Raw genomic sequence first — 275,802 nt, 5'->3', positions numbered from 1 at the left:
GTTTAGTCGTGTCCGACTCTTCGTGACCCCATGGACCAGAGCACGCCAGGCACTCCTGTCTTCCACTGCCTCCCGCAGTTGGGTCAAACTCATGCTGGTAGCTTCGAGAACACTATCCAACCATCTCGTCCTCTGTCGTCCCCTTCTCCTTGTGCCCTCCAGCTTTCCCAACATCAGGGTCTTTTCCAGGAAGTCTTCTCTTCTCATGAGGTGGCCAAAGTATTGGAGTCTCAGCTTCAGGATCTGTCCTTCCAGTGAGCACTCAGGGCTGATTTCCTTAAGAATGGATAGGTTTGATCTTCTTGCAGTCCATGGGACTCTCAAGAGTCTCCTCCAGACCATAATTCAAAAGCATCAATTCTCCGACCATCAGCCCTCTTTATGGTCCAGCTCTCACTTCCATACATTACGACTGGGAAAACCATGGCTTTAACTATACGGACCTTTGTTGGCAAGGTGATGTTTCTGCTTTTTAAAATGCTGTCTAGGTTTGTCATTGCTTTTCTCCCAATAAGCAGGCGTCTTTTAATTTCGTGGCTGCTGTCACCATCTGCGGTGATCATGGAGCCCAAGAAAGTAAAATCTCTTACTGCCTCCATTTCTTCCCCTTCTGTTTGCCTGGAGGTGATGGGAGCAGTATAAGGGGATTTAAAATCTAATGGGCTACCGGTGCTTGTCAGCAGTGCTGTCTGTCTGCACCGTGCTTGTGCATACTCGATAGTAAAAATGCACTTTCCTACGAGTATATTTTCCATAACACTAGGATCTGGAACTTTGAAGGCAAATGCTTAACTGGGAATCAGGGCAGCAGTCCCTTGATCATAATCAGTGGTCAGTGGTGGATAGGGAACCAATGCCACCTGCATCCTCACATACGTGGCCATTCTCAGGCGGGCACAAAAACTGCGTCTCTCCAGTCTGGCTTGGAGTGACAAGGAGCCCACCCCTTCACATGCTCACTGGGCCGCTCATCGGCTGCTCTGGGCGGTCGAGCTTCGCGGCGGAGGAATCCAGTTGCTTGCATGGGTCATGAAAGCAGAAAGATGGGGAAAGAGAGCGGGAGAGAGATGCAGGAAGAGGGAAAAAAAGGAGTGAGGAAGGAGGCAGAAGTGACAGCAGCGAGTGGGGGAGGGGAGGAAGAGGAGGAGGCAGGCAGGCAGGCAGATGGATCAACGGAGGAGGGAGGGAGGCAGAGCAGACCCCAATGGCTATTGGCAGAGTGCGAAAGGTGACGAAAAGAAACATTTCTTAGTTTCTAGTCCATGGTCTCTCCCGGCTTCGGAGGCGCCAAGGGCACAAGAGACCAGGAGTGCATCTGCAGCTCCTTGCCAAGTGTGCAAGGGAGATTAGGTACGCTGCCCCCACCTCCAGGTGCTTTTGATACCTCTTCTTCCCCGCTGCTCTCTGCTGTCATTGCCCAATCTCATGATGTGTCCACTCATGGCTTCGCCCCGCTAGCTTTGCTTCTGCCTCGCTTGCCTCAGCCACCCAAGAAGAAGAAGTGTGCACAGTCTCTCGCCTGAAGGAGATGGACTGAGCTACCAGTCAGAGGTGAAACTGCCAGAGGGCCAACCGCCTCTGCACACTTACAAAGACCATTGCAGGTGCTGAAAAGCGCCCAGGGCCTTGGAGGAGCAGCGTTTGGCGTTTGTAAAAAGGGGGGGGGGACTTTGGAAGGTCCCCATCTGCTACTGGAGCTTCAAGAGCCCTCAGGAGAGATTGCTAGGCAAGTAGAGAAGAGACTCAGGCAATGCAGTGTATCAGATCAAATAAGCTTTAAAATTTGATCCTGGTTATTCAGTTGTAGATCGTGAAGCTGAGGCTCCAATACTTTGGCCACCTCATGAGAAGAGAAGACTCCCTGGAAAAGACCCTGATGTTGGGAAAGATGGGGGGCACAAGGAGAAGGGGACGACAAAGGACGAGAGGTTGGACAGTGTCCTCGAAGCTACCAGCATGAGTATGACTAAACTGCAAGAGGCAGTGGAAGACGGAAGTGCCTGGCGTGCTCTGGTCCAGGGGGCAGTGGCGTAGCGTGGGTTCTCGGCACCCGGGGCAAGGCAAGTAATTTGCGCCCCCTCACCTGGGGCAAGGCAAGTAATTTGCGCCCCCTAACCCGTGGAGTTTAGCGCTCGAGTCTCTTCCGCCCCCCCCAGATGTTGCGCCAGGTGCAGCAGGCCCCCCTGCACCCCCCACGCTACGCCACTGCTCCCACCACAAGTCTTCAGGACAGCCATCCGAAGGCTGGTGCGGGGAGAAGGTCTCTCCGCCCCACCGCCAGGCTTCGGAGGAGGTCCGAGGACAGTGGGGTTCCTGCTTCCTCGAGGAGGGCCGGCCAAACGCGCCCCCCAAAATGTTGCGCCCGGTGCGGCCGGCACCCCTGGCACCCCCCACGCTATGCCACTGCCAGGGGGTCATGAAGAGTCGGACACGACTAAACGACTAAACAACAACAATTCAGTTGTAACTGGGTAGCCACAGATGGGCAGAAGAAGAACCCAGAACAGAGACATGTTTGAACCTTTATACCTTAGGTTTTCGGGCAAAATGAAATGTCGCAAGCTGTCATATTAACGTAAAGGTGGGGTGGGTTTAGGTACATTGGTGAGGCATGCAAGGAGGCACACAGGTGCAAAGACAGTGGTGCTGGGTGCAGACACATTTGCATTTGATAGGGTTACACAGGCGTGACAACTTTAGGTGGTTCAGACAAGAGGTTGATGGACGAAATCGGAGTGGTACAATAGGTGTCAGAAACAGGGTATTCAGATGCAATGTGATTTCTTGCACGTCATATTGACATTTATGCTTTGCCTTTACAGGAAGGGAAGAAAGACATGACAAGTCAAAGGCAAGTTTGAGGACAGGCAGGTGGCTGACACTCTCAAGACTTCCGCGATTAAGAAGCAATGTAGCTGCATGGGGTACCATAGAAGGGTCTTAGCCCCAGGAAAGATTTTGCAACAGTTTTGTCTTTGTATCTCAATAAAGAGTCTTCCTCTTTCAGTTGACTCCCCCTGCATAAATTAACAAGCCACTTTAGCTTGTTAGCATGTCTTGGGTGCATTTATCCACACACACACACACACACACACACACACACTGTATGTGTGTGTGTTCTCTATGTGTATGTTCTTTTTCTTCTTCTCCATTTACAACAGCAGAGCCCCAGAGCAAAGAGGGCAGCATCAACCACAGCAGAGCACTAAAAAGTACCGGTAGTAACTGACTTGGGGTCTTGCAGACTCCTGGTGGTTCCCTGCTCCTATTGATGCTGTTCTTAAATTTCTGGTGACTACTTTAACAAGATACTAAGAAAATAGAGAGCTACATACAAGGTCATCAGTTACAACAGATCCCTTTAGGGAAAATGGAACAGTTACGGTAAATCAGCTAATAATGGAACAGGAGATTGAGATGGCAATAAAAAGAATGAAGATAGGGAAAGCTCCAGGCCCGGACGGTATTTTGGCAAAATATTATAAGATACTAAGCTGGCAATTATTGCCGGTGCTATGTGAGGTTATGAATAATATTTTGAAAGACGCGAAAATTCCAAATACATGGAAAGAGGCGTGCATTACCTTGATTCCAAAGAAAGGCACTGATGGTTTGAATCAGGCCTATCTCATTATTGAACAATGACTATAAGTTATTTGCAGATGTACTGGCTAATAGATTAAAAATTGTGTTAAATGAAGTAATCCATAAGGGCCAAGCTGGTTTTTTACCTGGTCAACAGCTGAAAGATAACATCAGGAATATATTGGATATAATTGAGTATTTGGAGACCAGGAATGATAAACAAGCAGCGCTAATGTTTATCGATGCGGAAAAAGCGATTGATAATATTTTGTGGCATTTTATGAAAGAAAAATTTAAAATGATGGGAACAGGGGAAATGTTTTTGAAAGGTATCGGTGCCATATATTCAGAACAAAATGCCAAACTCATAATAAATAATAATTTGTCCGATAACTTTGATATCTTCAAAGGTACCTGGCAGGGTTGCCCACTGTCACCATTGTTGTTTATTATGGTCCTGGAGGTATTAAATAAGAATTTGAGAGAATTGCCAGAAATCAGAGGTATTAAGGTGGGGGCAAACGAGTTTAAATTAAAAGCCTTTGCAGATGACCTAGTCTTAACAGTAGAAGATCCAAAAAATAGTGTACGAGAAGCTCTGGTGAAAATGGATGAATTTGGGCAAGTAGCAGGATTCAAACTTAATAAAATTAAGACCAAAATGTTAGTTAAGAATATGAATAAAGAATATATAGAGGAATTGCAATGTAGGTCAGAAATTATGGTGGCTAAGAAAGTGAAATATCTTGGAATCTGGCTGACATCGAAAAATATAAATTTATTTAAGGATAATTATGAAATCACATGGAGGGAAATCAAGAAAGAGATTTGGAATAGATTTGAACTGTCTTTTTTAGGCAGACTATCGGTGATAAAAATGAATGTTTTACCTAGAATGTTATTCTTATTTCAAACAATCCCAGTGATCAAGGGGACAGGACAATTTAGAGGATGGCAAAAAATATTATTGAGATTTGTCTGGCAGGGGAAGAAGCCGAGGATAAAATCTAAAATATTAACAGATATAAAAGAAATAGGTGGATTCTCCATGCCAGATCTGAAACTGTATTTTGAGGTGTCCTGTCTCATTTGGCTAAGAGAATGGATCACATTGGAAAATACGAATCTTTTGGATTTGGAAGGTCACGATAATAGGTACGGGTGTCACTCGTACCTTTGGTATGATAAGGTAAAAGTTCATAAAGGTTTCCTAAACCATGCGATTAGAAGGACAATTTATGAGGTATGGGAAAGATTTCACAGTGGATATCACTGATAGAGGTACTGATGGTTAAGAAAGTAAATATGGAGGGAAGGCGAGCCACCTATGAGGAAATTACCAGAAGAATGGAACAAGGGTTAAAGCTTAAACCATATGAGCAAATTGAAGGTTTGTTTACAGGTTGGTTGCAATACCACCAGGTAAATGACATACTTAAAGAAGACAAGAGGAAAGCTGGGTTTGAAGATAAAAAAATCAAGATTTCAAATACAGTGGTACCTCGGGTTACATACGCTTCAGTTTACATACCCTTCAGGTTACAGACTCCGCTAACCCAGAAATAGTACCTTGGGTTAAGAACTTTGCTTCAGGATGAGAACAGAAATCGTGCGACGGCAGCGTGGCAGCAGCAGGAGCCCCCATTAGCTAAAGTGGTGCTTCAGGTTAAGAACAGTTTCAGGTTAAGAACGGACCTCCAGAACGAATGAAGTACGTAACCAGAGGTACCACTGTAGAATTGTTGGAAGGCAGAGGTAAAACACAATCCAAAATGTACAATCTGTTGTTAGAATGGTTTACGAAAGATGAGAAAGTGAAAGAAGCTATGATAAAACGGGCTTTAGATTTTGGGTACAACATAGAATTGGATGCATGGATAAAATTATGGAATGAAAGTATTAAATCTACAGCTTGTACAGCTCTGAAATAAAATTTAATGAAGATGATATATAGGTGGCATTTGACACCGGTAAAGCTAGCAAAAATGTACAGGATGAGGGATAAAAAATGTTGGAAATGTAAAGATGGAGATGGAGAATTCTATCACATGTGGTGGACTTGTGATAAAGTAAAGACATTTTGGGAGTTGATTTACAATGAATTAAAGAAAATTTTAAGATATGCCTTCCCCCAAAAGCCGGAAGCTTTTTTGCTTGGCTTGATGGGAAACAGGATTATGAAGTTAGATCAAAGACTATTCATGTACGCCACAGTGGCAGCTAGGACTTTGTTGGCCCAAAAATGGAAATCACTATTGCGGAGTGGCAGGCGAAGATGATGGATTTTGCTGACTTGGCCGAACTGACTTGCAGGATTCGAGACCAGGACGATCCAGAAATTCCAGAAAGACTGGAGTAAATTTATTGTATACTTAAATGATAACTGTAAAAATTTAAAAACACTAGCAGGACTGAAGTAACTCCTACAATGTTGATAAGCTGTAAAGAGTCAGAATGCACAATGATAAGGGATACCAGCTGAAGGGAAGGAGGGAAGTTGTTAGCTCGGCAGAGCAAAAAGGTTTATATGTTGATCAATGTATTCTCTGAAGAAGTGTGTAAGGAAAATAATAAAAAATTACTGGAAAAACAGAAAACAGAAACAAGTACTGTACAGTACAATTGCATCTTATGCAGGGGTTGCATTCCAGGGATGACATATATGCAAAAAGGTGTATACTCAAACCATCCCTACACAAGCACTCCTAGCCTTCTGGAACCAGTATTCTGAGTGGGACTTGACCCCCAAACAGCATAGAGAGATTAAAAGCTCTTTTTGCACTTGGCAACCCAATCCAGTAGATAAAGCTTTTACACTTTATTCCTCGCTTGTATTTAACTAGCAGAATTTCACCCAGACAGCTTTCAACCACGTATGGTTGAAATTGCGTGAGTTAAATGCACATAAGTTGCAGTTGTGTACTGTAATGCAATCATTGACTGTTATGCCCTCATCCAGGAGGGTCTTCGGCCTCCTCAGGCATGACAGGGACAGCAGCACCTTGTTTATGGTGTTTTGGCAGCTCCTGGAGCCTCTGGACCAAGCAGTGGATGCCAAAATCAATGAGCCACTGAAAGCTTGCCAGTTGATGTTTCTTCTTTTTTTATATATATCTAATATTTGTATTAGTTTTAATATACAAAATTTTAAAGACGTACCACACAAATTCTTACATACATATTCTTATTTGGACTTCCTTCAACACCTCTGATAATCTTCCGTCCTAATGACTTCTCCTGCAATTCTTAACTTAATATTGCCTTTACATTTCTTAACAAATCATCTCCCCCTTTCCATTTTTACAATATTTCTTAAGTTACTCCTCACAGAACTTCTTGTAAACCTACAAAGGTAATTTGATCATCACAAATATTTTTCAAATACTCCATAAATTTAGTCCAGTCTTTGGTGAACCTCTGATCTCGCCGGTTTCGGATCCTTCCTGTTAACTTGTCTAATTCTGCGTAGTCCATTAATTTCATCCTCCATTCTTCTAACGTTGGTTCTTGTTTCCATTTTTGGGCCAGTAATATTCTTGCTGCTGTTACCGCATATAAAAAAAGCTTACAGTCTTTTCTATTTATATCATTTCCAACAATACCCAAAAGAAATGCTTCTGGCTTCTTTATAAAAGTATATTTCATAATTTTTTTTCAATTCGTTATATATCATCTCCCAAAAGCTTTTTTACATTCCCACCACATATGATAAAATTATCCTTCTTTTTCTTTACATTTCCAACACTTATTACTCACTTTATACATTTTTGCTAACTTAACTGGTGTGATATACCATCTATACACCATCTTCATCACATTTTCTTTTAATGCATTACATGCGGTAAATCTCAAACCTTCTTTCCACAGTTTTATGTGTATATTATACCCAAAATCTTTTGCCCAATGAATCATAACTGATTTTACCTCCTCATCTTTCAAATGCCATTCAAGCAGTAATTTATACATTTTAGACAAAATTTTAAAATCATTATTCAATATTTCTTGTTGAAACTTCGATTCTTTTTCAGATAAACCTTTTTCTTTGACATCTTGTTTAAAGCCAGTTGATGTTTCTTCAGCTCCAGTCATCTATTGGAGGTGATGCCGCCCCAATGCCCTTGTCACTGATGTTGAAGCAGATCAGGTCAAGGGTCCTCAGCCTCCTCAGGTGTGACTGAGAAAGCAGTGCCTTGATCATTATTATCTGACACATTATTATCTGAGGTCAAGGGGTGCAGGCAGGGGAGATTCTGGGACAGATAATGGTCACTATAATTGCTGAGCCTATGGCAAGTCATCAGACTGAGTTGTTTCAGCTCCAGGCAGCCATTGTCAGGTGCCTGATGCTCTCATTACTGATGAAGTCACATAATTTCAAGTTGAGAAGCCTCAGCCTGCTCAGGCATGACAGAGACAGCCTCATCTGTGATTTGACAGCAACAAAGGCCAAGGTGGCATAGGCAGGAGAGCTCCTGGGCCAGATACTGGACTCTGGGGTCAGTGACCGGGCTGTATCAGTTCAGTATGAGTCTCTTGAGATGCCCCAAGTCACTGACAATGAGCAGGAGGCCGGCATCAGTGACCTTTTTATATCTGCTCCAGAACTTCCAGGCTTTTGAGGTATTTTAAATTCTTGCCCAGGAAATTCCTGTCAGTGAAGGTCCAACACCCACAGGGAAAGCAAATCTGCCCCCAAAACATATCTCAGCTCATCCAGTGAGAGCAAAAGAGTCACTGACGTTGAGGATTTCCATGACCCCAAACTTCCAGGCACCGAGTGCTTCCAGGCAGACCAGTACCAATTCTCAGTGAAGGAGTGATTCAGGACCAGCTTGACCTCCACACCCTACCACATAATGTGGAGATAGGCAGCATCTTACCAGGCCTGGCACAGATACACCGCCCTGCCCTTGTTTAGGTACCCAAATATGTTGACTACCAGCTCTGGACACAGGCATGAGCATCTGCACCACCTAACTCTGCTTGGCTTATGTGCTTTGTGCAGTCTCAGAGCTGCTGTTGCCACCATCAGGGCCCTCCTTAAGCTTATTCCTGTGGCTGTCCATTGCCCATGAAGCTGAGCTCCTGCTTCACTTGCTCTTGAATATTCTGGAATTCTTGTAACCAGCTGGCTGGCTTGCACAAGCTACTCTTCCATCCTTGGTTTCCTTTTTCCTGTTCCGGCACTAAGCCCAGCCTAGCAAGTGCAGGAAGAGCTGTTCAAATGCTAAACTAGCCTGTTTCAGAGAATGATAGAATTGGGGAGTTGGAAGAGACCTCAACGATCATCTAGTCCAACCCCCTGCAATTCAGGAATATCAGCTAAAACCTACATGACAAATGGCCAACCAACCTCTGCTTAAAAACCTCCAAGGAAGGAGAGTTCACCATTTCCCAAGGCAGTTCTTTCTACTGTCAAACAGTTATTTCAACCAGAAAGTTATTCATGATGTTTTGTTGGAATCTCTTTTCTTGTAACTTGAATTATTTTGTCTGGGTCTTATCCTCCGGAGCAGGGGCGGGGGGGGGGGGAGTTTGCTCCATAATCCATGGGACATCCTTTGAAATATTTGAAGATGGCTATCATATTTCCTCTCAGTCTGTTTTCCAGGCTAAACATACCCAGCTCCCTCAACTGTTCTCATAAGACTTGGTTTCCAGACCCTTGATCATCCTGGTCACCCTCCTAAGCACACATTCCAACTTACCAATATCCTTGTTAAATTGTGGTATCCAGAACTGGAAACAGTATTCCAGGTGGAGTTTCACCATTGCAGAATAAAGTGGAGCTATTACTTCTCTTGAACGGGACACTATGCTTGTGTTGATGCAGCCTACGATAGCATTAGGGCTGTTTGTTTGTTTGTTTGTTTTGCTGCTGCTTCACACTGTTGACTCATGTGAAGCTGTGGTCTTCTAAGACCCCAAGGTCCTTTCTGCATGTATTACCGGCAAGCCAGGTGTCCCTCAGATTATATTTATGCATCTGGTTCATCCTGCCTAAATGTAGAACCTTATTTTTTTTTAAAAAAAATTCCTTCCAGTAGCACCTTAAAGACCAACTAAGTTAGTTCTTGGTATGAGCTTTCGTGTGCATGCACACTTCTTCAGATACACTGAAACAGAAGTTGCCAGATCCTTCTATATAGTGAGAAGGTGGGGAGGGGTGTTACTCAGAAGGGTGGTGGGAATGGGAGATAGGCAGATAGCTGAGAGAGCCTGTTGACGACTCTTAACGACTGTAATAGGTCTTACAGGAAAAGGCAAGGGGTGAGAAGGTGAGAAATGGTTTAGTCATGTATAGTGAGATAAGAATCCAATGTCTTTGTTCAGCCCAGGTCTCTCCATGGTTTTAAGTTTGGTAATGAGTTGTAATTCAGCAGCTTCTCTTTCCAGTCTATTTCTGAAATTCCAACACGGCTACCTATCTACAACTTATTTTTTTTGCAATTGAAATTCATGTTGTTAGTTTGGGACCAGTTCTCCAATCTGTTAAGGTCATCTTAAACCCTTGATTCTGTCTTCTGTTGCATTGGGTAAAACTTCCTGAGCTTCTATATAATTCAACATGTGCAGTCTTATGTGTGACCACTCTGAAAGAAGCCCCACTTTATTTATTTATTTAAACCCCTCAGCCAAAATGGGTCTCAGAGCACCATACAAAGATTCAGTAGTAACACATCCCTTGCCTGCATTTGGTACTTGTACTCTTAAAGGACACAGTACATATAAGGAAGGAAGGAAGGAAGGAAGGAAGGAAGGAAGGAAGGAAGGAAGGAAGGAAGGAAATTTTTATTTATACCCCGCCCTCCCCAGCCAAGACCGGACTCAGGGCAGCTAACATCAAATATCAAATACATTAAAACACAATTGAACAATTGATTAAAATACAGCTTAAAAATTAGAATCAGGGTAAAATTAAATGACTGCCCACAAATTACAACCATACAGATCGGGAACCTCAAGTATTCATCGGGGCCAGCTATCCATGTTGGTCCCACATGAGCCAATAAAAGGGTCCCATAGAGGGGGGTCAAACTGGGCCAGGACCGAAGGCCAGGCGGAACAGCTCCATCTTGCAGGCCCTGCGGAAGGATGGGGACAAAGGGATGGAGAGGAAAGAAAAAGAAAGTATAGGCACAATTTCTTGAGGTTACAGTTCTCAGAAGGCAGAGATACAGTTATTTTGGGGGTATCTTCCATAGCTGATGGCAGAGGTGGGGAGGGAGGAGGAAGAGTCGCCAGGTGGCACATATCAGCATTATGCTTCTGCATTATTAAAATCAGGTGACAGTTCATTGTCAAACATTGGAAGTGTTCACTCATTCATCAATCAATCAATCAATCAATCAGTCAGTCAATCAATCAATCAGTCAGTCAGTCAGTCAGTCAGTCAATCAATCAATCAATCAATCAATTCCTTCATTTAAATACTGCACTTCTACCAATGAATGAAAGGCTACTTGAAGCCCTTTTCATTTCTAACCTGCTTTTCTTATAGGGTATATTTCTCCTGAGGTACTTAACTCTGTTTCCTGTCCATTATTCCTGTTTACATTTTTACATGTTGCTATGCAACTTCAGTCCTATAAAAATCCGAATGACCTCTAGTGGTGGGTCCCCAGAATTGCATAGATATGATTGAACCTATGCGCTTAATTCTGGTTCTTCTAATGATGGTTTCTGAGAAATTAAATTGTCCTTCTGCTGCGGGTTTTTAAAGGCATCTGTTTCATTACCGCAAAAAGATCCATCCTCTTATCTCACTTTAATTGAAAACTGTCAACTTATATAGTAAATAAGTTTATGAAGACTTATGGGATATCTTCAGGAGAAAGGGCTAAGGAGCAAACCCTACAGACGTCCAGAGTGGAGCCACTTAGGCAGTTGGATGGCACCTTGAATGCCTCCTTGGGGCATCTCCTGCAGCCAAGCTGATGTCAACCATGCACCTCTGCTTTACTTTTGACCAAATCAGTGCTGCCTAGTGGGAGAATCTTGTTGTCTGGGGAGCTTTGGTCTGCCATACACATTGCCCTTGCTTGTGCCCCAGAGAGGTCACTTTGCTGCTGCTAATGCAGCAGAACCAACATTAAGGGTGGGTCTTTCTTGTATATATCCCTTTGTCTCAGCTTTATTATGCATCTGCTAGCTAGTGTGATAAGAACAGAAGCAGGTGGCAGTGGGGGGAGATATATACAGCTTCACTCATAAACAAAGAAATGTACATCATTGGTTATGTCAGGGCAGGATGCAGGGGGGCAAAATCGGAGGCCCCTCTCAGCTGAATGTGGAGGAGGATTTGGGGGAAGGAATAAAATCAGAAACCTCCAAAACCTGCACCCCTGTAAGGTGGAGGACTGCTTACCTGGCTTTGGGAAGGCAACACTAGGGTTCTGGCAGCATCCCATAGTCCTCCCATCTCTTTCCTAAAGCCTGGTAAGCACTTGCCCAGCTTTGAAACGGGTAGAAGGGCTCTAGGACTTTACCAGAACCTGGGAGTGTCCTTCCCAGAGCCAGGTGCCTAGCTCAGCTGCAGCGGCAGTTCCGGATTGACAGTGGTAACAGCAATTTCTCCACACAGGGCGCTGCTGAGCTGACGTAGTGCACAATTAAGAAGATCCACTTGAGGGCGCCAATACAGGCTTCTTGCAGGAACCATTTTATGAAAGATTGCAATCGCCATCCATTTTGTGTGGCTTTTGGAGCACGGCGTGGAGGCTCTGGGATGGTCAGAGCCCTGTCTCCTCTTCCAAAAGCCGGAACCCTTTCAGCCGCTCCAAGTCCATGGAAAAATCAACTGGGCTCATTTACTTCAGAATTGATAAAAATAAACCTTGTCCTGTTCTTTAAGTATCTTTCTTCCCTTTCTCCCTTCTTTATGTGTGTGTTTCTGTGTCTCCTTCATATCAAAGAATTGACATATTTCATGTTTAGTAATAGAATTAATTTTTTTAGGGAACAATCTCTCACCTTACATTTGATATCTATATTACTAATTAGCTTTTAATTAATACAGCTTTTGATTTAGAGAAAATGTGCTAATTTAAAAATTACCTGTACTATAGAATCACAGTTGTAAAAATATGTTAAAAATAAAAATGTATTCATTTCAGACCCCTTAGCAGTAGCAGTTGGCAGGACATAACCTCATTCGCCTCTACACAGTTCCGTCCTTATTTCAGACATCGTGTTATCTCGGTACACCGCAATGTTTAGCTGCCGACATATCACGATGTTGAAAACCAGACAGAGCCCAGCCCTAGTTTCAGTCCTTTTCATTTCTGACATATGTTTTTGTAGGATGCTCATTTCCATTCTCCATGTCTTTTCAAGTAGCAGAACCTCATATATGATCTCATACATTGCCTGTAGGAGCTGCTTTTCTTGTAGGGTATATTCTCCCTGAGGTACCTAATGCTTTTTCTTGTCTATTACTGTTCTCATCTTTGCATAGTGCTATGCTATTTGAGTCCTTAAAAATTCCAGACTGCACCTCTAGTGGTGGAACCCCAGAACTGCAGAGACTTCCTTGTACAAAAAGGAGTGCTTGAATTTTTGCACTTAATAGTGGTTCTTCTGATGAAGGCTTATGAGAAATGAGGTTGCCCTTCAGCTGCCAGTTTTTTAGTGCTTTTGTTTTGTTACCTCAGGAGAGCCATCTCGTTATCTCACGTGAACCGACAACTGTCTCTCCTGTCATATAGAGGGTTTTTTGGGAAGATGGAACAAAATGTATCCTTTTCCTTGTGGGATATGTTCTGGAGATGAAAAGGCTAAGGAATAAGCCCTGCACAATTCTGGAGTGGAATCCCTAAATCGGTTGGATGGCACCTTAAAAGTCTCCTTTGGGCAACTCCCGCAGCCAAATTGATATGAACTGAACATCTCCTTTCCTTTGGATCCCATTAGTGTGGCATGTGTGTCTTTTTGTATGGAAACCCACACACACTGTCCAGGCTTGTTCCCCAGAGAGGTCCCTTCAGTGCTGCTAATGCAGCAAAATCAACATTAAGGGTGGGTCTTTCTTGTGCATATCACTTTGCCTCAGCATTATCACAAATCTGCTAGCTAGTGTGACAAGAACAGAAGCAAATGTTAAGGGGGAGCTGATATGCAGTGTCAGCTTTGAACCGTCACTCCATTCTTTATTTTGCTGCAAGGATATGTGCATCATTGGTTTCAACAGGGCAGGACACTGGGGGGCAAAATCGGAGGCCCTTCTCCTGAGAGCCAGTGTGGTGTAGTGGTTAAGAGCGGTAGTCTCCTAATCTGGGGAACCGGGTTCGCGTCTCCGCTCCTCCACATGCAGCTGCTGGGTGACCTTGGGCCAGTCACACTTCTGTGAAGTCTCTCAGCCCCACTCACCTCACAGAGTGTTTGTTGTGGGGGAGGAAGGGAAAGGAGAATGTTAGCCGCTTTGAGACTCCTGAAGGGGAGTGAAAGGCGGGATATCAAATCCAAATCCAATGTGGAGGATTCTGCATATGGGAAAAAATGAATAAAACCAGAAACCTCCAGAACCAGTGGTTTCAGTAAGTGGAGGACTGCTCACCTGACTTTGGGGTGGCTGTAGGAGGGCTCTGACAGCAAACCCAGAGCTTTCCCATTGCCTTCTCAATGCTTGTCCAGATTTGGAAAGGGAATAAGGGCTCTAGGACCCTGCCAGAGCCTGGGAGCATCCTTCCAAGAGCCAGGGGCTTTGCTCAGCTCCAGTGGAGGTAATGGCTTGACAGTGCTGCCTGAAGCTCCTCTGCCCAGGGTGTGCGCTTGTGGAGAGGGGCGCAGGGCTTTGTGCTAGAGCCCTGCTCCCCCTCTGAGCCTTGCTCCCCCTCTGTTCCCGCTCCGGAAAGCTGGAAGCTTAGTAAGTGCTTGCTCAGCTTTGGAAGGAGGGAGGGGCTGCCAAAGCCCTGACACCGCCTTCCAAAAATAAACCTTATGCAAGCACAGCTCTTTGGCTTGGAAGTCTCTCCTAGTCCCTTGGTAAAATAAGTGGAGGTCATTACTTCAGAGTTGAAAAGAAAGAAAGAAGCCTTGCCCTGCAGTTTGAATATCATTCCTCCCTTCTCCCCTTCTTTGTATGTGTGTGTGTGTATTTGTGTGTGTGTTTCTCTGTCTCCCTCATGTCACATAAATTAATTTTTTCATCTTTAATAACAGAATTAAAATTTTAGGCAACAATCTCTCACCTTACCTTTGATATCTATGCTACCATCCTATCAATCACTTCCACAACTTTAATCTTAGAGAAAATGTGCTAATATAAAATCATCTCTACAATACAGAGTTGTAACAAAATGTTAAAGGTATGTCAAAAAGAATCTATTTCAGATGCCCAAGAAGTAGTAGTAGGCAGGATATTACTTTATTTGCCGCTACTTACTTCCATTCTTATTTAAGACATTGTGTTGTCTTGGTATAACACAATGTTTAGCTGCTGACATAACAATGCTGAAAAGCAGACATAGCCCACGCCTAGTTGCAGCCTTTTCGTTTCTGAGCTATGTTCATGTAGGGTGCTCATTTCAGCTGGTCAATCTCCATGCCTTTTCAAGAAGCAGAACCTCATATATGAAATAATACATTGCTTGTAGGACCTACTTTTCTTATAGGGTATATTATTCCTGGGTACTTAACATTCTGTCCAGTCCTTTCCTGTTATTTTCATTTTTACGTAGTGCTATTGTGCTATGCTTTTTCAGACCTAAAAAAATCCTGAATTTGCCTCTAGTGGTGGAACCAGAGAATTGCATAGAGAATTGTTTGTACAAAAATACGGTTGAACCTCTGCGCTGAATAGGGTTCTTCTAATCGTGGTTTGTGAGAAATGTAGTTGCCCTTGTGCATTTTTAAGGGCTTTTTTTGTAACCTCAAGAGAGCCATTTCCTAGTCTCACTTTAACCAACAACTGTTACTTATGTAGACAGGGGCTGTGAAGACACCACAATCCCTACCCACTGCCATGGGCACGGGCAGGATTCATATGCGGAGGCAGGATTGATGTTAGGGGGACAAAACCAAGCTTTCTGGGATGCGATTGGTAAATTAGTCTTAATTCTGGGGGGAGCAGCTGCCTTCCAACCCCCCACACCAACTTGGCTCTGCCCATGCCTTATGTTTTGTGGGTTATATTAAGGAGAATAAAAGGCCAAGGAGTAAACCCTACACAAGTCTGGAGCAGAGTCCTTAAGGTGGTTGGATGGCACTTTGCACGCCTCCTTTGGGAAACTTTTGCAGCCAAGCTGTTGCCAAATGTATAGCTCTGGGTTCCTTTCAACCACATCAGCAGGACCAAGAGGGACTGTCTAGGCTTGGCTTGTGCCCCAGAGTGGTCATTTCAGTGCTGCTAATGCGGCAGAACCAACATTAAGGGTGGGTCTTTCTTATACATATCCTTTTGCCTCAGTCTTATTATGCATCTACTAGGTAGCGTGAGAAGAACAAAAGCAAGTGGCAGAGGGAAGGTGTATGCAGCTTCACTTATGAACTATTTCAGCTGAATGTGAAAGAGGATCCTGCATATGGGAGGGAAAAGGTGTAAAACAAGAAACCAGCAGAAAGGCTCTGGCAGCATCCCAGAGCCCTACCATCACCTTCCCAATGCATGTTAAGTGCTTGCACAGCTTTGTGAAGGACAGAAGAGTTCTACAAACCTGCTAGAGCCCAGGAGCACCCTTCACAGAGCCAGGCGCCTGGCTCTGCCTCAGTGCCGGATTGAGAGCAGTGCCTGTGACGTCAGAGAACTGCACAGGGCGTGCCTAGCTGAAGTGGTGCTCAATTAAGAAGATCCACTTGAGGGCGCCAATAAGGCTTCTCATTTGCTGTTGTTGTTTATTCGTTTAGTCGTAGGCCACCATTTTATGAAACATTATAAAGCCGTCCATTTTGTGTGGCTTTTGGAGCACGGTGCGAGGGCTATGGGATGACGCTGGAGCCTTGCCCCTCCCCCCCTTCTGAAAGCTGGAAGCCTAGTAAGTGCTTGGCCAACTTTGGAAAGGAGGGAGGGGTTGCTGCCAGAGCCCTGACTTGGAAACCTTTTGCAAAGGCAGCTTTTTCAGCTTTTAAGCCGCTCTGAGTCCCGTGAAACAATATATACCGGGGTCATTTACTTCTGAATTTTTAAAAATACAAATAAATGAAGCTCTGTTGTTTAAACCACTCTCTTCCCTTTTCCCCTTTCCATGTGTGTTTGTTCGTCTCTGTGTGCTTGTTTGTCTCTGTGTGCTTCTGTGTCCCCTTCTTGCCACATAACTGTCTTTTTTCGTGTAATAAAATGAAATTTTTAGGGAACAATCTCTCACCTTACCTCTGATATCTATGCTACAAATTAGTTCTACATAAAATGTGCTAATTTAAAAATTATCTGTACTGTAGAATCACACTTGAAACAATACGTTAAAGGTAAGTTCGTTTTAGACTCAGCAGAAGCAGTTGACAGTGTATAACCCCGTTCGCCTCTACACAGTTCCGTCCTTATTTCAGACATCGTGTTCTCTTGGTATACCGCGATGTTTAGCTGCTGACATATCACGATGTTGTAAACCAGACAGAGCCCAGCCCTCGTTTCAGCCCTTTTCATTTCTAACCTCTGTTTATGTGGGATGCTCATTTCAGCCGGTCAATCTTCATGCCTTTTCAAGTCACAGAACCTGATATATTATATAATACATTGCCTGTAGTAGGACCTGTTTTTCTTGTAGGGTATATTCCTCCTGACTTACCGTACTTAACGCTGTTTCCAGTCCATTATTTCCGTTCTCTTTTTTACATACTGTTGTGCGTTTCAACCTCTGAACTTTATTGTGGTTCTTCTAATGATGGTGTTGGATAAATGCAGCTACCCTTCACCTTTCAGATTGTAAGGGCTTCTGCTTTGTTAACTCAGGAGGGCCATTTCTTTATCTCACTTTAACCAACATGCCCCTCACATAGAGGGCAGTGAAGGTCCTGTGTGAGTGCCTGAAGGCGATTGGAGGATGGATGGCGGCTAACAGATTGAGGTTGAATCCTGACAAGACAGAAGTAGTTTTTGGGGGACAGGGGGTGGGTGGGGGTGGGGGACTCCCTAGTCCTGAACAGGGTAACTATGCCCCTGAAAGACCAGGTGTGCAGTCTGGGAGTCATTTTGGAATCACAGCTGTCCATAGAGGCGAAGGTCAATTCTGTGTCCAGGGCAGCTGTCTACCAGCTCCATCTGGTACGCAGGCTGAGACCCTACTTGTCCACAGACTGTCATGCCAGAGTGGTGCATGCCCTGATTATCTCCTGCCTGGACTACTGCAATGCACTCTACCTTTGAAGGTGACTCGGAAACTGCAATTAATCCAGAATGTGGCAGCTAGACTGGTGACTGGGAGTGGCCATCAGGACCATATAACACTGGTCCTAAATGATCTTCACTAGCTCTCAGTATGTTTCTGAGCACAATTCAAAGTGTTGGTGCTGACCTATGAAGCCCTAAATGGCCTCGGCCCATTATACCTGAAGAAGCATCTTCATCCCCATCGGTCAATCTGGACATTAAAGTCCTCCTTCAAGGGTCTTATGCTGGTTCCTTCACTGTGAGAAGTGAAGTTACAGGGAACCAGGCAGAGGGCTTTCTCAGTAGTGGCACCCTCCCTGTGGAACACCCTCCCTTCAGATGTCAAGGAAACAAACAACTACAGTATCTGACTTTTGGAAGACATTTGAAGGCAACATTTGAAGTTTTTAAGGATGTTTTTATTATGATTTTAGATATGTTGTAAGCTGTCCAGAGTGGCTGGGGAAACTCAGCAGATGGGCGGTGTATAAAACCACCACCACCACCTCTTGCTATGGGCATAGCCAGGATTTATGTTAGTGGGGCTGGATTTATGGGGTGGGGGCAGCACTGAGCATTCTGTGATGTGGTTGGTCCATTGGTTAAGTATCCATTTCTATTTGCTTGATTGGGGGGGACACTGTTCCTCTGTCCCCTTTGGCTACATCTGTGCCCACTGCATTGTGGGATTGCTTCTGGAGAAGAGAAGCAAACAACTAAAACCTGCAGAAGTCCAGAGTGGGGTCCCTTAGGCACAGTGTTATAAATGGAGATATTAAAGGTAGGGGCTAAATGGCACCTTAATCCTAGGTTAAGGACACAAAAATGGAATGTCTCGACACACTTTGTTATAACAAGAATACAAAGCTGAAAATGAATGAACTGCAACTAAAATATTAACTAAAATCATTTTGCCTCAGCCTTACTCTGATTCACTACCTAATGTGACAAGAACAGAAGCAAGCGGCAGGGGTGAGGTGTATGCAGCTTCATTTATGAACCATGGTTCCACTATTTATTCTGCTGCAAGGATATGTGACTCATTGGTTTTGCCAGGGCAGATGCTGGAGGGAGAAATCTGGAGGGAGAAATCTGAGGCCCCTCTGAGCTGAATGTGGAGGATCCAAGAGCCCTCCCATTTCCTTCCCAAGGCATAGTAAGCTTCCCCAAGCGAGGCGCTTTGCTCTGCCGCAGTGCGGTATTTGAGAGCGGTGACGGCAGTTTCTCTGCACAGGGCGTGCCTAGCTAAAGTAGTGCACAATTAAGAAGATCCACTCGAGGGCACCATACAGGCTTCTCAAAGGGAGCCATTTTATGTAACGTTACAAAGTCCGTCCATTTTGTGTGGCTTTTGGAATACTGTGCAAGGGCTCTGAGATTACCAGAGCCCTGCACCCCCTTCCTTATACCGGAAGTTATATAAGCACTTGACCAACTTTGGAAAGGAGGGAAGGGCTCTGGGATGCTGCCAGAGCCCTGACACATAAACATTATGCAAAGGCAGCTTTTCAGCTTGGAAGCCGCTCCTAGTTCTGTTTAAAAGAAAGTTGGGTCACGTACTTCAGAGCTTAGGGGTGGGGAAGTCTCCTCTTTTGTTTAAGTCTCTTTCTTCTCTTCTCCCCTTTTTTATGTGTATGTGTTTGGGGGGGGTCTCCTTCATGTCACATGATGGGCATTTCATGTTTAGTAATACTGTACAATTAAATTTGTGGGGACAATCTCTCACCTTTCATTTTATATCTATGCTACTAATTACTTCTACAGCTTTATTTTTAGAGGAAATGTATGAATGTCAAAATTATCTGTACTATAGAATCACAGTTGTAATAATATATTAAAGGTAAGTAAAAATTTAGACCCCTAAGCAGTAGCAGATAGCACGACATATGCCTTGTTCCCCTCTACGTAGTTTCATCATTATTTCAGACACTGAGTCATCTTGGTAAACTGTAATGTTTACCTGGTGACATATCACGGTTTTGAAAATCACCCATAGCCTACTTACAGCCCTTTTCTTTTCTAACCTATGTTTATGTAGGATGCTTATTTTAGTCTGTTAATCTCCATAGCTTTCAAGTAGCCAAACCTTATAAATGATATAATAGTTGCCATAGGACCTGCTCCCATTGTAGGGTATATTCCTCCTGAGGTAGTAAACACTGTTTCTTGTTCATTATTCCTGTTCTCATGATTAATAGTGCTATGCTATTTCAGTCCTTTAAAAAAATCTCATATGCTCTTTTAGTGGTCCAATCCTAGAATTGCATGAACCAGTGGTTTTCAACCAGTGTGCTGTGGCACCCTGGGGTGCCTTGAATGATGGTTAGTGATAGACACTGGCCTCTTCCCTCTTTCATTCCCTCTCTCCTCTGATGCCCTCTTGCATCTCTTTCTCTCAAAGGCTTGCACAGCTGTTTGTTGTAGCAGGCTTGCTACTGCCACTGTTGCCTTCCAAGGTAAGGTGCTTGCCTCACATTCACCTTTGGGCAGTCTCCATCAGGCCACTAAGACTGGGAACATCCTCTGCCCAGGCCCCTGTGGAAAGGTGTGAAGAGGCGCCACTCTTTGGGGTGGGATGAGGGTGCTCAGAGACCAGAGGCAGCAGCAGTGGCTACCCAGAGGACTCCCAAGGAGATGTGAGGTGAGGTGAGAGGAGGCTGAGGGAATACTCCATAAGGGAGATGTTCAGAAAAAGGTTGCCAGCTCTGCAGGCAAGGGGTGACATAACCGGGCCCCTGAGCCCCAAAGGGGTGTCTCAGAAAGAATGTAGTTGGTCAAGGCAGCCGCGGTCTCAGAAAGGTTGGAAACCTCTGGCATAAACACTTCCATGTACAAAAAGGTATGGTTGAACCTCTGCACTTAATTGTGGTTCCTGTAATGATTGTTTCTGAGAAATTAAGTCGCCCTTTGGCTTTTGGATTTTAAAGCCTTCTGTTTTTTTACCTCAGGAATCCACCCTATTATGTCACTTTAACTGACAACTATTTCTTTGCTTGTGAAGATGGGAGAGTCCACACCAGTTGCCATGGGTATAGCCGGGATTGAAGTTAGGGGGCATGATATATTTTTTTTGGGGGGGGGGAGAACTGAGCTATCTGCAATGTGATTGGCCAGTTAGTAAAGTTTTATTTATGTACTGTGTTAGGAGGACAGCAACTGCCTTCCCAGCCCCAGCCCCCTAGGCCAAACCCATGTCAGCAGCTTTGTGGGATATCTTCAGGAGCTGAAAAGGCCAAGGAATAAATCCAACACAAGTCCAGAGTGAGGTCTTGTACACCACCTTAGGCAACTCCTGCAGCCAAGCTGGTGCCAAACATATAGCTCTGCCTTCTTTGGACTGCATCACCTCAGCCAAAATGGGGAAAAGGGGGGTGCTTGCCATCTGGGTAGCCCAGGACTGCCCAGGCTTGTGCCCCAGAGAGGTCCCTTCAGTGCTGCTAATACAACAGAACCAACATTAAGGGTGGTTCTTTCTTGTGCATATCCCATTGCCTCAGCCTTATTATGCATCTGCTAGCTAGCGTGACATGAACAGAAGCAAATGGCAGAGGGGAGGTGTCTGCAACTTCACTTATGAAATGTGGACCCACTCTTTATTCTACTGCAAATATATGTGCATAATTGGTTCACTGGTGGATGAAGGTGTTGGCGGGGTTCGTCCCAGGTGCCATCACTGGGGTGTGTGACAAAAAAACACACCCTTGTGGATCTTTGCAGTGGCACTCCTCCCATGCCGGGCATCTCGTGCAACCCCGTCGGGTGGTCTGGCATTGCGTGCACCCACTGATCCTGCTTCCTTCCTCTTCCCTTCCCTTCCCTCTCTGTTATTTACTCGCCTGCCTCCTTCCCGTGCTCTCCCCTGCCCGCCTGCCTGCCTGTGAAACCTCCCAGGAGGTTGGCAGGCTGGCAGGCAGGGGAGAGGACAGGAAGGAGGCAGGTGAGTAAATAACAGAGGGGGAAGTGTAGGGGAGAGGAAGAAAGCGGGATTGGTGGGGGTGTGCAGCTCCCTCCATGCCCCGCCCCCCCCTTGGGAGAGTGCCCACCCTGGACAGCACAAACATATGCTCTGCCACTGCATTGGTTTCATTAGGGCAGGATGCTGTGGCACAAAATCTGAGACCCTTCTCAGAATGTAGAGGAGGATCCTGTGGGGGGGGGAGGCAAAAAACAAAAAACCTCAAGAACAGGGGACCCAGCAAAGCAGATAATTGCTTACCAGGCTTTGGGAAGGTGGTTATGTAAGGGCTCTGGCTGCACCCCAGAGCCCTCCCATTTCCTTCCTAAGGCATGGTAAGCTTCAGAAAGCCAGGTGCCTTGCTCTGCCGCAGTGCAATATTTGACAGCATGGCATGGCAGCAGTTTCTCTGCACAATGCATGCCTAACTGAGGTGGTGTACAATTAAAGAGATGCCCTTGAGGGCGGCAAAACAGGCTTCTCACAGGGCGCAATTTTATGAAACATTACAAAGCATGTCCATTTTGTGTAGCTTTTGGGGCAAGCGAGGCCTCTCAGGGTGTGCCAGAGCAATGCCACCCCCCACCCAAAAGCTGGAAGCTTACTTAGTGTCATGGTCCGGGGAAGGGGTAGGGGACAATTCCCCTCCCGAAACAATACAATCCCCCCTTAACTAATGGAGGTCCTTTCCCACCTAACATGAAGCCTGCCCACCTTACATAAATCCTGAGTACACCCCCGGTAAGTGCTTGCCCAGTTTTTGGAAGGAGGGGTGGGGCTCTGGGAAAACATATGCAAAGGCAGCTTTTCAGCTTGGAAGCCACATGGAGTCCTGTGGACAAATAAACTGAGGTCATTTTCTTCAGAGCTGAAAAAATATATTAAAAAAAATCTTCCCCTGGTGTTTAAGCCTTTTTCTTCCCTTCCCCTCTTGTCTGTGTGTATTAGTGTTTCTGTGTCTCCTTTTGTCAGAGTATTCCTTTTTTTAATGCTTAGCAAAATAATTAAATTTTTAGGGAACTATCTCTCACCTTACCTTTGATATCTATGCTTCTAATTACTTATACAGCTTTAATCTTTGAGAAAATGTGCTAATATAAAAATAATCTCTAATATAGAATAACAGTTGTAACAAAGGTAAGTAAAAAATGGTCTGTTTTAGATGCTTAAGGAGTAGCACTTTGCAGTATATTACCCAGTATGCCTCTACTTACTTACATCCGTATTTCAGATATCATTTTACCCTGGTATGCCATGGTATTTAGCTGGTAAGATATCACAATGTTGAAAAACAGCTATAGCCCAGCCCTAATTTCAGCCTTTTCATTTCTGACCATTTCATTTCATTTCATTTATGTAGGATGCTCATTTCAACTGGTCAATATACATGTCTGTTCAAGAAGCTGAACCTCATATATGATATAATAGATGGCCCACATGACCTGCTCCACTTGTAGGGTATATTCTTCCTGAGGTACTTAATGCTGTTTGTTCTTTATTTCTCTTCTGTTTTAATAGCACTATGCTATTTCTGTCCTTAAAGAATACCAGCTGCATCTCTAATGGTGGTTCTCAGAATTGCATAAAGCCTGGAACAAAAGGGTATGATTGAACCTCTGGGCTTAATTGTGTTTCTTCTAATGGTGGTTTCTGAGAAATGAATTTGCCCTTCAGCTGTCGGCTTTAAGGGCTCCTGTTTTGCTACCTCAAGAGAGCCATTGCCTTACCTCAGTTAACCTCTTGTGTAGAGGGCGTTTGTGCAGCTACATCAATCCTTACCTGCTGCCATGGGCATAGCTAGGGTTTATGCTGGGGGGCGGGCGGCAAAACCGACCTATCTGTGATGTAATTGCTCAGTTAGTCCGGCATATATATTTTTATTTGATTGATATAGGTGGGCAGCTGTCCCCCTGCACTTCCTTGGTTTTGCCTATGGCATCTGTCTTATGGGATTGCTTCTGGAAAAGAAAAGGTTAAGGAGTAAACCTTACACAAGATCAGACTGGGATCCATAAGGTGATTGGATGGTGCCTTGTACATTTCCCTTCACGCCTACTTCAGGCAACATCTGCAGCCAATTTGGTGCCAATCATATAGCTCTGCTATCCTTTGGACCACAACCACACAACTAGAACTGTCCAGAATCCTTTAGGGCTGCTAATGCAACAGAAACCAACATTAACTGTGGGTCTTTGTTGTGCATATCCCTTTACCTCAGCTTTATTATGCATCTGTTAGCCAGCACGACAAGAACAGAAGTGAGTGGCAAGGGGGGAGAGGTGTCTGCAGCATCACTAATGAACCTAGACGCCACCCTTTATTTTGCTGCAAACATATGTGAGTCATTGGTTTTGTCAGGGCAGGATGTTGGGGGGGGGGAAGAATCTGAGGCCCCTGTCAGCTGAATGTGGACAAAGATCCTGTATATGGGGGGGGGAGAGTGTGAAACTACCAGAACAGGGGGCCCCAGGAAGGTGGAGGTCTTCATACCGGATTTAGGGAAGGCGGTGGGAAGCCAGAGCCCTCCCATCTCCTTCCGAAAACATGATAAGGTTCCCAAAGCCTGGCGCCTTCCTTTTCCGCACTGTGCTGGCAGTTTCTCTGCACAAGTCGCCGCCAAGCTGAAGTGGTCCTCAGTTAAGAAGATACACTTCAGGGTGCCTATATAGGTTTCTCACAGGGATCCATTTTATAAAACATTATAAGGTCCTTCCATTTTGTGTGGCTTTTGGAGCACTGTTGCCAGAACCCTGCCCACCTGTCCCCCCTTCTGAAAGCTGAAAGCCTAGTAAGTTATTGTTCAGCATTGGGAAGGAGGGAAGGGCTCTGGAATGCTGCCAGAGCCCTGACACTTAAACCTTATGCAAAGGCAGCTTTTTGCCTTGGAAGCTGCTCCTAGTTCTTTTGAAAAGAAACCTGGGTCATTTACTTCAGAGCTGAAAGAAAAGAAACAAGGCTTCCTTTTTTTGTTTAAGCCTCTTTCTTCCATTCTTTGTGTTTCTTTCTTTCTTTGTGTTTGTTTGTTTTTCTCTCATATCACAGAATTGGGTTTTTTTCATTGTTTAGTAATAGAATTAAATTTGTGGGAACCATCTCGCCTTTCCTTTGATATCTGTGGTACTAATTAATTCTACAGCTTGAATTTTAGAGAAAATGTGCTAATTTAAAAATTATCTGTACTTCAGAATCACAGTTTGAACAAGATGTTAAATGTAAGTCAATAATAATCTGGTTTAGACCTCTGCACAGCAGTAGTTGGCAAAAGTTCATTCCCTTCACCTCCATATACTTTAATCTTTTTTTCTGACACCGTGTTATATCAGCATAGAGTAAGGTTACCAGATTTTTTTCAATGAATCCAGGGATACTTTTAAACTTCCTACTAAATCGATGGATTTTGTCAGGGGATTGATTTGTAAATCTGGAGACTGTTCCCAGGAAACGGGGATGTCTGGTAACCTTAGCATAGAGCAATGTTTCACTGGTGACATACTATATCATGATGGCCCAGCCCTACTTGCAGCCCTTTTAATTTCTAACCTATATTTCTATGGGATACTCATTTCAGCCAGTCAATCACCATGTCTTTCCAAGTAGAATAAAACCCTATATGTTGTATAATACATTGCCTGTAGGACCTGCTCCTGTTATAGGACATATTCCTCCTGAGGTCCTTAAGCCTGTTTGTTGTCCATTATTTCTGTTTTCAGTTCTAATAGTGCTATGCTATTTCAGTCCTTAAAAAATCCCAGCTGCATCTCTAGTGGTGGAACCCAGAACCCAGAATTGCATAGAGCCTGGTACAAAAGATTATGACTGAACCTCTGGGCTTAATTGTGTTTCTTCTAATGGTGGTTTCTGAAAAATGAAGTTGCCCTTCAGCTGTCGGCTTTAAGGCCTCCTGTTTTGCTACCTCATGAGAGCCACTCCTTTATCTCACGTTATTCAAAGTTGACCTCTCATGTAAGGGGGTTTGTGAAGATGCATCAATCCTTACCCACTGCCACAGGCGTAGCTAGGGTTGATGCTGGGGGAGGGGAACTGACCTATCTGTGATGTAATTGCTCAATTACTTCGGCTGATGTAGGGCGGCAGCTGTCCACTTGTACTTCCTTGGTTTTGCCTATGGCATCTGCCTTGTGGGACTGCTTCTGCAAAAGAAAAGGTTAAGGAATAAACCCTACACAAGACCAGACTGGGGTCCCTAAAGTGATTGGATGGCGCCTTGTACATTTCCCTTCAGGCTTACTTCAGGCAACATCTTCAGCCAATTTCGTGCCAATCATATAGCTCTGCTTTCCATTGGACCACATCCACACAAACAGAACTGTCCAGATCACCTTAGTGCTGCTAATGCAACAGAAACCAACATTAACTGTGGGTCTTTTTGTGCATATCCCTTTACCTCAGCCTTATTATGCATCTGTTAGCCAGCACGACAAGAACAGAAGTGAGTGGCAAGGGCGGAGGTGTCTGCAGCATCACTAATGAACTCCACCCTTTATTATGCTGCAAACAGATGTGCGTCATTGGTTTTGTCAGGGCAGGATGCGAGAGGGGCAGAATCTGAGGCCCCTGTCAGCTGAATGTGGACAAAGATCCTGTATATGGGGGGGGTGTCATACCACCAGACCAGGGGGCCCCAGGAAGGTGGAGGTCTTCATACCGGATTTAGGGAAGGCGGTGGGAAGCCAGAGCCTTCCCATCTCCTTCCGAAAACATGGTAGGGTTCCCAAAGCCTGGCGCCTTCCTTTTCCGCACTGTGCTGACAGTTTCTCTGCACAAGTCACCGCCAAGCTGAAGTGGCGCTCAGTTAAGAAGATACCCTTCAGGGTGCCTATATAGGTTTCTCACAGGGATCCATTTTATAAAACATTACAAGGTCCTTCCATTTTGTGTGGCTTTTGGAGCACTGTTGCCAGAGCCCTGCCCCCCCCCCTTCTGAAAGCTGAAAGCCTAGTAAGTTATTGCTCAGGGATGCTGCCAGAGCCCTGGCAATTAAACCTTATGCAATGGCAGATTTTTAGCTTGGAAGCTGCTCCCAGTTTACAGGAACCCAGGGTCATTTACTTCAGAGCTGAAAAATAAAAATAAGCATAGAACCTAGTACAAAAGCATATGATGCAATCTCTGTGCTTAAATGTGGTTCTTCTAATGATGGTTTATGAGAAATGAAATTGCCCTTCACCATCCGGAAAAACTGGACTTATGGCAACCCTATTGTTTATCATGTAGAGGGGATTTGTGCCGAAGACAGAACAATATGGACCCACTGCCTTGTGGTATATCTTAAGGAGAAGAAAAGGCTAAGGAGTAAACCCTACACAAGTCCAGAGTGGAGTCCTAAGGTAGTTGTATTGAGCCTTGTATGCATCACCTTGCCAATAAAGGTCTGTATAGTTAAAGCTATGGTTTTCCCAGTAGTGATCTATGGAAGTGAGAGCTGGACAATAAAGAAGGCTGATCGCCAAAGAATTGATGCTTTTGAATTATGGTGCTGGAGGAGACTCTTGAGAGTCCCATGGATTGCAAGAAGATCAAACCTATCCATTCTTAAGGAAATCAGCCCTGAGTGCTCACTGGAAGGACAGATCCTGAAGCTGAGACTCCAATATTTTGGCCACCTCATGAGAAAAGAAGACTCCCTGGAAAAGACCCTGATGTTGGAAAAGATGGAGGGCACAAGGAGAAGGGGATGACAGAGGACGAGATGGTTGGATAGTGTTCTCGAAGCTACCAGCATGAGTTTGACCAAACTGTGGGAGGCAGTGGGAGACAGGAGTGCCTGGCGTGCTCTGGTCCATGGGGTCACAGAGTCGGACATGACTAAATGACTAAACAACAGCAACTGCCTAGTTCAGGCAACGTCTGCAGACAAGTTGGTGCCAAACATCTTTGGGCTACATCAGTGCAGGCAGGGGTGGGGTCTTGTCATATGGGCAGCCCAGGATTGGCCAGGCTTGTGCCACAAAGAGATCCCTTCTGTGCTGCTAATGCAACAGAACCAACATTAAGGGTAGCTCCTTCTTTTTTAAAAAACATGTTTTTATTAAAGTTTTCTTAGTTTACAAAAGAATGTGCAATGTCTCTTTTTTCAAGTTACATTTTCTACAGATCAGTTTCATTTATTGAGACATTAGTGTTACAATAGGAAGAAAAGAAGGGAGAGAGGTGGAGGGGGGAATGGTGAGTGGGGTGGGGTTGGGTGGCAATGCTTCTATTCTACTTAGTGTATAGGTGGGGTTTTGTGTCAGGGTCACTTTTGTGGGTTCTCTTTACTATTCACTTGTATTTCTTTGGTGGTGAGAGAGGTTTGGTGTGGCCTAAGGTGTGGTTGGTTGTCTTTATTTGGCTGTAGTGAAACTTGTTTTCGTGTGTGTGTGTTTGGATCATGTTAGCCAGATTGATTTGTATGCTGTTGGTGCGTTCTTGTTGGACTGTGTATGTGATAAAAGGTAGCCATACCGGGGTGAAAGCGTCTTCTTCTATTTGTCCCTGTGTCAGTTTCAATTTGTTGGTTAGTTTTTCTAATAAGGCTGTTTCCCATACTATTTGATACCATGGGTCTATGCTTACTCCTGACAGGTCTCTCCAGTGTCTGGCTATGATACTTCTGGCTGCTGAGAGTGGGTGGCTCCTTCTTGTGCATAAACCTTTGCCTCAGTCTTGTTACCCACATGCTAGCTAGTGTGACATGAACATAAACAAATGGTAGGGGAGAGGTGTTCACTTATGAACTACAGCTCCAATCTTTATTTTTCTACAAGGATATGTAGGTTATTGGTTTTGTCAGGGCAGGATGCTGTGGCACAAAATCTGTAGGCCTCTCTCAGCAGAATGTGGAGGAGGATCCTGTACAGGGGAAAAAAGGGAAAAAACAAAAATCTCAAGAACAGGGGACCCAGCAAAGTAGAGAACTGCTTACCCGACTTTGGGAAGGCGGTTGTGTGAGGGCTCTGGCAGCATCCCAGAGCCCTCTGATTTCCTTTCCAAGGCATGGTAAGCTTTAGAAAGCCAGGCACCTTGCTCTGCCGCAGTGCAGCATTTTAGAGCGGTGACAACATTTTCTTTGTAGAGCGTGGGCGGACGTGATGTAGTGCACAATTAAGAACATCCACTTGAGGGCGCCAATACAGGCTTCTCACAGGGCGCAATTTTATGTAAGGTCCCTCCATTTTGTGTGGCTTTTGGAGCACTGACGCAAGAGCTATGGGCTGCTGCCATAGCAATGTCCTCCCCCGGAAAGCCGGAAGCTTGTAAACCTTACGCAAAGGCAGCTTTTACGCTTTGAGACCCATGGAAAAATAAGCTGGGGTCAGTTTACTTTAGAGTTCAAAAAAATAGAAATAAGCCTTGTCCTGTTGTGTAAGCCTCTTTCTTCCCTTCATCCCTTCTCTCTCTCTCTCTCTCTCTCTCTCTCTCTCTCTCTCTCTCTCTCTCTGTGTGTGTTTCTGTTTGTTTCTATGTTTCCCTCATGACAGAATTGGTTTTTTTCATTTTTAGTAATAGAGTTAATTTTTTAGGTAATAATATCTCAGCTTACCTTTGATATCTCGGCTACTAAATGTGCTTTAAATGTGCTAATTTAAAAAAATGTGCAGTATAGAATCACAGTTTTCTCAATATGCTAAAGATAAATAAAAATGTATTCCTTTTAGACCCCTAAGCAGTGGCAGTTGGCAGGACCATTACCTCGTTCCTCTCTACATACTTCAATCATTATTTCACACATCATATTATCTCAGTAAACCACAAGTTTTAGCTGGTGACATATGACGTTGTTGAAAACCAGACATGGCCACATCCTAGTTGCAGCCCTTTTCAATTCTAACCTATGTTTATGTAGAATGTTCATTTTAGACTGTCACTCTCCATGCCTTTTGAAGTATTTGAACCTCATATATTATATAATACATTGTCTGTTGGGCCTACTTTTTTATAGAATATATTCCTCCTGAGGTACTTAACACTCCAGTCCAATTTATGCTGCTTTCATTTTTACATAGTGCAAAGCTTCTTCAGTCTTAAAAGAAACCCAAATGTACATCTAGTGGTGGGACCCTAGAATTGCCCAAATACTTCCTTCTACAAATCGATAGAATTGAACCTTTGCACTTAATTGTGTTTCTTCTAATGGTGGTTTCTGAGACATGAAGTTGCCCTTCAACTTTTGGCTTTAAAGTGCTTCTGTTTTGTTACCTCAGGAGAGCCTTATCTGAATTTAACCGACCAACTGTGTACTATGTAGAGGAGGTATTTGAAGATGGAACAATCCTTACCAGCTACCATAGGTGTAGCCAAAATTTATTTTAAGGGGGCAGGATTGATGTTGGGGGAGAAGAACTGAGATATTTGTGACACAATTGGTCAGTTAGTTAAGTGCTCATGTTGTTTTTTGCTTTATTTCGGGGAGGGTGCTGCCCCTCCACCAGATATGCCCATGCCAGCTGTTTGTGGGATATGTTCTGGAGAAGAAAAGGCTAAGGTGTAAACTCTAAACAAGTCTGTAGTGGAGTCCTTAAGGCGGTTGGCTGGCACGTTGTGCCAAATATATAGTTTGCTTTCTTTGGACTACATCAGCACAGCCAGGGGCGGGGTATTGTCATCTGGGCAGCCCAGGACTGCCCTGGCTTGTGCCCCAGAGGACCCTTCAGTGCTGCTAATGCAGCAGAATCAACATTAAGGGTGGGTCTTTTTGTGCATAATCCATTTCCTCAGCCTTATTAAGCATGTGCTAGTTGCTGTGACAAGAATAGAAGCAAATGACAGTGGGGAGCTGTTTATAACTTCACTTATGAATTGTCGCTCCATTCTTTAATTTGCTGCAAAGATATATTCCTCATTGGTTTTCCCAGGGAGGATGTTCAGGGACAAAATCTAAGGCACCTCTCAGCTGAATGTGGAAGAGGATCCAGTATTGGGGGGGGGGAAGGTGTAAAATAAGATACCTCCAGAACCAGGGGCCCAAGCAAGGTGGAGAACCGCCTTCCCAACTTTGGGAAGGTGGTTGGAGAAGGGTTCTAGGATACTGCCAGAGCCCTCCTCAAACTACCTTCCCATCTCCTTTCCAAAGCATGGCCAGCTTCTGAGAGCCAGGCGCCTTGCTTGCTTTGCCGCAGTGCGGTATTTTAGAGCTGTGACAGCACTTTCTCTGCACGGGGAGGGCGGACCTGAGGTGGTGCACAATTAAGAAGAGACACTTGAGGGCGCCAATACAGGCTTCTCATAAGGCTCCATTTTATGAAAAATTACGAAGTCCCTCCATTTTGTGTGGCTTTTGGATGCTGCTAGACCCCTTTCCCCCCTTCAGTATTCCAGAAACTTAGTAAGGTCTTGCCTTGCTTTGGGAAGGAGGGAGAGGTTCTGGTATGCTGCCAGAGCCCTGACACATAAACCTTATGTAAAGGCAGTTTTTCGACTTGGAAGCCGCTTCTAGAATAAACTGGGATCATTTACTTCAGAGTTGGAAAAAAATAACAATAAACCTTGCCTCGGCGTTTTCCTCATATCACAGAGTTAGCTTTTAACAATTTGATTAATGGATTTAATTTTTTAGGGAACAATTTGTCACCTTACCTTTGATATCTATACTACTAACTACTTACATAGGTTTAATTATAGAGGAAATGTGCTAATTTAAAACACATTGAGCCAGTGTGGTGTAGTGGTTAAGAGCGGTAGTCATGTAATCTGGGGAACCGGGTTTGCGTCTCCGCTCCTCCAGATGCAGCTGCTGGGTGACCTTGGGCCAGTCACACTTCTTTGAAGTCTCTCAGCCCCACTCACCTCGCAGAGTGTTTGTTGTGGGGGAGGAAGGGAAAGGAGAATTAGCCGCTTTGAGACTCCTGAAGGGGAGTGAAAGGCGGGATATCAAATTCAAACTCTTCTTGTTCTTCTTATCTGAAAGATAAGTTTTTATTTAAAAATTATCTCCTTCAAGCCTACTTCGCACAACATCTTCAGCAAAATTGGTGCCAAACATATAGCTCTGCTATCATTTGGACCACATCAGCAGAACCAAAAGGGTTGAAATCTGGGCAACCCAGAACTGTCCAGATCACTTTAGTGCTGCTAATGCAACAGAACCAACATTAAGTGTGGGTCTTTGCTGTTCATATTCCTTAGTTTTATTGTGCATCTGTTAGCCAGCACGACAAGAACAGAAGCGAGCGGCAAAGGGGGGGGGAGGAGGTGTCTGCAGCATCACTAATGAACCTAGACTCCATTCCATCCTTTATTTTGCTGCAAACATATGTGTGTCATTGGTTTTGTCAGGGCAGGATGCTGGGGGGGGCAGAATCTGAGGCTCCTGTCAGCTGAATGTGGAGCATCCTGTATATGGGGGGAGGGTAGTGTCAAACCACCAGAACAGGGGGCCCCAGGAAGGTGGAGGTCTTCGTACCGGATTTAGGGAAGGCGGTGTGTGAGGGCTCTGGCAGACTCCAGAGCCCTCCGATCTCCTTTCAAAAATACTGTAGGCTTCCCAAAGCTTGGTGCCTTCCTTTTCCGCACTGTGCCGACAGTTTCTCTGCATAAGTCACTGCCAAGCTGAAATGGCACACAGTTAAGAAGATACCCATCAGGGTGCCTATATAGGTTTCTCACAGGGATCCGTTTTATGAAACATAAAAACATACAAGGTTCCTCCATTTTGTGTGACTTTTGGAGCGCAGCTGCCAGAGCCTTGTCGCCCCTTCTGAAAGCTGAAAGCCTAGTAAGTTCTTGCTCAGCTTTGGTAAGAAGAGAAGGGCTCTGCCAGAGCCCTGACACTTGAACCTTATGCAAAGGCAGCTTTTTGTCTTGGAAGCTGCTCCCAGTTCTGTTGAAAGGAAACCAAGGCCATTTACTTCAGGGAAAAGAAATGTCTTCCCCTTTTGTTTAAGCCACTTTCTTCCCTTCTTTCTAATTGTTTGTTTGTATATGTGTTAAAGGTAAGTCAATTATTAACTGTTTTAGACCCCTAAGTAGTAGTAATTGGCAGAATTTCACCCCTTTCACCTCTATATACTTCCTTCCTTATTCCAAATACTGTGTTATATCATTATACAGCGATGGTTTGATGAAAAACTATATAATGATGTTGGATGCCCCACATGGCCCAAACCTACTTGCAGCCCTTTTATTTCTGACCTACATGTTTATGTAGGATGCTCATTTCAGGCGGTCAATCTCCATGCCTTTTCAAGCAGCAGAAAACATAATATATGAAATAATACATTTCCTGTAGGAGCTGCTCCCGTTGCTAGGTATTATTCGTCCTGAGGTACTTAAGGCTTTTACTTGTCCATTATTTCTGTTCTCAGTTTTAATAGCGCTATGCTATTTTGGTCCTTTTAAAAGCACAACTGCATCTCTAGTGGTGGACCCAGAATTGCAATTAGCCTAGTACAAAAGGGTATGATGCAACCTCTGTGCTTAATTGTGGTTCTTCTAATGATGGTTTCTGAGAAATGAATTTGCCCTTCAGTTGTTGACTTTAAAGAGCTTCTATTTCCTTACCTCAAGAGACCCATTCCCTCATCTTAGTTTAACCGACAACCATTGCTTAGTGTTGCCATATTTCAAACAGTGAAAATCTGGATGGAAAAGTTGTTGAGCTTTTCTGGGCAAAATCACTATTTTAATGGAAGAACGGCTGCCATACATCCATAATTTCCTATACATTTTCTGTCCAGATATTCACTGTTTGAAATATGGCAACCCTACCCTAAGCAGGATCAGTTGGCAAGACAATACCCTGTTTGCTTTACATACTTCCATCCTTATTTCAGACATGGTCTTATCTTGGTATACCACAATGTTCAGCTGGTGAAATATCAGAATGTTATAATCCGGACAGAGCCCAACCCTAGTTGAAGTTCTTTTCATTTATGACCTATGTGTATGAAGGATATTCATCTCAGTCTGTCAATCTCAGTGCCTTTTTGAGTAGCTGAACTCCGTATTTGATATAATACATTGCCTATAGGACCTGCTTTTCTTTTGAGCAATCTCTTACTGAGCTACTTAATACTGTTTCATTTCCATTATGCCTGTTCTCACAGTGCTATACTAAAAAAATCAGTTCTAAAAAATGGTACAACCCTAGAATTCCATATAGAGCTTTCCTTGTAAAAAGGTAGAATTGAACCTCTGTGCTTAATTGTGGTTCTTCCAATTTCTGCAAAATGAAGTTGCCCTTTAGCTGTCCGCTTTAAGGACTTCTATTTTGTCACCTCAGGAGAGCCATCCCATTATCTCTCTTTAACCAACATGTCTCTCATTTAGAGGGGATTTGTGAAGACAGAACAATCCTTACCTTCTGCCATGGGTACAGCCAGGATTTATTTCAGGTGGGCAGGATTTTTGTTGTGGGGTGGGGGTGGTGGCAGAACTGAACTATCTGTGACATGATTGGTCAGTTAGTTAAGTATTTTTTTAAAATTTGCTTGATTGGGGGCAACTGCCTCCAGCACCCCCTTGATATGTCCATTCTCGCTACCTTGTGGGATTGCTTCTGAGGAAGAAAAAGCTAAGGAGTGAACCCTACACACAAAAAGAGTGTAGTCCCTAAGGCATATTGCACCTCTCCTTCAGGCAACTCCTGCATCCAGATTGGTGCCAAACATATTATGGTACTCGCCTTTCCTTTGAAGCAAATCAGTGCCGCCAATAGGGTGGGTCTTGTCATTAAGGTAGCCTAGGATTGTCCAGGCTTGGGCCCCAGAGCTTCAGTGCTTCCAATTCAACAGAATCAGCATTATTAAATGTCATTCATTATTGTGCATATCCTTGTGCCTCAACCTTATTATGCATCTGCTAGCTAGCGTGACAAGAACAGAAGCAAGTGGCGGGGGGGAGGTATTATTAAGCTTCACTTATTATTATTAAAGAGTGACTGCAATCTTTATTTTGCTGCAAGGATACATATGCCATTGATTTTGTCAGGGGATGATGTTGGGGGGACAACAAATTCCGAGGCCTCTCTAAGCTGAATGTGGACCGAGATCCTGTTGGGGGGAACACACACATGAAACCAGAAACTTCCAGAACCAGGAGCCCCAGCAAGGTGGTGGACTGCTTACCTGACTTTGGGAAAGCGGTGACAATCTCATTCCCAAAGCAAGGTAAACTTCCCAGATCTAGGCTTCTTGCTCTGCCGCAGTGCGGTATTTGAGAGCTGTGACAGCACTCTCTCTGCACGGGGAGGGCGGACCTGAGGTGGTGCACAATTAAGAAGATCCACTTGAGGGCGCCAACACGGGTTCTCACATTTTATGTAACATTACAAAGGCGCCATTTTATGTAACATTACAAAGTCCTTCCATTTTGTGTGGCTTTTGGAGCACGGTGGGAGGGCTCTGGGATGGTGCCAGAGCCCTGCCTCCCCTTCTGTAAGCCGGAACCTTACTAAGTGCTACCAGAGTCCTGACACATAAGCCTTATGCAAAGGCAGCTTTTCGGCTTGGAAGCCGCAATGAGTCTCATGGAAAAATAAATGGGTAATTTTATTCAGAGTTGGAAAAAAATAAAAATAAACCTTCCTCTTTTCTCTGAGCCTATATTTTCCCTTCTCCCCTTATTTGTGTGTGTGTGTGGGGGGAGTGTTTCTGTGTCTCCTTCCTGTCACAGAATTGGCTTTTTTCATATTTAGTAATAGGATTAATTTTTTAGGGAACAATTTCTCACCTTACCTTTGATATCTATGCTACTGATTGCTTCCATAGCTTCCAGCCATGGCCCAGCCCTACACGGAGCCCTTGTGAAGATAGAATAATCCTTACCTGCTGGCATGGGCATAGGCAGGGTTTATTTTAGGGTATCAGGATTGATGTGGACAACACAATTGTTTCTGTTATTAAGCTTTTTCTTGATTTAGAGGAGGGCAGCTGGTCCCCTGCACTGCCTTGGCTGCGCCCATGCCAGATGCCTTTTGGGCTACCTTTGGGAGAAGAAAAGGCAAAGCAGAAAACCCTACACAAGGTGGTTCTGGCATTTTGTAGGCCTCCTTCTGCTTTCCTTTGGACCACTGTTGCGAGACGAACTGAGCAGCCAGTCTTGTCATCTGGGCAGCCCAGGAGCTCTGCACAAATTGCCTAGGTTTGTGCCCCAGAGGTCCTTTCAGTGCTACTAATGCAACAGAACCAACATTAAGGATGGGTCTTTGTTGTGCATATTCCTTTGCCTCAGCCTTATTACCCATCCGCTAGCTAGTGTGACAAGAACAAATGGAAGTGGCATGGCAGAGGTATATGTAGTTTCACTTAGGAAATGTTTGTCCACTCTTTATTTGCTACAATGATATTTAAGTTATTGGTTTTGACAGGGCATGATGCTGGGGACAAAATCTGAGGCTCCTCTCAGTTGAATGTAGAGGAGGATCCTGTATAGGAGAAAAAAGGCGCAAAACCAAATACCTCCAGAACAGGGGACCCCAGGATGGTGCAGGACTGCTTACCTGACACTGGGAAGGCAGTGGCATGAGCCCTCCCATCTCCTTCTCAAAGCACAGTAAGGTTCCCAAAGCCTGGTGCCTTGCACTGCGCCAGCATTTTTTCTGCATAAGTCACCTCTGAGCTGAAGTGGCGCACATTTAAGAAGATCCACTTGAGGGCGCCAACACAGGTTCTCACATTTTATGTAACATTACAAAGGCGCCATTTTATGTAACATTACAAAGTCCTTCCATTTTGTGTGGCTTTTGGAGTGCAGCATGAGAGCTCTAGGCTGCTGCCAGATCCCTGCCTCCCCTTCTGGAAGCCGGGAAGCTTTGGGAAGGAGGGGCGGGCTCTGGGTTAATACCAGAGCTCCAACATGTAAGCTTTCTGCAAAGGCAGCTATTTGGCTTGGAAGCCGCATTGAGTCCCGTGGAAAAATAACATTGGTTTATTTTCTTCAGAGTCGAACAATATAAAAATAAACCTTGACCTGTGGTTTTTGTGTTTGTTTGTGTGTATATTTGTCTGTAAGTCTGTGTTTCCCTCATGTCACAGAATTGCCTTTTTCACGCTTAATTACAGAATTAGATTTCTGGGAACAATCTCTTACCTTACCTTTGATATCTATGCTACTAACTACTTCTACAGCTTTAATGTTATAGAAAATGTGCTAATTTATAAATAAATAAATAATAAAAAATTATAAATAAATAACCTGTATTGTAGAATCACAGTTGTAATAATATGTTAAAGTTAAGTCATAAACTAAGTCACTACTAAGCAGTAGTGGTTGGAGGTACAATACCTTGTTCGCCTCTACATACTTCCCTCCTTATTTCGGACATCGTCTTATCTCGGTATTCCACGATGTTTAGCTGGTGAAATATCACGATGATGAGAAGGAGACAGAGCTCGGTCCTAGTTGCAGCCATCTTCATTTCTGGTCTTGGTTTTTGTAGGATGCTCATTTCTGTCAAACTCCATGCCTTTTGAAGTGGCAGAAAGTCACAGAACCTACTTTTCTTGTTAGGTTTATTTTTACTGAGGTACTTCATGCTGTTTCCAGTTCATTTTTCCTGTTTTAATTTTTACATAGTGCTATGCTTTTTCAGACCTAAAAAAAATCCTTCATGCATTCCTAGTTGTGGAACCCCAGAATTGCATAGCACCTTCTTTGTACAAAATGTATGATTTAACCTCTGCTCTTAATTGTGTTTCTTCTAATGATGGTTCTTAAGAAATTAAGTTGCCCTTCAGCTTTCAGCTTTTAAAAGAGCTTATTCTGGCACATCCTGCAGTCAAGTTGGTGCCAAACATACAGCTAGGCTTTCTTTTGGACCACATCAGTGTGGCAAAAAGGGGGGTCTTGTCATCTTTCTTGTCCATTTTTCCTTTTCTCATTTTTATATAGTGCTATGCTTTTCCAGTCAATAATCCCAAATGCACCTCTGGTGGTGGAACCCCAGAACTGCATAGAGTCTTCTGCATACTAAAAGGTACTATTGAACCTCTGTGCTTAATTGTAGTTCTTCTAATTATGGTTTCTGAACAATTTGCACTGGCTGCATGTCATGTCGTAGCTCGGATTTCTGTTGGGGGGGCAGGATTATTGTTGGAGAAGCTTGAACTATGCTAACAGTAACATGGCTGGTTGGTTAGTAAAACTTTTTTTTAATTTGCCTGATTTAATAGGGAAGCTGCCCCCCTGCCCCCCTTGGCTACGCTCATTCCTGCTGCCTAGTGGAATATCTTCAGGAGAAGCAAAGACTAAGGAGTAAACCGTACACAAGTCCCGCAAAGCTCTGTTTTTCATTGGACTACATCAGCGCAGCAGTGGCAGTGACGGCAGGGGGGCAACCCAGGACCTTGGTACACACTGCCCTGGCTTGTGCCCCAGAGAGGTCACTTTGATGCTGTTAATGCACCAAAACCAACATTAAGGGTGGGTCTTTCTTGTGCATATGCTTTTGCCTCAGCCTTTTCAACCATTTGCTAGCTAGTTTGACAAAAACAGAAACAAATGGCAGGGGGGAGGTGTATGCCGTTTCACTAATGAAACGTTGCTGCACTCTTTATTTTGCTGCAAATATCTTGTACATCATGGATTTTATCAGAGCAGGATGCTGGGGAGCAAAATCTAAGGCCCCTCTCAGCTCAATGTGGAAGAGGATCATGTATGTGGGGAAACCCTCCAGAAGGGGCCTCAGTCAGGAGGAGGACTGCTTACCCAGGTGCCCTATCCTGCCGCAGTAAGGTATTTGAGATCAAGTGGTGAGGGCAGTTTCTTTGCACAGGGTGTCACTCTGAGGTGGTGCACAATTAAGGAGATCCGCTTGAGAGGGCCAATACAGACTTCATGAAACATTACATAATCTGTCCACTTTGTGTGGCTTTTGGAGCACAGTACAAGGGCTCTGGAAGGGGGGAGGCTTCCCCAAACCAGAAACCAGAGCTTTGGGAAGGAGGGAGGGGCTCTGGGAACCTGCCAAAGTCCTTTGAAAGCTGACCTTATGCAATAACAGCTTTTCAGCTTGTAAGCCTCTTCTAGTTCTTTAGTAATAATCTGGGGTCAGTTTACTTCAGAGTTGAAAAATAAATAAAAATAAACCTTGCCCTCAGGTTTGAATCTCTTTCCTCCCTTCTCCTCTTCTTTGACTTTGTTTCTTTGTGTGTGTGTATTTCTGAGTCTCCCTCCTGTCACAGAATTGGATTTTTTTCATGTTTAATGATAGAATTAATGTTTTAGGCAACAATCTCTCACATAACCTTTTATATTTAGGCTACTAATTACTTCCACAGCTTGAATCGTAGAGAAAACGTGGTATTATAAAAGTGAAGTGTACTATAGAATCACAGTTGTAACAATATGTTAAAGTTAATAAAAAATTATCCATTTTAGACCCCTAAGCAGCAACAGTGTTCAGGACATTAAAGCCCCCTCGCCTCTACATAGTTACATCCTTATTTCACACATCATGCAGAACCCTCCCATCTCCTTCCTAAAGCGTGGCAAGTGCTTGTGCAGCTTTGGGAAGGACAGAAGGGCTCTAGGACCCTGCCAGAACCTGGGAATGTCCTTCCCAGAGGCAGGTGCCTTGCTTTGCCTCCTTGCTCTCGTTGAGAGCAGTGTCTACGCTGGCAGTTTCCATGCACAGGGCACTGAGCTGATGAGCTGACATAGCGCAAAATTAAGAAGACTTGTGGGCACCAATATAGGTTTCACATAGGGCACCATACATGTATTATGGAAAATTACAAAGTCTGTCCATTTTGTGTGGCTTTTGGAGCACTACTCAAGGGCTTTGAGATGCTCAAGAACCCTGCTCCACTGCTTCTGAAACTTGCCCAGCTTTGGGAAGGAGGGAAGGTTTCTAGGATGGCTTGCAAGCTGCTCCTAGACCCATGCAAAAATAAAAAGGAATCATTTACTTCACTGTTTTAAATATCTATCTACATAGCCCTGTTGTTTAATCGTCTCTCTTCTTGTCCCCCCTTCTTAATGTGATTGTTTGTTTTTCTGTATGCTTCTGTGTCTTTTTTTTTAGACATGGTGTTATGTTGCTATACCACAGTATTTAGATGGTTAAATATCGGGGGACTTCCGGGTTAGCGCGAAAGGTTAATGGCGGATTTCCTCCGAGCTCCAGAGGGAATCGGCTCTGTGGAAGACGGGTCCTGCCGCGACGACGACGCGGGGACCCTCAGAAACCACAGGCGCTGAAGCCTGTGGACTTGGTGACTCGGCGGGCACCATTTGCGCCCCCGACCCACGAAGAAGCCTTTTTAAAGGCTTTGGAGCGGGGGACGGAGAGTGGCGCGGTGCTGAGAGTAGACCGCTTCTTCTACGGAGTGAAGCCGCATGCCATGGCCAGAGAGCGCTGACTTCTTTCTTTGAACATTTGGACTGCAAAAGTAACAACCCGTGAGTAGTACGGAAATTGGAACTAAAAATCTCTTTTTGAATTCGGCACGATCGGGGGAGGTGCTAAAAGGAAGTCCGTCTCCCCTTTCTGTAGTCAAATTAAAGCAAGAATTGATAACTAAGGTTGAGAGAACATCCTTCTCTTTACGGAATAAAAGCTATTAATTCCACGACTTGGCAATATAAGTAACTTTGCTGGAGGATAAGAACTGATTTTAAGAGCCGAAGTACAACCCCCCGGGACCCGGGAGTGGTCCGTGAGAGAGCCTGCTGAGGAGACATAAAGAGTTTGACAGCTGTCAAATTAGCTGTCAAAGTTGGAAAGGGAAATTTTTTTTTGATTTCTGCTATCTTTGCTGGTTATTTTTGTTACAATTTGACTTTAAACTGTTGAAAACAAAGAAGAATAGAAACAAATTAACTTGAATGTTGGATTGGAGTTGGAAGGAATATTAAGTAACTAGAATCCCTCTAGAGGGGGTTCTGAGACATTACAATGGCTGCAGGTGGAAAAATACAAGCTGAGCTGGATAGAATGTTTTTTCTCTTGGGAAAGTTACAAGGTCAGAGTGAAGTTTTGGCTACAAATGCTACAACTTTGAATTTAAAAGTAAACAAACTTGTTGAATGTGTCAAGGACTTGACTCAAGAAACCTATGCAGCTGAACAAGAAGAGATATGTGCTGTTTCAGAGGAGTGGGAAGGAGGAGCTGAAATGCCGCAAACAACAAAGGAGAGCCAGAGGCCTGCTAAGATAGATGCTAAGAAAAACAAGATCTGGATGATGAGAGCTTGGTTTGAATTAGAATGGAGGGATCTCCCTATGGGGAGATCTGAAGACTTATGGATTACAAATCTGATCAAGGCGAAAGTTGAAGACCTATGGATTACAAATCTGATCAAGGCGAAAGTTGGAGCTTTTGGGACATTTGAGACATTTGGATTTAAAAGCAACAAGAAACAAGATTTGGGCTCCACTTTTGAACATGGAGGTCTGGTTGGAAGAAAGATAGACCTTATTGGAACAGAGCTTCTCCGAGATATAAAGGACTACCAAAAAAACCGGCAGAGAGGGACTGAAAGAGATTTGAGGGCCTCGGACGTGAGATCTCCAGGCTGATAGTTGATGGACTGATGGACATTTTTGGGGGATCGAAACCGGGAAAGGGGGGGGTGAGAGCTTTGGAATCCAAAGGGTGTATAATTATATGTTGTTGTTTTTTGTTATTTTGTTTTGCAATTAATATAAAAATTGGGAAATTCATGGAAGGGAATTTGGGTCGACCTTAGAAAAGGGTGTGAAGAATGAGTATTGTTGTTTAAATTGAGGTCTATAAGTTAAAATTGGTTAATTAAGATGAATTAAGTATAATAATAATAAGGTAAAAGCTGGGGACAAGAACTTGCTGAACTAACTATTGGAATTGGAATACAAGAAGGGGAGGTGGGGGGAAGTCAGGGAAAGATGTTAAGAAAATATGGATTTGAAACTATACTTGTTATTTGTGTTGTGTTGTGTTTGTTTGTGTTTTTGTGTCTGTTTAAAACTTGTGAAACTTTAATAAAAATGTATATAAAAAAATAGATGGTGAAATATCACAATGCTGAAAAGCAGACAGAGCCCAGCCCTAGTTGCAGCCCTATTCATGCCTGACCTACGTTTATGTAAGATGATCATTTCAGCCAGTCAATCTCCATGCCTTTTCAAGTAGCAGAACTGCATATACGATCTAATACGTGGCTTGTAGGACTTCTTTTCTTATAGAGTCTGTTCCCCCTGAGGTACTATTTATTGCCCATTATTTCTGTTCTCGTTTTTACATAGCCCTAAGCTTCTGCAGACCTAAAAACAATCCCGAATGCAGCTTTAGTCATAGAACCCCAGAATTGCAAAGAGACTGTCTTGTACAAAAAGGTTGAATTGAACCTCTGTCCTTATAGTGGTTCTTTTAAATATGGTTTCTGCAAAATAAAGTTTCTCTTCATATTTTGATTTTTTGGGCTTCTGTTTTGCTCCCTCACTGACAACTGACAACTGTCTCTCATGTGGAGCGATTTTGTGAAGAAGGGATGCTGCCAGAGCCCTGCGCTCACCCTCCCAAAAGCTGGAAGCCTAGTAATTGCCCAGCTTTGGGAATAAGGGAAGGGCTCTGGGATGCTTCCATAGCCCTGACATAGCCATCTAAAAGCCTGATAAACACCATGCAAATGCAGCTCTTTGCATCTAGTTCCATGGAAAAATGGGGTAATTTGCTTCATAGTTGAAAAAATACAAAAGAACCTTCTCCTGGTTTAAGCCTCATTCCTTACTTTTCCTCTACTGTGTGTTTTTGTGTGAGAGTTTCTTTGTCTCCCTCCTGTCACAGAACTGTCTTCTTTCATGTTTAGTAATATAGTTAAATTTATAGGAACAATGTCTCACCTTACTTCTGATATCTATGCTACTGATTACTTCTACAACTTTAATGATAGTGAAAACATGTTGATTTAAAATTTATCTGTAGTATAGAATCACAGTTGTAACAATATGTTAAAAGTATGCAAAACTTTATCCATTTTAGACCCCTAAGCAGTAGCGGTTGACAGAACATGATGTTTACCTCTACATAGCTCCACCATTATTTCAGACATGGTCAAAGTTCAAAGACTTTATTTGCGTAGCTGACAGGCCATAGCATCAAAGGACAAACACCGACAAAAATACATTACAAATATAGTTACCATAAAATCTTATGACCTATTAAAACCCTAGGTAGAAGCTGGATTATCATTCATCAATGACCCTCTGTCCCATGGGTGGTGGCCTTTTCTCTGGTAGATTGTTCCAGGTCGATTATAAATATAACTATAACCTCGGAGGGATGGTCAGGACAGGGAGAAAGGTAATAATAACCAGATGCAGATAAATTAATAATCTCAGTACTTAAAACTTGGCAGAGGTAATAAAATAATATAATAAAACATAATGATAATAATCATAAGATCCTAGGCGAGGAATCTGGGTGACGACACTGATGTCATTCAGATAACAGCTCTCAGTCTCATTGCTCTCTCGATAAATTTGGCAACCTTCTCTGTTGTCGAGCTGTTCTGGTCAGCTAGGAGTGAGAACAATTTGGCTTCACAAGAGCGGCCCGGGATGGCAGATAGGAGCGGCGTAATGGTCTCATCCCTGAGATCTTTATATAGGGAGCAAGACAAGAGAACGTGTGACACCGTCTCTGCATAGCCAGCTCCACAGGGGCAGAGCCGGTTCTCGAATGGAATTTTTTGATATCTACCTTCAAGGACAGCTGAGGGTAACATATTTAGTCTAGCCAGTGTAAAGGCCCGCCTGAGTTTTGGAATGGTTAAGGTAGACAAATAAGGTGCCCGAAAATCAAAGTGGGAGGGGGGCAGATAAGCGTACCAAGCACTAAATTTCTTAATATAGGCCAGATTATTCTGCTGCTCAATATCCTTCATGCGCTGATCAGTAATGGTTTTTGCCTTGAGGAGACCCATTTTCAGGAGATGCTGTGCTTGTAGACCACATGTAAGTAGTTTTTGATGCACTACTTTGGACCACTGACTTCTATGAGCATCTCGTGCTACTAGAGGTAGTAGTCTGGATGGGTTTAAATTTTAGCGAAGCCAATAGTTGAATGTTCTTAACCAGGTCCGGGTTTCGACGGAGAGGAGGCCAGTCTCCAGCCGTAGGGCCACATTTGGTACACATGGTGGAATGGCTAGAATCTGTCTTAAGAATTTAGACTGGACCGTTTCAAGTGTGCGGCAATGATTTCCCGTCCAGATTTGGGCCCCGTAGAGTAATTGCACCAAGGGTTTTGCTTGAAAGACCTCCAGAGCTGCTGGGATATGTCTGCCCCCCTTCGTAAAGTAAAAGCGAGACAGTATTTTGGCGCTTTTAGATGCTTTCCCCCTAGCATATTTATGATGGGCCTCCCAGGCCCCTGTTGACTGGAAAACTGCTCCGAGGTATTTGAAAATTTTGACCTGTTCTATTGGCTGATTGTCCATCTCCCATCTGTTATGTCTGTGTCTCCTAGCCAAGACCATGACTTTGGTTTTTTGTAATTAACCACCAGTTGATCTCTCCTGCAGTAGGCTGAGAATTCTCTTAGTAGCCTTTGAGGCCTACTTTAGTTCGTGATAAGAGAACCGCGTCGTCCGCATAGAGGAGTGCTGAAATTGATTTTTCGGCCAGTTTGGGGGCATGAAACTCCGGGGATGTTAGGTATTTGACCATGTCATTTATATATAAGTTAAATAAGGCCGGGGCTAAAATACAGCCCTGCTTGACTCCCTTGGTGGTTGGTACAGGGCCAATTAGTTGCCCATTTACTGAGGCTCTTACATATAACTTGGAGTCTTTATATAGGCTTTTTATCAAGAATAGTAATATTTTGTCAATGTTGGTAGCATTGAGTTTAGACCAAAGTTTGACTCATGAGATCAAGTCAAAGGCGCCTTCAGGTCAATAAATGCTGCATATAGAATCCCACGTGTTTTATTGACATATTTGTCAATGAGATGTGCTAATACGAAGCAATGGTCTATTGTTGTTCTGCCCTGTCTGAAGCCGGCTTGCTCCTCTGCCAGAACTGCCTCAGTTTCCATCCAGTCAATTAGTTTGATGTGGAGGTGTTTGGCATACAATTTGCTGGGGATAGGAAGGAGGCTAATGGGTCTATAGCTCGCTGGATCTGCCATAGGACCCTTTTTATAGATTGGGACATGGTCTTATCTTGGTATACTGCAATATCACGATGTTGAAAACCAGACATAGCACAGCCCTAGTTGCAGCCCTTTTCATTTTTGACCAGTGTTTATTTAGGATGCTGATTTCAGTGGTCAATCTCCATGCCTTTTCAAGTAGCCGAACCTCATATTTCATATAGTACATTGCCTGTGGGGACTTAGTGCTGTTTCCCGTCCGTTATTCCTTTTCTCATTTTTACATAGTGCTATGCTTTTCCAGTTGCCAACAAAGGTCCATATAGTTAAAGCTATGGTTTTCCCAGTCGTGATGTATGGAAGTGAGAGCTGGACCATAAAGAAGGCTGATCGCCAAAGAATTGATGCTTTTGAATTATGGTGCTGGAGGAGACTCTTGAGAGTCCCATGGACTGCAAGAAGATCAAACCTATCCATCCTTAAGGAAATCAGCCCTGAGTGCTCACTGGAAGGACAGATCCTGAAGCTCAGGCTCCAATACTTTGGCCACCTCATGAGAAGAGAAGACTCCCTGGAAAAGACCCTGATGTTGGGAAAGATGGAGGGCACAAGGAGAAGGGGACGACAGAGGACGAGATGGTTGGATAGTGTTCTCGAAGCTACCAGCATGAGTTTGACCCAACTGCGGGAGGCAGTGGAAGACAGAAGTGCCTGGCGTGCTCTGGTCCATGGGGTCACCAAGAGTCGGACATGACTAAATGACTAAACAACAATAACAACATGCTTCTCCAGTCCTAAAAAAAATCCCAACTGCACCTCTGATGGTGGAACACCAGAATTTCAAAGAGAATTCCTTTTACAAAAAGGTAGAATTGAACCTCTGTGCTTAATTGTGTTTCTTCTAATGAAGGTTTATGAGAAATAAAGTTGCCCTTCAGCTGTCGATGACAATCTGTACCTGCTGCCTTGTGGGATATCTTCTGGAGAATAAATGGCTAAGGAGTAAACCCTGCACAAGTCCGGAATAGAGTCCCTAAGGTGGTTGGATGGCACCTTGGATGCCTCCTTTGGGCATCTCCTGCAACCAGGCTGGTGACAAAGGTATAGATAGCACTGCTTTCCTTTGAACCACATCAGAGTGGCTGAGAGGGGGCTCTTGTCTGGACAGCCCAGGACTTTCTAACAAACTGCCCAGGCTTGTGCACTAGAGAAGTCACTTCAGTGCTGCTATTGCAGCAGAACCAACATTAAAGGTGGGTCTTCGTAGTGCATATCCCTTTGCCTCAGCCTTATTACCCATCTGCTAGGAAGTGTGACAAGAACAGAAGCAAGTGGCAGGGGGGAGGTGTAGACAGCTTCACTTATTAACTGTGGCTCCATTCTTTATTATGCTGCAAGGATTTGTAGGTCATAGGTTTTGTCAGGGCAGAATGCTGGGGGGGGGGACTGAGGCTCCTCCTAGCTGACTGTGGAGGAGTATCTTATATAGGGGGAAAACACATAAAACCAAAACCAGGGCCCCCCAGAAGGGTGGAAGAAAGTTTACCTGACTTTGGGAAGGCAATGGCATGAGAGCTCTGGCTGCATCCCAGAGCCCTCTGATTTCCTTTCCAAGGCATGGTAAGCTTCAGAAAGCCAGGAGCCTTGCTCTGCCGCAGTGCAGCATTTTAAAGCAGTGACAACACTTGCTTTGCAGACAGTGGGCGGACCTGAGGTAAGAAGATTCACTTGCGGGCACCAATAGGCTTCTCACAGGGCGCCATTTTATGAAACATTACAAAGTCCGTCCATTTTGTGTGGCTTTTGGAGCAGGGTGAGAGTGCTCTGGGATGCTGTCAGAGCCATGCCCCCACTTCTGAAAGCCGAAAGTTTGTGCCCAGCTTTGAGGAGGAGGGAAGGGCTCTGGGGTGCCGCCAGAGCCCTGATAAATAAACTTAATGCAAAAGCATCTTTTCGGCTTAGAAGCTGCTGCTAGTCCCGAGGAAAAATAAACTGGGTCATTTACTTCTCAGTTTTGAAAAATACAAATAAATTTAGCCCTGCTGTTTAAGCCTTGTTACCTCCTTCTCTTTCCATCTCTCTCTCTCTCTCTCTCTCTCTCTCTCTCTCTCTCTGTGTGTGTGTGTCTTTCTGTGTCATCCTCATATCACGGAATTGTCTTTTATTGCATTGAGCAATATAGTTGGATACGTGAGAGCCATCTCTCACCTTAACATTTGCTAATTACATCTACAGCTTTAATTTTAGAGAAAATATGCTAAGTTAAAAATCATCTGTTCTATAGAATCTTAGTTGTAACAAGTATGTTAAAGGTAAGTAAAAATTTATCCATTTTACACCCCTAAGCAGTAGCAGTTGGCAGGACATTCTCGTTTGCCGCTACACAGTTCTGTCCTTATTTCAGACATCAGATTTCTCGGTATACCGCAATGTTTAGCTAGTGAAATATCACGATGCTTAAAAGCAGACATAGCCCAACCTTAGTTTCAGCCTTTTTCATTTCTGACCTATGTTTATGAAGGAGGCTTATTTCACTATTTCAATGTTTTTTCAAGTAGCAGAATTTCATATATTATATAATACATTGCTTGTAGGACCTGTTTTTTTTGTACGGCATATCAGAGCCGTGGCTTGGGGAGGAGAGGCATCTAGGTTTTCTGCACAAGTTAAGCTTCCAGATTGACGCCATTGAGGCTCCCAGCCTCTGTGTGTGTGTGTGTGTGTGTGTATGGAAATGCTCATATAGGTGCCAAACTGGGTCTTTGTTCTGGGTGAAATAAATCTGTAGGCTGTTTCCACCCCATTACTCCTGTTCTCATTTTTACATTGTATGTGCTGTTTCAATCTTTTAAAAATCTGAAGTGCACCTCTAGTGGTGGAATGCCAGAATTGCATAGAGACTTCCTTGTACAAAAAGATATATTTGAAGCAATGTATTTAATTTTGGTTCTTCTGAAGATTATTTCCGAGAAATGAAGTTGCCCTTCAGCTTTGGCTTTTAAGGACTTCTGTTTTTCTTACCTCAGGAGAGACAGCCCTTATCTCATGTTAAGTGACAACTGTCTTTCCTCTCATTAAGGTTGCCACCTTTGTTCTGTCAAAATACAGGGCAGGGTGGGTGGTGATTTGTTTTTTCATCTAGTGCTGAAGTGACTTCAAAGTAGTCAATTACAATTTATTGCAGCCTAACAGGACCAGCCCTCGGGAATTTGCTGCACACACACACACGAATTTGTAAATCAGTCTGTGTTGGCTACCCAGAGCTATGATACATGATCTTTTGCACACCCTTTCAAACACATGTATTTAGAGAGGATCCATAACTTGGCAGAGAGAGGGTGGGAAGGGAGAAAGAGAGGAGACCTGAAATACAGGGCAAAACTGTATCAAACAGGACATAGCATTTTACATTGAAATACAGGACAATCCTGTATTATACGGGACAGGTGGCAACCCTACAGTGTAGAGGTTTTTTTTGAAGATGGAGCAGCAGAACCAACATTAAGGGTAGGTCTATCTTGTGCCTGGGGGGGAAATCTGACCCACTCAGCTGAATGTGGAGGAGGATCCTGACTGCGGGTGCTGGGGGGGAGGGCAGAAGCATAATTCCAGAAACCTCCAAAACTGTGCTTGCACACCTTTTGGAAGGACAGAAGGGCTCTCTCTACTAGAGCCTGGGAGCGTCCTTCCCAGAGCCAGGTGCCTAGCTCAGCTGCAGTGGCAGTTCTGAATTGACAGTGGTGACAGCAGTTTCTCCACACAGGGTGCTGCTGAGCTGAGAGATGCACAATTAAGAAGATCCACTTGAGGGCGCTCATACAGGCTTCTCACAGCTCATACAGGCTTCTCACAGGCGCCATTTTATGAAAGATTGCAATCTCCATCCATTTTGTGTGGCTTTTGGAGCACGGCGCGAAGGCTCTGGGATGACAGAGCCCTGACCCCCCTTCCGAAAGCTGGAACCCTTTCAGCTGCTCCAAGTGCATTGAAAAATCAACTGGGCTCATTTACTTCAGAACTGGGGGGGGGGGGGAACCAACCTTGTCCTGTTCTTTAAGTGTCTTTCTTCCCTTTCCCCCCTTTTTATGTGCGTGTTTCTGTATGTTTCTGTGTCTCCTTAATATCATAGAATATTTTTCATGTTTAGTAATAGAATTAATTTTTTAGGGAACGATCTTTCACCTTATATTTGATAGTTATACTGTGAATTAGGTTTACACCTTTTAATTTAGAGAAAATGTGCTAATTAAAAAATTATCTGTATTATAAAATCACAGCTGTAACAATATGTTAAAGATAAGTAAAAATGTGTTAATTTTTTATCCTTAAGCAGTAGCAGTTGGCAGGACACTACCTCGTTCATCTCTACACAGTTCCATCCTTATTTCATACATCGTGTTATATTGGTATACCGCGATGTTTAGCTGGTGAAATATCACGATGCTGAAAAGCAGACAGAGCCTAGCCCTGGTTGCAGTCCTTTTCATTTCTGAGCTATGTTTATGAAGGAGGTTAATTTTACTCTCGGTTCCTTTTCAAGCGGAACCTCATATATGACACAATACATTGCTTGTAGAACCTGCTTTTCTTGTGGAACCTTCTCCTGAGGTACTTATTACCATTTCCGTCCATTTTTCCTTTTTCGTATTTACATAGAGCTATGCTATTTCAGACCATAAAAAAATCTGAATACACCTCTAGTGGTGGAACACCAGAATTGCATAGACACTTCCTTGTACAAAAAGATACAACTGAACCACTGCGCATAATTGTGTTTCTTCTAATGATGGTTTCCAAGAAAAGCAGTTTCCCTTCAGTTTTCGGCTTTTAAGGGCTTCTGTTTTATTACCTCAGGAGAGCCATCCCCTTATCTCACTTGAAAAGACAACTGTCTCTCCTCTCATGTAGAGGGGATTTGTGAAGACGGACTGACTTGATTTGTGCTCCAGAGAGTTCACTTCAGTGCTGCTAATGAAGTGGAACCAGCATTAATGGTGGATCTTTCTTGTGCCTGGTGGCAAAAATCTGACCTGCTCAGCTGATTGTAGAGGAGAATCGTGTTCTTTTGGGGGTGGGGGCAGAGGTGTAAAACCATAAACAACCGGAACCGCCCTTCCCACCTTTCAGAAGGACAGGAATGGCTCTAGAACCCTGCCAGAGCCCGATAATTTCCTTCCCAGAAGATCAGTTGTAGTGGCAGGGCTGGATTGACAGTGGTGCCAGCAATATTTGAGAGGTGCTGTCAGTTTCTCTGCACAGGGCGCCTCTTAGCTGAGGTGGCACACAATTAAAAAGATCCACTTGAGGGCGCCAAACATAGGTTTCTACAGAGGGTGCCATTTCAGGAAAGATTGCGAAGTCCGTCCATTTTGTGTGGCTTTTGGAGTGCAGCATGAGGGCTCTGGGATGCTGCTAGAGCTCTACCACCACCCAAAGCAGGAAGTCTAGTAAGTGCTTGCGCAATTTTTGAAGGAGGGAAGGGCTCCGGGATGCTGCCAAAGCCCTGACACAGCCTTCCCAAAGCCTGGTAAACCTTATGCAAATGTAGCAGCTTGACCTGTGGAAAAATAAACTGGGGTTATTTACTTAGTTAAAAAAATGCAAATAAATCTTGCCCTGTTGTTTAAGCCTCATAGCTCCTTTCTCTCCTACTGTGTGTTTGTGTGTGTGCATTTCTCTGTGTTTCTGCGTCTCCCTCATGTCACAGAATTGGATTTTTTCATATTTAGTAATAGTTAAATTTGTGGGCACAAAATCTCACGTTACCTTTGATATTTATGCTATTAATTACTTCCACAGCTTTAGAAAAAATGTGCTAACTTAAAGGTTTTCTGTATCTTAGAGTCACAGTTGTAACAATACGTTAAAGTAAGCAAAAATTTATCTGTTTTAAACACCTAAGCAGCAGCAGTTGGCAGGACATTACCTCAATTAGCCTCTACATAGTTCTGTCATTATTTTAGATATATTATTCCGGTATACTGCGATATTTAGCTGGTGAAACATCACAATCTTGAAAACCAGATATAGCCCAACTTTACTTGCAGCCCTTTTCATTTCTGAAATTATTTTTTTATATGATATTTATTGAAAATTTTTGAAATTACAAAGAAAAAACAAAGCAGAAAAAGAAAATAGAAAAAACAAAGAAAAAACAAACCACATCCAACAATACAAATTCAAAAAACAAAAATACACCGCAAACAAACAAAAATAAATCCATCATTCTCAAATCCTCAACTCTCATTACCTTCTTTCTTCGACCTCCTCCTCCTCCTCCCTTTTTTTGTATCCTGGTTAATAATTATGCAGCAAATCATTTCCATATTTCATAGTATTCTGTCATTACATTAGCTTGATCTATTTTCATCTTATCTTATAGAAAACCTTAAAAACTTAAAACTTAAATCTTACTTTTACCGACTTCTCACAACCATAATATTCTTACCTAATTCTTTAAACATTTTTGCTAGAGCCAAGTAATTTCGTTCCAACATTTTTCTAACATTCATCAATTTTATAAAACAACCCTGATAATAAAAGGAGAAATAAAAACAATCCAATCTTCATCCAGCGTCCCTTCCTCCTGGTCCTGGGTTTTGTCAGTCCTTTTTATCCCATCGATCTAGCGCATTAACCTGGTAACCTTATATCCGAGGCCCTTAAATCTCTTCCATGTTCCTTCCGCAGCTCTTCTTGATATTCTCCTTTCACTCGTGGGAACTCCAGCTTGGTGATGTTTTTGACCCTTTTCAACAAATCAGCCCCTTTTCCATAGTCCAGACTCAACTCCATGTGGTATTTAAGAAGATGTTTCAGAATCCCTCCAAAACTGAGAGCCCCCACAGCTCCAAACATCTCATGGCCCATTGCCAGACTCGGAGAGTCCAAACATCCCTGCATAGGGGGGTCTATCCAACCCCCCATTTCCAAACCAATCCAAACTTTATCTTTCCAAATCTGGCTTTTTCCAAGTTCATTTGTCAAATCCAAAAGCTCTTGTTCCTGCAAGGCCGCAGCTCCCTCCATCTCTGGCGTCCAAGATTCAGCAACATCCTCTTCTCTCATCTGCTCTGTCAGGACACACTCCTGATCTAATTCCTGGGTGGGCTCCACATAGTTTCCCACTGCCTGTTCAAAAATTCTGGCCGCATTAGTCATCAAATCCATCTTCTCACTTAACTGTTCCAGTAGGGCACTTGTTTTACAGAGAGCACACAACAGAGCCTCTGAATACATTGTCCTACAAGGTCACAAGTCCATTCCCACGATTGTAATCTGAGACAGCTGCAAGCTCCCTGGAATTAGTTACAGTTTCACAGTCTCCCTCCAGGGGGAGAACTTCTATTTGTTCTTGCAACAAAGTATCCTTTTTGAGATATTTTGTCAATATTTGTTTCTTTAAAGTGCGAAAGGAACCAATGGAATCACTATGTTTCTCTTCCTTTAACTATCTGTCAAAAACATTTGTCTCTGGTCAATGAGCTTCAAAACGTCAGTCCTGACACCCCGCTCCAGGATCAGGATGGTGGAAAGTTACTTTACTTTAAACTCATTTCTGCAGGTTTAAACAGTCCAAAAAAGATCCCCCTTCTTCTCCTGCTACTGAAGGGGGGTTCAACAATAAATGATGAAAGCCAATCCTTTAGAAGTGATTTTCTGAGCTCTAGTTTACGTTGTCTTTGCTTTATTCTGTCTACAAAGAAACGGAAGGCTGACTTCCTGTTTAGACCTTCCCGTTTCATTTCTGAAATTAAACTAAAATTACAATTAAACATATGTTTAATTTCTTTCCCTGTCTCCCCAAAACAGTACTTCTATCTTGTCAGGATTCAACCTCAAACTGTTAGCTGCCATCCATCCTCCAGTGTAGCCTTTCTAGGCCCTTTTAACCATGGGTAGGAAAGCGTTGTCCCCGGAGAGAGACGAAAAGAGTCAAACGACATCAAGGGGGTTAAATCCAGAGAAAGAGCTTTATTCTGCCATTCCCGGGGGGGGGGGCAGAAGGAGCAAGTGTGATAGATTCACAAAACAAGCACGAGTTCACAGTCATTTGCACAGAGCATACATTCCCCTTATATTCCCCTTCCAGTTCCCTCCCCTTTCTCCTCCTCTTCAAGAGTCCTGCCCCATGTGTTTCCTGAGCATGAACAGAAAGCTCCTGCCTTGAGACTCTTTTGGACTCTTCCCAGGAAAGGGGGTGAGAAGCCAAGGGGGTTGAGGAGCCTTGCGGTTCAGCATGTCCAAGATGTTGCAACTGAATGACATAAAAGTCAGTTCTCAGGCTTGCTCTGACAGAGTCTATTCATTAGCTTTTTCAAGCCTTCTCGTACTGATAAAAGTAACAGTTTGCCTATGCACAGCATCTTGTGAGAAAAGCAGAGGAAAACTTTAGCTGTGGATTTTTAGAAGAGAGAAAGGAATTTTGGACAGTTTTGAGGCCTGGTTGGGGGGGTGACTTTGGGCCTAGGTGGGGTCACCTGTCCTCACCTCCTTCATTCCCCCCTCTTAATTTTTGGACAGCCTTTCCAGGCTCGTCCCAAATGGGCCACTATCCTTTCTTGAGGCCACTGATGCTTGCCCTAATTTTTGGGAGCTGCCTCCTGCAATTGTTGCTAGGTCAGCTGAACGCCTCCTTCGACAGGGTGCAGAGTTTGTCGGGTCAGGAAGCAAACTCCATGCTTGCCACATGTTCTCGTTCTTGAGCAGATACACTACCTCCCCCTTCTGAAGCCCACACCAAGCCAGAAAGAGTTCCTGGCGTGGATTCAGGCATAACGGTTTGGGCTGGGAAAGTACGATTGCAGCTGGAGGTCTCTACACATGTCAGATTGTTACTGGCACTCTTTGATTTATTTTGACACAAAGCTAGCCAGTAATTCGGTGAACCTGGAAAAGGGATGGAATGATTCTATTAAAAAAAATGGTTGCCCAGAGGGTGGAAGGCAAGAATTGGAGCTGTAACTACGGACTCATTCCAAGAAACAGGAAGGAAGTGCAGTCCCCCCAGAGCATCTATAGGTGCCAGAGTGCAGACGGTGCAATTGGTTTGATTTGCAGAATAAGCCATCATTTCTGCCATTTGCAAAAATACCATCATGGGTACCCACAGCCTTACCCATGCCATTTGTGCACAGGGATCCAGTTATCTATTACCAAGTCAGTGCTGTGGGCCAAGGGGGGCTTCAGTTAAGTTTTGGAGGCTCTAGGTGGAGCTCTGCCAGGTGGCAAGATAATGAAAGGGGCTGGGGCATAATTTCCCCGATTGAACGTCCCACAAAACACCCTCCTCTGCAGGGGTGCTGTAAGGCTATCCAGGGGCCCAGCAGCCTTCTATAAAAACTGTATATGCAAAGGGAAAGAAAAGAAAATGAGAAAATGTCCTCTTTCAATCCATGCTGGATTCTTGAGCCGTGCAAAACGTCAGCGTCCAGGAGTGATGTCAGAGGGGCGGTAGTTTCGCGGGCGTCGGGTCATCTGGTGGGTGTCGGGCATCTTGGGTCCCTTCCAACAAGGCTGGAGCGGCGTCTGGGTCCAATCACCTCCTCACCCGGTTGATAGGGCGTTCTGGCAAAAGTCCACCTGTTAAGAGAAGAGAAAACAAAGACGGCAGCGACTGCACAGAACATATCATTTTCACATAAGGTATAGGTCTAGGGAGTGTGGCAGGAAGACTTTGCACGTGGAACTGGTCAAGAAGTTAACATGGCAACCCAGTTTGACAGTCCTTTTTCTTGGGTTAAGTTTTGCCAGCTGAGATTTTTAAAAGTATTTTTTCTGCGTTCTGCTTTTTCAGAGCTTTTGCATGTAATTTTCAGCTAATCTGCCAAGTGATTGCTACAGTGGTGCCTTGCAAGACGAAAATAATTTTCGTCTTGCGAAGCACAGTCCATTGCAACTGCGCCTTTTCAAGCAGCTTTTTAAAAAAGCGCAAGACGTTTTTGTCTTGCGAAGCAAGCCCATAGGGAAATTCGTCTAGCGAAGCAATGCAAAACTGAAAAACCCTTTCGTCTAGCGAGTTTTTCGTCTTGCGAGGCATTCGTCTTGCGGGGCACCACTGTAGTTCTAAGCAGGAGGGACATGGTGTTCCTGTGCACTGGCAAAGTTTCAGATTCCTATGCTGCGCATCTTCAATAGCACCTAAAAAGAAAAACTTTTGACAAAGTTCACAGAAAGCATTCACTTGCTTTTTAAGAAAGTCACTTTCCAGGTTAGTACTTGGGTCAGGGGGGTGGGTAACCCTTGGCCTTCTGGGTTTATGTCGCTTGACTGTAAATCCTAATTGGCTCCAGGCAGTAGCAGGTCAGAGTAGCTGGCTGGCAATAATGCAGCAGTGTCCTTCTGAGATAGCAGCCAAGAGATAAGCGCTCTGAAGCTACTTTGAGCGGCTGGCACAAGTAAAGGGGGGGGGAGCTGATGTCCTGTTACTTGCATGATTTTTTAAAAACAGCCTGTTCACTTGCTTTTTGCTGCAACAGTCTTTCAGTAAGAACAGAGATGAGAAGAAATCATTTTTTATACCGTATTTTTCGCACCATTGGACGCACCGGACAATAGGACGCACTTTGTTTTAGAGGGGGGAGAACAAGGGAAAAAAAATCTCCCCCTCTCTGCCCAGCGCCCCTTCAGTGAAGCGGCAGGAGGCGCTGCACGGAGAGGGGGAGAATTTCCCCCTCTTGTTTTCCCGCTCTAAAACAAGGTGCCATTTAAGATGCATTCAGGCGGCTACCTTGGAAGCCTGGAGAGCGAGAGGGGTTGGTGTACACTGACCCCTCTCGCTCTTCAGGCTTCAGGTTCCTTTCGACCTGCTCTTTGGGGCTGGCAGGGGGAAGCCCACCACCAGCCCCAAAGAGCAGGTCAGGGAGCAGCGGAAAGGCGCAGCGGAGAGGCTCCTGCCATAGCCACGCGTCACCTCTCCAGCCAGGAGAGGGTCGCGGGGGTTGCTTTAGCCCCGCAAGCACTCTCCCGGCTGGAGAGGTGACATGGGGCTGTAGAGGCTCCTGCCATAGCCGCGCTTCAGCTCCCCAGCCGGGAGAGCGCGCGCGGGGCTAAAGCAGCCCCCCGCGACCCTCTCCCAGCTGGAGAGGTGACGCGCAGCTACGGAAGAAGCCTCTATAGCAGCGCGTCACCTCCCCAGCCGGGAGAGCACGCGCGGGGCTAAAGCAGCCTCCCGCGACCCTCTCCCAGCTGGAGAGGAGACACGCAGCTACGGAAGAAGCCTCTATAGCAGCGCGTCACCTCCCCAGCCGGGAGAGCGCGCGCGGGGCTAAAGCAGCCTCCCGCGACCCTCTCCCAGCTGGAGAGGAGACACGCAGCTACGGAAGAAGCCTCTATAGCAGCGCGTCACCTCCCCAGCCGGGAGAGCGCGCGCGGGGCTAAAGCAGCCTCCCGCGACCCTCTCCTAGCTGGAGAGGAGACACGCAGCTACGGAAGAAGCCTCTATAGCAGCGCGTCACCTCCCCAGCCGGGAGAGCGCGCGCGGGGCTAAAGCAGCCTCCCGCGACCCTCTCCCAGCTGGAGAGGAGACACGCAGCTACGGAAGAAGCCTCTATAGCAGCGCGTCACCTCCCCAGCCGGGAGAGCGCGCGCGGGGCTAAAGCAGCCTCCCGCGACCCTCTCCCAGCTGGAGAGGAGACACGCAGCTACGGAAGAAGCCTCTATAGCAGCGCGCCACCTCCCCAGCCGGGAGAGCGCGCGCGGGGCTAAAGCAGCCTCCCGCGACCCTCTCCCAGCTGGAGAGGAGACACGCAGCTACGGAAGAAGCCTCTATAGCAGCGCGTCACCTCCCCAGCCAGGAGAGGGTCGCGGGGTGCTTCTTTAGCCCCGCGTGCGCTCTCCCGGCTGGAGAGGTGACGTGGGGCTGTAGAGGCTCCTGCCATAGCCGCGCTTCACCTCTCCAGCCGGGAGAGGGTCGCGGGGCTACGGCGTCTTCGCTCCATAGGACGCACACACATTTCCCCTTCATTTTTGAAGGGGGAAAAATACGGTAATTCTTATTCTGCGAGCTGTTGGATCATTGCCCCAGGCTGGTGAGGTGGGGTCCAGGCCATGGGGTAATACCCCAGGACCTTCAAGAGGGGTAGAGCTGGGCCCAAACCACCCAATGATCTCTCCCAGCGGCTTCATGTACATGTTAAAAAGCATGGGGGAGAGGACAGAACCCTGAGGCACCCCACTAGTGAGAGCCCAGGGGTCTGCACACTCATCCCCCAACACCAATTTCTGAGCATGGCCCAGGAGAAAGGAGTGGAACCACCATATGACAGTGCCCCCAGCTCCCAGCCCCTCTAGACAGTCCAGCAGGATGTGGTGGTAAATGGTATTAAAGGCTACTGAGAGATCCAGCAGAACTAGGAAACAGCTTTCACCTTTGTCTCTAGCCCACTGGAGATCATCAACCAGCATGACCAAGGAAGTTTCAGTCCCATGATGAGACCTGAATCCCGACTGGAAGGGATACAAATGGTCCGAATCCGCCAGGCATGCCTGGACTTGTTCAGCAACCACCCGCTCAATCACCTAGCTCAAGAATGGAATATTTGAGACTGGGCAATAGTTGGCCATATTGGCCGGGTCTAAAGTTTATTTAAAGCAGAACAAAAAGCCAAACTAATTATAAATTGGGTGATAACGGATGATTGTAAGATCCAAAAAGGAACAAGACAAGGATGCCCATTATCACCATTATTGTTTATTCTGGTCTTGGAAGTACTTGCCAAAAACATAAGAGCAAATGAAGAGATTACAGGTGTAAAAACTGGGAAAAGTGAATTCAAGTCAAAAGCGTATGCAGATGACCTAGTGATAACAGTGGAAGAACCTAAAACTTCACTCCCTAAAGTAATAGAAAAAAATCAGAATTTTGGGAAAGTGGCAGGATTTAAGCTAAATAGGAATAAAACTAAATTATTAGTTAAAAACATGAAGGAAGAAGAAAGAACCGAATTAGAACAAAACATTGAGATTGAAGTCCATAAAAAGGTTAAATATTTAGGGATTTGGTTAACATCAAGAAATATAAACCTATTTAAAAATAACTATGAAAAAATTTGGCTTGAGGTAAAAAGAAATTTAGAAATATGGAGCAGAATGAATCTCTCAATGTTAGGAAAAATATTGGCGATTAAAATGAATGTGTTGCCAAAAATGATATTTCTTTTTCAATCGATACCAGTCATCCTGAAAGGTGAATGCTTTAAAAAATGGCAGAAAGAGATTTCAAGATTTATAAAAACATAAAACATAAAATACTTACAGATGTAAAAGATAGAGGCGGGTTTGCCCTCCCAGACCTTAAATTGTATTATGAATCTGCTTGTTTGGTATGGATCAGGACTGGATGAGATTGGATAAGCAAGAGGCATTAGAACTAGAAGGACATGACAACAGATTTGGCTGGCACGCATACTTATGGTACGGGAAAGGGAAGGTTCATAGAAGTTTTTACAACCATATTCGCCAAAGAATTGATGCTTTTGAATTATGGTGCTGGAGGAGACTCTTGAGAGTCCCATGGACTGCAAGAAGATCAAACATGTCCATTCTTAAGGAAATCAGCCCTGAGTGCTCACTGGAAGGACAGATCCTGAAGATGACTCCAATACTTTGGCCACCTCATGAGAAGAGAAGACTCCCTGGAAAAGACCCTGATGTTGGGAAAGATGGAGGGCACAAGGAGAAGGGGATGACAGAGGATGAGATGGTTTGACAGTGTTCTCGAAGCTACCAGCATGAGTTTGATTAAACTGCAAGAGGCAGTGGAAGACGGAAGTGCCTGGTGTGCTCTGGTCCATGGGGTCACGAAGAGTCGGACACGACTAAATGACCAAACAACAACAATCAAGAAATCACTAATGAGAGTATGGGAGAGATACAAAGACTTATTGGAACAAAAGACTCCATGGTAGCTTTCACTACATGAAGCATTACTGCTTAAACCACTTGGAAAGAAAGGAAAATGGCTCACATATGTTGATTTATTAAAGGAACACAATGGAAAATGGAAATTAAGAGATTATGATGAGATCAAAGACCACTTTCAGAGTTAGTTGCATTATCGACAACTATATGAAACACATAAAGAAGACAGCAAGAAAGAATTTAGTTATATGTACTAGATCTAGGTTTCAAACGGAAGTGATTGAAGGGAAAGTGAAACTACTGAAGGCCGCATACAGCATACTATTAGAATGGACGATGAAAGATGAAGAGGTAAAATCAGTTATGATTAAATGGGCACAAGATGTAGGTCACAACATTATGATGGAAGATTGGGAAAAATTATGGAAAACTGACTTAAAATTTACAGATTGTTCCCTATTGAAGGAGAATTACATGAAGATGATGTACAGATGGTACACAACACCAGTGCAGTTAGGGAAAATGTACAAAACTAGTTCAAATATATGTTGGAAGTGTAATGAAAAGGAGGGGACATTTTATCATATGTGGTGGGATTGTAAGGTAATTAAAAAAAATGGGAAAAGATATACAACGAATTGAAGAAAATGTTCCATTTAACATTTGTGTAAAAGCCTGAAGCATTTGTATTAGGGATTGTAGGGAAAGATATGCCAAAAAAGCTGAAAAACATCTTCATGTATGAGACAACGGCCGCGAGAGTTCTGGTAGCAGAAGGATGGAAGACTGAAGAAACCCCAACTAAAGAATCATGGCAAGAAAAATTGATGGACTATGCAGAACTGGCAAAACTAAAATACAAGCTACGGGACAAGGATAACTGTGACTTTAAAGATGAATGGGAACCCTTTACAAAGTATTTGAAGACACAACAAAGCGAACTGGACTCCTTGACTGGTTTTGAATAAACAGTCACAAACTTTTAATTGATAATAATCAGTTAAATAGTTTGAGGATTTATGCAGCTGTGTAACATGCAGAAAACTGCATTTTTAGAGAAATCAAAGACTGGAACTGAGGGAAGTCGGGGGGTGGGGGTGGGTGGATTCTGTGGGGGAGGGAGGGGGAGGGAGGAAAAATGGGGGGAAATAAGGATGATATGTTTCTGGATAATATGTTTTGTTTTAATTTTGAATAAAAGTTATTTTTTTTAAAAAAAAGTTTATTCGAAGAAGCAGTTTAATAACTGCCTCTTTCAGTAGGTCTGGGAAGGCTCCCTCACAGAGAAAAGCATTCACCACCCTGCGGAGCCCACCGTCAAGCCCTTCCCAGCTCGCTTTTATGAGCCAGGATGGGCAAGGATCAAGGAGACAGGTGGTCGGTTTCACTCGTCCAAGCATCCTGTCCACATCCTCAGAGGTAACAGAGGGAATTGATCCCACACAACTTGACTAGACAGGACTCCAGCACTCTCCCGCCCAAGCCCTGCTCCCACGGTGGTGTCTACCTCCTTCCGAATCTGAGCAATTTTACATGTAAAAAACTTAGCAAAATCATTGCAGGAGATATTGGGGCCCTTTTAGTGAGGGTGGTTCCACCTGAAAGAGTCTTCTGCTGCTGTTTTCTGCAGATGCAATAGAGCCAGTGAAGAAGGTCCTCTTCGCCATTGCTATCACCACTTGGTAGGCTTGATGTTGAGCTCTAAGCCATGTTCAGTCAGATTCAGAATGAGTTTTCCGCCACCGGCACTCTAACCATCTCAAAGATTGTTTCATTGCCCTCAGCTCTGGGAAAACCATGGGGCTGTCTGGGCTCCATGCAATTGGAGAGGGCGCTTCAGAGCCAGACAGTCAATAGCCCTGTTTAACTCCACATTCCAGTGGGCCACCAGGGAATCAGCTGAAAGGCCATCAACATGGGATAAAACATCCCATACCACTCTCTGGAAACCATTTGGATCCATTAAGAGGAGGGGGCGGACCATCCAAATCAGTCCCACCTCCCTGCAGATGGGAAGAGTCATGGAGAAATCCAGTTGCACCAGGAAGTGATCCGACCATGACACTTCTTTTGTTCTGCTTTTACTTAGTGTCAGATCACCCACATCCATAGAGGTGAACACCAGGTCTAAGGCATGTCCACGGCTATGAGTTGGGCCAAACTTATTCATGGACAGCCACATGGAGACTATGCTTTCCACGAAGTCCTGAGTAGCCCCTTGTAAGGTCGTGTTGGCGTGGATATCAAAATCCCCTAGGACAACCAAACTAGGTGTCTCCAGGAGAACATCTGCCTCAACCCGAAGCAGCTTGGGCAGGGAATCCTTTGTGCAGTGGGGAGGTCGGTGCACCAAAAGGAATCCTGTACTGCCCCTATTGCCCAACTTTCAGAACATGCACTCAGAGAACTGGGTCTTCCCAATAGGATGCCTGGTGCAAGCTAATGACTTCCTAAAAATCACTGCAATTCCCCCTCCCCGCCCACATGACCTGGGTTGCTGTGCGTAAGAGAAACCTGGTGGACAAGCAGGGGCAAGAACAGGCCCATCTGCTTCATCCAACCAAGTCTCTGTTATACATGCCAGGTCAAGTCCTTCATCCATGATCAAGTCATGGATGGCAGTGGTCTTAGGAATCATTGACCTGGCATTGCACAGCAGCACCTACAGGTCATGTGGGTCTCACTTGTTGATTCCAGTATCCATCCAGTCAAGACCAGACCCGGAGGCAGGGATAGTTCTCAAACAGTGACTACGGTAAATCTGCTTCCTTGGTAATGACATGGTCTGGTCTTAGCATAACTCCTCCTACCTGTGATCACTGAGATCGGTTGTCCCATACATTGTAATATATATTGTAATATATTGCCTGTAGGACCTGCTTTTCTTGTAGAGTATATTCCTTCTGAGGTATTTAAGGTTGTTTCCAATCCATTACTCCTGTTCTTATTTTTACATAATGCTATGCTATTTCAGTCCTAAAGAAAAAAACCCCAATGCACCTCTAGTGGTATAACCCCAAATTGCACAAAGACTTCCTTTTATGAAAAGGTACTGCTGTATTGAGCTTCTGTGCTCAATAGTGGTTCTTCTAATGCTGGTTCTGAGAAGTGGTTGCTGTCTCTTAAGGGCTTCTGATTTGTTTCCTCAGGAACAAACCCTACACAAGTCCACTGGCTGGTGCATTGTACACCTCCTTGGGCAATTTCTGTTTCCAAATTGGTGCCAAAGGTGTATCACTGCTTTGCTTAGGAGCACAGCTGAGAGGGGAGTCTTGCTGTCAGGGCAATCCAGGACCTCCATATACATTGCCCAGGCTTGTTCCCTGAAGGGGTGTTATTTCAGTTTATTATGATGTTTAGCTGGTGATATATCTATTCTTAAGGAAATCAGCCCTGAGTGCTCACTGGAGTCGGACACGACTAAACAACAACATACCACAATATGGAAAACTAGACATTGCATAGCCCTAGTGAAGTTTGGTCCCGCCCCCACTAGCAGCTTTACAATTTTAAGATACTAAGGAGAAAGAAATTATATAAAGTTGGCCCTGGATTATATATTGGTTCCCTTCCCCCACCCTGTCCAAAAAGTATATTAATTCATTTTTTAGATTTGGATCAAATTCTTCATCACCTGTCCTAGGACCTTTTGCTTCTCAATTAATTAAGGCAGCCAAGATAGCTTTGAAATTGTTCTGTGTACAGTGGTGCCTCGCAAGACGAAATTAATTCGTTCCGCAAGTTTTTTCTTCTTGCGAGTTTTTTGTCTTGCGAAGCACGGTTTCCCATAGGAATGCATTGAAAATCAATCAATGTTTTCCTATGGAGACCGTCGGGGACAGAGGGGAAGCGCCGCTCTGTCCCCTCTTTTGAAGCAAGGGGCGGAGAGGAGAAGATTGCTTCTCCCCCTTGCCGCCCCTTGGTTCAAAAGGGGTCCAGGGAGAGAGGGGAAGGCGCTGCGCCTTCCCCTCTGTCCCCGGAGCTTGCGGGGCTGGCAACGGGGAGAAGCGATCTTCTCCCCGCCGCCCCTTGCTTCAAAAGAGGTCCGGGGACAGCGGGAAAGACGCACTGCGCTTCCCGCTATCCCCGGAGCTTGCGGGGCAAGCTTCGTTTTGCGAAGCAAGCCCATAGGGAAATTCGTCTTGCGAAGCAACTCGAAAACGAAAAAACCTTTCGTTTTGCGAGTTTTTCGTCTCGCGAGGCATTCGTCTTGCGGGGCACCACTGTAATTAAATAAAGTGTGTATTTTTTAACAGAATATTTCCTAATTTTGAAGGGTGAAGGATTGGTTTTCTGTTGAGTGTGGCCTGCTATGTATATGCACTTTAAAATTATTTAAAAAGGGTGACTGGCTAAGAGATCAAAATAATAAAATAAGCAGAGATCTTGACCACTCTGTGGCATATTGTTGACACCAACCGTCGAAAGCCTTCTCTATTAGCCTGAGGATTCCAGGAGTCAAATTATTCTTCTCACCACCCCTTGCCAAAAAAGAAAGTGTGCCAAGGAAGCTTCTTTGGAGCCCTGGACCATCTGAATCTGACCTACCTCACAAGGCTGTGGGGACACCACTTCAGCATCACTTAAGCTCCTTGGAGGGCAATAGTAATAATAGTATAATACTAATAGTATTTATATGCCACTCATTTAACTGGTTTGCCCCAGCAACTCTGGGCAGCTTCCAATAGAATATTAAAACACAAAAAACCCCAAACATTAAAAACCTCGTACAGGGCTGCTTTCAGATGTCTTCTAAAAGTCAGGTAGTTGTTTATTTTCTTGACCTCTGATGGGAGGACATTCCATAGGGTGGGCGCCAGCACCCACAAGGCCCTCTGCCTGGTTCCTGTAACCTCACTTCTTGAAATGAGCAGTGATATTTTAAATAATGAAATAATAAAAATCATTGTTAAAAGAAAAGCAGTGGGGTGAGGTACTGCCTAATTATATGTTAATAAATTAGTTGGTTAATGATTAAGGAATAATTAAAATAGCATAATTAACAATTAAAAAGCAAGGGACTCAACCTCTTAATACATTTTGAAGAGTCACAAATTATATGTGCATTATGTACTGAACCTCATTTGTTGTAATGTTTTATTTTGAAATCTTTATGATAATATTTTAGTTTCCTGTTAATTATGATGCTTTGGATGTATACGTTATATTTGACTTTCTTAGGTAATGTTTTATTCTGGGTTGTTTTAATTGATATTTTAATGTAGATTGTAAACCTTCTTAAAAATATAAAGCTGTATAGAAATGAAATGATGATAATAATAATTGTGGGGAGAAGGCAGTCTGCGCAGTCGCTTCCTTCCCACCTGGAGTCCCTCCCCCCCCCGCTTCTTCCTGCCACTGCGCATGCGGGAGAAAATGGGGCGGGATCTGCTGCTGCTGCGCCTTAGACACTCCTTTTACTGAAGGAGGGGAGGGGTCAGAGCGACCTGCTCTCCTAACTGGAGCGGGCATCTATTGGTTTGCCGACAGAGCGGAAGTGACGGGTCACGGCTGTTGTGACGCTGAAGGTGTTCTGTTTTGCTTCCGGTTCAGGCAGGTCCTTGGTGGCAAGCACGCCGGTCGGCTGAAACGGCTGTCTTTTGTGACTCGTCTACGACCAGTCTTACTAGCCAGCCTGTGGCTAGTCAGAGCTCCTCTTAGGCGATCAGGACGAACAACTTTGGTTGCGAGAGGGAACAAATACCTCCCTGTGGACTAGTGCCTTGTCTGGCTTCATTGGCAGAGATGGTTACAGAGTGTCTCGGCTTGGGTTTAGCGTCCTTCCCCTCTTCAGCATAAGGGGCCCCCAGACGCCCCCGCTGCCCTGCTAGCCCAGTCTTTCGCTACTCCCTCCGGGCAGATGCTGCTTGTGAGAATGCGGTGAGTAGAGGGCTTGCCTCTTGGTGCAAGCTGCCTGTGGGCAGAGGCTCCCCTTCCTAGCTGGTGCAGCTAAGACCTCCTCTGATCATCCAGGTTTTCTTGCCCTTGGGTGGTGTATTGGGTGCTGGGTATGCATCTAGTAGGGGACACATCATGCTCCTTCTGGGGTGGTCCCCACCCTGCACTCACACCTCTCCTGTGGCTCTTAGAAGCTGGCAGCATACAACAGCAGCTACCCACCATAAATGGCTTTGACTGGTGTGCTAAACCAGGTTAGGGTAGCCGATGGCACGTAAATCCTCTGCATGGGTTACCATGGGTTGAGCAATATTGAGACCAATATTGGGCCAAATGGACAAGAAGGCAATTTCCTGCACATGCTGTAGAGGGGAGTGAGTGGCAGACAATGCTCATCTGCCCCAGGGAAGGTAGCCCCTCTAGGAGAAGGAAAACTGAACCTAAACCTCTGCTGTCTTGTGGGATATTTTTTGGAGAATAAAAGGCTAAGGAGTAAACTGTACACAAGTTTGGAGTGGAGTCCCTAAGGCGGTTGTATTGCACCTTGTACTCCTCCTTTGGGCAACTCTTGCAGCCAAGTTGGTGCCAACTGTATTGCTCTGCTTTCTTTTGAACCACAGCAGTGAGACTGAGAGTGGGGTCATGTCATGTGGGCAGCCCAGGGCTTCCATACACACTGCCCAAGCTTGTGCCCCAGGAGATCACTTTCTAATGCAGCAGTTTGACTTCATCCCTTGAGGCACTATCTATTTTCTCTTGAGACAGACTGCTGCCAGTGTCTTGCCATTGCAAAGGGGCAAAGCATGAAGGTTTTCATGGGGCTTGCACCGCAGCTTGACATAGAGATGCTGCCAGTCAGTGCAGGCAGCACTCAGCTAGAGGAACCAAGGATTCAGGAAAAAGCAACTTCTTAGGCTGGTGTTTAAATTCAAACCATAACAACTGAAACCTTTAAAGTGGAAATTTAAAAATTTACAACGCATACTAGCAAAAGACTTCAGTTTCTGTCATCTCTGTGTAGGGCTGCAAAAAAACTGTTTGAAAACCTAGAGAGCTGCTGTCAGTCAGTGTAGTCAGTACTAGGATAGATGAGCCAGTGGTCTGACTTCATTTCTTTTCACTTTTAATTTGCATACCACGTTTCTGTATTGCTATACACAAGGCAGTTTACAAGTTGGAAGAACAAAAAAATACAACAAAATTACACACAACATTACACAATGCAAGTAAGTCATAATAAAAATGTGATTTTAAAATAAACAACATATAAAATTAATATTCAGTAACCCAGTAGAATATAGTAGTACATAATAACATTAACTGAAATTATCACCAAATAATAATTAATTGTCAGCTTCTGACAATCCTGTGTTAAGTGAAAGTTACGTTATATTGACACCTGATTCTTAACAATCACGCATTCCTGTAGCATTTGTTCTGATTTACAGCATTTCTCGGTGCTCTTTTCTCAGCTGTGCTACTGGAGAGCCTTCCATACCTGGGATTGAACCTGTGTGCTCTACCACTGTGCTATGGGTACTGCCCACGATGAAAGCTAAGTCCTTCAGGAACCTGAATCCCCCCCCACACACCCAACACACGCATAAAGCAGTTTCTCATGTTCCTATTGCAGATCAGTGCTTCTGGTACTGCTTAATGTGTAGGAGGGCCTAAGTGTGCACAGATTCATAGAACCAAAGGATTGCAGAGTTAGGAGAGAACCCCATGGGCCATCTAGTCCAGCCCCCTGCAATACAGGAATCACTGCTAATGCATGTTACTTTTGAATCTGATTTTTTATTTATAGTTCTTTTTTGTCTTTATCTCTTCTTGGTAGCAGATATAAGTGATGGATATAGAAGCAGAAAGAGAGAAAATCCGTTGGGAGATTGAAGAACTGGAAAGGAGCCTGGGCCCCAATGTCGCAAGCGTCAAGTCCCAAGTCTCAAGCTCTAGTCCTGAGTTGGTCTCTGACATTGAAGGTGCAATGCTTGTTGAGTGTTTCTTATGTCTTCTACAATCCACATTTATTTATAAAAAATATTTCTATGACCACAGTGTAATATATTAAATATATTAAAGTGGTTTATAACCAAAAAAAACCATATATTAAACCCAAAAAAGTTTGATGATAGACATCAGATAATCATTGTAGAAGGATGTTGTCTTAATTGCCTGTGTAGTAGGCCTGGTGGAATAGAAAAGTTTTCAGCAGCTGCTACATCTCTAATGGCAGAGAGTTTCATAGGACTGGATTGATGACGTTCAAAACTCCTTGTTGTCAAATGAGCCTCATCAATTCAGGGAACAACTAACAATGCTGTTGTGGGTGATCTCTGTGATTCAGCTGGGATATTATAAAGGTTTGGGTGATCCCTGAGGTACCTTGGACCTAAGTGACTCAGGGCTTTGTAAATTAATACAAGGACCTTGAGGCTACCTTGGTAGTAGGTGGGATTGTTACTTGATCAGAGTTTGTGGTATTTTAGTTCAAATACATCCAGAATACCACCACAGTTGTTCATCATCATGTCATTCATCATCATGCCATTTATCTGTCTGCATGCAGAAGGCCTCAGGTTCAATCCCCACATTAGCTTGGGAATGTCCACTGCCTGCAATCATAAATGTTTATCTGATAGTAGCCCTCAGAGTGCTTCTCACATGCATCTTAAGTTTGCACTTACCTTTGTTTTTAAACATGGGCCTTACCGGCAAATATGATCTGATTAATCCTTACAGCAAGCCTGTAGGATATGCTGTTGTTATTCTTCCTGTGTAGCACATTATGGCTTTTCAACACTATCCAGCAATTTGTGATGTGAACCTACTTAGTACATTATCTTAACCACAACACACCAAGAGTGTCACAGTTAGGCTGCCTTCCTGCCATGACTGTTTGAAATTTTTGCTTTCTTTGCCTGTATTCTGTCTAATATTTCTTTTCATTTCCTGTCAGATGACCTTGATGATGATGATGATTCCGATACTCATGACAACATGGCAAGTACCTGGTTCAAATAATGCCTTCCTGTTTTGGAGGTTTATATGTTACATACACAATCACATACTTTTTTAAATTGTTGTTAAAAAGTTAGTCTCCATGTGGATAAAGGACTTTGCCCTTCTTTGTGGAAGTTCCATCCAGGCCCCTCTAAGCTGTTTTTAAGACCCCTCTAAGCTGTTATTGGGATGCAGGTGGCGCTGTGGGTAAATCCTCAGCGCCTAGGGCTTGCCGATCGCATGGTCGGCGGTTCGAATCCCCGCGGCGGGGTGAGCTCCCGTCCTTCGGTCCCAGCTCCTGCCCACCTAGCAGTTCGAAAGCATCCCTAAGTGCAAGTAGATAAATAGGTACCGCTTTATAGCGGGAAGGTAAACGGCGTTTCCGTGTGCTGCGCTGGTGCCGGCTCGCCAGAGCAGCTTCGTCACGCTGGCCACGTGACCCGGAAGTGTCTCCGGACAGCGCTGGCCCCCAGCCTCTTAAGTGAGATTGGCGCACAACCCCAGAGTCGGACACGACTGGCCCGTACGGGCAGGGGTACCTTTACCTTTTACCAAGCTGTTATTAAATTCCAGTTCACTTTTCTGCTCGTGAGATCACTTGTGAGAAGAAACATGAAATGTGTCTCAAGCTCTGGGCTTTTTGGGAGGAAACGGTGGGCTAGAAATTTAATTGGATATTTAATAAATACATAAGCAGGGCACCGGGACTTTCAGTGAAAAAGGCTCCCAAAGTGGCTTGCGTATAATTTATTTACAGGTAACTTGCATCTTATGTTACATTCTTGGTCTTCATGCTTATAAGCAAACTTACGTAAACCCAGAACTTCCCCTAGAAAACAATTTAAAAACTATTTAAAAACTCACTGCAATTACCATTGAGGGGTGAATGCAGTTCTTAGTCTTCCTCTTAGTCTTCCTCCTCTCCCTCACGGGATGCTACTGCAGATGTTACAAGGACTTGGGGGGGGTGAATGATAGCTAGAAGAAATGCTGGGCTGTGGTTCAAATCCAGAGGTGGGTTGTGTTGATACATCTGTTGCTGTTGCTGCTGGTTTATTTGTGAGGAACAGTCAAACATTCAGAGTGTCTGTAATCTAGTCCAGCCCTGTGCAATGCAGAAACGACAGCATATATCGCTGTATGTGTGTGTGTATGTGTAGTCATTTTGGCAGAAGCTTCACAGGAACAACAACAACAAAAAATGAATGAGTTGCATTGCAGGGGGTTAGACTAGATGACCCTCAGGGTCCCTTTCAACACTTTAATTCAATGATTCTATGCTGAAAGAAAATAGTATTTTTATTTGGTACAATTATTAAGGTGTATATAAAGAGAGAGAACAATTATAACAACAGGTGACAATTAAAGCAAAATTATAAAACTGGAATGTAGACCAAGTCTAGTTGCATGTGGGATAAAATAACAATATCCAAGAAAGGGCTATCAGTGTTATCAAATTATCAGATCTAGTTCCAGATTTGCCAGGCTTTGAGGGAAGGTTGTCTTGCAAGTGTAGATGTCGTAAAAGAATGCCAGATCATATAAAAAGTGTCTGGCAGTTAGTTCTGTATCTCAGATTAGGTGTAATTTTATTCATTCTAGCTATCTTCCAGAGTCAGGGGTATTGAGCTCCCAGTGTAAGATTTGGGGCTGTTTTCCATTGAGTTGCCATGATAGTTTGAGCTGCCAAGGTCATATATAATACCTTTTGCCAATATATCTACATTGGCATCATCAGAAGAATTCACAAAATTTAATTTTGCCCAACAAGCCATAGTGTCTTTGGTATATTTATTTCCATGAAAATCAAATTCCCTAAATATTGCACCAACTTACATTCCCACTATACGTGATAACATGTAGCAAGTTTATTTCAGCCCCTCTGGTAACTAAGCAATACACTAGCACCCCGGCGTACATTACCCTCGGGTAACGTAAGCTTCGCGTTGTGAAAGCGGCAAACCCAGAAGTGTTTTGCTGCACACGTATGGTTGTGGAAACCTTGGGAGAAAACATGTTTGACGTTTGCAAAGGAAGGTGATATTGTCTGTAGGAATTTCAAGGGCCATGCCCTTGATGCATCCAACTAAATCAGTTGCCTGCCTCTCTACCTTCTGTAAAGTCTGTTTTTTCCAGCCATCTGATCAACTCTTCTTTTTCTCCTTCTGGATCAGGAGGTAGACCTAGATGGGGAGAAAGGTGCTGGAGTGGGGAGTGAAGTGGACATCCATCTCCCTCAGTCCCTGGAGACCTGCCTGCACATGAACATGGTTTACCAGGAGGTGATTCAGGAGAAGATTGAGGAGATCACCCTCTGGCTGGCCCAGAACAGAGAGCAGCAGGTCAGTGTTGTGGTGGGGCTGCCTTAAGAATACTCTGGAATGTTTCAGCTCTCTCTGGGGGTTTGTGGAGTTGTGTTGTAGCCTGAACAAAGCTGATTGAAAATAAAATTGCCAATATAGTAATACAAATCTGTGGTGCAGCCAGATTTGGAAGGCTGGTCACCTCACCTCAAAAAGAACATTGCAGAGTTGGAAAAGCTTCAGAAAATTGTGACCCAAATGATCAAGGGGGAATGGAGCGACAACCTTATGAGCAAAGGTTGGGATCTTTTAGTTTAGAAAAAAGGTGAGGAAGAGGCGACATGATAGAAGTTTATAAAATTTTCAGGGCATGGAGCAAGTGGATGAGAAGAGTTTTACTCCTCTCTCATAACACTGGAATTTGTTGACATCCAAGGAAGTTGAATGCTGGAAAGTTCAGGAAATATAACAGAAGTGACTTCTTCACTACATCACAGAGTTAAATTTTCTCCAGCAGGAGACAGTGATGGCTTTAAAACAGGTATGGACAAATTAATGGAGGAGCAGAACGCTCTCAGTGGCTACTAGCCATGGTGGCTATGCTCTGCCATCACCGCTGTGCCTCTGAATTTAAGTTTTATTTATTTATTATTTATTTATTAAATTTATATACACACTTCACCAAAATATCTCAGGGCAGCTCACACAATTAAAAAACCCCTAGATAAAATCACTAATAAATAGTTAAAACAGAAAAACAAAACAATAAGTGCCTATGAGCTTGCTGGATCAGGCCAATGGCCCAACTCTGCAAGCACCCTCATCTCACTGGCCAACTAGATGCCTGCAGGAAACCCAGGGAGCACATTGTGTTCAGTGAACGAGCCCTGTGTGTAGCTATAAATAAATATTTTATGCTATCAATTCCCTTACATTTTCGCTAGTAGGAATGCATACAAATATTTTAATGGAATATCTAATATGACTGAATCACATTAATCTTTTGGGTTAATTAATGAAACTCAATAGTTTGATTGGATTTTGAATGACTGTGCAATTGTTACTGTTTTGAATCTTACTGTGCTATCTTCCTTAGCGGGTCATGCAAGCTGCTCTTCCGAATAATGCTTTTTATAGGGTAGGAGGCAGTGGGGTTGAGTTTATGGAACCAAGGGGGTAGTGGCTCCAAAAAGTTTCAGAACTGCTTCCCTAAATTTCTTGCATTGCAGGGGGTTGGACTCAATGACCCTTGGTGCACTTTCAACCCTACAATTCTATTCTTCTTCTTCTCTGTCTCTCTTTTCAATGCCTTGCAGGAAAAGCTGACATGGGAGCTGGCTGGGACGAGAGGCACTAAGTCAAGTGACAGCAAAACCTTGCCAGCAAATTTGTTTCTGGGCCATTTCATGAAGCCGTACTTCAAGGACATGACGTCAGGGTTTGTAAGTATCCATTGCTGGCCTCTCTTCCTCCTGGGGATAGAGGTGGGCAACCCTGTCTCCTTCCCTAGTTTCCAGCCCCCTTGTCTTACGGCAAGATAGATTGATTGATTACATTCATATCCCACCATTTCTCCAAAGAGCTCAAGGTGGCATATGCATTTCTCGCCCCTCTCCATTTTATCTTCAAAACAACTCTGTGAGGTATGTGAGGCCAAGGCAGTCCTTGTCCCTAGGCCACACTCAGTGTGCTTCAAGGATGAGTGAGGATTTGAACCCTACACTCTACCAGGTCCTAGTCCTCATGTAATTCCCACAGCAACCCTGTGAGGTAGGTTAGTCTGAGAGACAGTGACTAGTCCAAGGTCACATCCAGTGAACTTCATGACAGATTGGGCATTTGAACCCTGCTCTGTCCCAGTTCATAGCCTTCATTTAATCCCCACAACAGCCCTGCAAACTAGGCTAGGCTGAGTGAGGGAGTGGACAAACATCACCTATTGTCTCATGACTTAGTGGGGGACTTCAACCCTGGTCTTCCAGGTCCTAGCCCAATGCTCTAACCACCATGCATCTTGGAAGATGAAGAGGCCAAATTCTGGTTGATACTGCTCTTTGTTTGCAATCTGGACTTGTTTTTAACCAGGTACCAATGAGATCATTTATACCAAGGGGACTGAATTGAGACCTTCCAGTTGTTGCTGGACTTCCCCTCATTGCCCCTGATCTCTGGCCATGCCAGCTGCAGGGGCTGATGGGAGTTGCAGTGCAGAAACACATAGAATAGGATAGGCTCCCCCCATATACACCCACTTGACTGCTTTGATCAGGAGAGCTGGCCCTGTTACAGTAACTCTGTAATCCCTGTTCCATATCGGCAATACATCCATCCTTTACTGTGACGGTGCCTACACTTGGAAACTCCCTGCCCATTGACATCAGACAGGTACAGTCATGCCACGTGTTGAAGTAGCTTTGGGATGAATATTTTTGGGTTGCGCTCCGCGGTGACCCGGAAGTAACGGAGCGCATTACTTCCGGGTTTTGCCACTCACACATGCGCAGACGCTAAAAATGAGGTCATGCGCGGAAGCGGCGAAACGTGGCACACGCAGACGCACAGTCGCATCTTATGTTTACTTCAGGATGCGAATGGGGCTCTGGAATGGATCCCGTTCGTATCCAGAGCAACCGATGACCCATGCACACACTTTTGACACTATGCACACTTTTGAAAACCACCAGTGGGGCTTGTCTGACAAGAGAGATTGAGGACCAAAGTGGGATTATTTTGTGACATCTGTAGTGCCCTTTCTCTCTCCCCCTCCCCCTCTTTAGGGCCCTCCTGCCAACAGTGACGCCAGGGAAAAAGCAAAACAAGGCATCAAGTCTTTTGCGGAGCTGCTCACTATCAAATGTAAGAGGGATTTGGGGGGCTACAATAACATACTTATTTTAGGTTTGAATTGATTGAAACCTTCAGCATGAGCTGACTTGGTTTCTGGAACCATGGAATTGTAGAGTTAAAAGAGGGCCACCCCCACCCCAAGAGTCATCTATCCCAATTCCCTGCAATGCCAGAATCGCAGCTCAAGAATCCCTGACAGGTGACCAACCAGCTTTTCAAAACTCCAGCAAAGGAGAGAGCCCACCACCTTCCTTTTCTGTTTCCAACAAATAGAAGTCAAGGGAGCAAATGACGATGGTTGGAGTTTTCCTATCAGCAGCAGGGAGTCTAGTCCACTGGGGAAATGGGGCAAATGACCCACCAACCTCAGTCTGCCCTTGGTCAGCCCCCACCTGCTTGCCTTATAACAGCAGTCCGGGGTGGGGTGCTGTTGTTGGATAAATTTATAAAGGGTGTGCCCCAGCTGGGGTACCCAAAGTAACACCAAATAGACACAGACTTTAAATGTGAAAAAAATAAATATTAGGCCTTTATTGATCCAAACGTATGTAGGAGTCAGTCTCCTGAAAAAACCAGGAGCAAGCTGCGATTTCCATGCTCTTAAATCTAGTCTATAGTACACTGCTAAGCTACACATGTAATTACAAAGAACCAAATGATTACAACAATTTTTTCCATCAAACATACTGTCGTCATTCTTAAACCACTCAAGAGATCCATTGGCTCTTTTCACCTGCCGACCCCAACCTTCTCATCTATGACTTACACCAGAATGTTGGAAGAATTTATATACAGTTCCCCAAAGGAATGCCAGTAGACACAGGCTTTAAGTGAGAAATTAGGCCTTATTAATACAAATATACATAGGGTTAGCCTTCTGAAAAAACAGAAAGAGGCTGCCCTTGGATGCTGTCAGACACCATCTTCTATACGTGTCCAGCTACACAGCTGATGACTACTTAATCAATCAGACAATTTCAGCAATTCTTCCCTTCAGACTTAAACAGTTACAACATGTTGGCATCATTATTAAACCTCTCAGAGATTGTTTGGCTGTTCTGAGCAGTGCAACCCAACCTTCCCATTCTATTGCTAACACCAGAATGTTGGAGGAATTTGTAAAGGGTGCTCCCTAACCCACGTTCCCCAAAGAAACGCCGGTAGATACATGTTTTAAATGAAAAACTGCTTTCAGTTATCTATGTTGATATCTTTGTTCTCTTCTTGACCCAGGACTTCGTGTAACTACTATGATTGGCTGATCTGCTAGTATTTTGTTCTCTTATTGTTGTATCTTATCTGTTTACCTTCCATTATTTTCAGTTGTGCTATGAGCTGTAACAGTACACAGTCGTGTGCACATTTCTACTTAAAAAGAGTCTGTCTGTTCTATTAGGAAAGGTTTAGTAAAGCTCACACACAGATTTCAGGCTGTCAAGCTCTAGCTGCACAAAATGAATTCAGGGATGGAATAAGAATGGGGAGATACTCCTACAATCATGGACCCGCCCACCAGCTTCCCCTTCTCAGCCCCAGTGTTGCCCCCTCAGCTGGGAGGAGGAGGATGGGGGCAAAGCTAGATTGAGTTGGTTCCACCTCTCATTGGCTTGGGCTCCCTGTCTTCCACCCCACTAATCCCAAAGAGGAACGCAGCCACTACTGAGAGAGAGATGGGGACAGACTAGAGAGAGTAGGCTCTGCCTTTTGTTGGCTTTGGCTTCACCTCCCTTTGGGCTCCTGGCCTTCCTTCCCGCTACTTGGTGACCTTTTGTAATACCTCCCCCCCACCTTGGTCTTCCATAGGGAAAAGCCAAGAGAAGCTGCTGCTCCGTCAGTCTGTCATGAGTGACCAATTGCAGCACCTGCTTCAGCCCAAGCTCTTGAAGTAAGTACAGAAGGGGGCTCCTGCAAAACGTTCCCCTTTCCCAAAGAAGTGGGGCTGGGAGAGCAAAGTATTTTGTGCTGAATCAGGGCCTTTGCTCCATCTAGCCCAGAAGTATCTTGATTTTCCAATTCTTGTTGCCTCTTAGTTGTCTTTATTTGTTCAAAAACGTTTGGACAGTTGACTTGTGGCTTATGGAGAGGTTACGTTCTGGGGATATCACATGAAGGTGGAATCCCATATAGCACAAAACAACCCTTTGAAAACCGGGAAATGGCCATTTAAAAACATTGGACAGCGCTTAACTCCTTTTAAGCTCTCCACCTTGCTTCCTGGGCTCTGGATGTCGTGAGTTCCTGCGAGATCCCTCAACAGTCTCCCAGAGCCTGGCAAGCAAATCTGAGAGCTTAAGAGTTCTTTCCGCACCTGGAAAACTGACATGGAAAGAGCTTTTCAGTTCTCTGCCTTCTGTGTATTTAATTTGTGCAATTTTAGATTTGTAAAGTTGAAATCACACAGGTTAAATGTGGCTAATTTGTGAGTCATCTATACCTTGCCGTTCCTCATAGTTCAGACACAGTGGGGCTGTGCTTTCGTCTTTGACAAAAATAGCATTTGCCTCGTGAATATTCACAGCACTTTGAGGCTGATGCTCATTTCTTTGTAGCAACACAAAACCCCAAGGTTTCTAGGTTAAAAATGAATTTTCCTTATCCGAGACACTCCTTAGCTTTGACCTGTGTGCAAAGGAACTGAAATTGAACTTGACATGAGTTCTAGGGCGTGGTTGAGAGATAAAAAGTTTGGTGTCCAGATTTTCTAGTATTGTTCCCAGTGCATTCGTTGCATGCTTCTTTTTACACATATGTGAATGTCTTTTAAATGTTTTGGAAATGTTTCTGACCAGGCTCGACTATCTCAATGAGAAGCGGGATAAATTGGAGGATGAGATGGGGAGGCAGATTTTGTGGAAGCAGATCCAGGAAACAACACAGGAAATAGAAGATATCAAGTAAGAAGCCCGCTAATTATTATTTTCATAATTATTTATATCCTGTCTTTTCCCCAGACGGCTTACATAATTTAAAATGACACAGGCAAAATACTAAAAACGAAAAACGTATGAAATATATTTGTCAAGACGTAATTGAATTGTGATAGAAATAAAACAATACAAAAAACAAATTTCTTAAAACACAAACAGTAAAAATAGCACAGCATTATTTAAAAGCCCTTCCATTTTTTAAAAAACAAAAAACCAACAGTCAGTTAGCAAAGGCTTGTCGAATTATCTTCACCTGCTAGCAGGAAAACAAGAAGGAGGGATGTTGTCTATTTTCTCTAGGAAAATTATTAACAAATTTATCAAGGGACATTATTAAATTTGTTTATGTTACCTGCCTTCCATTTTATGAGGCCTGCTGAAATTCTCTAGATGGCACTGACCCTAAATGACTCCCTGTGCCTAAGCATGCTGTTTGTTGAAGCAGAAAAACTGGCAAAATATACAAGGGTTAAGTATTATTCTTTTAATGAGTCAACACCTTTAGTAGCACCATCACTTGTGCCCCAGACTTATGCCAATGAGCGATTGGTTGTGACTGTAGCACACTGTGATCATCCCTAAACCTAACTAGATATAATTATTATTATGTAAGAATTCTGCCTCTGTATTTAGCTAGGTTGCAGATCTTGTCTAGTTTCTCTAGGAAGGGAGTTCCAAAGCCTGGGAACAGCTGCCATAAATACGGCCCTCTTCTGCGGCTCCACCAAGTGGGAAGTTGGGCCTGTGAGGGTGCCAGAACTGAGAGCTAAGGTCCCATCTTGCAGCGCTTAGTGAGAGAGCAAGAGGGCAGTAGCACAGCTCACCCTGCTCCCTTGGGTGCTGGTTTCTTCCCTAAATGTCACTTCTGTCTCTTGCGGAGTCTAGCCAATTGCCGGAGGGATCTTTGTTGGGGAACAGGTTGGATGAGCACGACTGGGAGAAGATCGCCAACATAAATGTGAGTCGTGGTGGGCAGGGGTGAGGTGGGCTCCCCTTCATTGCTTAAAAATTGTTTGTGATGGTGCAGCTATGGAAGGAGGGTGGCCCCTTGCGCTTCATGTGGCCTGTGGCCTTTTTATTCATGGTGCAGGCTGTGTGGTCCCTTTTACTCTCCCGCATCTCCCTAGTTTGAAGGAACCCGCAATGCGAAGGAGTTGAGGAAGTACTGGCAGAACTTCGAGCACCCCAGCATCAGCAAGAGGGAGTGGAATGAGGAGGAGGTCGAAAAGATGAAGGAAATTGCCACCAGGCACAACTGCCAGGACTGGGAAGCCATCGCCCTGGAGTTGGGGGTGAGGCCCATGGATCGGGCTCTTGACTAGGGGTGGGAAGGGAGTCTGGGAAAGGCACTGATGCTGCTGTGTGAATATTAGTCATTGTTATTTATTTAGAGCAGTGGTTCCCAAACATTTTAGGGCCCCATCCCCTTGGTTCCACAAACACATCCCCAGTGCTCCCCACCCTACGCTTGTAAAAAGCATTACAGTGGTACCTCGGGTTAAGAACTTAATTCATTCTGGAGGTCCGTTCTTAACCTGAGGTACCACTTTAGCTAATGGGGCCTCCGGCTGCCGCCGCGCTGCCACTGGAGCACAATTTCTGTTCTCATCCTGAAGCAAAGTTCTTAACCCAAGGTACTATTTCTGTGTCTGTAACCTGAAGTGCCTGTAACCTGAGGTACCACTGTATTCAGAATAGTGTTGTGCTATGCCTACTCAGGAATAATACACAATAAAACTCAAAACAGTCCTAGTTAAATGCACATTCATTTAAAATCCAGTTAAAGCTATTCAGTTTAATTAATTCAAGAAAACTGATGCAGTTGATCCAGTGATACTAGTCTGATTGTTATTTACACACCCTGCTGTCCCCTTGCCTATTAGTGCCCTCCTGTGGAATCCTATTCCCCACCCCCACCCCCAAGGCATTAAGGCAATTCATCCAGATAGGGAGTAGATCAGTGATCAAAGAACTAATCTTAGAACATAAACAATGGTCTTTAGAAATTAAGTGGGGAGGTTAGCAGTTGCTAAAAGTTTGGATTAAGTAACCTTTTTAAGGTTGGTGCCTGGCAGTTTTGTGAGGGGAAGGCATTCCACAAGTGGAAGAGCACCCCTAGTACTATGTTGATGCTTGGCCTATTTTCCTGCAATGCCCTCTTAATGTGCTTTTTGCACCTGACTCTTTCTCCCTGAGAAGGCCAACTTGGGGAACTCTTAACGTGGATAGCTGCTCCACCTGTGCCTCCTCTTTCCCCTCACACAGCCTCTTCCTCTCCTCACCCCTCCTCTTTGCTTTCCTGTACTCTCCAGACACAGCGCACAGCTTTCCAATGCCTGCAGAAGTTCCAGGCCTCCAACAAGGAATTCAAGAAGAGTGAGTGGAGCCCAGAAGAGGACCAGATACTCCTGCAGCTGGTCCAAGAAATGAGGGTTGGGAAGCACATTCCATACCGGAAAAGTGAGTAGTGTCCCTGGGGGAAAGACCCTCTTCCTCGCAATGCCAGTACCTCCCCTTTTTTCATAGCTTTCCATGTCAAGACTGTGGCCTAGCTGTTCCTGGATGAGGATAGCCTGACTGCTGTAGTCCATGCGTTTGTAACCTTGAGGAAGGACTACTTCAGTGTATTCTGTGTGGGGCTGCTCTTGGTTCTGGTTTGGAAGTTCCAGCTGGGGCATAATGCTGTGACTAGACTGAAGACAGGAGCTTCTGGCTGAGAACATGGAACACCCTTGTTAAAACAGCTGCATTGGCTGCCCATCTCCTAGCAAGCCAAGTTCAATGACCTTGTATTACTTTGCAAAACCCTGAACAGCTTGATGACAATGAGAAACCAATGAGACACCCTCTTCTATCCATCTACAGTTGCCTATTATATGGAGGGCAGGGACTCCGCCCAGCTGATCTATAGGTGGACCAAGAGAGTGGACCCCAACTTGAAGCGAGGAGCCTGGACTCCAGAGGAAGATGCTGTAAGGCCCTTTCCTGTTGCCTTGGGGGGGGTGGGGATTAGTGTAAACCTAATAAGCTGATATTTGGTCCATAAAGCTCAGTATTGCCCACATTGACTGGCAGCAGCAACGACTCTCCTAATAGTTCAGTCAGGGGGTTGCTTCCCAGCCCTACTTGGAGATTGAACCTGGGACCTTCTGCATGCCAGTCAGGTGCTCTGTCACTGAACTATAGCCATTTCCCTTTAACATAAAGTTAGATACTAGTCCTCAAGGTTCTGAACAAAGGACTGAATTAAATAGGAATATATGGGAAAGTGCTTTATACTGAGATGGATGAGAGAGATATACTGATGGGTCTTCAGAGACAGCAAATACTATAGATCCTTCAAATTTATTGGAGAAATGTTAAATTAAATATCCTCTCCACAAGCATTCCTGTATGGAAGGTGGAGCAAAAGCATTTTCTGTCTCATTCAGAAAGGGAGCCTAGTCTCACCGAGATTGGGTGGGTAAGGCTTTCTGATCGAGCAACGATCATCTAGCATCACTATGGGATTTCCATTGTTTCCATTGTTGTTTCCATTGCTGAGCTACTACTAATCGATAATAAAAAGTGTACAAGGTCTTTGTATTTTAGACTATTGTGTGGGCTCAAGTCCAGTGATAACAGAGCAGGTGATACTGGAAACATTATGGGAAACACTTTCCTTAAAAAGGTAGACTGATTTAGAGCCCTGCCAGGCATGGAAAGAGCAGCTTTCCTCTCCACAGATAGGCATTGACACTTCCAGCACTGTTGTCTGCCTCCTTGCCCTAGGTCATCCCACCACTCACATTAGGAACTGTGGCTCTAACCACTACACCACCACTACCTCTCTCCAGCATAGAAGAGAGACATTAGTGCTTATTTAGACTGCACGTCTAATGCATTTCTGTGTTTTTCAATGCAAGTTGCTCAAATACCTTTTAGGTAGCAAGTGACCACTAAGCTTAAATAATAATAAATGTCAAGTGAAGAATAGGTTTTTGTGTGTCCCCTCCCACAGGTGTTGCTGAAGGCTGTTGCTAAATACGGAGCACAGGACTGGTACAAGATTCGGATGGAGGTGCCCGGCAGGAATGATATCCAGTGCCGAGACAGGTCAGTGTCCCCTTCCCTCACATGGAAGAAGGAACAAGCTTGTTTCTGCTGCTCCAGAGGGTAGGGTTCAGACTGACAGATTGATTGACTGAGTTGAGGTGCAGTGGCCTGAGGACAGAAGGAGTGTAACACTGCAACATCTTTTTTTTCTTGCCCCCCCCCCAATTGCTGCAGGTATTTGCATGCCCTGCACTGTGACATCAAGAAGGGCAAATGGAGTGAGGAGGAGGAAATGAAGCTCATCGAGCTGACTGAGAAATATGGTGTGGGTAAGGCGGCTCTTCCTTGCAGGGAGTTGGACTAGATGACCCTTAGGTGTACCTTCCAGCTCCACAATTCTATGATTCTATTACCTTGGAAAGTGACAGACTCTTTTTCCTTGGGTAATTTTAAAACTTGGGGCACAGAAATTGTAGTGTCTGGGATTTCATGGCTAGTGTGCAATCTGAATGTCAAGTAAACTTTATTGGCATCACATAGGAACATTCAGAATACATTCAGAATAAATAGGCCAGTGCGATCTCATCGCCATTTCAACAGTACAGTCATTTACCAAAGGGAAGAAGAGATGAGCGATCTCTTTCATCTCTGTGGGTCTCCAGCCAGTGCAGGATCCTGTAGCGTACTTCGGCGACATAAAATCAATAGAGGAACTTAGCGACTGTCTTGGTGAGCTCCTGGTCTCTCCCCTGTAATAAGAAGTGTATAACCTCTGTCTCTGTAAATTCTCCTAACCTCTACTTTAAGGCCTTTGATTTTGTTATCAGTCCACTCGCCAAACCCCGATTTCTTAGATGGCCTGTGCAAGTGAGAATGGGGCAGTTCGGTTATTAGAATGCCCATAAGCTCCTCAAACCAAGCGACTCTAGCTGCAGGAGAATGTTCACCACTCCCTACCGAGATCAAGTGAGTCACGCGATCAGAATACACCAAGATTTGGAAAGATGATAGAGTATGCTCGTTAACTCGAATCCTTATGTACTGAGGACATGTACCTGGAGGAGTGGATTGATTAAATTTTATGGCACTCTCGATGGAAGGACAAATTTACATTGAAGGGAGAGATGGTCACTAAGCATAGGATCGCCTATGTGGAACCCAATCACATGGGGCAGCAATTTAGTGGGGACCAGAATATAGTCTACCACACTATTTCCTTGTGGGGAAAGGAAGGTAAAGTTCCCATAGCCTTCCCAATCTGGCAGCCCACTGAGCCACACCAAGGCTCTGGTGGTAGACAGCTTGGTGAGCCGTAGGCCCGCCAGGTTGATTTCTAAGTCCCGTGATTCCCGTTCCCACAAGCAGAAGCCAGGAAAAGCCGTAGAGTCCAAGATCTCCCAGGCTTTTGTATATACTTCCCTCTCTTGGCCTAGGTGGGCATTAAAATCCCCTGTCAGGACAATAGGTAGATCGGGGCAAATGGTGCCCAAATTCTTGAGCACATGTGCAAGGAGATCCCATTGATGGTTCTTGGCTATGACAGTAGAGGTGGGAGGAATATACACATTGACCAGTAACATGACCTGGCTCTCCAGCTCTATCTTTGTTGCTAACAGTTTGCAATTTGCATAGCCAAGAGAATGTGTTCACATTTTATATGGGGGGCCACCAGGGCTAGCAAGCCACCCGAGGGCCTGCCTTTCTTGTGGAGTTTGACTGTCGGAACTGCAAAGGCGTTATAGCCGGCAAAGTCAATGTGCCGAGTTGACCAAGTTTCTTGTAGACAAACTATATCCTGCTCTCTTATTAACTTAACAAAGTCAGGATAGCATAACCTTGAGGACCATTCTGCCACGTTCCACGATAGCAACTTCGGGGAAGAATGTTGCACTGGGTTCCCCGCCTTGGCACAAGTGGGTGTCATTAGATTGGCTATCACTAGGGGCCCGGGGCGGAACCTATAGCAATTCCTCTAGTGCCTCAGGGGCGCCAGTTGTTAGACCATGGTCCCTAGTGTTGGCGCTTCTTGAACTGTCTGCTGTCAACTCCTTGTTCGAAGTCAAGTAGCCAATTTTGGGGGCGAGATCTCTAGGACAGAGCATCGATGGGAATGTGCATCCCAGAAATCGTTCCCGGGAGTTCTTCTGTTGAGGTGTCCTCTAGTGCCAGCATAGCCAAGTCAGCATTTACGGGGCTTGCGGGAGCTTAAATATTAACTTCTTGCAGATGGGCTTTGAGGCAGTCCTGGAACACAGGTGAGAGAAAAGGTTGCTTAACAGTTTGTGATACATCCGGCAGGTTTGGCACTATGTTATCTAACGGGAAGGTTTCTGGTTGGTCCTCGGCTGGGGGCAATCGTAGCTCAGCACTCGGGGTGACCGGCTTCCCAGTGTGCGTCTCCTGATTGAGTTCAGACAATCCCCCAGACATCTGTGTAGTTTCTGATCTTGCTTGCTCCTCCTCCATAACTGTGGGCAAAGTCTGTTCTATGGACAGAGGTGAGGATGAAATATCTATAGTGTCATACATGTTGATTCGGTGTATAGTTGGATCCAGTCCCTTGGTCTGCAAACGCCTTTCTTGGTTGGGTGAGTCTCTTACCGGGGATTCCTTCTGTAGAAAGACCAGTATTTCCTCTTTCCCAGACCTATCATTATTCGTATTCCTGCTGCCCACATTAGCAGGTTCATGGGGGTTTGTCCTAGGCTTGTTGAGGTCACGCATCTGAATAATAGTAACAATAGTTGTGCTGCACTATTGTCATGCTACATGTCCTCTCAGCCTGCTTCATTGGTGGTTTTTAAGCATCGGTTGGATGGCCATCTGTCAGGGATGCTTTAGTTGTGATTCCTGCATTGCAGGGGGTTGGACTAGAGGACCCTTGGGAACCATTCCAACTCTACACTTCTAAGATATACCAGGTGCTGGGGTCCTTTAGCCCTCTGGATGTTGCTTGGCCACAACTCTCATCAGTCCTAGCAAGTATGGCCTATGATCAGGGAGGAGGAGAGGAGATGTAGTTCAGCAGCACCAACAACTCCCCAGTGCAGGTGTTTTATGGTGGGTGAAATAGCTGACCTGCTTCTTCTTCCTAAAGGTCACTGGGCAAAGATAGCATCAGAGTTGCCCCATCGCTCAGGGACTCAGTGCCTCAGCAAGTGGAAAGTTTTGCTGGGCTATCGGGTAAGTTCAACTTCTAGGGTCCTTTTGGGATTTAGAAATGCTCCCATAAATATAAAAACATATAAGGAGAGCCACCTGCATAAGGTCAATGGCAGTCATCCAGCCCAGCATCCAGTCCTCACAGGGGCCAGCCAGATGCCCCAATGGGAAACCCCCAAGCAGAACCTGAGTGAAATAGCAACTCTCTGACTGTTGTTCCCCATTGTCCAGTATTCAGAGGTACAGTGGTACCTCGGGTTAAGTACTTAATTCGTTCCGGAGGTCCGTTCTTAACCTGAAACTGTTCTTAACCTGAAGCACCACTTTAGCTAATGGGTGCCATCGCGCCGCCAGAGCACGATTTCTGTTCTCATCCTGAAGCAAAGTTCTTAACCCAAGGTAATATTTCTGGGTTAGCAGAGTCTGTAACCTGAAGTTTATGTAACCTGAAGTGTATGTAACCCGAGGTATCACTGTACAGTGTCCCTGAGCATGAAGGTTCTGCTGTCATGACAGGTCACCTTAAGAAAAGCTTGGCTGCTGGATAAGGCCAAAGGGGGCCCATCATAGCCCATCATCCTGCCTTGAAGGTGGCCACCCGAATACCCCAATGAAAGCCCACAAGCAGGACCTGAGCACAGCAGCACTGCTCTCCCCACATGGGATCCCCAGGAACTGTTATTTAGAGGCATTTACTCTTCCAACAAGGGAGGTAGAACTTTCTCTGCAGTTTTCAAGGGTAGCCCCACATAGAGCTCATTTCAGCAGTTTGTTCACCCACATCCCTAGGTTACCAAGGCAGGGTGGGGAAAGGGTGCAGTCAGCTTGGAGGAAACTGCCTTATTCTGATGATGTCTTTGGACCATCTAGCTCAGTATTGTTGACGCTGACTGGCAGCAGGGGCTCCCCAGGGTTCCAGCCAGGGAGATCCTTCCTGGGATCTTTTGCATGCAAAGCAGATAAAAAAATTATATATATACATATATTTAAATTTATCACCCATATGGCTTGGTTTCCCTAGTCATTCTGGACGGCTTACCGCACATAAAATGCTCTACCACTGAGCTTTAGCCCTTCCCTGAAATAATAAAATATGGTATTCAGAAGCAATACTCCCTCTGACCATAGAGGCAGAGCATAGCCAAAGTGGCTAGTGGCACTGATAGCTTTTTCTTCCACGAATTTATCCAATCCTCCTTTGAAGCTGTCTATGTTGGGGGGCCATCACTATCTCCTGTTGGAGTTTAGTTAACTGTGCTCTGTATGAGGGACTCTACTCCATGAATTTATCTAAAGCTATGTGTGCCATGTGTGCTGCACAGCCAATTAAGAAAGATAACCGCCCAATAAGATCATAACTCTCACAGTTGATTGCATGTTTATTCAAAATCAGATTGAACCCATCTTGTTTAATTATTCCCGCAAAATTGATGAATTTGATTCAGGGGCGCCAGCTTTTAAAGTCTGATACCCATTATTTCCACCTCCAGCTTCTTGCCTCTTAGCTCCCCCCTATGGTATCTCACTGCCCTCTGTGGAAATCGTCGCTCTAACCATTATGCCACCAACACCTCTTGAAATGTGAACTGGCCATTGCAGTTGTTCTTGCGATTAATCTGAGGTTGCTCTTTTTTCTGTCTCTTGTTTCCAGAAGAAGAGGCGGAAGCCAAAGCAGGAGGGCTGCACCCACCGAAAGCCCCGGCAGCCCCACCTCTGCTTGTCCAGCAGCGAAGATTCTGACCTAGAGCTGTCCCTGGAGGAGGAAGAGGAGGAGAGTGCGGAGGAGGAGGCAGCCAGGACCCACAAGGCCATGGCTGGTGGGCACTGGGAGGTGCCTAGCATTGACCTCTGGGTACCTACCAGGAAGGGCATATCATCAGAGAACCTGGCCTCTGTCACGCTGCTGTCCAAGGGCTTCAACATAGACCAGAAGCATGGGATGTTCCCCAGGGTCCTGAAGGCAGGGGAGGAGGAAGAGCAGCCCCAGAAGGCAGAGGCTTCTCCCCCTGCCACTGCTCCTCCCAGTGATTTGCCCCCTGCCCTGATTGGAGCAAAGGAGAGCTTGGTGGCGGAAGGCAGCAAGGTACGTGGGCCCAGGTTTCTGTTTCTTCAGAACCAGGATCTTACTTTAGTTTTAGGGGAAAGGCTGTATCTGGTAAGTGTCTGCTTTGCATGTAGGTTCAGTACCCAATGGTAGGGCTGGGGGAAACCCCTGCCTGAAGCCCTGGAGAGCAATTGCTGCTTGTCAGTGTTGAAAAAACTGATCTCGGTGGACATATTCCATCTGACTCAGTCCAAGGCAGACTCCTATATTTCTGTTCAATTCAGCCCATCCTTCAGAACCTTGAGGATTGTTATAGTATTTATGCTGAGAGGAAGGGCTGCACTTCAGTGCTTAGAGAATGCTCCCTGCCTGTAACCCTGGAGAGCCACTGCTAGTCAGTGTAGAGACAGTGCTGAGCCAGAGAGACTCAAGGGTTTGACTCCGTAGAAAGCAGCTTCCTTTGTTCCTCAGAGCCACGAGGATTAGAAACTTACTTCATGTTAAAGGGAAACGACCAGCTTTGTATATATATGAAGCAAAGTTCCTTCTGCATCTGTTCATTGCTCAAGAAAAGGCAGAGGGAGAAACTTCTTTCCAGTACCTCGTCCTGTATGAAATCAAAACCAGACCTGTAAATGAGCTGGCTTCCCCTCCTGTGGCAAATCCCAATGACCTTTCTGCTATCAGGTAGGGAAAAGCTTTCTGCAGCTGGTCCATTTCTCCATTTCTTCCAGGCCCACAAGATCAGTTTTTGTGCTCATGTTATTATTTTCCTACAGAGAGGAGGGGATCTTGTCCCTCCCACTCACTCCACTAGGTAGGAATATGCAGATTCTGAGCTGCACTTACCCTGTAGTGGGAAGGTGGCCCCTCCAGTTCCCATATTGCCTTGCTCCCAATGCAGGTCAGGTGACAGGCCTCTGCTGTCACTCAGATTTTCCTGAGGAGATTTTTCTTCATGGAGAGTCACTCTTTATCAATACTAGGAAATCAGTGAAGTGACTTGTAAGAGAAAAGAGGCACACAATTCTGCCTTTACCAAGAGTTCTGCTATTGGATTTGGCAGATTGCAGTGGCTTAGAGGGTGCATTGCTAAGTGTTATGAGGGTCATAAAGGAATTCCATATCTATAAAAGGTGCCTGGAGGTTCTAGTCCTCATTAAAATATCCAATTATGTATTATTATTTTCTCTGTTATAACTGTATTCCAGAGTGATGGTACCAAGTATCCCGTGTAAGATTTTGGGCTATTTTCTGCTGAGTTGTAATGACAATTTGAGCTACCAACATCATATATAAGACCAATTCTTTTGAAAATATAAAGATTTTCTGTCTAGGACTTTCTTTCCCTTAAAAGAAAATAGATTGGGATCTGTGTTTGGCTGATGGGTATTGATGGGTGTTTCTCCTTCCTGTTTTGTTTGCAGAATCCCAGGAGGATGAAGGACTCCTGGAGGGTGTCTTTGGCTTATGTGAAATGTGTGCTGAGGAGAAACAGCTATGAGTTGCAGCGGAGAAATGTAAGTCTCCCTCCCATGGTTCAGAAGCTCCTCCTGACTCTTTTAGGTTTAGGATAAGGAACTTCCCTTGAGAGACAGTGTAGTGAAGTGGTTAGAGTGTCAGACTAGGGACAAGGGTTCAAATCCCCCCATTCAGCCATGAAGCTCACAAGGTGACCTTGGGTCACAGTCATTGCCTCTCAACCTACCTCTCAGGGTTGTTGTGGGGATTAAAAGAGAACTAGGACCTGGGAGAGACCAGGTTCAAATTCCACTCTGCTGTGACACTGACTGGGTCACAGTCACTGCCTTTCAGCCTAACCTATCTCACAGAGTTGTTGTGGAGGAGGGGGACAGAACCATGTATGCCACCTTGAGCTCCTTGGGGGCAAAGTTGGGATATAAATGCAGTAGATTAGATAGATCCCCATACTTTTCTTGCCAACATGTCTGATGATATTTAGAGGCATTCAGTTCAGATTGGCTGTTGGGCTTCAGAGTTAAGCTGGCATGATGGGGCAGTGGGCTTCATACCTTCCCCCATGTGAGCATGTTGTTGTTGTTTTTAAAAATATGTTCAAATGTCTTTTAGCGAGGCCTGCTTAGTTGGATGAGTTTGTTTCATTTCCATTTCCACCAAGATACCCTTTTGCTTTCAAGGCAGGTTTCAACAGTTTTAAACATACTGTATTCCAGAGTTTGTTTATTTAATTTATAACCTACTGTTTCTCCCTAAGGAGCTCAAGATGGCATACATGGTTCTGCCTCCCTCTTTTCTTTTTAATATTTACAATTAAAGCAGCTTAAAGAAAACACCTCATTGGGCAAGCAACAGCAAGAGGAACACACATCAGGCTGGTACAATAAAATTAGAAGACTGAACATACTTTTGCCATGTTTTTCCTTATTGGCATATGTAATCATACCAGACCTCTCTCTGCAAATTTATCCTTTTTACTTGGTGACCTGGAAGTGCGTAGTTTGTTGATCCGCTTTTATAGTAAAGCCACTTCCCAAACTTTTGAATGCTGAAAAGTGTTGGCTCCTTTCAGGTCTCTCTAGAAATGAGCTGTTGTGGCCCTAGTGGACCTGAGTATCCTTCGGGCAGAGGATAGGATTTACTCCTCTCTATCTCTCTCTTTCCACAGCAAGAAATCAACAGGAAGAAGCGTTTTGCCTTCACATCCCAAACATGTATTGCAAAATCCTTGGCACCAGCCAGCAGAGAAGGAGGCCAGCCCCAGAAGGGACAGAAGGATGGGATGTTGAAGACCACCCTTTCCCGACGGCTGATGGTGGCCGTGATTCCCTGGGCTGGGAGCCTGGTCCAGGACTGGGCCCAGCGCCTCAAGACAGAAGCTGCTCATAGGTCTAAAGGTCTGACCACCAGCAACTTCTGATAAGATTCTTCTTCTTCTGTATTTGACTGAAGAGTGTGTGTGTGCACAAGTGAATGATGGATACATGATGGTTAAGCCCTTTCTTCGGAAAGCTTAACTTCACGCACATAGCAAAACATTTCAGATCAAGGGGACAGAGTGACTCCCCTATAACTTGGATGAGTTCTTTTTAGAGAAAAGGTATATACAAGGCAACATGATAGAAGTTTATAAAGTGATGCACGGCATGGAGAAAGTGGAGAGAGAAAAGTTATTCACCCTCTCACAGTGCTAGCACTCAGACATCCAGAGAAGCTGAATGTTTGAAGATTGAGGACGGATAAAGTCCTTCTTCATGCAGCGCACAGTTAAACTCTGGAGTTTACTCCCAGATAAGGCAACCTGGATGGCTTTAAATGAGGATTGGCAGATTCATGGAGGAGAGGGCTTTCGATGGCTACTAGCCAGGGTGGCTGTTCTTTGCCTCCACTGACAGAGCCGTGGGCCTTTGAATATCAGTTGCTTGAAGCCACAGGAGGGGGGAGGGCTCCTGTGCTCAACTCCTGCTTGTGGGCTTCCCATAGGGGGGTGTGGGTGGCCATTGTGAGAACAACAGGCTGGAGTAGATGGGCCACTGGCCAGGTGCAGCAAGCTCTTATGTTCTTAATTTTTTTTATCCCTACAGACATAATATTTCAGTTTGAGCAATGAGAAGCATGGCATGAAGAGAGGAGGAGAATATACAAAGTGTTTTTTCTTTTTGGCTCAAGGTTCTGGTCCTGTTGATGGACTCTCACTTTTTTCTTTCTTTCCAGTGGAATTAATCTCCAAGCAGCTGCAGGCTGCCTGCCTCACAAGCACACCCCTCTTCACCCTCTTCATCCAGGTGTGTGTGGGGGGGGAGTTCTGTGGGAATGATGTGTGTGTCACCAGAATTAGTTTAGTGGAGAGTCTGGTAATCAGCTAAGGCTCCTTGATGTGTTTTCTAGACATCTTCAGAGGAAAGACCACTATGGAATGACAGGGCACAGTTAGAATCATAGAATTGTAGAGCTGGCCTGAGGGTCATCTAGTGCCATGCTACTGCATTGCAGTAATCCTGCCCAGAGCCACCCTGGGTGGGCTTGAACTTACCAGCCTTCTGGTTTAACAGGCAGGTGCACTAACCCATTGCACCACAAGATGTAGTCATTTCTACCAACTTGGATGGTGCTCAACCTTAGTCTATTTGCCTCTCAGTGGCTACTAGCCATAATGACAATGAATTACCTCCACTGTTGGAGGCAGTAAATGCTTCTGAATTCCACTTTCTGGGAATTGCAGGTGGGGAGCATTGCTGTTGTCCTTGGGTCCTGCTTGGGGGCTTCCCTTTGAGGTGTCTGGGTGGCCCCTGATTCAGGTAGGTAGGTGTGTTGGTCTGACACAGTCGAAATATATTATAAAAAATAAATAAATTGTCCAGTAGCACCCTAGAGACCAACTAAGTTTGTTCTGGGTATAAGTTTTCATGTGCATGCACACTTCTTCAGATACAGTGAAACAGAAGTCACCAAACATATATAGTGGGAGGGCGGGGTAGGGTTTTTCTCAGAATGGTAGTAGGAGATGCATTGACTCAATGGGTATTGGATTCCTGTCTCATTATATATGCTAATCATCTGCATACTATCCCTTGCTTTTTCTTGTAGGATTCACTGCAATCATTAACAGTCACAGGTTTACCATACCCATTGAGTCAATCACCCATGTCCTACTTCCCTTCTGAGAAAACCCCCACCCCACCCTCCCACTATATATAAGGGTCTGGTGACTTCTGTTTCAGTGTATCTGAAGAAGTGTGCATGCACACGAAAGCTTATACCCAGAACAAACTTAGTTGGTCTCTGAGGTGCTACTGGACATTTTTTTAAAAAAAATATATTTTGGGTGGCCCCTGTGAGGATAGAATGCTGGACTAAATGGTGCTGATCCAGCAGCCATGTGCTGACTGTCCAGAGGCAGTCTATTTGGATTCCTAAGTTTTTAAAAGGTTCTGGACCAGATAGCTCACTCTTGGCCTAATCTCACAGCCAGACTCTTCTAAGGTTTTATATATACTGACTCCAGTGTGCAAGGCAGGTCATGTCTCTGAATGCCAGCTGCTGGGAATGACGAGTGGGGAGAATTGCTGCTGTTATGCTCAGTTCCTGCTTGTGGGCTTCTTCCCATTGAGGAATCTGGTTCGCCACTGTGAGAACAGGTTGCTGGACTAGATGGGTCCCCTTGGCTGCAGGGCTTTTACATTCTTGCCATCACCAAGCGTGAGCTACATTGGATTATTTGCTTTCTTTTGAGCCTGCTTTTTCTCTGCTTAGTCTAACTCTGCCTGTGGGACTCTTGCAGCTGCTCCAGATTGACATCCATGGCTGCATGAAAGTCATCCACAGGAGGAAGACGCGGCAGAGGGAGCTGCTGAAGTCTGCCATTGGGGAGGCAGAGAAGACAGAGCAGGTATGGTTTCTATTTAATCATAAAAATATTTGTGCCATTTTAAAAAAATCTATCAAAGTGGTTTACAGCAAACAAACAGACATTAAACCACTCAAGAAAAAAACGCTTTGAAAAGTTAAAAACAGACCTCACCTAACCAGTGTGGAAGAATGTCTTCCTAATTGCCTGCATAAGCCTGGAGGAATGGTGAAGTTTTCAGCAGGCATTTAAAAGCTGGCACAGAAGGTGCCTTCTGAATCTCTAGTTGCAGAGAGTTGCACAGGACTGGGCCAATGGTACTCAAGTTTCACTTAGTTGTTGCTGCTGTCAAGTAAGCCTCACCAACTCAGGGAATGACTGACGATGCTCCTGTAGATGATCTCAGAGATCAAACTGTAATAAGGGTTAAGGCAATCCGTGAGGTATAAAGGACCTAAACTGATCAGAGCTTTATAAATTAATACAAGGACCTGGTTCAATGGGAAATGGGCAGCTGGTGCAGCCGTTTTAACAAGGGGGTCCCCTGTTCTCGACCAGAACTTCTCACCAGCCATCTGGCCACAGCATTCTTTTATCAACTGGAGCTTCCAAACCAAACCCAAGGGCAGCTTTATGTGATCTCTGCCACATCTCCTTTTCCAAGCTCTGCTGTGTCTGTATGCTTCACTGGAGGTTTTAAAGCAGAGGTTGGGTGACCATCGGTCAGGGATTATTGAGCTGTGATTCTCGCATTGCAGGGAGTTTGTGGTCCCAACTCTACAGTTTTATGATTTGTAGGACGTTTGAACAACATTGATTGCTGGAATCAGCTTGGGGGTTGTTGAACAGGGACTGCCGCACTCTTCATGGCAGCTAATATCATGAGTTTTCCAGATCAACTAGACTTTGGGTTGATTGCTTGAAGTTCTGTCATGGCTTAGATACATAGACCTGTGGGTGGTTCACCTGCTTCACATGCAGAAGCTCCCCAATGGCAGTTCCAGGTAGGGCTGGGAGAGACCCTGGCCTGAGACCCTAGAGAGTCTTGCCTGCCAGTCAGTGTACACAATACTGAACTGGATGGAGCAATGGATCTGACTTGGTATAAGACAGCTGCCTCCTTCCTATTTAAATCAGTACCACTACAGCTCCCATCATCCCTGACCATTGGTCATTCTGTTTGCTGAGGATGATGGACTCCCAACTTCCATCCTCAGTGGCCAGCATCTGGAATGCCCCTAGACCCATTTCACTGGTAACTGGGCAGGAGAAATTCTTGGAAAGGAGGTAGACATGGGCCAAAGCCACCTGCCACCCAAAGCAACTAATTGTTCCCTTCTTTTGCAGGCCCCCTCTGCACAAGATCCAAAAGGTATTTGTCCTTTTTTGTTGTTCCAAACTAGTCTCAACAGTCCAGCCAGTCTACACAATGGTGTTTCGGGTTAGGAAGAGCTGCCCATCTCCTCTTTTGCAAACCCCTTGCTTTGGCCTGGCCTGGAGTGGTCCATTAACCTGTTTCCTGATCAGGGGAGAAGAAAGTGGCTGCCATTTTTTCCACATGGAAAACACGGCCGTCGGAAGCATCCTTGCTGCTCTTTTGTGAATTTCATTCATATTCCACCTTTCCTCCAAAAAGATCAAGGTGGTGTGTGCAGAGTTTTCATCCCATTTAACCCCCCCTCACAATAATCCTGTGAGTTAGGCTAGGCTGAGAGGCAGTGACTGTGACCCAAGGTCACACCCAGTGAACTTCATGCCCATGTGGGAGATTTTAACTTGGGCCTCCCAGGTCCTAGACTGGCAAACAAAAACTGGAGAGTTGCTGTTGCGCTCTGGTCCTGCTTGTGGACTTTCTGTTGAAGCACCTGGTTGCTGCCATAGTCCCGTGTGGCCCAGCCATGGCAGAGCTTAGTAGCGGGAGAGGCCAGCCAACCAGCCAAGTCTCAGGGGGATATTTGCCTAGAGGCAGAGTCCGTATGCAAGGTTCAGTCTAGTCCTAAGGTCAGGAGTATCTCAGTTCACATAGTCCAGGGGTCAAGAAAGCCGAGAGTCCAAGGTCACGAAAAGCAAGAAGCAGCAAGGTCTGTCCGGGAACAACAAATGTTGTTTCCAGTAACTGACTGAGGCTGGAAATCCTGCTTAAGAAAGCTGGAGCCTGCTGGTTCACATCAGGAACAAGAAGGCTGATCAGCAGCAGGTGAAGTCACTTTGCCTCCTGCCTCTTCAGGCTGCTGCTCAGCGGGTGAAGGCAATTTCTGGTCCATGACACTTGCCCCTGTGAGGAGAGGATGCTGGACTATATGTGCCCCCTTTGGCCTAATCCAGCAGCCAGGCTCTCCATAGCTTCTTATGGAGCCTCCAGGCCCAGAGGCAGGCTACCTTGATCCCAAGGTTTTTAGGGCATTTGGCCACTGCAAGAACAGGATGCTGGATTTACATTCTTCTGTCTTTGCCCAGCCCAGTCCAGGAATGTCCAGGTGGCCATCCAAAACCCAGGCAAGAAGCTCATCCCCCTGAAGGCCAAAGAGGGGCTGGTTCCTGATTCCTCGAAGAGGGCCCTTTCCCCGCGTTGCCCAATGTCCAAGCCCAAGACCGTCTCTGAACTGCTGCGGGAGAAGAGGCAGCGGAAGGTCCCGCAGCTTCTCCTGCACCCCTCGGTAATCATTCAGCAGCCAATGGTTCCAGCTGGTGCCCAGGTGGCAAGCCAGCTGCCATACACCAGGGGGTCACCATTGCCAGCACTCCCTCCAGTGCACTCAGTCCCATCGCTGGGAAGTCAAGTGAAATCTCCGGAAACAGGGAGGGGAGAGGATCCCCCTGGGAATGGCAATCAAGACAGCAGGGAGGCTGCAACAGGCACAAGCACTGCCCCGCCTTTGGCGCACCCAGCACCAGCAGGGCAAGCTACCCATTTGCCCACCTCTCTGAATCCTGCTGGTATCCAGGGGGCTCTGTGCCTGCCTCATGTTGTTTCGCAGCAGAGCCCAGCCAACACAGTGCCCATAGCACTGGCGTCACCAGGAGTGGTCTCCCAGCCTGGGGCCAGTGCAGTCCCCGGGCAGCAGGTCCTTCCCATCACCTGGGTCTTGACCACGCAGGGCCTTGTCCCCATGACCATTGTCAGCATTCCCAACCAGGGAAACCAACCGCCACCCACAAAAGAACCACCCAAAAACCTGGGCCAAGGGGCCAAGTCATCTTCTGCTCTCATGGTTCCAAATGCTGCAGGCATGGCTCCAGTGGCCTTTGTGCCACAGAAGCCACACCCGGTGGCCACTTGTGACAGCCCACAGAACCACAGGGGCTTTCAGCAGAGTGGCCTGTCGCCTCCTCTCCTGCCTGCCACCTTGTGCTCCACGGCACCCCCTTTGCCTGACATTTCATTGGGGAATGCCCAGCCCTGTCCTGTTCACGTGAAGCCGGCACCCCTCCAGAACCAGGTCTCCGGAGACAGCTCCCACCCTGCCACTCTGGGAATTGTCCAGGACCCAGTAGTTCAACCCCACCCTGCTCCGCTGCAACAGGACAAGATCACCCCTGACTACAGCTTCATCTCTCTCAAAGAAGTGGCGGTGACGAAGGAGTGGGCCAAAGGAGGGTCAGCAATGCTGCAGCCTAGCCTGCCTTACATGCCTGCTTTCCTGTGTAGCTTGAAAGCCCTCTCTCTGCTGCTGCTGAACAAAGGGGCCCTGGAGCACAGCGTGGTTTCTCTTGTGGCCTCCGGAGAGGAGGTGGAGGGGCCTGGCCAGCCAGATCGCAACACCCAGCTTCGGGCAATGGTGCAGCAGAGCCTCCAGGACAACCCTGCCTACCAGCTCCTGAGAAGCCGCTTCCTGGCCGCCTTCACCTTCCCAGCTGCCCTTGCAGCATTGGCTCCTTCCAGGGTGACGACAACCCTATCAGGCAGCGAGTGGGGCAAAAGCAGCCAGGAGGAAGACTCGTGTGTGTCACTGTCACTGTCCGAGGAAGAGGAAGAAGAAGGTGGTGAGACTGGGGCAGGATCCTGTGGAGCAGCAGCGGGTGAGCCCTGGGAGGCAGCGGAGGAGCAGGAGGTAAGCCTATTTATTTTAAACAATTTATCCTTGAGGCAGGGGGTTGGACTAGATGACCCATGGGGTCCCTTTCAACCATACAGTTTTAGGATTCTAGGCTTTATATCAGTGGTTTCCAAAGTGAGTAGCACTATCTCCTGGGAGTTAGTGAGATTACTTTGGGGTGGGAGATGCTAAAAGGAAAGAAGGTGGTGGTGGGGTGCTGGAGGTGGTGATTTAAGACTCCTGCTAAGTGATTTTAAATCAGGAATTTGGAAATTAGTGTCACTTCATCAAGCCCATCCACCACATTAAGAATTTTAATAGAATTATATTATTATCTCATGCACCTCTCTCTCTTTCTCTCTTGCAGGAGGCAGGCGTGGGCAGTGCAGAGTTGGACCAGCTCAGTTCCTCTGGGATTCGGAGAAGCTCCCGGCTAGAGAAAAAGCAAAGGCAGCGGTGCGAGGAATCAGCTCAGTAGCTCCTTGGATCAAGGTACCTTCTCTTTTTGGCTGAGTTTTTTCACTTCCACCCAGAAAGCATGTACTTACAAAAGAGTGAAGCTAGCACACTGGAACATATTTGGCGTTTATCTAGCTCAGTGTGGTCTGTACTGCCAGGCAGCTCTGTCAGTTCAGGGTTTCATGCCTAGGGGTCCCCCCCCATTTCCTGTCTGGAAACACTACTGGTGGGGTTTAGCCAGGGACCTTCTGCATGCAAAGCAGGGGCTCTAACCCAGTGGTTCCTGCCTTCTGCTTTCCATCAACTCATCTCCAGAGCCCCTACCTTGTAAAAAGCATTATTTGGAATAATGGTTTGCACAACCCACTAGGGAAGATAAGGTTGGGATGGCCATTTGTCAGGGGTGTTTAGCTGCAATTCCTGCATTGCAGGGGTTGGACTAATGACCTTGGTCCCTTCTGATTCTACAATTACATGATTCAAAACAGTCACAATTAATTGTACATTTATTCAGAATCAAATCAGACCTTCAGCAAAACTGATGAACTTGATCCAGTGATACCAGCTTTTCAAGTCTGAGAGTCACTAAGGAGTCTTAGATACCACATTTAGGAACAAACTCATTGTTCAGTAAATTCTTAAAGCTGGATGACGTTTCCCATTGCCTGATTTAAAGTCACTTAGCAGGAGGCTTAAATCACCAGCTCTGGTGCCCTCTGCCTTCCCCTTGCCTCTTAGCAGCTCCCTGCTCTCCAGGGGGGTGTTACTGCCCACTTTGGGTACCACTGCTCCGGCCACTGAGCTACGTCCCTTCCCAGTGTTTCTCCATCAGTAACAAGTGCTTTGACCCTTCCCATCACCCTTTCTTCTAGCGTAATTCCAAGTGTGAATCTTTGTCTCTGCTTTTTGTTTAGGCATCTGCAACACCTCAGAGACAGAGAGGGTGGTCTACCTCAGCCCTACCACTAGCAATACTTCAGCATGCCACTTTGGAACTCTTTTGGTTTACACAGTGACTTATACTTATTTGTAATAATTTTGTGTCTGTGGTCCTCTGTGTGAGAGAGAATGAACTATCCTGTATATTTCTCTTTTCCAACTGATGAATGGAGTTTTCATTCACTGTGGGAGAGAAGCCCCCTTTGTTTTGGGTAGCCACAGATGTACTAGCCATAAAGCCCAACGTCATAAGATTTCTTGATGGCTGTGGTGGGGGTTTGAATAGTTCTCTATTGTTATGCCCTTTAAAAACACCAGACCAGAGGATCTTGCATTGCAGTTAATTGGTTTTGTATATTTGTACTGTTGTACATGTTTAATTCATTTTGTTGTTTTCCTGTAAACTGCTTTGAGGTTTTTTTTGTGTTTTGTTTTTTTTTGTTTACAATCAAGCAATAAATTCTATGAACTAAAAATAAATAAAAAATAAATCTTCCAGTGATTATTTAGCTGTGGTTTCTGCATTGAAGGGGGTTGGACTAGATGACCCTTGGGGACCTTTACAACTCTACAATTCTATGATTCTGTGATATTTGGACCACAGAAGTGGGGAGCGAGGAAGGTTTGTACGCTTTGTGCAAAAAGTTCTTATTCTTTTTTTCTAAAGAAAAAACCTCTACCAGGATTCTCAGTGGCTGTCTAGGGTTGGGGCTTTTGGGGTGTGTGTGTGTGATTCTCTACCTACCAGAACTGGAGCTGCCCCTGGGGGTTGAACCTGGGGCCTTCTGCATGCAAAGGAGCTGCTCTCCCCACAGAGCTTTCCTGTGAGTTAAGGGGCAATCCCTCCAGAAAAAGTTAAGATGCTAATCCTCGTGGTTCTGAATAAAGAGCTGTTTGAAGTGATTACATAGGAAACTGCCTTGCAGAGTCCATTTAGCACAAGGTTGGTTTTTTTTGCAATGACTGGCAGTTTCAGAGAAGTAGTCTTCACTAATCCTACCTAGATCCCGTTGATGGTTGAGCCTGGGACCTTAGGCATGCAAAGCAGCTGCTCTGCCCACTAGTTGTTTCTGAAACCTACCGCAAGCTCATCTTGTTGGCCAGGCCCCAAATCTGAAAATGATTTATGATCCAAATTCCACTGGCTGGCAAGAAGCCAATGAGACTGAACTGAGAACATGTGCAGAGGGAAGTAGAGGAGGAAGCCCAGTCAAGAGCTCTACTCCTGGGCCTGAACATCATATAATACAAACTTTAATAATGTAAAAGTTTACATATTATAATACAGTGGTACCTCAGGTTAAGTACTTAATTCGTTCTGGAGGTCCGTACTTAACCTGAAACTGTTCTTAACCTGAAGCACCACTTTAGCTAATGGGGCCTCCTGCTGCTGCCGTACCGCCAGAGCCCGATTTCTGTTCTCATCCTGAAGCAAAGTTCTTAACCTGAAGCACTATTTCTGGGTTAGCGGAGTTTGTAACCTGAAGCGTATGTAACCTGAGGTACCACTGTATATGGTATTTATCTAGTTCTGGGCACCCCATTTTAAGAGGGTTATTGCAAGCTGAAACGTGCAGAGCAGGGTGACCAAGATGATAAAGGATCTGGAAACAAAGCCTTATGAAGAATGGTTGAGGGAGTTTGGTATGTTTAGTCTGGATAAGAGAGACTGAGAGGAGATACGATAACCATTTTCAAATATCTCAAGGGCTGTCCCATGGAAGATGAAGCACGCTTGTTTTCTCTTGCTCTGGAGGATAGGACCTGAACCAAGGGCTTCAAGTAGCAAAAAGAGATTCTGACTATCAGGAAAAACATTTTGTCAGTAAGAGCTATTTGACAGTGGAATTGACTCCCTCGGAAGGTGGTGAACTCTCCTTCCTAAGAGGTTTTTAAACTGAGTTTGGATGGCCACCTGTCAGGGATTCCTGCATTGCAGGAATTTGGTCTAGATGAGCCTTCCAACCCTACAATTTCATGATATTACCGTATATACCATTATAATTATATATTAAAATATATAATATTAATGTATAATACAACACAAGAAATTATTATATAGTTATGTTATAATTACTTCTGCCCTGAAAAAAATGGTGTGCATATTTAAAGCAACCATAAGATAACATAGATCCTATCCACAACATATTACTATTAGTGCGTGCGCGCGGGGGAAGGCTGTTCCTGATTTCTGTAGGAACCTGGGAAAGCTCCTGGAACTCCTGAAATCTCACACCACTTAAAGATTGGGGTGGCGTGTAGCACTATATAGAAATCTTGCAGCTTCATCCAAGAATCTTGGGAACTATACTTTACCCCCTGCCCCAGAGCTACAGTTCCCAGCATCCTTCAACTATTCATCCCGGGGATCCTTGAGGGGGGGGTTAGCCATGTGTGTTAAATGTATGATGTGTGTGCTGAGATGGTTTGCACTCAAATCTGGACACTTTGAATTGTACAGAGGGACATCTAGTCCAACCCCTGCATTGCAACAGCTTTTGACAGACATGCAAGACAAACACTGGAAACTCACCAGGCCACGGGTTTGTCTCCAGATAGCACGGAAATGCAATTCTGATTCCCACACTGTCCTGGCCTGCAACTTCCTCTTCTCCAGGGGGTGGGTGTTCTGTTTCTCGCTGCCTTGGCCAGTTCCCCTTTTGTGCCCTGCCTTGCTTGCCAGCTGGCCTTCCTTCCTTTACCCAAGACAGAGACTCAGCGTGGCAGAGGGGCTGCTGGGCCACTCCCAGGGGGGGTCTTCGGGGAGCCTCAGTTCAGGAGGTGAGTGGAAGTCCATTGCTTTGAGCATGAGAAAAGGGAAGAGGGGAACCACAACCTCTCTCACACATCTTTTTGGAGTGGAGGTGGCTTGGGGAAAGGAGAGGACATGGCTAGTAGCCAAAGGCTTCCTGAGATTTCTTTTAGGACAGGTGTGTGGGAATATAGGAACATAGGAAGCTGCCTTGTTCTGAGTCAGACCTTTGTTGTCTACACTGATTGGCAGTGGCTTTCCAGGGTTTCAGGAAGGACACATTCCCAGCCCTACTTGGAGATGCTGTTGGGGATTGAACTTGGAGCCTTCTGCATCTGAAGGCAACCCTGTATTGGGAAGTTTTTAAATGTTTAATGTTTCATTATGTTTTTATATATGTTGGAAGCCACCCAGAGTGGCTGGGGCAATCCAGTCAGATGGGTGGGGTATGAATAATAATAATAATAATAATAATAATAATAATAATAATACGTGCCTATTTTCACCAGAAAAATGTTGGAGGGTATGCACTGTGGTTTTTTTTAGTAGTATTTTGAATTTGGCTTCGGGTTGCTGGCAGGGCTTGTTTATTACATTTGAAAGGGAGGGAGGCTGTAGCTTGGTGGTGAAGCACTGGTTTTGCATGCAGAAAGTTCCAATGGGATCTTAATGTAGGGCTGGGAAACACTCCTTAATTGAAACCATGGAGAGCTGCTGCCAGCCAGTGTCGAAAGCACAGAGCTGGCTGAGCCTAATTCTGAATGTGGTAGCTTCCTATATTCCTGTTTTATTCAAAACTGAGGACTAGAATCTTAAGTTGGTTTTAGGGGAAAGACTGCAGCTCAGGTGAGAAAGCACCTGCTTTGCATGTAGAACAAGAGACTCATGCCAATCAGTGCAGATGGACTAAAATAGATGAACCAATTCAGTCTGTATAAGGCAGCTTCCTATTTAATTTAGCCTTTTGTTCAGAACCATGAGGACTAATACTTTACTGTGTGTTAAAAGAAGCAGCCACAGCTCACTGGCAGAACACCTGCTTTGCATGCAGAAAGTCCTAGGCTCAATCCAGGTCAGGCTGAGAAAGACTCCTCTGCCTGAGAAACCCAGAGAGTATGATTCAGTATAAGGCAGCTTCTTATGTTGCATCAATAGGCATTAAATATGACAATTAAAAATAGAAGAATCCTCCTCTACATTCATCACCATAGCAGGGATACCAAACTCTAAAAGTGATCTCTGTTTGCTTTTTCTCTTATGGAACAGTTTAATAGATTTCACCCTAGAAATGCTCAGTTAATAATGGGAACGGGTGGGTAGTGGGGAATTCTGAGTAGCGGTTTGAGGATGGGGGATTTGATTCCGAAACAATACTAAAAAAGAGCACTTCTCTGAAGTGTGAAATGCAGTTCACCAGACAAGTAATAGATACAAAAAGGTAGAGCTCAAGATAAAGTGTGCATAAAAATGCATATAAGCGTGCATGAAAACGGAATGATACACAGAAATGTGTCATATTTGGGGAAATTGCTTTGCAAATATGTTTGTGTGGTAGGCCAAATTGCCTGCAAAGCATGTGCATATTAAGAGAAAGTTGAACTAAGAACATAGGAAGAGCCTGCTGGATCAGGCCAATGGCCTATGTAGCCTAACATCCTGCCTTTACAGTGGCCAACCAGATGCTCCAAAATGAAACCGGCAAGCAGGACCTAGGCACAAGAGCAACTCTCCCCTCCTGTAGCTTCCAGCAACTGGTATTCAGAGGCAGAGCTTAGTCATTTTGGCTAGTAGCCATCAGCAAGGGTTTGGATGACCCTCAGGTCCTTCCAACTCTACAATTTTGTAGTTCTTTGATAGCCTTCTCATCCTCCATGAATTTGTTCAATTCTATTATAAAGCCCTTCAAGTGAGTTCCAGAGTTTATGCTCTGGGTGAAGAAGTCCTTCCTTTCTTCTCCCCTGAATCTTCCAGCAGTAAAATGCTGGTGAATTCTCACAGAAACTTAAAATATAACAAACTGGAAATGTGAAGAATGGAAGTCAGGAAAACACCTGAAAGTGGAAAAAGCTAAAATTGCCAGATTTAGAAATACTGAGTCAGGGGAGGGAGAAGAATGTCCTTTGTGTCATAAGGCCACCTTTGAGGTCAGAAGCAATTCGGGGAAGTTTCCTGCTTGCTCTTTCTCTGTCTGCTGTTTTCTCCAAACACGCAAATCTAAACCAGGGTGTGGGTGACGCATCTTGTGGTTGTTCCTGATCTGTAGGTAAGGAAGCCGAAGCAGAAAGGGGCCAGGCTGATGGTGTCCCATTCTGCAGAAGGAAGCCCTCTCTCTGTTTTAGGACTTCTGTGTGTGTTTTGCTTTTTTAAAATAATAATAATAATTTTGATTAAATATTTTCATGGTTCACAAAAAATGTGCATTGTCTTTTTTCAAGTCGCATAGTCCTTTTTTATATTTGATGTGAGACATTATACATATAAAATAAATGAATAGAGAACCTACTCAAGTGACACTGGCATAAAACCCACAAACATACTAAATATTACTATAGCTGCTAGTCAGGAGAACAAGAGCCAGAGAGGTGTGTATGAACTGAGCTGGAAGCAGATTGGAAGCTGGAGACACTGCTTGCTCCGTGCTTGATCCAAAACTGTGACTAGCGGACCCCCAAATGGAACTTGGCATCTCTGGTCTCTGCTGACCTTCATTCCAACGAAACAGAACCCTAGGTGAGTGCCTGGAACCCCTGGAGTCTCAACACTGCTCAGAAATTGGGGTGGCGTATAACAATATGTTAGTTTTGGCCATAATAGATAGTGAAAAACTACATGTAGATTTAGCAGAAGCTGAATTGCAGCAGAACAGAAATGGCACCGTTTGTGACAAGTACAGGATGGAAACCTTATTTCGCTGACCTTCCAGAGCACATCTCCAGCACTTTTTGAAGAGCGGAAGGCACTCCTTATTTTACCCTCTGCCATGTCTGAGCCAGATGATGACAATGAAAGCTGCTGGAATAACCTGGAGAACTACCGTGTAAAGCTGATTTCAGTGGTTGACCCGTCCAGGATAACCCCTTACCTCCGCCAGTGCAAAGTCATCAACCACGATGATGAGGAACAGATCCTTAACGACCCCAGCCTTGTGATCAGGAAAAGGAAAGCAGGTAAATTTTCAATAGCTCACTCACCACTAGCCTTGCACATAGCTTCCCACAAAAAAAATCACAGTAGTTTTCTCCTTAAACAGAGCTACTATCTTCAGTACCATTTAACTACTGTTTCCTGGATTCTTTGGGGAAAGCCATGTGCTTTAATGGTATGGTGCAGATCTGCCCCTCGTCCCATGATCTGACCAGGCTTATTCCACTTGGGACTAGTTTACCTTCAATATCACCGTGCCCCACACGTGCCCACGTGATCACTCAGATCAGCAGAATTGGCACTGCCACAGGCACCACAAAATACCTGTTCCACATTTGTAAGAACTCAGTCATTTACTGTGGCAGCATCTGCACTTTGGAACTCCCTGCTTATTGATACCAGGCAGGCACCTTTTTTTGTATGCATTTCAGTTTTTGCTAAAAACGTTTTTTAGACATATTGGTCTAGATGTTTAGATAGTGGGTGTAATTTTTAATCCATTTTAGTATATTTTTGTGTGTTTTACATTTTCATTGATTTTCTTGTTTTCTCTTTTTGAAAACTGTTTTGAGGTCTGATTTTTTTTACAATCAAGTGCTGTATAAATTTTATGAATTAAATAAATGAGTAAACCAGGCCAGTGTCAGGGGGGAAAAAGGGTTCTGATATACAGCAATCCTGATTTATTTTATTAGGTAGGTGAGGGAATATACCGGTACTTAACTATATTCTATCCCCTGTGGATTAACAGACAAAGGGATTAGTTTACCGCTTACGTTTAAAAGTGCAGGGCAGAGCTGAATTTAAATCTCATTTTAGGCAGTTCAATTGAAAGCATAGGAATTAGTCATTAGGCTGATCTCCCCCTTTGTTACCTCGTTTATCAAAGAAACAGGTTACAGACTGAAAAGTAAGCTTACTCGCAGTTAAGTTTACTCGCAGTTAAGCATTTGCTGTTAGTAACAACAGCATTAAAAGTACATGCAGGTAAAATACTTGTGTTTACAGCAGAAACAGCATCAGGCATGTGCCAGATGCTGGAGCAAGCGCATGTACATCCCCCTTTATGGCTGGTTGAAGGGGCGGGGGGAGAAGGAGCAGCAAATACTTTTTGCTTCTTCTCTCCCAGGAGAGGAGGGAAAATATACCAATTACATTCTATGGTCTGAGTCTGCCTATCACCAATATAGCCCCATGGTCTTAACTCATTCACATGTGAACTAGCTAGAATAGGCATTGTTAGATTTGACTGTGTATCTCCCACACATCCTCCAACCTAGTTTCTGATACCTTAGGCTAAATACCCTTTTCTTCCGTGTTTTTTTCAGGGGTACTCCTTGACATTCTTCAGCGGACAGGTCAGAAGGGCTTTGTGGCCTTTCTTGAAAGCCTGGAGCTCTACTATCCTCAGCTCTACAAGAAAATCACAGGCAACGAGCCCACCCGGGTTTTCTCAATGATTATAGGTGAGTATAGTAAATTTTGCTGGTGGGTTTAAACACCCTTCCCTCGCCTCTCTATGACCCCTAATAGGTGAGAGATGCTGATCCTGGCAACTCCAAAATGACATGCTGAGAGTATGGGGTTGATTGAATGCTATTCATGATTTGCAGAGGATTGGGCTAGATGACCCTTGACTGCCTTTTCCAACTCTACAACTCTGTTTCCTCCCCACAGACACGGCTGGGGAGTCCAGCCTGACAGAGCTGCTGATGAGCGAGATCTCCAAGCTCCAGAACGTTGTGCGCGAGGAGCGGCGGAAGCTCCAGGAGACGGGTGTCCTGCTCCGGGCCAAGGAGGATGTCATCAGGGAGATGAGGGTGCGGGACAGCGTCCTGCGCAAGCACCAGGAGCGGGCCCACAAGATGAAGGAGGAGCGTGACAGCCTGAGCCGGGAGCTCAAGGGCTGCAAGGATGAGAACTACGAGCTGGCCATGCGCTATGCTCGGCAGAGTGAGGAGAAGAATGTGGCACTCATGAAGAACCGGGACCTGCAACTGGAGGTTGGTAACCATCTTACAATCTGTGGCAGCTGAGGAGTGGGAGTAGGGTGGAGTAGTTAAAGCAGAGCAGGGAGAAAAGGATTGGTTCTTGAAACGTGGCTCGGGGGGCTAGAAAAGAAATGCATCAATGGGCATCTGCAGGAATTCTTCCAGGCTACGTGACCCTTAGGAGTCCCTCCTAATTCGACAGTTCTATGATTCTGTGACCTCAAAAGGTGGCCGACTCTCCTTTGATGGGAAGTTTTAAAACAGAGATCGGATGGCCATCTGTTCAGGATTCATGCTTTTTCCAAAATAAGATTTTATTAAAGATTTTTCATAATAAAAAAGATAAAATAAATGAAATAAAAACAGAAAAGGAGAAAGAGAAAATGAAGCACAGGGTCCTCTTTCAAAAGTAGTTCTTAACCCTTGCCTCACACAGAAAGTGGCTAAACCTCCCAGCACTCACCTGGGAGCTTTCCTCTCTGCTCCCAGTCTCTTATTCTGGGAGGTCTTCCCTTCCCTACCTCTCACCATCCATTACCTACATGTGTGTGCACTCTTTGGACCCCCAAAATGGCTCAAAGCAGAGGATACCAAAGGAAAACAAAAAAATAGAAACAAGAAAGAAAGAAAGAAAGAAAGAAAGAAAGAAAAGAAAAGAAAAGAAGAAGAAAACTAAAAAGGACTTCCAATTTTCTGTCAGTTATATAAAAGAATTTATTCAAAAATTCACTCTAGAATGACATCCAACTGATCTACTTTCTGTTGGGCAATATTTTCCCAATCTTCTGACTGAAATGTCTCAAATTAATTCATTTTCCTTTTTACACAAAAAGTCCAAAAGATGCTCTCTAATTTTTGTTGTTAATATGTGTCAATGGTTTTTCTCTACTCAAACATATCAATTTTGTCTCCAATAACCTCAATAACAATTCCTCCATATTAAGCAATAAGTCTTTCCATCTTTGTTCACACAAGAGTCTCTCTGCTGTGTTCATGTATTAAAATAGCATTTTGTAGTTCTTCCCTTGCTATGTATTCATTAATTCGTACCCAGTACCGTACCTTCCGTTCTCATTTCCTGTTATATTTGCTGGGGTTTTCCATAATGATTTTAAAACGACCCTTCCATTCTTTTCCCAATTAAAAAAACAGAGGTTTGATAGCTTTTCCCTCAGAATTTACTCCAAGTTGTACACAAGTGTCCTTTCTCTCTCAGCTCTATCACTGCCAGCTAAGGATGTCTTTACATCTCTGTATCCAAGGTTTCATTCCACTCCCAAAACATCTCAATTCCACCATCTGTCTGGGATTCTTTAGCCAGGATTTCTGTATGGCAGGAGGCTGGACTAGATGACTCTTGGTGGTCCATTCCAGCCCCACAATTCTATTATTCCTTTTCGTCTTTGCTTCCATGGGCTTTGCTTCCCTCTGCTAAGATTGACTGTCTGAGGCACAGCCTGATGAAGGCAGAGGATGACTGCCGCCTGGAGAGGAAGCACACCCTCAAGCTCAAGCACGCCATTGAACAGCGTCCCAGCCACGAGGTGGTGTGGGAGATACAGCGGGAGAAGGAACTGCTCCTGGCTAAGAACAAGGAGCTGGAGAGCACCCTGCAGGTAGGCACAGTGCCAGGTAGGTAGGTAAATGAATGAATGAATGAATGAATGAATGAAAATGACATTTGAAAAGGGAGGGAGAGCCCAGCGGCAGCTAGATCAGACCAAAGAGGGCTCATCATAGCCCATCGTCTTGCTCTCACAGTAGCCAAATGTCCCTGAGAACCTGGGAATCTGGAGGTTCTATAATAACATAAGCAGAGCCTTGCCAGATCAGGCCAATGACGCCCAGTCCTCACAGGGGCCATCCAGATGCCCCAATGGGAAGCCCCTAAGAAGGACCTGAGTGAAAAGACAACTTTCTGGCTGTTGTTCCCCATCATCCAGTATTCAGAGGTAGAGTGTCCCTGAGCATGAAGGGTCAGCTATCAAAACAGGCCACCTTAAGAAGAACCTAGCAGCTGGACCAGGCCATCATAGCCCAGCATCCTGTCTTGAAGGTGGCCACCAAAATACCTCAATGGAAGCCTACAAGCAGGACCTGAGCACAGCAGCACTGCTCTCCCCACATGGGATCCCCAGGAACTGTTATTCAGAGGCATTTACTCCTCTAACAAGGGAGGTAAAACTTTCTCTAGTCTTCAAGGGCAGCCCCACCTAGAACTAGTTGCAGCAGTCAGTTTTCCCACACCCCTAGGTTACCAAGACAGGGTCAGGAAAGGGTGCAGTCAACTGGGAGGAAACTGCCTTATTCTGATGGTGCCTTTGGACCATCTAGCTCAGTATTGTTGACACTGACTGGCAGCAGGGGTTCCCCAGGGTTACAGCCAGGGAGATACGATTCCAGTCCTCATGGTTCATCATAAAGGGGTGACTAGAACAGGAATATGGGGTGCTGCCTTACATTACATCAGAACATTTGTGGAAATTGACTGGCAGCAGTTTTTCAGGGTTTCAGGTAAGGAATATTCCAAGCTCTGCTTAGGGATGTCACTGGGTATTGAGCCTGCGACATTTGGCATGCAAGGCAGATGCTCTTCCACTGAGCTACAGTCCCTTCCCTTAAAACAGGGGTGTCAAACTCAAATTCATCGGGGGCCGCATCAGCAGTTTGGTCACCCTCAAAGGGCCGGTTGTATCTGTAGGACTATGTAAAGGACATGTAAAGTGGAGGTTTCCTGTGTAGAACGGCCGGCGCCGCTAGAGGGCCGACGTTCTCTGGCTTGTAGGCTGCCGCGCATGCGCTGAAGAGGTGGCTTTCTTGTGTCAAAAAAAAAAGTGAGAATAAAAGGTGAAGGCTGGCAGCCGGCGGCTACACGGGCCACATGATGAGGTCTGGCGGGCCGGATTCGGCCCGCGGGCCTTGTGTTTGACACCCGTGCCTTAAAAGAATAAGATTCTAGGCCTCACAGATCAGAATAAAGGGCTGAATTAGAACTATAGAAAGCTGCCACACACATCTTCTACATCTTCTACATGCCAGGCAAATACTCTGTTATTGAGAAAGATGGGCCTCACACGTATTTTTCTCTTTCTGCTCCAAGGTCACCAAGACAGGTGGTTCTGAGGAGGAGGGCATCTCCATTCAGGCCCTGCAGGCAGAGCGGACACAGATGCTGGGGGAGCACCAGAAGCTGGTCAACACCATCTATGACCTGCGCCAGATGCTGCGGCGGACAGAGGACAAGTGGGATAAAGTAGGTGGCTGGCTGGGGGCCCCTTTCTGGGGGTGTGGGGAAAGGAATGAGGAAGCACATGATTTGATACTACAGGTGCCACATAATACCTATTCCACATTTGCATGAACTCCATCTTTATATTTTTTTAAAAAAATAATTTTTATTCATTTTCCAAACAATTTTATAGAGTCAACAAATATTTTCACACTCATTCTTCAATTTTTGACTTCCCTCAGTTTCTCTGTCAATCTTTCGTAAAATTTCTATTTTGTTAACGCATTTCAAAACATAATATTGCCTTTTAGAACTCCTTTTCCTCTTACTCCCTTTTTTGCACTATTTCTTGCTATCTCACAGAGTCTCTTCAAAACCAACAAGCGTTGTCTGTACATCACATATGTTTTTCAGATATTCTGTAAATCTCCCCCAGTCCTCGATAAACTTTTGGTCTTTCTGATATCGAATTTTCCCAGTCAATTTATCCAATTCTGCATATTCAGTCAATTTCCTTCTCCATTCTTCCACTGTTGGAATTTCTTCCTGCTTCCATCTTTGGGCCAGAAGTATCCTTGCGGTAGTCACTGCGTATTGAAACAGTTTACAGTCTCTCTTATTAATTTCATTTCCTACCATTCCTAATAGGAAGGCCTCTGGTTTTTTAACAAACCTATATTTCAACATCTTTTTCAATTCATTGTATATCATTTCCCATAAGCCTTTCACCCTTTTACACTCCCACCACATATGATAGAAAGTACCTTCTTTTTCTTTACATTTCCAACACTTGTTGCATGTTTTGTACATTTTAGCCAGTTTAACTGGCGTTATATACCATCTGTAAACCATTTTCATTACATTTTCTTTCAATGCAGTACATGCCGTAAATTTTAACCTTTCATTCCATAATTTCATCCAGTCATCATACTGTATATTATAACCAAAATCTCTTGCCCAATGTATCATTACTGCTTTTACCTCTTCATCTTTTCTATGCCACTCCAGCAACATTTTATACATTTTAGACAGATTTTTATACTCATTATTCAATACCTCCACTTGAAATTTTGATTCTTTTCCTTCATAGCCACATATTTTGCAATCTTTTTTAAACATTTCGTTGATCTGATAGTAATGTAACCAATCATAAACAGATTCTTTCACCTCTTAATAAGTTTTCATTTTCCATTTCCCCCCCTCTCTTATTACCAATTCTCCATATGTTGTCCACCTCCCCCTCGTATTGATTTTTTTTCACACTCATCACTTCTAATGGTGAAATCCAATGGGGGAGTCTAGGTTCCAACAAATTTGTATACCTCTCCCACACCTCTATCAGTGATCTTCGAAAGATGTGGTTTTCGAAACCTTTGTGAATTTTTTTCTCCTCATACCATAGATAAGCATGCCAACCAAATCTGTTATCAGCATGAACTCAATCTTTAATGTAGCATCTTCAGACATGTGTCAGAAGCTATCTTGCTGCATTTCTACCCAAAAATATTTTTACATGCATTTCTTATTGTTGTTGCAAAGGATAATGCATGGCTGTGTCCTCAGATAAGTAAGTAAAGCATTTATTTCATTACAGGAGGGATAAAAGGGGGTCAGCTGCTTCATGCAGCTGAACTGAATAAATGAGGTTTAATAGCCCATTCCTATGCTTCGCTAATCTGCCTGAGAATTAAATTCTGATAGGGGGCTTTCTCCTGTCAGAAAGTCTATGCTTGCCCCATGCTTTGGAATATGGGCTTGCATCCATTTTCCTTTGATGTTAACCCACACATGTGGGGTGAAAGAGGATTAAATATAATTAATATATTTTATTACCAATTTCCATCATATAAATAACAGCATTTAAATACATATATGGACAGATTTTATCCTGAAACATGCATTTCAAAACACATTCTGGTACATTCCCCCCCCCAATAATGCTCCAGAATATGGGGAAGTGCAAATGGCAAATGATATTTAATGTTGCAATCCACATATTATTCTGGTGTGTGCAAATTCATAGAGTTGTAGAGTTGAGAGGGACTTCAAAGGGTCATCTAGTCCTACCCTTTGCAATGCAGGGATTCCAACAGAAGACTCCAAGACAGGTTGCCATCCAACCTCTGTGGCCTCTCTATTGCTGGCCTTCCAATGCCTTCTGTGCTTGTGTTGGCAGCTTGTGGGAGAGAAGGAGATGCTGGAGCTGAAATGTGCATCCCTGCAAAACGATGCCCAGATATACCAGGACCGCATTGAGGTCATCCTGAAGCAGATGGAGGAGGTGGCTTCTGAAAGAGATCAGGTAGGGGCTGCCAGGGCAATGTCCCCTTGCATCTCCCCACTCAAAAAATGGCCAAATACCTGTAAGGAGCTAGGAATCAATATACACTGCCTCTGGGCCTGGAGGTTCCATAAGAACGTAAGCTGAGCCTGCTAGATCAGGCCAAAGGGGCCCACCTATCTCACCCTCCTGTCCTCACAGTGCCAGCCAGATGCCCCAAAGGGAACCGTAGAAGTAGGACCTGAACACAAAGCCTTCTCCCCTCCTGTGGCTTCCAGCAACTGGTATTCTGCCCCCAAATGAACAATAGTAAATGAACAATAGTAATTGTAAGTCTTTTAACATCGTTTTTGATGTATTTTGGATTGTTGTAACCCACCTTGGGACCTTAGGCGTAAGGACAGGTAATCAATTAAAATAATGTTAATAAAAATTGATGAAAGAATATTTTACTGTGTTTTTCACTCAACTGGTCTACTTTTTGAGGAAGGGCGTAATAATAATGTTTCATGCCACCCCAATCTCTGAGTGGTATGAGATTCCAGGGGTTCCAGGTGCATTTACCAGGGTCTGTTTTTCCTTTTGGCCAGTGAGGCACAGTGGAGACTGTGGTGTTTTTATGATATATTGTGTGTGTGTGTGTGTGTGTGTGTGTGTGTGTGTGTGTGTGTATACACACACACACACACACACACACACACACAACCTGGGTTTAGATGGAGAGAGTTCAGAGCAGTCACATCCCTAACTCATAACAATAATAAAAAAATTATAATCATAATCTTCTCCCCACCCACCCACACCTTGCTAGGCCCTCCTGAACCAAGAGGGATTCCACAAGCAGTTCTCCAAGAGCCTGATGGACAAGGATCTCTACCGGAAGCAGATTCGGGAGCTGGGCGAGAGATGCGATGAGCTGCAGCTGCAGCTCTTCCAGAAAGAGGGGCAGCTGCTCAGCACTGAAGCCAAGTTGAAGAGGTTGCACCTCGACCCTTCGGCACTGGTAGGCTAACTCTTCCAGGTGCTGCCTCTGGTTGGCCTGTTCCCTTCCACCATGTTAAGAGGAGGCAGAAATGCTTCTGAATATACCAGTTGCTAGAAACCGCAGGTGGAGGAGAAAGTGTTCTTGTGCTCAAATCCTGCTTGAAGTTTTCCCATAACAGGCATCTGGTTGGCTACTGTGAAGACAGGATGCTGGAATAGGTACTCCCACTGGCCTGATCCAACAGGCTTTTCTTAAGGAGGTACTGTATCTCGAGAGAGCAGAACTTCCTTGCCCATGGGCAGTCTGCCTCCGAGTACCAGTTGCTGGGAATTGCAGGCAAGAAGAGTTACTGTAACACTTGGGTCCTTCTTGCGGCTTTGCCACAATAGGTACCTGGTTGGCCGCTGTTTGAACAATATGCTGGACTAGATGGGGCCCCTTTCATCTGATTCAGCACCCAGGCGTTTATTATGTTCTTCCTCCAACTGTTGGGTGTCTCAAGTGGGTAGAGTGTTGTTGTTGTGCTCAGGTCCTAGAATAATGGAATTGTAGAATTGGAAGGGACCCCAAGGGTTATCTAGTTCAACCCCACTTGTGGGCTTCACATAATAGGCATCTGGCTGGCTACTATGAGAACAAGATGCTGGACCACATGAGCCTTTGGTCTGATCCAGCAGGCTGTTCATGTGGATGTCATTAAAAGGGATCTACACAAATTAATGGAGAACAATGGTTGCTGGCCATGATAGCTGTGCTCTTTTTCCACTGTCAGAGGCAGAATGCCTCTAGGTGCCAGTTGCTTGGAAGTGCCAGTGGATGTGCTGCTCTTGCACCCATGTCTTTCTGCTTCCAGCCTGACACGTGAACCACTACTCCAAACCCTAAGAATGCTTGAAAATGTACCATACTTCAGAGTAACTATTCATTGAATTAGGCCCTGGAGTGCAATTTATCACATTCCTCTGATGCGCTGGCTGCATCCTCTCCTGATCTTCATGTCTCAGTAACCTGGATTGTTGGGGAATTGACTGCTGCAATCTTCTTTCTTCCTTGGCGATCACTCATAGCCGAGTAAGCTTGTCTTCCATGAACATGGTCTTAGCAGTGAGTCTGCAAGTGACTGTGGAGGCCAGTGTGCCCTATGTGGCCCTTGAGGACTGCACAGAGAGTTCCAATGGCACAGCCTGCAACCATTGAGAGACATACAGGGGTACTCAGATTCTGCCTCAGTGCCCCTTTCTTCCTTCCTTGTCTACTAACCCCTCACCAAGGCTGCAACCTCATGCTTAGGTCTGGCCCACGCATGAAGCAGGGTGAAACAGGTGCCTCAGGCAGCAAGGTGGTGTTCCATAGATACCCCACCTGCTCAACTGCCTCCTCTGCCTTCATCGCTGGAAGAGAAGCAGTGCTAGCATTGGCATTGGCAATTTCCAGGGAGATCTCATGGAGTGCGAGCATTGTCATGAGAATTTGACAGAAATCAGTGTCTATGCCACTAGACAGTGCAGTGGGTAGTGCAGTGGCAGTGCTGGCAGAAGTGAGTGGCGTGGCAGTGGTGCTGGTGGTATGGCAGCCAAATGGGACGCGTCACACTTGTTCATGCTGTACTTTCTCTGGAAATGTGCACACATGTGTGTAATTTAATTCTTCCCACTTCCCAACCTTTTACAATGATCTTGCAATTCCAGACTTCAGATTTCGAAGAATCCTCCAGGAGCTCCCAAGAAGTGAGTTGTGATCAACGTTCTTGGCTCAGTGCCTCTGCTGTTCTGATGTCATTTGTCTGCTTCATTTGGGGCTGAGGGTCAGGGTCAGGGGTCCGGTTAGCACATAACCTTTAACTGACTTAGGTGGAAAACCTCCAGCCCACCAAGCCTAAATATTTGGCCAACAAAATGGTTTGGGCAGATGCCTTCTGTTTCAACGCCTTTCCAACGCCTGCTGAAAACTATTGCATTCCATCAGGCTTATGAAGGGAATGAAGAATACATCTTTTTCTGATTTTAACCTATTTTAACAAAAAAAATGTTGTCCTGAGCTGCAATGGGATTATTAGTAGAGAGGACCTCTTCAAGGGATTTTTTTTTTGTATGTATGTCACTGATTAGCTGGGGGTCCTTGTGCGGAAGTTCTGTGAAAATGTGCCTGATTCTGATTGCTTTTGTTTTCTGTTTTCCTTCATGGGTAAAGAATAAATCAGTGTTGATCATTTGCAAACAGAGGCTCTTATTTCCGATTCTTGAAAAGGATTTTGTAGAATTGGAAAATTCTACAATTCACGGAATGACAACCAAAATAATCAAGGGATGGAATGACTTGCCTATCAATAAAGGTTGAAGCATTGGGGACTTTTTAGTTTAGAGAACACAGGGACATCCAAAGAAGCTGAACATTGGAAGATTCAGGACAGATAAAATAAAGTCCTTCTTAGTTAAACTGTGTAACTCGCTCCCCCAGGAGGCAGGGATGGCCACCAATTTGGACGGCTTTAAAAGAGGATTGCGCAAATTCATGGAGAAGAGGGCTATTGATGGCTACTAGCCATGATGGCTATGCTTTGCCATTCATGGTTGGAGGCAGTAATACTTCTGAATAGCAATGGCTGAAAACCACAGGAGGAGAGAGCTCTTCTACTCAAATCCTAGTTGCTGGTTTCTTTTTGGCATCTCATTGGCCACTGTGACAACAGGATGCTGGGCTAGATGGGCCAATGACCTGATCCAGCAGACTCTTATGTTAACTCTCTTTCTCCTTTCCTTGCATGAAGCTTCCTCCCCATGGAAACCCGGATGAAGACATGAAAGGTGCAAACAAAGGCAAGTTCTTCCAGGGGCTGCTTGTCTTGCTCTCTACTGCTTAGGTTGCTTCTGGTATCTCACTTCAGAAATGCTTCTCTCAGCCAGGGCTTGCAAAACTAATTTGGGCCTACAGTGCCAGCAGCCTGCATTTGCAACTCAACAGACAGTTTTAACCAAGGATAGCTCTTTCTGTAGCCATCTCTGCCACAGTTGGAGACAGATAGCAATGCTTTTAAATACAGTGGTGCCCCGCAAGACGAATGCCTTGCAAGACGAAAAACTCGCTAGACGAAAGGGTTTTGCGGTTTTTGAGCTGCTTCGCAAGACGAATTTCCCTATGGGCTTGCTTTGCAAGACGAAAACGTCTTGGGTTTTTTGCAAGTTTGTTTCCTTTTTCTTAACACCGTTAATACAATTGCGACTTGACTTCGAGGAGCAGCTCATAGAACGCGGTGTGGTAGTATTTTTTGAGGTTTTTGGTGATTTTTGAAGCTTTTCCAAAATTTCCCCGACACCGTGCTTCGCAAGACGAAAAATTCGCTAGACGAAAAAACTTGTGGAACGAATTAATTTCGTCTTGCGAGGCACCACTGTACCAGGTGCTGGAAACCACAAGAGGGGAGAATTGCTTTTGCACTAGGGTCCTGCTTGCAGGGTTCCCACAATAGGCATCTGCTTGGCCACTGTGAGAACAGGAAGCTGGACTAGAAGAATCCCCTTTGGTCTGATTCAGCAAGGCTTTTCTTCTGTTCTTATGACTGCATTGTTCCTACACTCCTGTCTTGCTTGAGGTGGGCATCTGGTTGTTTACTGGGCAAAAGAGGCTGGGCTGGATGAGTCTCTGGTCTGTTTAGCAGCCAGGATCTTAATATTCACAAGTGGGCAATGCAATGGCTTTACATATGTCTATCTTGCACCAGAAATCCCTAGTTGCACGTTGGTATACTAGGCCTTAAATTCTCAACAGCAAGTAATAGTTGGTCAATAAAATTAACCTGTTTCCTTTTCTCTCTCCTTCTCTATCTCTTTGCAGAATCCTCCCAGCAGCAATTCAGCAAAATCCAGCTTCTTCCATCCCCAGGGGTATTTTATATCTTTATTTATATAATATATTTATATACCACATAAGGCTGTTTACAGAATTACACATACAATATATACTGTGTGAGTTTTAATCTGTTTTAAGACTATTGCTGTTTGAGCTTTTCAAAAGTCTTAAATTATTGCTGTTAATTTTCCTTAGTGACACTATTACACGCCAGTCCAGTCTCCACAGCAATATAAAATTCCAGGGGTCCAGGCATTTACCATCTGCACACCCATCAGGGATTCCAAGATGCTTGCCAGATGACAAATTCTGGGCAAGGATCAAACACAGATCACCTTTCCTGATGCTCCTCACTGTAGCCTACCTTGAGTTCAGCTCTAGCAGTGGAGGAGCCTTCCATGCAAATTAGCAGAGTAGCATGACTGAAATTAATCAGGCCCCAATTCTGCTTTGCGTTTCCAGGAAAGCAGTCCACTCGATGGCGATGTGGCAGAGAAGGGGCGCCGGCGAATGAAGGACAGTTTTGAGCATTACCGGAGGTAAAGCACACATGCCTCATATGCTTGCCTAATGCAGACCCATCCCCATGTTGCTGCTACAAAGTGCAGAAAGGAGAAGAGGCTGACTGCTGAATCAGGCTACTTAATCCAGTATCCTGTCCTCACAATGGCTGACCAGATGCCCCAACAGGAAACATGCAAGCAGGATTTGATGGTGATGATGATGATGTTGATGATAATTTTATTTGTATGCTACCCATCTGAGTGGGTTGCCCCAGGCACTCTATGTGGCTCCCAACAGAATATTAAAAACACGATAAAACATCAAACATTAAAAACTTCCCTAAACAGGGCTGCCTTCAGATGTCTTCACAAGAGCATTCTCTCCCCCTGCCCTGTGTTTTCCAGCAACTGGGATTCAGAGGCATTGCTGCCTCCAGCTGTGGAGGCAAAGCATAGTAATTGTGGCTCCTAGCCATGGATAGCCTTATTCTTTGGTCTTCCTCAATCTATTTGGAAGAGGAAGACATGTGAGAAATGAGATGAGGTGACCATCAACCTCTGGGAATGGTTAGTAATAATCAGGCTGTTGTGATTAATTATGGACTTCTATTTATAATTGCAGGGGCTTAGGCTAGATGATCCTTGGGGTCCCTTCCAACTCTATGCTTCTATGAATTCATGGAGAATAAGGCTAACAACGGTTACTGACCTCAACTGTTGGAGACAGTAATGTTTCTAAATACCCCCAAATTCATGGGAATCCCAGACGTTGCTGCACTTAGATCCTATTTTCAGGCTTCTCATTGAAGCACCAGTTGGCCACTGTGAGGAAAGGATGCTGGACTAGATGGGCAAGTGACAGTGACCTGATCCAGCCTCAGCCCAACTCCCCTGGTGTTCTGGAATAATAGAACTGTAGAGCTGGAAGGGACCCCAGGACCATTTAATCTAACCCCCTGCAATGCAAGAATTGCAACTAAAGCATCCCTGGCAGATGGCTATCCAACCTCTGCTTTAAAACCTCCAACCAAGGAAACTTCAGCACCTTCCTTAGACTCAAGGACTGTGGGCACTCCTGCCTCCAAAGGTGGGTTAGGACACCAGACCCCCTTCAGGGTTTGTTGGGTTCCAACTCCCATCAGCCATCACAGAGATGATGGGAACTGTAGTTCAGCAACATCTGATGTGCAACAAGTCCCCATCCTCCACACTTTAAACAAGTTTTGACCTTAACTTTGCAGAAAGAGGGCCCTGAGGAGAGCCCAGAAGGGCAAGTACTACACCGTGGACTGGGAGAACACGTCAGGCAGTGACAACACAGACACTGAAGGCTCCTGAGGGTGTGTGCTCCGCAGAAAAAGAAATTGTGGATCCTGGAGGGCCTGTCTTGGACACAACCCAATCAACAACAAGGTTTCTAGTTCCCAAGGGACACAGGGCATTTATAGGTGACTTTTTATGAGCTGTTAACCTGATTCCCTTGTAGGAAGATTAGACACAGGCTCTTTAGTGAGCTTTCACTTTGATTTGTTTGTGGGGAGGTTAGATGTTGTGTGAAAGCCAAGAATGATCATCTCACACTTTCCACACACTACATTTTGCTTGTAGCAAAAAGTCCAGCCTTTTGGGGGAAGTGGGTGTGATCTGCAAGAGCTCCAAATCAGCTTTCATTTGCACCATCTGAATTTGCTGGTACATAACTGAAACCCCACCACAGAAAGTTGGACCCAAGATGTGTGGAATGTAGCACTTATGGAATACTTAACTCACCATCAGAGGGTGATAAGAGGAATTAAAGAGGAAGATGGGTTTGTATGGTCTCGATTTAAATCTTTTATTAACAACAGTACAGCGATTTCCCTTCTGCTTCAGTCACAGCAGCCAGTATGGAAAAATTATCTAAATGTTCTAGATGAGAACTTAACCCGTAATGTAAGAGATTTTACAAGTCTGCATGAATGCCATGTGAATTACTGCATTCAAGACAACATCTGTAAATGCTTTAAAATTTAATAAAGATTAATTTTAGAAATGATTGTTTTAAAAAACAAACATCTGGACATGCATTTGTCCTGGAAGACTTGGTAATTGCTTTAACATTTTTCAATACAGTTTGTAAAAAAACCAAAAAACCCTGAAACTCACCTGAAAATGGTGATGGCCTGACAGCATTGTTGGGCCTACACTTGGTGACAGCACCACCACAAAAGGGACTGTGTACCAGAAGGCTCACACAGGCATCACAACCTTCAGGAGAGATAGCCCAAGGCAGGAGCAATCATAGTAAAATATGGTTAAATCTGATCCCTACCTAAGCTTGCCACATTCTTCTGCTTTAGTCCTGCTGTTCTGAATGGCTGCCATTCAATTGGGCTGAGTTCACTGTTTTGGATAATTGTCACTCTTTGAAAGTCACCCTGGGAAGGACAATGCAGAAGGATTACATTGGAAAAGGTTCAAATTAATAACATCAATATAGTACGTGGTGCTTCCCTATAGGCAACCCATTTCAGAAGAATTTGTTTTTTTAATTTATATACAGATCAGTCTTGTCAAATAAGTACAATAAAATGAACTTAACATTTTCTTTCTGTTTGACTTTGGAAACTGTCAGTTAAACTCTAATTTTCTGTATAAATATGGATTGTGGCTTTGAGTATGATACTGTGGGTTTGAGGGGGCAGTCCAGATGAAGCCCTGAGGCCCCTTCCAATTCTTTGGGTTCTGTGCATGGTGAGAGTTGGAATTTAATACAGGAGACTGCTGAACTGTCAGATAAATTTCTTTGTAACATAATGACCTTAGCTGGCCACTTCAGTGTCATTAGCATCCCAAATGAATAAACTCCATTTCCAGAGCTACAACCAAGTGATAGGGCTCTCTAGTGACCTTGCTAAGCCTGGCAGGACAGCTTATTCTATGGCATTACCGTATTTTTCGTCCCATAGGACACTCCGTCCCATAGGACGCACCTAGTTTTTTGGGGGGGAAATAAAGGAAAAAAATTCCCCTTTATTTTCCCCCCAAAACCAGGTCGGGGAACAGCGGTATGGCGGTGCTGCGCCTCCCTGCTGCCCCCCGAGCTTGTGGGGCTGGCCGATGTCTGCCCGGTGCGCGGGGCGCTCTGCTTCAGGGTGCCCTGCGCGCCGGGCAGCAGGCTGCTATCCGCAGCGTGGGGAGCTCTGCAGGAACTCCCGCAGGGCTCCCGACGCTGCGGATGTCTGCCCGGCGCGAGGGGTGCTCTGCTTAAGGGCGCCCCGCGCGGCAGGCTGCTATCCGCAGTGTGGGGAGCACTGCTGGGAACTCCTGGAGGGCTCCCGACGCTGCGGATGTCTGCCTGGCGCGAGGGGCGCTCTGCTTAAGGGCACCCCACGCGCCGGGTGGCAGGCTGCTATCCGCAGCGTGGGGATGTCTGCCCGGCGCGCTGGGCGGTCGGCTTCAGGGCGCCCCATGCGCTGGGCGACAGGCTGCTATCCGCAGCCTAGGGAGCCCTGCGGGAACTCCCACGGGTTCCCCAGGCTTGCTGATAGCTTCCTGAAGCCTGGAGAGCGAGAGGGGTCAGTGCGCACCGACCCCTCTCGCTCTCCAAGCTTCAGCGAAACCTGTATTTGCCCCATAGGATGCACACAGATTTCCCCTTCATTTTTGGAGGGGAAAAAGTGCGTCCTATAGGGTGAAAAATACGATTCCTTCATGCACAAAGTAGACCTAAGCATTTGGTTATATGAGGCTGGTTATCCCACATTTTAAAAATCTGCTCTCAATCTTCCAAGGTTCAGCCTCATAGGATGAAAGGTCAAGGGTTTGTTTGTGCCCACAGATATCCTATATTCTGAGCATGACCACACCCATTGATGGGGCAACTCTGCCAAAACCAAGAAAGGTAGAAATCCCTGTGCTCAAAGGAGAAAGCACATTTCAAAATCAGACAGCATGGTGAGCAACTTGAATAAATTTTTTTTTTGGGGGGGGCACACATGACGTGCTGCATGGACACCATTTGAATGGCAATGCCCATCAACTTGGGGGGGTAGCCCCTTCAAAAAAAAATTGGGCAGGCCACAGTCCCCTCAGCCCCTAGGAGTTAGCTCCTATGGTGAGAAACTTGCTTCTTTGGCCACGAAGAAGTATAGGATTTGGCATTACTCTGCTCACCAGCACCCATATATATGAGCCCCAGATTTACAAGAGACCCCAATTCAGAGGAGGGAGAGAGCTCTTGTTGCGGGAACCATGGAGAAAAGCAGATTTGCACACAAAGGAGTCTGAAGTGGAGTGTTGCATGGATTTGGACTGTAGATGAACCTCTGGGGTACCTTCCAACTCTGCAACTCTGTATTTTCTGCTTTGTTAGCAAGGCAGGGGACGGTACCCTGCCACACACTGATCAAATGCACCATTTTTTTAAAATGGAAGAGAGGTTGTAGCTCAGTGGGAGAGCACCTGCTTTGCACATAGTAGGCCCTCAGGTTCAATCCCCAGCAGCATCACCAGGTGGATCTGGGAATAAATCCTCTGCCTGAAACCCTGGACAGCTCCTGCCTATACCTGCAGGTATAGGGCAGTATATACATTTAATGCTCACTGGAAGGACAGATTGTGAAGCTGAGGCTCCAATACTTTGGCCACCTCATGAGAAGAGAAGACTCCCTGGAAAAGACCCTGATGTTGGGAAAGATTGAGGGCACAAGAAGAAGGAGACAACAGAGGACAAGATGGTTGGACAGCGTTCTCAAAGCTACAAACTTGAGTCCGACCAAACTGCGGGAGGCAGTGGAAGACAGGAGTGCCTGGCGGGCTCTAGTCCATGGGGTCACGAAGAGTCGGTCACGACTAAACAACAACAATACATTTAATAAATCATCACCACCAGTGTGGGCAATATTAAGCTAGAGGGGCCAGGTTTCTGACCAGGTAGAAGGCATTTTCTTATGCTGATGTTTAATTCAGCCCTTTATTCACTATGAGGACGAGAACCTTGGTTTCTTCTTTCATGAAGTGCCACAGCTTAGCAGTAGTGAAGGTCCCAGGTTCAGCCCCTGCCAGTCAGTACAGGCAATGCTGAGCCAAGGGAATGACTCACTCTAAGGCCATCCCTATGTACCTACTTTTTTGCAGGCTCTTGCTATATTTTGGGTGGAAGGGTATGGCAGCATCTCCAAGTAAAACTGGGAAATACCCTTATCTTAAACCCTGAAGAGATGCTGCCAGTCAGAGTAGACAATACTGAGCTAGGTAGATCAACGGTCTGACTCTGAGGCAAAAAGGCCGGAAACTCCCTCCCGCCTTTTCCTGCCCGGAGTTTAAATGGCGACCGCGACTGTCTGATCTCTCTCTCCCCCCCCCCTTTTTTTTTTTTTTGCTGCCCGGGGCTTAGATGGCGATCACGGCGGCTTGTTCAGGGCTTTTGCGGCGCCTAGGCGCTCTCACGGGGCGCCTCAGGCGCGGAACAACGCGGGAGCTCGGTCGGGGTCTTTGGCGAACGGCCCCTTTCCCTCCACCGCCGCCCTCTTTTTTCGCCACGGCTCTCCAGCAGCGCAGCCTGAGCGGTGGAGCGCGCCAGGAAGAGGAGGCGACTCAGGCCTTGAAGGCCGCGTCCGGGTACAGGCTCGTGTACACGTGTAAGGTCCGTGAGTTTGTGTGCTTATATGTTTGAAATGATTGGTGAGGCAAGAGAAAAGGCCGGATTGGGACCTGCTGCGAAGGATGGAAACGCAGTGTGGGAAGCGACGGCGTGGCGGCCATCTTTGCTCCTGGAAAATTGCCCGGCCCTTTCTTTACCGCGCTTCATAGTGATGGGAATCTAAATTAAAACCCGATTAAGAGGGCTGAGGGGCGCAGGGGCTCTTGGAGCAGCGAGCGAAAGAGAAGCCCCTTCCCCAAAACGAAGGAAGCAGCCTAGATTCGCTTTGGACTACAACGTCCATCAGTCCCAGCAAGCAAGTCCTGTGTGATGAGGCTGATGGGAGTAGTAGTCCAAGTCGCACTTAGGAGGGCGTCCTCTGGTGGAGAAAGAGTAGAAAGGAAAGCAGGGAAAGATTTCTCTGCCCAGAGGGTCATATAGTTAAGAGAGAGAGCCTGGGGTAACAAGGCAGGAATGTTAATTTTATTTATTTGATAAAATGTACACACTGCTTGATTGTAAAAATAAAAGTGATTTACGAAAAAGATAAAACAATAAAATAAAATATTAAATTACCATACTTTAAAACATTGAGAAAGTTAAAATAACAGTAAGCTACAGGTTAAAACTCATGACAATAGGAGCAGTGTGCTGCTTCCATAGGGAATATTGGGGTTCATCTAGCTCAGTGTTGTCTACAGGCTGGCAGCTGTAGCTTCAGACTTTCAGCATGAGTTTGTGAGTTTGACAGAGCAGTAATTCAGAGGGGAGAGGGGGATGCTTTCTGCCCACAATGGTCAAGTTGTTTTGGGGGTTCCCTTTCAGGTGTGTGGGACACGGTCAGCCAAAACCATTTCCAAGGCAGCATATCACCACGGTGTGGTGATTGTGAAATGTCCTGGCTGCCAAAACCATCACATCATTGCAGATAACCTGGGCTGGTTCTCGGACCTGGCTGGGAAAAGGTGAGTGAGCACTACGGCAGGGGTTTGGACTAGATGACCCTTGGGGTCCCTTCCCACACTACCATTCTATGACTTTTCAATGGATCTCTTTCTTCCTGGGTGAGGGTCTGTATATTGGTGGTGGGTGGGACTAAATCCCATAGTAGGCAGGTATGCCAAAGTGTGCATATTGATTTTATTTATTTGGAGCATTTGCACCCCACGTTTCAGCCAAAAAGGGCTTACAATCAACCCACATAGCCTTACAATCTAAAAGAACATGGCACAGAAAAGGAGATGGGCGGGAAGAGGGTTGTATATCAGGGGGCTAGAGTAGATGACACTTTGGGTCCCTTCTAACCGCAGAATTCTAATATCTATATATGGCTATGTTTTACCAGAGGTGGTGTGCCTCTGCATGCCAGTTCCTAAGAATGACAAGTGGGGAACCTTTTTGAGGGGTTTTCCATTAGGACTTCTGGCTGGCCACTGTGAGGACAACTGCAGGCTTTCCCCTACATTCTTGTAGATATAGCTTCCTTGGCCTTCATGGAATATGTTGAGAAAAGAGTTCTCATCCTCAGTGTGCAAGATGGAAATGATTTAAAAATTGAGGGTTGTGTATTTAACATCAGTCGTGCTCAGGATAAGCCCACTGAAATTAATGAACCTAAGCTAGGGATCTACTCTCTAAGTTTTAGAATCATTCATGGTTGTATCCAACAACCCACCAAGCATTATTGAATACATATGGATGGGTTGTTGCTTCACACTGCCCCCCCCCCCCAAGAGCATAAGAAGAGCCTTTGGATCAGGTCAAAGGGGACCCATATAGTTCTGCCTCCTGTCTTCACAATGGCCAACCAGATGTCCATAATGGGAAATTTGTACACAGAATTTGAGCTCAATAACTCACCCCGCTACTGTGGCTTCCAGCATCTGGTATCCAAAAAGCGCTGCTGCCTCCATCATGCAGAGCCATCATGACTATTAGCCACTGATAGCTCTCTCCTCCTATGAATTTGGCTCATCCTCTTTTAAAGCCACCCAAGTTGCTGGCTATCACTTGCCTCCTGTGGGAGTGAGTTCCACAACTGTGGATGTGATGCCCGAAGAAGAACTTTGTTTTATCTCAGAGTGGCTGGGGAAACCCAGCCAGATGGGCAGGGTATAAATAAATAAATAAATAAATAAATAAATAAATAAAATCTGCCCTAGTCTTATTTTTCTGTGCTTCTATGACTGTATAAACACAGATTCTCCCTCACGCACACATGTAATGCAAGTGGGCTGGGCTCAAAATTGGCAACCATTATGCTAAAAAGGCATATTTTGCCGTGATAAATGTTAGTCTGTTACAGGTAACGTGGGTGGCACTGTGGGTTAAACCACTGAGCCTAGGATTTGCTGATCAGAAGGTCGGCGGTTCGAATCCCTGCGATGGGGTGAGCACCCGTTGCTCGGTCCCTGCTCCTGTCAACCTAGCAGTTCAAAAGCACATCAAAGTGCAAGTAGATAAATAGGTATCTGGCGGGAAGGTAAACGGCATTTCCGTGTGCTGCTCTGGTATGCCAGAAGCGGCTTAGTCCTGCTGGCCACATGACCCAGAAGCTGTACGCCGGCTCCCTCGGCCAATAAAGCGAGATGAGCGCCGCAACCCCAGAGTCGGTCACGACTGGACCTAATGGCCAGGGGTCCCTTTACCTTTACTTTATGACTGTATAAACACAGATTCTCCCTCACGCACACATGTAATGCAAGTGGGCTGGGCTCAAAATTGGCAACCATTATGCTAAAAAGGCATATTTTGCCGTGATAAATGTTAGTCTGTTACAGGTAACATTTTCAGTTGCCGCTGCTTCCATTTTACATATAGAGAATGGAGGCATGAGAGGGTGATACCCCCAGTTCAGCAGACTTTTGCCCCACTTCAAACTCAGACTGCCAGTTTCTGCCATGGGTGGGGCTGCTGCTTCTTTAATAAAACCTTTGTTTGTTTTGCAATGCAGGAACGTGGAGGAAATCCTCGCAGCTAGGGGGGAGAAAGTTAGGCGTGTGGTTGGTGAAGATGCCTGGGAAATCCTGTTGGAGGACCCTCAGCAGACAGGAACCTCAGACCAGCCTCCTGACGGAGATGCAGGAGGACGTTGATGTCACTGGATTGCTCCACTCTCCTTTGAGTGGGAGAAAAATACAAAAAGACTTTGTTGCAGTTGTTTCAGATACTTTAATTCATCTCTTCCAACTTCCTGGCCCCTCACTTCTTCTTGATTGTAAATAACCCTGAAAGTAGTTTACAAAAACTTAAAAAAATGAAATCAAGGAAAATTTACAATAAAACTTTTAAACATACACCAACTTTCTTTTCTTTTTATAACCATTTATTAAATTTTCGCTGGAAGCGATTGGGGGATCCAAGCAATGTGTTGGTCAATGGAACTGCTGGGCTAAGCTGGCTCAGAGAGGCTGCTGTTGATGGCCTTCATCTCCTTGAGATGGTCACTATCCGTGGCCGCTTCTTAAGAGCAAAGAGAAGCAGAGAGACCAGATGCCTCTGCCACCCTCACTTCTGATTGGATGCCGTGCCAATGACGCAACTCCAGAGTCATCCGCGACTGGACCTAATGGTCAGGGGTCCCTTTACCTTTATCTTTTTAATGCGTATATTGCTTTTCATTCGGGTATTTATGTCTCCATGCATCTTTTAGGTTTAGGTTCTCTACCATTTGAAAAAAGGTTTGTGGTAATCTCCCTTCGTTTGATTTTCCCCCTCTTTCTGTTATATCTAATTCCAGTGAGGTGACACCATTGAAATCACACATTAAAATAATCTCTTCATGGATATGTTCCAACAGTTTTTCCTCAACTGCTTTAAAATATTGTGTCTTATTTCCATTTGGTGCGTAAATTCCTACCACTTCTTTTTTCTTTCCCTCTTGTTAATTGCACTCCCAATATTCTGCCTTCGGGATCCAAGCAATGTGTTGATCGATGGAAGCTAAGCTGGCTTGGAGAGGCTGCTGTAGGTGGCCTTGAGCTTGGGCCCTCTGGAGCACCTTCAGCACCTCTTGCTCCGAAGCAACGGGACATAGCAGAGGTTGGGGGCGTGCTGTTCCTCCGTGCATTGGCTTTCCGGATCTTCAGCTGATAGCCCCTCTTAGGGCACAATACCAGCAGGTCCCACAGAGACTCATTATAGTTCTCCACGAAGTTGGCAGTAAACTGGTACTTCCAGCCTTTGGCCTCCATCTCTCCTGGGCTTCCTTGAAGATCTGCTGCACTGAATGTATCAAATAAATGTTGTAGATGTGGAGAAGCAGTGGGATCTATGCTGCATATGTGGTGGACTTGCAAAAAAAAATATCAAGGAATTCTGGGATGAAATATATATGGAACTTTAAAAAATGCTTAAGGTTATGTTTATAAAAAAAAACCCCAGAGGCTTACCTTCTCGGAATATTAGGTCCTGATATACAAAAAAATGTAAGGGAACTATTTTTATATGTGACAGTGGCCGCAATAACTCTAATAGCCTCAAACCTGAAAGGAGGAAAAATACCTTCAAAGTCTAATTCTAATAGCCTCAAACTGGAAAGGAGGAAAAATACCTTCAAAGTCGGAGTGGCAACAAAAATTAATGGAATACACAGCGCTGGCTAAGCTATCAGGAGAAAAAAGAGACCATGCAGACCAAGTATTTTTTAATAAACGGGGTTTATTTAAAAATTACATTAAGGATTGTAATAGCATGAAGTCTTTGGCAGCCTTTGAATAGCTTCTGTAATCCACTGAACAAGTTTAAGAAAGTACAATATCTTTGACAAGTAATTATTAAAAACAGATGTGTAGTGTGTTCGATAAATACATATTTAAAGCCATATGGAAATGGCGGGAAGTCATTGAAACCAAAAGAAGACTGTGATAAAGTGTAACATATATTGATATTTTTTCTGTTTATTTATTTTTTGTTAGGGATAACTTTGATTTTGTGTTATGTTTCTTTAAGTTCAAAAGCAAAAGCATTTTAAAACACACACACAAAATCTGCACTGTGCCGGCTGTGGCAGGGTCCTGAAGATTCACACCAACTTTCTAAGCATCTGGACAGACTTGTCTAAACAAGAATGTTTTTGGCACGCAACAAAGAGAATACAGTGAAGGTGCTTGCTTGATTTCAAAGGAGACGGAGTTCTGAAGTGTAGGTGAAGTGTCTTACAAATGCAGAAACTGAATTGTGTGGCACCTGTAGTAGTGTCAGTTCTGCCGATTGAAGCAGTTGAGTAGCCACAACTGCTCCTGACTCACACAGATGTGTGTCAAAGCCACCAAGTAGGACTGATGCTGCACAATGTGTTTTGGGGAATATTCTAGTTCTCATGGTTCTGAACAAAAGGGAACCCGGGGCCTTCTGCATGCAAGGTGAATGCTATGCCATTGAGCTACAGTACCTTGCCTAAAAATAAAGTAAGATTCTAGTCCTTATAGATCTGTGCTTCTCTGATTGAAATCTGCAGGGTGTTGGTGTGCTGAGCCAATACAGCCATTACTCTCAACCTTGTAGATGGAAGGTGCGAGGGGCAACCTTTCCCAAACTGAGAGGACTCAATGAGAAGGAGGGGTGAGGGTGGCTTGGCCTGCCTCTGTTCCAGGAGAAGCACTGTAAATCCTCAAGCACATTGATGCTTTCTGAAATGGCTTGATGGTGAACATTTTCCCTTAAGTGCCCTCAAGCCATTTTGGACCACATCTCCCATCAGCTCCTAATACAGCCATCTGCTTTGTGGAAGAGACCATGGTCCAAAATGGAGGGTAGCAGGTTAGCAAAAGGTTGCTCCAGATGAGGCCTGACAGCCTTTAAGAAAAGATGCTCAGGTATTTTGTGTGGGATGTGAGATTTTCCATCAGATGGCAGCAGAACATCAGAAAAGATTTTTAAAACGGAGCTGGCGAAAGGATGGAGGAAGAATCTGATTGTGTTTGATTTATGACCCCTTCGTACTTTGACTCTTGCAGTGTTGAGTGCAATGTCAATACACTAAAAACTCCACAAAATTGGGAAAAGTTTAAAAAAGTGCAACCCAAATGATTAAGGGAGGTGGTGGAGTGACTGCCCCTATGAAAAATGGTTGCAGTGTGTGGGGCTTTTTAGCTTGGACAAAAGGTGAGGAAAAGGTGACATGAGATAAGTTTATAAAATTATGCACTGCCTGGACAAAGTGGAGAGAGAAACGTTTTTCTTCCTCTTTCACAGCACTAGAACTCGTGGACATCCAATGAAATTGTATGTTGGGAGATTCAGGTCAGAAAGTCCTTCTTAGACTATGGTACTCACACAGAAGGCAGCTGTTGGCACCAACATGGATGGCTTTGAAGGATAAGGGAAATTCATGCAGTAGGAGAGAGATGTTGATGGCATCTAGCCATGATGGCCAAGCTCTGACCCCCACAGTTGCAGGCAGCAATGTTTCTGAATATAAGTTTCTGGAACCCACAAGAGGGCAGAGAGCTCTTGTGTTTGGATTGCTTGCTGATTTCTGGAAGGCAACTGTTGCTGGACTAGGTGGGTCATTGACTTGATCCAGCAGACACTTCTGATGTTCTGAACATCAGGATGTGTTTTTTTAAACCCTAATTATATGCAAAGCTGTGCACCAGGTGTGCTTGGCATGGTGGGCCTGTTCTTTTATCTCCCCCATGCAGATAGCTGGGCAGGGCCACCCATATGCTGGTCATTCGATGTCATGATTGGTTGGATGGCCACCTGTCAGGCATGCTTTAGTTGTGATTCCTGCCTTGCAGGGGGCTCAGGTGGATGACCACTGGGGGTCCCTCTGCACCCTACAATTTATTTCAAGTGGGGGCTGGTGGCCAAATCCCAAGAGAAGATTCTGGTTTCAGGATCCATCAGAAGGGACGGCTTGAGCCACCTGGGATGTGGTTTGGCCCTTTGCCAAATAATGGCAGGAAAGCTGGGAGTGACCCCACCCCAAAATGCCATGTGGGGCGAATTAGACTCTTCTCCCCACCCCCTCCCAGCTTTGTATTGGTTTCAGAGTCGGAAGCTGAAATAAAACACCAAAAAACCTTGTGTTCCAAAAATGTTTAATAAGCACCCTCTTCCCCCACAGAATTCATTTGGCAGCTCTTTGATTTTTATGGGGATGGGGAAAGTACCATGCAGATAAAGGACCCCTCCCCTCAATAAAATTATATTGTCTAACACACGTCGTATATAGAATAAATTAGCGAATATATTGAATCTTGGCAGAGATATTCCTGCAGGTGGCTTGATTTCCAGTTTCGACTGGGCTTGGAGATGTGGGAAGGAGTGAAAAGCAACCCCCTCCCCCACTGTCCTCTTCCCTGAAACCAATGGAAGGCCATCTGTCAGGGACGCTTTAGCTGTGACTCCTGCATTGGAGGGGGCTGGGCTAGTTGAACCTTAGGGGCGCTCTTCCAACTGTACATTTTTATGAATGTCTCTAGGAGCTTAGAGGTAGACTGCCCCTGGTGCTAGAGGCACACTCAACTTTCCACCCCCAGCATCTCTAGGAGAACAGCCCCCTTCCAAGAAATGGGCCTTGCTCAGAGCCACTTCCTTGAGGCGGGACTGCTACAGTTGAGATTGCCCCAATGTCTCGCCCCCCCCCCCAGCGCCTGCGTCCTCACAGCACTAGGGCTCAGTCCAGACCCTGCACGGGGGACCGGTCTTAGCTAGGACTGGGCTGTGCTTCATCTTCTTCAGCTTCCTCTTCACCCAAGGCCAGGTCCACCCTCTGCTCGTCGATGCGCTTGGCCTGGGCCCTCTGAATGAGGCTGAAGAAATCTTCATCTGGCACAGTGGGACCGCGTGGGGTGGCATCGGGGGCTGCACAGCGCTGGTCATCGATGCGAGAGGACTAGGGATAGGGAGGAGGAACGAGAAGAAGAAGTGAAGGAGGGAGCCATCACAGAGAGGAGAAGAGAGTCAGGCGGTTAGCACTGGGTTGGACTAGATGATCCTTGCGGGGGGGGTGTCCCTTCAGACCGCCTCAACCAGAGCCAGGGCTTTTTCGGCCGTGGCCCCGATCTGGTGGAATGCTCTGTCACAAGAGACTAGGGCGCTGCGGGACTTGACATCTTTCCGCAGGGCTTGCAAGACAGAGCTGTTCCACCAGGCCTTTGGCACAGCCTTACCCCCTCCTTTGGCAATCCTCACAGAACACTAGCCCAATGGTTGCCATTAATTTGATCTGAACTGATTTTATAATGAAATGATTTTAGAATGTTGTATTATTTTACTGTTGTTAGTCGCTCTGAGCCTGGCTTCGGCTGGGGAGGGAGGGATATAAATAAGTTGTTGTTGTTATTGTTATGACCTCCAAAGGTGGTGGACTCTCTTTCCTTGGAGGTTTTAAATCAAAGGTTGGGGGTTCTTTAGTTGTGGTTCCTGCATTGCAGGAGGCTGGGCTAAATGATCCTTGGGATTATTATTTATTTATTGCATTTTCTTTCCTCCAATGATCTAAAGGGGACGTACGTGGTTCTCCCACCACCCCACAAAAACCCTACGAGGTAGGTTGAGTGAGAGTGACTGACTGCTCCAAAGTGGACTTCATGGCTAACAGCAGATTTGAACCCTGATCTCCCAGACTCTAACCACCACGTCACACTGGGGTAGTTAAATTGGGACCAATGCTCACTGACAGTCCTTCTGGTCACTTGCTCCCAAGTCATGTAGAACCTTATCAGCAAGGACCAGTAGCTGGTGGAATACTGCCCAGAAATTGCATTGCAGCAGGTTGAGCTAGATGACCAATGGGGGTCTTTTCCAATGCTATGATTCTATGCTATAATCTTCTCTGGCTGCCTAGTCCAGCATCCTGTTCTCACAGTGGCCGCCCAAGTGCCTAAATGTGAAACCAGTAAGCAGGATTCCAGTGCAACACCAATTCTCCCTTCCTGTGGTTTCTGGCAGCATTGCTGCCTGTGGCCGTGGAGCCAGAGCAGAGTCATTGTGGTGAACAGTCCACAGCAGCTCTCTTTTAAAGCCATCCAAGTTGGTGGCCATCTCCTGAGCTGGGGTCAAGCCCTGGACATCTTAGGTCTAAGGGACTGCCTGAAACTCTAACATCCTAGCTCCATCACTGAGATCACCTGCAGGAGTGTTGTTGATCAGCTCTTTTTATAACAACAAGAAACTGAGCATTCAATGTCACAGAGGAGAGGGCTATTGATGGCTACCAGTCATGATGGCTATGCTCTGCCCACCATAGTTGGAGGCAATAATGCTTTCGAATCCCAGTTGTTGAGACTCATAGGAAGGTAAAGCGCTTTTGTGCTTTGATCCTCCTTGCCCGTTTCGAAACAGAGGCATCTGTTAGCCACTGTGAGAACAGGATGCTGGCCTAGGTGGGCCACTGGCCTGACCTAGAAATGCTTTTGTGACATTCTTAGAAGCCTCCAGGTCCAGAGGCAGTCTATTGGGACTCCTAGATCCTAAGCAGCATTTGGTGACAGTGAGAACAGGATGCTGGCCTAGATGGCCCATTGGCCTGATCCAGTAGGCTCTTCTTATGTTCCTATGTCATCTGCCCTGCTCTCTGGAATACTGTCCCCTTTTGTTTGGCCTATGCAAGCAATTGAGAATACATCTTTTCCCCATAATGGTCAGATTCTTTCTGATTTTAAAAAGTTTCACATGAGTTTGCATTTATGCACTGAGACATTTAAAAATGTATAGTGGTATAGATATTTTTAAATCATTGGATGCTTTAGCTACGATTCCTGCATTGCAGGGGGTTGGACTAGATGACTCTTGGGGTACCTTCCAACTCTGCAATTCAGTGGTTCTATGGACCAGTGCTCTGAACAGGACCCCTTCAGAGTTGGATGAGTACCCTTCCACAACTTCAAACACCCCCCCCCAAAAAAAAAGAACAGAGCAAAAAAATAAGCCCCAATATTTTCAAAAGCTGGGAACTGACAGTTTCTGAAGTGGGTTTAATGATGTCAAGTGATTAGCCATGCTCAAAACATACCTGGCACTTCATGAGCATGTTGAAGAACTCGTCGCCTGGCTCCTGCTGTGTGCCGCCTTCCCTGCGGAGGTGGCTGAGGTTGTTGGGGGTAATGCGCAGGCCTGGCAGGCTGCCCACGCTGGCCCGCTGGTCGTCCAGCCGCCGGCTCTGGGAGCTGGCGATGAGGTCGAAGAGCTCCTCAGTCTGTGGGGAGGCCATTGAGGACTGGGCTGCCAGTGCACAGGAAGAAAGAAATGTTATTGCAGAAACAGAATAGATGACCCCCAGGGTCCCCACCTAGTCCAACCGCTTGCAAATCAGGAAACTCAGCTAAAGTGTCCCTGGCAGGTAGCCACCCAGCCTCTGCTTTAAGATCTCTAGTGAAGGAGATAATAATCACAACCATAATACTTCAGTTGTGAAGCTCAGTTCCTATTCCTTCCTTCTGCAGATGCAGCCTAGAACTGCATTAGCTTTTTTATGCTGCTGCATCACACTGTTGACTCATGACAAGCTTGTGGTCTACTAAGATCCTTGGACCCCTTTTCACATCCACTGCTGTCAAGCTAGGTGTCCCCCAACCTATACCTGTGCATCTGGTTATTCCTGCCTAAGTGCAGAATCTGACATTTGTTCTCACTGAAGTTCATTCTACCTTCTGCGGTACAGTGGAACCTCAGGTTATGTACTGTCCTCCTTAATGAATGCTTCGGGTAATGAGCTCCGCTAACCTGGAAGTAGATGCCCCTAGCTGTGAACTTTGCCCCGGGATGCGAGTGGAGGTCATGTGCCAGCGGCGGGAGTAGTGGGAGGCCCCATTAGCGAAAGTGCGCCTCATGTTAAGAACGGTTTCGGCTTAAGAATGGACCTCTGGAAGGAATTAAGTTCGTAACCGGAGGTACCACTGTATTAGCTGCCCCTCCCAGTTTAGCATCATCTGCAAATACAGTGTGCTTCCCTCTCAAACATCTAAGTTTATTAAGATTTTTTTTTTAATTGCTTACAGTATAACTGAGTACATTAAAAAGCAGAACCCTGGGGAGACCCTGGGTTGGAGTAGATGACCCTTAGATCCCTCCCAACCCTATGAATTCAGGATTCATTGGAGGTTTTTAAGCAAAGGTTGGAAGGGCACCTATCAGGGATTCTTTAGTTGTGATTCTTGCATTGCAGGGGGCTGGGCTGGATGACTGTTGGTAGTCTCTTCCCACTCTATAATTCTGTGATGATGATGATGATAATGATAATAGTAATAATATGAATAATAATAGCAAAGTGTAGTGCAGTGATTAGAAATTATTCCAGGTTGCTTGCTCTGAAGTAATCGAGGATTTTATCAGCAAATACCAGCATCTTGTGGAACACACTGCTCAGAATTAGTCCCAGCAACAAGCCTTGCTCAGCAGCTTGCAATACACATAGCTACTCTGCAGAACTCCTGGCATAAGATGTGCCCGCTAGCTTAGATAGGTGTGTGAACAGAGTTGGTTGGGGAGTGGGGTGGATGGTGGTCACTGGATTGAGTATCTTTTTCTGGGGGATAGGAGGCGGGCAGGTGGGAGGATTCCTTACTTCTGAATGGGGTAACTGTGCCCCTGAAGGACCAGGTGTGATGCCTGGAGGCCATTTTGGTCTCACAGCTGTCCATAGAAGCAGTGGTTAATTATGTGCCTGGGGCGGCTGTTTATCAGCTCCATCTGGTATGCAGGCTCAGACCCTACTTGCCTGTGTACTGTCTTCCAGAGTGATAAATGCCCTGGTTATCTCCCCCCCCCCACACACTTTGGACTACTGCAATGCCCTCTATGTGGGGCTACCTTTGAAGGTGACTTGGAAAGTACAACTAAACCAAAATGCGGCTGCCAGACTGGTGACTGGGAGCAGCTGCTGGGACCATTTAACAATGGTTATAAAAGATCTACATTGGCTCCCAGTACATTTCTGAGCACAATTAGCAGTGTTGGCCATTGACCTAAAATGGCCTCAGCCCTGCATACCTGAAGGAGCATCTCGTCCAGCCCGGACACTGAGATCCTCCTCTGAGGACCTTCTGGCAGTTCCCTTATTGTGAGAGGTGAAGTTACAGGGAACCAATCAAAGGGCCTTCTCAATTGCCGCGCTCCCCCTGTGGAATGCCCCCCACTTCAGATGTCAAGGTTGGCTACTGTGAAAAGAAGATGCTGGACTAGATGGGTCCCTCAGTGCTTTTGTATGTGTCCAAATACTTTGAAGCAAGCAGGAGGAGGTGTGGGCCCTGTGGAGGAAAGCAAGAGCCCCCAGGGGCGCTCCCGCATCAGCAGGGACGACAAGAAGCTCTCTTTCTATTTTTAGGAGCGAGAGAGCCTCGCTCAACCCCGCTCCTTGTCATAACACAGCCTGACCTTTTCAACACTGCCTCCTGCCTGCCTCGCAGCTTTGGCGCTCTGCCTGCATCTCCTGTGCCTGTTTTTTTCCGGAGCTTCCTCTCTTGATCCATGCACACAAACCCCTGCTTAATATTTTGATGCAAGGAAGTGTCGACTTTGAACTCACAGGCATCCAACGAAGGTGAATGTTGAGAGGATTCATTTTGCAGCACAGAATTAATCTGTGGAACTGCCTCCTACAGGAGGCAGTGATGGCCACCTACTTGGACAGCTTTAAAAGAGGATTAGACAAATTCATGGAGGAGGAGAAGGCTATTGATGGCGACTAGCCAAGATGGCTATGCTCTGCCTCCACAGTTGGGGGCAGTAAACGCTTCTTGATTATACTAGTTGCTAGAAACCCCAGAAGGGGAGAGTGCTCTTGCATGTGGGTTTCCCTTTGGGGCGTCTGGCTGGCCAGTGTGAGAACAGGATATTTGGCCTGATCCAGCTGCAGGGCTTATCTTATGGGCAGATAAAGGGATAGATGTATTAATGAAGCACAGAGTTCAGAATGTGTTCATCCAATTTGATGGTCATCATGGCCTCTTGTGGGAGGGAGTTCCACAAACTAACACTGTGCTGCATGAATTTCTTTTCTCTGCCATGAACCCTCCAACATTGATAGCCTCATTGATAGCCCTCTCCTCCATGAATGCGTCTAATACTTTTTTAAAGCCCTTCAAGTTGGTGACCCTCAATGGTACCCGCAGGAAGAATATCCGCAGATTAACAGTGCTGCATGAAGATATCCTTCCTTTTATCTGCCCTTATTTAAGACAGAAGGGGACACATAGCTATCCCAGCACAGCAAGGGCCCTGGGAGCAGCTCAACAAAAGCTTACAGGTCCTCTCCTCCAGGGCAGGCACCAGGGTGGCCACTGTAGCTTCTTCGGCCTCCTTCTGGCCTTCTTCCAAGGGACAGCGTTGGTCATCCATCCGGTTGCTCTGGAATTTGCTCAGCAGCTCAAAGAAGCACTCCTCGTCTGAAGGCGCCCGCTTGATTTTCTGCAAAGAAGAAATAATAATAGTTTTTTCCAGTCTCGATTTCCCACCATATTTAAAGTGGATCATCAAAACCAGAACTTAGCTGTCTAAATGCATCCCAGTTCCTACATGCTCTTCAAAATCAGATGGCAAGATTGCATATATATATATTCAAAAATAGTATTAATATCATTAAAACACTGGATTATTATAATGCACTCTATGTGGAGCTTCCCTTGTCACTTGGAACCTGGCATGGTGGGACAACAGGAAATGAGACAAAGATTTGGCAATGCTCCTGCAAAAATCTGATATTATCTGCTTACAAGAAACTTGGCTATAGCATATCAGCCCCTTGCATTTACAAGGATGCTCCCAGGAAAGTCTTCCATCAGTTAAGAAGCAATTAAAGGGATGAGGAAGTGAGGGTTGGACCACTGCCCCCCCACACTGAATTAAGCTGGGGAAATCAGTGCTGTGGAGTCCGGTCTCTTTTGTGATCAGCGCTGTGGAGTCCGGTCTCTCGGATTTTCTGTATGTTAATACAGTCATCAGATGCTATCTGATCAATCCCAGCGCTACAAGTGGTATATAGGAATACCAAAGAAGGTGAGTTGATGGGCAATGCAAAGAGACAAAACAAGATCTTTTACGAGCTATCATGTTGTTGTTGCTTTTTTGGGGGGAGAACATTCTGAAATTAATAAGGGAAATATGAGTTAGATAAGAGAGGCATATAAGAAAATCCTAAAGAATAAAAAAGTGAATTTTGTGACATGACGGTGGCAAGAATTAGGGCTGGCAGTGTCTGAGCAAAGGGAGCATAAATTCTGGGACCTGGTGGCTTAGTGTATGAACCAGACAAGATCAACCTTAGATGCCACTATATCAGCATGGCACTGATGCTTTTGGGTACAGTGGTACCTCAGGTTACATACGCTTCAGGTTACATACGCTTCAGGTTACAGACTCCGCTAACCTAGAAATAGTGCTTCAGGTTACGAACTTTGCTTCAGGATGAGAACAGAAATTGTGCTCTGGCAGCGTGGCGGCAGCAGGAGGCCCCATTAGCTAAAGTGGTGCTTCAGGTTAAGAACAGTTTCAGGTTTAGTATGGACCTCCGGAACGAATTAATTACTTAACCCAAGGTACCACTGTACGTATTATAAGTGGGGAGACACTTACAGGTAATTTGCAAGACGTTGAGGTGAGAAGCAGGCAGGAAAATTTGGGATAAATTCAAAAGCACAATAAAACTAGCTGCTCATCTCAATGTACCCCTCCCCTCCCCATTGGCATACACTGACCAAGAAAGTGCTGGTGTCATGCACCCACACCATGGGGCATTCTCACGCCATGTGCGCACACTGGAGGGTGTGCTGACATGTTGTGTGCATGCCATGCAGCTTGTGTGAGTGACATCAGCACACCCTGCAGTGTGTGTGAGTGAGGTGAGCATGTCATGCAGAGTTGTGCAATTTTGAGGGGGCCCTTTCCTCAAAAATTTGAGGTAGCCCTCAGCCCTCCCCCAGATGGTGTTCCTGCTCTGTGCATTTGAGTCATTCCCTCTAGCTGCTTCCTTCTTGTAGTTCCCTGCCCTTTAGCAGGTTTCTGGAGCACCACCTCAGTTTCCTGTGCATCAATGAAACTATTATTCCCAGTACCAGGTATTCCCCTGTGGTTTGTAATATTGTTTCCCCCACCCCACCCTCAGGATTTGGTTTAAAGCAATCCTGATCAGGTTTGCAAGAGGATTAGCAAACGCATTCTTGCCAACCAATGTCAGGTGCGATCCATCTCTGGCAAGAAGTTCTTCCTCAAGGAAGCAGAGACCATGGACCAGGAAGCCAAACCTTCCCTGGCGACAGCACCTGCGCAGCCGGTGGTTTACTTCCAGTATTTTCCCCTTTCTTCCTGGGCCATGACCTCCAACAGGAAGGAGTGATGGAAAAGCCACCTGTGCTCAAAAGTCCTTCAACTTCCTGCCCAGACTCTCATAGTCCCTTTGCTGTATGTTGAAGTCTGTGTCTGGCAGTGTAATTTGTACCCCCTATGAATCAAAAGGAAGGTGAGTTGTGGTCAGCTTGGCAACTTCTCTGCCCTGTTGTTAACCTTTGTACCTGGAAGACAATACAACTCCCAGGACATCCTGTTGCTTCTGTACACTGCTGTCCTCCTCATTAGGGAGTCACCTACCACTACCCTAAATCTGCCTCTGCTATCACCCTCTTCCCACTGGCTGTGCAATAGCAGATCCCCCCCCCCCCTTGGGTGGCAAGGATGAGAATTTATTTATTTTCTCTCTTAATTCCTGATCAGCCTTCAGGCAGCTCAAAAGGCCAGATTCCTCCACTGGGTGGCTAATTTCGATGCTGCCCTAAATAGAAGCCTAGTGTGTGTGTGTGTTTTATTTTCTCCCTTCAGCATTGCTAGAAGATGAATTATTTCTCTGTGTTTAGCAAGCTGTGCTGTTAACCCAGTCCCTGCTGGTTTGGGGAATCTCTGGCTTCTGGGGTAGAGTAAGGTTACCAGACGTCCCCATTTCCTGGGGACAGTCCCCGGATTTACAAATCAATCCCCTGACAAAATCCATTGAAGTTGAAAAGTGTCCCCTGATTCATTGGAAAAAATCTGGTAACCTTAGGGTAGTGTCTATGATCCCAGTTAAGAACTACGGAATTCCCACAGGAGGCAGTGATGGCCATCGACTTGGATGGCTTTAAAACAACATTAGACAAATCCATGGAGAAGAGAGCTATTGAGTTGTTAAAAACCATGGGTGTGTGTGTGAGGGCTATTGTGTTTGGGTCCTGCTTGAGGGATTTCTACAGGCATCAGGTTGGCCGCTGTGAGAAGAGGATGCTAAGTTGGATGCAGTAAGCTTTTCTTATGTTTTTTATGCAATAACTCCCCCCCTTTTTTTTGTTTTGTTCTGATGGTTCCCAGAGAGGGAACCAGGTTTAAAGACCACCTGTGGATATCTCGAGCAACCCCCACCCCAAAAAGACCCTCTGCAGAAGGATATTGACAAGCTAGAAAGGTGTGCAGAGGAGGGTGACAGAGATGATGGAGGGTCTTGGAAACCAAGCCTGATGAGGGATGGTTGAGGGAGGTGGGAATGTTTAGCCTGGATATGAGGACACTGAGAGGAGACATGAGAGCCACCTTCAAATATCTGAAGGGTTGCCACCTGGAACATGGAGGCAGCTTGTTCACGACCTGAACCCGCAGCTTCAAATGACAAGAAAGGAACATTAGGAAGAAGTTCTTGAGGGCAGGAGCTATTCCGACAGTGGTACAGAGGGAGTCCCTCGGGACAGACTGCCTCAGAAGGTGGTGGACTTTCCTTCCTTGGAAGCTTTTAAGCAGAGGTTGGGTGGCTGTCTGCCAGGGATGCTTTAGCTGTGATTTCTGTACTTCAGGGAGTTGGACTAGATGACCCTTGGGAGTCCTTTCCAACTCTACGATTCTATTGTTCCTGTGGGGCAGAGTGTGTATGCATACAATAACGGATCCATGCAGCTGCTTGCATTTTTGGCCATTTCTTTGGGCGTTAAGCTGTCAGGAAGAGCTCTGGGGCTTCCCTGCATACAGGGAGGCTGGGATAAAAATAACCCGGCTGTCTGGCAAAAGGTGCTCATTTGGGTCAACCACCGATCGCTTTGCTCTGAAGAGCTGTAATTTGGGGGCATTTGCACAGCTGTGTTGGTGTTTGCTGTTGTCCCCATTGTCACAGAGTCTTAGAACTGTAGAGTTGGGAAGGACCCCAAGGGTCATCCAGCCCAAGCTCCTGCAATGCAGGAATTGCAGAAGGTCTGTGCCCATGGTGGGTTGGGGGTAGAAGGATGAGAAATGAAAAGCCCCAAACACCCAGAAGATAATCTGTGCTCCTCTTTTCTCTGTGTGGCAAAGTCTGGGAGAGCAGGAATGGGGTGGAATGTATGAAGCATGGCAGGGGGAGGATGAGAAATGGAAATTGTGAGCTTCACAACTGAAGTATTATTGCATTATTGTTATTTATCATATCCTTCCCTGGATGTTTTGAAATGGAGGGCAGGTGGCCCTTTGTCAGGGATTCTTCAGCTGGGATTCCTACATTGCATGGGTGTAGAGTAGATATTTGTCCAGGACAAGCCCAAAGAAGCCTCCTGTGTGACCTGGGGACTGACTATCATGGTTGGCCTGGGCAGGTGACTGGCCACCCACTGCACTGGGGCAACAACCCCCGCTGCCACCACCTGCTGAGCAGGAACACCCAACTTCTTTCTCTTTCCTTCTCTTTTTGCTTTTTCTTGAGCCTGGGGGAAAACTATGTGCAGGTCAAAAAGAATCCCAAAGTCCGAGAGTATGCCTGGGTCTAAAGCAGCTTCTGCCAGGCTGGTTCTCTGTAAACAACACTTTCCCCTACAAATTGCACCAGCCCCAGGGTCATCTGATAGCTGTGCTGCCTGGCAGCTGGTGGGCATTGTAGTCCAACGCATCTGGACAGCAGCAGGAGGTCTTGCAAGTTTGCAAAACTTCCTTCCTCTGAGCCCAGTTAAGCCTCATGCCCCACTAGGAGTTAAGTTGTTGTGCTGCCTATTCCAAGTCCATCCTCCTCCAATGGCATCACCTGCTGATTATAAATATCCTTCCTAGGAGTGAGTTTCCCCCACACTTCGCCTCCTGCAGCCCCCACAAGTATTTAAAGTTAGCTGCTGGCCTTATGGCACTTAAAACAGAAAGCCGACTCAAGAAAAGAGTGAGAATGAGATTAAATTGCCTTGGTTCTTTGAGAAGGGAAGGAATCCAGAAGGAAAGGAAGGCCAGCTATCCCTCTTTGGTGGTTTTTAAGCAGAGGATGGATCGACAGCTGTCAGGAATGGTTTAGTTGAGATTCCTGCATTACAGTGGGTAAGCTTACATGACCCTTGGGGTCCTTTCTAATTCTGTGATTCTGGTGAATCAACCCTTCTTTCCCATGTTAAAATCTGAAAGTCTAGAATTATTCAGTTCTGAATAGCAGAACTGTAACAATCTGCCGGAACCCCAGAAGAGCCCCTGATGGATCAGGGCAAAGTGGGCCCATCTAGTCGAGCAACCTGTCCTCACAGTGGCCAACCAGATGCCCCAATGGGAGACCCATAGATAGGACCAGAGCACAACAGCCCTCTCACTTCCTAAGCTCACAGGGTCATCTTGACTAGTAGCCATCTCCTCCCTGAATTAGCCCATTAGTGTTCTTGTGGAACACTGTTGCAGAGAAACTGGGTCACAGAGGTTCCAGTGTTCAATATAGCATCTTCTGACATAAGAGCATAAGAAGATCCTGCTGGATCAAGCCCAGTGCCCCACATACTCCAACGTCTGGTCCTCACAGTGGCCAACCAGATGCCCTCAAAGGAAACCCCAAAGCACCTGAGCACTCTCCTCTCCCTTTCAGCAACTGGTATTTATAAAAGCATTACTGCCTCTGACCATGGAGGGAGAAAGAATTTAGCCATCTTGGCTAGTAGCCATTAAGCCAGTGTGGTGTAGTGGTTAAGAGCGATAGTCTCGTAATCTGGGGATCCCGGTTCGGTCTCCGCTCCTCCACATGCAGCTGCTGGGTGACCTTGGGCCAGTCACACTTCTGTGAAGTCTCTCAGCCCCACTCACCTCACAGAGTGTTTGTTGTGGGGGAGGAAGGGAAAGGAGAATGTTAGCCGCTTTGAGACTCCTTAAAAAGGGAGTGAAAGGCGGGATAGCAAATCCAAACTCTTCTTCTTCTTTCCCTCCATGAATTTGTCCAATCCTTTTTTAAAAAAACCATCCAAGTTGGTGGCCACCTCTGCCTCCTGCTGGAAGGAGTTCCGCATTTTAATCATGCGCTGAGTGAAGAAACATTTCCTTTTATCCTGTATCTTCCCATGTTTAGCTTTATGCCATCCTGACTCAACAGGGCTCTGAGGAGAAAGGATCCTGCCCACCCAAACTTAAGTGAAACCAGATTCAGAATTCAACTACTTTGTCCACAAACTCACCATTGGTTCCCACAAATCCGTGACTAGCTTGACGGTTAACCTCACCTTTGCAATTCAAGGCCCTTTGAGGGGTTGAGGTGGTTACAGCCACTAACAACCTTGTTTTAAACAGAAAGGCCACTGATTCCTAAATTGCAAGGAGTTGGACTAGATGACCCTCGAGGTCACTTCCAATTACAATTTAGGATTCTACATTTGGTCCAACGGCTGTTGCCACCTCCAAGTCCAGCCCTGGCTACTTGAGTGCTGTTTATAACCTAACCACCTGGTTATTCCTGCCTAGATGTAGAACCTTACATTTGTCCCCATTGAACAAACCAAATGGATTTCAAGGGGGACAAATGTCAGGTTCCACACTTAGGCAGGAATAAGCAAATGCACTAATAAAACACGAGGGACACCTGGGTTGACAGCAGTGGATTGAAAGGGATACAGGGGTTTTAGTATGAGGCACAAGCTTATACTAAGCCAACAGTGTGATGCAGCGGCAAAAGAGGCTAATGTTACTCTAGGTTGCATTAGCAGACTTGAGTGCCCAGATCAAGGGAAGTTATAGTAACACTATATTCTGCCTGTGTCCAGTTCTGGGCACCACCATTTAAGAGGGATAAGGACAAGCTAGAAGGTGGGCAGAGGAAGGTGAGCAATATGATCAAGGGTCTGGAAACTATGCCTTAGGAGGAACGGCTGAAAGAGCTGGGCATGTTTAGCCTGGAGAAGAGAAGATGGAGAGGAGATGTGATAGCCATTTTCAAGGGCTGTCACATGGAAGCTTGTTTTCTCCTGTTCCTCAGGGTAGGACCCGAACCAATGGCTTCCAGTTACAAGAAAGGAGATTCTGATGAAACATCAGGAAGAACTTTCTGATGGTAAGAGCTGTTTGACAGTGGAACGGACCTCCTTGGAAGGTAGTAGACTCTCCTTTCTTGGAGGTTTTTAAGCTGAGTTTGGATGGCCACCTGCAATGGATGATTTAGTTGAGATTCCTGCATTGCAGGGAGTTGGATTAAATGACCCTTGGGTTCCCTTTTATGATTCTATGATTTCCCAGCAAACCTGGATGGGTTTGTTGGAAGACGCGTGAGCTGGAGAGTCAAGCTCAGGTGACTACCCTGACCTTCACTCCATGGGCCAAATTAGATGTGTGTGTGTGTGTGTGTGTGTGTGTGTGTGTGTGTCTAGAGAGAGATTTCAAGGGGCTGTAGCTCAGGGGTAGAGAATCTGCTTTGCATGCAGAAGGCCCCAGGTTCAATCTCAGCATCTCCAGGTAGAGGTAGGAGAAAGTCCAGTCCCCTGACTGGAACCCTGGACAGCCACTGATGGCAGTCAGTGTTTATAGTACCGGTAAAGGGTAAAAAGGTAAAGGACCCCTGGACGGTTAAGTCCAGTCAAAGGCGACTATGGGGTTGTGGCACTCATCTTGCTTTCAGGCCAAGGGAGCCAGCCTTTGTCCTCAGACAGCTTTCCGGCTCATGTGGCCAGCATGACCAAACCGCTTCTTGCACAACGGAGCACCGTGACTGAAGCCAGAACGCACAAAAACATAATTTACAGTAGAAACCAATGTGAAACAATGGTCTAGTGAAGTGGTATAAGGCAGCTTCCTATAGTTCTGTTTAATCCAGCCCTTTATTCAGACCCATAAGGACTAGAATCTTGGTTTATTTTTAGCTGCAGCAGAGGGACAAAGCACCTGCCTTGCATGCAGAAGGTTGCAGGTTCAATCCACAATGGTGTCTCCAGGTAGGCCCGGGAAAGCCCCCTACCTGAAGCCCCAAAGAGCTGCTGCCAGACAGTGTAGAAAGTAGTGGTCGAGGTGGAACAATTACCTGACCAGTTGCTCTGAGGCAGCTTCCTACTTCCTATTTAATTCAGAACCATAAACTTTTTTTAGAGGAAGGATTGTAGCTGAACGGGGACAGCACCTGCTCTGCATACAGGTTCAGTCCCCAGCAGCAACTCCAGGTAGGCCTGGGAATGTTTCCTGCCCCAAATCCTGAAGAGCCACAGCTGCCAGCCAGTGTAGATAACATGATCTAGATGCACTAATTAGCCTGACTCTGTGTGGGGACTGAGGCTGTGGCACGGGCATTAAAAACACACACCCCAGTGCCATTAACCTTAGTGGGAGGATGTACAGTCCGCAAAGCTGCCTGGTGTGGCTCTGGGTCAGTTGCTGCTCCTCTGCCTGACTTTCTTTGTGGGGTTGTTGAAAAACAGGGTGGATGGCAAACGGAGCCTGATGTCCTGCTTTGAGTGTTTTTCAGAAGAGGCTGGCCGTGTGATGCAAAGAACGAACAAAACTCTTCCTCTACTTGGCCACCCACTCTCAGGAGCACCCCATGGATCATTGCCACCCACAAGACTCCAGAAAATGAGGGCTCCAGTCTTTACCCACTTGGCTGGCTCTCAGCTGACCAAACTCACTTCCAAACAGCTGTGCTGGCAGGAGCAAATGGATGTCACAGTCCAAAACTTATAGAGGGCACCAGGATGGCGAAGTGCTGCTTTAGACTCTGGATCATAACATCCTACAATTGTAGAGTTGGAAGGGACCCCATGGGCCATCTAGTCCAACCAGGATCTTGGTCACACTTGTGGGTGAGAGAACGTCTGAGAACTTGCTTCTGGCGAAAACGAAGAGGCAGCTACATTTTGCAGGGTTGTGTGTGACAGGGTTGGACCAAAGCGAGCCCAACTCTGCCCATCCTTCATCCATTGCTCTAAACGACTGTCATCAGTGGGGGCAGGGTGGGGGCAAAGGAAGAATCCTCAGATGGAGACCAACAGCAATGCTTAAAAACATACCCCAAAGAACCTAAGAATTGAGATAGACTACCTCAGGAGCTGGAGGTTCCATGATAACATCAGAAGAGCCCTGCTAGGTCAAGCCAGTGGCCCATCTAGCCCAGCATCCTGTTTTCACAGTGGCCAATCAGATGCCTGCATGGGAAGCGAGACCCCTCTCCCCTCCTGAGGTAGCCAGGTATTCAGAAACATTGCTGCCTCCGACCATGGAGGCGAAACATAGCGACTGTGGCTACTAGTAATCACTAATACTCTCTTCCCTGAATTTGTCCATCTCTCTTTTAAAACCATCTAAATAGGTGGCCATACCTGCCTCCCACAGGAGGGAGTGTTGCAGTTTAAATGCATTACTTTATCCACTCTGAGTCCAACTTTCAGCTTCATTGGTTGCCCACGACTTCGACTGTGTTAAGAGAGTGTGGGATCGCCTGGGGAAGCCCCCCTCCCCATCTTTGGGGCACCCAACCAACTTGCTGTGGGGGGGGACAGGGCGGGAAAGCAGTTGTCCGGAGAAGGGGGCTACCAGCCTAGGAACGCGCTGCAGCAAGGTGCTGTTGGGGAGACAACATCTTCCCTTCCTGGGGATCCGACTGAGCACACCTGCCCGGACAGTTGCTAGCTTCTTCTTCCCGGGGCGGGCACTGATGCTCCTCTTCTCCTGGCCCCTTTGGAGAAAGGGGAAGATCCAGGAGGGGGGGAGGAGTCTTACAAACTTCATACGGGAGGGAAGCCCCCCTCCCCTCCAAGCCCCTCCTCCCCCCAGCCCGGGACGCACCTGCCTTCTCCTCAGCAAAGGGCTCCGGGCATCCCGGCTCCGAAGTGCCGCCGCCGCTGCAGCGAGCTAGAAGCTCCGCTCTCCTCTCCCAGCTGAGGCGCGTGAGTGGTGCGCCTGGGCGGGGGCAGAGGCAAAACCTCGCCAGGCGGCCAGTCGCCTGCCAGGCCCAGCGCAGTCGGGGAGGAGCCCAGACACCGCCCCCAGTAGCCTCAGAGTAGGGATGGGAGCAAGAATTGCACTGGGGGAAAGGTGATATTTTGATTTACTTTCCTCGCTCTTTTCTACCCCCAATCTTTCTCGCCCCCCCCTCTCTCTCACACACAGCCTGATCATAACTCCAGAACTCGTGGGGATCCAGTGAAGCTGAATTTTGGGAGGTAATTATTTATTCCATTTCTATCCCATCTGCCTCTCCAAGGAACTCAAAGTGACAGGCTCGGTGGTTCTCCTCGTCTTAGTTGACTGGCCACAACAGCAACTCTGGGAGGCAGCGACTGTTTCCCAGGGAGCTTCAAGACAGGTAAAAGAAAGTCCTTCTTTGGGTAGTGCCTAGTTAAATTGCGGAACTCCCTCCTGCAGGAGTCAGGGACCCACCAGTTGAGAGTGGCTTTAAAAGAGGATTTGATGGATTCATGGAGGAGGAGAGGGCTGTCAGTGGCTATGCTCTGCCTTAACAGGGGCAGCAATGTTTCTGAATACCAGTTGCTGGAAACCACAAGAGGGGCTAACAACCATCAATAGCCCTCCATGAATTTGTCTAATCTTTTCTTGCAGCCATCCAGGTTGGCCATCCCTGCTTCCTGGGGACTGAGTTCCATTGTTTAACTATGCACTGTGTATCATAGAGTAGTCGAGTTGGAAGGGACCCCAAGGTTCATCTAGTCCAGTCTCCTGCAATGCTAAATCTGTGGGCTTTTAACAAAGTATACAGGCTTTTTACAATGGGCTGAGTCAGGCAGCCGGAGCAGCAAAGAGAGAAGAAGAATAGAACAAGAACAAAAAAACTCTCAAACCAGAAACAAACTCCAAAATCTGCACATTCTTCGCATTTTGCACCAGCCCCACGCAAAACACCCCCAGGCTATGCTCTCTTTATAGAGACAAGGGAGCCTTCCAGAGAGCTGGCTGACTACCATTCTCCAGCTATGGGGAGAGGTGGACTCCAGCCCCAAATCCTCCTCTTTTTCCTTCTGGTTTTGATGGAGCAGATCAAGACCTTTGCCTCCTGGGAATATATGGCTCGCAGCTGAATAGCCACAAAAGGTAATGTTGGCCAGAGCACCTTTGGACCCCTATGGGATCAGGGATGGTGGGAAGGAATCTCTCTCCCAAGTACCAAAGATCCCACAAGCCCCACACTCCATTGTTACTCAGAGCACCACCTTCCTAAGGCTGCCCCTGTTCTCAGGAATGGTGCCTCTCTCAAGATGCAGCAGGCATCCCCAAGCTGCACCCCCAAGCAATGTTCTGGAAACACTGGGGGACATTTGTGTTCTAAAAGGCGTTCCCAGCTGGGTGGGCAGCTCTCTGCCGCGAATGTCCACTTTGCATTCATGGAATCACACTGTAGTTTTGGAAGTGACCCATCCAATCCCCTGCAATTCAAGAATTGCAGCTAACCAGCCCCCCGCCACAAGGGTGCTTTTTGCTCCTTACTGACATCCCAGGTCAGTGGCAGTTTCTCTATATGAATTCATTACGAATCTGCCTTAGTTCAGTTTAACCAACAGGTGCAAAACCAGGCATCCTTGCAGGGCTGCAGCATGATTTCTGCCAGCAGTAAGGCCTTGCCAGCATTTAACACCTGTGCTCAAAGATATGCACTTGTTGCCAATATACTACTGGGTCAAGTTCATGGGGTTACTGTCAGGATATAAAGTCCTTCACAACTTGGGACCAGTTTGCCTGCAAAAGCATATATAAGCCTATATATAGGTCCACTGACGTGGGTGGAGCTGTGGGTTAAACCACAGAGCCTAGGACTTGCCAATCAGAAGATCGGCGGTTTTAATCCCCGCAACGGGGTGAGCTCCCATTGCTCGGTCCCTGCTCCTGCCAACCTAGCTGTTCAAAAACATGTCAAAAGTGCAAGTAGATAAATAGGCACTGCTCCGGCGGGAAGGTGAACGGCGTTTCCGTGTGCTGCTCTGGTTTGCCAGAAGCGGCTTAGTCATGCTGGCCACATGACCTGGAAGCTGTACCCTGGCTCCCTCGGCCAATAAAGCAAGATGAGTGCTGCAACCCCAGAGTCGGTCACGACTGGACCTAATGGTCAGTGGTCCCTTTACTTTTACTTTAACTCCATTTATTTGTCCACTTCAGTCCATGGAACTGGCTTCAGGTAATCCCTGATCCTCATTTCTAAGAACTTGATTGTTTACTGTGGCAGCACTTCACTTTGGAACTCCCCCCTATTGATATCAAGCAGGTGCCTTCACTGTATTCTTCTCAGTCCAAAAGACTCTTTGTGTGTTCCTATGGAACCCACCAGTCCAGAGGCTGTCCATCTAGATACCTAGCTTCGTAGGGGCATGTGGCCACCATGAGAACAGGATGCTGGACAAGATGGGCCACTGGCCTGATCCGGCAGGCTCTTGTTTTGTTCTTAGGACTGTCCAAAAGCACCTTTAAGAAATCATTAGCAAGCCTCATTCTGGGATCAGGGATGAGGCTTCATCTCTGCAAGGAGAGGCAGCAAACAGCGAACATTTGCAACCAGGCAGCCATCAATGACAAGGGTGCCCTTTGCCATCCACATGGAAAAAGCCAGCCTGCCACTCGGTGTGTGCATCAGCCACCAGCCACCCTCAATCCAGATGTCAAAGTGAGCCCACAACTCTCGTGTCAACCCCCCCCCAATTGCTGGAGATAGGCCAGTAAGGAGCCAGTGACTGCAGGGACCGGGAGGCATCTCTCATCCTCTCCACATGGATCCATCAATGGAAAGGGCAGCCTTGCAAACTGAGCAAGGAAGTTGGTAGAGAAAAGTTCCTCTCCCTCTCTCTTAACGCTAGACAACCAACAAAACTGAATATTGAGAGATTCATGATGGATAAAAGGAAATCCTCTTCTCAGACTTCCACAGGAGGTCACCTAGCCCAGCTCACTGCAAAGAAGTTTAAAAACACTTTCCTTAAAAACAGGGAACTTTAGATGGGATTCCTGCATTGCAGGGGGTTGGATGAGATGACTTTGGGCTCCCTTCCAACTCTACAATTGATTCAATGAAAGGCCTGCCAGAATGAAACAGTTGCCTGCTGGTGGAATGTCAGTTAAGGGGGAGTTAGTTTAGCTTCTCTAGGCAGGTAGTTCCAAAGTTGTCTGGAAGCAGTCAGCACTGAGAAGGCCCTGTCCCATGCCCCCCATAGGCCCAGGAGTGAGTCAGGATGGAGGGAAGGGCCTCCCCCATAGATCTCAGAGCCTAGGCAGGTTCATACATCAGAATACAACCCTTCAGGTAGCCTGTGACTGAGCCTAATACAATATAATTTATTGGGTGATATTTTATTCTTTTCGGAAAGCGTTTTATTGAATTTTATCCAGCTAACTCAAACAGCAAAACAGAACTTAATGGGACAAACACATAAAAGCTAAACCAAGGTTTGCATGGGATGTTAAATTCACAAGTAGAAACGATAAAGCTGGTTCTCTGGATATTTGTGATAACATGTAGAGTGGAAAGTGATTAATTGCAATTCCTGCCTTGTAGGGGGTTGGCTATATGACCCCTGGGATCCCTTCCAACACTACAATTCTATGATTCTAGGATTTCATAAAAGTACCATCATAAGAAATGAGAGGTGGAAGAACGCACGTTAACATATATTTGTAAATTCTGCCATCCTACTGATAAAGATTGCACTTTCTATTCTCATGTTTATAATTTACCGTATTTTTCGCTCTATAACACACACCCAACCATAACACGCACATAGTTTTTAGAGGAGGAAAATCCGTAGGCATGCCACCCACAGGCATTCCCTCCATAACACGCACAGACATTTCCCCTTACTTTCTAGGAGGAAAAAAGTGAGTGTTATGGTGCAAAAAATACGGTATATTTCTGTATATACTAAGCAAAGATGAATGAAACTCGAATCCACCCAATCACCCCCCAGTTTCAATAAATAAATAATTTGCAGAAGCTTGATCTGATAAACAATGGCGGTTAGACAACTTCATTTTGCAAAATTAGAGATAGGATAGCACAACATCTTGAATTATTATTTTTTTAGTCAGAATATTATGCCAGAGGAAACCTGACTAGTAGTCTGGGATGCAGCGAAAGCCCATATTCATGAATTGTTGATTAAATCCCCCCCATATGAATGGAAACAGTTTACCCAAAAGGAAAGAGATTTAATTCAAAACAATCATAGAAAAAGAAACAGTCCCCACTCAGCCATGAAACTCACTGGGTCACCTTGGGCCAGTCACTGTCTCTTAGCTAAGCTACCTCTCAGGGTTGTGAGGATGAAACGGGGAAGAGGAGAATCAGGTACACCACTAGAAGAAAGAGGTGGTATATAAATGTAATAAATAAATCACAAACGAAGACATGATCTGGAGGCAGTGGAACTATTAATTCCATAATAATGATGTATCAATAACTTCAAACTGAAAAATTCAAAAAACACATTTGATAAAACAATTGTTTGAACATAGTAACACAGACCATCTAAATTGCATTCATTATCAACTAAAAGATAGACAAACAAAAACCTTAATTCCATCTACAGAACATAAAAATAAAAGGGCAACTCTCCAGCAGAAATAGCAAATTCTTTTCAACAATTCTATCAATATTTAGATACACCAGAAAACCCAACCAAGTCAAGAACAGATTGATAAAGCCTTTCTAAACATTCTGATGCCTAAAGTTTCAGCTTAAGTTCTCATGAGTCTTGGAATCAAAAGTCACTGAGGAAGAGGTATATAACATAATTTTTTCACTTCATATGGGCCAGATGGCTTGACCAGCAAATTTGATAAACCTTTCCCAAATAAAGTAACATCTTACTATACAACAATGCATCTCTCTTATTAAAAAACCTCCAGGATTCATGATCAGAAATTGTAATTCATTTTATTCCTAAACAAGATAAGGATCCTAAACTACCCCAAACATATTGACCAATTTCTTTACTAAACCACGATGCCAAAATGGTCCTCCGTAATTGCTAAGTGTACATAAATATTTACATCCAGATCAAACTACTTTTATAAAAAATAGGAAATTACAATATAACAAAACAGAAGTATTGGTTGAATTAAGAAAGAAATGAAAGCAAAAAATCACTTTTTTTGTTTTGGTTGTAAAAAAGGCTTTGATACGGTTGCATGGCCTATTCTAGCAAGAACAATAAGAACCCTTCAATAAATGATTTAGTGGCAGATTCAAATAATGGATTGGCATCTTATATAAGGACCCATGAGTGAAGGTTTTCATTGCTAATTGTTACTTGTTAAAGCCATTAAAATTACCAGTGTGGTGCATGTCAAGGGTGCTCATTACCTTTGTTATTGTTTGCAAAAGGTTTCTAGAACCATTAGCAAGTTTGATAAGAACCAACCAAAGACTTCATGGAATTAACTTTGGCTTGCAAGAATTCAAAATCTCACTGTATGCCAATGATATAGCATTATCATTTCCCAAACTAGAAACATCAATACGAAATACATGGACTTTCCAAACACCTTTGGAGAAGCATCCAGTTACATGATCAATACTATTAAACCAGTTGGCTTCTGAATAAACTTGACAATTCAAGTGATAAATACCTTCTGCAAAGCCTTCAGATTTCAATAAAAAGTCCAATAAACTACTAAGGGGTTTGGTTGCACCCAGATTCACAAATAACCCATTGATCACAACTACAATAATAAAAGCATGCAAACAGATGAAAATTGAAAAGGTGGCAGACACTACAACTCTCTTCGAGGGGCAAAATATCAACTCTCTCTATGAATATTCTACCCAGGCTATTCCTATTATCTGCTCTACCATCAGAAACAGATATTTTCCAAGCATAAAGTCTCTCTTTCTCTCTTGCTATGCTTAACTCTTTTCTCCTTCATATCATTTCCTTTTCTTTTTCTTCTTCCCCTCACTACTTTTATCGACAACAAACTTGTTTGATGTATGACGATCTCGGCTACAAAGTGCAATAATTTTTAATGAATATTTGAAAAGAAGAAATGTGAGAGCAAGTGGTGTGCGGCGCGCATGGCTTGCAAGATATACAGAAAGGTAAGCCCATAATTGAAACCATCAGAGGCACAAGGAGTATCAAGAGCAAAAATCTCTATATTACATCAAGAAAAATTCTCAGCCAGATACCTGTTGCTTACCCCAGATTTCTTGAAAGGCTTGCGGAAGAGACAAATGTCTTTTTTTAAAAAAAACGTAGTCAATAAAATCCCACCAAACAGAGACAAAAAGAGGTCACTGTTATTTTCCCTTCTAAATAATGGGTAAGTTTCCCATGTAATGGGTTAGTTTTCAATGTAATGCAGTTCAGTATTGGGGGCTTTAGCTGCTGTTCTGCACTCTTTGGACATCAGGGTCCCTGCACTGCAGGGGGTTGAACTAGCTGACTATTGAGGTTTCTTCCAACACCACAGCTTTATGATTCTATAAAGAGGCGTTAATTTCAGACAATGGCCATATTAGAAGCAGCTAACAACAGTCTGAAACGACAAGTGAAGCGTTCCAGACACCCCGAGAAATTAAATATTTGCAGTTTCAGAGGCCTTGGATTGATTCTCCCTCATTCCTATTTATCTCCTTAGAAGTGACGGTTCCTGAGAAATGGCTCAGCCAATGTCATTTTCACTGCCTTGCAGCGAAACCGCCCCCTCTGTTAGCCACGTTATCGCAGAGGGTGGTGCAAAGTTCCCTCTTTGCGGGGGTCCAAGGAAGGCTCACCTGCGCTGCCGATATAGAAAGAGATAGGCAGGTTTTGCACAGCGGGTGCCACAAGATGGCTGCTTCATTGCACGCGCCCCCTATTATTTCTCACAAGGGGCATCTCAGTCCCGGCAAGAGCATAATGCTAACAGCATGCTCCAAAAATGGCTTCATATCTAAACAATCTTGAGGAACACACATCTGCAAGCTGTCAGTGTGACTTCTCTGCGCTTTCCGTTGACTATACATGGCCTTGCCAGGGAGGCGGGTGGCCTAGGAATCGCAGCAAAGGAATCCCTGACAGACAGACATCCAACCTTTGCTTAACCCCCCACCCCCCCAGTGAATGAGAGTTCACTACTTTCCAAGGCATAGAACCATAGAATTGTAGAGTTGGAAGGGACCTCAAGGGCCATCTAGCCGAATCCCTTGCAATACAGGAATTCCAGCTAATGGATGGAAAGCCAGTTGGAATTCCTCACAAGATCAATGGATGGATATAGTTGGAAGCCCCTGCCCAGGTGGTAGATTCCTGCACCTTTCCTGCACATCTGGGGAAATCTAGCATGCAGTGAGCACCAGGCACAAGACAGGCGCTTGAATTTCACCTAGCATGGAGCAGGAGGTTAAATAAATAAAATTTTATTTATTTATACCCCACCCTTCCCGGTTTCAAAACAGGCTCAGGGCGGCTAACAGCAAATATAATAAAAAAATTCCTTCCAATAGCACCTTAAAGACCAACTAAGTTAGTTCTTGGTATGAGCTTTCGTGTGCATGCACACTTCTTCATATACCATATCTGAAGTATCTGAAGATACCATATCTGAGGTATCTGAAGAAGTGTGCATGCACACGAAAGCTCATACCAAGAACTAACTTAGTTGGTCTTTAAGGTGCTATTGGAAGGAATTTTTTTATTTTGACTATGGCAGACCAACACGGCTACCTATCTGTAACAGCAAATATAAAACATTGATTAAAATGCGACTTAAAAACAGCACAAATCAATATAAATAAAATTCAAAAAATACAGGGTTCCTCAACAGAACGCACTTCCGTCATATTTATTTGGGGCTGTTGAATTGTTGCGAAGGCAGAGGCAGGTCTCGCCCCGCCCCCCGCCCCGTGGTGTGTGGTGTGTTTATTTATAAACCTGTTTAATTTCCTTCCTTTTCTTTCCAAGAATGCTCAATGTGACCTTTGAGATAATAAGACCAAATTCAGGCAGGAGAATGAGAGGCGAATGCCAAATGTCAAAACCACAGCAGCAGAGAAATAGGAGGATTCCACATGCCTCCCCAAACCAGAACATTAGGAGAGCCTGCAGGATCGGCCCATCTAAGCCAGCACTTTGTTCTCACAGTGGCCAACCAGATGCCTGTGGGAAACCAGCAAGCAGGACCTGAGCATAACAGCACTATCCCCCTCCTGTGCTTTTCAGCAACAGGTATTCAGAAGCATTGCTGCTGCCAGCTGTGGAGCAGAGCCATCATCACCAGTAGCCACAGGTAGCCTCCTCCTCCATGAATTTGCCCAAGTCAGTGACCCATCACTGCCTCCTGGGGGTGGTCGTTCTGTCGTTCAGTTATGCGCAGCATAAAGAACTTTCCTAAATATGACCTGAAAACACCTCCAGGCTAGATTTCTGCTATGCGCTCTATGTGGGGCTTCCCTTGCACTTGGACCACGAGCTGCTGCCAATGCAGAATGCTGCAGCATGATTGCTGATGGGAGCGAGGCTTTGTCAGAATTATGATGCCTTTGCTGCTCGGAGATGTGCACTGTTTGCCAAGGTGTTACTATTAGTATATAAAGCCCTTAACAACTTGGGACCATTTTACCTGCAAGGTCACCTTGCCCCACAGGTGGCCACTCAACCTCTCCAAATAGCAGAATTGGCATGACTACATGTGCCACATGACACCCGCTCACATTGGCAAGGAATCTATATTTTAGTGTGGTAGTGTCTACACTTTGGAACTCCCTGCCTCTTGGTATCAATCAGGCACCTCCACTGTACTCTTCTCAGTGCCTGCTAAAAACATTATTGTTCAGACAAGCCTGTTCAGATGCTTAGAAAGTGTGTTTTAAAACTTGTTCAGCATTTTAACTTTCTGTATATTTTGAAGTATTGTTGCAATTTTTTCTTGATTTTAAAAAATCTCTTTTGTAGACCACTTTGAGGTTTTTCCTACAATCAAACAGTGTATAAATTTTATGAAATAAGCAAGAATAAAACGAAAGGCATTTTCACAATGGGGTCCTTCACAGTAGATGCCAAGGAACCTAGGAAGAAGAGCAATTTGTGAATTTTTAGGTGAGGGGTACTGTTCATGCCCACCGTATCTCCTTACCAGTTGGGACAGTTGAACCCGTACGTCACTGGTTTCCAACGGGGATTCACTGGGTGGTGGAATCTTCCTGTCTGGGATGGACTGGCTTCCCCTATGTTTCTTGGATCTGACTGGCAGCGACATGAATTCTTTCCCAGGGATCTCCACGTCTCCGTTCTGGTCCTGAGGAGAAGTGACAAAGAGGTCATTGCTGTGGATGGAGACACCTTAAGGCAAGGCAGGGGGCATTTCCCTCTTGTTGGAGGCCACACTCTCTCAGGGGTGATCTTCTGGGAGCCAAATGACAGAGGCGACAGGGGCTGCCCCTTCTCCCTCACCCCCCCATGCCCCACCACTCTAGAGATGAATGCCATTCCAAAAAGGAAGGAGATGCACGCTGAATGTGGCCTGTTATTACTGGTTTATAATGGCTTCTCTGCTGTTTACAGGTATAAAATCCGTCCGTAAGTAAAACATGTGGTAAAAGAATACCATCAAAGCACTGAAAACATTCAGAATTAAAATGTAGAATAAAACAAGCCACTTAAAAAGCATAAAAATTAAAACTTTGTTTTTTGTTTTTTAAAAAAAGATTAAAACCCAACAATCAGGAAGTTCATGTACAGGGGGATGCTGGTCTAAACAGCTTCAAGATCCCTCTTCCTCCTCTCCTCCATCACCAACTGATGCCTCCCTTTACCTTTTCCGATGGGAATCTCAGGAGCTCAAGGCTGCTCATGCGGTTCCTCTGGATCCTCTTGGGCCTTGCCCCTGAAAAAGCAACAGGAGATGGGTGGGTGAGCTGGCCAACCATCATCTAGATTCGACCTTCATGGCCAAAAACAAAAAACCACTCAGTAAAAAAATTAATTAACAGGAGAAGTCATTAATTGAGTTGCAGCAATATAAGGTCACCTGGGCAGGTGTCGTGGATGATGCGGTTATCCAAATGTATAGAATCACAGAATTGAATAATAGAATTGTAGAGCTGGAAGTGACACCAAAGGTCATCTATTCCAACCCCCTGCAATTCAGGAATACATTTATTTATTTATTTCATAATTTTTTGTTGTGATTTTTGTTTGTCTGTTTAATTACAAACTCTATTAAAAAATTCAAAATAATTCCCAGGCAGGAAGTGCTGTCTTCCAGGACAAATGCATGTCCAGATGTTGAGTTTCCTGTATCGATTCCTGCATTGCAGGGGGCTGGACTAGATGACCCTTGGGATCCTTTCCAACCCTGCAGTTCTATGATTCTATGAATCTGAATCTTGAATGCAGTCGTCCACATGGCATCAGAGCAGACTTGGGAAATATTTTACATGGCAGGATTTGCTTCAGTACAGAGCAGTGGTTCTCAAAGGGTGTGACTCACCACACTGGTGTGGCAGGAGAGGATGGCAAGTGTGGAGGGGAAAATTCAAGGGCAATCAAAGAAACATTTAAACAGTATAGTATAATATCAAAATACATTTTTTTTATTTGCAGAATATGGATAGATATCTCTTCAAAATGAGAGCAAGAGTATCAAGAGATACCAAGGACAAATCCTAGTTGTGATCCAGAATCACCTCTCTTCTACTGTTCTCCACAATATATTGTTGTGAACAGGGATTTTCAACTCTGACAAATATGAAAGATCAGAACAGAGAAAGGCTTATTTGTGCTGATGAGGCGATGAGAGTCTGTCTGTCTCAAATCAGACCTAATATAAATGAGATTACCTGGCAATAGCAAGCTCACACCTCTCATGCAGTTTGTAAGTATACTTAAGGTACATATGGAAGAGGCTCACTTATAATTGCATTTTGGGAATGAGTTATATTCTTATGTAGCCACATCGTTTTATACTTTCTGCATGTCCCATGATCATATTATAAAGTAATATATGTTATAAATGTTCTATGTTATAAATCAAGCACTGCTAGGAGTTGTTCTTTGTTTTTTTGTTTTCCAACATGTTTCTGTTTGTTTTCCAATGTATTAATTATTAATAAGAAAAATCAGTGTGAGCAAATTTTTATTCTGAAAGAGTGGCACAAGAAAAAAGTTTGAGAACTACTGAGCTAGAGTATCATAAATTTTTATATATCACTTGATTGTAAAAAAACCACACACCCTCAAAGCAATTTACAAACAGAATCAAACAATGCATTAAAAAAACACCAATCAGTTAAAAACTACCATTAAAAAAAGCCTTCGTGGGGCACTTTTTGCACTATGACTCCCATAATCCCTGGCGATTGACTGTGGTGGGAGTTGCAGTCCCTTCATTTGACGTTTTTAAGCAGAGGTTGGCTGACTACCTGTTAGGGATTATTGAGCCTCGCAGAGACCAGATCCCTCACGCCTTTTCCCGAATACTTTGAGAGCATCTTGCATCAGTGACAAAGACACTTCTCAAAATAAGCGGGAGTTATAGCACCCCATCCGCCCCAGAAATCCCAGCCGCCTCTGAGCTAAGCTGTAATTAAGTCCGACGGCATCTTGAATCAGCCAAAGAACTGTAATTAAAGCAACAAAACTGAGTCCTTCATGGAGAAAAACAAGTGGGCCTGTCAAAGGAAGCCCACAGCTTACATCTTTCGCTGACAAAAGAGCCAAGAGGATAAGGCCAGCCCTTGCATCTCCCCGCTTCTGTTGGAGGCCAGAGCCCTGGCAAGGTCACAGCCATGGAGCCAAGTTTGGAGTTTGTACTGAAAAGCGAATCTCCCAAATTTGCACTCTTCAGTGCAAGAGGTGAATGGAAACACAGCCCTCCTTCCAAATCTCCACTTGCCCCAAAATTTATTAATTTCTAATTATTGCATTTATATCCCACCTTTCCCCCTCTAATGAGCTCAAAGGGGTTCCTCCCTCCTCATTCAATCCCCACAACAACCCTGTGAGGTAGGGTAGGCTGACAGAGGTAGTGACTGGCCTCTCAAGGTCACACGTAGGGAGCTTCATGACTGAGCAGGGAGTTGAACCCTGGACACTCCCGGGTCCTAGTCTGATACTCTAACCACCACACGACACTGCCTCATAACCCACCATAACCCCTATTAGTCACAACTGGCTGTGCACTGAGATGGCCGCCTGGGTATGGGTTTTCCTTCTCCTAGTTGGACTACCTTCCCAGGTTGAAGAGCCCCAACCGCCTCTCATTGAGGTGTAGGCAACCTTTTCCTGCATTCCCTCCCAACTGGGCAACTCCCTACAGACACTGTACAAAATTGGCAGTGAATGAGGCAAGGTCCAATATATGGCAATGCCACCCCACTTACTCTCTTCCCCTTGACCAATAAGACAGCTGAAGAAGGGATATAATGCTTGAGAACTGATCATTCACAAGGAGCTTTGGGACTTAATCTTAGGGCTGCATGAAATTAGACAGAGGGCTGCAGGGTCCCTGCCCTGAATTGCAGGGGTTGGGCTAGATGACCCCCGGGGTACCCTCCAATTCTACAATTCTATAACCAGGAGTGCAAGCATATGCAGCATATTTGTACTCTGCCTTTTTCCTTGATAGGGACTGAAGCAGCTTATAGATAAAAACAAGAACAGCTAAAAACATAGGGGGAAAGCAACCGGTAATAAACAATTAAACACTGATTGAATTAAAACCACCCACCCACACACACACACACACACACACACACACAGAGAGAGAGAGAGAACTCCTATTAAAACCACACAAATAATTACAATAAAAACAGCATGATATCAGCCCTTTCATTAAAAGCAGTCAGTTCCCCAAAGTCTGTTGGAAAAAGAAAGTTTTCACTTGCCAGTGGAAGGATAAGGACAACAGTGCAGGAATCATAACTAAAGCTGGGATAATTCAGAGAGCCTGGCTGTCAGGGGACAAACAGGGACTTGTTTAGCTCCAGCATGTTCTCAGAGCAGCCCCAAGTAGAACAGAGTTCCCTGCTTGAAGGTGCAAAAAGTGGCATTTGCTGACCTGCGTCTCCTTGGAGGTGTGCAAACAAGGTGGAGAAAGGCACCACTTTAGTGCTGTGGTTGGGGCGTGTCTGTTGACTTTGAATGCATCAGAATACCAGCCAGCTCCCATGGCCATGCCGAGCACATGGAGACAGCCCTTTGATGTGTCACGCTGGGGATGGCAGCCCGGCGTTCAGAGAATGCTTGCAGTAAACGGGATACAGAATGGAATCCCCCGTGGTTTTGTCTGGTCCAGAGTGGCACGTGCAAAACAGCAGAAGCTGATCCATGTTCACAGCAGGTGGAGGATGCCATGGAGAGGAGGAGGCTGACTAGAAGGTGCTTTGTGCCCAAGAAGGACATAAGAACGTAAGAAGAGCCCTGCAACAGCAGCTAGATCATGGGAAAGGGGGCCCATCTAGTCCATCATCTTGTTCTCACAGTGGCAAATCAGATGCTCAACTGGGAAGCCAGAATGCAGGATCCAAGCACAAGAGCACTCCCCGCCCCTGCCCCTGTGTGGTTTCCAGCAACTGGTGTTCAGAAACATCACTGCTCACAGCTGTGGAGGCAGAGCATAGATATTGTAGCTACTGTTGTTGTTGTTTAGTCGTTTAGTTGTGTCCGACTCTTCGTGACCCCATGGACCAGAGCACGCCAGGCACTCCTGTCTTCCACTGCTTCCTGCAGTTTGGTCAAACTCATGCTGGTAGCTTCGAGAACACTATTCAACCATCTCGTCCTCTGTCGTCCCCTTCTCCTTGTGCCTTCCATCTTTCCCAACATCAGGGTCTTTTCCAGGGAGTCTTCTCTTCTCATGAGGTGGCCAAAGTATTGGAGCCTCAGCTCCACGATCTATCCTTCCAGTGAGCACTCAGGGCTGATTTCATTAAGAATGGATAGGTTTGATCTTCTTGCAGCCCATGGGACTCTCAAGAGTCTCCTCCAGCACCATAATTCAAAAGCATCAATTCTTCGGTGATCAGCCTTCTTTATGTTCCAGCTCTCACTTCCATACATCACTACTGGGAAAACCATAGCTTTTACTATACGGACCTTTGTTGGTAAGGTGATGTCTCTGCTTTTTAAGATGCTGTCTAGGTTTGTCATTGCTTTCGCCCAAGAAGCAGGCGTCTTTTAATTTCGTGGCTGCTGTCACCATCTGCGGTGATCATGGAGTCCAAGAAAGAAAAATCTCTCACTGCCTCCCTTTCTTCCCCTTCTCTTTGCCAGGAGGTGATGGGACCTAGTCCTCCATAACTCCTCCATGAAAGCCCTCTCCTCTCGTCTTTTAAAGCCATCCAAGTTGGACATCATCCTCTCTTGCGGGAATAAGTTCCATAGTTTAACTCTGTATTGTGTGAAGGAATTTCTTTTGTTTGACCTGAATCTTCCAACATTCAGCTTTGCTGGATACCTGTGAGTTCTGGTTTTATAATGGAATTGTAGAGTTGGAAGGGTCCTTGAGCGTCATCTACTCCAACGCTCTGCAATATTCACTTAAATCATTTATGACAGATGGCCATCCAACCTCTGCTTAAAAACCTCCAAAGAAGAGGAGTTCACAACCTACTTCAGGAGCCTGTTCTACTGTATAATAATAATGCTTATTAAATCATAAATGCCATCCTGTATTAAAAGCTCAAATTTGTCTTGCTTGTTTCTCGTATTCTGAGCAATAGCATAGAAACTGAAACCATGAGTCACCCCCTCCAGCTGCTTTCTTCTTGTCGTTTCCTGCCTGTTAGCAGGTTTCTGGAGCACCACCTCAGTTTCTTGTGCATAGATGAAGCTACTATCCCCGGTACCAGGTGTTCCCCAGTGGTTTGTAATATTGTCTCCCACTCCCTCAAGTTTTAGTTTAAAGCTCTCCTGATCAGGTTGACAAGACTCTTAGCAAACACATTCTTGCTAACCCATCTCTTGTCAGAAGGCCTTCCTCAAGGAAGCAGAGACCATGGCCCAAGAAGCCAAACCCTTCCTGATGACACCACCTGTACAGACAGTGGTTTACTTCCAGTATTTTCCTCTTTTCCTGGGCCACAATCTTCAACAGGAAAAAGTGATGAAAAGGCCACCTGTACCCCAAGGCTCTTCAGCTTCCTGCCCAGTGTCTCATAGTCCCTTGTTACATGGCTGTGTCTGCCAGTATTGTTTGGATCCACATGAAACAGAAGGAAGGGGCTATGGTCTGTGGTCTTTAGAGAGCCAGTGTGGTGTAGTAGTCAAGAGCGATAGACTCGTAATCTGGGGAACTGGGTTCGCGTCTCTGCTCCTCCACATGTAGCTGCTGGGTGACCTTGGGCCAGTCATACTTCTTTGGAGTCTCTCAGCCCTACTCACCTCACAGAGTGTTTGTTGTGGGGAAGGAAGGGAAAGGAGACTGTTAGCCGCTTTGAGACTCCTTCGGGTAGTGATAAAGCGGGATATCACATCCAAACTCCTCCTCCTCCTCCTCCTCCTCCTCCTCCTCTTCTTCTTCTTCTTCTTCTTCTTCTTCTTCTTCATGAGAGAGTGAGGAAAACGTCTTATCCAAGATTAGGGATTTACCCCAGTTCTTGGGAGAATAACACCAGCAGCAACTGGCCACACATTTCCAAAGATAACTTTTCACCAAAGCCATGAAGGTCATAAATCTAAACAAGGGAGGCTTCAATTTTGAAGCCCTCGCACCCTGCAATCCCAAGCAAGATTTCACAGTATCAGAGCATGAAAGACAATAAAATTCCTAGCAGGGACATCTTCACATGGCATTCTTCAAGGTGGTACCTCCCCTCCAGATGTTGCCGACTACAACTCCCACCATCATTGCTAACCATTGGCCATGCTGGCTGCTAGGAGCTAGAACCCAACATCGTTTAGAATTCTGCCTCCATTCCTCTCCTTTCTGTTTCAACGATGTGGCCAAAAAGCCACCAGCTAATTTCACCTATGCACAATGCCCCTTAAGTTTCTCCTCTCTGGGCCACCAAAATGCATTTGTAAGCCTCTTGTTATATACAGTGGTGCCTCGCAAGACGAAATTAATTCGTTCCGCAAGTCTCTTCGTCTTGCGGGTTTTTCGTCTTGCGATGCACGGTTTCCCATAGGAATGCATTGAAAATCAATTAATGCGTTCCTAGGGAAACCGCCTTCAGACCAGGTCCGGGGACAGTCTGTCCCCGGACCTCTTCTGAAGGCTGGGGGGGGGGATAAGGGCTTTTCTTCCCACCCCCAGCATTTTAAAAAACCCCGGGACAGCAGAGGACTTCTCCGCTGTCTGGGCAATCTTAAAATGCTGGCGGGCGGCATTTTAAAATCGCCCTGGGACAGCGGAGGACTTCTCCGCTATCCGGGGCGATTTAAAAGCCCCTGGGAAGGCAGGCAGGGGGGACAAAGACTTTTGCCCCCTGCCAGCCTTCAGAAGGTGTTCCCGCCCCCCGCCCCGCTTCGGAGCACCGTTCCGAAGCGGGGCGGTGGGGGAAGGTGTTCCCACCCCCCCGCCCCGCTTCGGAGCACCGTTCCGAAGCGGGGCGGTGGGGGAAGGTGTTCCCACCCCCCCGCCCCGCTTCGGAGCACCGTTCCGAAGCCGGGCGGTGGGGGAAGGTGTTCCCACCCCCCCGCCCCGCTTCGGAGCACCGTTCCGAAGCGGGGCGGTGGGGGAAGGTGTTCCCGCCCCCCGCCCCGCTTCGGAGCACCGGGAGACGCGATCTCCCCGCAGCCCCTTGCTTCAAAAGAGGTCCGGGGGCAGCGGGAAGCGCTTCGCACTGCCCCCGGACCTCTTTTGAAGCAAGGGGCAGCGATCTCCCCGCAAACTGCCCCCGGACCTCTTTTGAAGCAAGGGGCTGCAGGGAGAAGCGATCTCCCCGCAAACCCTTGCTTCAAAAGAGGTCCGGGGGCAGCGCAAAGCGCTTCCCGCTGCCCCCGGACCTCTTTTGAAGCAAGGGGCTGCCGGGAGAAGCGATCTCCCCGCAAACCCTTGCTTCAAAAGAGGTCGGGGGCAGCGGGAAGCGCTTCGCGCTGCCCCCGGACCTCTTTTGAAGCAAGGGGCTGCCGGGAGAAGCGATCTCCCCGCAAACCTTTGCTTCAAAAGAGGTCCGGGGGCAGCGGGAAGCGCTTCCCGCTGTCCCCGGACCTGGGGCTGCGGGGAGAAGATCGCTTCTCCCCGCCGCCCCTTGCTTCAAAAGAGAAGACCCGCTGTCCCCGGGGCAAGCTTCGTTTTGTGAAGCAAGCCCATAGGGAAATTCGTCTTGCGAGGCAACTCGAAAACGAAAAAACCTTTCGTTTTGCGAGTTTTTCGTCTCGCGAGGCGTTCGTCTTGCGGGGTACCACTGTAGTGCAGTAGCACCTGCACTTTGGAAGTCTCTGCCTATGGATATCAAGCAGGTGCCTTTGCTAAACTCCTTTTGCCAAAAACATTCCTGTTTAGAATGTGAATGTTAGCTTGTTTTAATATCTTAACTTTTTGTCTGTTTTAAAGTATTGTTGTAAACCTTTATTTTCTCTTTTTTTTGTAAACTACTTTGAAAAAAATAAACAAAATCAATAACTTTGCATTTTCTTTTCTGTTTTCCTTTTCAGGAACATTTTGTCCTCCTGATGAGGTCTGAACATGGGAGCCCATTCAAGGGCCTGATGAATGAGGTCACTGCTGCCACTGAGAGCTCCAGATCAAGAGCTCTGCTGGATTGATGCAGTTCCAAATCCACTTCCCACGCCAGAAATCATGCACTCAAGTTCACCCAAGCTCAGTCCTTAGCGCTGCTCCTATCAAAAGGAGAGGGAGGCCAAATTGGACTCTGCAGTGTTGGGAAGTGCTGTCAGCGGTTGTCATCTGGGATGAAAAAGAAACTAAAAAGCTCTAAAGGGCAGAGCTTGAATGACCTTTTAAATAAATACATGGCATGATTTTATTTCATAAACAAATATTGAGGCACCAGATAGCTTCTAAAATTCCCTCAAAGATGGTCTTGTCCTCCTTTGCAAATGTCAAGTATGTTTTCTCTAATACTGCTTAATTGTCTGAGGGGTCGCAATGATCTTGGTACATATTATCATTTGTGGTGGGAATGTCAGTTGGTGAAAGATGTTTGGAATTTAATTTTGACAGAAATGATAAACATTACTAAAGAAACTGCCCAAAATTAATGTGACTGAATATTTTTGATGACATCAATGTAGACATATATTGTCAAAAGAATTTGTCTTGATGCATGATCTTGACAGCTTGAATAGTAATGGCAACAAGTGGAAAACAGCCCAAAATCTTACAGTGAGCACTCAATACCCCTCACTCCGGAATACAGCTATAATGGAGAAAATTATGCATATTCCTGTACCAATGAGGACTAGAGCCTGCAGAAACTTTTAATACGATTTGGCATTCCTTTATTCTATACATTTTCAAGTCAAACCTCATCGCAAGCCTGGCAAATCTGGAATTAGAATGATAATCAGATAATGGTCTTTACTTGCACTTCGTTATTTTCACCCATGTGCAACTGGTCTGTAGCGTTGGAAGAGATTCCAGGGGTCATCTAGCTGAACCCCCACAATGCAAATGTCTGGTTTCTTTCAGACCATATAGAACCCTTGTTCTCACAATGATGGAACTCACAGGTGGAGAATATAGTGGTACCTCGGGTTAAGTACTTAATTTGTTCCGGAAGTCTGTTCTTAACCTGAAACTGTTCTTAACCTGAAGCACCACTTTAGCTAATGGGGCCACCTGCTGCTGCTGCACTACCACCGGAGCATGATTTCTGTTCTCATCCTGAAGCAAAGTTCTTAACCCGAGGTACTATTTTTGGGTTAGCGGAGTCTGTAACCTGAAGCGTATGTAACCTGAAGCGTATGTAACCCGAGGTACCACTACACACACACACAATATTTGTACGGGACATATTTGTATGAGTTAAAACTTTGTTTTCCCTCAGGAGAAGTTCTCCACATGAGTAATTCAACATGCACAAGGAGGTCCCTGAACTAGGGAGCTTTTCCATGCAAAGCCAGTACTGTGCCTCTGAGCTACAGCCCTTCTCCTTAAAAATAAAGTTTATAATCCTTATAGCTTGGAGGAAAACAGGGAGCTGCCTTCTACCATGCGGGCATGGTGTAGTGGTTACGTGGCCACACTAGGACCTGGGAGAGATCAGGATTCGAATTCCCCCTCTTGGCTAGGAAACTCGCCTTTAAGGCAAGTCACTGCCTCTCAGCCTCACCAACCTTGCAGAATCGTTGTGGGGCTTTAATGAGGAGTAGGACCTGGGAGATCAGGGTTCAAAGCCCTACTCAACCATGAAGCTCACTGGGTGTGACCTTGGAGGCCAGTCACTGCCTCTCAGCCTAACCTACCTCACAAGGTTGTTGTGGGGATTGGATCAGGAGGGGGAGAACCACAAATGCTACCTCGAGCATCTTGGAGGAAAATAGGAGGGATATAAATGGAATAGATAAATAAATATATAATACTGAATCAGGCCATTGGTCCCTCCAGCTCAGTACACTGACCAGCAGGGTTTCAGGCTCAGCAGACAATTCCGACCCCTTTACCTGAAGATGCCAGGAATTGCACCAGGGACCCTCTGCAGTCAAAAGCTCTGCCCCTTCCCTTATAAATAAAGTGTGTTCCTTGTCTTCATGATTCTGAATCAGGCAGGGAGATAGGAAGCTGCCTTTTGAAGAGACTCACCCTGCTCTTCGTAACCGGTTCCTGCCACGGAGGTCTCCAGATCCTCTCCGTTCTGCTTCAAGCCCAGGACTGCCCTCAGCTTTGCCACGTTCAAGCATGCCGTGGCCTCCCCACCCTGATCTCCGACCTGCAAAATATTATTAGCCTTCATTAATTCATGGAACAAGCACACATCTTTGGAACTTCTGCCTCGTGATTTCAAGCGGGCATGTTTGCTGTGTTCTTTTCGGAAACTGCTGTAACATTCTTGTTTCAACAAGACTGCCCAGACGCGACTTTTAATTTGCTACTGTCTGGTTGTTGTTGTTTTTTGGTATTTATGTATGTATGTGTGTGTGTGTGTGTCTGTATATATGTTCCATACTGTAATGATATCTAGACACAGAATGATGAAAATGTCTTCAGCAGTCCAGATATTGGTCATTTCTGAGCCAGTAACAGTCAAGCGAATGCAATACAGCAAAGGTGGATGAATACAGTACATAAGTTAAGATAGAATCATAGACTTGTAGAGGTGGCAGTGACCCCAAGAGTCATCTAGTCCACACCCCTACAATGCAGGAATCACAACAGAACAAATAACCAGTCTACTGTTGTTTTAACTTTTTGCATGCTGCAAATTATTGCTGTACATTTTTCTTAGTGTTAATTTTCTTGCTCTATCTTTTCTGGAAACCAGAGGGTGGTGTTCCGTCCCCTCTTTTTCTTGCAATCAAGTGGTGTATAAATTTTAGGAAATAAATAATTAATAAATTAAGTGGCAGAAATGCCATTTGCTGAGAATTGCAAGTAGGGAGAATTCTGTTGAGCTCAAGTCCTCCCACTGAGGCACTGGCTTGGCTCTGAAAAGAGGAAGCTGGACTCCCCCTTTGCCTAATCCAGCTCCAGGGCTCTTCTTATGCCCTCATGGAACTTCCAGGTCCAGAGGCAGTCTATCTAAAGCTCTGAAATGTACAAGACTCTGGATTGTCTTCCCCAATGTGGCAGCCAAACCTATTTGGTCTTCTTTTGAAACAGAGCCAGGAAGCAAATGTGTTAGCATACCCGACCTCAAGCCAGTTTTGCCATTATATGATCTAGGGAACTCTCCTCTTCCTCCTCCTCCTCACATCCAAGCCCTTACCCAGCTACCCACCTCCGTGACACCTCCCATTGTTCTCTCCCCATCTGTTGCTGAGTAATCTGTGCTACTCAGAGGACAGCAAAGTGTATTTATCTGGAACAGCTGAAGGGTTAATAATAGGGGATGTAACACTGATGAGAAGGGCTTCGCTCTGCCCTGTCTTCCGTTCCCATTTCATAGAATTGTAGAGCTGACAGGGACACCCACGTGTCATCTAGCCCAACCCTCTGCAGAGCAGGAACCACGTAAAATCAGGACACTCTTGAGGATGCCCTCAACTGTCATGATAAGATCCTGAATCCAGCCATTGGTCTATCTAGCACAGTGACTAGCTCCTCCCTGACTAGCAGCTGTGGCTCCTTAAGAGCTTCAGGCAGATTTATCACCATTCCTAAAAGTAAGGAATATTCTAGTCCTAATAGTTCTGAATAAAGGGCTGAATTGTAATGGTACAGAGCAAGATACCAGGTCAGGACATTGGTCCACTGAGTTCAGTATTGTCCACATTGACTGGCAGCTGTGGCTCCTTGAAGCTTCAGGCAGGAGACATTTCCCAGTCCAGCCTGGAAAAGCCAGAAGGGTTTGGATCCAGGACCTTCTGCATGCAAAGCAGGTGCTCTGCTACTGAGCTAGGGCCCTTCCCCTAAAAATAAAGGAAAGTCCTAGTCCTCATGGTTCTGAATAAATAGGAACCTGGGGCTTTCTGCATGCAAAGCAAGCGCTCTATACCACTGAGCTACAATGCCACCCTCTTTGGTTTCAAAATGGAGTTTGAATTGAGCTTTTTCCTATACCAATAGTTTAAGAGCTTTTACTGTTTTGTAACCAAGCAACTGGGGACGTAACATTTTAAACGTTATACAGCTTATGTTTCCACACTTTTCTTTGCTGCTGGTTCTGTGATTTTAAATCTCTGCTGGGGTTCTCAAACCAAAGAGTACTTGCCCCAAACTTGGGTCTTGGCATCCCAGATTTCCAACATTATATGTCCACAGGGCCTCATCCTGAAAGGCCAGTTTCTAGCCACACCTGTTCCTTGGAGCTGTTTTTCTTTACTCTCTTGCACTCCAAAAAACCCCCCACATTTGTTTCCAACTCAGACCCCAAATCTCTGCCTGAACCCCTCTGAGCTGTAGCAGTCAACCCTGTTGTCAAATAATCATAGAATTGTAGAGTTGGGAGGGAACCCCACCAGATGCCCAGCTGGAAAGCCCACATGCAGGATCTGAGCACAAGAGCGCTCCCTGCCCCCTGCCCGTGTGGTTTCCAACAATGTTCCAGAAACATTGCTGTGCATAGCTGGGGAGGCAGAGCATAGACACTGTAGCTACTAGCCCTCCATAACTCTCTGCTCCATGAATTTGTCCAATCCTCTTTCAAAGCCACCCAAGTTGGCTATCATCCCCTCTTGCGGGAGTGAGTGCCATAGTTTAATTCTGCACTGGGGCACCCCACCTGTGTCGCTGTTCCAGGACAGTCCACTCTGCTCTATTCCTCATCTTGTCCAGTAGCTCCAAGTGCTGTTTGGTGGGCCTCTGTTTGATTTACCTTCTCTTCCAGCAAGGCAACCAGCTTGCACTTGCTGCAGGTGTAGTTTTGAACATTCTTAGGCAGGGAGACAAACATGGCAAAGGCGTTGCAAGTCACTACAGCAGCTCCCTTGCCACCCATATCCCTTGGTCCTGTGTCGCCCATGAGACAGCATTCCTGGCCTCCCCCATTAAATGCCACTGCAGACACCCCTGCTTACAAGTCCTGGTCACAAGCTCCCAGAGGCTGCAATTAGCAGTCACTCAATTAGCAGCAATCTAGCCCAACCCCCTGCAGAGTGGGAATCCTAATGTCCAAGGAGAACTGAACAGCTGCTAAAGGTCTATGGACACCCCCAACATTATAAAATAATTAAATGTGACAGACCACCAACAAATTAAAAAAAAAAATGCTTTTACTTCTTGGGAGATTTCAAGGTGTTTCTCTGCAAAGTATAAGGCTTGTTCACGGTTTCCAAGAGAGATGTAGGCATTTTCCAGGCTCCAGCAAGCTCTTCCTTCTCCCACTCTGAAAAGGAAAGGTATATTTATTCACTTATGTTCCTATCATGCCCCTCCCTGCATCATGACAACTCAAGGCATGTAGAGATTGCCAGGCACCACCCAGTCAGGTAGAATGACATATAAACATAGAATTGTAGAAGTGGAACGGATCCTGAGGATCAGCTAGTCCAACCCGTGAAAATGTAGGAAATTCCACATCCCTGACACATGGCTATCCAACCTCTGCTTAAAAACCTCCAAGGGAGGAGAGCCCACTACTTCCCAGGGGAGTCCGTTCCACTGTCATACAGCTCTTACAGTCAGAAAGTTCTTCCTGATGTACAGTATGTCAACTTTCTTGCATTCATTGTGAGTGCTATACTTGACCTTTGCAATGTCTTCTTTTGTAATCTTGAAGACAATATTTTAGTCTCCCGTTAATTGCGTTGCTTGGAATGTCTGTACTATGTTTGATTTTCTTTGGGAATGCTTTATTTTGGGATGCTTTGATTTGATGTTTTAATGTAGGCTGCGAACCACTCTGAGACTTCCCCTCTTGCTCCCAAAACTGGGTTGCATGTGTGAAGAGAACCCCTGAAACAGCCTTTGGGGTGATGGGAAGTGGGATTTTCCCATCTGCACAAGTTTAGTATTATGATGCTGAATTCCACAAGTGATTTCTTGCTTCAATAAGACATAGAGTTTGGCAAGTTCAACTCCATACAAAATCTCTGTCTCCCCCTTGTGGCCTCAGCTGGCTAACGACATGAGTGTAGATATATCCCAAATCAACCCTTATTTGCCCACCTGCTAATCATCATCATCATCATCATCATCATCATCATCATCATCTTATTAGATTTATAGACCACCCTTCTCAGGGCAGTTCACAAAATAAGAAACAGGATAAAAACAAGTAATTAAGTAAAACAAAACTGCCAAACAATAATACGCCCCCCCCCCCGCCCCAGTTCCACAGACACATTTAAAAGGCTGTGCAATATTAATCAGCGGAAGGCCTAGTTGAAGAGGAACATTTTCACTTGGCATCTAAAGATATATGATGAAGGCACCAGGCAAACCTCCCTGGGGAGAGCTTTCCACCAACAGGGAGCCACTGCAGAGAAGGCCTGTTCTCATGTTGCCACCCACTGGATCTCTCAAGGAGGAGGCACACAAATAAGGGCCTCAGATGATGAACACAGGGCCCGAGACGGTTTATATGGGGAGAGGTGGTCATTGAGGTATTGTAGTCCTGAGCTAGGCCTAGATTCAATATATTTAACTATGAAACAAATGTAATACACAGACAGATGTATGAAGCATGGCACAAAACATATATTCATAATTCATGTTTCATGTCCCCCCTACCCTTAAAAATTGCCAAAGGGCTGTCAAAATGGCATTGTGGGCCACTTGTGGTTCATGGGCCATGGGAAGAACTGCCTTGATCTCTCCCTACAATGCCAGAGGAATAGCAGAGGCATTAAAACCAGGTCTGAAAACAGAGATCAGCAGAAATGGAAATACTCATTTGAAAGCATAGTTAAATGAACAGATCCTGCCCACCCTGCCATGAACATGGCTGTTCAAAGGGGGCTCCTTGCAAGAAGTTCCATCAAGTCCCATTGCAGGGAGTTGGATTAGATGACCCTGGAATACAGCTCTAGGATTCTATGATATTATTTTAAGCCCGGCTGCACCACTTCCACCTCACCTGTCTCCCAGTTCCTGGGCGATAGCCAGGTGTTTCAGGTGATAATCAATGGCCTTCTCATAGTCCTGAAGGAGGGTGTAGGTGTTCCCCAGGCTGTAGCAGGATTGAGCCTCCACTGCTTGGTCCTTCAGCTGCCTGGAGAGCTGCAGGGTCTTCCTGCATTAAAAAGCAGATTCTTTTAAAAAATATATTTTATTAAACAAAATGTTGTAAACCGAAAATAGAGAGCATAAAGAAAAAGTTTAAAATGGCATAAGGTTGGACATGATCCTTGAAGGTGTTGTTCCGAAACATTACCCAACAAGACCTGTTCTTCCATAAACCTGCTGGGCTGATTTCACAGCATCCTAGGATTGCGGAGCTGGTGGGGACCCTGAGGGTCATCTAGCCCAACCCTGTGCACTGCAGGAATCACAGCTAGAGCACCCTGATGGCTGGGCTGGACTGAAATGATGCTGGACCAGATGCATCCGGGGTCTGATCTAGAAGGCTCTTCTTCTGTTCAGTGGCAGGGTAGCCCATGTCGGGCTCTCCAGTATGTACACAAAGTATGGGAGACCTCAAGCATTTTAAAGCCCTGTTTAACAACTCTGTGGCTCAAACTACATTTTTTAAAACGGGATAGTAAAGTGGTGGTGGGTTTCTTTTGGAAGGGAGTAGAGATAGTTTTCCCCTTCTAAACTGTAAATGCGGGACGTGGGTGGCGCTGTGGGTAAAACCTCAGCACCTAGCACTTGCTGATTGCATGGTCGGTGGTTCGAATCCCCATGGCAAGGTGAGCTCCCGTCGTTCGGTCCCAGCTCCCGCCCACCTAGCAGTTCGAAAGCACCCTTACACCCTTAAAGTGCAAGTAGATAAATAGGTACCGCTTTATAGCGGGAAGGTAAACGGCGTTTCCGTGTGCTGCGCTGGTGCTGGCTCGCCAGAGCAGCTTTGTCACGCTGGCCACGTGACCCGGAAGTGTCTTCGGATGGCGCCGGCTCCCGGCCTCTAGAGTGAAATGAGCGCGCAACCCTAGAGTCTGTCAAGACTGGCCCGTACGGGCAGGGGTACCTTTACCTTTACCTTTAGAGATAGTGTTCCCCTTCTAAACTGTAAAAAAAGGTAAGCCTGCAGGAAACTGAATAGAATAGCCATGGCAGACTCCTGCAGCAAAGCACAGAGTCTTGCAGCATCTCGATCTATTAATCATTTTACTAATTATTATCTTTCATTTTAATAAATTCAATTTATTGCAGCTTAAGCTTCCGTGGACTTGATGGTGAAGTGGACTGTGGCCCCCAAAAGCTTATGCAGTAATAAACTGGTGAAGCTTTAGGCTGCCACAAGACTCTTCCTTGTTAAACATATTGTGTTATTATCCTTATTCAGACCAAGGAAATGTTACCAAAGCGTGAAAGCCTTTCAAATTCTCAAAAGCCTCCACACTTATCTTGGTTGGCTGAATTAATATATCACTGTAAATATAGGTTTGAAATAGATATCCAGGCCAATGTTACAATATTTAATTTTTATTATTATCATAGCTCTTGTGCCTGCTGAGGATTTGTTTGTCTGAGCTTATCTAAAGTTCACGGAAAGGGAACCAGAGGAGATTCTTGGATACCAGAAGGTGGCAGCAGGATGCTCTGAATGGAAGCGAATAAAATATTTCCTGCATTTTAGGGTTTTTTTACAGGATGGCATGGCAGACAGGAAATGAACACGGTTGTGGCTAGCCAGCCAAGCAGTAATGTAAAGTGCTTCCTGGGATTGCATAGTATCACAGAATTCTTAATAGGGTCACCCAGTCCAACACTCTGTGATGCAGGAATTTGCTCTCCCAATGCATATATAATGTCTCTAGGGGTGTTCAACCTCTCTGCAGAAATAGCTGAGCTGTACCACAACAGGTGTATGCCATTTCTCACTTGTACACATGCAGAGAGGGAGAGACAGTGCAGTGCAGTGGTTAGAGAGTTGGACTAGGACCTGAGAGATGAGAGTTCCGATTTCCCCCTTGGCTATGAAGCTCACTGGGTGTGAGGACCTTGAGGGCCAGTCACTGCCTCTCAGCCTAATGTATCTTGCAGGGCTCTTGTGGGGAATTCAATGAGGAATGAACACAAGCATGTACACCCACTTGAGCTATATGGGGGGGGGGGGGGAAGGTGAGCTATAAGTAAATAAGAATAAAATCACATGGCAGGTTGAGACATCTTCTTACTTGTAGTACTCTGCAGCGATGTCGAACCTCCCCAAGAAGATGTGGGCATTCCCCAGATTGCTGTGGGCTCTCCTTTCTGCCGCTTTGTCGCCAAACTCCTTGGCAATGGCCAGGCGCTGGAAGGGAGGCAGGTAGAGAGAGAGAGAGAGAGAGAGAGGTGGTTAATGGCTGCAGCAAAAACACTGGGCAGTGGGGTGTACTGGTCTTGGACTAGGACCTGGGAGACCAGGGTTCAAATCACCTCTCAGCCATGAAGCTCATTGGGTGACCTTTAGGCAGACACCGCCTATCAGCCTAACCTAACTCACAGGGTTGCTGCAAGGATGAAACAGGGAGGAGGAGAACTAGAGATACTACTCTGAACTCCTTGAAAGGAAAGGTGGGGTATAAATGCAATAAACAAATAATAATAAGACCACACATGAGTCAGTTGCATTTGTTGATTTTATCTCCACTTTCAATTGCCATCTCAAGCGAATTTGCTTTTCATTTGTTTGGGTGTGTTTAGTCGCATTTTGTATACAGAATTGTGTGGGGGTTTTTTTAATTGAAATTTTGGTGCCACAAAGGCAACTTAAAATGCAAGAAGCATAGCTAGAAACAATTTCAAAATCAACTAGATACAGGGTAATGAGACGTCATAAAGGAATTTCTGTATATACAGGAAACCCAGTTCAGATTTGAATCAGGTGAATTATAATACACTGGTTTCCTATTACTGCAGCTATTCCATTATTAATCGTTTCCCTACTTTCTTCATTACAGGAATCAGATGGTGATGGGTCAAAAAATTAAGATGAATTTGTACAAGTCAGAACATTTGAACAATCTGGAATAGCATAAAAATTGTCATGTTTCTTTTGTCTCCTTGTTACTGCTCTTGAGATAACTCTTCTACTAACACACTGTATCATACCATTGGTTTAGGGATTTCCAGCTTCTGGTGGTGAAATGTTTTGTATTTAATCGGACATGTTTGCTGCTTGGAGATGTCATTTTACTTTTTTGAACAAGCAGTTTATAAATTTTATAAATATTGTCACTTTTTGCTTTTAAAAGTTTTTTCACTTATAAGTTGCTTTGGTATGAAAGGGAGTAAAGGCAATGAATAGATAAAAGTTTCTCTCATAACGCTGCAGCTCATGGGCCTCCAGCGAAGCTGAATGTGGGAATCATAGAAGTGTAGAAGAGAGAAAAGGAAGGACTTCTTCAGGCAGCGCAGAGTTAAACTACAGAAGTCCCATATGAGGCTGTGATGACCACACACTTGAATGGCTTTAAAAGAGGACTGGACAAATTCATGAAGAAAGGGCTGGACGTAACTGAGATGTGGGTGTGTTGCCCAGCTCCCCTCCAAGACACCCTACAAAGGGAATGGTGAAGAGCCTCTGGGCTCTTCAGTTTGGGAGTTTTCAGCCAGTCCAGGCCAAGTTACTTTCTGCATGGATGAGAATTAGAAACATGCTTTAGAAAGAAAGAAAATCATTTTGGCTTTATTTTATTTTATTTATTTGGCTTTCTTTTGGCTTTATTTTTGTAGTTTGACACTGAGATTCCCTGTCATCAGATCCCAGCATAGGGACTGGGGGCAGATGAAGGGACCCACAGAATGAAAGGCTCCCCCCCCCACACCAAGCCCAATTGAATCTCACCTGTTTGTGGAAGATGATGGCTTTGCTGAAGTTGCCCAGCAAGTAGTGGCTGTTGCCTAGGTTGCCATATGCCCGGCCTTGGGCAGCTCTGTCCCCCAGCTCCTTCACAAGAGAGAGGTTCTTCCTGGAATCCCCCCCCAAAAGGAAAATGTGTTGTTGTTGTTCTTGTTTTGTAATCAATAAATGGGGACGGGGATGGACGATAATGTGGAACTGGCAAAACTAACAGCAAAAATAGGAAAGCAATATGACGGCCTATTCATGGGAGAATGGAAACCCCTGTTGCAATATCTAGAAAAAAATATCATAATCAGATGAAATCGCAAGCAGGATTTGAAATATGAGCAAGGGGAATGATAATATATAAAACAGAGTAATATGTTCTAGGTGAAGTGTTTATTATAATAATGTACATAAATGGGATGGGATTAAGAGCAGCGTGGAAGAAACGGCAGTTTAAAAGGGGAATGTATAAGAAATGTGAAATTTACAATTAAGGATTTTAAAGCTTAATAAAAATGTGACCCACACACAAAATCAATTGGGGGAAAATAGCAGAGTCATGAAAACAAAGGGATAGCAAGGAGCTCCAGAAGGACCTCTCCAAACTGAGTGAATGGGCGGCAAAATGGCACGTGCAATTCAATGTAAACAAGTGTAAAGTGATGTATGTTGGGGCAAAAAATCTCAGTTTCATGTACTTGCTCCAGGGGTCCAAACTGGAGGTGGAGGTAAAGGTAAAGGTAAAGGTAAAGGGACCCCTGACCATTAGGTCCAGTCGTGACTGACTCTGGGGTTGCGCGCTCATCTCGCTTTATTGGCCGAGGGAGCCGGCGTTTGTCCACAGACAACTTCCGGGTCATGTGGCCAGCATGACTAAGCCGCTTCTGGTGAACCAGAGCAGCGCATGGAAACACTGTTTACCTTCCCGCCGGAGCGGTACGTATTTATCTACTTGCACTTTGATGTGCTTTCGAACTGCTAGGTTGGCAGGAGCAGGGACCGAGCAACGGGAGCTCACCCCGTCACAGGGATTCGAAGCGCCGACCTTCTGATCGGCAAGTCCTAGGCTCTGTGGTTTAACCCACAGTGCCACCCACATCCCTCCGAACTGACGGTGCCAGACCAGAAACAAGAGCTTGGGGTCATAGCAGAGAGCTTGATGAAGATGACACACTGAGTGGTAAATTCCATGCTAGGGATCATTAGGAAAGGAACTGAAACTAAGCAGCCCGGATAATAATTCCATTAAACAAATTTATGAGGTGACCACATTTGGAATATACTACGGTATGTACAGTTCTAGTAGCCCCTTATGAAAAAGATATTGCAGAATTGGAAAAGGTCCAGAAAAGAGCAACCAAAATGGTCCAGGGGATGGAATGATGACCCCCCTACGAGGAAAGGTTGCAGCATTTGGGCAGAAAGTTTATAAAATGATGTATAGCATAGGGAAAGCAGATATAGAAAAGTTTTCCTCTCTCTCTCCTAAGACTACAACTGATGGACATCCAATGAAGCTGAATGGCGGAAGATTCAGGACAGATAAAAGTAAATACTTCTTAGTTAAACTATGGAACTCCCTCCCACAGGAGGCAGTGAAGGCCACTAACTTAGATGGCCTTTAAAAAGGAGTAGACAAATTCATGGAGGAGGAGAGGGCTGTCAATGGCAACCAGCCCCAATGGCAATGCTTTGCTTCCATGGTCGGAAGCACTGATGCTTCTGAACAGCAGTTTCTGGAAACCACAGGAAGGAGAGAGCTCTTGTGAGCAAATGGTGCTTGCCAGTTTCCCACAGGCAACAGTTCAGCCACTGCAAGTACAGTCTGGTGGACCAGATGGGTCATGGGCCTGATCCAACAGGCTCTTCTGGTGAGGGGGCCATCCTCAAAGACTGAAGATCTCGCACTAAAGGGGGCATTGAGGCACAGCAGGGGAGCAACAAGGGGAGCATCTTTGAATGAAGTGAGGCTGAAAGAGAATGGGGCATTTTCACAAAGACTCTGCTGGACATCAGGTGCACTGGAGCTGCATTGGAGGGAGTTGGACTAGATGACAATTCTATAATTCTAGGCTCACTGCCTCAATAAGGGGTTGTCACTCACTCGTAAAATTCGGACGCCTTCTCCAAACTCTCCCGGACTTCCTCGGGCAAGTGGTTAGGCTCCTGGGGCAAGCTCCAAGACAGCTGCTTCCCTTTAGCGTGATAGACGTTCCCAATGTTGTACAACGCCCTCGCCTCTCCAACCTAGAAGAGGTGGGGGAGAAAAGGTATTCATGCTGCCTTGGGTTTTTCTCTTACACTGGTTGTATAGACCAGGGTCCTCATCCCTGTTGATTTCAGCATGGATGCATAAGAAAAGCCCTGCTGGACCAGGTCAGTGGCCCATCCAGCCCAGCATCCTGTCCTCACAGTGGCCATCCAGATGCCCCAAAGAGAAGCCCCCAAGCAGGACCCGAGTGCAAAAGCAACTCTCCCACAGTTGTTCCCCATCTTCCGTATACATAGTCTGCTATCAAAAGAGACAACCTTAAGGAGAGCCTGGCTGCTGGATCAGGCCACAGATGGGCCTAGTTAGCACAGCACCCTCCTCTCACAGTGACCAAATGCCCCGAAGAACCTGGAAATTGAGACAGACTGCCTCTGGAACTGGAGGTGCCATAAGGTGAGCCTGGCCACTGCCAGATCAGGCTAATGGCCCATCTAGTCCAGCCTCCTGTCCTTACTGGCTAACCAGATGCCCATTATGGAAAACCCACCATCAGAAACTGAGCTCAACAGCAGCACCCACCCCGACTTGTCATGCACAGGTAGACTGCCCCTGGGCATGGAAGCTCTGCTATCACTGTTGACATCCGTATAAGGAGCCATGATGGATCAGGCCAATGGTGGCCTTCATGGTGGCCACCCAGAAACCCCATAGGGAGCCCTGTGCAAGGAGGGCCCGAGGGCAAGAGCATTTCTCCCCTCTTGCGCCTGCCGTTTCGTGGTGCTATTTTTTAGTGTGCGGGTACCTTGTCTCCCAGCTCCTGGGAGATGTCCAGGTGCCTCTGGCAACAGACCAGGGCCTCATCAAACTGGCCGAGGATCTTCAGCGTATTTCCCAGGTTGCCACTGGCTTTGGCTTCTCCGATGCGGTCCCCAGTGGTCCTGCGGAGAGAAAGCAGAAGGCGGTTCCGGGTGGCTCCACTCCAGAAAAGCCACAAAGAAGACCCAGGCTGGGAAGGGAAGGAATGAAGCACCCCAATGGGGCCCTTCCCTTCCCTTCCTTCTGTCTCCTCCTGTCCTTTCTTCCCTTCCCTCTGACTATGTAACTGGTTTACAGCAACTCTCTCCCCCCCCCCCTGCAAATTGTAAAATAAAAAGTTAAAAACAGACATCGATTAACTATTGTGGAATATATATTTCACAAAATGTATACACAACGCTTGATTGTAAGGAAAACCCCCAAACCTGTTTACAAAAAGGTAAAACAATAAAAGTTGACACTACTAGACTTCAAAACATGCAAAAAGATAAAATACTAAAACAGATTAAAATTTACACCCACTTTCCAAGCACCTGAATGTTTTCAGCAGGTGCCGAACGGAATACATTGAAGGTGCCTGCTGCTGATTTCGTAGGCAAATTATATGATCTTTGTATATTATATATATTTGTTGTTGCTCTCACCACCACCACAAATGTCTATCCATTATTTCGAGGAAACTGAGCATAACAGCCAGTCCTAACTCTATAGGCAATATATACAGCCCAGAAGGGTAATCTAGTTCAACCCCCTGCAATGCAGGAAAGTTATAAAAATTATGCATGATATGGAGAAATTGGACAGATAGAAGTTTCTCTCCCTCTTTCATAACACCACAACTCATGGTCATCCGACGAAGCTGACCATTGCCAGACAGATACTACAGAACTCCTTCCTGCAGGAGACAGTGATGGCCACCAACTTGGATGGCTTTAAAAAAGGGACTGGACAGATTAAAGGATGAAGAAGGCTATTGATGGATATTAGCCACAATGAAGGCAGCAATGTTCCTGAATACCAGTTGCTGGAGACCACGGGAGGGGAGAGGTCTCTTGTGCTTGGATCCTGCTTGCTGATTTCTCCTAGAGGTAATTGTTCAGCCGTCTTGGGAAAAGGATGCTGGCCTAGACGAGCCACTGGCCTGATCCAGCAGCCAGGTTCTTCTGACACTCTTATGGGGCCTCAAGAGCTCCAGAGACAGACTATCTAGATTCCTAGGTTGTTTGGGGTATTTGGCCCCTGTGAGAACAGGATGCTGGACAAGATGGGCCATTGGCTTGATCTAGTAGATCTTCTGATGTTCATGATGAGAGAATAAACACAACCTTCTGGCAGCAGGACACTTACCTAGCTAGGGTGAGATCATGTTTGTGGTATTCCAGAGCCTTGGAATACTCCTTCAGGTAGAAGTAGGCGTTGCCCAGCTGGCTATAGATGGCACTGAGTGTCTTCAGGTCCTCTGTTCCCACCTGAACAGCCGCTTCAAAGAAGGCCACCCCAGCTCTGAAATCCCCGGCTTTGCACAAACGCTCTCCTTCCAGGGCCACCTCCAAGCATGAGGCTTCCATCCTATGGGGGCAAACATGTACAGCAAAGATATTATTATTAAAATTATTTATTACTAGAATTGTTTGGGTTTTTATCTTGTTTAAGTTTTTTTGTGCACTGACATTCAGATATTTCTGGAATGAATATATATATACCACTGCATATAAATGTATGAGAACAGCAGGTGAAAATTAAACGATGATGAAAAAGCAAAACCATAAAACTGGAATGTAGAACAAGTCCAGTAGCACAGGAGTTAAAATAACCAAGTCTCAGGAAAGAATCACAGAATCTGGAAGTATCCCAAAGGTCATCTTGTCTAACCCTTGAAAATGCAGGAATATCAGCATATTTGATGACTGAGTCTTGTTCCAGATATGCCAGGATTATGAAAAGGGTTGTTTTTAAAAATGATGGCATCACTGCATTATTTCATAAAGGAATGCCAAATCATTTAAAAAGTGCCTGGAGGTTCTAGTCCTTATCAAAATCACAGTTAAGTGCAATTTTCTCTATGATCGCTTTAGTCCATTGTGGGTAGTCCCAAATGCCCAATGTCAGACTTTGGGCTTTTTTTTATTGAGTTCCCCTGACAATGTGCACTGCCAAGATCACATTATCAACATGTATAGATATTGAGATTTGTGCCTTTTGATTAAAGGTGGTATATAAATTGAAGAAATGAAATGGTATGTTTTTACTGCTAACTCATTGCTGTCTTTTCCTTTTCACCTGCCGTTGTCTAAAACGCCTTTTGATTATCCGTCATTGTGCATCGCTCTGAAAGCTCGTCCTTCAAGCAGAAAGGCAGGGTGTTAATTTTAAAAATAAAATAAATGGCAAATAAGGACTTCTAAGCACAGCAAAGAAAACGCTGTTCATTGGGTGTCACATTAGCCAAAATCGATTAACCTCAACAAGCTGTGTTGATCAAACGCAGAGTTCACTGTTGAGTAACAGAGGTTGGCGCGAGATGGGGAATTGATTGATTGCAACCCCCATGGGGAAGGGAAATGGAGGAGGGTGCCTCAAGGTCACGGGAAAGGGGACTTACTTGCAAGCCATGTGTCAGGGAACTGACATCAGAGGGAAAGGAGGTGATAGGGCTCCCAGAGACGGGGAGAGACTCAACAGCCAAAGCAGGGACCAGCAGGGGGAGCGCGGGGTCTCTGGAGGAGGATCTCAGTAATACTGAGAGAGACGCAGCAACGCAGGCAGGAAGCAGGGGAGAGAAAGGGGTGAGAGACACGTCCAGCGAAAATAGTGGGGAGGTGTCAGAAGCAACTGCAGGGAGACCCATGCTTCGTCGGAAGCTGTCACGTCGTGAGTCCAGGAGACGTGTTTCCGTTAAGGAACTTCTTTGTTGGAGGCGTTTCCGCAAACAGCCACTGTCGGACTCTAATAGTGACTAGAGCAGACATGTCTGAGGAGCTCTGTCACACACAGAGGTTTGTGGGGCCGCACAAACTCTGAAGGGGCACCATTTTAAGCACAAGCAGCTAATCATCCCCTGATAGCAGTCCGACAGTCTCTGTACGCTGCCTGTGCAGGAGAAAGCATCATGAGCGACCCAGCCGGAGCCGGAGTAGCAGGGGGAGGAGCTGATCCAAGCTTGGAAGAAAGATACCGAGCATTGGAGGTCCAACTGGCGCTGCAGACGGCGAGGCTCGAGGAGAGGAGGGCTCAAGATGCAGACAAGAAGGGGAGAACCACTCAGTTCCCCAGAAAGGTACCAGGATTGGTGCAGAAGTTTGGGGGGGACCCCAAGGATTACCATGCCTTTAGGACTGAAATGCAATATGCCCTGAATGTCCAGTTTGATGAGTTCCCTGATGAGGAATCTCGAGTTGCTTTTGTAATTGGGCATCTTGAGAAGGGCGCGCGAGACTGGGTTCGACCCCTGATGGCAACGCACAACGATATCCTAAAGGACACTATGAAATTCTTTCGTGCAATGGATATCATGTTTTCCAGCGACATTGAGGAAGGGGTGGTGCGCAGACAGTTAATGGCTTGCAAGCAGGGAAGCAGATCTGTCCGTGAGTACTGGACTGAATTTACCATGCTGATTCACAGATTGGGGTGGGATTTATCGGCAGCACCCATTCAGATGCTATTTGAAGAAGGTCTTTCTTCAGCTGTGAAAGACGAGCTGGCCAGGAGCACCAGGGCGGTGTCTATGGATCAGCTGACCAAATCTGCGCTGACCATTGGAGCGCGCCAGGAGGCAAGAGCCTTGGAGAGGCGGGAAGGGAGAGGGGAACGTTGGAAGGAGTTACGCATTCCAGACATTCCTGAGCCAGCTTTCCCGCCGGCAGAGCCGATGGAAATCGGAACAGCCCGCGCGCGCGCAGTTTCAAAGCCCAGTGAGGGGGCGAAGAAGGAGGGAAAGGGAGCCCGGAAATGCTATCTCTGCCAACAGCCAGGCCACTTTGCCAGAGTCTGCCCCCAGAGGAAGGAATGGCAAGGAATGGTGGGAGCTGTTGAGGGGGAAGAGCAGGGAGAAACGGAGCAGGTAAAAGCCAACGCCTGGTTGCCATCAGGGCACTGCAGCCAGGCCAAAGAGCAGTGAAAGTGCCCCTTCCCCAAGTGCCAGTGCCAGAAGCTCCTCGACCTGCTCTAGTGATTGAAGTGTCGCTAGAGCTGCAAAATGGACACCCCCTAAAAATAAAGGCACTGTTGGACTCAGGCAGCTCCTGCAATTTTATGAGCAAGGAGTTTGCTGCTGAACACCAGATACAGACTATCCCTTTAAGCAACCCCCTGCAGGTGACCACGATCGATGGCAGGGAACTGTTGGGAGGAGGAGTCAGCTTGCAGACCATCCCAATGATAATGAGGGTGGCAAGGCACACAGAACTGATAGCGTTTAATGTGGCCACCTTGGGAGGTGCTCCCATTATTTTGGGAATGAGCTGGCTAGCCCTACATGATCCGCTGGTGGGCTGGCATCAAAGAGTGGTTTCCTTCGGTTCCGCACATTGCTTAGAACACTGCAGGGGGGAAAAGGGGTCAGCAGGGGCCCAAGCCACCCTGGCAGGGACTGAAGTAATGGAGAAGGGGAAGGTGCCACCACAGTATGCTGATCTCAGCGACGTGTTCAGCGAGAAGGAAGCTGACCAACTACCTCCGCATAGACCCTTTGATTGCCAGATCAATTTACTCCCCGGAGCACAGCTTCCTGTAGGCAAGTTGTATGCCATGTCAGACAGGGAAATGCAGGAGTTGCGAGCGTTCATTGACAAGAACCTGAAGAGAGGCTTCATCAGAGAGTCCAAGGCAGCGGGGGGTAGCCCAGTGTTTTTTGTGGACAAAAAACACACGGACAAGCCGAGGCTGGTATGTGACTTTCGGGCCTTAAATGCAGTGACCGAGCCGGCGGCTTTTCCTATGCCCAGGATTGATGATATTTTGACCAGGGTGCGGAAGGGAAAGATTTTTACAAAGCTGGACCTAAGGGGGGCGTACAACCTGATACGTATAAGGAAAGGGGATGAATGGAAGACAACCATGTTCACCCCTTTGGGGGCATTTGAATACTTAGTTATGCCTTTTGGATTACAAACAGGCTCCGCGTGTTTTCAAGCTTTCATGAACCACGTACTGGGGCCTTTGCTCTACAAGAATTGCGTGGCCTTCTTAGATGACGTGTTGGTGTATTCGGAGAATGAGGAGCAACATGTGAGAGACGTCAGAGAAGTGTTGAGCAGGCTGCAAGCCAACAGACTGTGGGTGAAACTGGAGAAGTGTCAGTTTCATACCAAGGAGGTGGAATTCCTGGGGTACCGCTTGTCAGATAAGGGGTTGGCCATGGACCCCGGCAAGATTCAAGCGGTGCTGGAATGGAAAACACCCAAGACCAAGAAGGATGTGCAGAGGTTCCTAGGGTTTGGAAACTTTTATCGTAAGTTCATCCGAAACTTCGCCCACCTGACGGCGCCCATCACGGACTGTCTCAGCAGCAAAAAGAAGTTTGTTTGGACGGGGGAGGCGGAGCGAGCGTTTGAGGAACTGAAAAGGGCCTTCGCCTCTGACGAACAACTTCTACATGTGGATTTACAAAAAAAGCTGAGGGTCGAAACAGACGCGTCGGACAGAGCCATAGGGGCGGTGCTTCTTCTGCAGCCGGGGAAGGAGGGGTCAGAGTGGCGACCGTGTGCCTTCTTTTCGCGAAAGCTGAACAAGTCTGAGAGGAACTACACGGTGTACGACCGGGAACTTCTTGCAATTTATGAGGCCTTCCGGAGATGGAGGCACCTACTAATTGGTGCACAACAGAAGGTGCAAGTGTGCACGGACCATAAGAATCTAGAGTATTGGAGAACTGCGCGAGTGCTCAACCAACGGCAGTTGAGATGGGCCCAGGAGTTCTCCAAATTTAACTTTGAGATTTGTTACGTACCAGGCCCGGAGAACGTTAGGGCGGACGCTCTCTCACGCAAACCTGAATATTTGGAGGGAGAGGGTGCACCCGAAGAGACCCATGTCATTCCCGAGGACCGCTGGGTGTGTGGGGCGGCATTGGTGGGGCAAAGGGAACTGGTAGAGGGAACGGGGCAGGATGAATACGCCCAGGACAAACTCAGGAGTCTTAGGAGGGAGGGAGACAAACCCGGGGGTTTTGAGGAGAGAAATGGGGCGTTGTACTACAAGGGAGCGTTATACATACCTGAAGGGGAATTGAGGGAAAAGGTACTCAAGCAACTGCACGATAACCCCACAGCAGGGCATTTTGGGCAACACAAAACCATGTGGCTGGTTACCAGGGAATTCTGGTGGCCCAAGGTTAGGGAAGATGTACGGGAGTATGTGAGAGGGTGTGACCGATGCCAACGAGCCAAGGGGGAGAGGCGGGCGCCGGCAGGTTTATTAGAACCACTACCCACGCCGGAAAGACCGTGGGAGGCAGTGGCAATAGATTTCATGACTGATCTGCCCAGGTCCAAAGGGAAAACAGCCATTATGGTGGTGGTAGATCTGTTAACCAAGATGGCCCACTTTATAGCCTGCTCACATGCGGTCACAGCAGAAGAAACCGCCAAATTGTTTGTGGAAAATGTGTTTAGGTTGCATGGCGCCCCCTTGAGGGTGGTTTCGGACCGAGGGAAACAATTTACTTCCAGGTTCTGGAGGAAGCTCATGAGCTTACTGCATGTAGAGGTTAATTTCTCTACTGCCCGTCATCCAGAAACCAACGGGCAGGCGGAAAGAGCTAATGGTGTCCTCCAGCAATATTTGAGGTGTTATGTTAATGACAGAGAGAATGATTGGGTGGAGAAGCTGGCGTTGGCAGAATTTGCTTACAACAATGCAGAGAACGTGTCCACGGGGATGAGCCCTTTTTTGGCCAATCACGGGTGTCATCCCCGAGCCTTCCCAGGGGGGGAGGGGGAGAACTGGAGCGTTCCAGCAGCAGAACAGTTCGTTGAAGAAATGGAAGCGATCCATCGCCAACTCCAACTTAATTTAAACCGGGCGAAGGAGGAATATAAGAGGCAGGCAGACAAAACCAGAAGGGAAGGGGAAAGCATTAGGGTGGGAGACCAGGTGTGGCTGTCCACCCAAGGGTTACCATTTAAAGGAGGTTGTAAGAAGTTAAGACCCAAAAGACTGGGCCCATTTGAAGTCACGCAACAGGTCAACCCAGTGGCTTTCAGACTCCGGTTACCGAACCACATGAAGTTGCACCCAGTGTTCCACAGATCGTTGCTGTCACCGTATATAGGGGACAGAGAGGGGAGGGTCAATAGGGGACCAGCGATGGAGGAAAAAGAACACAGCTACCATGTAGCGGAGATTCTAGATTCCAGGTGGAAGGGAGAGCAAGTAGAGTATTTGGTAATGTGGGAAGGGGAGCCGGAGTCGGAAAACACCTGGGTCAGGGCAGAGGATGTAGATGACGAGGTTCTAATTGAAACTTTTCATCAGAGATTCCCTCGTAAACCCCAGCCAGTGGCGAGGTTCCGGAGGGAATACTTCGCCACCACCGACGAAGAAGAGGAGTTGGAGGGGTTCTCTGATTCCGAGGTGGAGGAGGATTCAGCGAGTCGGAACGAAGACCGATGGAGGGAAATGTTCGAGACGTCTGAAGATGAAGAGGATTCGTTTCGGGGTTTCAGCTCCTCACCGCCCAGAGGAGAGGGAGGGGGCGGGGGGGAAGGGGGCCCTGGAGGGGAGGTGGATGTCAGGGAACTGACATCAGAGGGAAAGGAGGTGATAGGGCTCCCAGAGACGGGGAGAGACTCAACAGCCAAAGCAGGGACCAGCAGGGGGAGCGCGGGGTCTCTGGAGGAGGATCTCAGTAATACTGAGAGAGACGCAGCAACGCAGGCAGGAAGCAGGGGAGAGAAAGGGGTGAGAGACACGTCCAGCGAAAATAGTGGGGAGGTGTCAGAAGCAACTGCAGGGAGACCCATGCTTCGTCGGAAGCTGTCACGTCGTGAGTCCAGGAGACGTGTTTCCGTTAAGGAACTTCTTTGTTGGAGGCGTTTCCGCAAACAGCCACTGTCGGACTCTAATAGTGACTAGAGCAGACATGTCTGAGGAGCTCTGTCACACACAGAGGTTTGTGGGGCCGCACAAACTCTGAAGGGGCACCATTTTAAGCACAAGCAGCTAATCATCCCCTGATACCATGTGTGGCCCAGAAGGGAAACTGCAGAAGGTCATCATTCAGATTCCAAACTGGATGGCTTTAAAAAAGGATTGGAAAAATTCATGGAGAAGGGCATCAATGGTTACTAGCCCCAGTGTCTATCCTCCAGGCCCAGAGGCAGTCTATCTGGACTCCTAGGCTCTTAGGGGCATTTGGAAACTCTGAGAAGTGGATACTGGACTGGACGGCATTTTCTTAAGGATGCTGAAAATTGGTCCTCCAGCTTTCTGGTTACTCCCGAAAGCAGCCTCTGCAACACCAAACAACCTCTGGGCCGCTCCTCCGAGTGTGAGGAATCAGAAGCTGTATTAGCTAACCACGGCAACCCAGAGAGTGGTGCCTGGGCTGGCTTCTGGCTGGGCTCAATCCATCCATGATGACAGCCCTCGCCAAGTCCGGCCGGCTGCCAGGGAGCTGCTCTTTTCATCTCGCCGGGAACACAGTGTCCAGGCCCTGTACATCCGTTTGCAGATCACATGGTCAGGATTTGCTCCAGATAATTACAGGGGGAGCTTCTCCTGTTCCTCTCTCTGAGGCACTCAGCTCCCACTTGGGTCTTTAATGGCAACCAGATGCTCAACAGACTTCGCTGTGCAAGCCTCCCTCCCTCCCTAGAGTTAGCACAGCCCTGCAAAAGGGGACAAAAGTCCTGGCTGCCTCACCTCAAACATGATAGGGTAGATCAATGGAAAACAGCCCAAAATCTTACACAGGGCCCTTGGAACCACTCACTATGGAATATAGCTATAATTGAGAAAATTACACCTAATTTGATGTCAATGAGGACTAGAACCACCAGGCACTTTATACAGAGTTTGGCATTCTTTTAGGACATATACAGTGGACATTTCATTTTCAAGGCAACCTTCATCCCAAGCCTGGCAAATCTGGAACTAGACTTGATAATCTCATAATGCTGATATTCCTGCATTACAGGGGGTTGGACTAGATGACCCTTGGGATCCTTTCCAATTCTATTATTCTTTACTGGAACTTTGCTACCTGTGCAACTGGACTCATTCTGCGTGCCTTATTGTTTTGTTTTTCCATCTTTTAATTTTCATCTGTTGTTATAATGGTTCTCTGTTTTACATACATTATGAAATGAAATAAGAGGATGGTGATAACAACAACAACAACAACAACAACAACAAGTGTTGCCAAAAGGCTTGGAGGGTCCTGGAAAATTATCCTGCTCTTTTGGCAGGATTTTGTCTTATACAGTGGTACCTCGGGTTAAGTACTTAATTCATTCTGGAGGTCCGTTCTTAACCTGAAACTGTTCTTAACCTGAAGACCACTTTAGCTAATGGGGCCTCCCACTGCCGCCACACCGCCGGAGCATGATTTCTGTTCTCATCCTGAAGCAAAGTTCTTCACCCGAGGTACTATTTCTGGGTTAGTGGAGTCTGTAACCTGAAGCGTATGTAACCTGAAGCGTATGTAACCTGAGGTACCACTGTATGTCACAATTAGCTGTGATTTAGCTGTGATTCCTGCATTGCAGAGTGCTAGACTGTTCTGGGGTTCCCTCAACTCTGCAAGTGGATGACTCTCTGACCTCAGAAGGTGGCGAACTCTCCTTCATTGGAGATCTCTAAAAAGAGGTTGGACGCTTTGGTCGTGATTCCCTGCATTGTGGGGCATTGAACTAGATGAGCTTTGGGGGGGGGTGTTCCTTCCAACTCTACACTCTGTGGTTCTAAATACAGACACAGAGGACTCCCTCTCCACAGTACAACATTAAATTTAGTTCAGCCAATGGCCTTGAGTCCTCTCTCACCCTAATAGGAAGTCTCTCCCAGATATCACACACTGCTTTTTTTGCACTTCTTTTTCCTCCCCATTGCATTTGTTGGATTTACGTCAACAGATTCATGGGACTGTAGAACTGGAGGGTCATCTAGCCCCACCCCCTGCAACGCAGGGGTAAACTCATAAAGATAAGAGAAGGGAAATACGAAACTCCAGACAAACTGAAGTTGACAGAGTCACCCTGCTGACCCTTTCCCAGCCGGCCAAATTCTGACAAGAGCCTGTCTTCTGTCCACATTTCTTAAAGACACTATTGTTTCTCTGTTGCTGCCACCATGCTTCTGGGAATGCTCCTCTGCCCACCCTGTGCATCCGTCCCCCAGAATCCCATAATGCCATCTCTGTTCCCAGCTCGGATGAGTGGCCTGCATGTGTTTGATTCACTCTTCTTTGTTTAAATCGTGCGAAGATTTGCATCCGGCTTCGTGCAAGCTCCTTCAGAAGCTGCTCAATACGCAAGAGACGTGGAAGGATCTGGAAAGGGCTTGGGGGTGGGAACAGCACCAATGCAAACAAGAGGAACTTAAGGCCTGCTGGATCAGGCCAATGGCATCCTTTCTTCACAGTGGCCAAATACACCATAGAACCTAGGAATTCAGTTAAGCTGCCTCTGGACCTGGATGTTCCAAAAGAGCAGAACCCTACTGGATCAGGCCAGTGGCCCATCTACCCTCACATCCTCTCCGTATAAGTGGAGGACCAGATGGCCATTATGGGCAGCAGGATTCAAGCACAAGAGCAACTCTCCCCTCCTGCAGTTTCCAACATCTGGGATCCTGGCAAGCACTCACAGATAGCTTTCTCCTCTGTGAATCTGCCTAATCCTCTTTTAATGCCACCCAAGTTGGTGCCCATCACTTCCTCCTGCAGGAGACAGTTCCGTAATTTAACTATGTGCTGCGTGAAGAAGCCCTTTCTTTTATCTGTCCTGAAAGCCATTAAAAAACCCATCTATATTTTTTAAAAACACGCACACATACAGACACACAATCAGATAAGTAACTCACATCCCATGATGGAACACCGTTGGCCCAAAACTATGGAACTTCCTCCTGCAGGAGGCAGTATGGCCTCCATCCTGGATGGTTTTAAAACAGGATTAGGTAATTTCTTGGAAGAGGCGAAGGCTGTCAAGGCTACTAGCCGCAATGGCTATTGTCTGCCTCCAGAGTTAGAAGCAGTGATGCTTCTCAGCAGTTGCTGGGAAACGCAGGAGAGGAGTGTTGCTCTTGTGCTCGGGTCCTGATTGCAGGTTTCCCCAGGCCACCGTGAGGACAGGATGCTGGACTGATCCAGCAGACTCTTCTTTAAAAAACTCCCCCTCGCCCCCCCCCCGTAATTATTTTTCTGTTTAAAGGGGAGCCAGGAATTATAACAGGAGAGAGAAATATGCTCCAGTACCAGGCAAGCATTGCATGGGGCCTTGGGGATCATGGACTCTCCTCTCCTAGCAAATCTTGTAAATCCAGAAGCTGCCTCACTGCAGGTCCCTGGAATGAACCCTGTAATTTTATTTTCGCTAAGTAGAGGATTGCAAAGGAAAAGGAAACACTGGCCCCTTCCAAAAGTGGTTGCTTGCCTCCGTTCCCGCCTGACATTCTTCTCTCCCCCCCCCCCCGAGGAGCCCACGTTCTCGGGACCAGGTTCCAAATCCAACATGGTTGTGGTTTCTGGGCTTTGGGGTGGGGCAGCAAAGCAGCTTGTGGCCCAGAGAAACAGCTGCCTGATCCAGCAGCGAGGTAGTAGCCCTGGTCTAGGCTTCTCTGGCCATGGCAAATGGCTTCCAAATGGCACAGGAACGCAGGCCGTCGACTCATTCTGACCTAGAAGGGCTGTAGCTCAGTGGCAGAGTATCTGTGCTGCATACAGAACACCCCAGGTTCTGATTTCTTCAGAACTATGAGGACTAGGACTTCACCCAGAGAGCTGCTGATGGTCAAAGTAAGTAATGCTGGGCTTCCTATGCAAATGAGCATTTCCTGCTCTGGCCGGCAGCATCAACAGCTCTCAGGGGTTCCAGGCAGAGAAAAAGAGAGGAAAGAGGTGACATGGCAGAAGGCAAGCAAGGCTATCAATGGATACTAGCCACAATGGCTATGCTCTCTCTACCAACCCCCAACCCCCCTTGCAGGGTGGTCTTACCTTGGACCCAGACCCAGCACCCAAGGCCTTTTTAGAAATCCTGGAGTTCCACTGCAATACACAATTAAAGCACACCCCAGCATTTCTGACTCTGCAAAATCAGGCCCTTAATCATCACGGAATCATGGAGCTGAAAGGTACACCCAAGGGTCATCTAGTTCAACCCCCTGGAATGCAAGAATCACAGATACACACCTGCAGTTTTTCTGAGGCCTTGCCAGTACTAGACATTTAAAGCAGGATTATATACCATTTTAAACAGCTCCTCCCCCAAAAAAAGAATCATGAGAACTGTTGTTTGTTCAGGGGTTTTGAGTTCCCAGTGTGGTTTAATTCTTCCCCAGGGAACTCTAGGTTCTGCAGCTCTGGGACGGGTATGGGGGAATCTCCTAAGAATTCTCAGCACCCTTAAACTACAGTTCCCGGGAGTTTTTAGGGGAAGCTGTCTCAAAGTGGTATTGCAGCACTTTAAATGACTCCAGGATCTCATTAGGACATCCTAAGAAAAAGTCAAGCACCTCTGGATCCCCACTGCTGTCCAGCCCTGCTTCACCCAATTTATTTTGGGGGTCACCGTGGGCTGCAAAGCATCCCCAGTGGTGCACCCATAAGCTAGGGTGTCAAAGGCCCCTATGTTTCCTGTTTAATTCAGTCCTTTATTTGGAACCATGAGGACTAGAACTTCACTGTACTTTTCAGAGGAAGGGCTGAGCACGCCCCACTGCCTGAAACTCTTGAGAGCCACTGCCAGTCTGTGTAGTAGACTACACTGAGCTAAATGGGACGGCAGTCTGGCTCGGTAGAAGGTGCAATCCTTCGTTCCTATTTAATTCATCCCAGGAGAAGCAGAACCTTACTTTATATTTTTGGGAGGGGGGAAGAGTTTCCTCTGCCCAAAACTCCGGATAGCTGCTGCCAGTGAGTGCTGGAACCTGCAGCGGTCCGACTCGGCAGACCTTCGGCTACCTATTGCAGCCAGCAGCAGAGTTCCTTGGGAAACTAGATGACACTTCCCTCCACACACCCCAAAAGGAAATAGACCAATTTCCTAATAATGGCTGAGAACCACGCAGAGAGCACGCGAGATGCAGACGGTCCTGGGGTTAGGGAGACCCAGCAGAGGGGAAACGGGGAGGGGGCTGCCTCCAGCCCGGAGGGCGAGGGAGGTAACCTTCTTTCCTGGAAAACCTCCCAAGGCCCGAGCGGGGAGGAGCCCCATGTCTCCTGGAACCCGGCAAGCTTTCGCCCCTGAACGCAAAGCGCTGAGGGGGGCAGCGAAAAGGAGGAAGAGGAGCCCCTCGCCTCGGCTGTCAGTCCAGCCGCCACTCTGCCCTACCTGGAATGCAACCTCTTGTCGGGGGGCTCCGGCAGGGCGTTCTCGGGGGCCAGCAGGGACATTGCTGCGGGGGGGCAGGCAGGCGGGCAGCGCCTCCTCCGCCTCCAGCCGGCCGGCAACGGCGGCTCACCCGGACCCCCGACTCCGTGGAGGCAGGGCGACCCGCCCCCGGCTCTGACGTCAACGCCCACCTCTCCACCCGCCCGCCTGCGCGCTTTCGCGGGAGGGCGGGTGCTTATGTCTCCCTGCCTCAAATACAGAAAGTAAGCTTAAGTGTAACGTTGAAGTTGGGGGCGCTGATTGACGCAGGGCTATATTCCCCACCACCACCCCAAGCGCCAAAAAATAAAAAAATAAAATCCTCTTGGGTCATGAGGACTGGAAACTTGTCTTGAATTTAAAGGACTTGATTCCTTCGCAACGTCTTTCCCATTCTACCCCATCTCCGGGTTTGGATTTAAAATATAAATATTATAAAGGTCCCACTGCCGCCACGGGGCGCCCTCCTTCGGGGGTCGCCTAGAACACCCTCATTTCCGGTATCTTGGTCGCTGTTGGAACGAAACGGTCTCGATCCACGGGAGGGGGAATTGTTGTCCAGCCTCCTCCCACCTTTCTGTGCTGGGAGCCCCTACGCGAGAGAAGTGACTCCGCTTGGAGCAACGGCCATAGCCTGCTGTACTGCTGATCGCACAGGGACCTCGCCGCAGGTGGCCGCCGTTTCCCCAGCCTGGGCCAGCTAGGATTCCTGCCTTGGCGGGTCCCTTCCCACCCTACAGTTCTGTGATTTTGTGGTCTCCGAAAGTGGTGGAGTCTCCCTCACTGTAGGTTTCTAAGCAGAGGTTGGATGACCACCTGTCAGGGATGCTTTAGTTGTGGCTCCTGCGTTGCAGGGCTAGATGCCCCTTAGGGGGGGGGACCCACAAGCAGTATTTGAGCAGGAGAGCCCTCTCACCTCCTGCGATTCCTAGCAGCTGGTACCCAGAAGCATTGCTGCCTCCGACCTTGGAGGCAGAGCATAGACGAAGTGGGCCGTCAATAGGTAAAGGTAAAGGGACCCCTGACCATTAGGCCAGTCGTGACCGACTCTGGGGTTGCAGTGCTCATCTCTCTTTAATGGCCAAGGGAGCCGGCGTACAGCTTCCGGGTCATGTGGCCAGCATGACTAAGCTGCTTCTGGCGAACCAGAGCAGCGCACGGAAATGCCGTTTACCTTCCTGCCGGAGTGGTACCTATTTATCTACTTGCACTTTGATGTGCTTTCGAACTGCTAAGTGGGCAGGAGCAGGGACCGAGCAACGGGAGCTCACCCTGTCGCGGGGATTCGAACTGCCGACCTTCTGATCAGCAAGCCCTAGGCTCTGTGGTTTAACCCAATATCCCCCTTTTAAAGCCATCTAGGTTGGTAGCTCTCACTGCCTCCTGCTGGAGGAAGTTCCACAGTTTAACATTAAGCTTTGTGGAATGTCTATTCCCGGAGCAATAAACTGGGACAAGAGAGCAGCAGAGAGGGAGGTGTGCAGGCTTGACTCTGCATGCTGCCAAGGTCCTCCTCCTCCTCTCTCCTTCCAACAGAAGGAAGTGCCAGGGACTGGCAAGCCCAGGCAGGCAAGTGTTGATACACACAGCTGCTGTCAGGGAAAACATAAACCGGAGGCGTGCGTTGCCTGTTGCCAGCAGAGAAAAAGCAATGAAATGCCCCACATATGCTCTCCACATATGCAGAGGAAGGGATCCCAAGACACATTCATTGATCCAGGACATTCGATGCTAGCCGAATCCTGAAGCAGGAAATCACAGCGAGAGACAGGTAACCTGCAAGTAAATCTTTATTTTATCAGTTTTTTAAAGGGTGACCCTTGGAGCCCTTACAGTTCTATGAATCTATTATCTGTTTTAACTGTTAAGAGCATAAGGCGAGCCTGCTGGATCTAGCCAGGGGCTCATCCAGCCCAGCAACCTGTTCTCACAGTGGCCAACCAGATTCCCATTGTGGGAAACCAGCAAGCAGGGCCAGAACACAAGAGCCCTCTGCCCTCCTGCAGACTATGGAGGCAGAGGATAGCTATCATGCCTAGTTTGTAGCCATCAATAGTCCGCTCCTCCATTAATTTTAAAAAGCCATCTAAATAGGCAAGCCACCCCTGCCTCTTGCAGGAGTCCATAGCATTGCAGAGAGACAGATCCTGAAATGCATTTGCTGAACCAGGCATGAAATGTTAGCCAAATCCTGCAGCAGGAAGTCCTGGTGAGAGGCAGGTAAAAGGTAAAGGTAAAGGGACCCCTGACCATTAGGTCCAGTCGTGGCCGACTCTGGGGTTGCGGCGCTCATCTCGCTTTATTGGCCGAGGGAGCCAGTGTACAGCTTCTGGGTCATGTGGCCAGCATGACTAAGCCGCTTCTGGCGAACCAGAGCAGTGCACGGAAACGCCGTTTACCTTCCCACCGGAACGGTACCTATTTATCTACTTGCACTTTGACGTGCTTCCGAACTGCTAGGTGGGCAGGAGCAGGGATCGAGCAACGGGCGCTCACCCCGTCACGGGGATTCGAACCACCGACCTTCTCATCGGCAAGTCCTAGGCTCTGTGGTTTAACCCATAGCGCCACCCGCATCCCAAGAGGCAGGTAACTCACAAGGAAATCCCATTTATTTATTTATTTATGAGTCTCTGCCTGTCTGTTGTTTCAAAATATTGTTATTTATTTGGGGAGGGTATTAGACTGTACGCCTGACCTATAGGAGCCAATTCCTGGGGACCAAGGTCCCTTCTGCTCCCCCCCAATAAAAAATTTGAGGGGGCCGGCCTCCCCCAAGTTGATGGGTATTGCTGTGGCATGTGATCAATTATGTGGGATGGGGTTTACCTGCACCCCATGTTTTATTCAGATTGGTATCCCTAGCCTGAGCCCCCTTCTAATTCCTGGATCCAGTACTGATGTAATTTCTGGAATAGCCAGGCTAGCTTCCTGGCAAGGTAATGGACTAAATATTGGTAGTTAAAGTAACCAAGGAAGTGGCTCTGTGCCAGATGATTAACGGGTGGGTCCCTCCTCCCTCAACTGCCTGGTAGTTAGAAGGACAAAAGCCACAGTTGGGAGTAGAGTTGTGTGAGATTGCAGGCTGGGCAGCTGGGAGACAGAGCCACGTCTGATTTCTGCTTGAATCCAAGCCTGCTACCTTCAGGGGTGCTAATGCTGTGAACCCTTCCATCGTAAGCTCAGACCTGGGAGAGCACAGGGTTCAAATCCCCCCGCTTGGCCATGAAGCTCCCTTGGCCTTTGGAGGATAAAATGGGGAGTGGGGAGGTTAGGCTGAGAGTGAGTTACGGGCCCAAGATATCACCCAGTGTGTTTCATGGATGAATGGGAATTTGAACCCTGGTCTTTTCCAGGTCCTACCCCTACACTCTAACCACTACACTACACAGGGTCTTATTATGTATACTTAGTATATATACAATATACTATATATATATATATATATGCAGGTTTTGGTGTCTTCGGGTGTCTTCCCGTGTAAGAGTCGGGGTGTCTGTGCGACGTTTCGACGAGGTCTCACTCGTCATCTTCAGGCTGGTGCTTTCGGCTTCTTGTTACTGGAACAGCCTCTGTTCCAGTAACAAGAAGCCGAAAGCACCAGCCTGAAGATGACGAGTGAGACCTCGTCGAAACGTCGCACAGACACCCCGACTCTTACACGGGAAGACACCCGAAGACACCAAAACCTGCATTCCTGTACCCGTGAAAATCTACGAAAGTATATATATATATATATATATATATATATATATATATGGCGGGTGTTCCATTGTCTCCCAAGATAGGCAGATGCCAGCATATATATGGTAAAAAATATACTCTCTACTTATACAATATTGTAGTGGTTCTAGGGGTTGCTCGTGCGTAAGCCAGTGCCAACACCTGGCTGGGTTGCCTGAGTGAACCTTTTCTGTCCGGACAGCCACTCACCCGTGGCTGTCTCAGTCGCTGGCAGAATCCGTCAGTGGGCGTTTCTTAAACTTCTTCCAGCAAAGAAGCTCTTTGACGCCTGGTCTCCTCCTACTCTCTCTGCGCGAAAGCCTTCTGCGCAAGGAGGGCGTAGGCAGCGGAGGACCTCTACTCTCCCCGCTGGTCCCCGGCAAGGAGTCATGGGACCGCCTCGCCGCTTCCCCCATCTGCCCCCCTTCTCCACTGGTGCTATGCTGATTCTCTTCCCCAGAAGATGGGCTGCTCCTCCCAATCCCGGGACGCTCTCTGGAATCCCTCTGGATTTTGCTCTCTCCCTCCGGCACTAATGGCAGTTCGCTGACAAATATTATATTTAATATATAGAGCTCTGCCTTCTCGAACACCTGGTTTTTGACATTCTTTTTAAAGGAAAAAACCTAGTCTTATATACGGAAAAATACGGTATATGACCAATTATTTTGACAATATATCTATATTGGTATCATCAAAAATATTCAGTCACGCTGATTTTGGACAACAAACAATAGTGTCTTTGGTAATAGTTATAATTTCTGTCAAAATTAAATTCCAAAAATTTTGCACAAATTGACATTCCCACACAATAAATGAAAACCTACATTGCAGGGGGTTGGACTGGATGACCCTTGAGTTCCCTTCTAATTCTATGATTCTATGGCTCTATGTACCAAGTTTATTGCAATCCCTCCAACAATAAGGTAATACAGAAGAAAACATATTTTTTTTTTTTTTTACATTTGCAAAGGAATGCAGTACCATCTGTGTAGTGATTTCAAGGAGTTTTCCCTAAGAAAACTGGAAACAGACCTTAATGGCTGCAGTTCTGAAATGTTATTGCAATCCTCAGGAACAATTTGTGTGCCAATATCCAACTCCCGTTTCTTTTAAGCGGTTCCATAGATCCATAATTTACATTAAGCAATATATATATACAATTCAGAAACTAATCCTTTCCCCTTCTACCCATTGTGTTTAATGAAGTTTTGAATGGTGCTAAGGGTCTCAGAGCTTCTGCTTCCCACCACCAGTCTGGGCAGAGAGCAACCTTGACCTCCCCTTCAGCAGTCAAACATCAGGGCCAGCTCTGAATTCCTCAGCTCCTTTCCTTGCTCCTACCTGCCTGGGAAGCTACACCTGTTGGATTCCTCTTTCCTGCAAATGGGTGGGTGGGACTCTGCAATGACCCTCCTGGCTTTTCCCTTAGGCTGAAGGAGGATTCCTTTGGGATGGACAAGACACCCCTTCACCCAGGATTGGGACCTTGGATCCTGTGACTCTGGGGTAGAGGCTGGCCTCTCGACGAGACTCCCATCCTGCCAAGATCCATCCATCGGAAGGGGGTCCATGGAGCTCCATCCATCTTCCTTGGTCCCCCCAGCTGAAGGCTGGGGGGTGGAGGGTGGAAGCCACCTGGCCAAATCTAAAGCCAGCATCCCAGGACATGGCCATATTGCTCAGAAGTTGTTGGAGGCTCTCAAAAGCAAGTCCCCTCCAGACAAGAAGCTGCAGGAGTTGCAGCAGCGGATACTGGAGCAGCAACGGCGGTGTCTTGTCCGTGCCCTGGGAGGGGGGAGTGCCCCCACTCTGGGCACAAGGACTCTCAAGAGGAAGGTTGGCAAGCCGGCTGCCCACATCGTTGACACTCTAGATCCAGCTTCTGAAGGTGAGTTAACACAGCTAGTTGCTTTGGAATCACAGAATTGTAGCATTGGAAGGGACCACCAGGATCATATAGTCCAACTTCCTGCAGTGCAGAAATCCCTGCAAAGGATTATTATTAAGAGAATAGGAAGAGCCTGTTGGATCAGGTCCATGGCCCATCTAGTCCAGCATCCTGTTCTCACAGTGGTCGAATGCCTCTAACAACCTAGGAATCCAGATAGGTTCATAGCTGTCAACTTACAGATTTGAAAATAAGGGACCAGCAGCCAAAATAAGGGATTTTAGTCAACCAGCTCCCCAGCCAAAGGCAGAAAGCCCAGCTAGCCCAGCAGCCAAACGAAGCCTCAAGTGGTGGTTCCCACAGTGCAGCAACCCGTAAAGGGGGTGCAGCAAGGAAAACCACCATCACTTCTTCGCTGGGAAGTGCTGAGCAAAGGCGAGTCCCCAGGCAATGCGGCTGATTTGATCGGCACAAGGCATGCAAGCTCCACCCCACCGGTCGTTCTTAGACTCCTTATTGGGTGAGCAACGCAGCCAAGCAACACAGCTGGAGCCTCCCTCCTCCCTGGCTGGCAAGGAGGGAAGGAGAGGAGCTGCTTCCTTTGAAACCCGGGAAATTTAAGGGACATCATCAATAAGGGACAGCAGCGGGACACGGCGCTGGGATAAGGGAATTTCCCGCCAAATAAGGGACAGTTGACAGCTATGGATAGGTTGCCTCTTGGCCTGGAGGTTTCACAAGAGCACCCGAAGAGCCCTGGTTGATCAGGCCAAGGGGCCCCATCTAGTCCAGGCTCCTGTTCTCACAATGGCCATCCAGATGCCCATTATGGGAAGCCCACAAGCAGGATGCGAGCACATGATCAGCCTCCCTTCTTGTGGCTTCAAGTAACTGGTATTCAAAGGACCACTGCTTCTGATAAAGCTCTGCCACCATGGCTAATAGCTGTCTTGCGCAGGAATTTGCACAGTTTGTCAACATTATTGTTAATGTTACACCAGTTCACTTATAAAGGCTGTGTGCACATTCAAAGCACATTTCCCCATGCAAAGAATTCTGGGCACTGTAATCTGCTGATGGTTGCTCGGAATTGAAATTGAAATTGAAATACTTTAATATCACTTGTACAACTTGTATACAGTGAGATTACATGAGCACCCCCCACTGAGCTCTCTTAGTCTTATTTCCCCTCGTTTATTGACACACACACACCAAACCTGAAAGTCAGTTGCCCTGTTGTTATATTTTTATTCAGCAGCCTAACAGCCCACAGATAGAAGCTGTTCTTTACCCTGTTGGTACAACTAATCATACTTCTATATTTTCTGCCTAAGGGCAGGAGATCAAGAAAGTGCCAGCCAGGGTGTGAATCACCCCTGAGAATTTAACTCACTCTCCTGAGGCAATGTTCTTCCATCTCATCCAGCAGATTCACGGGACAGCCCATAATATCTTGTGCTGTATTCACCACCCTCTGTAGGCACTTCCTACAAGTTAATGTCAAACCAGTGTACCACACCGTGATGCAGTATGAAAGTACACTTTCTATTGTGGACTTGTAGAAGGAGATCATCAAATTTTGATTGACATTGTTCTTTCACAATGCTCTGAGGAGATGGGGTCTCTGTTGGGCTTTCTTCACCACCTGAGTTGTATTGATTTTCCAAGTAAGGTCTTCACTGAGATAAACTCCTAAGAATTTAAAGGAAGAGACTCTCCCCACACAGCCCTCTCTGATGTACAGCGGGGCTAGTTCTCCTCTCTTCCTCCAAAAGTCCAACATCATCTCCTTTGTCTTGCCGATATTAAGGTGCAAGTTGTTCCCTAGCCACCATGTAGATATTTTTTGGACCTCCCCTCTATACGCTGATTCGTCTCCACCTGTTATTAAACCCATTATGATGGTGTCACCTGCAAACTTAATAATTGCAGTAGACGGGTCAGATGATACACAATTGTATGTATACAATTGCAGGACAACATGAGGTAAATTACAGTTCCCAGAACTCTTTGATGGAAAGAAGGTGCTGGAATGTCCAAGTGATAGCAGGATTTGGCTGCTGGAGAATCCGCCCCCAATATATATTTATTTGTGGTTTTGTGGTGCATTGTCAAAATCTGAGTTTAATGTATCATGTGACTTTTCTCACTGGTGAAGGCTGCAGAGGAACGTCAGGAAAGGAGAAGAGGCGCAAATCGCACATGATTACTCCCCTTGAGATGTCTCAGAAAAAGAGAGGTAAAGTTATGGTGGACTGTGTGAGTGCTGCTTGGACCAATTCTTCATTCATTCATTCATTCCTGCATTTCATGCTTTTTGAATCCATGCAGCCAGCCAGCCTTTTTTTTTTCTTTTGCAGGACTTAACTGGTATTCCCCAGTTATTTCCCAACACAAGCATGTCCCCCCTCATTTAATCCCCACAACAACAACAACCCTGCAAGGTGACTAGGCTGAGAGGCAAAGTGACTGTCCCAAGGCCACACAGTGAGCTTCATGTGCATGTGGAAGGATTTGAACCCTGCTCTCCTAGTTTCCCAACCAACACTCTAACCACTCCATCCTCCACATGGGCTCTCTCATGAGGGTTAGCTATTGATTAACCTTTCCTGCTCCGTGAATTTTTTCTGTCCTATTTTAAAGCCATTGAAGTTGGTGGCCCATCAGTTTAACTAAGAACGACTTTCGTTTATCCATCCTGGACCTTCCAACTTTCTGCTTCATTGGATGCTTACAAGTTCTGGTGTTATGAGACAGGAAAGAAAACTTTTCTCTATCTATTTTTTTTCTCTGTGCCAGGCATAACTTTGTAAACTTATCCCCTGTTCCTGCTCCATCAGCGGAGGGCGCTTTTTGCTTGCTGAACCCTATTTAAAATGTATGAAATAGACAATAATTTCCTCCTCCCTCCTGCTTTGTTTTAACGAGTGGCCTGAAAAATGACTAGTGTGCCTCCCTTGCAGGGAGGGCTGCTGCCACCCACATTCATCAAGGGAACTGTCAGCATCAGTCCTCAGGAAGGTCCCTTTCATCGTTTGTCAGTGGTGAGATGGATGGGAGGTCAGAGGTCAGAGGCAAAGCGCTTAGCACCATGATGAATTAGTGATTTGAAGTAGTTAATGAAAAATTAAGCCACACTGGCTGTAAAATATTCATCTATTCATGGGAAGGAGGAACGGGAAAGGAGACTCAGGTAGGTGGGCAAAGAATCCTAGAATTGTAGAGTTGGAAGGGACACCCAAGGGTCATCTAATTCAGCCCTCTGCAATGCAGGAATCACAGCTGAAGAATCCCTGACAGATGGCCATCCATCATCCACTTAAAACCTCCAGTGAAGGAGAGCTTTAAACAAGGAATAGAATTCAGGATGGCTACTAGCCAGGAGGCTCTACTCTGCCTCTATGGTCAATGCTTCTGAATACCAGTTGCTTCTGGGAACCACAGGAGGGGAGAGGGCTCTTGTGCTTGAATCCTCCTTGCAGGTTTCCCAAGATGCATTTGGTTGGCCACTGTGAGGACAGGAGGCCGGACTAGATGGGCTACTGGCCTGATCCAGCAGGCTATTCTTACGTTGTTCACAGCCCTGCTTGATCCTAGAAGAAACCCTCCAAATGATTTACAAAAAAGGATAAAAAATAAAACTATCTGTAGCAACGATAATTTAGTACATCTGAAGAGTTAATAATAGTGTGAAAATAGATTCTAATTCACATCAGCTTTCTAAACACCTGGACAGGCTTGTCTAAAGAAAACTGTTCTTAGCTGGTGCTGAAAATTTTACAGTGAAGCTGCTTGCCTGATGTCAATAAGGGAGTTCCAGAGTTTTTGCAGATGCAAATGCAGCTGTCTGGAGAGTGTCTCACTCCTCAAAGACCCTTTTCCTGCTGTGTTTAATCTAGGAGCCCATTTATTTGGTCCTTCTGCCTGGAGGGAAGGCCAGAAGCTGGCCAGGAGGATCCTGGGCCAACCCCAGAAATACCCAAGGCCGGGGGACAGCAGCTCTCTATGGATGGCAGCAAAGGGCACCCCAGGTATGTCCTCTTTTGACATTTCCTCCCCACTCCCATTTCTTGAGAGCAAAGCTTTAAAAATAATTGTGAAAATAGATCTCCACTGAAACAAGCATGGTTTGTTGCATTGCTGCCTCGTTGTTAACTGGTGGTTTAACAAAATAAACCCAGTTCCTGGAAACCAGAGAAAGAGAAAGTGGGTCCTGTTTGTTGGCCATGGTGAGGGCAGGATGGGCCCCCTTTGGAGTGATGATTCTTATGGAACTGACAGCTCCAGAGGCAGTCTGTCTTGATTCCCAGGTTCTTAAGGGTATTTGGCCACTGTGAGGACAGGATGCTGGACTACCTGGACCATTGGCCTGAACCAACAGGCTCTTCTGATGTTCTTATGCTTTCCACAGAACCAGAAAAAGGTTTGTTGACCATGTCCCAGGTAGAACAAAGCTCTTTAGGAAGAAGAGGTGGCACGCACCGCAAAGATCATGCCATGGAGAGAGGAATAGCACAAGCTGGAGAAGCAGATGGTGCTGCAGGATTGAACAAAATCTGCCAAGGCTGCAGGAGCCAGGAATATCCAGATCTAGAAAGGGAGGCAGGAAATCTGCAAAGGCAAACTGGAAGCAAGGGTAAAGCAGGTTGCTCCGATGGGATGGAAACCAAGGATTCCCCCAAGGTCCACAGTGCATCTGCAGACACTGGGTGGATGTGCCCCACAATACTCTCGGCCATCCGCAAGGGGAGGGTGAAGGAGACCTCCCAAATGGAGAACCAGCCCAGGCTGGATGGACAGAGGAAGAGGATCCCCTACAATATTGATGAGGTACGGGAATTTATGGTGCAGAAGATGGCAGAAAGGAGAAAGATGGCCCAGGAAGAAAAGCGAGCTTTAAGGGAGGCGCAGGAGTCAAGGAAGAGGAGGCTAAAAGAGGTGGAGAGGAAGCAGAAGGAAGCTTTCAGCAGAAGCAGGAGGAGAAAGGCTTACACAGAGGAAGAAGTGGGTGGGAAGTTCAACCGGGGAAGTGCGTCCACGAAGTACGGCAAGAGTCACTGGAGCCCGGTAAGGATATAAGATGTGTGTTTGATTGGTGGAAAGAGTGGTTGGTGAGCTGTAATTCAAAAGTCCAAGAGAGAGCAGCAAAAAAGGGTAATGCAGCAGGGTTCTGTCCGGGTCCCAGTGTTCCTCAATGTCTTTATAAATGACTTCGATGAAGGAATTGAGGGGATGCTCATCAAATTTGCAGATGACAGCAAACTGGGAGGGGTAGCTAATGCCAGAGAAGACAGAATTGGGATTCAAGATGACCTTAACAGATTGGATAACTGGGCCCAAACTAACAAAATGAATTTCAATAGGGACAAATGTAGGCAGGAATAGCTAGCTGCTCAAATATAAGATGGGGGAACACCTGGTTTGCCAGTAGGACTTATGAAAAGGATCTACGGATCTTAGTAGACCACAAGCTTAACTTGTGTCTACAGTGTGATGCAGCAGCAGCAACCCCCCCCCCCTATACTACTTTTGGCTGCAGCAACAGAAATATGGTGTTCAGATCAAAGGAAGTCATAGTACTGCTTTATTCTGCTTTGGTCAGACCACACTTGGGGTACTCAGTCCAGTTCTGGGTGCTGCAATTTAAGAAGAATATTAACAAATGGGAATGTGGACAGAGGAGGGTGATCAAGCTGATAAAGGAAACAAAGCCTTAAGAGGAATGGCTGAGGGAGTCGGGTAGGCTGAAGAAAGGGAGACTGAGAGGAGATATGATAGCCATCTTCAAATATCTAAAGGGCTGCCCCATGGAAAATGGAGCAAGCTTGTTTTCTGCTGCTCTGGAAGGGAGGACCTGAACCAATGACAGGAAATGAGATTCTAACTGGAGGGCACCAGGTGGGGGAAAGCCCGCCCTATAAAATAATTCCAGCATTTTTGCAAAGTGGATGCTCTTTTCCATTTCAGGAACCCGAAGTCTCACATTGGGTCCGCCAAACATCACGTGCTCTTCTGAGGGGTGAGGTGGGGTTTCCCAGGTAAGATGGTTGCCATTGCTCCCAGGTGCTGAGGAGTGGGATAGGATTGAAGCAACTAGTGCTATTTTGGGGTTTTTGAATAATGTTTTCCTTCCTTTCTGGTTCTTTTGTCTTGTCAGTGAGGAGTGCCCAGAGGCGTCCAAGACAGCAGAAGTGACCGAAAGCTCAGATTTGTTTCACACTAGTGTTAGTCACAGCCCTCTAAGGCTGAGGGACCTGGACGTTGCCCCATCGGAACTGTCCAGACTTTCTCCCCACAGAAGCAAACAAGAGAAAGTCAGAGCCATTGGCCTTCTCGCCAGGAGCCTCAGTGAACGGCTGGAAAATGAGACAAAAAGGCTGAGGGCCAGAAACAGGCCACTTGAATCTTCAGGGGACCAAGGGTGGCCAACGGGACCCCCATCGCTGTCAGAGGGACCTTCTGCCACCTCAAAGCCTGAGGCTCCACCTGCAGCATGTGAAAATGCCTTTTGGGAGCCCAACTATTTCCGTAATCCATCACTGCATGCTCAGGAGAACTCTCTCCTTCCAGAAGGAGCAGCAGCAGTAGCAACCCAGGCTGCCATGGAGAGGATCTGGGCCTTCTTGTCCATTGCCAGAGTTCATGGTGAGGGACCGCAGAGGGATCTTTCCTCTGAGGTGGAAGAGCAACATGCAGCCAGTGCAAAAAACATCAAGGGAAGGTGGAAAGGTGAGCTGAGGCGTTTCCTGGGTTGCTGGTCCCTGCTCTACCAACTGAGCTATCCCAGCACTCAATATGTAACTTCCTGTTTCCTCCCTTTACTCTCTCCTCAACCAGACATGCTCTATGCTTGCTCCATTCCCAAGCAAAAGCCTGAAACTGTTTTGACTGTAAATATTAGTATTTTACCTGCATTGTTTGTATTGCTGCTGTAGCTGAAGACCAATGCAAGACTCTTGAGTTAGTAATCATAGTCTGTTGTCTGATTTCTTTGCTTAGAGGGGTAAGAAAGGTGGAAGCCAGCTTACTTTGTTGCTGGACTTGCTCAAGAAGAGGTTTTGTAGCCTAATTCCTATACTTCTAATTTTGCTGCCAAGGATGGGATTTAAAAACTCTCTTTAACCCACACACATGGGTTCCTGGAGGGATAAATTGCAACTAATATATCCTCTCTGAAGGTGGCCCAGTTGGTTAGAGTGTGGGTCTGATAATGCCTAGGTTGTGAGTTTGATCCCCGCATGGGACAGCTGCACATTCCTGCATTGCAGAAGGTTAGACTGGGTGATCCTCTGGATCCCGTCCAACTCTACGATTCTTACCTATTAAAACCCATTTGACACCTAGACGTCATCCTCACTGTGAAAAAACTGAGCTTGGGTCTCAGGCCTTAAAGCCGTCCATACATAATCCTTCCTTTTCTTCTAAAGGTTTTCTTGCAAGTAGGGAACCTCAAAGAGGACCCTCCCCCGAGACGCCAGGTGCCTCAGCTCCCACACCACACCTGCAGTTCCTCACCCGAAGGTAAGCACCTCCTGACCCTCATGGACCTTCACTGCTGCTGTGGTGCCCCATCAGAATGCAAGAAAAGCCTGCATGACCAAGCCAATGGCCAGTCCAGCATTCTGTCCCCACAGTGGCCAGCCAGGTGCCTGCAGGAAACCTGCAAGCAGAACCCAATCACAAGAGCCCTCTCCTTTCCTGTGACTTCCAGCAACCGGTACTACCTCTGACTGTGGAAGCAGAGCAGAGCCATTGTGGCTTGTAGCCATCCAGAGCACTCTCCTCCTCCATGAATTGGTCTAATCTGCATGCAGCACAGAGTTAAACTATGGAAGTCACTGCTGCAGGAGGCAGTTATGGCCACCAACATGAATGGATTTAAAATGTTTAGACAAATCCATGGAGGGGAGGGCTATCAATGGCTACTAGGCACGATGGCTGTGCTCTGACACTACAGATGGAGGCAGCAATGTTTCTCAAAGCCAGTTGCTGGAAACCACAGGAGGGATGAGTTCTTGCGCTCGGATCTTGCTTTTGGGTTTCCCATTGGGGGCATGTGGTTGGGGGCCACGGTGAGGACAGGATGCTGGGCTAGATGGCCTGATCCAGCAGGGCTCTCTTTATGCTGTTATGTTCTAAACTCTCCTTGCCAAATGCAAAATGCAAATATCTTAAAAAAGGATTTTGGGTGCTCCAGTTTACCGGAGAGCCCCTTTCCGTCTTTCAGCTTCTGCAAATGGTAGTCCAAGGATTTTGGGATGCACAGTGACTTTCTGTTCATGAACAGTTCCTTTATGGCAGAGCTTTCCAAACTTCTCACACTTTTAACACATGCATCATTTCACGACACAGTAATTCATCTTTACCAGCATGCAGGAAGTTAAACTAACCCCTTTCCGGCCCTGAGAGGAGCTTGGGGAGCGTTCACACAACACAACTACACAGTGCAGCTGACACATGTGTCGTAACACACAATTTGGAAAGCTCGGCTTTGTGTGATGCCTGCTTGTGTGGGTGTTTTAATATGAACCCAGAGAAGAGGAGCAGTGTTGTGTAGTGGTTAGAGTATCAGAGTCGGATCTGGGAGAGCAGGGTTCAATTCCCCACTCAGCCATGAAGCTCACTGTGTATCCTTGGGGGCAGTCACTGCCTCTCAGCCTAACCCACCCTGGGGATTAAATGAGGACTAGGACCCTGGGAGAGAGCAGGGTTCAAATCCCCACATAGCCATGAAGCTCACTTGGACAAGTCACTCATTCTCAGCCTAACCTACCTCACAGGGTTGTTGTGGGGACTCCCTGAAGAGAAGAGGACTAATCACCACCACTCTTGAACTCACTGGAGAAAAGGGGGGGCTATAAATGCAATAAAGAAAGAAGAGCAGTTCTACAGTTGACCACAGGGTGGCACTGCCAGCCCATGCAAAAGCCATGCCAGTTGGGTGCGCCAAAGGATCCCCATAGCTGCTCAGGGACTTCCCTTTGGGGCAGCTGCATGAGAAGAAGAGGTTGGGATAGATCCTGTGGTCAATCCGTATGGTTTCCATTTCTTTCAGTTGAGCTCTGTTGGCACAACTCTGAATTTCCTGGTCTCTCTGCTGTGATTCCTGCATTGCAGGGGGTTGGGTTATTATTCCTTCTCCCCCACAAAAAGGGGAGACAGCAACAGCTGGGGGTCTTCAGTCCCAGGAAACTCCTTTCTGTCCAGATGCAGGAAGAGATCCTCTGCTGTGGCTGACCTGGCTTGGGAGACAACGTACAGAAACCAGACAGAAAAGGCTGAGCTGGGTTTTATTTTCCCCAATCAGTGTGATTACCTTGTCTCTTCTGAACTCCTCATCCTTTTGGGATGAGAGATTAGAGGTATTAAGGTTCTCTCTTTGGGAGCAGGGGGGTGAGAGCGGGAGGCCATGGCACCCTGCTCCTTTACCATCAACAAAGGGGGGGTTGCAGTAGCAGAGCATCCCAGATGCAGGAGGTCCCAGATTCAGTCCCCAAATGCATCCCTAGGTAGGGCTGGTGCCTTCCTGTGTTCCCTGTTTGATTCAGCAAAAATGAGAAATAGAGTCTTACTTTATTTTAGGGAGTCATAGCTCAGTGGGAGAGCTCCTTCTTATTCTCCTTTTAAGTTCTCTTACTAGTTAATTGTGGATGATATAAAAACACTTCCCTTCTATCTGCTGCTGTTCTGTCCCTTTTCTTGGAGCTCCATAAAATGTCTATTATTATTATTATTATTATTATTATTATTATTATTATTATTAGCTTTTTCACACATTTCCCTCTAATCCTTTTAGCTCAGCTTGGCAGTCAAGTCTTTGAAGAGGTTCCCTGGGGCTTCCAAGACTTGGCCTTGGTATCTCTGCCAGGAATGTCAGATGCTCTTCTGTCTTCTGTACAGGGATGGTCAGGGGGGAACTTTATTCAACTTGAGGACCACATTGTCTTCTCAGAAGCCTTCTGGGGCCACCTGCCAGTGGTGGGCAGGGCCAGAGAAGGCAGAACAACAAATGAAAAATTTATTATTTTTATTATTTTCATCATATTAAAACCTCAGAATGCAGTGGGCCATCCTTCGCTGGAGGTTTTTAAGCAGAGGACCTGTCTGATATGCTTTAGTTGAGATTCCTGCATTGCAGGGGGGGGGGGGTTGGACTAGATGACCCTTGGGAGTCTCTTCCAACTCTGCAATTCTATGTTTCTATGCTGAGTGTGTGTGGAATGCTAAAGTCAGAAAGTAATCACTTTCCCTTGCTTTCTGGAGGAGTAGCTGTCTTGTTCTCTCTCATACTAGAAACAAATCCTCTCTTTAGTTATTGGAGAGGAACCTGATTGATATATTGATTTCATATTAATTAATAAAATGTATGCACTACTTGATTGATTGCTTACATCCCCTAGTTTCCAAATAATTTTTATTATTGCGATTTTTCATAGAAATATTTCATTTTACGTTGACTGCCAAAGGGTCTTTGTTTTTAATCAGTAAGGTAAAGGTAAAGGTACCCCTGCTCATACGGGCCAGTTGTGTCCGACTCTAGGGTTGTGTGCCCATCTCACTTAAGAGGCCGGGGGCCAGCGCTGTCCGAAGACACTTCCGGGTCACATGACCAGCGTGACGAAGCTGCTCTGGCGATCCGGCACCAGCGCAGCACACGGAAACGCCGTTTACCTTCCCGCTAGAAAGCGGTACCTATTTATCTACTTGCACTTAGGGGTGCTTTCGAAGTGCTAGGTGGGCAGGAGCTGGGACCGAAAGACGGGAGCTCACCCCGCCACGGGGATTCAAACCGCCGACCATGCGATCGGCAAGCCCTAGGCGCTGAGGTTTTACCCACAGCGCCACCCGCGTCCCTCTTTTAATCAGTATGGCCAGCAAATAAATAAATGCAGCTTATGTTTCTCCCTTTCTGTTTATATCAGGCCACAAACCAGCCCTTTGATGGAAACCTGCATAGCCCCCCACCAGAATTTCAGGATGGAAGACCCCAGAGAGAAGCCCTATCATGGGAAGATTCAGGGTGAGGAGATGCTCTTCCCAAACATTTTCTTCTCTCCCTCCCTTCTTCGGTGACATGGAGTGCCTTCCACCAACTTTGTCGGGTGTCCAAGCTACACCTAAGCTAGTCACAACTAATTTCTGGTGTCTATTCTCTGGTGACTTCTAGGCTAGACTGCTGCGTAGAAGTGGGGTGGGGCTGCCCTTGAAGACGGTTCAGAAACTGTGCTGGCTACCAATTAGATTCCAGGCCCAATTCAAAGTGATGCTCTTGACCTACATATGACCCCAATCCCTTCAGGACCCTCTGTTTCCATATGAACTGACTTGGACCCTGCAATCATCATCTGAGACATTTCTTTGTGTGCCGGACCTTAGAATGAAAAAAGACATATTATTATTATTGCCCCTAGACAATTTGTAAAGGCACGTAGATCATAGAATTGTAGAGTTGGAAGGGATCCCAATGGTCATCTAGTCCAACCCCCTGCAATGCAGCAATCACATGTGAATTATCAAACTCATACAGCAAAGAGGAGAAATAAAGTATTAATTAAGACAGCATATATTTTCTATTTTTATATTTACTTCATAAAAGGTATATACTGCTTGATTGTAAAACAAATCAAAAGCTCAAAGAGGTATACAAAGAGATAAAACAAATTATCAATATTTTTTTTTGCAACCATAGTTTAAACCTTCTAAGCATCCGGACAGGCTTGTCTAAGCAGGAATGTTATTAGTAGCCACCAAAATGAGTGCAATGTAGGCACCTGTTTGATATCAAGAGGCAGGGAGTTCCAAAGTTCCAATATCTGAACTCATTAGGTGCCTCTTAAACTACTGTTCTCCCCTAACGCAAGCTATACAGTAATATGTGCCCCCCTGGAGGGGCTCCACTGTCTTTTTTATGCCACAAGAGAGCGCTGTTCTCTTACTAGTTAAGCACAAGGTGATATAAAATACTGTAGTGCCTTTGGCAAGGTTCTAAAGCAGGGGTCAGCAACCTTTTTTAGCCGTGGGCCAGTCCACTGTCCCTCAGACCATGCGAGGGGCCGGACTACCGTATTTTTCGCTCTATAAGACGCACCAGACCACAAGACACACCTAGTTTTTGGAGGAGGAAAACAAGAAAAAAAATATTCTGAATCTCAGAAGCCAGAACAGCAAGAGGGACAGCTGCGCAGTGAAAGCAGCAATCCCTCTTGCTGTTCAGGCTTCTGGGATAGCTGCGCAGCCTGCATTCGCTCCATAAGACGCACACACATTTCCCCTTACTTTTTAGGAGGGAAAAAGTGAGTCTTATAGAGCAAAAAATACGGTATATATTTTTTTTTGGGGGGGCGGAATGAACGAATTCCTATGCCCCACAAATAACCTAGAAATGCATTTTAAATAAAAGCACACATTCTACTCATGTAAAAACACCAGGCAGGCCCCACAAATAACCCAGAGATGCATTTTAAAGAACAGGACACATTCTACTCATGTGGAAACACGCTGATTCCCGGACCGTGTGCGGGCCGGATTGAGAAGGTGATTGGGCTGTGTCCGGCCCCCCGGCCTTAGGTTGCCTACCCCTGGTTTAAACCACCCACTTATCCCAAACAGAGAGCAATAGCCTCCCATCCCTGGAGCAGAGTCCTGCTGCAGCTGCAACTCCATGACAAGACACCTGATTTGCAGGTTCAGTTCCAGCATCTTCAGCCCTTTCCCCAGAACCATGAGGACTATAATCTTTATTTGTAGGGTATGGGGCGTTGCTCTGCTGCAGAAGGCCAATGCGTGCAGAAAGTCTCAGATTCAATCCCCTATGGTTGCTTCAGGTAGGGCTGGGAATACCCACAGAGCTATTGCTGCCAGTCAGTGCAGGTAATGCTGAGCTAGATGGGCCAGTGGTGATAGATAGAAGGCAGTTTGTTTTGCGATGTTTTTAAAAGTGCAGCCTCATGAATTTGGATTAAGTGATTATTGCTGACACTGTTTTTAAAACAGGGCAGAGAATTTGCCATTGATGGAACAGACTGCTGTCCGGCCTAAAATTTGGGGGGAAAAAACACTAATCTTCTCTTCCTCCATTGCTTATCTTAATTAGGAATTTTGTTAGATTTTGCTAAAACCCTGCAAGGGTGTCAGCGAGAAGCAATTTAGCAGACTGGGGCTGGAGAGTGGTTTTTGAATACAGTGGTGCCCCGCAAGACGAATGCCTTGCAAGACGAAAAACTCGCTAGACGAAAGGGTTTTTCGGTTTTGCGTTGCTTCGCTAGACAAATTTCCCTATGGGCTTGCTTCGCAAGACGAAAACGTCTTGCGCTTTTTTAAAAAGCCGCTTGAAGAAGCGCAGTTGCGACGGACCGTGCTTCGCAAGACGAAAAACATCGCAAGACGGAAAGACTCGCAGAACGAATTATTTTCGTCTTGCGAGGCACCACTGTAATACCTTGAGATGCAAACTGCCCCTCCTGAGAGTTAAATAGGGCGTGTGACACTTCAGACAGTTAACGCGAGACTCTCTGTGCTCTAAAACACTCATGATCACATGCGTAAGGGAGAGGAGGGCATTACGTAGGCAAATGTCAGAACAGGACAAGAAAAGCCACCACCTGATGACTGCCAAACACAAATATTATTGGGTAGATTCTAAAGAAAGCCCTTCTTCCCACAGCACATAGTTAAACTGTGGAACTCCCTGCCACAGGAGGCAGTGACAGGTGGTTTTGAAAGGGAATATTGAGGGCTACTAGCCACCGTGACTATTCTCTGTTTCCATGACTGGAAGCAGCAATGCTTCAGAATGCCAGTTACTGGACGCCACAGGAAGGGAGGGTGCTCTTGCACTTGGTCCTGCTTGAGAACAGGGGGCTGGACTAGATGGGCCACCTTCGGCCTGATCCAGAAGACTCTTCTGATGCTCGTATGTTCTTTCTTTAGGGCTCCAGCCTAAGGCATCTGCTGGCAGCCTTCCCCCCCAGGGGCACCAGGTCTCTGGCCTAAGGTCCCCTCCCACCAACCAGCTCCTTGGCGGAACCATCCCTGCAAAAGAATCTGGCGAAATGAGTGAGACAACGGATCCCACCAGCCAGGTATGGGGCTTGTACTTCCCACTCATTTCTAAGCCATATATGATTTGGGGGTTATGAAAGGGGCCCCCCTTCAGGGCGGCTGATATTCTACATTTCCTCTCCTGGTATGTCCCACAGAGGACCTTATGGTCTTCAAACGAAAACATCTTGGAGGTCCTGGGCCACAGAGAGGTTAGGCTGGCCTCAACCAGAGCCAGGGCTTTTTCTGCTGTGGCCCCGATCTGGTGGAACGCTCTGTCACAAGAGCCTAGGGCCCTGCGGGACTTGACATATTTCCACAGGGCCTGCAAAACAGAGCTGTTCCACCAGGCCTTTGGCACAGCCTGACCCCCTCCTTTGGTAATCCTCATAGAACTCTATGAGGATTTTCCAGTAGTGATGTATGGAAGTGAGAGCTGGACCATAAAGAAGGCTGATCGCCGAAGAATTGATGCTTTTGAATTATGGTGCTGGAGGAGACTCTTGAGAGTCCCATGGACTGCAAGAAGATCAAACCTATCCATTCTGAAGGAAATCAGCCCTGAGTGCTCACTGGTAGGAAAGATTGTGAAGCTGAGGCTCCAATACTTTGGCCACCTCATGAGAAGAGAAGATTCCCTGGAAAAGACCCTGATGTTGGGAAAGATGGAGGGCACAAGAAGAAGGGGACAGCAGAGGACGAGATGGTTGGACAGTATTCTCGAAGCTACAAACATGAGTCTGGTCTTCCACTGCCTCCCGCAGTTTGGTCAAACTCATGTTGGTAGCTTCGAGAACACTATCCAACCATCTCATGTGAAAAGGATCTAGGAGTCTTGGTTGACCACAAACTTGAAATGAGCCAACAGTGTGACGTGGCAGCTAAAAAAGCCAATGCAATTCTGGGCTTTATCAATAGGAATATAGCATCTAGATCAAGGGAAGTAATAGTGCCACTGTATTCTGCTCTGGTCAGACCTCACCTGGAGTACTGTGTCCAGTTCTGGGCACCACAGTTCAAGAAGGACACTGACAAACTGGAACGTGTCCAGAGGAGGGCAACCAAAATGGTCAAAGGCCTGGAAACGATGCCTTATGAGGAACGGCTAAGGGAGCTGGGCATGTTTAGCCTGGAGAAGAGGAGGTTAAGGGGTGATATGATAGCCATGTTCAAATATATAAAAGGATGTCATATAGAGGAGGGAGAAAGGTTGTTTTCTGCTGCTCCAGAGAAGCGGACACGGAGCAATGGATCCAAACTACAAGAAAGAAGATTCCATCAAAACATTAGGAAGAACTTCCTGACAGTAAGAGCTGTTCAACAGTGGAATTTGCTTCCAAGGAGTGTGGTGGAGTCTCCTTCTCTGGAGGTCTTTAAGCAGAGGCTTGACAACCATATGTCAGGAGTGCTCTGATGGTGTTTCCTGCTTGGCAGGGAGTTGGACTCGATGGCCCTTGTGGTCTCTTCCAACTCTATGATTCTATGATTCTAATTGATGTCTAATTATTGTATTGTTTTCATGATGTTAGCCGCTCTGAGCCTGGCAGGAAACAAATAAAATAAAATAAAATAAAATAAAATTATTATAGCTGAGTGGGGATTCGAACCCTAGTCTCTCAGGCCATAACCCAACACTCTAAACCATCACACCACACTGTTATTTGATTTGGAAAAATAAAAATGAAATGAAAAAACCAGTATCAAAAATTAAAAGCAGGCAGCAAAGATTAAAACGATTAAACAGGTCCCAGAAAATAAAAAATAAAAAGATATTCACCTGATGCTAAAAAGATACTTACCTTATGCAGGTTGATTTGTTTTAACCAGGGAAACACCAGCTGTGGAGTGGAGACCACTTTATGACCAACATTATTACCAACATTATTCCACTCCAGTCCCTGGAAAAATTGTGCACCTTTTTTTCAAATGGTCATGAATACAGTGAAAAATGAGCATAAATATACTGCTTTAAAGACAGAACCTCTGTACCTAACTAATGTTAGGGACCCATCGGGGATTCTCCCTTCCTGCTCTTTGCAGGATGCTAATTTCACATTTGTTTGTTTGTTTGTTTCATACATCACCTAATCGTAAAACAAAACAAAAATATCAGCCCGTTTACAAAAAAATGAATGACAATAATTTGAGACTTTCAAAAAGTTAAAATAGTAATAAATGGATTGAAACTCACATCAGTTTTCTAAACACAGGCTTGCCTAAACAAAATGTTTTTAGCAGGTGCTGAAAAGAATGCAGGGAAAACACCTGCCTGATATGAACAGGCAAGGAGTTCCAAAGATCGCCACACTAAAAGATTGAATTCTTGCAAATGCAGGACGAGGATTATATGGCCATCCAACTTCTGTTTAAAAGCCTCCAACGAAGGAGAAGCCACCATCTTCCAAGCTCATAGAATTGGAGAAGTTGAAGGGACCCCCAAGGAAGGGTAGTCTCAGCACAACCCCTTGCAATGCAGGAACCTCAGCCTTATTCCCCTCAAAATAAATTCTCTCCCTTCCCATTTCAGGATGCTGGAGAACCAGCCTGTTTTGAAAGAGCTCTTGTGCTTGGGAAGGAGGAGGAGGAGGAAGGGGGCAAGAAGGAGACCTCCGGTCCAGGATCCTTCAGTGTAGCATCTTCAGGGAGTGCAGGAGGCAGAAGCAGCCAACGACGACTCCAGGATGAGGCTTACAACATGTAAGGAATGAAAAGACAAACCCTCCTTTTTTTTCCTTTTTGCTTAAAAGTGGCCGCTGGTCTGAGCTGTCAAGTGGACAAGAACTTAGGTTAAAAACTCCCCATTGTTATGCGCTACTTATTTACTTAATTTTATTTATTTGTTTTAGTTCTAGTCCAGGGGTCAGCAAACTTTTTCAGCAGGGGGCCAGTCCACTGTCCCTCAGACCTTGTGGGGGGGGGGGGGCGGACTATCTTTTTTGGGGGGGGCAGGGGCGGGGAGAGAACGAATTCCTATGCCCCACAAATAACCCAGAGATGCATTTTAAATAAAAGGACACATTCTGCTCATGTAAAAACATGCTGATTCCCGGACCGTCCGTGGGCCAGATTGAGAAGGCGATTGGGCCGCATCCGGCCCCTGGGCCTTAGGTTGCCTACCCATGTATATCTAGCACCAGGAGCTCAGGATGTTGTGCATGGTTTTCCCCTTCTGGATGAGCCACTGGCCTGATCCAGCAGGCTCTTCTTACGTTCTTATGCCAGGAGAGATGGACCGTTGGTCTGATCCCATGCAAGGGCTGTCCATTTCTCCATTTTCTGGCTCTGCCTCTCACTGGCTCCCCAGAACAGGTCAAGTCAGGAGGGCCTGCCTGTGTGACACTGAGCAAGTGCTAAGGGCACTTTACGATGTTCCAGTGGGGAGGCTGCAGGTGTTGCCCACCCTCTCTGCTCCACAAGCCCACCACAAATCCTACCCCCGCAAACCCTTCATGTACTGTCAGTTCCCATAAACCAAGCATTGGGAGCCAGCGGAAGGCTGCATGTTTTCTTAATGGAAAGGCTCTCCAATAAATCTTTGCATGGAGCTGATCTATAAGTCACGTCACTATTGATTATAGGTCAGCCGGGCCTGTCGAAAGTATGGCTGCCTTCACTTTTGCTTCTTGTTGATGGGGCGAGGAATGGGGAAAGATGGCTAACCCAGCTCCACCGCAAACACACTGTCCTTGGAAGTGTTTGGACGCCTTATTCCGTTTCCGTAACTCATTTATTTCACGACTCATTTATTTCATGAGATTTATATACCACTTGATTATGTGTGGGAGGGGAACCCTCAAAGCAGCTGACAAAGATGAAACAAGAAGACCAAGGAAAAAATTAAATACTTTAAAAATACAAGTAGTTAAAATATTAAAACAAGTGAAAATTCACACCCACTTTCTAAGCATCCGGGTATGCTTGTCTAAACAAGAATGTTTTGAGCAGGCATTGAAAGGAATACAGGAAAGGTGCCCGCCTGATATCAATAGGCAGGGAGTTCCAAAGTGTAGGTGCTGCTGCACTAAAAGATTCATGTAATTGCAAACGCAGAACAGGGATTATGGGGCACCTGTGGAAGTGCCAGTTCCACCGATCAAAGCAGTTGAGTGGGCACATGTGGGGTAAGGGGATTTTGTTGGTAAACTGGTCCCTAATTCTTAAGGGCTTTGTATACTAATGGGAACGCCTTGAACTTGGCCCGGTAGCAGATCAATAACTAGTCCAGTTCTCTGAGCACAGGTGCTGACAAATCTTCATTCCTTCATAAGGCCAGAATTCTGCACTGACTGCAGCCTCTGGATCGAGGGAAACCCCACATGGAACAAATTACAGTAACCAAATACTGGCATATAGAGGCCTCTCAATGGTTGTTAGCTATGATAACTGGGCACAGGACTAGTAGTAGCTAGGATTCCCACATTGCATGGGTTTGGACTAGATGATCTAGTCTACAGTTCTATGATTCCATAACCCCACAATTGATTTGTCGCCCTCTCTCTGTATGCAGCCTTGGCACTAAGTGTGGGAAAGTGTTATCACACAGGGATCAAGTGATGGCAGCAGCATCCCCTGGCTGGAAGCCACAGCTGGGGTGTCAAGAGGCTGAGCACCTGAATTCTTCCAGGGAAGGATCTGTAGGTCTCATCCTAGAGCCTGGTGGTTTGGAGATCACAGGTAAGGATAGAAAAGGTGCTTCTTGGGCACATTGCAGGATGTGTTTGTGATGGGGAAAGTTTACAGCATTTGGGACTTTTTACTTTGGAGAAAAGATGAGCAAGAGGTGATGCGATAGAAGTTTATAAAACGATGCACAGCATGGAGAAAGTGGATGGAGGAAACTTTTTCTCGCTTTCTCATAATACGAGAACTCCAATGGAGAGTGTTGGAAGATTCAGGATGGATAAAAGAAAGTCCTTCATAGTTAAACTATTGAATTTGCTTCCACAAGAGGTAGTGATGGCTACCAATGTGGATAGCTTAAAGAGGATTGGACAAATTCATGGAGGAGAAGAGTATTGATGGTTACTTGCCATAATGGCTATGCTCTACCTCCACCTTTGGAGGCATCAATGCTTTTGGATACCTATTGCTTGAAGCCACAGTAGAGGCAGAGGGTTCTTGTGCTTAGATCCTGCCTGCAGTTGTCCCACTGGGACATCCGGTTGGCCATAATTTTTCCTATTTTATCCGGATTTGGTTGTGTTCCAGATGTATTATTGACCACTTGGTTGTGCTTCCGCAAAACCATGACCTTATATTTGCAGTATCGTTTCTCTCTCTCTGCAATAACCATTTCTCCACTCTGCATCCTTAAGTTGTGAACCAGGTAATGTCAAACAGGCATGCTGATTTTTCTTCTGCACCTCTCAAACATTTGCATTGTTACTTGTGACAAAATAATTTTCAAAAAAATAAAATAAAATCAGCTAGCAAGTAAGAACTGCCTGTCTTCTGTTTCCTTCCAGATCATGTGGAAAATGAGGAAGAGCATTGCAGGGAGAACGTTTGCCTGATAGAGAATCCCAAAGAAGATAACAATCCTTGTAGTTCCGCCTCCGACAGGAGTCCAGGGAGTTTGTCTTCTGCAACATCCTCTGCCAAATCATTTGGCTTTTCTCAAATGCTGGAGAGTCCCAGGTCTGGTTCTGAATTTCTAAAGGCCCATGCAGTTCTTGTCAATATCTCCAGAAGCTCCCTTTCTGCCTCTGATTTCGAAGAGGAAGATTCCTCTCAAGACACGGATGTGAGCCTGCCAGAGGAATTTGCCTTCCAGGAACAGCCCCCTGACAGTTGTAGTGGCAACAGGATTCCTACAATCGCTGCTGTGTCACAGGCAGAAACTGGTGTGGATGGAGAGTTGCTGTCATCTGGCAGCAGAGACCACTTCCGAGCTGCTTCTTGGAGTGCCCATTCAAATCAAGATGGCATGCCACCTATGCACAGCCAGGAAAAGGCCCCAGAAGGCAGGCCAGAGAGTGAATCTGATTCTGTGGTATTATCAAACAGTGGAGGGCCAATACCCCTTCTCTTTCAAGCACAGACACCAGAGACCAGAGAAGACACAAACTCTTCCAGAGTTTCAGACCGGTGGCCTCATGCAAACAGCAAGGGCAAGATGTTGTTTCATATATGGGCTGGGCCAGAGAAGAGCACTTCCTCACCTAGCTTGGCCTTTCAGCATCCTGAGGGTCAGGACCCTTTATCAACCCTCAGCAAAGCCGAAGGGGATGGTGAAGATCGAAACACATCCAAATTTAAAAGCCAACACGAGCCTGTAATAGAAGCACCTAAAGTGTCTTTGAAAAGTGTGAATCCTATCACTGACCAGCTCCAGGATTCACTTGGTTCCTCCAAATCCCAGTCCATTTTGGAGAGTGCCACAAGTTATACAGAAAATTCAGGTGATGAAAGTTGCTCCAGCAACAGCAGGCTGTGTGAAGGTGCTACTGAACAGATCACTGGAGCATCGCTGGGCGATGAAGAGGATAGCACCTGTTTGCATTCCCCTGAAACCACAGATATGGCAGCAGAAGGAAATCAAAATGCAACACATAGTCAAAGCAAAAAGGAATCTGGGGTGGCAGTGCCTGGTTCTAGTTCCCCCAAACCTGTGGAGGAACCCCAAGTTGAGAGCTGCCTTTTGCAAAGCGACGAAGGGACTTTCAGCGATGAGCTTCTGTCTCAAATGAAGGAAGATCTGTTATCACCTGTTGACGATTTTCTGACATATGGAAGCAATGATATGCCATCTCTGACCGAACAAGATGTCTCCTTTTCCTCCCAAGGCGAGGATCTTCCCACACCCCCCTGAGTCTCCACCAGAGCAACTTCTGTTCCCTACATGAAATACCTCCATGGAAACAAATGACCTGTCCTCATCTGAAGTGTGTAGGCCAGAGGAGGTTCATAGAATCATAGAACTGTAGAGTTGGAAGGGATCCCAAAGGGCCACCTGATCTGATTCCTGAAATACAGGAATCACAGCTAAAGAATCGTACAGCATCTACAGTTGCGAAGGCGGGCAGGGGGAGAATATCATTAAGTGGTCCATCAAGACCCTTAGCAATTTTCAAGTGCTTTGTTGGTGTGGGGAAAGTTTGACCCATGTGTGTTTTTCTTTCTTTTTTTAAGGAATGGCATAATCAAAAGCCAGGGTGGCATTTTAGGGGGGCGATTTATAGTTTTAAAAAATTAACGAAGAGGATATAAAGGACCCATCTCGAGCAAGTGGTGCAATTGGAGAGCGGCCCTTTAGAACAGATTAATCAGGAAGCTGAGCAAGGGAAGGAGTTAGCTATAAAATAACGGATTGGAGAGTCAAAATGGGGCTTGCGGAACACGGTAGACATATTAAACTCCCTTTACCATTATGTGCCCAGCACTCTCCAGGCTGACAGCCAGATATATCGTTACCAGCGAGGCCTCCGTCTCGTGATTCTCCTTCTTTCAAGGTCTAATATTTTCTTTGCCGTGCCTTTGATCAATATTAACCTCTTGGGTCAATAAATCTTAGTAGCGGCCTCCAGAGGAGTCATTAGCTTTCATAGGAAATGATTATTTCTCCGTTAAACTCTGCATTTCATTTGCCCACCATCCATCTTTTTCAGACACTGACGCACGCAGCAATCCTTCCTGAAAACAAGGGCCTCTATGAGGTATAAACGGCGTCCTGTTCTCCATCCCTTGAAATGCTTTGGGTTCATTTAAATTCTGTTCAGGGACCACAAAGTGGTTTCCTGCACTGAGAACAGTTTTAAAAAGAAGCAGTGGCTCACATGGAAGCAGAGAAGTCTCTTGGTTAAAACGTGAAATGAAAAAGGGTTCCACACCAGCCATTTGAGTCAGGATTCCCTCAAGGAATCCTGGGAACTGTAGTTTAAGGGTGCTGAGAATTGTTGGGAGGCCCCTATTTCCTTCACAGAGCTACAGTATTTTCAGAGTGGCTTAATAATTATAGAATTGTAGGGTTGGAAGAGAGCCCAATGGTCACCTAGTCCAACTCCCTGCAATATTGCAATCCCAGCTAAAGAATCTCTGACAAGTGCCCATCCAACCTCTGCTTAAAAAGCTTCAACAAAGAAAAGTCCATCACCTTCTGAGGGAGTCCATTCCACTGTCAATCAATCCCTCTTCCTGGGGACATGTGAAATTGTAGCTCTGTGAGGGAGGAAACTACAGTTCCCATAATTCTTTGGAGGAAGTCATGCATTTTGAATGTGTGTTTAAATGTATGGTGTGGTGCTTCACATCATAACAGAGAGTTGGAAGAGCCCTGAGGGTCATCTAGATCAACCCCCTGCAATGCAGAACTCTCAACTAAAGCATTCATGGCAGATGGCCACCCAACCTCTGCTTAAAAACCTCCAACAAATGGGAGTCCTATCCACCTTCTGAGGGAGTTCATGCCATTGTCAGATTTTCTCTCTTTAAAATGGTTATTAATTTTAAAATATTTTATCATATAGTTTTTAACTTTTTTTAGGTTTTTAACTTCTTTGATATGTTTGGTAATTTAGCAGTATAAAAAGAAATAAAGTGTTGGATTAAAAAAACAGCTAAAAGGGACAGAGAATTATTTGCAGAAACCTAAGATTGCTCTTTTTATACCACGTGCTTGTATGTCCTGTTTTATTGTATACTGCACACACACACACACACACACACACACACAGCCATTCTAGATTTTTGTATGTGCTACTACAGCCTTTTTCAATCTGGTGCCCTCCAGATGTTTCATTTTTATTATTGTGTTTTTAACATATTAATCACATCAAACTTGTTAACATTTTAAGCATTGTAGAGCAATGTTCCTAGACATTACTAATCTGAAACAGTAACACATAAAAAGGGGGGAAATGAAAATTGCAGAACTTAAATAGCAACGTAGATTGTGTCTCTGTGTGTATTTTGTTACACACCACCCAAGTTTCTGAGTGGCGTCAGATTCCAGGGGTTTCTGGTATACTTACCCAAGGTCTGTTTCCTTTTGGAAAAACAAGGCACAGTGGATACAGTGGTGTCTTTATGACATATGGTTTATTTACCTATATATACAACCTGAGCCTACGATGGAGAGGTTTCCAGCACCACACTCCAAGAGAGTCTGGCTTCTTCCATAGCTGCAGTCCTCAAAAACAGCCCTCAGCCATTTATCTGCCTCTTTCTTTCTGCTTGTCACATAACTCCTGCTCTTTAAGCTTTTTGGCTCACATTACTTCATTCCTCTTTTGTAAGCTATTCTCTTTAGAGTGAAAGCAGCCCCAACTTGGATCCTAATACCTGTCCATCAGGTGATTATCTCAACACAGGAGGTAATTAGCCCTTAACATATGTTAATTCTTGAGGATTAAGAAGTGTCTAATACACAGGCTGAAATACCCATGGGTCTTGCAGAGTTTAAAACATTCTAAGCCTTAATTAAATTCGAACGCCTACTGAACACAGTAACTTAGGGTGCCTAGCACCCACAAATTCATAACAATGCATGTGTGCTTGTGTATGTATATGTATATGAGTATGCATTGTTTGTATTTGGGTATCAGCTGGTGGGGTACTTCCGATTCACCAGAAATAATGAACCTATTTCTGTTGAGGATGGAGATACTTATTTTTGATCATTAAAAAACAAACAAATAGACAAGGCTTTTGCGGATCATGAGGTCCCTGCGGAACCGACAGACGCCTCGACGTGCCAGTTCGCGGCAGCGGCGAAGGGGGGCGGCCCACACCACTCCGCACCACGCCCCCCTCGTCCGCTGATTGGGCAGCTGGACCGCGGACACGTGACCACGCCCCCTTGGTCCTGACCGGCGGGGATGGCCAGTTGCTAAGGGAGGCCTAGCAGCCGGGCTCCCTCCTCTCTCTCTCTCACACATCCAAACAGAGAAGGCCATTGAGATAAGGGGCGGAGATGCCACGCCCCCTCTCCAATCCTCGCCTTCTGAGTGGATAAAGGTGACCCGGGCGGGTAGCCGCGCCCCTTCGGTCCTCACCAGACCTGTTTCCAAGGCAGGCTGTCCGTTGCTAAGGGCGGCCTAGCAGCCAGGCTCACCCGGTCATGGAGGCTGGTGGCGGCGGCGGCTACGGGCGCCGGCGATGGGGGTGGTGGCAAGAGGTATTGCCGCTATGGCGTGTGCTCTTGGCGGCGTCGATGATGATTGCTGTGGTTCCCGTCAGGGCGCGGCTGTACCAGGCGGGCACGGACCCGGTGTGGGTGCTAGAGGCCGCGACAGTGCGGAAGGTTCTGCGGGGCTCGCCCTCGGCCTGGCTCGTGCAGTTCTACTCCTCGGCCTGCGGGCACTGCGTCGCGTTCGCGCCCACGTGGAAGGCGCTGGCCGGGGACGTCCGCGGTGAGCGAGCTAAGAGGACGGGGCCCCTAATATATTGGGGCGCGCCCCTCCCCTTCCCCATTACTCTCTCTGCCTTATTTATTATGCATTTATCTTCTCCCCATTAGCTTCATGGCTGAGTAGGGGGAGGGGTGTGCATTTGAACCCTGGTGTAGCACAGAACGCGACCATTGGCTCCCACTGGACCCTTAGAGAAGCAGGTTATGCTGTGAGGTGGTGGTGGAGGAGAGTGGCTGGTGCAGGGGCCACTCTAGTGAGCATCATTGTTGGTGGTGGAGGAGAAGGATGTTTGGGAGGGAAGTGTTTGAGCCTTTTTATCTTCACAGCAGCCCTATGAGGTAGGCCAAAGTGAGAAGAGTGCATAGGGGTGGGATTCAAACCTGGCGCTTCCTCCGCCAGTCCTTCCCCAAGTTGGTGCTTGGTAGAGTCCAGAACATCTTGGAGGGGCCCGCAGGTTGTGGAAGGCTGGTCAGACGGCTACAGCTGACAACAAACCGGTCTTTTATTTTGCTTATTGCTACTTACCAAATGTATGTATATATAGATATACAGATCTAGATATATCTAGATAACAGAGCAGTGTGCAGCTGTTTATAGTCTGAAGGGATTCAAGGCAGCTTTCTTTGCAGAGTTCTTGTTTCTCCAGGGCTACAACTGAATGCATTTGGCATATTAATTGGAAGATGTAACAGATCAGGGTTTATTGCTGCAGGTTCTAAATGGCTGACAGAGAGGCCACCATAGTTGACTTGTTTGCGAATCTTAGATCCATTTCTAGGACTGAGATGATGCCAGTGATGATGGCCTCTGTCCAAATTGAGAAGACATTGCCAGCGAACTGGAGGAGGACAGTGTATAGCTTCAACAATTGTAGTCTTCTCTTGTCCTATATGAGACCTGGTGAGGAGCCATTCTTTACCCCCCAGCCCTTCTCATTTCTCAGCTTCCTGATGGCTCTACCATGAGAAATTCTCCTCCAGCTCCTGGTTGAGGGTGTGAGAAAGAAAGCAGTGAAGTTATCCACCTTCCCCTGGGGCTTCCCAGCTGAGGATGTTGTGATTACCACTTTTAAAAGCTTAACTGAGTACATACCCTGCCCAAACCAGCTCAGCAGACTTCTGTCATAAGAAAAGCATGCTGTCTTCACAGTGGCCAACAAGATGCTCCAGTGGGAAACTCACAAGCAGGAATTGAGCACAAGAACACACTCTGCTCCTGCAGTTCCCAACAACTGGTATTCAGAAGCCTTGCTGATGGTGGAGGTAGAGCATAGCCATCATGGCTAGTAACCACAGAGGTTGCAGCTCTCTAAATTCTGCATAGGATGTCATTATGCAGAAGGCAAAACTGTCTGCTGAGAGAGCTGTCTGGACCAAGAAACATCAGACATTTAAAGCATATGGCCAAAGAATTCTGAGAATTGTAGTTTATTAAAAGCACTGGGGATTGTAGCTCTGGGAGGGATAAACTGTGGTTCCCAGAATCCTTTGGGGGTTTACATGTGGTTTACATGTATGGTGTGTATACAGCCCAAATCTAGTTTAAAACATGAGAACACAAGAAGAGCCCATGTCTTTCTGCATGCCAGGTAGGCAATAAGGGTGTAAAACTGAAGGCCATTCCAAAGTGATTTTGTGTTTCTTCCCAGTTTAAATGTTCTCCAGGGTGGCTGTGTGCAGATGCTGGAAAAATAATAATAATAAATTCTTTACTGGGTTGACCAAAATAGCTTCTCCAGTAAACAATAGGGGTTCCAGATAGTTAAATCTTGAAGTTGTTGGTATTTGTCTGTCTTGTGAGACAATGGAAGAGTGAGGTCAAGCTGTTGGAAAGTTGCAGTGCCTGCTGTGGCTATAGAGATCATTGTTTTTGTGCTTTCAAGTTTTTGTTGTTGGTAACCTCAAGAGTTCAGAACTTGGTCTTTGCAGCATGAAAGTATATCATATTCTCTGTGTGCACATCATGGTGACAGAACCGACATACCTCCAAGGGTAGTTGTCAAGGAATTTAAAATTTTCCTCAAAATATAGTTTGCTGGCTATCACTGTCCTTGGATTGAGAGAGCCTTGCCAGGTATGCTGCTAGCTTTGAGATCGGATTACTATTATGTGCTTTACCTGGAGCTGTCCTTTTATGTAGTTTACCTGAAGCTGACCTGCTATGAACACACAGTGCCAATCCTGAAAGGGTGACGCAGGCTGTCAATGTGTTACTGAGCACACTTCAGGTTACTTGTATTGGTTTACAAAGCTATATATGCAATTTGAGGCCTGGATACCTGCGAGACCTATTCCCATATACACCTTTTGTTTTGGCTATTCCAACTCAGGATTGTGGTATGCTCATATGTGGGAGGTCCTTCTTGGTGATGGGGCCCCTGCTTTGACACTCCCCTCCGAGACACTACTGGCTGAGAGGCAATTGAGGTTTGGGGGTCAATTGAATTTCAGCTTCACATTGTTAAAGCTTGTTTGTAGTTCACCTGCCTCATTTTTGCATATATGGTCTCTAAACTCTGTGCAGCTTGCTTCTGAGTACGTGTCCTAGGATTGTGCCATAAGCAAACAATTGATTGGATATGTGACATAGCATTGTTTTTGCTCTGTGACAAATAAATCATGTTAAGCCATCTTAGGTTTGCTTGATTTTTATTAGAACATAAGAGTATAGGAAGAGCCTGCTGGATTACACCAGTCCAGAATCACAGTGGCCAAGCAATTAATTTCCTGTGGGAAGGCAGCAAACAAGATTTGCGCACAAAAGCACACTCTCTTCTTGTGACTTCCAGCAACTGATATTCAGAAGCATTACTGCTGCCGACTGTGGAGGCATAGCCATCATGGCTAGTAGCCATTGTTGTCCCTCTGCTCCATGAATTTTCCCAGTCCTCTTTTAAAGCCATTCAAGCTGGTGGTCAGTGCCTCCTTTGGGAGCAAGTTTTATAGATAACTATGTGCCAGTTAGGGTTAGTTTATATGGATTTTCAACTCTGTGGAGCTTACTTCAGAGTACACGTGCCTGGGATTCTGCCGTAAGCAAACAGCTGGCTGTCTACATTGCTCCATGACAAATGAATCATGTTAATCCATCTCCCAACTTTAGCATTTAGGTGTGCTTGATTTTTGTTGATATGTTTGCTGTTGTAACATAGCTTGTGCTGACTAACAGAAGTTAGATTCCAGAAGTTAGATGTTATCGTTGTGATTCCTGCATTGTAGGAGGTGGGCTGGATGATCCTTGGGGTTCTGTCCAACTCTTCTGTGATCTAACTCTCTAGCCTGCAACATAACTATGAGCCTGTGAAAAGGCTGGGAGGGTGAACTGAAGCATGGCTGCCTTCTTCCACCCCCCTCCCTTTGTTGAAGGCTGAGCAACCCATCTCCCAGCTGCTGCACTTAACCAAGTATTTGTTTGGAGATGGGCTGGCATTGTTGGGAGGCGAGCCATTTGCATTGGTTTTGTGATGCCCCTGGCTCATTTTCTGCTTGAGGCCTGAGGAGACAGGTGGGGAAGGGGAGTGCAGTGCTGAATCATGAATGAGGCAGATCACCCCAAGCCAAACTTTCTGTGCTTGTGTTTCCTGGGACAAATGTGGCTTGGTGGCTATTGTGTGGCTGCCTGAACGCTCCCCCATCTGCTCTGGGGTGTTGGTAGCTAGCCTGGTGTCTGCTCAGCTGTCAGTGTGGCAGCTTTTCCAAAGGAAAATAAAAGTCAAGGGAAGGAGGCATTTCTTCAGCAAGTTTCATAGACTCATAGAATTTTAGAGTTGGAAGAGACCCCAAAGGATAATCTAGCCCAACCCCGTGCAATGCAGAAATCACAAGCATCTCTGACAGATGACCATCCAGCTTCTGCTTAAAAACCTATAACGAAGGAGAGTCCTTCCCCTGGGCTGGTGAAGCTTCCATATTTTCACTTGTCCCTTTTCTGAAACATAACATAAGAAGAGTCTGCTGGATCATGCCAATGGCCCATCTAGTCCAGCATCCTCTTCTCCTAGTGGCTGAACTGTTGCCTGTGGGAAACCAGCAAGCAGGATTTGAACACACAAGTCCTCACCCCTCCTGTGGATTCTAGCATCTGCTATTCAGAAGCCTGCATAGGGGCAGTGTAGCCATAGCATAGCCATCACATCAGAAGTCCTCTCTTCTCAAGCCATCTAGGTTGGTTTCCATCACTGCCACCTGCACTGCCTCCCTGCACAATTTAACTAAGAAGAACTTTCTTTTTTCTGTTCTCTTCCAATATTCAGCTTCACTGGATGCCAACACATTTCTAGTGTTATGAGAGAGGGAGAAAAACTTTTCTCAACCCACTTTCTCCAGGCCATGTATAATTTTATAAATGGGTGTTTTCCTTTTCCTTTTTTAAAAAATCTTGTTTTCTCTAAGAAAAACTTCTATAAACCCCAAGCATCCAAAGACTTGCAGTTTGTGTGTGTGTGTTTTGTGTTTGTCTTTGTCAAAGTGACTTTGTGGGTGGCAGCTCCCTCTCTTTGGTTTATGGGTGACCCCTGAAGGGGCTGCAGTGAGGAGATGCAGTCCTCAGGCTCAAAAAGGTCTTATTGTGTCTGGTTGGGAGGATTAGGCCCATCCCAACACTATATGGAAAAAAGTTTTACAGTTTACCTTTTCCCCACTCTGTGAAAACCTACCCATCTCATTATGTAGCAAGAACAGAATGCTTGGCTCATAATGTTAGGAACACACATTTTCACCAAACTCGAAAGGGCAAGTTCCCTAGAAGATCCTTGGATTTTAGTGGTGTTTAAGCTAACAAAGAAAAATTCAGGTTCTTTTTTAGTGTAAAATTCTTTAAAATTTCAGTTTATAATGTCTATAAAACAGACAGAACAATTATAACAGGGGGAAATTAAAGGATGAAAAACAAACAACTAGAAAATAGGAATTTAGAATAAGTACAGTTGCATATGGGTTAAAGTAATAAAGTCCCACTAAAGAATAATAGAATTGGAAGGGATCCCATTGGTCATCTAATCAAATCCCCTGAACTGCAGGAATATCAACATGATCTAATTCTAGATTTGCCAAGCTTGGGACAAGGGTTGCCTTGAAAATTATGCTTCCACTATAATATGTCATAAAACAAGGCCAAATCATGCGAAGTATCTGGAGGTTCTAATCCTTATTGATATAAAATTATGCATCATTTTCTCCATTATACCTCTATTCCAGGTATTCTATCAACTGTCCAGTGTAAGATTTGGAGCTGTTTTCCATTGAGTTGCAATTACTGTTCGAGCTACTATTGGCAACATTGTATCCTCAAAAACGAGAAGTTCAGGTTCTTGTTTGGGTGGGCTCAAATGCATGCATACAACCAGAGGCCCTTGGACCTCAAAGTGAAATCTGTAATTGGCTACAATGCTTTGTCATTTTTCATTGATTCGCACACCTCTGATATTTGGCCAGATTTCACTCCTCAGCAGGTGGTGATACAGTGGTTGGGGTTTTCACAAGTTAGACCTGGGTTCAGTTCTCTGCTCAAGCCATGAAGCTTTGCTAGGTGATTTCTGGTCAGGAACTCTCAGCTTGACCTACCTTACAGGATCATTGTTGATGGCAAAGAGATAATAAAACCAGAACAATTAGGTTCTCATTGCCAGATTGTACACCAGTTAGAGAAATCTGGATTTTATGACTGCTGGAATTGGCAGAGTTTAGAGTGGTGGACACCTCTGCCCATTCTTCCCGAGACCATCTAATTCCTCCTGTGCAGATTATCATGTCACAACTTGTCTGCTGGGACAATATTAAGTCTGTTGAGCTTTGCTTCTGGTTCACCTAGAAACCCAGGAGCACCTCCAGCAGCTTTTTTTCTTCACCCCACCATTTGTGACTTGCCATTTGCTGCACTGACAGAGGAGGGTATTAACTGTGCCATGTCTGATGTATGCAACTTGAGAATTTGAGGGGATTTTGACTCAATGAGTCTTGTAGCCTTTGCCTTCTCCAGTGGGAGAGATTAAGCCGATTGCCTGGAGCGCCATAAAATGTTACTGTCACATTGGCTCATTTTAGAATTGTAAAGTTGGAAGAGAACCCTAGGATCATATATTCCAACCCATAGGTAAACTGGTCCCAAGTGGTTATGCGTTTCATTCAAGGGTCTTTAGGGGAAATGGAGTGTGGTTGCTTCCTGGAAATGCAGGAATAAGTCTTTGCCTGTTTCCTTTCAGAGTGGGAACCTGCCATCAGAATTGGGGTGCTGGACTGCGGGGATGAGGTGAACTACGAGACCTGCAAAGACTATGGGGTTCAGTACTATCCCACTTTTAGGGTAAGTGACTCCAGGAACACACATGCCTAGAAACATTTCTGCTTATTCCACTCAGTTAAACAGACTGGGATGTTTGTGAGTTCTCACCCCCCCCCTTTTGAATCTACAAGCTGTGGTAACAGTTTGATCCTTAAGCCAGTCATTAGGGCTCCCCAAGTGAACATAAGGAGAGCCTTGCTGGATCAAGGCCATTAACCCATCTAGTCCTCCATCCTGTTCTCAGAAGTTGCCCAACTGGGCAAGCCATGAGGGAGGGGGAGATTTGCAAGAGGATATTTTTCCAGGGAAGTTTGGGGGGGGGGGCAAATGAGTGTGCAAAGACTCATCCTCTCATTTGCCAGGTTTACCTAACCAGCTTCAACATGCAAAAATTCACAAGGCGGTTCATTTGCATTTGGATGTCTTGAGGAATGATGATCGGGAGTGATTCTCCTGCAAGTTACAATTTTAAAAGGCTTCAAGGTTGCTTTTTTTTTTTTAAGACTTGGTGTCTAATGAGCTGAGCTGCTCTAGAGGTGCTTGACATGATTGCAATCAAATTGTCCAGGGGATGGAGTGATTCTCCTATGATGAAAGTTTGCAGCGTTTGGGTTTTGCCTCTGAAATTAGGGTTACCAGACGTCCCTGGTTCCCAGGGACAGTCCCCGGATTCACCAATCTGTCCCAGGACAAAATCTGTCCCCGGAATGTCCCCGTATTTATGCCTGGGGACTTCTGGCGAGGCAACATGGCGGGTGCCATGGCAGCGAGCAGCACCTGAGGTCCCAGCCACGTGAATGTTCCAGCCAACCTCCCTCCCTCCCTCCCTCTGCGCCTCCTCCAGCACCAGCAGCCTCTCTTTTGTGAGGAGGGCTGTGTGTGAGTCCGCTGTTTGTCCACCTCTGGTAACGAGACACTACCACGCCAGTTAAATCTCCATAGAGACTGCACTCGCCCTCCAGCGGTCTCCCGGTTATGGGAAGCCGGTGCCTTGTGTGTGTGTTTGAATGCGTGTTTTCCCAAGACCAGTGAGCGCCTTTACTCAATCTCTCTCCCCCCCCTCTTTTTTTGGAGTTTGTGTGTTGTAGATGGGCTTCTCTGCCTGCCTTGTGTCGAGGTGTGCGATCGACAACTTTGGGGTCCCCCCCACTAAAAAAATGTCAAGAACTCTGGGCATCCTTTTCCTAAATTAAAGCATGAAAAAAGAGTGTCCCCAGATTCCTTGAAAAAAATCTGGTAACCATACTCTGAATACCAATTGCTGGAAAACATAGGAGTGGGGAGAGTGCTCTTGTGCAGGCTTCCCACAAGAACTGTTCAGCCACAGGATGGTGGACTAAATGGGCCATTGGCCTGATCCAGCAGGATCTTCTTACGTTCTTCTGTTTATTATGAGCAGTGATGGTGGCTATTCTAATAAAACCCTCCTCTCTTTTCTCTTCCAGTATTTCAGGGCTTTTGCCAAAGACTTCACAACAGGAGAAAACCACCATGGTAAGAGCAATTCTCTAGAAAATGTGCTCAAAGCAGTAGCACTGAGGACTCCTGTATCAAAAGACTAAAGGATACTTAAGTTGGCTTAAGAGAAAACTTAGTTTAAGCCCATAACATTTAAAACACATGCTCAAGCAGTAATCATCAAAGCCTGATAAGTAAAAGATGGTTATTATGATTTCATTAAATTTATTTACCACTTGATTGAAAAAACCCCTCAGATTGGTTTATAAAAAGATAAAACAAGAAAATCAATAAAAATGTACAATACTTTAAAACATACAGAAGTTAGAATACCGAAACAGATTAAAATCCACATCAACTTTTTGAACATCTGGACAGCTTTGTCTAAATGAGAATGTTTTGAGCAGGTGTTGAAAACTGTACAGTAAAGGCACCTTCTTGATATCAATAGGCAGGAAGTTCCAAAGTGCAGGTGCTGCCACACTATATGATCAAGACCTTACAAATGCAGAATGGTTATTATGTGGCACCTATAGTAGTAGCACCAGTTCCACTGATCAAAATGGTCGAGTGGGCACATGTGGAGTAAGGTGATCTCATAGGTTAATGTGATCTCAAAGGTCAGAGGTTTTCAACCTTTTTGAGTCCTTGTCTCCCTTGACCAGCTACATTCTTTCTGTGGCAACCCTGTGGGGCTCAGGAGCCGAGTTATGTCACCCGTTGCCTGCAGAGCTGGCAGCCTCTTACCCTTTCTTGAACACCCTTCCTTGTGGAGTGTTCCCTCAGCCTCTCCCCTCTCCTTGGGAGTCCTGCTGGTGGACTGACTGGGCTTCCTTGCCCACTTGCTTGCTCACTCCGAGGCCGCCTTAGCTCCTGGCAACCATCACCTCCTGACCAGCCCCAAAGGCACCATTTGGCAGCTGAGGTTGTAGCCAGGGCTGCTGCAATAAACAGCCGTGCAAGCCTTTGGGAGGCAGAGACATGAGAGGGCATTAGAGGAGGGAGGGAAGGAAAGAGGAACAGAGGCCACCGGTTGAAAACCACTGTCATAGGTTAATGTTGAAATAGGGTTTCTTGTGTTGGACTCTTGACAGGGTCTTCTTGGGCAGATGTAGCCACCTCCAGATCTTCTGCTCAGAGACACCAGGTGGCATTGAGTGATTAAGGCACCTAAGTGCCTTAATTCTGTGTGCCTCCTGTACCAGATCAGAGGAAAGTTGTAAATGGATCCATTCTGCTTGTCATCAGGGGGAGGAACAAAGTATGTTAGGAATCTGCATGGAGGTGTCTTGTTGTTGTATTGCAGGGGGTTGGACTAGATGACCCTTGGGAACATTTCCAGCTCTAGAAATCTATGATTCATTGTTGTTCTCTCTCCTTAGCAGGCTCTGATCGGGAAGTTCAGACAGTTCGTCAGACCATGATCGACTTCCTGCAGAATCACTCCCGGGAAACAAAACCTCCTGCTTGTCCCCCTTTGGAGCCAATCATGTGAGTATTTTGCATTCAGTATAATAAGTTGTATTGACAGGGACAGCCTACACTCTGGTAATGTCGAGATTAGACTATTGCAATGTGTAGTAGGTGGGGCTGTCTCTGAATATAGTTTTAAAACTTCAGCTGAGACAGAATTTAACAGCAAGGTTGCTTACTGGGGCAAGATGGACTGAGCATATAAAACCAATTCTGGCTTGACTACACTGGCTGCCAATTAGTTTCTGGGCCTGATTCAAAGTGCTGGTTTTCACCTACAAACAAAGAAGAGCCTGCTGGATCAGGCCAGTGGCCCATCTGGTTCAGCATCCTGTTATCACAGTGGCTAAGCAGCTGCTTGTAGGAAGCCAGCAAGCAGGATTTGAGCATAAGAGCCCTCTCCCCTCCTGTGGTTGCCAGCAACTAGTATTCAGAAGCATTGCTGCCTCAAACTGCAGAGGCAGAGCATTGACCTTGTGGCTAGTAGCCATCAGTAGCTGCCTCCTCCATAAAGTCTTATGTGACTCAGGATCCCAGGACCTCAAGGACAGCCTCTCTGAACGAACTGACCCAGACCCTGCAATCATCACCTGAGGCCCATTTTTGTGTCCCCCCTCCGTGGGGGGGGGGGGCAGGAGGAGGACAGGGCCTTTTCAGTGGAGTCTTCCATTTCGTGGAATGCTCTCGCCTGGCACAATCATCACATATCTTTAGGTGCCAGGCAAAAACAGGAGACTTTCTTTTACTCCTGGGAAGCAAACAAATTTGCCAAACCGTTTGCTAACTGTTGATATCAAAGCTCCCAGAATCCTTTCTACTGTTGATTAATAACACTGCTACATGCAATACACGGTTGTATCACTTCACAATTGATTTGGACTCCAGTGGACTTGGCAGTGGCACAGAGTGAAGGAGAAATTATTGTTACTTATTATTAAATTAATTTATTCCTGCATTGTAGAGGGTCGGACTAAATGACCTTTGGGTCCCTATCAACTCTGCAATTCTAGGATTCTGTTTAATCTCACCTCTTTCCCTGACTGACTGAAGGAGGCCTCCAGACAAAATGGAAAACATAGAAAAGAAATAAACCTGTGTGTATGTGTGTGTGTCAAGAGAGAGAGAATGAGAGAGAATGATCTGTTAAAGCATACTGGTAATTACAAGAAAGATGATCCTGCATTTGTGAAACAGTTAAATTCCCTGTCAAATGACTGTTGTCTCTTTTTTTTAAGGCCAGAAGAAATGCTTTCTCTCTTCAATAAAGGCTTTCATCATTACACTGCTGTCATCTTTGAAAGCGCAGACTCATATGTTGGACGAGAGGTAATGTAATCTTTACCTAATCGGGCCAGTGGTTGATGTAGGCCAGCATCCTGTCCTCACAATGACCAACAAGCTGCCTGTGGGAAACCAGTGTGTGGAACACAAGCACAAGAGCACGTTCCCTGTGGTTTCCAGCAACTGGTATTCAGAAGCATTACTGCCTCCAACTGTGGAGGTAAAGCACAGCCATTGTGGCTGGTAGCCATTAATAGCCCTCTCCTCTGTGAATTTGTCTAATCCTCTTTTAAAGCTATCCAAGTTGGTGGCCATTACTGCCTCAACTCCTGTGGGAGGGAGTTCCATGGTTTGAGTATGCATTACTTAATTCATTAAGGGGTGCAGCAGGCAGGCATGCTGTTGTGTGTGCCCAATGTTAGAAAAAGCTTTTGTAGTGTTTGAAATGCCTCAGTGAGTTAAGGAAAGCTTATTGACTGCAAGGAAGGTCACTGGCTACGAGTGTTTGTGTGTCTTTGGACTGGAGCCCTTTCTGCAAGCTGGGTGTTTATGACATTATATCTGGCCTTATTACTGGGACCTGAGACTTAACCTTCCATTTCTGGTCCTCATTAATGCAGAATCGCATTAGAAAACGTGACGATAAAAGGTTTTGAGGCAGTAGGAAGTGGAAAGAAGCTGGGATTTGTGTTTGGGTTTATGTCCCTATATTAAGACATTTTGTTCCAAGAACTGGCCAAGGAATTGAGGTCACCCTTTGCCTATGGGGGGTTAGGTTAGCCGCTCAAGGCTATAATCCTGTGCATCATTGCAGATAAATCCTGTTGAGCAGAGTGGGATATAAACATAGAATCCTAGAATTGTAGAGTTGGAAGGGAACCCAGGGTCATCTAGTCCAACCCCCTGCAATGCAGGAATCCCAGCTAATGGTTTTGCATAAAACCATAGTATTGTAAGAGTTGGAAGAGACCCCAGGGTCATGTAGTCCAAACCCACTGTGTGGGTTCTTCGTCCTGGTCTCTCTCTGGCGAGTGAACTATAGCATGTCTACATCTTTTGGGTAAGCTTTGGCTTTCTTTGCAGTGAGAAAGGTCAACTTGCAGCAGCATACATATAACCTGTGTGTGTTTCTACCCACACCCAGGTGATATTGGACATGAGTCAGTATGAAAACATTGTGGTAAAACGAGTGCTGGATTCCAACACGGCTTTTCTCAAGAAGCTCAGCATTACCTCTGTCCCTTCATCTTACCTGATCTATCCCAATGGATCCCATGGATTAATCAACATGTAAGTGTGAGTGGGGGTGAGTTGTGATGTGGTGAATTTCAAAAGGGACAAATGTGAGGTTCTGCACTTGGGCAGGAATAACCTGATGCACTAATATAAGATGGGTTGCCAGCAGTCCGTGTGAAAAGGATCTAGGGGTCTTAGTAGACCGCAAAGTTCACACTACACGAGTCAACAGTGTGATTCAGCAGCAAAAAAAGCTAATGCTATTCTAGTATTGGCAGAAGTATTGTGTCCAGATCAAGCAAAGTGATAGTACTGCTCTCCTCTGCCTAGGTCAGACCACACCTGGAGTACCATGTCCAGTTGATGATCAAGGGCCTGGAAACCAAGCCTAATGAGGAACAGTTGAGGGAGCTGGGTATATTTAGCTTGGAGAAGAGGAGAAAGGATAGCCATCTTCAAATATTTAAAGAGCTGTTACAGACAAAGCAAGCTTGTTTTCTGCTACTTCAGAGGGGAAAACCCAAACCAATGGATTCAAATGACAAGAAAGGAGATTAAAACTAAGCGTTAGAAAGAACTTTAGGAGGGTAAGAGCTGTTTGACTGTGGAACGGATTCCCTCGGAAGCTAGTGGACCCTCCTTCCATTTAAGCAGAGGTCGGGTGGCCATCTGTCAGTGGTGCTTTAGCTGTGGTTCCTGCATTGCAGGGGGTTGGGCTTGATGACCCTTGGGGTCACTTTCAACTCTACAGTTTTCTGAATGTAAGAAGAGTGTGGAGATTAGTAAACATTTCCTGTTGCAAATGTGCAAATTCTTGAAAACAACCCCCTGCCTTGTGAACAGCTAATAAACCTTTTGCCAGTGATTATTGTGGAGAGGGGAAGCGGGATCTAGAAACAGCTACCTTAATAAAATGGCACCGAAACTGCTTTGGTCACCCTATATGATGATCTCTGTCAGGAGAGAGACAGGGGAAATGTTTCCCTGTTAATTTTCCTTGACCTCTTTGATACCATTAATCATGGGATCCTTCTGGAGTGACTGTCTGAGTTAGGGATGGGTGGCTTCTCTTTGCAGTGGTTCTGGTCCTACTTTGATGGTCGTTTCTACAAGGTGATGCATGGGGAGTTCTCTTTGGACGTGCAGCGTTCAATTCAAGGTTCCTCAGGGTTTGATCTTTTCCCTCATGCTGTTTAATATCTACCCAAAACAGCTGAGTGAGGTTATCTGGAGTTTTGGAGTATGTTGTCTGCAATATGCTGATGACACACAGCTCTACTCTCCATTGCATCTGCGGGGGTGGCAGTGGAAGTCTGTTATCTTGCTTCGGTAATATGCTGTAGGAGAGCTAACAAACTGAAGCTCAATCCCAATAAGACTGAGGCACTGTTAGTGGATAGCTTACTAGAGTGGGTGGATGGGGATGTCCTGCTCTTGATGGAGTTATACTCCCTCTGAAGGAATGGGTAAACACCTTGTGGGTGCTTCTGGATCCATTGTTGTTGCTTGAAGCTCAGGCGACGTTGGTGGCGCAGAGTGACTTTTATCAGCTTTGGCTGGTAGCCCAACTGCACCCCCATCTGCACAGGAATAGCCTAAGTTCTGTTGTCTATGCTCTGGAAGCCTCTAGGTTAGATTACTGCAACATGTTTTATGTGGGGCTGCTTCTGAAGATGGTTTGAAACTTAAGCTAGTGCAGAATTTGCTAGCCTGGTTGCTCACTAGGACAAGGCAGTTTGAGCATGTAACACCAATCTTGACCTGACTGCACTGGCTGCTAGTTGGTTTCCAGGCCCAATTGAAAGTGCTGGTTTTGACCTATAAAGACTTAAATGACTCAGGACCACAATACCTCAAGTGCCGCCTCTCCTCATATGAACCAACCAAGACCCTGCAATCACCATCTGAAGCCCTTCTTCACTTCACAAGAGTTCCTGAGGTTGGCAATATGATAATGGGCCTTTCCTGTGGTGGCTCCCTGTTTGTGGGATGCTGTTCCTAGGGAGGCTCACCTGGCGCCTTCATTACATATCTTTAGCTGCCAGGCAAAAGCATTTTTATTCTTCCTGGCCTTTTAAACTGTGTGTGGGGTTGTTGGACAATAGTTTGTTTGTAACTATGTTATGTACTTTTGTGTTTTTGTACTGTAAACTGCCCTGTGATCTTCAGGTTGAGAGTGGTATAGAAATTTTAAAAAATGATAATGATAGTAATAAAATATGCATCATGCCTTAATTTGTGTAGTGATATATTTTCTCAGAGGCAATATTTCCCCCTGTAACCTTCAGAGGAGAATTTCTGTTGAGCCCAATGAAGCTTCTGTCTTCTGTCGATACACTGTTGTTCCTCTCTGCCTGTTGAGCTTCAGCTGTTCTTAACTTTTGCACTGTCCTTCCATACACAGTTTGAAGCCGCTTCGGTCTTTCTTTTCTTCCTATTTAAAGTCACTCCCTGGCGTCGGAAGAAAACCTCCACCAACACCCATCAGGCAAAACCAAGAAGAAAACCAGGACATCAAAGAATGGAAAGACTTTGACAAGTAAGTGGTGCTGCTGGGCTCCCCCTTTCATGGCAAACAGCTAAGGGCTGAGTACAGCTCACCTCTGCTCAGAGTAGACCCCCTGAAATGAAAAGGCCTGAGATATGGACATCTGTCAAATATTCTTTAGTTGGATGTCCATGAGTTCTGTTGTTATGAGAGAGGGTGTAAAACCTTTCTCTATCCACCATGTCAGGCATAATTTTTAAAACTATCATGTCACCTTTTACTTGCCTTTTCTCTAAACTAAAAAGTCCCAAACACTGCAACTTTTCCTCATAGGAGAGTCAATCCATCCCCTTGATAATTTTGGTTGCCCTTTTCTGAAACCTTTCCAGTTTTACAATAACCTTTTTGAGGCCATCAGAACTATCTACAGTGTTGCAAATGTGGTCACACCAAAGTTTTGTATAATCCAACTTTTTTTTTGGGGGGGGGGAGGAAGACTTGCTGCTTACATGCTTTGTTTATTGCAAGGGAGGAGGTAGTGTCAGTATTTGCCCTGACATGCAGCATACAAAAGGGCCTGGGGTGTGCAGATCTCCCCAGGCATGTATGTGTGTGAGAGAGGGAGAGTGATTCTGCATGCCTGATACTGAAATGAAGTGGAAAGGTCTTGCAGGTGGTAGCCCCCTTGCTCATGCACCTGCAGCAGATGAGGGCACATCACCATTTCAGAACTCTGCCTAAGAGCCAGGTTATTGTGAAAGCATTTCCATGATACTTGCTTATGCTTGGATGACCTCCAGCAAAAGTTTTGAAACTCTGACATTTCAAAAGCCACTAAAAAAACCCTTAAAAAACCCTAATAGCTGTCTGGACTGTGTCCAGCCTTGAGGAATGTGGACGTCTCCGAGCAGCTGAGTAACCCAACAGGAGGCTTGTGGTGAAAGAAGCAGTTTATGCCCTGGCAAATCTTCTGTCCATTGAGATCAGCCCTCTGAAGCAAGCAGGTATACACAAACCATCCAAGAATGCTGTAGACCACAAGTTTAACATGGGCCAACAGTGTGATGCAGCAGCAAAAAAAGCTAATACAATTCTAGGCTGCATCAACTGTAGAATAGCATTCAGAGCAAGGGAAGTAATAGCACCTCTGTATTGTGCCTTGGTCATACCACACCTGGAGTACTGTGTCCTGTTCTGGGTGCCACAATTTAAAAAGGATATTGACAAGCTGGACTGCATGCAGAGGAGGGTGACCAAGATGATCAAGGGTCTGGAAACCAAGCCTTATGTGCAATTGTTTAGGGAGCTGGATATGTTTACCATATAGGAGAGGTGACTGAGAAGAGATTTGAATTGCCCTCTTCAAATACCTAATGTGCTGTCACATGGAAGACAGTTTCTGCTGCTCCAGAGCGGAAGACCCCCACTTCTAAGGCAAGGAATGAATCTTAGCACATATTGGTTACTTGTGGGAAAATACAGTAACCTCAGAGCACAGACTGCTAAGGATAAACCCTCTTTTTGACATGTTGGTAATGTCAGTTCTCCAGTGCTTTTGCTTTTTTCCTGGCAAACCAACTCATCTTCCCCTTTTAAAATTCCCATTCACCATGTGTGTTGCCTGTTTTCCAGATCCAAGTTGTACATGGCTGACCTTGAGTCCGGATTGCATTACTTGCTCAGGATCGAGCTCGCCACTCATAAGACTCTGGAAGGAGCCAAGCTGAAGACCTTCAAGGATGTTGTTATACTGTTTGCCAAGGTAAACGTTTCTGATTTTTTTATTGCATTTGGTAAGAGCACCATAAATCTGGCCCCATGGAGGACTCTGCATCAGCCGAAGTAAACATCCAATAAAGTAAACTTTGATGTGTTTATGTGGAGGGGAAGAATTAATAGCCACCAACCCTGCAGCCCATCGCAAAGGTCAAATTAAAACCAAGGCTGCTTGTTGCTGCCTTGCAAAAGCAGCAAATCAAAAAAGTTGTGGAAAATGGCTTCTTTATAAAGCAGATTACAGGATATGATATGAGAGCCATCTTCAAATATCTATAGGGCTGTCACGTGGAAGATGGAGCAACTGGCAGGAGCGAGCCAGCAGTAAATCACACTGTGCATGTTGTAGTTAACTCTTTATTAGCAAGAAGAGGATCTGCACAGACTTGGCAAAATGTCAGGCCTAATGAGCACATGAATTAGTTGCCCCATGAATTAGTTGCTGAGACTTAAGGCCCCTGCCTCCCCACAGCCACCTATGTCTCCTCTCCGTAATTTTTTCAAAGCAATAGATGACTGTGCCTGCGTGCCTGTCTTTGCTACTCCTGGTTCTTGCCTCTTCTGGTTCCGGGAGACTGGCGGGTAGGGAGTTTGTCACTGCAGGAGGGGGAGACACCCATGACTCTTCAGCAGCCTGACTCCTCTCTGCCTCTTAGCCTCTCTCCTATCACCCTCCTGTTCCAGCTTCTGCCTCTGTCTCTGGACTCTCTGCCACAGACTCTCCCTGCTCACTAAGCCTGTCACCTCTTCAGCTTCTGACACCTTCTCTTCTTAGTCTCCCTCTGACCACTCATGGTTTTCCAACCATCACCCCCCCCAGGCTCCAGTGGTTCTTCCTACCATTCTTCTGTGTTTAACCAGTCCATGACATCAAGCTTTATTTCTCCTGCTCTGGAGGTTAGGACTTGAACCAACAGATTCAAATTGCAAGAAAGGAGATTTCAATCAATATTAGGAAGAACTTTCTGATAGTGAGAGCTGTTTGACAATGGTTTGAACTCCCTCAGGAGGTGGTGGTCTCTCCTTCCTTGGAGGTTTTTAAGCAGAGGTTGAATGGCCATTTGTTAGGGATGCTTTAGTTGTGATTCCTGCATTGCTGGGGGGTTGGACTACATGATCCTTGGGGTCCCTTCCAACTCTACAGTTCTGTGATTCTATGAAAAATCCAGACATTCATTTTCTGAAATCAAGACTACATGTCTTTATCTCCCAATAGAGCAGTGGGAATTGCAGCCTGCATTCTGTTGATGTGACCTGGGCTTTATCCTCCCCTATCCCTAAGATTTTAACTCCATTTTGTTGAGCCTAAATATCTCAGTGTGAAAACAGCTGGGCTGATGCCAGATTACTGGGTGTCTTATACTGTACTTGCTTTTTCTAAAGAATAGCACTCAGAGCATCGCTAAGTCGCTGGGATCTTTGCTCAGTGTTCAGGCTTCGGATTTTGATTATTGCAGGATTAGCTCCTTGGCTGCTAATGCTGCTTGCAGCAACTCTGCTTCCTAAGACCTGAGCTCCTTTCTGCTCCCTCTGAGAAGCCTTCTGAGTGCTCTTTGAGATTTGTGTGGGGAATCTGGTGTGAATTTTGCTGCCTGAAAGCTGTCTCTCCTTATTTCACATACAGGGAGGAGGATCAAACTGATTCTTTGCCTTCTCTCTTTCTCTTTGTTGTTGCTGTAAAGTTTCATTTTATAATGTATATAAAACAGAGAACAATTATAGCAACAGATGAAAATGAGAAGATGGAAAGCAAAGCCATAAAACAGGCTCATTGAATGAGTTCAGTTGCACAGGGGTTAAAGTAGCAAAGTTCCAGTAAAGAATAATATAATTGGAAAGGATCCCAGGGTTCATCTAGTCTAACAACCTGCAGTGCTGGAAGATCATTATCTAATAATCAAGTCCAATTCCAGATTTGCCAGGCTTATGGCAAGAGTTGTCTTGAACACACACACACACACACACACACACACACACACACACACACACTTGATTTCAGTGAGAAGTAGAACCTCCAGACACTTTAAAAATGATTTGGCCTTCCCTTATGACATATATGTCATAAAGGAAAGCCAAGTCATTTTTAAAGTGTCCGGAGGTTCTACTTATTGAAATCTCCAGTTATGCGTTATTTTCTCTATTATTGCTCTGTTCTATAGCAAGTGGTACCAAGTGTCCAATGTAAGATTCAGGGCTGTGTCCCATTGAGTAGCAGTGACTATTCAAGCTGCCAAGATAAATTCTTCTGACAATATATGTACATTAAAGGTAAAGGTACCCCTGCCCGAACGGGCCAGTCTTGACAGACTGTGGGGTTTGTGCGCCCATCTCACATCTATTGGCCGGGGGCCAGCGCTGTCCGGGGACACTTCCGGGTCACGTGGCCAGCGTGACATCGCTGCTCTGGCGAGCCAGAGCCGCACACGGAACGCCGTTTACCTTCCCGCTGGTAAGCGGTACCTATTTATCTACTTGCCCCCGGGGGTGCTTTCGAACTGCTAGGTGGGCAGGCGCTGGGACCGAGCAGCGGGAGCGCACCCCGCCGCGGGGATTCGAACCGCCGACCTTTCGATCGGCAAGCCCTAGGCGTTGAGGCTTTAGCCCACAGCACCACCCGCGTCCCTTATATGTACATTAGTATCCTCAAAAAGATTCAGTCTCATTAATTTTGGATCAAGCTGATCTAGAAACCCCTGAGTGGTAAACAAGTGGGTTGCTCCACTTTTCCTTGACCCACCAGGAACCCCTGCTGCATCCATGATTGTGCACCAGGTTTTGCGGAAATCCTGAGGTCAGGCAGCACCTCCTCCTCCTGTTGAACTTTTGGCACTTTGTGAAGACTTATTTATTCTAGCAGACTTTTTAGCTGTATTCTGATTTTATAGTTTTAACCTATTTTTAGCCTTACTGTATTGGGTTTCTTAGATTGATTGCTGCAATGTGGGGCTTCCCTTGTGCTGCAGTCCCAGAGGCTGCAGTCAGTGCAGAACGCTGCAGCATGATGCTAACAGGAGTGAGGACTTGTCAGCGTATAACACCCCTGCTCAGAGATCTGCACTGGCTGTCCATTTGCTACCGGGTCCAGGGGTTTCCATTAGTATACAAAGCCCTTAACCTCTTGGGACCAGTTTACCTTTGAGATCATCTTGCCCCACATGGGGCTGCTTGACTGCTTCAGTTGGCAGAACTGGCATTGTTACATAATACCTGTTCTGCTTTTGTCAGAACTCAATCATTTAGTGTGGCAGCAGCTATGCTTTGTCACTCACTCCCTGTCTATTGATATCAAGCAGGCGTCTTCACTGTATTTTTTTCAGCACCTGCTAAAAATATTCTTGTTTAGACAAGCCTACCAAGATGCTTAGAATGTGTGAATTTTAATCTGTTTTATTATTTTAACTTTTTGTAGGTTTTAAACTATTGATTTTCTTGGTTTATCTTTATCTGCTTTAGGATGGGATGATTTTTTGCACTCAAGTGGTGTATAAATTTTAGGAAATAAATAAGATAAATATTTTTCTTAGAAATAAAGACACTGGTCATCACTGCACCTTGAGGCACCAAGTTCCATAAATTATTATTCATTACTTGAAGGAACAGCTTCTTGTTTGGCCTCTCCTGCATCTGCCTTCTAGTGTAGAAAGTAAGCAGGACTGCTTTTTTGCCGCTTTTTCAGTGCATGGATCATGCGTGCACTGCCTTCCATCACCACTTTTTCCAATTCTGTTTAATCTTCATAGAAGGAGCAAAGATGGCGGACAGTGTCCGTCTGTGAGAATAAGCTCTAAGATGTGGTTAACTTTCTCATCTTTCATGCAGCTGTTTCCTGGACAGCAGCCTGTGATGAAGTTGCTGGAGACCTTGCAAGTGTGGCTACTCAGCCTCCCACTGGACAAAATCCCGTATGATGCCATCCTTGATCTGCTCAACAACAAGATGCGGGTAAGCCCCAACTAGCTCTTGGCATAAATGGCTGCTATAGCAAATGTGGGATGGAGTTGTGTGATCCAATGCACTGCTGCCTGACAACTTTGCTTCACAAAGAGCATTTTCAACAGTCCTTGTTAGCTGTGTGTCCCATAATGCCTGGCAGTTGGATCATAGAATTGTAGAGTTGGAAGAGTCATGTAGGGTCATGTAGTCATCCCCTCTGAAGCAGCAGAAAACAAGCTTGCTCCATTTTCCACGTGACAGCCTGTCAAACATTTGAAGCTGACTGTGATCTCAACTCTCTGTCCCCTCTAGGTTAAACATAGCCACCTCCCACAACTGTTCCTTTTTAAGGCTTGGTTTCCACTAGCTCTTGATCCTCCTCCTTGCCCTCCTCTGCACACCCTCTAACTTGTTAATTGCATTCAATCAGACCAAAGGCCCCTCTAGGCCAGCATCCTGTGCTCAGAGTGGTCATCCAGGTACCACTTTGAAAGCCCTCAAGCTGGACCATGAACACAGTTGCCCCACTTCCGATTCCAGCAATCTGATATAGAGAGGTGTAACCACCTCCCAGTACCTGATATTTTTATTTATTTTGGTTAGAAAATTTGTAGTTCACTGTTTGTGGAAAGAAAACCTCAAAGCAATTTGCCCTGGTGATTGTACATGTCCATCATGGTCTCCTGGCAGAATTATCTACAGGTCTTGTCACTATTGCTGATATCGGTGGTGGTGTTTTGAGCCTTTCAAAGAGATGCTGAAATGACAGTCAGTTACAATAATCCCAGCTTGTCCAGGTATTTATGAACATAATAAGAGCCTGCTGGATCAGGCCAGTGGCCGATCTAGCTCTGCTTCCTGTTCTCATAGTGGGCCAACAGTTTCCTGTGGGATACCAGGATTTGAGCACAAGAGCAGTCTCCCCTCTTGCGGTTTCCAGAAACTGGGATTCTGAAATTGCTGCCTCTGACTTTGGATAACCATCCTGGCTAGTAGCCGTTGATAACTCTCCCCTCCATGAATTTGCTGAATCCTCTTTTAAAAACATCCAAGTTGGTGGTCCTCAGTGCCTCATGTGGGAAGGAATTCCACAGTCAAATAGGACTTTGTTTTATCTGTTCTGAATCTTCCAGCATTCAGCTTCATTGGATGTCTTTGAGTTCTAGTGTTGTGAGAGGTAGAAGAACTTTCATGTTGCCTCTTAACAAACCTTTTCTCTAGATTAAGAAGTCCCAAACAGTGCAACCTTTCCTCCTTGGGAACATGTACCATCCCCTTTATCATTTTGGTTGGCCTTTTCCAAACTTTTTCCAAATCTGTAATCCCATTTTTGAGTTGAGGTGATCAGAACTGCATACTGTCTTCCAAAGATTTGTATAATGGCGTGATGATACTGGTAGTTTTGTTTAACACATGCTGGCTTTTTCTAGATCTCTGGGCTGTTCCTGCCCAGCCGCATCCAGTGGGTCGGGTGTCAGGGCAGCCGGGCAGAGCTGCGGGGATACCCTTGCTCCTTCTGGAAGCTCTTTCATGTGCTGACTGTCCAGGCGGCTGTCCGGCCACAGGTCCTGCTCAACACAGGTAGGAGATGGCTGGTCCCTCTGAGAGTCTAAGGCAGCTCTCCAGGGATGCTTTGCACTACCACTCTCATCAGCCTCAGCATCATTGCTGGCTGGGGCTGATGGGAGCTGTAGTCCAAAGCCTCTCTGGAAGGCACCAGTTAGAGGAAGACTGATTTTAGGAGTGGGGGAGCGGGTCTGGCATCCTTTGGGCATTCACTGCAGTTAGAAGCAGTCAGCTCAAGTGCAACAGAAAGTGTTGGGGTTCTGGGGAAAGCACTGGCTTCCCTGCTTCTTGCAACCATGCACTGAAAGCTGGATCACTTGTTTGCACAGGAGCAAAGTAAGGGAGCTGCCTAAGTGCTGTCTTCGTGTGATGAGCATGTTTGCAAAAACATTTGGCTCAGTCGCAGAAAAGGCTGCGTCATAAAAAGATGAGGAGTGTATGACAGGCTAGAGCTGCAATTCAGCATCATAGAACTGTAGAATTGTAGAGATGGAAGGGACCTCAAGGGCCATCTAGTTCAACAGGAATCTTAATGAAAGCATCTATGGCAAATGGCCATCCAACGTCTGTTTAAACACTCGCAATGAAGAAGAGTCCTCCATCTTCCAAGGGAGACCATTCCACTGTCAAATAGCCTTTACTGTCAGAAAGGTCCTCTAGTCAGAATCTCCTTTCTTGCCATTTGAATGTGCTGGTTTGGGTCCTCCCCTGCAGAGCAGCAGAAAAGAAGCTTGCTCCATATTTGTGTGACATCCTTTAGATATTTGAAGATGGCTATCATATATTCTTTAAGTCTCCTGTCCTCCAAGCTAAGCATCCACAGCTCCCTTCACTGTTCCTCATAAGTCCTTGTTTCCGCACATTCCAGCTTCACCACATCTTAAATTGTGGTGCCCTTAAGTGGACACAAGACTCCAGGTGGGGTCTGACCAAGGCAGAATAGTACTATTACTTTCATTGATTGAGACTCTACTATTGATGCAGTGTAGAATAGCATTAGTTTTTTTGCTGCTGCATCACACTTTTGGCTCATAACAGGACTGCTGAATTTTTCTCACATGTACTGCTGTCAAACCAGATGTTCCCCATGCTTTATTTGTGCATCTGGTTATTCTTGCCTAAGTGCAGAACCTGACATTTGTCCCTATTGAATTTCCTTTACCAACTCTTCCGTTCCAGAGGAAGGTTGAAAGTTGAAGGTCTGCATGTCTCTGTGTGTCTTCCACATACTTTGCCATCCGTTGAAACCAGGCCACATTTTTTTATCGCTTCTTACGACAAAAGAATTGGGTCAGGCGGCCGGATTAGGTCTTGGGAGGTGTTCCCCCCCCTTATTGCTTGCTTTTAAATCCCATCTACTAAAAAGCCGGATTCTCCCCCTAATCCTGCCAGCCGCAGGTGGGCTTTGATGGGACTTGCCCACTTTAAAGATTAGGGTTACCCTGAATCGCAGCAGTTCGGGGGCGGGTGACGGCAGCTGTTTACACAAGATGCATCCCTTGCCTGGTCAAAGGAAGGAGCCTTTTTCGTGGAGTCTTTCCGTCTGCCTTAAACCCCTCAAGAGTGGTGCAGAGAAATGGTGATCCAAGCAATCCCCTCTGAATAATTCACCCATATTTATCCAGATGAGCCAGCCCTGTGCTTTGCTGCCCAAGATCTTTCTGCAAATCTTACTGCAAAACAGCTCTGTGGAGAGATTTTGAACTCCCTCAGAAGGCAGTGGACTCTCCTTCATTGGCAGTTTCGAAGCAGAATTTGGCCACCTGTCGGGGATGTGTTAGTTGTGATTCCCACTTTGCAGGGTGTTAGACCGGGGACTGGATGACAGTTGGGAGTCCCTTTCGATTATACAATTCTTTGCTGCTATGATTCTGTATTCCTCCTTGTTCTATGATTCTATGCTCCACAGGGGTAGGACCCAATCAAATGGATTTAAATGAATCACAGAATCATAGTATCGTAGAGTTGGAAAGGATGCTGAGGGTCATCTAGTCCAACCCCCTGCAATGCAGGAACCTCCACCAAAGCATCACAGACAGGTCCTCTGACAGATGGCCATCCAACCTCTGCTTAAAAGCATACAAAGGAGAGTTTATCATTTCTCAAAGGAGTCCGTTCCAGTGTCAAACAGCTCTTACTATTGGAAAGTTCTTCCTTGTTTAGTCAAGTTCTTGTAACTTGAATCCATTGGTTCGAGTCCTGCCCTTCAGAGCAGGAGAAATCAAGCTTGCTCCATTGTCCATATGACAGCCTTTTAGATATTTGAAGATGGTTATCATATCTCCTCTCAGTCTCCTCTTTTCCAGGCTAAACATACCCACCTCCTTCAACTGTTCCTCTTAAGGCTTGGTTTCCAGACCTTGATCATCTTGGTCACCCTCTGTTGCAAATGTTCGAGATTTCCAATATCCTTCTTAAATTGTGGCACTCAGACCTGGACACAGGACTCCAGGTGGGGTCTGACCCAAGGCAGAATAGAGTGGTACTATGATTTCCCTTGATCTGGATGCTATATTTCTGTCGATTCAGCCTAGAATTCAGCTTTGTTTTTTGTTATTTTTGCTGCTGCTGCATCACACTGTTGACTCATACTAGGACCCCTAGATCTTTTTCACATGTTCTACTAGCAAGCTGGGTGTCCCCCATCTGATATTTGTGCTGCTGGTTCTTCCCACCTAAGTGCAGAACCTGACATTTGTCCCTATTAAAATTTATTCTGTTACTTTGGACCCAGTTCTTCAAACAGTTATGGTCATCTTGAATCCTGATTCTGTCTTCTATGGCATAAGCTAATGAGGAGAAATTAAAAGAAAGGAGATTCCAAGTCAACATTAGGAGTAACTTTCTTATGGTAGGAGCCACTTGACAGTGGAAGAGACTCTTGCAGAAGGTGGAGGTCCTGGAGAAGCAGAGCAAGGCTAAGAAAAATAATTTAAAAATGAAAAAAATATTTGTGTGTGTGTATATGTGTGTGACACCCACCCACCCAAAACTCTTCCCTTAATTGTCTAGCTTAAGGCATCTCTCAAATTTCACAACCAATTATTTAAAAATATTTGAAAATGTTAATGTAATCTATATCTTGTGTTCCTTTTCGAACCTGTGGACTTTGATTATTGCCAACACATTCCACACATTTCCAAGTCCTCCTTCATGATGGATGACAAATCACCCTGTAGTCCCATTTTTATTGAGCTGCAGGTGAATCAGCCCAAATGTGATGGTGGATGTTGATGGGCACCGCTTGTTTTAGAGTTTGGTTTTGATTCAGCCTTGCTGGCCTTCCACCTCTCATTGCAGGTTTTGAAGGCAACCCCCAGGTGGTGCTGCAGGTCCTGAGGAAGTACATTCGGGATTTCTTTGGGTGCCGAGCCTGCTCTCAGCACTTTGAAGAGATGGCTGAGGAGTCACTGAAGGATGTGAATACCCTGGATGAGGCCGTGCTGTGGCTCTGGGAGAAGCACAACGTTGTGAACGCCCGTCTGGCAGGTGTGAAAGCAGAACTGGGCCAAGATGACCAGTCTCTCCTTGGGCTTTCAGAAAAGGGGAACCCAAATGATCAAGGGAATGGAGTGACTCCCCCATGAGGAAATGTTGCAGTGCTTGGGTCTTTTAGTTTAGAGAAAAGACAAGTAAGAAGCAGCATGATAAGAGTTTGTAATATTTCTCCCTCTCTCCTGATGCTAGAACTCATGGGCATCTGGTGTCGGAAGGCTTAGTAGAGAGAAAAGAAAGTACTTCTACAGAACTTGCTCCCGAAGTAGGCAATGACAGCCATCAACTTGGATAGCTTTAAGAGAGGATTAGACAAATTCACCAGTCACAGTGACTATACTCTGTCCACAGTAAGAGGCAGCAATGCCTCTGAAATCCCAGTTGTTGAAAACTGTGGGAGGGGAGAAGGTTTTAGCACTTGGTTCCTGATAGCTGACTTCCAACAGGCAACTGTTCAGCTCCTGTAAGAACAGGATGCTGTCCCAGATGGGCCATTGGCCTGATCCAGCAGGCTCTTATGTTCTATGCTCTTATATTAACATATTTATTCATCCAGTAATTCTAACTGACCCACAAAAGTAACTATGCCTGGTCCGTATACCATGCTTAAACCAGAATTTCCCAGTTCAAGCTGTCACAGGAAGCTGTGGTCTAACAAACCATGGCAATCTGTTCCTCCACACTGAGAATGGAAGGAAGTGTCATGGGAAACAGAATGGCAGACTGGAACCTTGAACAAGAGGCACTCCAAGCAGCACTATTGGACTGCAGGGCCCACTTGCGTGGACACCAAGTATTAAAGAGTGAAAGCCATAGCTCCAAAAGTGGGACTTTGATTAAAAACAACAACATAAAGACATAAGAAGAGCCTGCTGGATCAGGCCAGTGGCCCATCTAGTCCAGCATCTTGTCCTCACAGTGGCCAACCTGTTGGCCCAATGGGAAACCTGCAAGCAGGATCCAAGCACAAGAGCCCTCCTCATGTCTCCACTTGCTTCATAAGGGAGTCACTCCATCCCCTTAATTTCCATCTCCCTTTTAAAGTGAGCCCACCAGAACTGTCTGCAGCCTTCCAAACGTCATTGCACCAAAAATTTGTATCAACAGTATTATTATATTGGCAGTTTGACAAATGATTCGTAAAGCAAATTCACTTTTTTTATTCTTTGGTTTGTAATCCGTCCATCTGGCATGAATACTTTAGTTGCAATTCCTTCATTTCAGGGGGTTGGGATAGATGGCCTTTCGGATCCCTTCCAACTCTACAATTATATGATTCTGTGATTCATGCAGGGCTCCTGAACTAATTCTCTGCCCCTTCTTGACAGGTGGCTTGAACGAAGACCCAAAATTCCCTAAACTCCAGTGGCCGACACCAGACATTTGCCCTCTTTGCCACGAAAAAAGAAATGGCCTGCATGCCTGGAATGAAGCCCAAGTCCTTCAGTTTTTGAAGCGGCACTACAGCAGCGACAACATTCTCTACACCTACACTGAGGAGGGATCCAAAGAAGAGGGAGACGAAAACTCCCATAAGAAAAACGTCAGAAAGAATGAAGAATGGATCCCTAATCTGGAACGACAGCTGGATCCTGAATCTCACGTATTGGACATATTACTAGCCAAAGACCAAAACAAGCCTTTGGCCAAGGAGGAAATGAAGCCAGCTGTCTCCTTCCTGGGGATAGGGTTCTCCAATGTCGACATGAGCCTCTGCATTGTCCTTTACATTGCATCCTCTTTCTTCCTGATGATCATGTACTTTTTTTTTCAGATGAGGTCCAAGCGCCGGAAATTGTGGCATCCCCGTCCATACGTTTAGGCTAGAAGGAAGCCCCGGTTTCTCTCTTGGCCTGCAGCTTTAAGGTTTTTGATCAGGGATTTTTTCTTCTTCTCAAAAAGCAGTATTTCTTGTTCTGGGAAAGGGCTTTCCCTTCTTCCAAGTGTTCATCTACTGCTCTTCCTGGAGCTCCCTGTTGTGGGATGGACTGGATTTGAAACATGTGCCTGTAACTGCCAAACACACACATCACACACAGACATTAAAGTGTTTCAGACATTAAAGTGTTTCTGCTGGTCTTGCACACCTTGGTTTCTTGAAGAAGTGTAGGGAGTTTGTTTTTGAAACAAGTTTCTGAAGGAAACATAGATACTCCTCTTCTATAGCAAATATTTCCTGAATACTCTGCTGTGGGGAGGCTTGCTAATCCATCTTGCCCCAGGTGGGATGCTCAGCCTGTTGGAAACATGGATCACTCTGGAATGATGGGGCAACCAGGGGGCAGCAGCTTGAGAAAGTACTATAAATAATAATAGTATTATGTTATTATTATTATTATAATTATTATTATTATATTTATATCCCAAGTTTTTCCCAGACTGGGATTCTAGGCGACACCCACAAATTAAAACAACACAGATGAAATGTGAAAAGCCAAAAACATCTAAACTATATTATTTAAAAGATAATTCTCTTTTGCTGATTACAGCCTCTGGGAGTTCGTGACCAAGTCTTGTAAATAGGGACGTATGGCGGGGGATTGGAGGAGACTGAAGAGTGTGAGCTTGTTTCTTTTGGATTAAGGCTGGTTGCTTGTCTGAGCTGTTTGGAAGCTTGATTGTGTATTTGTGGGTGTGGCTGTGTGCTCTCCTAGAGCACATGGTCTGAGGGGCTGTGGCCACTGCTGAGAAGAAGACAGGCTGAAGGAGGCAGTAAGTTGGAAGAGGAGTTAGCAGCCAGCAGCAGTTCTGCTTAACTGATTGCAGCTTCTGGGAGCTCGTGGACAGGGTATTTGTGAGGGTGTTTAGTGGGAGAGTTTAAGGGGGAAACCCAGAGTGTTGTCTCATGGTTTGTGTAGAACCAAGAGACATGGAGAGTGAGGGAGCTGCTGCAGTGACCTGCAACACCTGTGCCATGTTGTCTTCCTGCTGGAGAACGTACAAAAGCACACTAGTAGCAAGTGCAAGCTGGTTGCCTTGCTGGAAGAGAAGGTCCAGCAACTTGAGGCTGACCTATCCATTCTTGGAGCTACTGGGCAAGATGAGGAATTTCTCAGTTGAGCAGAGTAGACTGTCCTGGAACAGTGAAATGGAGGGGGTGCCCATAGGGAGGAGTGGTGTTATTTCGAGTAGGTTGTCAGCAATATGCTGATGACACACAGCTCTACTCTCCATTACATCTGCCGGTGTGGCAGTGGAAGTGCTGGTCTGTTTCTTTGCTTCAGTAATATGCTGTAGGAGAGCCAACAAACTGAAGCTCAATCCCAGTAAGACTGAGGCACTGTTATGGGGTGGTTCCCTAAATAATATGGGTGGGAGGTTGCCTGCTGTTGATGGGATTACATTCCTTCTGAAGGAGCATATACATATCTTTGGGGTACTTCTGGATCCTTTGTGGTTCCTTGATACTCAGGTGGCCTCAGTGGCTTGGAGTGCCTTCCATCAGCTTCTGCTGTTGGCCCATCTGCACCCCTATCTGGACAGGGATAGCCTAACTTGTTTGTCTGTGCTCTGGTAATCTTTAGGTTAGATTACTGCAACCTGTTATATGTAGGGCTGCTTCTGAAGATGGTTTGGAAACCTAGCTGGTGCAGAATTCAGCGGCCAGGTTGCTCACTGGGACAAGACTGTTGGGAATATATTTCACTGCTCCTGGCCTGACTGCACTGGCTGCCAATTAGTTTCTGGGCCAAATTTAAAGTGCTGTCTTTGACTTGTAAACCTTAATTGGCTCAGGACCAGAATACAAGGACTAGCTCTTCCCCTATGAACCAGCTAGGACCCTGCAATCATCATCTGAGGCCCTTTGTGTGCTTTCACAAGAGGTCCAGATGCTGGAAACAGGAGAACAGGTCTTTTCCACAGTGGCTTCCTGCTTGTGGGATGCTGTTCCCAAGGAGGCTCACTTGGCACCTTGATTACATATCTTTAGGCATCAAACAAAAACATTTTTCAGTAACCAGACCTTTGGCTGATTAACATTATATGGTCTTTTAAATGTGTTTGTGGGAGGAGGGTTATTGTTTTTGTTTTATTGTGTATTTTGTGTTCTCATTTTGCATTTGTGAACTGTCCTATGATCTTCAGATCAAGGCTGTTATACAAATTTATTAAATAATAAAAAAGAAAGAAGATTGCCCATTCCAGGAGATGAATCCCTGGAGGAATGTGGCACATGGAAGCAGAATTGTCGGCAGCCATGCTGTGTCACTGGAACTGCAAAATCCATGCCTTGCCCTCACCTTGGACAGTGATTCTGCACCAAGGGAGTAAGGATAGCAGTTGCAGACCTCAGAACACACTGAGGAGGCTGTCACTCCGCAGAGGAGGAAGAGAAGTGTGGGGGTTATAGGTGACTCACTGCTGAGGGGGACAGAGGCAGAATGTGTGGAAGCAACAGTATATCCCGGAGGGGGGCAAACAATCTGCTTTCCAGGTGCAAAGAATGTGACAGAGAAGTTGCCAAGTCTGATAAAGCCCACTGACCACAACCCCTTCCTTTAGATTCATGTACAGTGGTACCTCGGGTTACATACGCTTCAGGTTACATACACTTCAGGTTACATACACTTCAGGTTACAGACTTGGCTAACCCAGAAATAGTGCTTCAGTTTAAGAACTTTGCTTCAGGATGAGAACAGAAATTGTGCTCCGGTGGCGCGGCGGCAGCAGGAGGCCCCATGAGCTAAAGTTCAGTTTCAGGTTAAGAACGGACCTCTGGAACAAATTAAGTACTTAACCCGAGGTACCACTGTATGTGCAAATAAAACTGCCAGACACAGCCTTCAGCGTATAGCAGGGGACTCTGGGCAGGAAGCTGAAGGGCCTTGGAGCACTGGTGGTTTTTTCAAAACTCCTTCCTGTTGAAGGAAGTGCCCCAGGAAGAGAGAAGAAAATACCTGAAGCACCACTGGCTGCTCAGGTGGTGTTGTCAGGAAAGTTTGGCTTCTTGGACCATGGTCTCTGCTTTGAGGAAGGCCTTCTGGCAGGAAATGGGTTGACAAGAATGTGCTTGCTAAAGGTCTCATGAACCTGATAAGGAGAGCTGTAAGCTAAACCTTGAGGGGGAGGGAGACAATACAGTGGTACCTCGGGTTACAGACACTTCAGGTTACAGACTCTGCTAACCCAGAAATAGTACCTCCCATTAAGAACTTTGTTTCAGGATGAGAACAGAAATCATGCTCTGGTGGCGCAGCAGCCCCATTAGCTAATGTGGTACCTCAGGTTAAGAACAGTTTCTTTTCGTCTTGCGAGGCACCACTGTAATTATACGATTCTATGAATAGGTAAAAAGTAATTAAACCATAAAAGATTAAAACAAATTAAAGCAAAGGCACATACAGCAGTATGAGAAGCCGTTGTTGTTGTTATTTTCAGTTCCCAAAGGCCTGCTGGTATAATACTGTGTTTACCTGCCAGGGGAAGGACAGCAAGGAAGAACCCAGTCTTAATTTCACTAGGATGGGAGTGCCAAAGTTGTCTGGGAGCAGTAACCAAGAATACAATCTTTCAGACACAGTGGACATTTAAACCCTAAGCCTTCCCCCAAAGGATCCTGGGCACTAGTTTGTTGAGGAGTGCTGGAAACTAGATTTGTGATAGGTAAACAACAGATCCCATGTAGGAGAAGCCACGCGCTTTAAATACATGGGGAAGGCTGCTGTGGACTAGGCCCTTCCAACATGGACAACGTTTTAGAAAAAGGAAATGGGTGTGCAGTGAGCTTCCCTGTGGTCAGTGGACCTTGATCTCAAGAGGTTTGTGGTTCTGATTTTGTTTTGAGATTTTGCAGGCAGTTTTGCAAATCCGCATGGTGTTTGGCTACCGAGTTTGCAAGGAACAACTTTCCTTGGAGGTTTTTAAGCAGCGGCTGGATGGCCATCTGTCAGGAATGCTTTAGTTGTGATTCCTGCACTGAAGGGGATTGGGCTAGATGACCCTTGGGGGTTCCTCCCAACCCTGCAATTCTGTTATTCTAACCTGCCATCTGCATGTTTCTCCTTTCTGAGTTACGAGCCACATTCACTTCCCTCTCTATGTGCTACTTTCACAGCCTGCATTTAAATCACAGAACCGTAGAGTTGGAAGGGACAGCAAGGGCTATCTAGTCCAACCCCCTGAATGTAGTTTGCATGTTTGATTCCACCCCTCTTTCTTACCTGTAAGGTACTTGGTTCTTTGCTCTCTGGCACCACCTACTGCCCAAAGCAAGTGGTGGTTTTTGTCCTCTCTTAACTGCCTCTCTTTTGCCCCTTTTTCACTTGACCCCAGCAAAAGAGTGCTCTTATACTGAGATCCTGCTCAGGGGCTTCCCTCTGGAGCATCTGGTTGGCCACTGTGAGTATATTATGTGCACCACCTTGAGCTCCTTGGAAGAAAAGTGGGATAGAATAGCAATCAATCAACCCCCTTTGGTGAACCTTTACACTCTGGAAGGCAGCAGAAACTGAATCTGCTTCAGGATTGATTAGTTGGTGAAGAGAAGGGTTGAAGAAGGGAGGTTCTCCCATGCCTTCCTAGAATTTAAGCACCACTTATCCTGCTCTTATTAGTATGCAAGCTTTCTTCACATAGGATCAGAATTGTATAGCTGGAAGGCACTCCAAGGACCATCTAGCCCAACCCCCACCATGCGGGAATCCCAACTAGCATCCTTGACATCTGGCTATCCAAGCTCTGCTTAAAAACCTCCAATAAAAATGAGGGAGCAGCTGGACTCTGGTTGGAAGCAGCAGAGGCTACCCAACTGACTTAGGGACTACACTCTGGATTTGTGTAGGGTTTGCTCCTTAACCATTTCTTCTCCCCAAGATATCCTGCAAGACAGTGGAGGTTTGATGAGCCCCATCTGCCCCTCACTTCCCTCTACAGCACATGCAGAAACTGCCTTCTTCACCGTTGGACCCACTATTGGTCTCATCTGCTGGAGCCCGTCTTTGCATGCAGGGGAAGTCCCTAACTCAGAGCTTTCCAAACTTTTTATGCTGGTGACACTTTTTAGACGTGCATCATTTTGTGACACCGTAATTAAATTTTACTAGCAAAGCAGGGGTTAGACTAGTCAATTTCCAGCCCTGGAAGGAGTGTGGGGAGTGTTAACACGACGCACCTACACACATGAAACCTCTACCCTAATTCATCAAGGGTTTGAGATACATCAGCTATTCTCACCTGGTTTAGCCGGCCAGTCAAAGTAATTTAATGGGGTGTGGCTGCTAATACAAGATGACAGCATCTAGGAGCCACAGGTAAGAGTTGAGGACAGGGTGGGGACCAAAGGTGGGCAAACTATCCCAGAAGGAGTAGGACATGTCCTCCACCAGAGGTATTACTCCTCCTCTAACACCTCATATACCCTGGATTATTGTTGTTTATGGTCACAATCAATGATCTTGGCAATATCACACAGTTTACCATAGAAGCCCTGCCCTGCCCCAGGTAATGAAACCGAGCTCCTCCACCAGGAAGACGTGGGAGTCTCATCTGGGTGCCCTTCAAATCAAGGATGGTCATAGAATCATGGAATTGTAGAGGTGGAAGGGTCCCCTAAGTGTCATCTAGCTCAACCCCCTGCTATGAAGGAATCATAGCTAAAGAATCACTGACATTGCCATTCAAATTCTGCTTTAAAAACTTCCAAAGAAGGAAGTCTCCTATCTTCAAGGTTGTGCCAATTGACTCTTACCTTCAGAAAGTTCTTCCTGATATTTAGTAGGAATCTCCTTTCTTCTTGCTTGAAGCTTTAGGTTCAGGTTCTATCCCCAAGAGCAGGAGAAAACAAGCTTGTTCCATCTTCCGTGTGACAGCCCTTTAGATATTTGAAGATGGCTGTCATATCCTCTCTCCTCTTCTCCAGTCTAAACATCTCTAACTTCCTGAGCTGTTCCTCATAAGGTTTCAAGACCTTTGAGAATCTTGGTCTGCTCTGTATGGGATGGGTTTTAATGGGTAGAAGAGTATATATTAATTGCAATTTATCATTCCAGGCACCCATATGTGTGGGCTGGAGAGTTTCAAAATACGTGGGGCAAAACTAAAAGCATGGGAATTGGGTTGCAAAAGCTTGTTTTCAGCAGATTCAGCAATGAAGTAAGCTGGCTCCCCCTTTCTTACCCCACTTAACAAAAATATCAGGCAACAATTGTAAAGTAAGTTTAAAAATAAGATTCATTTTATAACCATGCATTGGTTCAGAGCAACAGTAGCAGTAACAGCTATAACCAGCTTCAGCCGTGTGCCTAAAGCTGGAACAAGAAGAGGCATGTCTACATCTAACACTGGTCAAAGGAAGAGAGAGGGAGGTGGGACAAGAAGTATCAATATACTACTTTCTCTTCTGGAGAAGAAGGGAAATGACATCACACAGAGCCCTTTCTACCAATGGTATTTCTATGGTCTGAGTTTCTGTACATCAGCAGTACAGCTCTATGTCCTTAGCCGTTTCTCATGCTAACTAGTAAGAATATGCATTTGTTAGGTTTGGCTGCTAATCTGCCACCTTAGAATAGCATTCACTTTTATTTTTGCTGCTGTATTACAGGTTGAGTCGTGAAGCTTGTGGTCTGCTAAGACCCCTAGATCCTACTGGCAAGCCAAGTGTTCCCCATCTTTTTTTGAGCAGCTGGTTCTTCCTGCCTTAGTTTGCGCCCAATTCTCCAATCTGTTAATGCCATCTTGAATTCCAATTGTCATCTGCAGTATTAGCTATCCCTCCCAATTTGGTGCCATCTGCAAATTGGATGAGCATCCCCTCAAAACCTTCATTGTAGTCATTTATAAAGATGTTTTACAACAACGGGCCCAGAACAGAACCCTGTGGCTCCCCACTTGTCCCTTTTCCCCAGGATGATGAGCAACCATTGGTGCACATTTTTTTCCCATTCAGTCAGTCAACCAGTTACAAATCCACCAAACAGTTACCTCGTTCAGATCACATTTTACCAGCTGCCCCACAATAATATAATGTGGGACTTTGTCAAAAGCCTTGCTGAAATCAAAACGTAAGTCCACAGAATTCCCTGACCCACCAACCTTGTAACTCTATCAAAAAGAAATAAATAAATGAGATTTATCTGGCCTGACTTGTTTGTTATTTGAGAAAGCCGTGCTGGGTCTTAGGTATCAATAGCATCTTTTTCTAAGTGCTCACAGACAAACTTTAGATAAGTTTTTTAGGAAGGTGCTGCTGGTCAAATGGTGAGTCTTCTGAAAGAGGACAAAAAGTTGGCACTCAGAAGCCAAAAATGGGGGGTGGGGTGGGATGCAAATTCCTCAGAGCTGCACCCCAGGAATAATTATTTATTCAGTTTCAATTTCCATTCCACCCTTCCTTTGAAGGAGCCAATATGCACTCTGAGCTCCTTTGGAGGAAGGGCAGAATATAAAATGAATTTATAAATACGCACCGTGACCCTAGTCCTCATTGAGGTGCCTGGATCCGTCGCCTCCAGGCAGAGTCCTAGATAGGGGAAACCTAAATGATGATGATGGTGAAGAAGAAGAAGAAGAAGTAGTGACATTCTCCACAAAGCAAAGGAGACGCGTTAGGGTTCTTTACCACAGTTTTTTTTTTTGTGGTTGCCTGGAGGCGTTTTCACTCAGGTGGAGGCTGAAGCGTTAAAAGGCGGGCTCGGGGGGTCTTGTCTCAGTGAGGACTAGCCGCATGTGTGGACGGACAGGGGAGGCCAGCCCGCCTGGCGGATAAAAGCCCGCCAAGCGTCCCTTCAGCACCGCGGACAACTCCGGCGCCTCGCCTGGCTTGCCAACGGCTCTGGGGGGCTTTGTTATGTTAAGGAAGCTTCTTGGTATGGGAAGTGAACCCGGGAAGGGGGAGGGTAGGTGGGGAGAAGAGGAGGAGGAGCGCCCCCTGGGGAGGGGAGGGGGCTCCGCTCAAGTGACGCCCACAAGCTTTGCCAGGGGATATCCCTCGCTTCTAGTCCTGTCGCCCCCTCCCTCTCCCCCACCCAAAACCCTTCCCAGCATCGCAGGAAACAGCCAGAGGTCGACCTGACGCAGCCCGGGCTCCGCAGAGGGAATGTAAAAAGGACTCGCAGCAGCAGCGCACGGAGTTCCAGGTTGGCCGTCAGAGCTCCCTCTGAGGTTGGGTGTCTTTGCGTGCCTTTCCCCTTCCCCGAACCGCCAACAGGGACCTCGACTCACTTTCTGCCTCAGCACGATGCTCTTGGAGCGAGCCCGGGCCGAGAAAGCGGCCCCCGCCGAGGCCTGCGCCTTCGGCCGGAATGCAGGTAAGGGGGACCCGACGGGGCGGCGGCGGCGCGCGGAGGAGGAGGAGGAGGCTTGGCCGTTGGGGCGGCCATCTGGCCTGGGGGTCCGAGGGGGAAAGAGAGACGGGGAAAAATAAATTAAGGAAGGAGAGGTTGAGAAGCACTTTGAAGGAAACGGAGGCAGAATGGAAGAAAGGAATGGTTTTAAAGAAAGAGAAGGAAAGAAGAAACCCGCAGAGCGCGCAGCGTCCAGCAGGTCAGCGGGGATGTCCTCCCTGCGGGGAGATCTAAGGAGGATAAGGCAACCGGTGTTAGCCGGGATGGGAAGTTGGAGCTCCAGGAAGGCGCTGCTACAACTTGGGGGCTCCGGTGAGGGCAGGTGGGCTGCAGGTGCCTCAAGTCGCTCTTTGGAGACGGGCAGAGCAGCGCAGGAGGCGCCGGGGGTCCAGTCAGGATGTTGCTACTCTTTGGTGCTATTATTATACTCAGAACTGTTAGCACTATTGGTACTGATTCTATTACAACTGTTACTATTACTATTACTACCATCTTTATTGCACTACTACAAATTATTACAACTATTATGACTATCACTTCTATCATCGTTACTATTGTAACAACTATTATTAATTTCTCCTCCTAATTATGCTTGATTTCCTGTAAGGAAATTTTCGAGGTTTCGCCACTTCTTCGGCCTTTTTCTGCAGCGACCTTATTTACTGGATATCATTGTATTCATTCATTTTGTTTTGTTTTGTTTTGTTTTTAAATATTCTTTTGGTGCTGGAGGGGGCGGGTTGTCCTGAGAAGCGACGGAGGGAATTCTTTTTCAAAGTTCATCCTCCCCGGCGGGGGATCGAGCTGTGTCTCTTGGAAATCCATTGGGGAGACTCCCGCTCCAATCCGCTTGGCGCATCGCTTTTTCTATTCGGATGGTACAAAAGCAATCGAAATTCCTTTTTAGAAGTAAAAAAAAGGAAAGCAAGAAAGCAAGAAAGAAGAAACATAGGCGGAGGGGGGCGGGGTATGTAGGTTAGGAGTCTTTCAAATATTTTTTGCCAATCATAAATATTTTTATAAATAAAGAAGTAAATAAATAAATGGAGGACCTGATTTTGGGCGAAGGGTGTAATTATTTTGTGCATGGACAGAAGACCAAATTTTTTTTGGGGGGGGGGTGGAGAAAGAAGAAGGAAAAAAAAATTCGTTCCTTCGGGGGCTTTTCTCTCCTCCATAAAGGCCCTTCCTGCCTGTTCATTAGGGAGTGCTTTTTGGGGTGTGGGGGCAGAAAGAAGAAATAATAATAATGATAATGTTTCCTGCTTGGCAGGGGGTTGGACTCGATGGCCCTTGTGGTCTATTCCAACTCTATGATTCTATGATTCTATGATTCTATGATTCTATAATAATAACAACAACAATAATAATGATTAATAACAGGCGACCCTTTTATCCCTTGAAATACATACACACGTTACCCCTATTGAGTGCCAAGTTAAACTTTTTGGGCGCCAAGTTAAACTCCCCCCCAAATAATAAAATAAAATAATAAAATAAAATAAAATAGGACAAAGGAAATGAATGGATACAATTCCCAGAGGTGGTGGGTCTGGGAGCCTCGCAACCCTGCACTCGCTTTCCGCTTAACTCTATGAGGCTTACTTTAGAGTAGAGTTGGTCAGGCTTGCACTACAAGGAATTTGATGTTTTTAAAAAAGCATTCTTTTTTTTATTCATTTGTTATTTGCTTTTCAAATTAAGTGTATTTTTTTTAAAAAAATATTTTTGTCACTGTTGTTATTATTACTACTATTTGGATGTCTGCAATTCCTGCATTACAGGAGGTTGGCTTAGATGTCCCGAGTCCGAGAAACGGGTGAGTTGCCTCTCCTATGTGGGTTTGCACTCCCCATGAAGGAGCAAGGTTGCACTTTGGGGGTGCTTCTGAATCCAGCTCTGTCATTACTGGAAGCTCAGGAAGCCTTAGTTGCCAGAAGTGCTTTTTACCAACTGCAGCTGGTTGCACGGCTATGCTTGGACCGGGAAAGGCTGGCCGCAGTAGTTCATGCATTGGTTACTTCACTACTGATTTCTGCAACGCGCTCAAGGTGTTACTGTTAGTATATAAAGCCCTTAACAACTCTGGACCAGTTTACTTACAAGGGCAACTTACCCAGCACATGCCTACTCAACCACTTTGAGCAGTGGAATTACTACTACTACTACAACTACTACTACTAATTGTATACTGCCCTTCAAGATCACAGGGTTGTTCACAACATAAAAATACTAAATGAGAACACAAAATACATAATAAAAGCAAAAACAAACCAACACCCACACCCCACCCACAAACACATTTGAAAGATCATAGAATGTTTGAGTCACATGATACCCATTCCAAATTTGTAAGAACTTGATCATTTAGTGTGGCAGCACCTGTGCTTTGGAACTCCCAGCCTATTGATATGAAGCATGCGCCTTTGCTGAACTCTTTTTGGTGACTGCTAAAATCATTCTTTGTTTGTCGATGCTTAGAGAGTGGAGGTAATTTAAATTGGTTTTAGTATTTTATGTTTTTGTATGTTTTAAAGTATGGTTGTGAATTGTTCTTGATTCTTTTGTTTTATCCTTTTGTAAACCTTTTTGAGTTTGTTTGTTTTTTTACAATCAAGCGATGTATAAATTTTAGGAAATAAAATAAAATAAATAAATAGATGATCCCTGAGGTCCCTTCCAACTCTACCATTCTAGGATTCTTTGTATGTTCTGCACTACAGTATTAATACTATGCTGGTAGGTTGCTAAATCACAATGAAATTGTCAATACCTTTGCCTAATGCAATAAACTTATTGAATTGAAATTATTATTATTTATTATCTGCCCTTCTCCCAAAGGGCCCAGGGCAGATTTCAGCATTAAAGTACAATTTTAAAATGACTTAAAAGTATTGCCCCCTTTTGCACTATTCATTTATTTATTGCCTTCTATTCCCCCCCCTTTTCTGTCTCCAGTGATCTCAATTCAGCATAAACGGTTCTCTCCCTTTCTTCATTTAATCCAGGGATAGACAAACTCGGCCCTCCAGATATTTTGAGACTACAATTCCCATCATCCCTGATCACTGGTCCTGTTAGCTAGGGATGATGGGAGTTGTAGTCCCAAAACATCTGGAGGGCCAAGTTTGCCTATGCCTGGTTTAATCCCTACAACAACACTGCAAGGAAGCTTAGGCTGAGAGGAGGCAGTGACAGACCACCAAGTTCATAGCCATTGAGCTTCATGGACCATTGAGCTTCATTTGAATCCTGGCCTCTCCCAGGCTTTAGTCCTCACTGAATACCCAAAACAGTAGAATCATAGAAATGTAGAGTTGGAAGGGACCCTGAGGGTCATATAGACCAACCCCCTGCAATGCAGGAATCTCAACCTTTCATTAAAAACCTCCAATGAAGGCAAGTCCACCAACTCTTGGGGGAGTCTGTTCCATTGCTTAATGGCTCTTACACTCAGAAATTTCTTCCTCTTTTCTTGTAACTTGATGCCATTGGTTCAGGTCCTACCCTTTGGAGCAGGAAGAAACAAGCTTGCTCCATCTTCCGTGTGAGAGCCCTATCCTCATAAGGCTTGGTTTCCAGACCCTTGGTCTCCTTGGTCACCTTATGAGAAAGGTAGGTTGGGCTGAGAGAAGACAGTAACCAGCCCAATGTCCCACAGTGAGTTTCATGCCCAAGTGTGGACCTGAACCCTGGTTATCTCCCAGGTCCTAATCCTCATTGAATTTCCACAACAACCCTGCAAGGTAGCTTAGGTTAAGCACAATTATCTTTGTGTACGTTTAGGCATGAGAATTCTGCACCAAATAGGATGGATGGATCTACAACCAGAATCATAGTGCGCAATTCCTGGCCTTGTCCTTCCTGGAGAGTAAATCCTTTTGGCAATCTCTATGGGATTCAAGGTTCCAGCAGGTGTTGTTTTTGGGCTGCTGAGTGTGGCCTTCACAAATTAAAATTAAATGGCCTTCACAAATTCACAAATTAAAATTAAATGGCCTTCACAAATTCACAAATTAAAATTAAATGGCCTTCACAAATTCACAAATTAAAATTAAATGGCCTTCACAAATTAAATTCACAAATTAAATTCACAAATTCACAAATTAAAATTAAATGGCCTTCCCAAATTAAAATGTATTTTTTTGATGCTGAGGGAAGAAAACAAGAGTGTTTGCCAGATCTATGGCCTTGATGCCATCCCATGCAAGGCAGACCTCTACCTCCAGGGGGCATCTTGAGACTCCCCCCCCCCATCCAATTGATTTTTGTTCACTCTATTTCTCCATGTTTAATTTTCTGGGATTTGGGATGTTTGGCCTTTTCTGATAACTTAGACTCTCAGCTACTCACCTTCCATTTTTTCTTCTTGTTTAAATACACTCTACTCTAAGGAACTGGAAATGGGGCAGTGAATTTCCTGTCCTGAGAATGATTCCCCCCCCCCCCAAAGTCTGGCTGAATCTAAGTCAAAAAGACACATTTGAAATTCAGGGGTGAGCCATCCATAACCCCCTTTTGGGCTTTCAAAAAATATTAATTTTATTAATAAACAAAACAAACCAAAGATAAAGGGAAATAAATCTTGTTACAGCAGGTTGAAAATATTCTTAGGTAGGACATAATGCAGTGATTTCATTGGACTTATTACCCATCCTTCACCAACAGCTTCCAGGGTGGAGTACAAGTTAATTCTGCCCCCCCCCCCCAGTTAAACCAGATTGCAATCAGAGGAATGACGATGCAAACACCCTGGGGGTAAAAGGTAAAGCAGAATGGTGGATTTCTGGTGGCCCAGAATAGCACTAGAAAGCTTTTGGGCTGCACAGAATTTCTCAGCACCCAGCCTGGTGATTCCAATAAACATGGGATGGGGGGGGGCAGAATCTGACTGCAAAAGCCATCCAAATCCCTTGGAAGGTGATGGACCCCCCCCCTTCACTGGAGACTTTTAAGCAGACGTTTGATGGTCATCTGTCAAGGATGCTTTAGCTGGAATTCCTGCATTGTGGGGCAACGGGGTGGAGATGACCTTTAGGTCCCTACCAGCCTTACGATTCTGTGATTCTAGTGTTCTCCCGCTTTCCCTGTTCCTCCCCACTTTGCCACCTTTCCCCATATCATCCAAAAGAGGGCCAGGGGTGTCTCCCAATCGTGAATTCTTGGGGTGGCGGTGGGGTCAGCTTGCCCTTCCTGGGTGAGAGTCGTGGTGCTTTTCTCCCCCACGCGTCGTGGGATGCTGCCTTCGAGGAAAAGGACCCCCAAAAGGAAAGGCTGAAGAATAACGGGCAGTAACTCATCCAGCTGGGGAACCTTTTAGCTGATTAAATTGCCTTCCTCCGACCCATTAGCAAATTAAATTTAAATAACTTTGCATATTGCCAACACACAGTATGAAGGGCCTGAGATTAGCTCGTGAGGCAACCCAGAGAAAGAGAGAGAAAGAGAGATATGCCGCTTTTTAGACGCTGAGATCGGCCTGGCAGTGAGGCGAACATATTAAATAATAATAATAATAATAATAATAATAATAATAATAATAATAATAACAACAACAATAATTAATAATTGTACTTATATACCTTTTGATAGCCTTTCCCTCGAGAGGAACTTGAGGCAGGTTACAGTTAAAATAGAAACAAACAAAATGCAGCGTAAGCAGAGAGTGAGAGGGAAAGCAATCATCTAAAACAATTAAATACACACACACATCACAGCAGCAGCGCTTTCCTTAAAAATAGTTGCTTCCCAAAATTAATATTATAAAAATTATTATTTATTAAGTATTCAATTTATATCCTTCAGGGGAAGGGTGGAAACTGAATAACTAATTATGTAATTTTATCACTTATTTATTTCATAATCTTTATTTCCCACTTGATGGTTTAAAAGCCTCAAAGTGGTTTATGAGAAGAATAAAACCATGAAGTTACTGGTAGGAAAAATTAATACTTTCAAAAGTAAAACAGCAACATTCTTTTTAAAGTAACTGAAATTGGTCTTAAAATGTATTATTTGTTTTATGCTATAAGCCGCCATGAGGTCTCTTGATGAAAGGCGGTAAATAAAGTTCATAAATAATTAATAGCAGTAGTCCTTTCATGCTGTCATCCACATGGCGTCAAAGCAGACTTGCAGAATGTTTATGTTACATAAATTATATTTTGCATTGCACACATAATGTGTATTTAGTTTCCAAAAAAGAAGAAGGTTACACAAGATTCTGCAAAATGCAGCGTTATCAGATAGGATCTGACGGCAATCTACATAGTCCAAGTAAAATTACAGATCGCTGGTTTGATTCATAGGGTGCTTTAGTTGCGATTCTTGCGCTGCACGGAGTCGGGCCAGGTGGCCCTTGGGGATTCCTTATGACTCTACAATTCTATGATTCTGTGTACGGGAAAAGCGTCCCAGCCAGGCTTGGACTTTCGGGACCTCTTAGGGGCAAACAGGGACCTTCGAAGACCAGGTCCCTTCGGAGTCCGGCCTCCCTGGCCCCTCCCAGAGGAACACCCCTATCCATCTTCTCCTGCCTGTTTTCCTCACTCTCCTTCTGGGGAACTCCTCGACCCCACCTGCCTGCTGTGCACCATCGATCTTGGGCTCTCGCCTTGATTTCCCCAGGCACCCCCCACCCATTGATCCATGGGCAGTGGAAGACGCCTCTAGTCAGAGCAAAGGGCCGTCCTTTTTGTGGGGGGGGGGGCACATGTTCCTTGCGCTCCTTTTTCTTCCTGCGTTTCCTTTGGAAGGAGAATCCACCACCTTTGGAGGTACTGTAATAGGAGTTGGATGGGATCCCCAATGGTAATCTAGCCTAACCCCCTGCAATGCAGGAATTAGTGCCTTTGAGGACCAGCCAGGGTGCAGAAAGTCGCCTTTTGGGGTCTGCCAGTGGGGGCGGGGCATTTATAACGCTGGTAAAACTGGCCCTTGCCACTAGAAAACCAGCAGCTCAGGGAGTAATAGAGCCTAAAGGGCAGAATTTCTAGCTGCAGAAAGTTGGGCGGGGGCAGGGGCTTTTGACAAAGTGCCTTTTATCTGTCAACGAGTCTCACGTCCAAGGGACGTGCAGAAGAGTTCAGCTCCCTTTTCAACGATTACTTTTTGCATGTTTTTATTATCATTCTCTTTTATTATTAAACATAATAAACCAAAGAGAAAGTGCATAAAGAAATCGTGTCACAGCTGGTTAAAAGTAGCATAAAGTTTGAAATTGTTGTTCCAAAACATCACAAAAAGTCCATTTCCCCATGAAACTGTCAGGCTGGTTTATATGTATTTTTTTGCATGCTTTTAACTTTTTGTATTTTCTCTGCCTTTTAATTTGTGGCCACCTGGAGTCTAGGGAAAAGTCAGGATATACATATAATAAATAATATATGCTTAATTAATAATTAATGATAGAAATAATGTTAACCTGTTATAGCGTTTTAATTCTCTGCAAGTTTCAAACTCTCGCTGCTAAATTTTTCTCAGTCATCTTTTGTGGATACTGTTTTTAAGGTTTTCCCCCTCAAAGCAGTGTGTAAATTGTATGACATAAATATGAAATTAATTGATAAATAATAGAAAGAAAACGAAGAGGTAGATGGATTCTTTCAGCAGCAACAAAAAAGGACTGATTGATTGAGTGACTGAGTGATTTCTAAACCCTTTATTGTTATGTATTTTTTTAAAAAGGTAAGGTTTATGTATATTTTAATCCGTCTGACCACCTGCGTCTCAAGGCGGCTCACAAGAAATACACGAATGAAAATCAAACCAATTTGAAGACAGGGATCCTCGATACGCCCAAAGCTCAGCCTCTCCGGCATGGCGGGTTGACCCCCCGCTTTTTAAAAAAGCATAAACTTCCTTAGTTGGAGGTTTTAAAACAGAGGTTGGACGGCCACTTGTCAGGAATACTTAGGCCCCCATTCATCTTCTGCGCCAAAGGGGCTCCTTCACGGTGTACCGTGAAGCAAATAAACCAGCTCAGGGACTCACTCAGGGAGGCAACGCTTTGGCTGGAACTCCCAATAGCCAAGCTATTCAGGGGATGTTTTGAGTTCTTATTGTGAAATATTGATGATAATATTTCAGTCTCCTCTTATTAGTTCTTTCGAAACCTTTAAGACAACATTTTAGTTCTCTGCTAATTGTATGTTCCTTATGTTTCCGCCGGGCCTTTATTTATTTAGTAAAATTTAGTAAAACATATGTACACGTTGATTGTAAAGCAAAACTCAGAACGGCTTTCCTGCTTCAGAATACCCGGTTGCACTGTCGCTGTCCGTGGTGCTGAAGCGGCGGGCGGGGACGTGAGCGGGCAGGCTGGGCTTCCCCCGACCGCGCACCTTAAAGGGGCGGTTCTCGCAGTTCTCCTCTCCGCCCCGCCCCCCAGTCTCCTACGTCCGCCTTGCCCAGTTTGGAGGTGCGGCAGGATGGAGCCCCCCGTCGGCACCCAGACGCTCCTCGCCCTCCTGGCCCGCAGAGGTAAGATGGGGGGGCCGCTCATCTGAAGGGAGACAAATTCCCCACCCAAATAAAATATTGCGAAGGAGGGAAAAGGGAGCGCGCCCCCAATTCTGCCGTCGGATTTGCTCCCCCTCCTCCAGATTCGGGGTGCGGGGAAGAGACGTCCGAAAAAGAGTTGTCCGTCCATCTCGGAAAGGGGAGATCGGAAAGGGGCTGGGGTTGGGGGTGTTGGCTGAGCGGGAGAGAGAAAAGAATGATCGGTGGATCGGGGCCGCCAAGAAACTTCTTGCGAGGGAGGAAGATTTGGAGAGCCCCTCCGCCGAATTGGACCTTTCCCACCATATATATATATATATATATATATATATATATATATATATATATGCAGGTTTTGGTGTCTTCGGGTGTCTTCCCGTGTAAGAGTCGGGGTGTCTGTGCGACGTTTCGACGAGGTCTCACTCGTCATCTTCAGGCTGGTGCTTTCGGCTTCTTGTTACTGGAACAGAGCAGAGTCTGGTGTTTGAGTTCCTATAAATACTGTTGAGGGGTGTGGTGTATAGCCTCCAACGTTTATAGGAACTCAAACACCAGACTCTGCTCTGTTCCAGTAACAAGAAGCCGAAAGCACCAGCCTGAAGATGACGAGTGAGACCTCGTCGAAACGTCGCACAGACACCCCGACTCTTACACGGGAAGACACCCGAAGACACCAAAACCTGCATTCCTGCACCCGTGAAAATCTACGAAAGCAAATATATATATATATATATATATATATATATATATATTTGCACAAGCGCATTTGGGTGGACGGTTAATATAAATCATATAAACGACTACCTTATACTTTGCAGAAGGAACACAAACGTAGGGAACGGGCTGAAAAGGGAAACAGGGGTGCCTAAAAAATATCAACATAAGCTCTAGAACTGAACCACTTTAACAAGGGAAATCTATTTCAGATTTTTATCTTACACAATGGATGCTGGTTTATATCATAGATATATGTTCTGTATTATTTTATGAATATATTGCTACGGACTTCTCATGGCCTTTGGCTGGAACAGTAAACTTATTGATTGATTATATGTTTGAGTATAATGCATATTATATTAATTATATTATATTATGTTATTAGAAAAAAATATTAAAAGCCAAAGGCAAAAAGGGGACAATTCACCCCCATAATTTCCATGCTGTTGGGCATGATTTTATTGCTTCATCATATAGTATGGTCTGGTTTTATTAATTCGTATTATTATTATTATTATTATTATTATTATTATTATTCCCATGGCCAGCTGATTCCTATAATAAAGAAAGAGAAACAATGAATATCAATAATAGGAAATCAGCATATTAGAATGTAACCTTCTCCGAAACTGAGTGAGTTTCAGGTATAGGCAGAAATGTCTCCCTAGATGTTCTTGATTTTCGATCTTGAGTTTTAAGTTGTGTTTGCATTTACAATGGCATCAAAAATTCAGTAATAATAATAATAATAATAATAATAATAATAATAATAATAATAAAGTAAAATGGGGAATGAATGCCAACCAGCTAGTCGTACATACAGGATTGTTTTAGTCGCAGCGGAGAAAATACTGGACCGGAGTGTTTTCTGCCTTCTTAAAGAAAAAATCCCAATAATAGCTAAAATGGGGTGGTGGTGGTAACTATTTATTTATGGTTTATTTTGTATATTAATAACATATTTTTAAAGAAAGGATGGAAGGGTTCCTGAGAGTCTTACTGCTCCATGCAACTGAGTTATCCCCGTCCTGGTAAATGCATCGGCTTGTGATTGGGGGCGGGGGCGTTTTCGCTCCAGCTGCTCTCCGGCGAAAAGGGAACTAAAAACCGTAAAAAAAAAAAAAATCAAGCCCCCCGCCCCCTGCCCCCGTGAGGAGACTTGAGCCTAGTTAGGGTCAAGCTGGAGAATTGTTATTATTTTAAACCTGGGGAATTTTAAAATTTCGTTTGGGGAAGGTTATTTTGTTTTGGAAAGTATTTTTTATTATTTCGTTTGCGAAGACTAATAGAATCATAGCAGAGTTGGAAGGGGCCCAAAGAATCATATAGTGCAGCCCTCAGCAGTACAGGAATCAATCACAGAGTTTTTGTGGTCGCTTTTCGTGAGAAAAGATTAAGAAATGCCCCGTCCTGGCTGTTGGTTGCTCTTCTCACAAAACGTGTCTGGAACCCAGAAAAAGGAAATCATGTGTAGAAACGGACACTCAAATAAGTCATTCCGGCTTTTTTGGTGGAGGGTGGAGTCAAGTTCTGGCCCAGGAGGGGGAAAACTTGATTGGTTTCAAGCTTGGATCCTCTTCCCAACAGCAGCAGCAGCAGCAGCAACAGCAACAACAGCAACAACAGCAGCAGCAGCAACAACAACAACAACAACAACAACAACAACACTTCATATGTTTAGCTGAGTGTGTCCCTGAACTAAGAAAGACCAAAACTTTCTCTTTTTCGCCCTCCTCCAATTATGCACTATGTTTTGTTCAATTTTCTAAATAAAGTGCTATCAGGATTTATTTTCAATTTTATAGATATAGATATAGGTAAATGCGAATTAACAACAACAGTTTTCATTCATTTTCATATTATTTTGCTATAAATTAATGTAAAGGCATATTTCGGTTGAAGCTGTTCCTCAATTTTTTAGTGTGTGTGTGTGTATTCCTGTGGTTGATGCGACTGTGATAGTTAAAACAACAATAAACGTCAAATAGATTAATCATCATCATGAATTTATTCATTGCCCGCCCTTCACCCTAAGGTCCCAGGGCGGGTTGCAGCACTAAAACCCAGTATTTAAAAAAACATTTAAAACAACACACGACCCTAAATTTAAGGAGACTCCTAAAATCCCGAACCCCTGTGCCAAAAGCAATGCATCTGAACCGCTGACGTCTTTCGCCAGAAAAAGTTCAAGGAAAGGAAGGCTCTAAAATAAATCAGGGGCGCGCACAAAAATACTCTCGGGGATATGACGAGTGCCGCGACTGAAAACGAAAACCAGCCTTGTGTTAAAAAAGGGGGGCGGGGGAGGCACTTGAAACTCGTCATAACCCAAATTTCCAGAAAGGAAAACAAACAAATAACAGAATAATAATAATAAAAACAGAATAAAATAAAAAAGAAACAAAACGCGAAGGAAAAGCAAGGAAAGTTCCAGGCAAAAACGAGGCAGGGCTGGGTGTTTTTAAAACCACATTTTGAGCCTTGATTTGTTTCTGCACCCTGCCCGCGACTGGGCGCGCGCGCGGTGGGGGAGGGAATCCTTATCGTATATTTTTTTCGTAAAATTTATACACCGCTGTATTGATTAAAAACTCACCCACCAACAGCCACATCCTCAAAGCAGTTTACACAAACTATAAAATTACCAGTGAGGAAAAATCAACAGCAATAATTTAGCTTTCCTATTTTTGGCGGTGATTTTGATGGGACTTGATTCGTTTTTTTGATGGGACTTGATGGCGGTGGTGGAGGAGGAAGGCGACGTGTGTGAGTTCAGACCACACCTTTAAAAAAAGGGGGGGGGGGGTAAATGGGGGCGGCGGAGGAAGCCACAGCAAAGTGAGCAATGCAACAGGTTCCCCGTCTGCCAAGGCCATGATCCTGCTACCTTGCTTCTGAGCCTACGTGCCTTAGGATCGGGTTGCGCCGTAAGCAATCCATTTCTGTCTCCCCACCTCCCAGTTCCTGAGGATGCCAGTGGGCGGTTCGCTTCCCAGTGAAAGTGAAAGGGGAGGGCAGGAGAGACATTGCGCTCCCCAACCCCGGAAAAGGCTCACCGGCATCCATCCGCAAGGCGCTGTGCGACCGCTCAAGAACTGGGCGCGCAAGAGGCAGAAGTGAGGGGAGAGCGAGATGCCTAGATTAATCACTCAATTACTGAATTGAGCAAACTAATCTGCATGTCTCTAAAATCTCCAGGTTGTTTTCTTTTTAACACCTGTAAGGGATATATTCTGTTTTTAATTTTTATTTATGTATTTATCACTGTATTTTCCGGCCATAAGGCCTTTGGGGGATCAGAGAATCGTTGAGTTTGAAGGGAAAGTCTTTGTTTCTGGCAACATTTGAGATCAGTGGCTGGGAGAACATTTTAAACTTCTTTTAGAATGCTTTAAAAATGGTTTGGGTTTTTTTTTATAAATAAAATCATTGATGTATTAGAATCAGCATTGCAGAATTGGAAGGGACCATGAGGGCCATCTAGTCCAGCCCCCTGCACTGCAGGAATCACAGCTAAAGGATCATAGCATTCTAGAAGGGGGCCAGTGGCAGACTTTGGGCTCTCAAATTTCAGCAGCACCCTGTGCAACGCAGAAAAAAACTCAGCGCCCCCACCTCTCACGCTCCGTCTTTCACCAAGGGGATCCGAAAAGCCATCTAGTTAAGCCCACTGCAATGTGGTGCCAAAAACTGGACTCCAGGTGAGGTCTGAACAGGGCAGAATGGAGCATTACTATTCCTTCCCTTGCTCTGGCCTAAAATCTCATTAGCCCTTTTTGCTGCTGCATCAAACCCGTTGCAAGGTTGCAAACACCTGGCTTGACAGGTGTCTCTGTGTCTTTCTCCCCGACAGAGGTCCCGCTATGCGCAGGGTGCAACCAGCACATTGTGGACCGCTTCATCCTGAAGGTGCTGGACCGGCACTGGCACAGCAAGTGCCTGAAGTGCAGTGATTGTCAAGTCCAGCTAGCGGAGAAGTGCTTCAGTCGTGGGGAGAGCGTCTACTGCAAGGAGGACTTCTTTAAGTGAGTCCTGGGGGTGGAGGAGGAGGGGGATCAAATGGGCCACAAGGGAGTGCGTTTCCTAAGGGGAGATCCCTGTTGGGATCCACCCCCTGTGCAACAAAATAAGGTCACAGAATCAAAGAATCACAGAAGGGGAAGGAATCCTCCTAAGGACCATCTGGTTCAAGTCCCTACAGTGCAGGAATCACAACTAAAGAATTGCAAGCCTTGCCTGGAGGTAGGACTCAGGCCAATTCATATCCTGCAAAAGCCAAAGAAAGAGTTGTCCGTTGGAGGCATAAGAACACCAGCAGAGCCATGCAGGATCAGGCCAGTGGCCTGTCTAGTCCAGCCACCAGTCCTCATTGTGGCCAGGTTTATGATGACAGTGGTACCTCCATGCCCAGGGGCAGTCTACTCCTGAACACCAGGTGGTGGGGAACCGGAGAGTTGCTGTTGCGCTTGGATCCTGCTTGTGGGCTTGTTGGTCACTGTGAGGACAGGATGCTGTATGACATAGACTCCCTTTAGGCCAATCCAGCAGCCAGGCTCTTGTTATGTTCTAATGGAACCTCCAGGTCCAGAGGCAGTCTATCTCAGTTCCTAGGTTCTGGGGGCATTTGGCCGCTGTGAGAACAGGATGCTGGACTAGATGGGTCCCCTTTGGCCTGATCCACCTGCAACAACCAGGTTTTGCTTGGGCATGGACAGAATTCCCCTCCCATCATGAATAAAGACAGCTAGCTCCCTGTACCACTTGCATTTGCATTATGGACTTTCAGGGGGATGAGTGCGCATGATTCCAGATTTCACTCTGTGTCCATTTTTTGGGAAGGTGTCCCAGCATGCTCTTGGGCCCCTTCAACAGCAGAATTGTACAATAAATTCCCCATTTGTAAGTTCTCAAATCTTTCACTGCGGTAGCACCTACACTTTGGAACTCTCTGTCTATTGATATCAGGCAGGCACCTTCTTCAGAGTACTCTTTTTGGCACCAGCTAAAAACATTTTTTTGTTTAGACAAACCTCTCCAGACATTGAGAAAGTTGGTGTGAGTTTTAATTTAGTCTATTATTATTTTAACTTTTCAAAAGTCTTAAATTGTTATTAATTCTTCTTATTGGTAACTTTATTGTTTCATCTTTTTGGAAACAGCTGTGAGGGTTTTTTTTTAGTATCAAGCAATGTATAAATTTTATGAGATAAAATTTGTCCCTGCTTATTTATTTCAAGAGACTTTGCTGCAGTTGTTTAATTAAAGATGAGTTTTAATTTGTCTTTAGTCTATTGGTTATTTTAACTTTTTGAATTTCTTACATTATTGTCAATTTTTCTTAGTGGTCATTTTAATGCTTTATCTTTTTTGTAAAATGACTTTGAGATTTTTTTATTTTTTATTTTTACAATTGAGCAGCATACAATATCTTATGAAATAAGTAAATAATAAATAAGTACATCCAGGAGCTGTCAATTGACCATGGGATCATCTTCTTTGCATCATAGAACCATAGAACTGGAAGGGATCCCAAGGATTACCTAATTCAGTGCTTCCCAAATTTGGGCCTCCTGCTGCTTTTAAACTACAATTCCCATCATCCCTGAACACTGGTCCTGCTAGCTAGGGATGATGGGAGTTGTAGTCCAAAAACAGCTGGAGACCCAAGTTTGGGAAACCCTACTCTAGTCCAACCCCCCGCAAGGCAAATTATCCTGGAATATACAGGAATGTAGTTTCTTCAGCAATGATAGGAAAATTTCAAGGAAGGAATCAGGACATATTAATTTACAGAATCATAGGATTGTAGAGTTGGAAGGGATACCAAGAGTCATCTAGTCCAACCCTCTGCCATGCAAGAATCATAACTAAAGCTCTGTTCCTTTCAATGACCAAACAGGAGGTTTGGGACCAAATGTGCGGCCTGTCAACAGGGGATTCCTCCAACACAGGTTGTGCGGAGAGCCCAAGACTTTGTCTACCACCTCCACTGCTTCTCCTGTGTTGTCTGCAAGCGGCAGCTGGCCACAGGTGACGAATTCTACCTCATGGAGGACAGTCGCCTGGTTTGCAAAGCTGACTACGAGACAGCCAAGCAGAGAGGTGGGTCGCACCCAGAAGGCTCCCTGTTATTTCATCTCCAATATTTATGGAGCATTTTCACCATAGATGGTCACAAAGTGGTGCTCACTTTGAGGGGGTTGCCTTGGCACACTCATTGTCACATGGATTTTTTATCTGCTTTGAAAGTTCTCCAACCTCTCTTTACACCTGGGGTGGGTGAGGTATTTTCTGTTGAGGACCACATTCTATCAGGGGGAATCTGTCAGGGGGTATATGATGGAAATTGGCAGAGCTAGAGTCACTTGGTCAGTTTCCCTAAGAAAATTGGAAACAGATTTTGGAGGTGTTGATTCCTAAATTTATTACAATCCATTAGAAGAATTTGTGTGCTGATATCTGATTCCCCTTTTGTTTGAAGGGGTTCCATAGATCCATAAGTTACATTAAGCAATAAAGAGTACCATTTAACTCTTTCCCCCGCCTCTATCCATTGTGTTTAATACATTTTCAGTTTTTGTCAAGGGCCTTCTGAGCTTGTATTTTTACATACGGTTTTATAATAAAACTATCTATTTGATTAAACTAAATCCAGCTTGTAAAAATTTGACAAAGTTTATTTTATTGGGTTAATGGAGGCTGATTATTGGTATAAAAATCTCACTATGTGTGTAAATATTCGGATTCCCAAATTATTTCTCCCTTGCTGGAAAAAAATCCAGGTGATGTGATATTGGGATTAATGAAGAAATAACAGATGCAAGTTTAGGTTGCCAGGTTTTCCAATAGTACAATATGAACAGTACAATTAGTAAATTGATTCCATAGAATTGAATCATAGAATTGTAGATTTGGAAGGGATGCCAAAGGTCACCTTGTCCAGTCTCCTACTATGCAGGATTTGTTATAGAGTTCAGTCCCATTTATGTTGAATTGTTTATACCATTAGTTCAAAAGAGACCAGAGAAATGAAGCACTGGCTAACTCTTTCCAGAGCTATGTGGACTGAATGGACAGCTCAGATTTGGAAAAAAATAGACGTGTGAAATTAGAACAAGAAGGAAAAACAACATAACAAAGGACTTTAAAAAAGTTTGGGCAGGCTTTAATTCATTTTTAATATCTAAGGAATATGGCTTTCAACTGCCTATTGGAAATTTATGGAAAAGCATGCATGTACACACACATGCGCATAAAAGTTACTAGACACTTTTTTCTGAGGAGGGTAGGGAGACAAGGTTAGGGGTGGAAAAAAATGTTTGCTTGTATTATTTTGGATATATGAAAAAAAAAACAATAAAGAATTCTTAAAAAAACCAAAAAAACAAAAACAAAACCCACAATCTAGAGAATTGGATGGGCTGGGGGTTGATTTAGGGTCATAGGTTTGTGGCTCCTGGAGCTTTGGGATCTTTGATGCCTTGTCTATTGGGGACATTTGCAGAAGCAGAGTCCACAGCGAAGAGACCCCGCACGACAATCACAGCCAAGCAACTGGAGACCTTGAAAAATGCATACAATAATTCCCCAAAGCCGGCCCGGCATGTGAGGGAACAGCTTTCCTCTGAGACCGGCCTGGATATGAGGGTGGTCCAGGTGAGTGACCCTAACTGAGGGCGGGTGGGGCAAGGGAGGGAGCAGGCATTTTCCAGCAAGCATTTTAACTAATGCTTGATTATATATATATATTTTTACTGATTCTGAATTGCATCTTTGCAAACTGCTTAGAGACCATTATAGTTAAGAGTATATAAACTGTTTAAATAAAGAGAAAGAGAGAGAAGAGTGTGTGCTGGGTTGGCAAAATAGTTGCTGGTATGTTACTAATATCGACTGTTACCCAACTGCGACTGCTGCAGGCATTCCTGAACTGGGAAAGCATTGCCATAGTAGTTCATGCACTGGTTACTTCAAATTTGGATTACTGCACTGAGCCCTCTGCGGGGCTTCCCTCATGCTTGATCCATAGGCTGCAGCCACTGCAGAATGTTGAAGCACAATTGCTGGCTGTACTGGTGCCTTGTCAGCATATAACACCTGTGCTCAGAGATCTGCTATGATTGCTGATTTGCTGCTGAACCAAGTTCAAGTTGTTAGTGTTAGTATATATAAAACCTTAACAACTTGCGACAAGTTTACCTATGAGATTGCCTTACCCATCATGCGCCCTCTTGACTGCTTCAATCAGCAGAATTGGCACTAATATAGGTGCCACATAATAATTATACCTTTGTAAGAATTTGGTCTTTTAGTGTGGTAGCTTTGGAACTCCCTGCCTCTGGATATCAAGCAAGCAGGCGCCTTCACAGTACTCTTTTTGGCAGCTGCTAAAAACATTCTCATTTAGACAAAGGGGTCCAGATGCTTAGAAAGTTGTTGTAGATTTTAATCTACTTTTCTATGTTTTAGATTTTTCTTGATTTTATTGTTTTATCTTCTTGTAAACTGCTTTGGGTGCTGTTTTTTTTTTAACTTTTGAGTAGTGTATAAATTTTATGAAACAAACAAACAATTATTAATATAAATATTTGCTTTGCTTTGATATTTTTTGTTCTGCTTTTCCAACAATGGATGTTGAGCTCAAAGCACAATAATCACAATGGCATTAAGAACAACAAAAGATTGCAATCCTTATAACATGCAAATAAAGCAAACACAGCAATAAATTCATCAAAGCAATTTAAAAACACAGGGCTTTTTTTCAACTAAGTTTTTCTCAGAGTAGACCTACTGGAATGAATGACCATGTCTAAGGTAGTTTCATTAATTCCAACATATCTACTCTGAATAAAACTTAGTTGAATACCCCCCCCAAAAAAAGTTTAAAACAAATTACGGCCACAAGGCCAGGGTAAAGTGGTGCATCTTCAATATATTATATTATTTGCTTATGCTATAAAATTTATACACCACCTGGTTGTTAAAAAAGACCCTTCAAGGCAGTTTACAAAAAGATAAAACAATAAAATCAAGTGACAATACTTGAAAATGTACAAAACTTTCTAAGCGTCTGTGTAGGCTTGTCTAAACATGAATGTTTGAGCAGGTACCAAAATATCCAGAGGCAGGAAGTTCCAAAGTGTAGTTGTTGCTACACTAAAGAATCAGGTTTATATGCTGGGATTATTATTATTATTATTATTATTATTATTATTATTATTGACATTTATATACCGCCCTATACTCACAGATATACCTATACCTGATGGAAACTATATATAATAGAATTTCTGTGGTAACAGAATCCTACAACTTCAGAGGTCAATATAAATTTGTATATTGTAAATGTGAGCTTGAACTTGTAGCAAGTGTCCAACCCTCAGAAAAATAAAAGTAAGTGAGAGATGGACATCTCTGGGGAAATGTCCATGTTGCAGTGAGAGGTGAATTGCAACTCCCAGGATGGCAGTGGCTTTCTCAGGAGCACTTAAATGTTGCAGATTTAAGAGCTTCTCCTGGCTGCCTCCTCAGGTTTGGTTCCAGAATCGGAGAGCGAAAGAGAAGCGGCTCAAGAAAGACGCTGGGAGGCAGAGGTGGGGGCAATACTTCCGGAACATGAAGCGGTCAAGAGGGAACTCTAAATCCGACAAGGAGAGCATCCAGGAAGAGGGCCCGGACAGCGACGCTGAGGTCTCCTTCACAGGTACATAGAATTGTAGAACTGCATACCCTCCAATATTTCTCCAGTGAAAATAGGGACGCTCTATTTCATATTAATAACAATGTTATTATTTATACTCCACTCATCTGACTGGGTTGCCCCATCCGCTCTGGGTGGCTTCCAACATATATTAAAACATAATAAAACAATAAGCATTTTTTAAAAAACGACTTCCTACACAGGGCTGACTTCAGATGTCTTCTAGAGGTTGTATCTCCTTGGTTCAAGAGTTGCATAACTCCATACCCTCCAACATTTCTCCAAAGAAAATAGGACTCAAATCTGAATATGGGATGGCTTCTGTAAATCTGGGACTGGCCCTGGAAAATAGGGACACTTGGAGGGTAAGGAATTGGAAGGGATCCCAAGGGCCATCTAGCTCAACACACTGCAATGTGCAGCATCTGGACATGCATTTGGAAGACAATTTGTTATGCTTGGTGATTGTTGTTGTTGTTTTAATTCAACAAAGTTTGTAAAAATAAATTAAAATAAAATAAAGCTGCTCTCTCTTTCCCCCCTCTTCCAGATGAACCATCTATTTCTGAGATCAGCCACACCAACGGAGTCTATGGCAGCCTTGGGGAAAACTCTCCTGCTCTGGGGCGGCCGGCTGGGGGCAATGGAGGCTTCTCCCTGGAGCACAGCGGACTCCCGGTTCCAGACCAGTATCATGACCTCCGCCCTACCAGCCCTTTGCAGGCCCTGCCTGGCCACCAGCCCTTGATGTCCAGCCTGGTTTATCCTGATGGTGGCCTCAGCCTGGTGGGGCAGAGCGGACAGGGAGTGCCCCAGCCCATGAGGGTGCTGGCAGGGAATGGACCCAGCTCGGACCTCTCCACGGGGAGCAGCGGGGGCTACCCAGACTTCCCTGCGAGTCCTGCCTCATGGCTGGACGAAGTGGATCATGCCCAGTTTTGATGGAGCCCATCACATCTGGCAAGGGTGTGCGCGCTCCCTTGAGACTTTTAAAAAATGGAATGACAATGTTATCTCAACTGGCGTTGGGATCGGCCAGCAAAGATGATGGAGGAAATCCTCCTACAACATCCACTGCCCCAACCACAGGACTAGCCCCATATTAGGGGCATGTGTGGAAAAATATATATATGGACCAAGATGCCTTTTGGGCCTGACTGACAGTCTGGAAGTGATTCCTGGGCTGGGCCACTTGCCACTGAACCACAGGGCCAGGCAACCCTACTGATGGCACCAAATGGTTAGGGGAAATGCCAGGAAGTTTCTGTATTTCCCCCAAGGATGGTTGCAGCTTCTGCACAGGGTGCTGTGCTGCTGAGCGCCTAACAGGCCTTGTGCTTTCCATAAGATATATGTGTGTCTGGGGAGGGATGTTAATTTTGTTTTTGTTTCTATTTTTTAAAATAACACTGTTATCCATACATCTCTCAGTGGAAGGACTGGCCTTTCTGCCATCCCAGGCCTATCAGAAGCTCTTGAAAAAATTACATAGCTTCAAAATTGCTTTCCGCAGTGAAAAGAAAGGTGTGTGTATGTGTGTGTGTGTGAATACTTCCAAGAGGTGAGATATTTTGAGGAAATACCCTTCTAAGAAGACTCTTAAAAGAATATGAGAGAGAGAGCGAGAGAGAGAGAGAGAGAGGGAGAGGGAGGGAGAATGGGTTTTTTCCTTTTTTTAAAAAAATGCATGCACCCAAGACATACCGTAGGTTTTCAAATGCCAATGATGCAATGTTCTTTCTTTCTTTTTTCTTTTATGGCCAAGGTGGCCCTAATTTGTAGGCTACTAGCTGTATTATTTCCATCATGCTGTGAATAAGGTGTATTAATTACAGAACCGGTTCTCATTTTATCATAGGCTCATAGAGATCAGTGGTCTGTATGTGTCATTCATTTCCTGGAGTGGGAAATGGGGTTTGTGTGCTTTTTCAAGTTACTCCTTTTAAAAGTGGTTCTTCTGTGGAATGTCAGGGAGCCTGGCACAGTTGCCAGGAATGGCGGTGACACAAAGGGATCCCAAGGGTCATCTAGTCCAACCCCCTGCAATAACTGTGAGCCCTGGTCTTCTCTGCTCCACTCCCCCTCCATGTTTCCTAATTGGAGAGAAGGTGAAAGAAAACACCCCACCCCACGCATCTCCCCACACTTCTTTACTTTCTCTCCAAGCAGTGTAGGCAACTGGGTGGGAAGGTGGGTGCTGGAGGCCAATGGGGTGAGACCTCCATTGTCACAGGGTTCCTATTTCCCTGCAATTTTGGGACGTGGGTGGCACTGTGGTCTAAGCCACTGAGCGCTTCGGCTTGCCGATCAGAAGGTCGGCGGTTCGAATCCCCACGACGGGGTGAGCTCCTGTTGCTCTGCCCCAGCTCCTGCCAACCTAGCAGTTCAAAAGCACGCCAGTACAAGTAGATAAATAGATACTGCTACAGCGGGAAGGTAAATGGCATTTCTGTTTGCTCTGGTTTCTGTCCTGTTGCGCCAGAAGTGGTTTAGTCCTGCTGGCCACATAACCCGGAAAGCTGTCTATGGACAAACGCCGGCTCCCTCAGCCTGAGGCTTCCTATTTCCCTGCACCTACAGGCTTCCTATTTCCCTGCAATCCCACATAATGGGGGGATGCTGCTTCCCTGATCAAAGGAATTCCTATCAATTGGTTGTAAGGGTTTTATTCCCTTCAGCAACAAAGAGCCTTGTTGCACCTCAAAGGTTTATAAATGTATTTAAAAGCATTTATAATACCCTTGAATGTTAAAAAAAGGTGACGCTGCGAACTATCTAAAAATGAACAATATTTCATTAAAACACACAGCCCCAAACCAGCAAATCAGCAATATGAAAACATGCAAAAGCATGGCAGGGTGAATAAAACAGAAATTTGGATGATCCAAAGATGTAGAACAGAAGTCAATCTTACTGGTCAGAGAAAGGCAGGGCAAATGGATTGTGGCATTATCTTTGATGGATTGTGATCCATTTCAGCAGATAAAACTGTGGGCTTTATCTGTAAAAGTTTATAGCATAATCAAGTTGCTAGTCCCTTAAGAAGCCACCCGGCCCTTTGTTGGTTTTGCTGCAAGAGCCAACTCCTTCATTAACTTGCTAAAGCTGCATTAATTTGTGTGTAAGATTTGAAACATAGTTCTAAAGGGGGAAGAGAAGCATATGTCCTATTTACTGGAGAGCAAAAGGTTTTTAACTGGGCAATCAAACAAATGAGTCAATTAAGGTTCTATGCATGTCTGCTCAGAAGTAAGTCTGAGCTCAATGGGGTATGTACATCAGAGTATGTCCAGGATGACAGCTTAAACATTTACTGCAAATCAAGGTCCATATTTCATTAGTTTGCTAGGGATAAAGTCCCCTCTGTGAGGCTGTCATTGCAAAGGAATTTGTTTCTTTGCTGCCTGATTGCCAAAAGCTTCCCTAACACAGTCTCTGGTGAAGACTTTCTGTACGTTGGAGACAGACCCTTTCCAAGCACCCGTCTTAAAGCCCTCAAGGGAC

The 275,802-nt window shown here is 45.7% G+C and overlaps 7 protein-coding genes and 1 long non-coding RNA gene across 16 annotated transcripts; 6 read left to right on the top strand and 2 right to left on the bottom strand.

The window, feature by feature from the left end:
- Positions 1 to 10,457: 10,457 nt before the first annotated feature.
- Positions 10,458 to 28,861, bottom strand: LOC309523927. The gene is made up of 3 exons (XR_014215686.1): positions 28,768 to 28,861; positions 25,889 to 25,993; positions 10,458 to 10,670 (listed from the first exon to the last, which is right to left on the bottom strand). It is a non-coding gene; the product is annotated as an uncharacterized lncRNA (long non-coding RNA).
- A 35,374-nt stretch (positions 28,862 to 64,235) lies between these two features.
- On the top strand, positions 64,236 to 96,006 carry SNAPC4 (small nuclear RNA activating complex polypeptide 4). Of its 3 annotated transcripts, none has more exons than XM_082208152.1 (24): positions 64,236 to 64,598; positions 66,457 to 66,598; positions 67,576 to 67,619; positions 69,794 to 69,961; positions 71,239 to 71,364; positions 72,700 to 72,778; positions 74,573 to 74,654; positions 75,559 to 75,663; positions 76,582 to 76,654; positions 76,824 to 76,988; positions 78,009 to 78,156; positions 78,562 to 78,668; positions 79,697 to 79,791; positions 79,966 to 80,060; positions 82,829 to 82,914; positions 84,545 to 84,976; positions 86,365 to 86,457; positions 87,585 to 87,813; positions 88,631 to 88,701; positions 90,198 to 90,305; positions 91,611 to 91,635; positions 92,721 to 94,315; positions 94,668 to 94,792; positions 95,674 to 96,006. In XM_082208152.1, exons 2-23 carry the CDS (start codon positions 66,466 to 66,468, stop codon positions 94,776 to 94,778), a joined length of 4,170 nt encoding a protein of 1,389 aa, XP_082064278.1. In that variant the 5' UTR covers positions 64,236 to 64,598; positions 66,457 to 66,465; the 3' UTR covers positions 94,779 to 94,792; positions 95,674 to 96,006. The 3 variants fall into 3 exon arrangements, with proteins under 3 accessions (XP_082064278.1, XP_082064279.1, XP_082064280.1); XM_082208153.1 differs by having other exon boundaries at positions 66,454 to 66,598; XM_082208154.1 differs by lacking the exons at positions 64,236 to 64,598; positions 66,457 to 66,598; positions 67,576 to 67,619; ... (1 more) ...; positions 71,239 to 71,364; positions 74,573 to 74,654.
- A 2,335-nt stretch (positions 96,007 to 98,341) lies between these two features.
- CARD9 (caspase recruitment domain family member 9) lies at positions 98,342 to 117,013 on the top strand. Of its 3 annotated transcripts, XM_082208159.1 has the most exons (11): positions 100,886 to 101,617; positions 102,923 to 103,060; positions 103,272 to 103,597; positions 105,022 to 105,201; positions 106,686 to 106,838; positions 108,991 to 109,116; positions 109,907 to 110,098; positions 111,769 to 111,807; positions 112,848 to 112,900; positions 114,394 to 114,465; positions 115,671 to 117,013. In XM_082208159.1, exons 1-11 carry the CDS (start codon positions 101,431 to 101,433, stop codon positions 115,765 to 115,767), a joined length of 1,563 nt encoding a protein of 520 aa, XP_082064285.1. In that variant the 5' UTR covers positions 100,886 to 101,430; the 3' UTR covers positions 115,768 to 117,013. The 3 variants fall into 3 exon arrangements, with proteins under 3 accessions (XP_082064284.1, XP_082064283.1, XP_082064285.1); XM_082208158.1 differs by lacking the exons at positions 114,394 to 114,465; positions 115,671 to 117,013 and adding an exon at positions 98,342 to 98,479 and having other exon boundaries at positions 101,374 to 101,617; positions 112,848 to 113,091; XM_082208157.1 differs by lacking the exons at positions 108,991 to 109,116; positions 114,394 to 114,465; positions 115,671 to 117,013 and adding an exon at positions 98,367 to 98,479 and having other exon boundaries at positions 101,374 to 101,617; positions 112,848 to 113,094.
- Positions 117,014 to 119,388: 2,375 nt separating this feature from the next.
- DNLZ (DNL-type zinc finger) lies at positions 119,389 to 123,348 on the top strand. The gene is made up of 3 exons (XM_082208161.1): positions 119,389 to 120,055; positions 120,878 to 121,017; positions 123,006 to 123,348. The coding sequence occupies exons 1-3, from the start codon at positions 119,807 to 119,809 to the stop codon at positions 123,145 to 123,147; spliced, it is 531 nt and encodes a 176-aa protein (XP_082064287.1). The 5' UTR covers positions 119,389 to 119,806; the 3' UTR covers positions 123,148 to 123,348.
- A 3,733-nt stretch (positions 123,349 to 127,081) lies between these two features.
- GPSM1 (G protein signaling modulator 1) lies at positions 127,082 to 188,222 on the bottom strand. Of its 2 annotated transcripts, XM_082208155.1 has the most exons (14): positions 188,073 to 188,222; positions 175,924 to 176,145; positions 174,563 to 174,698; positions 173,653 to 173,795; positions 171,546 to 171,669; positions 169,894 to 170,009; positions 167,688 to 167,843; positions 165,887 to 165,995; positions 162,815 to 162,941; positions 152,919 to 152,989; positions 152,240 to 152,401; positions 133,246 to 133,408; positions 130,017 to 130,225; positions 127,082 to 127,895 (listed from the first exon to the last, which is right to left on the bottom strand). In XM_082208155.1, the coding sequence occupies exons 1-14, from the start codon at positions 188,132 to 188,134 to the stop codon at positions 127,707 to 127,709; spliced, it is 1,989 nt and encodes a 662-aa protein (XP_082064281.1). In that variant the 5' UTR covers positions 188,135 to 188,222; the 3' UTR covers positions 127,082 to 127,706. The 2 variants fall into 2 exon arrangements, with proteins under 2 accessions (XP_082064281.1, XP_082064282.1); XM_082208156.1 differs by lacking the exons at positions 162,815 to 162,941; positions 165,887 to 165,995; positions 167,688 to 167,843; ... (4 more) ...; positions 175,924 to 176,145; positions 188,073 to 188,222 and adding an exon at positions 155,991 to 156,087.
- Positions 188,223 to 189,619: 1,397 nt separating this feature from the next.
- Positions 189,620 to 216,317, top strand: CCDC187 (coiled-coil domain containing 187). Of its 3 annotated transcripts, none has more exons than XM_082208144.1 (14): positions 189,620 to 189,882; positions 193,267 to 193,725; positions 195,884 to 195,964; positions 196,086 to 196,169; positions 197,625 to 197,756; positions 198,143 to 198,792; positions 199,693 to 199,763; positions 199,883 to 200,454; positions 201,153 to 201,246; positions 204,648 to 204,745; positions 207,655 to 207,806; positions 210,293 to 210,462; positions 212,273 to 212,439; positions 213,231 to 216,317. In XM_082208144.1, the coding sequence occupies exons 2-14, from the start codon at positions 193,407 to 193,409 to the stop codon at positions 214,574 to 214,576; spliced, it is 3,936 nt and encodes a 1,311-aa protein (XP_082064270.1). In that variant the 5' UTR covers positions 189,620 to 189,882; positions 193,267 to 193,406; the 3' UTR covers positions 214,577 to 216,317. The 3 variants fall into 3 exon arrangements, with proteins under 3 accessions (XP_082064270.1, XP_082064269.1, XP_082064271.1); XM_082208143.1 differs by having other exon boundaries at positions 189,621 to 189,882; positions 193,044 to 193,725; positions 198,137 to 198,792; XM_082208145.1 differs by lacking the exon at positions 196,086 to 196,169 and having other exon boundaries at positions 189,623 to 189,882; positions 198,137 to 198,792.
- A 1,431-nt stretch (positions 216,318 to 217,748) lies between these two features.
- On the top strand, positions 217,749 to 245,163 carry QSOX2 (quiescin sulfhydryl oxidase 2). Of its 2 annotated transcripts, none has more exons than XM_082208579.1 (12): positions 217,749 to 218,114; positions 224,314 to 224,414; positions 225,839 to 225,887; positions 227,237 to 227,342; positions 228,560 to 228,650; positions 229,750 to 229,895; positions 232,246 to 232,380; positions 233,962 to 234,091; positions 237,925 to 238,047; positions 239,469 to 239,619; positions 242,905 to 243,093; positions 244,428 to 245,163. In XM_082208579.1, the coding sequence occupies exons 1-12, from the start codon at positions 217,823 to 217,825 to the stop codon at positions 244,919 to 244,921; spliced, it is 2,007 nt and encodes a 668-aa protein (XP_082064705.1). In that variant the 5' UTR covers positions 217,749 to 217,822; the 3' UTR covers positions 244,922 to 245,163. The 2 variants fall into 2 exon arrangements, with proteins under 2 accessions (XP_082064705.1, XP_082064704.1); XM_082208578.1 differs by having other exon boundaries at positions 227,234 to 227,342.
- Positions 245,164 to 253,276: 8,113 nt separating this feature from the next.
- LHX3 (LIM homeobox 3) lies at positions 253,277 to 273,936 on the top strand (the record flags this gene model as incomplete). Its single annotated transcript, XM_082208160.1, has 6 exons — positions 253,277 to 253,346; positions 266,452 to 266,623; positions 268,498 to 268,700; positions 270,103 to 270,254; positions 272,130 to 272,301; positions 272,849 to 273,936. The coding sequence occupies 6 exons, from the start codon at positions 253,277 to 253,279 to the stop codon at positions 273,238 to 273,240; spliced, it is 1,161 nt and encodes a 386-aa protein (XP_082064286.1). The 3' UTR covers positions 273,241 to 273,936.
- Positions 273,937 to 275,802: the final 1,866 nt, after the last annotated feature.

Source organism: Podarcis vaucheri, assembly GCF_965113315.1.
Source record: "Podarcis vaucheri genome assembly, chromosome: Z".
Taxonomy (NCBI): domain Eukaryota; kingdom Metazoa; phylum Chordata; class Lepidosauria; order Squamata; family Lacertidae; genus Podarcis; species Podarcis vaucheri.
This window is presented reverse-complemented; position numbering and strand designations above follow the sequence as displayed.

Excerpts from the sequence above, each read along its gene's own strand:
- SNAPC4 (XM_082208152.1), top strand. The coding sequence starts at position 66,466 with ATGGATATAGAAGCAGAAAGAGAGAAAATCCGTTGGGAGATTGAAGAA. Across the intron at positions 75,664-76,581 it reads CAGGAAATAGAAGATATCAA|CCAATTGCCGGAGGGATCTT; the intron begins GTAAGAAGCCCG and ends TGCGGAGTCTAG. Across the intron at positions 82,915-84,544 it reads AAGTTTTGCTGGGCTATCGG|AAGAAGAGGCGGAAGCCAAA; the intron begins GTAAGTTCAACT and ends TCTTGTTTCCAG.
- CARD9 (XM_082208159.1), top strand. The coding sequence starts at position 101,431 with ATGTCTGAGCCAGATGATGACAATGAAAGCTGCTGGAATAACCTGGAG. Across the intron at positions 101,618-102,922 it reads GATCAGGAAAAGGAAAGCAG|GGGTACTCCTTGACATTCTT; the intron begins GTAAATTTTCAA and ends TGTTTTTTTCAG. Across the intron at positions 106,839-108,990 it reads CAGAGGACAAGTGGGATAAA|CTTGTGGGAGAGAAGGAGAT; the intron begins GTAGGTGGCTGG and ends TTGTGTTGGCAG.
- DNLZ (XM_082208161.1), top strand. The coding sequence starts at position 119,807 with ATGGCGATCACGGCGGCTTGTTCAGGGCTTTTGCGGCGCCTAGGCGCT. Across the intron at positions 120,056-120,877 it reads GGCTCGTGTACACGTGTAAG|GTGTGTGGGACACGGTCAGC; the intron begins GTCCGTGAGTTT and ends GTTCCCTTTCAG. Across the intron at positions 121,018-123,005 it reads TCGGACCTGGCTGGGAAAAG|GAACGTGGAGGAAATCCTCG; the intron begins GTGAGTGAGCAC and ends TTTGCAATGCAG.
- GPSM1 (XM_082208155.1), bottom strand. The coding sequence starts at position 188,134 with ATGTCCCTGCTGGCCCCCGAGAACGCCCTGCCGGAGCCCCCCGACAAG. Across the intron at positions 173,796-174,562 it reads CCCAGGAGCTGGGAGACAAG|GTTGGAGAGGCGAGGGCGTT; the intron begins GTACCCGCACAC and ends CACCTCTTCTAG. Across the intron at positions 171,670-173,652 it reads AAGGCGTCCGAATTTTACGA|GAAGAACCTCTCTCTTGTGA; the intron begins GTGAGTGACAAC and ends GGGGGATTCCAG.
- CCDC187 (XM_082208143.1), top strand. The coding sequence starts at position 193,407 with ATGGAGCTCCATCCATCTTCCTTGGTCCCCCCAGCTGAAGGCTGGGGG. Across the intron at positions 193,726-195,883 it reads TCTAGATCCAGCTTCTGAAG|GCTGCAGAGGAACGTCAGGA; the intron begins GTGAGTTAACAC and ends TCACTGGTGAAG. Across the intron at positions 195,965-196,085 it reads GATGTCTCAGAAAAAGAGAG|GACTTAACTGGTATTCCCCA; the intron begins GTAAAGTTATGG and ends TTTCTTTTGCAG.
- QSOX2 (XM_082208578.1), top strand. The coding sequence starts at position 217,823 with ATGGAGGCTGGTGGCGGCGGCGGCTACGGGCGCCGGCGATGGGGGTGG. Across the intron at positions 218,115-224,313 it reads GCTGGCCGGGGACGTCCGCG|AGTGGGAACCTGCCATCAGA; the intron begins GTGAGCGAGCTA and ends GTTTCCTTTCAG. Across the intron at positions 228,651-229,749 it reads ACTCATATGTTGGACGAGAG|GTGATATTGGACATGAGTCA; the intron begins GTAATGTAATCT and ends ACCCACACCCAG.